The sequence below is a fragment of the Trichosurus vulpecula genome, chromosome 5 (genome assembly GCF_011100635.1).
Source record: "Trichosurus vulpecula isolate mTriVul1 chromosome 5, mTriVul1.pri, whole genome shotgun sequence".
Classification (NCBI taxonomy): domain Eukaryota; kingdom Metazoa; phylum Chordata; class Mammalia; order Diprotodontia; family Phalangeridae; genus Trichosurus; species Trichosurus vulpecula.
This window is the reverse complement of record NC_050577.1, coordinates 40,528,209-40,816,566: the sequence shown is the minus strand read 5'-3', so window position 1 is coordinate 40,816,566 and position 288,358 is coordinate 40,528,209. Positions and strand designations below refer to the sequence as shown.

At 41.7% G+C, this 288,358-nt stretch overlaps 2 protein-coding genes and 1 pseudogene across 2 annotated transcripts; 2 read left to right on the top strand and 1 right to left on the bottom strand.

Annotated features, from left to right (window-relative positions):
- Positions 1–64,311: 64,311 nt before the first annotated feature.
- Positions 64,312–64,756, bottom strand: LOC118851915 (ragulator complex protein LAMTOR1-like). Its single transcript, XM_036761495.1, has one exon. The coding sequence runs from the start codon at positions 64,754–64,756 to the stop codon at positions 64,349–64,351; it is 408 nt and encodes a 135-aa protein (XP_036617390.1). The 3' UTR covers positions 64,312–64,348.
- Positions 64,757–87,188: 22,432 nt separating this feature from the next.
- Positions 87,189–88,490, top strand: LOC118851914 (annotated as a pseudogene).
- Positions 88,491–116,498: 28,008 nt separating this feature from the next.
- Positions 116,499–286,603, top strand: CPNE4 (copine 4). The gene is made up of 15 exons (XM_036760492.1): positions 116,499–116,516; positions 120,694–120,873; positions 157,065–157,136; positions 160,450–160,524; positions 175,418–175,501; positions 178,045–178,134; positions 231,476–231,574; positions 241,115–241,201; positions 242,825–242,884; positions 258,478–258,611; positions 271,362–271,416; positions 274,457–274,508; positions 279,283–279,416; positions 280,998–281,234; positions 284,829–286,603. The coding sequence occupies exons 1-15, from the start codon at positions 116,499–116,501 to the stop codon at positions 284,961–284,963; spliced, it is 1,512 nt and encodes a 503-aa protein (XP_036616387.1). The 3' UTR covers positions 284,964–286,603.
- The last annotated feature ends 1,755 nt before the right edge of the window (positions 286,604–288,358 follow it).

Sequence of the window (288,358 nt, the reverse complement as noted above, 5' to 3'; positions counted from 1 at the left end):
TCCTTCTCTTCTGAACACATCCCCAGTGGCAGATGTTATCGTCCCTAGAACTTGATGAGGCCCCAAGAAAAATATACAGGCATTGGAAGCGTGATTTATGGGAAGCCATTAAAGGGTCCAAATGTCTAAGCTTGTCTAAATGATGACTTAGGGGAAAGAAGCTAGGGATGTCATAACTTCAGGGAAGTATATGATGGATGGGAACCTGGAAAAGAAAAATTGCTTGATACAAAGGGAAAGAACTAGGGAAATATGTGCTGAGAAAGAGGGTATTTCAACAGAGCTATGAAAGTAATTTGGAATTATGCTAGTTGCTAAATTGTTCCTATCTTTTAGCACAGAGATCCCACTGCTCTGATTGTATCTCAAGTAGCTTATTGACAGCAAGAAAAGGCCACATGTACAACAGTGTTCCTAGCATTATTTGTGATGACGAGAAATGTGGAAGCCAAATATGTACCAGAGGCTGAGGGGTAGCCGAACAAATTGTGGTATAGAAATGTAGTGAGATATTACTGCAGTGAAAGGTATGATACATGTGAAGGAGTCAGAAATATGGGAAAACTTATGAGTAAAGCAATACAGAGTAAAGGAAGCATGGTCCGGGGAATGATATACAGAATGATTGTAACATTGCAAATAATGGAGAGGCAGCTAAACAGGCTAACTCTTGTGGTCTGCCAAAAGTAAAGAACCTCGTCCTCCTTTTTGGTTAGCAATCCATACTAAAACCCCTCATCCCACTCTGGGCAATGCATTTTGTCTGAATGTCTTTTAGAAAGCTAAAACAAAGTATATCAACAAATTGAAAAATAAGCATAATTTGAGAGAGATGGGAGGAAGGGGAAAGGAAAAGGGAAATGTGAAAATATTTGCATACAAAATTCACACTATTATGGTTTGCTTCTTAGATATCACTGGTACAGGAAAACTTTTCAGCTCCATTGTACAGAATCTATACTAACTACAGTATTTCAAAATGGATGGTGTGGTTGGAGAGGTGCCCACTGAGCAATACCCAAATAGGTCTCCTTTTGTCTTGTCATGGCACCATTTATCCTTTTAAGATTTTCAGCTTTAAAATCAAGAATATGAGAACCTAGTCTCTAGAGAAGCCTCCATTAAAATGCACCCAAGGTCATGGAGTCTTTGAGTCAGAAGGCACTTCTCATTTTAGAAGTCAGCCTTCTCATTTTAACAGATAAGGAAAATTGAGTCCAGACAAGGGAGGTGACTTGGCCAAGCCAGACAGGGAGTTAATAGCAAAGCCAGAACTAGGTCCCACTAGGTCCCTACTTCTCATCTTACTGCACTGTATATGCACCAGGGAAATTTTACCAGCTTTGTAGGATTGGACAGGTTTCTTAATTTCTCTGAGACTACCTTACCTATAAAATAGGGATGATAATATCTGTACTGCTAGTAGGTGTCTGAAGCTGGATTTGAATTCAAGCCTTGAGCAACTGGATAATAGCACTAGATTCAGTAAGACCCGGGTTCATATCTGGTCTCAAACACTTACTAGCTGTGTGACCCTGGACAAGCTACTTAACCACTATCTGCCTCAGTTTCCTTATCTGTAAAATAAGAATGGTAATAGCACCTACATCCCATGGCTATCGTGAATATTAAAAGATACGATACTAGTAAAGGGCTTTGTGAACCTTTCGTGGCTGTATGATGCTGCTGTTTCACTGATGCTGTCATGCCATCACCATCGACCCCTGGTGGCAGACAAGCAGCTTGCGGCCTGAGCTCGGCCGATGAACGTGATGTAATCCACCAAAACCCCAAATAATATAAACTCAACAGCAGTCACTATTGACATTAGCACTTTATAATTTCTGAAAACGTTCTCTTCCCACCATGCCCTCGTACGTGAGCCACGGTGTTGAAGTAGCTAAGTTAGAGTGCTGTCCTTCTGATTTTGACAGATGAAATAAATGAAACAAGTCTCCAGTGTTCTTCTGTTGTACAAGGCCATGACTGTCATTTAGCAAGTGAAAAGTTAGGATTAGATTCCCCAAGTCCCACGAGGCCTTCGTCAGTTACATCTTTCCTGGCACGTGCATGGATTGCTTCGTGCCACCAAGAGTTGGCAGGTGCAGGGTAGGACTGCGTTTGGCTAAAAGGGATAGCCTTACACCTTGTCATACTTTCATCAATAGTTCCCAGAGGGATCATGGTTTGATGCCTGAACAAAACCTCAGCTCCACAGCTTGGGCTCCTTTAGCCTGATAAATAGGGTTTAGCTGAAAAAGAAAATTCATGTAGAATAATAATGTTTTTAAAAATTTCTCCTTCTCCCACCAAGGGAAGCAATATTGCTAAGAGTTCACCTTTATGCAATGCTTTCCTGCTTCCAAAGGACTTTCCTCGTAATTACCTTGTGAGGCAGATAGTGCCAGCATCATCATCATCCCTAATTTGTTCTAATTTATTTTTAACTTATGGAATAAACACATTTCCATAACACAGTATACTAAAAAAGATGATTGCAATAAAACTGCAAATCTACTATGACAATCTACTATTCCTTTTAAATACACAACAAAGTTATCATGAAAATTTCTTTTTTTTTCATTTTTCTCCCTTCCCTCCACCCTGCCCCAGATATATGGCCACCATTAGACACAAATATATATATATATATGTAAAATTTATTCTGTGTGTCCTTCTCTTATCAGTTCTTTCTCTTGAGGCAGATAGCGTCTTTCTTCATATGTCCTTTATAGTTAATTTGAGTATTTATAATAGACATGATAACTTATTCACCCAAAGTCATTCTTCCAACAGTATTGCCGTTAGTGTATATAATCTTGGTTCTGCTCATGTCACTTCATTATTTTGTGCAAGTCTTCTCATATTTTTCTAAAATCACTGAGTTCCTCATTTCTTCTAGTACAATAGTATTTCATCCCAATCATAGACCACAGCTAGTTCAGCCATTCCCCAACTGTTGGGCATCCCTGCAATTTCCAGTTTTTTGCCACCACAAAGCTATTATAAACATTTTAGAGATATAGGTTCTTTTCCTTTTTCCCTAATCACCTCTGACTAGTTCAAAGGGTATAGGTAGTTTAATAACTCTTTGGGCATAATTTTAGATTGTTCTTCAAAATGATAACTGAAGCTCTCAGAGGCTTGCTCATGAGAATGACAAGATTCTTGGAGGGCTTGGGCTGTTCTGTTCTGTCTTTAGGTCTCTCCCCATCCATCACCCCATCCACTACTGTGGTTGCATCCTTCCCCCCAGTACCACAATCATAGCAAGTACCCAATGAATGTTTATGGAGTTGAATTAAATGAAACCAAATGAGAAGATCCCTAAATGCCCACCTAGAACAAACACAAGGGAAGCATCCAGGAAATAATCAATATAAGCAGTTTAAACTTCCTCAGGAGAGTTCTCCTTAACCAGAGAAATGGCTGATAGTAACTCTAGGAAGGCCATTGAAAACCAAGAGCTCATTGAAAATGTTTTTTTTATTCTTAACATTTATAGCAAATAAAATGTGCATTTCCATATAGAGAAAGCAGAAAATTATGTTATTGCAAGTGTCTATTATGTACAGCTTAAGCAAGATTTTCTAACAGTAAGGTCTCCAGATTTGTTTATCGTCATTCATCCTAGGTCACACGATGTTAGAGTCATACATTTAGAGCTTGAAGGAAATTAAAGATCATATATGCCTACCTAACAATTCTAATTTTATAGATGGGAAAACTAAGTTTCAGAGCGGCTAAATTATTTGTCCAGAGTCACACAGCTAGTAGGTGTCTGAGGCTGAACTTGAACTTGTCTCCTGCTCTATCCACCATACCACATTGACTCCATAAAGTAAAGCAGGGAAACAGTCATATTTTTCAATTACTTAGCTTATCCCTTACTGATGGTATGAGATGGATAGCATCATGTCTCTGCTTTGCTGTCAATTTTGTGAAGAGGAGGCATCACTTGGGTAGGCAGTGTCCATGTCTGATGTATCAATGACAGATGGCACTAATTAACAAATGACCTACCTGATGGCTGCAGAGCAAGGTGGGACCATAAAGTAAGGAGCTGGGTCATGGGATTCATCTCTATCTACACTGGACAAAAGCATTTACTTGGCATTTAGAGCCTTTCACAAGCTGGCTCTCGTGTATCTTTCTAGAATTATTAGACATTATTTTCCTTCCTACACTCTCTTGTCCAACCATCCTAGTATTTTTTCTCTTTCTTAGAGACAGCATCCCATCTCCCATCTGGGACTATCCCCATGCCTAGAACATGCTCCCTACTTGGCTCCAATTAGAATCGTTAACTTCCTTCAAAGCATAACTTTCTACCTGAGGTTTTCCTAATTTCCTTGGTCACTACTTACTGCCTCTCTTGAAATTACTTTGTATTTATTTTACATTCATCTTGTACTTATAAGTATACATGCTGTTTTCATTAGTAGAATATAAGCTCCTTCAGGCTAAAGATTAATTTGTGAGAGTATTTGGCATGTAGTAGGTGCCTAATAAATGTTTATTGTTTGATTGTTTGGTTGTAGCTACCCCCCAGCCATGCATTAGTACTGTGCCTTTTGAGGCTACATGATCCTGTAAAATCTAGATGACCCATGATCTTTCAGGAGGCATGTCATCTGATGTTTCTATGGCAGCCATCTTTTTGTAATGGTTTACTGATATAATTATACAAGGAGAAAACGCAGAAGTCACAAGACTAAGCACTGAAAGGCACTTCAGAGGCAATTTAGGCTGAACTCTGCATTTTAAAACTGGGTAACCTGAGGCACAGAGCAGTAAGGTAACTCACCCAAGGTCATACAGGTCATAAGAAGCATTGCTGGAATAAGAACCCAGATTAACTGACACTAGGCTCAGCATTTTCTCCCCTTCATCACATAGTTACTCTAGCAGGAAATCTTTAATGCCTGCCACATGTAGCCATTCGATTCAGTACAAATAAATAAAAAGAAAGCTTGCCCTTTGTGATTTCAGAAAAGATAAAGCATTTCCCCTCCTTGGGCACACTGGGCTTCCCATTCTTCAGGGGCCAATTATCCACTCTGTGGGGGTAAGTTAGGTCTCTTTATTCCCTTCTTCCTTCTCTTTTGAGCTGCCAGTATTTTGTACAGTAACCTCATTAGTAAACTCACCAGACAGGAGTAAAGGAAGGAAGGAAGGGAGGAAGGAAAGGAGGAAGAAGGGAAACTCAAGCCGGTTAACATTCTCATTAACAGTTGCGATAATGAGGTTAGCTGGGAGGGGAGTGAAACTATTGGTTTAAAACAGCACTCTTGGATTATCTGTGAAATTTAATTTGCCATTATTTTATTTTTTCCTGTGCCTCTATTATCTCAAGTGATTGAAAGCATGACCATTACATTAGTTTCTTTTAGTTTCAGCTAAAATTCTGCCTAAACTTTGTAAAAGTCCGCACGAGTAGCTATAGATCTAGAGGAAGTTGGAAAATATAACAGACTTAAATCCCTAGATAACTGATAATTTCAAAATCAGGAAGCCTCCCTGCAGAATTCAATGTGGTTCTGCTAACATGTTGGGTTGTCAAGAAGAAAGCACTGGATAAGTTGTGAGAACATACTCCCTGGTGAACACTTTGGTGGTCTTATTTATATGGGCTACATCTGGTGTGAGTTGTTTTGATCGCTATTTAATTCTCTTTCTTCTCCCCCACTCCCCCCACCTCCTTCCTCAAACACCTGCCAGAGCTGTTGTTAGGAAAAGGGAGTATTCTGTCGGACTCCTTAGTGAATTGTGAAATGGAACTCAGCCATGACTGGCTAGTAGTTGGAGACAGGAAAGCAGGGAAGCAGACGTGCAATGGAGAACTCCCACTCTCAGTCCCCATAAGAATAGAATTACTTCATTGGCATTTCTCTAAAAGGAAGGCAAGGGGCAGGAGGAAAAATCCATTCTGAGTTACCCAACCTACTCGGGGAACTGTTTTCCTTTGTGACTACCCTTCAAAAATGACCTTGTATTTCTTTTATATATGCTTATATGTGTACATCTCCCTCAATAGAGTGTAAGCTCCTTGAGGGTAGAGATTGTCATATATGTCTTAGTGTCCCTAGTGCCCAACACAACAAATGGCACATGGTTGGTTGTTATCCTTTGTTCTCAAGAAGGACCAAAATAACATCACTATGTTGGAGTCAAGTACAGTGTGTCTGACTGGCTGATTGGACCAATACAAGCTCAGAAGGCTCTACCATGGGTCGGGCACCTATAGTCCATACAAACATTTGGAGTGGAGATGCCTCTAAATTTTCACATCTCACATTTCTTTTGAGCTACTGCAATTCTGCTTTGCTCATTGAGCACAGTACCTTCTTTGAAGCGGGTGTGCCATGTTGGGCAGTCCAGTGCCAGTGTCTCCCATGTCTCACAAGAGATTCTAAAGTTCTTCAGAGAGACCTCAAGAGTGTCTTTGTATTGCTTCTTCTGACCTTCATGTAAGCACTTGCCTTGTGTGAGTTCTCCATAAAATAGTGTTTTAGGCAAACATACATTTTGTTCATATTTATACATTTGTTTGTACATAGTAGATGCTTAAGGAAAGTTTGTTAATAGATTGTTTCTTTTAAAAAAATTAATGTGTTGATTTTTATTTATATCTTTGACATGACTTTTAATCCTCCAGCCAAAAATACTCTTTTTTGTAACAACAAAAAGTATGGTTAAGCAAAATAAACTACTGCATAGGCCATATCTGACAACACATGCCGCATTCTGTGCCTAGAACCCATCACCTCTCTCCTGAAAAAGTGGGAGGAATATTCTACTGCTGGTCTGCTTTTTTACTGCTAATCTTCAAGATTGCTTGGGTTAACATTTCTATAAAACTTCTGAGTAGAAAGTACTCTTATAGATCATCTCCTCCTTTGAAGCTATGAGTGAGAAAACAAGGTTGTTTTCTCATATTAATGCAAATGCATCAAAGCATTTGCAGTCACATTAATGGAAATGCTTGAAAGCATTTGCATTCTGCAAAGTGTTTTGTTCTATATCTCTGGGCGATTGGGAGAGACATGCCAAATGGAAGCCTGGTTTCATGGATTTGGAACTGGTGGACCAAGAGAATGGTCATTAATGCATTGCTATTAATTTAGCTAGCAATCTCTAGGGGAGTGTCTTAGTGATACGTTCTTGGCCATTCACTCTTCAACATTTTTAACTTGTTAGGCATGAATGACGTGTTTATCAAAATGGCAGATGACGCAAAGCTGTGAGAGGGAGCCAACACTTTAATTGACTGGTAGGATTCACTAAGATGTCACCAGGCTAAATCAATGAAGATGCAATTCAGTAGGTAGAAACGTAAAGTTTGCATCTGGGGTGAAAACCCGAACTGCTCCAGTATAGAATTGAGGAAGTATGGTTAGGTAGTAGTTTGTGTGAAAAATATTTGGGAGTTTGAGTCAGCTGCTAGCTCCACATGAATCAGCAGTGTTACATGACAGCCAAAAATTAAAACAAACCAAGATAAGCTAAAGAGCAATTAGGCTCTATTAAGGAAGGTATAGTGTCAAAAATATTGTTGGTAATTGTTTTATTATTCTCTGTTCTCCTGGTGAGAAGCAACATCTGGAGTGCTGTGTCCAGTCCTGGGCACCACGTTTGAGGAAAGCTATGAATGCACTGGAGTGTAACAGAAGAGACTGTTCAGGATGTCAAGAAGCATTTCTTAAGCACCTGCTAGGTGCCAGGCACTATGATAAGTGCTAGAAATAAAAAGCAAGGTGAGAAGCAATGGAGAGCATAACAATGAACAATAATAGGAAAATAGCTAATTTACGTACTATGTGATAATTGTAGACAATGTATATGGCTATCTTATCAATATAATCGTTAATCCATATAATATATATTGCAAATAGCTAATTTATATAACACGTTAAGGTTTACCATGTCCTTTAGATGGTATCTTATTTGATCCTCACAACAACCTGATAAGGTAGATAGTATTATTATCCCCAGTTTACAGATAAGGAAACTGAGGCTAATAACGGTTAAGTGGACTTGACCAGTATCACACAACCACTATGTATCATATATATACACACACATACATATGCACATACATATGCCTACATGTATAAGAATTATATCACTCCAAAAACTATATGGTCCTTGGGGGCAGGAACTGTTTTACTTTTTTTTTTAATTCTTACGTCCTTACATAGTGCTTAGCAAGATAGGGCTTGTTGTTTAATTAGTTGGTAGAAGTCTCCTAGGCTTGGAAGACCCAGACTGAGCTTGGATGATGGGTATCAGAGAAGGATTCCACTCCACACCAAATACCTGGAACGCTGCTTTATACCATATAAACACTTCATAAATACTTAACTGACTGACACAAGTTATGTCTGTCCCATCAAGTGGCCCTAAGGCTTAGAGCATCCTATAATTGGAAACCACTACTTTTTTCTGTATTTGTACTGCATAGATTGCCTTCGACAAGTGGTCCTTGAACATAGCCCAAGATCTCTGATAGAGAAGGTGACTTGGAGTCCTTCCTTTTAGGCACCTTCTCAGCTCACTTCCTTTTTTTAAAAAAAGAAAAAGGTAGCATGCTAAACATTTCACAAGCCTTAAGATGTGTTATTAAAAAATTTTATTAAAGTTATCAATCAAATTATTTTTATTCCTATAATTATGATTCATAATTTTCATGGATTCCTCTTTCCCTTTGCTCACATCATTCCTTTCTTCTGTGCTCTGCTTTTTCTTCTTCCCTTCTTTCAGTATATTTCTGTCTGTATGCATACATTTCTGTATGCAGGTTTAAAACACAGGTAACTTTCAGATTCCTTGTTCACCATTAAGCCCTTTTTGTGATCTTTTCCTTTTTTTCTAAAGTTCCCAAACTTGACTGCAGTGATTAGGGGCATGATAAACACAAAAGGGGACTGATTAGATGCTGGCACCTGTCAGGGGATTAAAGGTATGTTGATAGAATCACATTATTCTTCACTTTCTTTTCTTTCTCATTCATTTCTGATTTTCCTGCAGGTTAAAATTAGTTCCTGGCCAGGGCCTGGGAGAAGCCATCTATCTTGGCAAACAGAGGAAACAGTCTAGAACTGTGTAACTTCTGGATGATAGTAAACAAATAGCCCACAGACTTAATTCTGGAGTGTATTTCTGGTTTTAGTGGCTATAGGAGGTTTGTGCCTGGACCAAAGGAAAGCAAGTAGATACTTGGATTAGAAGCGGGAAGAAAATTGCAGGGAATCATCTTTCTGTGTGTGAATTCTAAGTCTGTTTATTTGGATAAACCATACTTTGTGGCAGAAAAAACAATGAAGGCAGATTGTGGTACAGTGTATAGTGCACAGGGCTAGAGGAAGGAAGAACTGAGTTCAAATCCTACCTCAGCTACTTAGATATCGGTGTGTGACCTTGGGCTATGTTTCAGCATCCTAATCTGTAAAATGAGGAGGTTGGGATTGACTTTCCTTCTGTTTCTAAATCTGTGATCAATAATCTTATGGATAGACTAGCCAGAGGCCTGATACATAAAGATTTCTTCAATGAGTAAATAATGAAAGGTTTAAAAATATGGTTATTAGAAAGTGGACAATTTTTTAAAGCAAAAGCCTAGAGGAACTAAAAGGTTTCTGTATCCACAATGTACTTACAAAGTTATTCAGGGACCCAAATAAACAGCCATGTTCTTCCTACTGTCAAGAGGATGATGCTGAGCATGGAGGCCTGAGGTCCTCTGGGTTGTGCTGAAACCAGCTCTAACCAGCTCGCTAGAACTGACTGATAAACTTTCAGTGTGAGCATTCAAACTTTGGAAATCAGCAGTCATTACAATTCAGGGCTTGATTTGATGTTTTGCGGATTGTGTAGACTTGCGAAATAATGCAGATTAAACTTAGAAGTGTGTGCATAAATTTTAGTATGGCTAGCATACTGCCAAAGGAATGAAATCCCATCTTAACCCAGGAAATCCCATTAGAGCAAATTGCCACCTCACACACTTCCTCTCTGCCCATGTGGTACTTTTGCCCTGGCATATGCCATGCTGACTTCCTTGACTTTGAAACCATTACTGCAAATCTTGTTCCCTGCCTACACCTCTCAAATGTCTGCTTTTGCCCTGATTGTGCTAATAACGAACTCTCTCTTTGCCTCTACCTCTTCAAACTCTTGGTTTCTTCTAAGACTCAGCTTAAGAACTGAAAGAAGTTTTTCTTCCTCCTCTCTTTCCCCCAGCCCCAGCCCCCTACTTTGTAAACATTGCACATATATTCTTTATAACTGACTATCAACATATTCTCTTCCTGATTGGAGCATAAGGTTCTTGATGTCAGAGACCATTGAATTTCTGTTTTCTATCCACAGTGCTTGACAGTTGTAGATAGTAAATACTTGTTGATTGATTGATAGATTGAGAGTGTTAGATGATCTTTAAGGGTCCTTCCAGCTCCCCGGCCATGATACTCTCACCATGTATTTATCTAAATAGAGGGTTTTTAACCTGGAATCCATGGGTCCTTTTGGGGTTGGGTAGATTTCAGGAGTCTATAAACATGGATGGAGGAAAAATTAGAAACTTATTTTCACTGACTTCTCTTTGAAATTTAGCATTTCCTTCCACTATGACTGTAGATAAGAAACACCATTCTGAGAAAGGGTCCTTAGGCTTTACCAGACTGCCAAGAGGATCCATGACACAAGAAGGTCCAGAACCAATTCTCTAATGAGCCTACAAAGACATGTGACTATCGCCCTTCTAAATTAAAGCTCTACATATTCAGGACTGTCTAATGGATGGGAACTCCAGTCTCCTAATCTCTAGCCTTAGAATTCCCCCCATGCCCATTGATTTCTTAGCATGCTTTTGTTAACAATTACTATAGCACACCAGTTATTTGGAGAGCCATTATAATCATTCAGTGCCTGAAATACTTGCTCTTCCTCTCTTCCTCCTCCAATACCCACAATGTTACTCTGTTAAGTTTGTTTTGTTTGCTCACTATGGACCCCAGGACAAAAGCTGAGCACTTACTTACTGGTATATCTGTGGTTACTTTGGAATGGCCCCCTTTGTAAGATACGGTCACATCAATGTCTTTATCTGGGTGAATCTTTGCAATGCCCTCTTTCATAGGATTTGATGGAAGGCCAATCATGCTGTCCATATTTCACAGTCTGTCTGATTTCTTTGCCTCATGATCCTCTTTGTGGAAAGACATTGCAGTACCATGGATGGAAAACTGACCTTGGCGTCATGAAGCCCTGAGTTCAATCCCTGCCTCTGGTTGTATGACATGGGGCAAGTCACCCTCAGTGGTCCAGGCTGCTCTCGACAACCTTGAGTCACAGATGACCCACACCAGTGAGAAACCACAGGTCTCAAGCGAAAGGGAAAAAAGTACTTAAGGCATTGTGCTAGGTGCGTGGGATACAAAGACAAAAACCAAATACTTTCTGCCCTTGGGAAACTTATTCAGATCACACTTTACCCTGGATTTAGACTATCTTGAGTGGTGTTGTTATATAGACATTTTATCAGTCGTGTCTGACTCTTCGTGACCCCATTTGGAGTTTTCTCGGCAAGATACTGGGGTGGTTTTCCATTTCCTTCTCCAGCTCATTTTACGGATGATGAAATTGAGGCAAACAGAGTTAAGTGGCTTTCCCAGAGTTACATATCTAGAAAGTATCTGAGACCAGATTTGAACTCAGGAAGAGGAGTCTTTTGGACTCCAGGCCTTGCACGGTATCTACTGTGCCACCTAGCTGCCCCTTCTCTTGAGTGGTAGCTTGTGGGATTTAGAGATGTGGAGGACACTGTGACAGGAATATGGTACACCTGGTTCTTTATATTTAGGATTATAGTTTAGAGGACCATTAAGTGAGAATATAGCTTATGCTCAATAGACTACAAGTTGAAAAAGTAAATTATTATAGAAATGTTTTTTCGTAATTCAGTTGCTAGCCCATCTCCACCCCTACTTATAAGTATTCCTGAATTAACAAGTATTTTTAGTGTGTTTGGGGTATATGTTTATGGGAATAAAGAGAGAAGGGGAGAATGAGAGAACAAGAGTTGGAGCTACTCTGCACCAGGGAGGATGTCAAAGGAAATTCTTTCTTTAGTCACTTTCTTTACAATGCCCAGAAGACAAGGCAGATTTTGGAGTGAGGGTGGGGATTTTGAATAAAGTTATAGAGGAGAGGAATTCATAGGATCCTATGGATTTGGAAGGGGCTTTAGAGGTCATGTTATCCATTGCCTACATTCAAAAGAAGAGGAGACTGAGGCCCAGGAATGTTAAGTGACTTGTGTACCCAAGATCACAGGTGACAGAGGCAGGATGTGGGCCCAAGTCCTCTCTCCAAAGCCAGTGCTTTCACCTTTATAGCTTGCTGACTCTACAGTGAGGCTCATGTTTCAGAGTGAAGAGGAATCTTGGTTATCATATAGCCCAGGGGTTCTTAACCTGGGCTCCAGGAAGTTGTTTTTTCTTTTTGATATTTTGATCACTAGATTTCATTATAATTGGTTTCCTTTATAATCTTAGGTATTTTCTGTATTTAAAATCATTATTCCGTAATGGAGTCTATAGGCTTCATTAGACACTCCCTAAAGGGATCCATGAAAAAAATTGAAGTTAAGAACCTCTGATAGCCCAATCCCTGATTTTACAGGTGAGGAAACTGAGGCCCATGAAATGAAATGACTTAGCCAAGATCACACAAAGTAGGGAAAAAACAAAGACATAATTCCAGGTCTCCTAACTTTTATTCTCATTCTCTTTCCCCAAAACTCTAGTAGGACAAGCTTTCATTGCCAGACCCCAGTGACTACCCTATAAAATTGGATATGTGCATGGATGAAGCAGATTTCGAAGGTGCCCAAATGCCCATAACTTGGTATGTTGGGCAGGTATTTTTCCTTCTGACTTTTTCTTTGCCAGAGGAAGGGAATTACAATAGAAGGGCAAGAAGGAGGCTGGCTGGATTGCTGTAGCAACAGCAGCCGTTGCAAGATGAAAACACCTTCCAGCCTTCACTGTCTTTTTTCTCTACCATCAGCGTTCATGGGCACGCGGAGTGAGGAGGAATTTAATGCACGGGAGACAGGCTGCTTGTACATTTTTCGGAGCACCTGCATCTTATTTTAGAAGCATTTGAAGTGCTAGGCCTCAGCTCAGGCAATTTGAAATGATTAAGGGTTTTTTGCATTTCACAAGGACCTTCATGCTTAGATGAGGCAGACAGGGCCTGGGTGCAAATCTTTGGGATTGGGAAGCATTTAAAATTCTTAATTTGCAGAGAAAGGAGCCGGGACATCAAGCTCATGATATCTCCCTTTGATTTAATAGGGCTTTAAATTTAGAGGCTTTCCTTGTAAAACTCCAATTCTCAGGCTTGGCCTTTTTTCCCTCTTCCCTTTTTTATTTTCACTTTTTTTAACAATGTGATGTCTTTATTGCTCATCACATCGAATCTGGTCACCTGTCATGTCAGGAAGGAAAGGAAATCTGCTCTACAGGAATTCAAACCACCAGCTATTTAAGTGGGTAGCCCCATTCCAAGGGCGTGGGAGGGAGACCTGGTTTGAGTTGGACTAGAGAGAGTTAGGAGGGACAGTCTCCTGATGGCAATGAGTACATCCCCTACTCGGAGACATCTTCCTTATTTCCTCCAAATGTATCCTGCTGCAAACTTAATAGAGCAGTGTTTGGGCCTCTTACTCTCTGATTCTTCTGATTTCAGTGTGTCTGTCTCCCTTGATTACCTTTCTTTTAGACCTCTTCCAGGTATCTTGAAAACGTTTCTTTCATGAGCTTCAGCACCCACTCTCCAGCCTTACTGGTTCTTTCCCAAGACTCAATTTGACAGCCGGATTGAACCTTCCACTGGAGTCCAAAACCATTCTGGACACTAGGCAGGCATATTCAAGGGTTCAAAACATCATCCTAGGGGATTGTAAATGGAGCTCTGCCCCATGTCTATTACCAGGAACCATAATCAGAGGGAATATCTTAGTCATAGTATCTCCATTAAAATAGGTAGGAATGGGAGGGGCAGCATCATTTTGGGGAGAAGGCCTTGGATTAGCTGGTGATGACTTTGGTAATGCTTGATATTTTTGAGTAGAAAGTCTGCTTTGTTGTTCCCAATACCCTCTGAACCATTCCTACCTTTCTTGAAGGCAATGGTGGTATGTATGACTTCTACTGTTGTCTTACTATAGGATTTTTATCTGTTCTTCTCTTGGCTTTACAGACTAATGACCTGAATAGGATTTTCATAGGGATCTGCCCAATTCAATTCAGCAAACATTTATTAAGGGCCAACTATGTGCCAAGCAGTATACTAGATGCTGGGGGATACTGAGGAAGGAGGGAACCACATGTACAACATAAGTAAATACAAATTGTATAAAAATAATTTTCAGAGAGAAGGCAAAAGTCTAAATGAAGGACAATTTGTTAATGATATAACAGGGATTCCAGAGGACACAATGTAAGGGTAAGGGAGAATCTAAAAAGGGCAGTGTAGGAATGAAGCTGACATAGATGGGCATTTGAAAACATTTTTTAAGAGTTTTTCACATTTTTTCATATATTTGAAGGATTAAGAAAGGACATCAAAGTCTCTCTTCCAATAGTGTCTCCTATGTCTGTGTCTAATTATTCAACATTCTTTGAAAGATATAACAACCAAGATCACCTTGTCTGATGAGCTGGTCCTCTGACCAGTGACATAACATGAGAATTTAGATCATAATAATGACAACAACAATAAGCAGCTATGTAGAACTTTCAGTTTTGCAAAGCACTTTACTAATTGTTTCATTTTATCCTTACAAAAACCTTGCGAGTTAGATGGAAGGCATTATTATCCCTACTTTATAGATGAGTAAACTGAAGATGCCAAAGGCTAACCTGAGGCCCAGAATCTTCCTGACTCTGGATCTAGTGCACTAACTACTGTGCTACCAAGCTGCCAAAGGTAACTTCACAGAAATCCAGTGCTGAGTACAAGCTAAAGAGAGATCCCTTAAAGACGATGAGATATTCTGGAGCCTTTCAGATGGCTTGATTGTATCAAGCCCCAGGACAATACAGAATCTCCTGAGTTCTTTATTCACTTAAAAGAGTTTGACCTAACATTCTGCAATGGAAAAAAAAAGTAAATGAATAATATCTACCATCTATGAATCAATAAGCATTGGTTAAATGCCTACTATGTGCCAGGCACTGTGCTAGATTTTTGTCTAACTGAGGGTTCTCAGCTTGGTTTGTTTTTTTGTTCCATGAACCCATTTCAACAACAACAAATGCATCGTGAGCCCTCAAGGTAAAATACTATGCTACTCCTAATATTCTTTGTAATAATTTACTGCTTGAGGCACCATTAAAGAATTTTTGGCATAAACCACTTGAACCATCTTGAATGTTTAAGGAGCTGGCAAACCACTAAATGTGAGGCATTGATCTAGACCATGATGTACAGCTGGTAGACAATTTACAACACCCCATCAGTGTATATGTATCTTGAATAGACGTTGTTAATGGATAGGAAGTTGTGCTCAGAATTGAATAGGGGGAGGAAGAAAAGTTAGATTGCCTTTGGGAAATTACAATGTTCTTTTAATGACTCCAAGATCCTCCTTGAAACAAAGGTCCATCTTTTAAAAATCAATATTCAACTCAACATTATTTTATGGCTATGAATCATAGAACATTAGAGTTTCTGAAGGACTGAGGCTGAGGGTCACCCAGAGGGACAGTAGAAAGGTACATGTTAGGGGTTACATGAGATAAATGGTGTAAAGGATTGAAAAAAGAAAATCGGTTGGTTATGTGGTTAAAATAAGGGGTTACTGATGAACAAATTGTATGCTATATTGGGATTCTTAAGATATGAAAAGAGTTCCAGGACATGTCAGTGAATTGTCAGTAGTGGACTTATGGGAGGGCATGGGAAAGAGTCCTACAGAGTGTGCAGGAACTGCCAGGTCACAATTTGCATCTTTAGGGGAAATATTCTCACGGAAGTGTTTGTAACTCCATTGGATACTTGAAGTACCTGATAGTTATCTTCAAATATTTGAGGCCTATCATATAGAAGAGGGATTAAGTTGTTTTGCTCGGATATTAAGAGAGGTGAACTAGACACAATGGGTGGAAGCATTCAGCAGGTGCCTACTAAATGTCTGTTGAGTTGAAGTTGCAGAAAAGCAGCTTGATATAGGTAAAAGACAAAAAACACTCTTCTTATTAGAGCCATCCAAAACTATAAGGGGCTGCTGTGGGAGACAATGAGCTCCCCATTACTGGAGGCCTTCAAGTGGAGGCTGTGACTGCTTATCCAGGATGTTTTAGAGATGATTCTTGTTTAGGTAAAGGTTGAAATAGGTGTCCTCTGGGATCCCTTTTCACCCTGACATTCTGTGATTCCTATAATTTCCACGATTCCTCAGTGGTTTGAAAGTTGATCCTGGTTTCTTGTTGGAGTTGTAATCAGGGAGTAGCTAAGACCTCAAGAAAATTAGACTGATAGAGTCCCTCCCAACTCTGGAATTCAGAGATTCTGTGGTTAAAATATCCAGTTACTTCTGGGCTTACCACTGCACCCCGTCCCCCAACTTCACACTTGTAGCATGTGGCTCCAACCTGTGATTTCATCATCATAGGGAATTTCTAGTGTAGATCAGCACATCTTCTGTAAATATAGTCTTAGAAAGTCACCTGGTGTACTTAGAGTTTAAATAAACAGCCCAGGATTACATAGCTAGTATGTCAAGGCATTGAATCCAGGTCTTCATGATTCCAAGGCTATCTCTACTACACCATGCTGCCTGCTTCTCCTCTCCCCCTCCCCCTTCCTCTCCCTCTCCTTCCCTTTCCCTCCCTTTCCTCTCTGTCCTCTGCCTCTCCTTCCCCTCTCCCCTCTCTCGCTGTTCCCCTCCCTTCTTCTCCTCTGTGTCTCCCTTCTCTCTCTCTCTCTCTCTCTCTCTCTCTCTCTCTCTCTCTCTCTCCCCTTCTGTCCCCCTCTCTCCCCCTCTCTCCCTCTCTCCCCATTCCTCCCTCCCTTCCTCCTTCCCTCCCCCTCTCTCTTCTCCCTCTCCTCTCCTACTCTGCCCTCTCCCCCACCACTGGATAACTCTAATAGATTGTACAATTGAATAATAAAGTACCTTCTTTTTGAGCTGTGTGTGTTCAGCTCAATACACTTAGCTCTAAAATAGGTGTCTCAGAATTGTTTGTGAATCCAGAAAATTTTCCTTTTGCAAAAGACCGTACATTTAAGGAGCATGAAATACCCACAGATTAATTTCTTCCTGGTGTTTTTGTTGTTTCCAGTTACATCTTCGAATGTTTGCTCCTGGGGAAGTCGGGCTACTGTGACTTGTGGTCTCGGTGGTGTATTATGAAAAAGTTAATTGCTCGGTTGGACTTTGTTTCTGAAGCTCACAGGATTTTTAATAGTAACAAATACAGCTTTGGGGAAAATTTTTTTTAAAACAATGTCCTTCTTTTGCATTATTAACCTGAGTTCACCACCTCCCTGAAGGGAAAACATTGGGATCCTTGAAATGATTGTAAGTACAACTCCAGATGCCAAGGGAAGGGGACTGCCGAATGAATTGGGACTCTAAAAGAACAGCCACTATAGTTTCCAAAGGATGAGTGAATTTTCTCCTGTTGGCAACAAGAGAGACATCTTCCTATCTGTCACCAGCTGCAGAGCGGCTAATGGAAGGAGCTCTGCCACGCCCCAAGATGCTATTAGGTTAAAGAGCTGTTGCCTTCCAGTAACTTATTTCTGTCTTGAAGCTGATGCCTCAGCATGGCATTTTGTCCTTTTCTACAGTACCTTCCATGCAAAAAGGATGGTGGTCATCCTGGGCTCATGTTTACTTTGAATGCACGTTCAATCAAATAATTTGCTGAATGCTCCTTGCCAGTGTGGGGCAGTGAGAAGGGCACTGGCCTTGATGTCATAAAACCTGAGGTCTCACACTCTCACCAGACGTGTGTAAGCCATTTAAAGTCTTCCCATCTCTATATCCGCATCTATAAAATGGGAACAATGATAATGGGTTCTCTACTCACAAGGTTATAAACTTTGTTGTGAACCTTGAAGTTCTCTATCAATGTTTTTGATAATAATGAATGGTTGATATATAGATTCCACCTTCTACTACAAACAAACATTCCACTATGTGAACTCAGTTTCCCCTTCACTTCAGAAATCACATTTGGAGTAGAGAAGAGACTAAGAGATGGATTTCCTGCTTAAGGTCAGAGGATCATAGATTTAATGATGGAAGGGACTTGGAGATCATTTGATACAACTGTCTCATCTTACAGACGGGAAAACTGCAAAGTGAAGTGATTTGCCCAGAATATGGGTTTATTTGTTTGTTTGTTTTCTCTCTTTCTCTCTTCCTTCCTTCCTTCCTTTCTTTCCTTCCTTCCTTCTTTCTTTTTGTCTCCCTCCCTTCCTCCCTTCCTTCCTTCCTTTCCTTTCTTTTTTCTCCCTCCCTCCTTCCCTTCATCCCTCTCTCCCTCCCTTCCTCCCTTCCTTCCTTCCTTTCCTTTCTTTTTTCTCCCTCCCTCCTTCCCTTCATCCCTCTCTCCCTTCCTTCCTTTCTTTTCTTCCTTCTTTCCTTTCTTCTTTTCTTCCTTCCTTCTTTCCTTCCTTTTCTCTTTCATTCTCTCTTTCTTTTCCTTTCTTTGTCTTTCTCCTTTCCGTCTTCCAATGTATACATGAATATGTATTTTCACATGTGTATGCTCCTATTTAACTTTACAAAGCAATTTGTTTTGATCTTTACAACCAACTCATAAAGCAGATAGTATTTTGTACTCCTTATCTTCAGTTGAGAAAAATGAGGTTTGTGGTGTCAAAATAACTTTCTCAACATCATGTAGCTAGTAAGTGAAACTCAGACCCATGTTTTGACTCCAGATTAAATGCTCTTGCACATCTAATGTACTTTAGAAATGCAGGATTATAACCAGGGGCCTGCATATAAATATAAATGCTCACACTGCCAATTTAACAACCAGCTCTCCAGATTGTTTAGACTTGTTCCAGCTCAGCCCTAATTAGAACACTCTCTCTACACCAGGTCCAGTGCTCTTCTACATATAATGCGTATTAGGGAAAATAGGGTTGTAGCCATAATAACATAGAAAGGGAATCTTAGAGCAGAGCAACCCCTGACAATCATCTCGTCCAAGCCCCTCGTTTTTCTGATGAGGGAGCTTGAGTGACTTCTCAAGCTGATCAGTGGCAGGTTCTGAACTCAACTCATGTTCATGTCAAGATTGATATGCTGCTTTCTCATGTCTGTGTGTTCCTTTAAGGGAAATATTAGAAATGGCCAGCCAGAAGCAGGTGTGTGTGTTTTATTTGTCAGATAGTCCAATGCTTCGATGCCTCCTATGTCACTGAGCACTACCCCTCGTGAGCAGTGACCATAAATTTGCTGAGAAATGTTAATACTATATTTGGTGATGTCCACATAATGAACTTGTGACTTGTCTGGGAAAGAGTGGCAAATATCCCCATCTGTTTCTGGTTCCTGCACAGCCAGGGACAATGACCTTGACCCACCCCTGTCCTCACTGAAATGTCTCCCTGAATGCCTTGACATTTCCTTGCTTTACTAGTGGGTCTCAGCTGTATGGAAAGTAAGAGAGTCTTCCTGCCCAAAGGTTAGTTGTTTATCCTTACCTCTCCATGCAGGTAACAGTGGCATGAGAAATGAAGAAGCCAGGGTATGCCCAAGCAGCAAAGAGGTATGGGGTCTATGAAGGAAGAGAACTCCTCATTGGGTATCATTGGGCAATGGTGGTGTAGGCATTGTCACTGCTGGAACTCTCTGGCTCATTGACTAAAATGATCTGCAAGAACACATTGCTTGGGAACTAGTTGAGGAGTAGCATATAGCTGCACACATCTGACTGACTTAGGCAGGCAAGAATAGCTACCTACAGTAGTTTTGCTACCAACAAAGGTTAGTCTAATGGCACAACTTCCTTTCCCTTAAAGATTGATGCCTTCATGCATTTTCCCTTGCTTGTAGAGACACTAATAAAGCAATAGAGATTTATTGAGATTCTTTTCTTTTTAAATAGTAGTGGCAAACATTGCTGAGGGACTTGTCGAGATATCACAGCTTCTACTTAAGCTGGCCCAAACTTTGCCTAGTGTTTATTGTTACTGTTTTAAACCTTTGATTGCCATTTTGACCAAGGGTTAGGGAATAAAAGAGAAAGTGGAATCTTTGGTAATTTTTCTTTGATTTTCTACTAGTTAGCACAGCTATATCATTAGCAAGAATATCTTCCTTTATAATGTTGTTTTGAGATTTACAAATCAATTTATAAGCATTATGTCATTTAATCCTTACCACAAAACCCATTTCACGGATGGATAAACTGAGGTTTAAAGTGATAAAGTGATAAAGTGACATAGCTAGTTAGGGCCTCAGGCAAAATTTGAACTTAGGTCTTTCTGACTCCAAGTTCAGTGCCCTGTCCCTTAACATCATGCTGTCTCTCATTAGAAACTGTTTTGCTGGTCATATGTTTTCAGCCACTAAGAGAGACTCTTAGGTAAGGAAAACTGGGAATACTTGCAGCATTGTGGTAGTGGGACATTGCTTCTAGCTGGAACCCTAATCCAAATAATAGACAATCTAGGTTAAGTGGGGGAAATCTAATTTCCCTTTCTTTATTCACCTCAGCACAGAGCTGGGCTAAACCATCTTAGACAAAGGGCTGTCTGTTCAGCACATGGGTATTTCCTCAGGAGCACATGGAAACTCGTGTTTGAAAACACCCATTCATTAAACACCCACTATGCGTAAAGCTGAATATACAGAAATGAAAAATGACACCAACTCTGACTTCAAAGAAATTATGATCTAATACGAGTTTTCAGGGAGGTGTGCAAAAATATATGTTATGAGGTAGAATGTGGTAGAAAAGGAGAGATACAGAAAAAAATACCAAAATATAATGTAGGACGGAGAGATCCCTTTGAGCCAGGGAAATCAAAGGAGACTGCAGGAGAAATAGGAGCAGACCTTGAAGCAAGTCTAACTATATTACTCTATTTAAATAATGATCACTTGCATGTCCATAGCACTGTATGCTAGCTAGGTGCTCACCTCATGTCGACCCTGTGAAGTAGACAATGAAACTTATTATAGCCATTTTTCAGATAAGGAAACTAAGGTTTGAAGAGGTGAAATTATCTTCAGAAAGTGACAAGTTCAGAAGAAAATGAATGCAGTATTCAAAGTCAGTCTCTTGTCTATAAACCTAGTGCTCTTTCCTTACCTTACTGTGCGGTCAGGGATGGGGGTGGAACCGTGTTCAAGGCACAGCTCGTGTGAATGCATAGAGGTGAAGGAGTACAGGACAAAATCAGGAAACTGCTGGCCATCCGGCATGGTTAGAATGCAGAGAATAGGAAGCAGGATAGAGTCAAAGAGTCTGGAAAGGTATTTATTTTGTAGTCAGATTATGGAAGGCTAAATGCCAAGCTGAGGAGTTTGTATTTCATCCTCTAGATGATGGGAGCTACTGAAGATTCTTGAGTGGGGGAATCATATGATGAGACCCAGACCTTGTAAAGACTGTACTGACAGCTATTGAAAAGGTCTAAACTACCTTAGTAATGATGTGACAGGAGAGTCAGTAAGACTTGGTGAAGGATTATATTATAAGGTAAGGGAAAAGGATGGGTCAAAGGTCACTCCAAAGTTTCAAACCTGGATGATCTTCCTGGCTCCTGAGAAGTAAGCAGAGGCTCCATTTGGGATCCTAGAGCCTGCCTCAACATTGTCCCAATTCTTCTGAGGAAAACAGCATTGAGTGAGTTGCCCAGAGTCACATAGCTTGTGTCTGAGGCCATATTTGAACTCATGAAGATGAGCCTTCCTTCCAGACCCTGTACTCGATCCACTGGACCACCTAGCTGCCCCTTAGTTTTACTTTAAAAGAGGCAAATAGAGGTTACAAAAGCTGAATGTGTACACACACACACACACACACACACACACACACACACACACACGCACACCCCTTTTGGCTGGGAATGGAAATCTTTTCTCTGCATCATATAAAAATTCGCAGAAATCACCCCTTAATTTGGCCCCACAGACTGAACATTCATGAAAAGTAACACGGAAGCTGGAGCTCCCCAGGTCTGATCAATTTTCCTCCCAAACACTGCATCTTAACAAGATCAAACTCTGACCAGAAAGGTTAAAAAAGATATAAAAAATAAATGCAGGCTTCTCTCTTCTCAAATTTTGGGAGATAAATCTTACTGTTCTGTTGTTCAGACAGAGAGCTACTTAAGCTTTTTTTTCATGACAAAAGGATCATGTTCTAAGATCTAGAATAATTTTGTTTTTCTTGTTTGTCTTTTGTTGGAAGGAAGCCTGGGAAGCTTAGGATGGCTTACCAGTTCTCTTAGTAAATAGATACAGAAGAGCCAGTGCTGGTAAATGAGAGCTTGAGATAGAAATTGCTTCCTGTTCCACCTCTGTGCTTCAGCATGAGTTGTAACACTCCCCCACTTCTGCCTCCCCAGGTCTAAAACACTTTCCCTCTTCACCTCCACTTCTTGGAATTCCTAATTCCATTTTGGGTCCTTTCCTACTCTCCACCCTTCCTGATGTCCACTTGCCCAGTTGTTAGTACTTTCCCCCGTGCCCCAGATATTACTTTGATTTCTTTTGTATATACTTTGTTTTTGCTGATCTCTGTACATGTTGTTTATCCTGTTGCCCCCCTCCCCCCAGAATCCTACTCCTGTGACCAAAGTATCTGTGTGATGGGCCACTTGAGAAGTTCAAGTAGACAAACAATCCTTGGACATAAGGTCCCCTTACACTTACTATGACATATTGAAGGAAAGCTTTAGATGTGTTACTTCATGACTACAGATGGTGCAGTTAATATATAGCAGAATCATAGGCCAAGCAACACCCCTTCCTAGTAAGTGCTAATAGTGCTGTCTACCTCCTCACCAAAGAGGAAAGAGAAGGAGATGAAGGTGGAGCCATGTCTCATGAAGGATGGAAGAAGAGAAGAAAGAGGACTTGTACTGTTCTACTTGTCATTATAATACTTTGATCAAGGAGATTTCTGTTGAATTTAGAAGTGGAAAGAAGTTGAAAGGAAGTAGAGAAAATCCTCCCCATTCCCTAATTCCTTCTTTGCTTCCCCCTTCATTCCTTCTCTCCCTCACCCCTCCTCTTCATCTCCCTCTCCAATTCCCTTTTCCTCCCCTTTGCCTTTCCTTGACTCCCCTTGCCTTCTTTTCCCTTCCCTTGCTTTGTCTTACTTTGCTTCCCCTCCCCTCCTCTCCTCTCCCCTCACCTCCACTTGCCTTCCTTTCTTTGACTATGAGCTTATTCTCTAGTCTTTTACCTTTTCAATCGGAATGCTTGCTTAGACATGACGAGAGAAGACTTAGGATGACCACGAGAGGTAGTTTCCAGTTGTTTAAACGGCCATGATGTGTAAGAGAATTGGACTTTTTCTGTTTGGCCCTGGAAGCGGATCTAAGGGCAGGTGGTAGAAATTGAAGAGAAGCAGATCTTGGCTCCATATAGGGTAAAAACAATGACAACCTCCTAATAATTAAAGCTGTCCCCAAATGGAACAAGCTGTTGTAGGAGTGAGAGTTCCCTCTCACTGGAGGTCTTTCAGTTAGACTTGCTGTAAAGGGCATCCATTGCCAGTGGTGAATTGTACCAGCTGTACCCTTCTTCCAACTCCTGTGATGACCCAGCTTCCTAAACAAGCCAACGTACAGTATCAGCATATGATAGCATGTTACAGGGGATACAGAAATAAACAGACCTGCAATAAGACCCTGCTCAGCATCTCTGAGAAAGCAGAAGTGCTGCCCAAACATGCAGCAGACTGCCTCCTCATTGGCACGGGGAATGGAGCAGAAAAGCATGTACAACAAGGGCATTGTCTACACAGATTACCCTATCCTTAAACAACGACAACAACAACAAATGAATCAATTAATAAATAGTCATACTTTCAATGTAAACACTCAGCTTTTGTCTGTACACTGTATCCCTTTGCCCTCTTTATTTGAGCTGTGCACCCTGCGGTGTGTAAATAAGGGATGACAACTTGTATAATCTGTGTGGGGGGAGAAAAAGGATTTGATGAATCAGAAACATGCATAATTTATATAGCAAACTCTATTCCACACTGTTTCTGCATAAATAATTTGTAGAATCTCTGGATTTCTGCCAGTCACTTTTTTCCCTTTTCTCTCCCCCAGAAATCAAGACTTCCAGAATCACAACAGGCAGGATATTTTGAGATGAGTTTCTCTCTGAGTTTAATTATTACGGCCATTTAGCATTTCCTTGGCACCTTGCTTACCTCTCACTTGATGATTCATTCTACTGGGCTCCCGTCACTTTATTGATGAAGAGATGGAGACAGAGTTAGTAACAGAAGCATTCAGGAACACAAAGTAACATAGCTTGTGCATGGAAGACCAGAGATGAGCACTTCTGCTAGAACATTCATTCATCTGTGGCAGCTCACTGGCAGTGTTTTGTCCTTATGTGCCCTACTTGTACTATACAGAAACATTAAACATTGTGGGCCTACTTCTTTTTCTGCAGAAGTATCCTTTTGAATCTAGAAAGACTGATTTCACATACTGGAATCTCTTCTTGAACAGTATTTCAACGGCCTGAAGGGAATATTAAAAAGTTGTATGTTGCTTCAGTGTTTACTAATGCTTTACATTTGTCATCCCTTTTCAGCCTTCCAACTACTCCATTATATAAATGCACAAGTTAGTGCCTTCATTCTATAGATGAGGGAACTGAGGCTGCAAGAGGTTAAATGGATCCCCCAGGAGGGTCACGCAAGTAGCAAGCAGAATTTGAACCCATCTCTCCTTGTCTCTAAGTCCACTATTAGATCCATCATGCAATTGTGCCTTCTTCCTAAGATGTAATTTCCGAATGTTCAAGCTGGAAGGGGTCTGAAAGCTCTTCTAAGCCATTGCCTCCTTTCACCAGCTCAGGGAAATAAAGACTCTCCCCAAGTCCAGCAACTAGTGAGTAGCAGAGGCAGGATGAGAGCCCAGTGTTCCTGATCCCATCACCACATGCATACCCTACTGCTGGTAAACCATTTGTCCCCATGATTTGGAGTTGATGGAGCCTTGGGGCAGATCCTGCTTCATGTATATTTCCACATTATAAAGAAAACAAATAATTCTCTTTATAATTTAATTCAATGAATACTTAATAAGTCATGCTACATAACAGATAATGTCACTGGGGATACAAAGACAAAAATGAAATAGGGCTTGCCCTCAGGGAGTTTACATTTTACTGAGGAGAGCAATATTATGTGTACACAAGTACAATGTCCATAAGCAGTAATACAAAGTCACCATAAGAGGAGAGTGCTAATGACCAGGAGTGTGGTAGAAAGTACTCTGTATATGAGATGCCACCTGAACTATGCTTTGAAGGTGGTTAAAGATTTCATGGGGCAGAGGTGAGGACATATTGAAAGAGTAGTTCCTTACTCACTTAACTGAAATTCTCTCCTCTCTCTCCCCTTTCCTCTCCTTCTCTCTACCCCTCTTTCCTTCACTTCTTCTCTCCCCCCTTCCCTCCCTCCACCTCTTTCTTTTCTTCTTCCTCTCCTCCCTCTCAACCTCAAGTCTTCATGAAGGCTAGTGTGTGGCAAATTTTCACCATCAGGTCCTGAGCGCCCAGTACCTTGACAAACTTGGAACCAGCCTCCAGAACTCTTTGTCCCCTGCCCAGATACATACAAACCAATGACCCCTCCATACTAGGGAAATTTATTCTTATGAATACATAGTATCTAATTCAGGTTTCTTCTGACCAAGTGCTCAGGACCTTGGCCAGGACAGTGTCGGCTGTGAAATGCCAGGAAAGGAAGAACCATATACAGATGTTGCAGAGTCAAAGTTCCATGGAAGGCAGTTGAAGATGTCCAGTGTTACTATTCTGACAGTGAGTCTGAAGAGTGACCAGGCTGAAATAACAAGCTTATATCTTGGCTCTCTGATGAACATTATAGACAGCTGCTTAGGTCTGCTCTTAGATAGGTGGGACTCTGATAGAGCTAAAATGCCATAGAGCTTATTTCATTCTTTGACTTTTTATTCCTAGAATCGTGCTTGGCACATAATAGGTGCTTAGTAAATGTTCATTGATTGATTGAAAGGTAAAGCACAGGAGCAATTGTTTACAAATTCCTCAAGCAGTAGAAAACTCTTGAAGGTCGCTGGAGCTCCAGGTTCAGCACCATGGACAGCTCCAGGAGCCCGCGGGGGGGGGGGGTCCCCCCCCGCCCTTTTTTTTTTTCACTTTATAGGGTGTACTGGGAGACCTAGCACCTCTGATGTGAGGGCTGAAGAGCCCTTTTCAGGGCTGCTCAACCACCTTTGGTATCTACCTGGTACTCAGCTCTCACCAAGAAGCTATATATGCCCCAGCCATGCTCCAGTAAAGTCATCTTGGCAGGTGGGCTAAACCAAGTTGAGGCTAACCAATAGGCTTCAGACCTGTCAGTGAGTTGGGGGTGGGGTGTCTACCTCAAGCATGTGAAGACTCCCCGCCACAGAATCAGCAGTTGAGAACAGTTTGTTTCAATGGCCGTGAAGGCACCTGAAGCCAGCACAATGGAGTGCTTAGAGCTTGGTCAAGTTGTCCTGACTTTTGTCTTGCCATTGGAAGTTGAAGACTCTGAAAAAGAGAATGAGGCTGACTTTGCACAACTCTGCCTCACAGAAATCCAATTCACTTGCAAGTGAAGACATAACCCCATGACATCATTGGTGCTCTTTGAAAACCAAGGATGAGTGACGATAACATTCGGGCAACTTGAAAGGAGGCTAGGGAATGAGCATTCTCCAGCCTTTCCTGAAATTTGGATCCACACTTAAGTCATACACTGCAGACTTCTTTTCTTATGCCTGGTAGTGTTTGGCTTTTCTTCTCTTGATTTAGTCTCAGCAGTTCTTTGTGATTTGAGGATAATTCTGCTGCACTTAAAAAAAAAATGTTGCTTCAAATAACTTTCCCACTGAATTATTCAGATTTCCTGGGAAATAAAGTGTTAGAAATCTAGAGCTCTCTAAAGGGAATTTGTTGAAATATTTTTAAAGTTGTAGACAATATTGTATCAAAGGACACAGACCTCTGGTTTTATTTCCATTCCTCATTGTGGGACCTTGAATCTCTCTGTACCTTAAATGAGGCAGCTTATCATGGTGAAAAGTGTTTCAATCACATGGGGATTTCCTTCTGCCAACCAGCCTGCTTGTACCTTGGAAGAGGAGTCTTAGGGAGCTATATGAAGAATATAGGTAGGGATTTTTAGTCTTTTTTTGGCCATGAACCCATTTGGTAGTCTAGTGCAGCTTATGTTTTTTAATGTATAAAATAAAATGTGTAGGATTATAAAAGAAAGCTAAATTGTAATTATCAATTTTTTTTTACTAAAAACCAAGTTTACAGATCACAGATTAAGAACCCAAGACAGAAGTTATATGGCTTATCTGCAGCTGTGCAGTGTCAAATAAGTGTCAAAAAATATGAATGGAGGTTTTCCTGACCCCAAGTCTAGCACTTGGCCCACTATGGTAGTTGCATCTGTTAATACAAATAAATATAATGTATAATTATTGCTATCTGTGATGATAATAATAATGGCAGTAATATAAATAATAGAGGTCCTTGATGGGGGTCTATGCTAGCCTGACATGCCTGCAAATTGATGTTTACCACTCTTTGTGCCACTGCAACTCCACCCCCCCACCCCACCCCCAAACCAATCTTGGTGTCATAGCAGTTTTTATGTCTCTCATTCCACAGTGCAATGTCTGTTCCATGTGAGTAGACTGGAGCTCTTCCACTTAGGGGATAAAGCTGGAAGAGACCTCAGAAGTCATCTAATGTCCTCAATCTATGAAAGCTATAGGGGCCAGAAAGTTGAAATAACATCACAATAGTGATAACAGATACCAAGCAGCAGAGCTGGGATCTAAACCCAGGCTCAAGGCCAGTGCTTTTTCCATTCTATCATGCCACTAAGGTCCCTGTGAACTGACTGGATCATGCCCAAACACCTTTCAGAGAAAAGAACTTCTCAGCATAAAGTAACTACCACAGTTGTGTCTGGCTTTGTGTTTAAGAGGCTCCCCTTTCCAATAATTGTCCTTGAACTGATTCAGAGAAAGGGAGCAAGTCTCCTCTTGATTGGGAACTGTGGTTTTTGTCATTCAGGGGTCATGAAGAATTGGACATGACTAAATTGAACAGTAACAATCCATTTTTATAGTTCCCCAAATTGTGATCCACTGAGGGAGAAGACTGCTAAAATCCTTAAGCTATACACTTCTGAAAGGCAGGTTGAAATATTGACTAGAACATAATGGAGTTGAACTGAATTATTGTCCTACAAATTCCTTAAAGCCAGTGTGTACAATGAGCATCCCCCACAACAGTCATGTTCTAGCCTTTCTCACACAGAAAATGTTTCCTGGTGTGGATTTGAGTCAAATTAGCCCCAGCTCTGCTAACGAATGGCAGGTTTGACTTACTGTGCTCTCCCTGTGAAGAAAGGGTCGTTTGGATTTTGCCAGCCAGCTCAGTTGCTTAGATGAAAGTTATGCACATAGGTTTGATTCTTATTTGGTCCATTCAGCCTCCTCCTCCAGAGCACAACCTTGATCCACAGACATAGATATCACCCCAATCCCAGATGGTCATCCTAAAAATGCATATGCTTATGAGGTCAGCAAATGACCTAGGAAAACTTTTCTTTGGCAAATAGGCAGTTAGTGGGCAAGAGTCAGTATGGAGTTTCCTCTGAAATGTAAATTAATCTTGCTTTGAGTGCTTTGCAAGTTCCAAGATATAACTTTGACACTTCTATTCACCTTCATCTACCTTCATAGAGTCTCAAGAAAGACAGTTGAACAGTGGAGCGAGGATGGGGTGTGGGGAATCTAGTATGGGGATTCCATTGTCAAAGTGAGGAGGAGACCCAAGAGCACTAGCCCACGAATTAAAAAGAAAAGAACTGGCTTTCAAGAATAAAGAGATGAATTAAGGGCATATAGGCTTACCTTCATTTATATTCCAGTGAATGCTGGGGGTGACTTTTATTTCATGAATTGTCACTTTCTTGATCTTTGCTACTTTCTTAGGACTTATTATTTTTAGTCCTATTAGTATATCCGTAGTTACTACTGACAAAAATCCCAAGGAAATTGTAGATTTGCTTCAGGGACAGGGTGACAGAGAAGAAACGGGAGACTGTACTCCATTTCACCCAGATCCTGGGAGAAGAAACCTTGCCAGATGCAGGATTGGTGCACTCTAGAATGGAGCAAAGAGATGGCCCTCAAGAGTCCTTACAAGAGAAGGATGGTGTTACATGGGAGCCAATGTGGGACACAAAGGCTAAAGGTAATACAGATGTGGTAACAGAGCCAGAAGGCCTGATATCTACCTAGACAGACAAGAGGGCTCTAGGGAAATAATTCACAAACTTGTATACCCTTTGATCCTTAGCCTCATTTTTGTACCCGGGTAAGATCATGAATCAGTGATTTCAGTAGTGTAGATGCTCTCTCTATTGTAACTCCTCCATGCCATCTCATCCTTCCGGACACTCAGTCAATCAGCAAGCATTTATAACACCTAGAATGGGACCAGCAGAGTGTTAAGCACTGAGAATACAAACACAAAAGTAAATCAGTACCATCCCTCAAGGAGATTACATTATAATGTGAGAGACAACATGAACACACACACGGACATACACACTATATATACATATATCTGTATATATATATATTTTAATATGTGATAAATGTATATATATTATGTGTGTGTATGATGTATATAAAATGAACACAGTAGTTTTTGGAGGGTGGCTGGGGAGATTTGGTAAAATTTCATGTAGAAGATAGTACTTTAGCAAAGTCTTAATCATCTGTAAGGAATTAAGATTCTAACAAACTAGAAGCCATCATTTGCTTCTTTCACTGTCTAGGGATTACTACTACTCCAATCTGGCTGTCTATCTTCTATTTTTCATTCTCTCTATGTGACTGTTCTTCCTCATTTTCCAGCTGTGCATATCCTTGACTATATTGTGTACACTAGTATACCTCTGGTGAATGATTTTCAGTAACATTTTGCTGCCAGCTTACCCTCAACTATGTGCCTTTTCATTGCCCTGTGGGTTACTTGTCATTTTAATTGTTCAAAGATTGTGATATTCCATGGACTCACAATGACAGATTATCCCTGGGGGTGATAGTATCGTACATAGATAGATAGATAGATAGATAGATAGATAGATAGATAGATAGATAGACAGATAAATATAGATATATATGTATAGATATGCATCTTTGCACTGGTAACCAGTTTAGAATCATTAGGACTGAGCAATTCTCCAAATGCAAATCCAACAGAATCTCTTCTTCAAATTCCATTCTGAAAATAATTCATTCTCCTTTGTCATTGCTTATTAGTGGATTAGTTCAGTAGCCTGTTCAGCTGCATGAAACAATCTAGGCAATTGGCATTTTCATCCACTTTGTTTTCCTATATGAATGATTAGACCAGTATCTTTTGTATTTCTGTGATTTTTCCCACATGTGGGCAGTGTTTTATAGTTTTGTAGGTCCCAATACAATTATTACTGGATGGTCAATACTGCAAAATGCACGTTTTTGCTGAGAGTAGGCAAATAGCATCATCTTCTTAGGCATGAGACAACTCAGGGAAATGTTCTATTCTAGTGACCCCTTTAGAGTATTGGTGTAATCAGAAATTTATACTTTCTAAAGGAAATCTTGAATAGGAAAAAGTACAAAGGATTCAGGAATATTTCTTAATCTTTCTTCAAGATACATAACATCTGAGGTGGGACACTGAAAGTCTAATCTCAATAACTTGAGTAACTTATGCTTCTCACTATTTGAAGGTCTAGTGATCAGAACTTCCAAATTATCCAGTAGCAAAAGCTGCGTGCACTGCCAAGTATAAATTTTAATCAAGTCTTAGAATTGAAATCCTGTTGGTAAATATTTTGGCTGAATGTTTCCTACTGAGGTAGGCACTTAGCCAAACTAGTTGTCAACTGAGCTGAAAATTTGTTCTTTTCAATTGCAATTCACTAGTTCTTTGTCACTCTCCTTTTGCAGATGGAGCTCATTGTAGAGAAACATAGGAGCAAAAATTGAAATTAAAATCTCATGCCCTACCATATTCAATACTTCAAGTTTGAAGATTTGTTATTTTACTTGGGTGGGTCCTCCATCCATTTCCATTTGCATTGGTAAAGATCATGATCTCTTCATGGCTTCACAGATGACCGTGAATGTCTGTGGTCAAACTTTTATTATCTCCCAACTCCATGCCTTCTTACTGACTGTCCTTCATGCCTTCAAGGTTCTTCCTCTTTAACCTCTACCTTCTGGTTTCTTTGTCTTCCTTCAAGACTCAGCTTAATTTGATCTTCTGTAAGAGGCCTTTTTCCAGTTCCTCTTGCTCTCTCACTGCCAATAGATCCTTTACTCTGTAATGACCTGACCTCTTATTCAATCTCTCTCTCTCTCTCTCTCCCTCTCTCTCTCTCTCTCTCTCACTCTCTCTCTCTCTCTCTCCCCCTCTCCCTCTCCCTCTCTCTCCCTTTCTCCCCCTCCCCCCCTCTCCCTGTCCCCCTCTCTCCCCCCCAATATGTGTGTATACACACACATATATTTTTGTTGTTGTTGTTCATTTGTTTCAGTCGTATCTAATTCTTTGTGACCCCATTTTGGTTTTTCCTGGCAAAGATGCTAGAGTGGTTTACCATTTCCTTTATCAGCTTATTTTACAGATAATGAAACTGAGGCAAACAGGATTAAATGACTTGCTATAGTAAATGTCTGAGGCTGGATTTGGACTCAAGTCTTCCTGACTCCAAATCTGTTGCTCTATCTACTATGCCACCTAGCTGCACTATACATACCTACATATACACACAAACATGCTACATACATATACACAAACATACTACATACATACATACATATACACATATAAACTTCTTGACTGACTGGTGTCTTGCCCTCAGCTTATGAGATTCTCTCACTTATCTTCTGTTGCTAGGTAACGTTTCCAGCTTGGTAGGACCCATCATAGCTTATATCTCTGTGTCACAGCTTTTGAGAACCCAGGGCCTTTGATGAGGCATCAGAGCAGGACGTCAGGTGAGGAATGAACTTTCCCTTCCCCGTGGCCAGGATAATAAAAATAATTATAGTAAAAACAAATAATTGAATAACATTGAGAAAATGATGAAGAAAAAAATTTCAGAACTGTGGGTAGGAAAGAAAAGGATTAATTAGAATAAAAACTGGGAGGGATTTTGGAGATAAAGGATACACACACACACACACACACACACACACACTCTCTCTCTCTCTCTCTCTTCTCTCTCTCTCTCTCTCTCTCTCCCCCCTCCCTCCCCTTTTCCCTCCCTCCCTCCCCCTTTCTCTCCCTTTCCCTCCCTCCCTCCCCCCTTCCACTCCATCTCTCCTTCTCTCTCTCCTTTCCTCCCTCCCTCCCTTTCCACTTCCCCTCCCTCCGCATGAAACTAAGTCCCAGAGAGCACAAGGGTCACACAGTTGGCCATCAGCATAGCCCAGGTTAGAATAATAATATAATAATAATAGCTAACATTTACATTGTGCCACAAGTTTTGCTGCATGCTTTACATATATTATCTTATTTGATACTCAAAATAACCCTATGGAGTCATTATTGCCTCCTTTTTATGGATGAGGAAACAGGTTGGGAGAGGTTCAGTGACTTGGCCAGGGTCACACAACTAAGGGTCTAAGTCAGCATTTGTACTGAAATTTTCCTGTCTCCAAGGCTAGCACTGTGTTCAAGATTTGGCCAAAGATTTAGATTTCCTTATTTTTAGCCCTTTCCACTATGCCTCATGTTATATGGTTATGTAATGTCATATTATATGCCTCATATGATATGGTTATGTAATGATAGCCATCAAGTACGTAGAGGTCTGAGTTCAGGAAGTCCTGGGTTCAAGTCTCCCCTCTGACATACATTGGTTGTGTGACCCTGAGCAAATCATTTAACCTCTCTTTGCCTCAGTTTCTTCAACTGTAAAATGAGGATAATAATAGCACCTCCCTCCCAGGGTTGCTGCGAGAGTCCAATAAGAGAACATTTGCATAAAGCACTTAGACACTGTGTGTCTGGTACATAGTAGGTGCTATATAAATGCTAATTCCCTTTCCCAGGTGACTTTCTGTCTGTTTAGAGCAAGTGCTGATATGAATTGATAGAAGGGGTTTCCTCATGGTCAGCTCCCTACACCAGCGACATCAAGATAGAGTGCATCTTTCCTTTTAAAAGGGGAAGACTAAATCATCTCTCTCTGAAGGTGACATAGCAGGACCACCTCATTTCCTCCTCCTTCCCCCCTCCACTATTCCACATCCAAGAGGAATGAACAAGCAAATGAACCAAACAAAGGAAACAAGAAACATAATTTAAAAGAAGATAATTAAGTTTGCCTCTCCCCTGATACTAATAAAGGGAGAAAATGCAGAAAAGATAAAAGGTTATTATAAAATCTAAATAGGGAATTTTAAACCAAGAGCTTTCTGCCTCTTTCTCCCCAGCCTTTGTCTAAAAAAAAGTGAAACATATGCATATTTATTGGAATCTTATCTTTCTAAAATGTGGAATTAAAATTGGCACTTTATGAACGAGAAATAAAAGTCATTGTCTCTTTATCAGTTTGCAGACTTTTCTTGTTTCCCTGTTCAGTTCTTTGTATCATTCAAGTAGCCTTAATCAGCTGGTTGGCTAGATAGAGAAGTGCATGTGGAAATATCCAAGTACATTAGCCTCTTCTGGCCCAGCTCCCCTGACAATAGAAGGAGAGGAGGGAAGTATAGGTAAGCCTTGTCTTTTGCTAGCTAGGCTTTGCCATGCTTGCTTGCTTTTTCAGCAAAAGCTCGGGTTCACCAGAGGGGTATGGGATCCCGACCAGCACTGGAAATTCTACTCTCGTGCTTGGTGGTCCATTGGGTGACATTTATGGAATGGTTTGTGGTCACCACATCTCCCGTGAATCAGTCAGCCCAAGCCAGCTCTCGTATCCTTCTGTGCCGATCTGACCCTCACGTGAGGTATCTCACAGGATATTGTAACTAGTAGTTTGTAGGTGGGGAGTCTGGCCCCCAAATGTGGCTTGGATTTGTTTTCCTATTTTAAAAAATCCACCATAGTCTGTATTTAGAAACCTGTCCCATGTATGGCGTATAAAGCCAAATCTGATGGGAGCATCTTAGAACTGGAAGGTTCCTCAGAGGTCATATAGTTCAACTCCATCATTTTACAAGGGAGGGAACTGAGACCCAGAAAGAGTAAAATGACTTAGCCAAAGAGATACCACTGTTGAGTGGGACAGCTGCCATTTGAACATAGTCTTCTGGAGCCAGTGTTCTTTCCACTGCTGTCTTGTAGGGAGACCTCAAAAACCAATGGAAGTACTGCAGGGAATCGAAGACCTAGGACCAGACACTGACACTGGCGCTCACTACCTGGGTGATGATGGCCCTGAATTTTAGTTTCCTCACCTACAAAATGAGGGGGTCAGACCAGTTAGATTTTGAGATCCCCGTACAGCTAGCACCAAAGCTATGAACCTATGATGTTCAAAAGCCTGAACTTGTGCAGAAGAATGTTGGCCTTCCACAGATAGGCAGCTGAGAACTTTTCTGGCCTCAGACACCTACTAGCTTTGTGACCCTGGGCAAGTCACTTAACCCTGTTTGCCTCACTTTCCTTATCTGTAAAATGAGCTGGTAAGGAAATGGCAAACCACTCTAGTGTCTTTACCAAGAAATCCCCAGATGGGGTTACAAAGAGTCAGACACAACTGAAATGACTGAACAACAATCATAAAAATCCATTGATTGATGAATGATAGATATAGATATTTACATATACATATGCATACATGTGTATATACACAAATATATATAGAGGCCCAAATGTATATCTATATATATGCATATATGCACACTCTTGTGTATATGTGTATGCATATACATAATATATATGTACATATATATAATATAATGTATGTGTATATATGGGGTGTGTGTATACATGTTGAGACACCCAAATGTTTAACCTATAACCCCTCCTCTCAGGACCTTATTGGATGCTACATGCCAGGAACCACTTAAGGGAAATATTTGCCAACCAGAGAAGTATTCAGCAATCAGGAAATGTTGGTGCTTTCTTTTGAAGATTGGGTAAATCCCTGGAATATTATACTCTAAAACTGATTCCTAAAGAAAGTGGTAATACCTTTTCCCCCAAGGTCTTTGAACTAAGAAGAGATGCTTCTCTGCCCAGTAAGGATCTTTTCAAAGGACAGAGGATGGGCGGGTGTGATGACTCCAAGAAGATCCTTTACAACCAAATGGCTTTACCTTTCAGTTTTTCAGCTGGTCTCAGTAAGGATCTTATTTCCTGTAAATATCTTGGTGCAAATTTGCACTTCTCCCTAGGAAGTAGACAATGTGAATATCTCTGGGAGTACACTGAAAGAAATCCTTATAAAGCTTTCAGAGAATGGAGATATTTGGCCTTCCGAAAGTCACATGTGCTGAGGCTTGCTGAGCTGAGATACCATCTTAGTTAATTCCAGAGAAAATATCCATGAGACATTAGATTTGCATCAGAATTTCCTAGATCATCGCATCAAATTTGCACTTCAATTTGTAGCCTTAACTGCTGGGGCTTGGGTGTGAGAGTGTTGTTCATTTCTGTCTCTTTAGTGTTATCATCCAGTTATCTCCTGTCTTGTTGCCCTGGATAGCAGTCCTTACTTAGCTGACTGGTGGAGGCCTACTAAAACAACAGATGTTACATAAATCAAACCAGTTTCTCCCCTGGTCCCTTGTCAGCAAGTGTCTCTGATTTACATCATCTCGGTTTTCTTGCTCTTTGTTATAACAGTTTCCAGGTTGGTTTGTCACAACTTCATTTATTTTTATAATATGATTGTTTTGTGGGGGAGGGGAGTAGCATCCTTTGGTTTTGAAATCTTTCCCCACTACCACATCTGGAGAGAAGATGTGAATTTCTGGTCCAGTTGTTAACACCCCTTTGGACAATCTTCTGGGATCATGGCTGGACTTGTCACTACACTGTGTTTGATTAGAGCACTTAGAATCAGGAAAATCTGGGTTTGAAGCCTAAAATGAACATTTAACAACTGTGATTACAGAGAAGTCACTTAGTCCCTCTGAGCCTTGGTTTTTTTCTTTGTAAAATGAGGATAATAATGCTAGTAGTCCTTGCCTCACAAGACTGTTCTGAGTCTCAAATGAGGACATGTGTGTAAAGTTGTGTGGGCAGGGTTCTATAAGCTTTATCATGCCATCTAACTGGCAATTGCTGTTGCTGCTGCTCTTTGTGGTTCTACTGGTCCTAGTAGTTCAGCTACACCAGGGCAGAAGTCAGTTTAGGAAATATCACCAGAGCTTAGAAGAAGGATTGTAACATCCTGAACTGGCAGGCTCCTCAGAGGTCCTCTGGTCCCACCCCTCATTTTCCAGATGAAGAAATTGAAGACCTGGGGAGATAATATTCCTTGCCTAGGGTCACAGAGGGAGCACTGTATTCAAACCCCAGGACACCATTTCCAAAACTGAGGTTCCACTACTTACACACTGCCAGATAAGACAGATATCAATCTTTTCTTTTGTCTCCCTGAGGAGGTAGGGCACACCACTATCAGGACTGGGAGGATCCTGGAGAAACTTGAAACTCAGGGATGAGACCTACCCTCCCTCACCTTCCTTAGATAATCAGAGTGAAGAGAGGTTGCTACTACCTTGGTACATAATAGACTAAAGGATGTGCCCCCTCCCCACATCTACAGTCTTGAGTTATACCATTGGATTTAACTCCTGGAAAGATGAAGAAAAAGTTGGCCTATTCCAAACTGATCTTGTAATCCACCTTCTCCTTTTTTCCTCAAACTCAGAACTACCTCCCAGTCCTGCCATAATAGCTCTGGTTTCCTAGTATGAAGTTGTAAACTATCTCAGATCTGGAACATCTTAGAAGAAGATCAGGAGGAAGAAAAAAGGAGTCTAGTAGCCTTTCTAATATCTTATGGAAATCTCTACTGTAATCTGGGCTTTTCTGCATCTTGAAGGAGGAGATGAGGAGGGAGTGTCCTCCAGCAGGCTTGTGAGAGGGTTAGTGCAAATACGTGGTGGCAAAGTATGGAGTGTTGTGTGTAAAGACCAGGAAAAAAGGCCAAAGTAGATGCATTCAGAGTCGAAGGGGAAGTAATAAATATCCAATAAGGCTAAAAGGCTAGATTTGGACTAGGCCACAAATGGGCTTAAAAGGGAAGTTTATATTTGATTGTATGGGTAATGAGATGCTCCTGGAGTTTATTGAGCAGTTGAGTCCAAAAACATCTATTGGCTTCTTTGCCTTCTCAGTCATTGTGGTCATCATCATCATTCTCTCTTTATTTAAAGAAATTCAGATAGAACCATCCAAGGCTGAGCTACCACCCTGCTATTAGTCTTTTAAAATTAATGTTCTTCAGACTTGCATAAATAAATATGACTGCGATTGAATAATATTATAAGGATATTAATCCATGTTCTGTGAGCTCACTGAAAGCATCTTCAGGACGACTCCAGTAGGAGAGTGAACTAGGGAAGGGAACAGGTATTACTAAGCACCTACTTCGTCCCTGGCATTGTGCTAAGCATTTTATAAATATTACTTCATGTGATCCTCACGACAGCTGCGAAAGGTTGGGTTTTTTTTAATAAGTTGAAGGTTTGTGGCAACCCTGCATCGAGCGAGTCTATTAGCTGTTATTACCCCCATCTTCCAGTTGAGGAACCAAGGCGGACAGAGGTGAAGTGCTCTGCTCAAAGTCATGGAGTGACTGAGTTAAGTGTCTGAGGCTGGATTGGGATTCATATCTTCACCACTCCAGGCTCACTGCTCTGTGTGCTATGGCGCCACCTACTAGACCCAACAATAGGAATGACATGTACTTTGTTCTATTCACCTGTGGTTTTAATTCCTACTTCTATGTCTCCATATTTTGAAATATTTCCATTCCATGTAGTTTGAAAATATAATACCGAACATAGGAACTGCTACTGAAAGCATGGTTTTTAATGGATCAATCTTAGGTCTTACTGGTTGCAGGCAACAATTTTGTCTATGATGATGCTCTGGTTTCAGGACAGTTTATTTATTGACGGTTAGGCGATATGATGGGGGGTGCACAGTATTTTTAGTCCAGGAATTTGTTGTCTATTAGTTTACAGGAGAGAGTTCACTTTACAAGTGTATGATCCTAGCCATCCCATTGAATTGTGTCTAGGTGACTGATAGATGCCTAATTATTGTAAGATGCTCTATTGTGGTGTTTCCACCACTAATATGGCAAAATTGACATTAATGGGTAAGTCTGGTTAAGTTTGCCCTTTTAAAAATAGCCTTTTTGTAATTTCTTGTGGCAATAACCCGATCCTGAATGTCTATCATAAATCTTACCATATCTTTTAACTCACAATTTAGACAATGGTCGAGTTCATATTGTTGCACACGGAGCCCCTTTTGCTTACGCTCTTGGATTAGAGGTGTTTTATGGGCACTGCCCAGAGACCATCCGCTTTTGGTGACATTTGACCATAATTAGTCTATTCATGTTCTCAACCCCCATTGTTGCTTTCTGAGGCGGCCAATTTATTTTTTCCAAAAAACATTTCCATGAAGTTTTAGACTGCCTGTTAGGTGTTCTGAGCTCAGCCTGTTCTCTCCTTTTGGAAAAGAAAGTGCTAATCTTTCTTTTCCCCTTGAATACTGGGTCCTGTCCCACCCAGGCTGGAAATGCAGGGGTCACTCACTGGCCTAGTACCGCTCTGATCAGCACAGAAGCTTCTTGTTCAGTTGTTTCAGTCATGTCCAATTCTTTGTGACCCCGTTTGGGGTGTTCTTGGCAAAGATACCTGAGCAGTTTGCTATTTCCTTCTCCAGCTCATTTTACAGATGAGGAAACTGAGTTAAGTAGGGTTAAGTGATTTGCTCATGCCAGTAAATGTCTGAGGATGGATTTGAACTCCAATCGCCATGACTCCAGGCTCAGCATTCTATCTGCTGTACTACCTAGGTGCCCATGGAAGCTTAGACCTGTTTTATTTCTGACCTATTCCAGTTCACCCCTCATTAGGCAATCTGGTGGCCCCCCTCTCCCCAGACAACTGATTGTCTTAGACTTCTGTAGTTTAGAGTTCCAGAGATATACCAGACTCAGCCTCCCTGGTAGCTGGGATTACAGGTGTGTACCACCTGTAATCCCAGGAGTGATAATCCTTTTATAGCTGCCTTGGGGGTGATAAGCGCAGTTTTTCATGAATATTGTATAGGTTTCACTTAGAAACTTTCTAGATTTGTGTCTATTTTACCATGCCCCAATTACGCCTTAAGATAGGTGTTGCATAGGCATTAATTCTTTAAATGTGTTCTTCCCATTAAGCTTTGACATCAGTCTGCCGGGAAATCTCTTAACATGCACACTCAGCTTCTTGTTAGCACTAACACTAGATGTGTCTTGCCTGGAGAAGACCAAGATGTATCTAAATATCTTCATTCATTGGTCCAGTTGGGCCTCCAGATTCAAGCTTAAAGTCTGCAGTCTCTATTCTCTTGGTGCTCATTTAGAATTTTAACTTTCCACATATTAAATGAAAATGATATTTTAATATTGTTGGAGAAAGTTTCCATGATATGAAATAATTGCTTGTTGTCTTAGTAAAGTCACATATAACTCAATTCCATCTATGTATTCCAAATAATTAATATGATCTTCTGATATGACTGCCTCTTTGTCTAGTAAGACATATTCAGTTTTATTCAGAAGTAATGATAATGGATTTAAGACTGTTGTTTTTATGCTTCCTAGGAATTGGCCAACCTTGGATATTCTTGTCTCTACTCTGCTCTTGTCTGTGCCTCAGCCTTGCAATTGTAAAGTGAGGGAGTTAAATGACCTCAGACATCTCTTCTAGATCTAAACTTCTATGATTCTCCTTAAGAACTTCCTTGACTCTTTCCCCTCTCCCTCCTAATCCTTTCAAAATGTGCTAGCTTAAACAATCTTCCTCACTTTCCTTAGGGAGGTCATTAATAATTGCCTTCCAGTAGTTTTTTTTTTTCTTGGCCTATGTGAAAATATCAACTCTGCAACAGGGCAAACAAAATTGTTGACGTTAGATGACAAACTGCTGTTGCTCTGATTCTCCAGTACCCCAGGAGAGAGTTGAGAGGGTCGATTGGGGAAGATATTTTCTAACTCAGGGTGAAGCCACCATTCTTCATTTCATCTCTGGGCATGGCCAGTCAATCACTTCCTCTCTCCCCACACTGCCCTGTCTTTTGAGTGGATCCTTTATGACCTGCTGTGAGAAATGCAAAGAAAAGAGAAGACAAAGTCCCTGATTTCTGAGAGCTTATAATCTAGCGCATAGTAAAATTCAGTTAGTATCAGTCTAGTTCATTCTATATCTATATATTTACCAGGCCCACCAAGTAGAGTTTTTCTAGGCTATTTTCTCTTTTAAAAAGGCAGGGTTGTGGGGGGGAGGAGGTTTTATTGATACCTTTTGTTTTTAACCTCATAGTAAATTTTAACCTCATACTCACTGAAATTGCATCCCTGTCCATAACAAACAAAAACATCTGAAGCAGTGATTGTGTATAAAAACGTATGCAGCATTACACATGAAGAAACTGAGGATCAGAGTGGTTAATAGACTTGTCCAAAGTCATATAGGCTGTCAATGGCCAAGACAGAATTTGAACCCAGGTCCTATGACAGTAGTGATAAAAATCCGTGGTGGGAATCTGAGGCACAAAGGTCCAACCATAATCTATTTATTAGCAAGGCTAGCAGTTTCCAATAATAGAGGTCAATGGTTCCTCAGGGACCAGAGACACATCTGACAGAGCAGCCTTCTATACCGTTGAAAAGATAGTAGGTTATGTGGGGTACCAAAAATAGTCCAGTGATGCAGACTAAACTGAGATTCTGATTGATCCATAACAAAGGCAAAGGGTGAGCTCTACATTTTGCTTAATCATGCTGACTTGCAAGAAGGGGTCTCTAGAATCCATAGCAACAGGAAAAATACAGAGTTAGTCAATATTCTCTGGCAAGTCCCATGACAGAAACCACTTAGCACCAGAGAGACCCAGTGCTGGACAAAACATCTCCTGACCAGGTTGACTCATCTTCCTTTTCTCCCTCAGAGGACAAGACCTTTGGCGTGCCTAAGCTCTTACAAACTCTACTAGTAAGGCCTACAGAATCTAATTGAAATCTTATCCATAGAAATTAGTTACAGTGAGATTCCTAGATGTTCCTGCTATAACCTTTTACAAAACAGATGTTAATATAATTTAATAACATCAAATTAGGAACCCACCCCATGGGACATGACTCCAAAATCAGTTCTCTTTCCATTGTACCATTTTACCTTCCTAAAAGTATTTGTTGTACGAGAGACGGTGCTATGCTCTGAAAAGATAAACACAAAAGTGAAAGTTTCCACCTTTTACTATCCATTGCCTTACTATCCATTCAATGTTGAATCACCAAAGTCATCTTAGCAAGATCTCTACAGGGAAGTTGTTTGTATTCTTTGCCTACTGGGAGTGAAAATCAGTGAGCTAAAGAAGTTGTTTGTGTTCAGGGCAGGGTATGCATGTATACAACTGTGTATGTAATTCAGGTGTTTGTAAACACAAGACACTGGTTGGTGGACCTTCTGGATGTCCACTAAATCTAACCGTAGATCTCATAAGCCAAGCAGATGCTGCGTTGGACCCTTGTCCTTCCTACAGCTGTTGTTTCTCAGGGATCCCTCTCCATCTGTGTGAGTTTTTTTTTTAATGTCATTCAGAGAGCCAAAGCCTGTTATGGCATGCCACATCCCACCTGGAGCACATTTTCACTAATGACTGCCATGATTGAGGGCAGAAAAGATGTGCCCCTGGGTTTTCCATTAGATCATCTTTGTAACACTTCTCCAAAGAGAAACCCTACCTTCCCCAGTTTCCCACTCCCTACCATTGCTGTGCCCCTTTTCTGATAATAAACCCACAATCATCAGCATCCTGACCAATTGCTGTTAGTACTTGGGCTTTGCCATTGAAGTCTAGGAAGCTCAATATTTTTATCTGAAATACAATCTCTCATCACCAAGCATCATGACTGGGAAATAGATAACAAATGCTGTTGGCATGAGAATAGCATTAAACCTGAATCCCTTTTGTAGATTTCTTCCATTTTCCTTCCTTTTCAAGGTGATTCATGTCACCTGAAGCAGGGTGTAGGGTGATACAAGCATCAAGCTTGAAGTCATGAAGACCTAGGGTCAAGTTCTGCCATTGACCCATCAAGGCCATGTAACATGGGCAAGTTTCTGCACCTACAGAGCCTCTCCTTCCTCTTCTTTAGAAGGGAGAGAGTGCCTGTGACAGCTGCCTCAAAGGGCGGCTTTGAGGATAAACTGAGATCATGTACACCAAACACTTTGTAAGCTCTAAGGCTCTGAACAAATATTATTATTTCTAAGTAACCCCTGCTGTTCACAGACCTTTCCACATTCCTTTGTTTACTGAGTAGGCTCCTATACATGAAATCCAATTTTTCAAAGTACATCTCTCAGAATAACCAAACATATTAGTGTTTTGCGGTTCCATTGGCAGAGGAATTCTATTCCTCGAATCTCTTTCTTTAAAAAAAATAATCTAAGCCCTGCCTTCGCCACTTGTTCTCTGTGTGACCCTGGGTAAGTCACTTAACCCACTCAGTAATTTAGTAAACTCTCTAAGACAAGAAATTGTCAACCTACATTGTTAGAGGGAGTTTCATCATCTGGAAGATCTCTGTACTAATGAAATCACAGGTCCAGTTACTATTCCCTATATCTTTTCTTATCAATATCAGCTTTATTTTTTAATATACTTGACATTTTATTTTTTTTCTTCTCCTACCCATTGAACCTTTCCTTGTAACAAAAAAAAGGAAGAAAAGGAAAAGACCAACCAATGCATGAGCAGCTAGGTGGTACAATGGATAGAGTGCCAGGCCTGGAATCAGGATGACTCATCTTTCTGAGTTAAAGTCCAGCCTCAAATATTTACTAGCTGTGTAACCCTGGACAGGTCACTTAACCCTGTTTGCCTCAGTTTCTTCATCTGTAAAATGAGCTGGAGAAGGAAATGGCAACCACTCCAGTATCTCTGCCAAGAAGACCCCAAATGGGGTCATGAAGAGTTGGACATGAGTGAAATGATTGAACAACCACCAATGTATCAACTATTTCTAATGGCATATGCTATATACCCAATATACCCAAAGACTCTGTAAAGGGAAGAACATTCATTTTCTTTTCACTTCTTCTCCAGGGCCAAGTGAAGCCTCCATTTTTTAAGGTTATGCATGTACAATCATATTAAACATATTTCCACGTTAGTCATGTTGTGAAAGAAGAATCAGAACAAAAGGGGAAAACCATGAGAAAGAAAAAAACAAAGAACAGTGAAAAAAGTATTCTTTGATCTGCATTCAGACTCCATAGTTCTTTCTCTAGATGTAAATAGCATTTTCCATCATGAGTCTTTTGGAATTGTCTTGGATCATTGTATTGCTGAGAAGAGGTAAGTCTATTATAGTTGGTCATCTCACAATGTTGCTGTTACTGTGTACAATGTTCTCCTGGTTCTGCTCATTTCACTCAGCATCAGTTCATGTAAGTCTTTCCAGGTTTTCCCAAAGTCTGCCTACTCATCATTTTTTATAGTAAAGCCTCATTCTTGACTATATCCAGGACAACACTAATAAGTTTCTTCATGTCTCTTTGGAAAGCTCTCTGACAGGCCTATGAACAGTTCATCCTTGTACAACCTGCCAAGTTCGAGGAGCTGGTAAAGACCAAACCACTCACTTGGATTTCTTTGGGAACTATTAGTTGATGTCAGAGCTTTCCCACTACTCGAGTTAGGTGGAGACCAAATCTCTCTGATGGTTAAAGTTTAAGTTCAGCAAAACATGATGATGGCATATGAGTTCTATCCAGTAGGTGAGGCAGATACTCTTGACTGTTGGCTACTAGCCACTGGCAGGAACTATTTGTTACCTCTCTTCTTTCTATCCTGTAACCACATTAAAAAGTGCTAAAGCATGCAGTATAAGTCAGCATTGGAGAGGAGTGGGGTGCTCCTTGGCTGGTCACACTCTATTTCTTATTAGCTACATTGTGGATTATCCCAGTGGGACAATGGTCATCCCTCACTTGAGTCACCTTCTCTTTCCCATATAACTGGAACCATTGGTGGCGAGCAGTAGAGAGACAGAGTATGGTGTAGTGGAAAAGTCCTTCTTCTCTGCCACTTGCTACTTGTGTGGCTTGGGGGAAATGAGCCTCTTAATGAAGAGGTTGGATTTGACCAGCTCTAAGTGCTTTCCTGCTCTAACTCTGATGATATCATATATGGACTCAACCTTTTTTGGGTCACGGACCTCAGGTGAAGCCTACAGAACCCTTCTCAGAGTAAAGAAAACCAATCATTGAAATACAGTTATGAAAATATTAAAAAAAAACCCGAGAAGTTACTGGACTCCAGGTTAAGAATTCTTGCCCAACATTTGAGGCTGCCTGCTTTCCTTCATACCTAGGACATGTTTGTACCTTGTATTACCTACTAATCAGTAATAATATTAATAGCTAGCATTTATGTGGTGCTTCAAGATAAGCAAAGTACCTTACATATATAATCTCATTTGATTCTTACAGCAACTCTGCTAAATAGGTGCTACCCACATTTTACAGTTGAGGAAACTGAGGCTGAGGGTTTAAGTGATCAGGGTCACATAGTTAGGAGTGTTGTCTGAGGCAGGATTTGAACTCAAGACTTCCTGACTTTAGGTCTAGCTCTCGTATTGCCTGGGCCCATAGCTGCCAATGGTACCAAATGCTGAGTTAGAAAGGTCCTTGAAGGGAGGAGCTAGGTGGTTTTTTTTATGTCTTTGTACTCCAGGTACCTAACACAGAGTCCAGCACATAGTAGGAGCTCCTTGTTTGAATAACAGCTTAAGACTTAAGTGTAGTCATTGTGCAATAACAAAAATACCCAGATGATGGAGGGTCTTAAATACAAAGGTGAAGAGTTTGATTTTTCTTCTAGAGGCATTGGGGAGCCCTTGGCCCCTGAGGAAGATTATTTTGATAGTTACAAACAGGAAAGAGAAATCACTACTCTTTGGATCATTACATCAAAGTGGAAACTATATAATGCTTTATGTGTGGTTTGATTCAAACTGCAACATATGCTTATCTTTTCTGTCCCTGGCCTTTTTTTTTTTTTTTCGCAATGAATCCAATAGGGAATTCTTGGCCTTCATGTCTGGCTTTGTAGGGTGGCTCAGTTACAACTTGATTTTACCAACTGCAGGCATTCTTTCATTTGCTAGACAGTGTCCTGATGTTGCTACAACTCAGCTCAAATCTCATGATGTCCAGAAAGAACTGCCTATTTGGAAAGGCAATTAATTGCTGGCAGCTTAGAATAAATGAAGGCTCAGGAGAAGCTTATGGTCCTCTCTGTGTTTGTGATGCAGGGCATTTCTAAAACCTGCACATCCCAGGGAACTTTTTCACATGTTGATTTCTGACGGGTTACATGTGGCTAGGTTCACTCCATCAACAACATTCTGAAACCCGCTTAAAGGAGCTTATGCTAGATACAGTTAAGACTTCTTATCTCTTACTAGGGAACTGCATTTGGAGAGATAGTGGTAGAACCTGATAATGGCTTCAGCTAGATAAACTAGGAAACTGTTCCTGGGAGCCTTTGCTGAACTCTGAGAGGTCTGGCTCTCCTTGGGGATCTGGAGGAAGGAAGATGAAGGGGATGATATGGGAGTCTAGGTTAGGGGTTCTTCATCTTGTTTTGTATCATGAGTCCCTTTGGCAGGCTAGTAAAGACCCCTTCTCACAATAAAGTTTTTAAATGCATAAAGTAACATACATAAGATTACAGAGAAAACCAAAGGTTAGTGAAAAATAAAGATATAATTTTTTTCCCCATTTTGAAATTTGTCCATGAACTATTTAAGAGTTTGAGGACCTCCAAGTTAAGAATTCTGGTCTAGATTGTAGACTGAATGACTGACTTCTGGCTGTGGGAATTTTCTGATGGGTAGGTTGCTCATTTCTGAGACTGGCTGTCTCCAAAGTCAGTAACTCCTGCCCAAGTCAAAAATAAAAAGAAACTTTGATGGCTGAACAGCAGAATCGTTTATGAGATTGACACCTCCTGGTTGCATCAGTGAATTCAGTAGTTAAGGATGGAAAAACAAAATGAGGGTAAGAGGAGGAAGGAGTTGTTTGCTAATCTTTGTTCATTTAGAGTTTTAGAGCGTGGTTCATTTAGGGCTGAGGTTAGGAATTACTTTCTGAATAACCCAGTGAGGGACAAATGCTGGATTTGGAGCACTCCCAGGTTCACCTCCCAGCCCCAATGATGATTGGCTCTCCATCTTTGGACATGTCTTTTTATGTCTCTGAGCCTTAGCTTTCTCTTCTATAAAATAATAATAATATTAGATAATAATATCTAACCTGTAGATGTAAGAAAATGCTTTGTAAATTACGATATAAGCACTGTGTAAATATGAATTATTATTAATAACATTAATAGTATCTACACAGGATTTCCTTCCAATGATTTTTCCTTCCATCATTTCCTTCCTTTCCATGCTGAAATAGACCCTTTGAATAGAATGTTAGATTTCATAATTAGAGGTACTGAGCTCAGATCAGTTCCATTTAGCCCACTGCCTGGCATATAGTAAGTACTTAATAAATGCTTGTTGCCTCAAATTTTACCCCCAAATTATTTTTGTGACAATTTGTTTAACCATATATTAATAAGTGACCTAGGAAAGGTCACTTCACATTTCTGGCTCTCAGTTTCCTCATCTGTATAATTCATGGAGGGGAAGGTTATATTATAAAGTCCCTTCCACCTCCTGTTCTACCCTTTACCCCAATTAATGTAATCATAGAAGGCAGTCTAAAGTTAATGAATTAAGCAGTAAAGTAGGTATTAAGGAATTTTCTTGTTACCTCCTCACAATGTGTAGATAAGCCTTTCATCAATTTGAAATGATCTTAGGACTTTGGGCCATTGGATGAAGGCCTAAATTATGCCATACAGGGAAAAGCTTGTGATTAGGTGAGAAGATCAAGTCATTCCTCTTGGGCATAAAAATAGGGACCAGTTCATTGGTAAGTCAATTAAGGGGTAGACTAGCACCAAAGGTGAAAGACTACAGGTTTAAGCCCCAACAGGGAATCATTCTTGGTGGAAAGGGGGGAGTAGAAACTCTGCCTCTCCCTCCCCCTCTCCCTCTCCCTCCCTCTCTCTCTCTTCCTTTCTCTCCCCCCCCTCCCTTTTCTCCTGTCTTTCCTCTGTGTATGTGTGTGTGTGTGTGTGTGTGTCTGTGTCTGTGTCTGTGTCTGTGTCTGTCTGTCTGTGTCTCTCCCCTCTCTCTCCTCCCCCTACTTTTTCCAGTCCTCCGTTGACTAGAGAACTATCCCATTCAAGAAAGGGCCAGTAGGAAACAAGCCATCCAGCTGGGAGAAGAAAGACATACTGTGGCCAAACAGATTGTTACCTATGAAAGGAGAGGCTTTGTTTTCCCACCTCTTGTCTGGGTTGTGACAAGCCTTAGGACTGATGTCCTGAAAGGATTGAAGGAGAATAGTAGTTGTCAGGTCCCTCATTCAACCATGTTGGCTATTAGCACGTGACCACCTCTGATAACACATCCGTTCCCAAACAAAGAAACATACTAGGGTCAAGCATAGAAAAAGATGGATTCAGAAGGAAACAGCTTAAAGGAGTGTAGACTCTTGCACTGTAACCATGCTGGCTATGGACTCAGTAAAGGATTTAGAATAACTAGGAGTTATGAGTGTACCCTTCGGCCATATATGTTCTCTATGAGTGCCTCATTACCATTTTATTCTCTAAGTTTAACTCCACTCTTCCCCCAAACTCTGTATATACTTATGGGAGAGTGTTTCTCTAGCATTTTGGGGAAAATGTGGCATGCTGTAAAGACAACACAACCTTAGTAAATATCTTTGCTATAAGTTATTGCATCCTGCTGACTGATTATTGGTGGTGGTTTTGGGGTTCGCTGGACTTCCCCAAATTGTGAGAACACATGACTTTGGGGATCATTGGACTTCCTAGGCAGGGCCAAAGTCCTGAGGAAGAACCCTGTGATAATCCCTAGGGAAGGCTGTACAGACCACAGGACTCCCAGAGGAAGACCAAGTGGTAGCCCCCCTTAATCTGTGGGGATCACAGGGCCTCCTAGGGGTCAGACCCTAAGGAGGACCCAAGCAATGGCCCCTTAGGACAGCGGTAAGATCATAAGGCTCCCGAGACAGGGCTGGAAGTCCCAAGTGATGTCCCCTTAAGAAGGCTGTGCAGACCACAGGGTTCCCCAAGGGAATCTGAAGTGGTAGCCCTCTTAACACTGCAGTGGGGATCACAGGACACCCCAAGGCAAGATCCGGGAGTAAGCCCGGTAAGCTTCCACTGCCTATTGCTTCCCTTCACTTGACCATAGGAAGATCCATGTGATTTGCCCATTCTCACCCGAAGAACTCAAGACCATAGTGGGCAGAGGAAGGCACTTTATTAAGCTCCTGGAGAGAGCAGGTGTAGTGCTCACGGGAACACTCACACCAATACAGCTGCAGGAGCAGGGGTAACCATTCCCTCCACTCCTGCTAGAGTTACAGTTAGTTTACAATCTTTATTTTTACATAGTTTTCCTAGGTTATACAGTTTATACAGGTAGCATAATAAGGATACAGAAGCAAAAGTGAAGTTAATTAGATTTTCCTTGTCTTAGTTTAGGATTAAACTATATTCTTTTACTTCTCCTACTTTCCCTTTTTAACATATGCAAATTATGCAAATCCATAGGCCTGGATTCTTGACCAAGACCATACCCTAGATAAGCTTGAACTGGTTCCAGTGGGTTTGGCCTCTCTAATTCCCCAGACTGCCTTCTCAAAAAGCATGCACATGTGTACAAGCCTCTGACCTCTCACCTGACCGACCTTGGACCTTGAGGCCTGGTCTCTGCTAAAGCTGGGGTGGGGGAGGGTGGGGAAGCACACCTTTAGTTCTGTGGAAACAAAACTCCTCCTCCCATTTCTTACAGTGGGAAGTATACTGGTGGGGTCCCATGAATGACAGTACTAGAAAACCCACCCCTAAGATTGCCTCTGGAACCATCAGGGAAGTAGTAGTTATTTACCCTCTGAAGACCTTAATTTTCAAGTACATAGTGAATTGGGGGAGTAGTCCCAGAGGTCATGTTACTCTTTTACCCATGCATTGAAGTTGAAATGCAAGTGACATACTTCAAGAATTAATCATTTAGGTTAAGAAGCTTAAGGCACCTTCTCTCTACTCTACCCCCCCCTCCCTTTTCTGCTCCTTTTTTTGCATATTCTCCCATTATAAAGTAAGTTCCTTGAGGGCAGGGAGTGTTTCTTTTTAGCTGTATTTGCATCCTCTGCACTTAGTAGCATGCCTGGCATATAGAAAGTACTTAATAACTGCTTTGGGCCCTGTGTTGCTTTAACATCCAGAATCTCTCCCCCACCCCACCAAGTTAAACTGTTTTCCTTGGACTATCTTCCTTCCACCCACTTGCTCTGTTGGTTTTCATAGACTTTTGTTTTTCTTCACTGAATCCCAAGATGGTTTTAGATTGCTTCATTTTCTCTACTCTTTTCACTGGGAAAAATATAAAAGATGCTGTTTGCCCAGCCTGGAGAAATATTTACCAAGTTATCTAAAGCTTGTCTCCTCTCCAGACTCAACATGCCAGTCACTGCTATTTCCTTGATGTGGTTATTAACCATAAACTCTTATCAACTGATGACAATGGGTTAGGAAACCCTCTCTCCAAGATACACTCAAGATCCATCTCTTCTGCTAGAGGAAATATCTGTCAGAAATAAGTGAAAGCTCTGACTTCTTGAGCCAAGGGTCTGTTGCTGTACTGCTGGGTAACATTAGACTGAAGTGAACAAGTCTCTGTGGTCTTTGTTGGGGGTAAGGATGAGGAAGGGGAATTGAGTATATCAAACTACAGTAATGATAGGAATGGGCATGGAGATTTATCTCCATCAAAATAGTTATCACTGAAGACAGGATGTTAGAGCTCATTTAGTGGCAAACCCTTTATTGTACAAGATGAGGAAGTGGGCAAAGGGAAGTTCTGTGACTTGACCAAGATCCTGCAGCCAACTCAGTGGCTGAGACAGGAGTAGAATTTGTTTCTGGACTCCTGGGGCTCTCTTCCATTAGGCAGTCCTACCTTTTGTAAGGTTAATTATTATTTTTATTTAGCTCTTTGAAAGCAGGGACAGTTTTTGTCTTTTTTTGGGTCCCCAGAGCATAATACAATGCCTGGCACATGGAGCTTAATACATGCTTATTGACTATATGCCTGGCTTGTGGGGCTAAATAAATATTCCTGAAGTTTCTGTAACATCCTTTGTTCTACCAGAGTAATCCAGCATTTATATAGCTCTTGAAGGTTTGCAAATTATTTTACATGTATTATCTCATTTGATCCTTACAACAACCCTGTAACAGAGGTGCTATTAGTATCCTAATTTTACAGATAAGGAAACTGAGGCTGGGAGAAGTTATATCGCACAACTAGCAAGGGTCTGAGGCAAGATATGAATTCAGGTCTTCCTGACTCTAAGACTGCCATGCTATCCACTAATCTACCTAGCAATTGACTTTTTTCTCTCATTTTTGGATAGCAAAAATGGAAGTGTGAGTCTCATCTGGAGAATCTGGAGAGTCACAAACCCCTTGTCCTTTGAAGTGTGATACTTGAGTAGCCAGCTATTGCTAGAAAAACCCTGCCCCCAGCCCCTAACTGCAAACTCCAGTGTGCATATAAAAAAACAGATTGAGTTCCTGCCGTTTGGCGAGTGTCCTGGGCCCCTAAGACATTTCCAAGGAATGTAAGCTAATTACCAGGAAAGCCTAACGATCTTCCTTTGTCTGAGTGGGCTGAGAGACAACTCTATCTCTAGTCTCAACAAACCCAGCTGGAGCATCCCTCTATCTGCCAATGGCCTTGAAGGATGAAAGCCTCAGCCCCAGATATTCTTTTGAATTATATGACTTCTGCCTTATCTTGAGCCTTCCTTGTTGTGGGAGTAATAGCAAGATGGACACAGAGATCCTGGGTTGTAATTCCAATTGACACTTTGTCAACTATCTGATATGTTGTATTTACAATCTATTCAGGAGGTTCCTCTAATGTATCATGGTCATAAAAAGTGAAATAACACAGGCTTGCTGAGTCTGCAAAGTAACATATGTAAACTTCAAGAGATAATTAAGCACTGAATCCTGTATTGCCTATATAAACTACCCTCTCCCTTTAAACGTGGTCATTTGATTTGGGATAATTTCCCCGAATGACCGCCGGCTAATAAACTTCCCCATTCAAAACTTATACTCTGTGGCGTGTCTCACTCGCTTCTGGTATAACAGAAGGAAAGCAGGAAAATCACTGTATAGTGAGCTGTACAATAGGTGTTTCAATATTTATTGAAAGAGGGTTTTTATGGACAACCTTCAGTGCCTTCTTCAGAAGTTGGATGCAGTTGGAACCATACTCTAGAGCAAGTCTTCGAAACCTTAAGAAGCTAATACACCTTCGGTCCAGGCCAATGTCAGAACCAACTGGGGGCCATAAAACCCTACTGTTATGGCATTTGACGAGTCAGTCATTTATACCACTTCTCCACGGGAACTGACTCTTTCACACATACACACTTGACATGGAACCAATTAGGGTCCTTTGGTGAGATATATTTATGTAACTGGTTGAGCTGGTTTCCATGACCAAAGAGCGTCCTTTTCTTTTCTCTTGGTTGATTAGCTGATTTCTCTGCTCTGAGTGGTCTGTTGTCTTAGCCTAAAAATAACAGTAGCCAGGTTTTACACATTTTCCAAAATTTCAATGTAATTGTTTAAAAATAGGCCTTAAAATTTCATTTTCTCTCTATTGGCAACCATGGTTGCTATGGAGTTCAAGTAATAGGTTGTGATGTTTAACACTGAATTAATTACTACTTCTCACTCACAGGGAACATCTAATTATACATATTCATGCAGAGCAGTGTTTGGTATTTTTGAGGAAAAAAAAACCTCTCCTCATACTGTACAAGTGAGTATACATTGGGGCATGCATTTGGCTTGCTACACGTGAGGGGTTTTGGTTTTTTTGTGTTGTTTTTTTTTTTAGTCACACTTCTTTTTCCCTCCCTGTAAAGTGTTACATAGTTGTTTTTAGATGATGGGGCTTTGGTTTTAATTAGGATTTCTCTCATTGGACTGACCTACATTAAGGAAACTTGCCCTTTCACCCACCAAATGGTTTTATCCCAAGTGATAACAGTTAACTAAGTCTTGAGTTTTACTTTGGCTTCTATGCGAGGCCTTTCCTGATCCCCTCAGCTACTCCTGCCTCCCACAGCCCTCAGATAGCTTACCCTGGAAGTTCAGAAGGGGACACAGACAAGCAAGGCAGTGTTAGGTCTTACTGTGATAAATTTAATTTATACTTAAAAAAAACAAGCTATGAGTGATAGGGTTTCACAGTTTCTCTTATAATTTTTTCTTCCTGTTCTTTATATATGGAAATGTTCATGTTTGCTAATATTCATCAAGTTCACAACTTAAATTAATTTCCTTGTCTAAATTTTATATAGAGCCAGCAAGATGTAGTAGAGAGACTGAGGAAGCTTCTCAGAGCCAGAGAATTGGGTTCAAATCCCTCTTCTGACATGTGCTGCTGGCTCTGTGACCCTGAGCAAATCGCTTAACCTCTCAGGGTTCCCTCCCAGCCCACCTCCCCCCCTCCCCCTACCCCAGAACTCTCTAAGACTTTAACAGAGAAGGTGTGGACTTCTGTTGGTAGAGAACATTTTTTATCTGGGAGTTTCTTGGACCAGTGAGATCACAAGTCCATTTCCTATCCCTGTTCTCTATATACCTATTTTGTGTGTGTGTGTGTGTGTGTGTGTGTGTCTGTGTCTGTGTCTGTCTGTCTGTGTGTCTGTGTCTGTGTAGGGGGAAGCAATCTCCCTTGCTAGAATGTAAGCTTCTTAAGGGCAGAGTCTGTATCATTTTTGTCTTTTTATCCCCCAAACCTAACACAGTGCAATGGCACAAATCACACAATTGACAAATGCATATTGAGTGATACAACAAGAAAAGGAAATGAAGATGTTAGGATGTTTCCTTACCAAGCTTACTCTTTCTCAGTTATTTTATTAGTTAATACACATGCTACAGCCTCAGAAAGAACAGTTGAAAATCCAGGTCTATTGGACAGATGGAGAAAGCGAGGCTCAGCTTTTGGCCCAAGGTCAGCATCTCCATGAAGCAAAGGCCAAAGTCAGACTGGGGGCTGCCTATGGCTCATTTCTCTGCTGACTCCATGATACCTCGCTGTTTCCTCCCTGGAGTCCTGGGCTCATGAAACTCCCATTTTTCCCCTTGTGGGTGGATGTAACTCCTGCTGCTGCTGCTAATGGGAGTCCCCAGAGTGTTGTGAGGGGAGAACATAAATCCTGTGGAGTTTCTTATATTCTGAACCAATGAAGTAATTTAGTGTCTCAATGAAAACAAACCAATCTCTTGAAACTGACAGCAAGATATAAAATGTACTCCTTTCTGTAGGCTCGTTGGGGTCCCATTTTATCTTGGGTTTTCAGCTACTCATTTAAAAGGGCCTAAGTGCTGACTCTGAGTGGAAGAAGAACAATAAATCCTGAGGGTACACCTCATTTGAAAAGGAAACTCCCAATTTTGGGGAGCATATTGAGAGAAGCCATGAGATTGGTATGGATCAGCAGTAAGGAAGCTTTTGGAGGTGGCAGGCCGAGTCTTTCTTTCCCCATTCTTTTGTAGTTGGGGGAACGACAGGCTAGCTGTCCTTCCAAAATGGGAGAGGGCATTCTATGACATCACTATGGTTGTTGCTGCTGCTGCTATTGTTAATAACTAACACTTCATAGCTATTTATTTTTGTAAAATGCTTTACATATATTATCTCATTTGGTCACCATGACAACCCTGTTGTACAAGTGCATATTATATATTTTATTATAAATATATAATATATATTTTATATTTCATCATATTATATATGAAAAAACTGAGGCTGAGAGGTTGTGACTTGTCAGGGTCACACAGCTAGTAACTGTATGAAGCAGCATTGAAACTTGGGTCTTCCCAGCTCCAAGTACAGCACTCTAGGCACTGTGACAACTAGCTTTCTACTGAGTGACTACCAGCATGGTTCTTCTTTTTTCTTTTTAATTCCTCTGTGGTTCTGTACCCTTGCCACAAATTCTGCCCCCATAATCTTCTAGGATTCCTGCCTCAGGTCACTAGGAGTCTTCAAGCTTTTTTTCTGTTGGTCTGATGTCTTCATTGTCAATAACCTGGAGTACAAAGAGTTTGCAAAGATTTGGGTGTATTTTGTTTGAGCCATTTCAGATGGTTGCATTTCTTCTTAATCCCTGGATTGTAAAACAATTAATGAACTAGGACTAAAAATCCTGCCTCTTTTTATCGTCTGGACCTTCCCAGGCAAGTAACTTAACCTCTATCAATCAAAGTTTTCTCATTTGTAAAATAAAGGGAGTTGTACACATTGGTCTCTGACTTCCATCCGGGTTTGCAATTCTTTGATCTTGTGCTTCAGCCTTCTCCTACCTGTGCTGTTCAAGGTGATCTTTCATGCCAACAGTAGCCTCTTTTCTGAGGCTTCCACTCTTGGGATAGTATTTCCTAACGAAGGAGAAATCCTGCAATGAGAAACACTATGTCCAGTAAAGATCAAGATGGAGTTAACAGTATCCTGAGTTAACCCAGTTCCGTGTTTAAAGTCTCAGCCTGGTTTATGCAAGAGCCACATAACCATGACTTTAGCTGTTAATGTTTCTATATCTCCTATCTATGCACACATATACATAGACACGCATGCATGTGTATATTATACAAACATCCACATGATATGTATTTGTATATATGGTACATGTATGTATAAGTATTTATGAATAAATATAAATGTAGATTGTGCACAAATGAGTATGTGTGTATGTACATGGGTATGCATGAGCAGGGTAAATTCTAGGAGAGGTCAGGTGGAGAGGAAGGAGATCTGGAAAGGATGGCTGAGGGCTGAGATCAGGAAAAAGCATCATGGAACGGAATCTTGAAAGAAGCAAAGGGGCTTGTTCTCCCTGGAGTCTTGTGCTTGTGAAGTTTCTCTTTTCCCTTTGTGGCCTTGCAGAACCCTGGTCCTAGTAATGCTATGGAGGACAGTCTACACAAAAGTATGGTGGTGGGAGAGGGCAGGGGTGGGGGATGAGCTCCTAGTGCAGTTTGGCTGGATTGTAGAGAGAACTGATAACAGGGAAGATGGTATGAGTTGAAAGCCTCATGAAATCAGTAGGGGACTTCTGGGGTCATTAGTCCAGCCTTTTCAGCCAGATAGGGGAAGTGATGGAATGGAGAAGTGACAGTGAGCCAGGGTGGTCAGTTATGAGGTTATGCCCCTATAAGATGACTGGAGCAGTGGGTTGAAGGATGGAATCACCATTTGTTGAGGTTAAAAATGGAATTGTCACCTCTGGAAGCTGTGAATTAGCCACATAGCAGTGCCACTGTGTGATTTTTCTGCTTGGAAACTCCCTCCACCATGGAGCTATCTTTCACAGTGCTCCATAAGTAGGCATCTGAATGTCCAGGACCAAGCTCATCAGCGACCCTCAGGGCCCCTCTCCCAGTGGCTACAGGATAAAATACAGACTTCTTATCCTGGCCTTCAAAGCCTTCTAATGAGATACTTGGCTTCTTTGGACCCCAGGAATTAGAAGTGGGGAGCCAAGCTATTGGAATGGGATAATGCAGGTGAGAGCTAGTGAAGTCTAGACAGTAATGTCAGTGTAACTGCAGAGGAGGGAATGATAGAGGAGAAGAAAGGAGAAAAGAGAAAAGGGGAGAAGAGAGGAGAGGAGAGAGAGAAAGAAAGAGAGGGAGGAAAGGAGAGAGAGGGGGAGGAAAGGAGAGAGAGGGGGAGGAAAGGAGAGAGATCTGAGGGGTGGCATCAACAGTATTATATGTGGCATGTGTAGAAGGTGGCATATGGGAATAGGGAGCCAAAGTAGCCTAAAGAGAGGACCCTGTAAGAATTTCAGTCACTCTCTCCTGCTCAGAAGTTCCAGTGGGGCTCTAATTAAGCTCTTGTGGCTTTGGATAAAAAAAATCAAGGTTGTTTTTCCCAAAAGGACAACGAAGCTTTAGGGTACCTACATAGGGTAGTACATAGAACCCTGGGCAAGGCATCAAGAAGACCTGAGTTTGAATCCTACCTCAGATGCTTGCAAGATATAAGAGCCTGGCCCAGTCAATTTAATGTCTCATCCTCAGTTTCCTTGTCTATAAAAGAAGGCTAATAATAGCACCTACCTCCCTGGGTTGTTGTGAAGATCACATGGGATCATATTTATAAAAGCACTTAGCATAATGACTGGCACATAGTAGGTACTTAATAAATGCTTATTCTCTTCCCATTCCCTCCCTTTTTTCTCCTAGGATATTATGAGGATAAAAGGAGGTGATATTTTAGAAAGTACCATATAAGTACTAGATCTTGTTATTATCTTATTTTTAAAGCTATTATGAAAGAAAGAAATGACTGATCTCTTTTCTCATCTTAAATAATTCTATTTTCTTCTAGAATTCCTTTGGGAAGAAAATACTTAGTTAGAAACTTATTACCAAACATTACAAGTTCACATGATCCAGTTCTAGGATGAGTCTTGTTTAGGAGTCCAGTCCCCAAATGTCTACTTGGCACTTTTTAAAGAAGTAAATCTGTCAAGTTTTAGACATGTGTCTTGCAAGACAGTGAAAAAAAGTCAACTGAATTCTGCAGGCTCTGAAATCCTCACATCAAGTACATATCAGAGACCTTAGAAAGCGCCACACCCATAGCAAACAAATAGCAGCAATGGGGGAGTCCAGGGTTTCTTTATCTGGATTTGGAAAATTCTCAAGTTTAATTTAATTCAGCCAGCATTTATTGAACACCTCCTATGTGTGGTACTTGTACTATATACTGAAGAGAAGCAATGTGTCATCATTAATAATGAGTTGGTCTCTGAGTTGGGTTGACCTGAGTTCAAATCTTGAATGCTGGCTGTCAACCTGGTTAGTCACTTAATCTCTCAGTGACCCATGCAGCTCTCTAAGGCTATAAAATTGGAAAGCAGGAGTGAGTCATCTACACCGAAGAAATCACAGACTTAAACATAAGGGATATAGAGACAAAAAGTGAAACAACCTTTGGCCACAGACACCTTCTAATCAAGCAAAAATCTGGCATGCTCATTTAAAGTACTGAGAGATGGGAAAATTCCCAAGATTGTAGGACCTACACAGTCATAAGTAGAGGTGACCACACCTACAATATTGACTTTTGACTTTGTTGACAGATCCCATCCAAATTATTCTCCTCTACCAGGTCCCTCAGTGAGAACTTTTTTCAGGGTGCCGTATTCATAATAAAAATAAGTGTGGACACTCACTCACCTCCTCGAGGGAGGACATGTTCTCCTCTTATCTGTCTCCCTCCTGTTTAGAGGTTCTTTGCAGATCTATATTCCAAGGACAAAGAATGCATGCCTGCTGACCCCCGTCTTCATTTTGGCTTCTCATGCTGCATCCCCACCCGCTGGTTTCCCCCCTTATGGCGATCTCCCCTGGAGATGTGCAAAGACTATTTCCCCTCCCTCTCCTTCACTGCATTTTCCTCCCTTTTCTCGATCACTCAGCCTCATTTTTTGCCATCCTTCTCATATATTGCACCTAGTTATGCCTTGCCATTTCCATGCTAAAAAATTCCTATCCCTCATGAATGCTTGTATCTTCTGGATATTTTTAGCTTGCCACCGTGTCCACCTCCACCACCCGCTGCTCTTCCCCACTGTTTCTGCTTAGCTAAGCCATACATATTTAATTCTCCTAATCTTTCCTTATCCGCTGGTCCCACTAGACCCTTAATACAATGATGCCCTTCTCAGCACTCCCTCCTGATGACCATCGCCCCCTGGCACTGAGATGCCAAGACAGCAGAATATCTCACTAGATCTGTATAGAAAATTATTTTTGATATACTCTTCTGGGTCCCACAGTGCAGAAAAGAAAAAAAATACAGGTAATGCCTCATTTTGTGGGTACCATTATCATGCCCATTTGAAATAAAAGGAGAATTCTGTGTTCTGGATGAGAACACAGACTTGCACTGCCTTGCTGATGAGAATATGATAAATTTGGTTAAGCACACTGTGCTGGAGTCATAGATATAGAGCTAGAAAGACTCTCAGAGACTGAAGGACCTTGGGTCTGGAATCAAATCTGGATTCTTCCTTTTGACCTTTGTTTCCTTTGTGGTCCTGAGTTGTGCCTCAGACTTGTGCCTCAGTGTCCACATTTATGAAAATGAGGGTCTGATTTGACAGCTTAAGGTCCCTTCTCACTCTGTATCTATGATCTTGTGGTCTCCTTCATTTCACAGATGAAGAAACTGAAAAGCCCAGGGGGAGGGTAAGTGACCTGATGCCTTCAGCTTTAATTAGATCTGAATGGGATGGTTCTCTTGGAGTCAGGTCTCCTTCCCTACAATCTTCTGTTCTTCACTCACTCCAATACCAAAGAGATCTCGTGTCAGTCTCTTCCTGAAGAATCTTCAGAGGGTCCCTCTGAACCCCAGGCCTGAGCCATCTTTGCCCTTCTCCTCCCTCTCTACCTGACCTCTCCTAGAATTTATCATGCCTGTGTATACCCATACGCACACACAGACGTACACTAGTCCAGGCGCTGCCACTCACTCGCATGTGTCCTTGGGCAAACCACTCCTCTGGGACTCAGTTTCCTCATTTGTCAAAGGGGCTGGGTGGACAATCTCTAAGATTCCTTGCAGAGCTTTCATTCTATGACACAACTTGCCGTGGGTCACTTTATTTCCATGTGACATTAGAGTCTTGTGACAAAAATAGAACAGAGTGAGAAGATGAAGGAGCTCACCTTCTGTGCTCTATTTCATTTTGAGGATCTCGTCAATAAACATTTTATATCCTTTAAAGATATATGCTTTTTTAATTATAAAAAATTACTTGAAGGGAAGGAGAAATGCTCAGATGACTGGTAGCTGTATCTTTGCCTTTGCCACTGAGTGGTTGCTATTATCCATCCTTGGGCCTTAGCCTCATTTGGCACCATATACAATGATACAGATTTAACAGCAATTTTCTCCCCTCTAGAGCTAACAATTTTTTGCAAGTTAATTCTCCTTGCTTTTATTCACTGCTCACTTCTCTAGCTTTTTCAATTCCACTGAATCTTTCTTTGCCCAGCTCAGCCTTTCCAATTCTCTTCAATTTAGAGTCCTGGGTTGGCTTCATTTCCATCTTCTTTACTTCTTTTTTGGGACCACTAACACTAGATCTGGCTGTTACTATTCACAGGACCTGAGCTGTGAATCTGAGCCATAGAGACATAGGTCTCTTATGTCTTCTTTACAGGGATAAGGTTACATCAGTAGTCAACAAGGACATATAGGAAAGACTGTCAATTTCAGAGAATAGTATCCCTTGGACACCTCACTCTTCCCACTTCTTTCTCACTCTCCCTCTCTCCACCTTCTTTCTCTCTTATCACTTTCTGCCTCTCTTCCCAACTCCTACATTTCTCCCTTTGCCCCTCCTCCTCTCTACTCTTCCTTCTCTTTCCCCCTTTCCTTCTCTTTCTCTTTCTTCCTCCTTTCCTCTATCTCTCTCTCCCTCCATAATAATAATGATAATATTAGAGCTAGTATTTTATAGCACTACAAGGTTTGCAAAGCACTTTATAAATAGTATCTTATTTGATCTTCACACCCTAAGAGATATGGAAGTAGCTGCTTTTATTATCTTCATTTTACAGATGGCAAAACTGAGGAAGACACAGGTTAAGTGACTTGGCTAGGGTCACAGCTAGTAAGTGTTTGAGGCTAGATATTTGAGATCTCTCTCTCTCCCTCTCCCCCTCCCTCTCCCCCTCCCTCTCCCCTTCCCTCTCTCCCCCTTCCTCTTTCCCTCTCCCCATCCCCCTTTTCTCTGTTCTTTCTCTCTCCTCTCTCCTTATGTCTCTCTCTCCCTCCCTCCTTTTCTCTTTCCCTTTTCTTCCCCTCTCCCCATCACCCCCTGCAAAAGTTCTGCTCTTTCTTTTCTATATTGTTATTTTCACTTTGGGATTTTTATAATTCCCATCACAAAGAGATCTTAATTTGTAATGTGCACAGTTAATATGAAGTTAGGATAGATAACAATAATGTTATTTATATGTCACTTTAAGGTTTACCATGTGTTATACATAATATATTTTCTCTTATTATCTTAAGAACTTTTAGATAATTAATCCTTTTAAAAACAGTTTTCATAGACAGAAGCAGAGGGAGAGGTAGAAAAATCAGAGATAGCTGGGTGAGGAGCACGATGAAGTGGAATTCAAGGTGAATGAAAAAGAAATACCATCTTTCAGTTGGACTTTGGGATGCAAATTCCTTCCTTTTTCATTTTGAGCATCTCCTTCTGCCTTCTTGGAGCTATTGATGTTGCCTTAGGAGTTTCTGGATATAAAGTGAGGGAGAAATAAGTACTTATTTTTAATGGAAATTTTATTTTTTATTCTTAACCTTAAGACCAAAATCATTTCAAAATACACAGCAGAACACAAAAGTATTGTGTATGAAACTGAATCTCTAATTCCTCTTTCTTGCTTATTTTCAAGCAAATTATTTATTACTTTTTAAAGTCTAATAAATTCCACATATTGCTTTCAAAACTATCCTGCTTATCTATGCTTTCTTCTGAACTACCTTCTATTTTCTTCTGTGCATTTTTCAAAACTATTTCAGTAGCTTGCTTTTACTGGCATTAATTTTACTAACCCTGGCTCTCCTCCCCAATAAAAAGAAAGCTCTGAAAGGTACTACCAAGATGGAAGGACTTTGAATATTATTCTGGTAACAGATTTGGTCTACTTTCCAAGAACTGACTTGGCTAAATAGAGAGAGGTTCACCATCAGTAGTCTGTTTAATTGGTGATGAACTCTTCGGCCATGGCAACTCATGACTGTCATCATCGTCTTCATCATCCTCTTTCAACATACTCTTCCAGATTCCTCATTATCCATCATTATTATCACCATCATTATTATCACCTCCAACTGTATCCCCACCTTCGTTATCTTCTCTATTGTCCATTATCGTCATCATCATCATCTCTAATTTAATCTCCACTTCCATTATCCGACAGCATCTCTATTGTCCAATATCGTTATCGCCTCCAGCTTCATCTCCATCATTATATATGTCATCATCTTTATCATCATCAATAATAGCATATTTTATATCAGCAGGAAAATATAGTCTCCCTTTTCAATATGGTTTAAGAAAACATGTGAATTAGCTTCAGCCAAAAGGTTCAAACCCAAAAATAAATCAGGTGCAAGGCATCTAAGAATTGGGAGGATAATCCTTAGTTGCTGGTTCTTTGTCAGCCCTCTAACCCTCATTGTCAGCTGAGGCATCATTAGTAGCTTGCTGGTAGTTGTGGAAAGAACTGGCCTGCATCGTGCAAGCTAATCACTTTCTTTGGGTTGAGCTGTGAGCTTCTGAATGCTATCTGTGGGGTGCTTTTGGAGATGACTTTCTTTTTCCTTGCAGCTGTGGTTCACCCAGCAGCTGACCTGGTTTGGCTCTGTTTCCAAGCTTCAGGCAGACACACTGTAAAATTACTGTGTTCCGATTAATATTTTAAAGTGATGTCAGATTTCAAATTAAATATCACTTAGTTGTATTTGGGAGGATGGAATCCAGCCAGAGAAAGGTTGTCATTAACTTCCACAAGGCTTTTTAGGAGGACAAAGATAGGAAAGAAATTAAAGTATGCAATTATTCTCAAGGCCTGGCTATGAATGCCCATATAACATTTAATGTTCAAATCATTGAGTAGCAGTGGTGCACATTCCGCTTAAAACATGACTCTGATTATATGTTAATGAAATTAAAACTACTTAAGAATTTGCTCATTTCCTGTTGAACAAAGGCAGTCCCTAATTATATGCATTGATGTGGCTGGGATTACCTGTGTATTGTGTATGCTCCATCTTTGGATGGGATTTCTTTTTATCTAACTAATTTTTTGGCCATATATACTTTGCCAGTTTGAGGATCCCACTCCTTATCATGTGCCTTTCTGAAGAGTTTAATTTCAGGCTGGATAGCTAGGAACAACTATTTCCGAAAGGCAGCAAATAAACCAAGAGCCTATCTATCCCGTTATGACAAACAGTACTTTCAATTTTACTGGCAAGTGATGGGAAATTGATTTGATAGTCTCAGGTAGATAATAGCCCCAGAAAAAACCATCCAGTAGCCATTGAACAGTATATCCAATTAGCTTTTGGGGTATGGTTCTTCGTAGGGCCCAGAATTCTACTGATTTTGGAGCTCTGAATATGTCTCTAGAGTGGCATGCCCTAGTAATCCTAAACTTTGGGCTAGATTGCTAATCACTACTCTTATATAGTTTTCCACCTATTCTAAAAAGCAAATGAGAGAGGAAAAAAATTTCTTTGGGTTTTGAATTTCTAGGTTGCTAATCTTCATTGGGAAATAGTATATGTATTGGGGGAGGGATGCAGTGTGAAAAGTTGCATAATTACAGTCAGAATCTTGGGGACTAATGGGTTGAGATTTTCTTGTAGAGGGAGTCAGTCAATCAACCAGCACTTATTAATTGTTTACTGTATGTGTCAGGCACTCAGGGAGTTCACTCTAGGCCCATGTCAGATGAAAGTCTGAGATTTATCTGATTGTTATGGGAATTTTCAAACTCTGTCATTCAATTATAGGCATCCAAACTTAAGAACATAAAACATGTTTCCATATTGGATCTTGCCAATGACCTGTCAAGCCTCATATATGGAGGTAAGAAAGTACAGGATACATCCTTAGAACACTGATTGGTCCAGTTTGACCAGAGTATAGAGTATATTAGAATAATTGCGAGTAGTATGAGAGAAAGTCACACATGTAGATTCATGCCAAAATGTTGGAAACCTTGAATGCTAAGCAAGAGATGTAGGACTATTTTCAAGAGGTAATAGGGCATCAGCAAAGGCCCTTGAAGATAGAAGCAATATGGAGAGAAATGTACATAATGAAGATTATTCTGGATGGGATATGAAGGATGAATTGGACGTCTCTCTAATTAGACTATAAGGTCCTGAAGGGCAGAGGTTCTACCTTGTACCACTTTATGTGCCCAATATCTATGCAAAAGTAAATATTCAATAACTGGGTTTTTTTTTGGATAGATGTCCTTTATGGAGGGTGGCAAACCAAAATAAATAAAATTAAAGGATCAAACATGTTAAAACTGGGTGTGAGAAATAGAAACAACCAATTTAGTTCTTAGTCCCTTAATATCAGTTCAAGCCCCAGCACAGAAGGGTGATCTCAAGGAAGCCAAATCTCTTCCTACCCACCACCCCCAATCATGAAATAATAATTCATATCCAAATCCCTATCTTCCCACTCCTCTAGCTCTGCCTCCCCCCCCACCCCCCAAGTGGCAAAACCATCATAGATCCTCCACACAAAGTATTCAGCCAGGGCCACATGGCACAAAGGCTTCTTGGGAACTTAAATTGTGTGTCAACATGAGGTCCCCAAACACCTCTGGATTCCTGTGGTAGTTTCTCGTCTGTGATTAGTAGTAAGTTAGGTTTCTGTACAAGCAGGAAGAAATAAGGGCAAAGGAAGGTGGGAACAAGGGAGAGATCTCCAGAAATTATCCTCACGGGACCCCAAACTGCACAATTAACTCCTCTTTTGCGTCGACTCGGATCTGACAAAGTGCACTATAGGCATAAGCCTATATTCTGGAGACCTGCTGCAAATCTGCAAAGGGGACAGGGTCACTGGCAAGCACTTGGTGGGGCTGGCTGGTGAGTGATGGCAGTGGTGGCAGCTTCTTCCAGTGAGTCAAGCTACTGCTCAGGACAGCCAGGCGGGTAGTGTATCGTCTGGCTCGGTCCATGTACTCATGCTGCTCCATGCCCTGGGAATCTGCTGCCGATACATCAATGATGTTGCTGGCTGTCTTGGCAAGGATAGAAGACAGCAGGGCCTGCTCATCTGTATGGGCTGCAGGCAGGCTGTGGTAGTTAGGTTCTGCTCCATTTAGGGTCTTGGTTGGGGGACTGCTGGGGTCCAGAAGTAGCTTCCGCTCCTCTCGATCCTGGTCCGAGTCCTCGTTGTCACTGCTATAGCAGCACCCCATGGCCAGAGCTGGCTCCGGGAACTCGGATCTAGAGGATCGGTGTCCAACAGGAGCCCTTTCTCGTCACATGACCGGTGACCGCGGCCCTCAGGCTCCCACCGGCAGCGCTGCCACCACCGCAACAGGCAGAATCAGCAGGCCTCAATAACTGTTTTGTGGTGATGATGATGATAACTGATTCAGAGATTCTACAATAAGATGAATTACTAAGAAAACCAAGCATTCAGTTGAAAATAAATAAGTCACACAATCTTGTGCTATGCTAAACACTATGTCGAACATCACAGAACCATTATGAAAACTCAGGAAAAATATTGTTAAGCAGCCATATGCCTAGAGTTATTGCCATACAGTGGGTGGATCCCGGAATGGGAAGGTTGGCTTTATTTGATCTGCTACATGTATAATGTAGATTTTGTAGGGCAGACTGGAATGAATAAACTGTAATTGAGCATATAAGCACATAATAGATTGTCTTTGAGGGCAGGTTATAAAGCATTCTGAGGAATTAATAGAATATTAAGGTTCTTAGAGATTCTCTCTGGGCCTACACTCTCAACCACCCCCTTTTCTGGTCATACTTGTCCTTGATGTCACTTCCTATGTGCCAGACATTATGCTAAGCAGTAGGGTTACAAAGACAAAAGCAAAAGAAACATTGTGTTGATCGGAGTTCTTACTTCTTTCAAAGATGTTCCCTTTTAACAATGTTGTTGTGACTGTATACGTTGTTCTCCAGTATCTGCTCACTTCATTCTGCATAATTTCATTTCTTTTTTTAAAAATTTATTTTAAACATAAATACATAGTAAGAAAAGAAAAAGAGACATTACGAACTTAAATACTAAAGCAAATACAAAATAAGAAAAGAAAAAAGCATTGCCATATGCGCAACAGAATGTGAGAAGATTCAAACTATATAGCAATAAATTTCCACTTCAAGAAAGCCTATATAATAAATACATACATTGTGTTCAGAGAGGTCCATCTTTTCTTGGCTTCCTTGTGTTTTCTTTTGTTCTTTTGTTCTCTGCTGTGCACTTCTTACTTTGTTCTTTTTCCCCCCTTCCCCACCCCTCCCCCAAGAAGGTTACAATTAAGTGCAGATTTTATATACATATGTGTATGTGTGTTTGTGTATACATATACATTACACATATATATGTGTATATATACACACTCACATACACACATACATATACACATATACATACATATATACATATGCACTTACATTCACATGCTTAGATATCTATAAACACACTCATATATAGACATATACATTCATATGCATCTATGTAAGACTGTACTATATTTGTTTGTCCTCTGTTTCTCTGAAAGTGAATAACATCTTCCTTCATAAGTCCAAGTCTTTCCATAGTTTTCTAAGTCCATCAACTCATCATTTTTTATACTACGGCAATATTCCAACCTTATACTGTCTAGTTATTTTAAATAGTCTAGTTTAGGCATCTTTTCTTACAAGTTTTCTCAAGTTTCTCTGGAATTTCCTTTGCAATTAGGTGGTCAGTGAATAGGATGCTGGACCTGGAGTCAGGAAGACCTGTGTTTAAATCAAGTCTCTGACTGGCTGGCTAGGAAAGTTACTTAACCTACGTCTACCTCAGTTTTCTTATCTATAAAATAGGGATAAAAATAGTATCCACCTGCCAGGGTATTTTTGAAGATAAAATGAGTTCCTTTTTTAATGGAAACCTTAAAACCACTATATCAATTCTACTGATTATTTCACTTTTAAATTGTTTTTTAATGAACAAAAATAGATTTTCCCCTTCCTATCCCTTTTGGGGGGAAAAGAAAAAAGAAATTCCGTGTAAAAAATATGTATAGTCAAGAAAAATAAATGCCCTCATTGACCAAGTTCAACAAATATATGCCTAATTCTGTGCTCTGAGTCCCTCAACTCTCTGCCAGGAGCTGGCTAACATCTTAATCATTTGTCCTCAAGAGTCATTGTGTTGATTAGTTTTAACATTTTTCAAAGTTGTTTTTCCAGTGTTGTTATTGTAGAAATTGTTCCCTAAGTCCTGCTCATTTCTCCATTATTAATTTGTCAAAGTCTTTAAAGTTGTTCTTCTTTTATAATATTGATGTCATAGAATAAATTGCTCTCTTGGTTCTTCTCACTTCACACTGCATCAGTTCATACAAATCTTCCCAAGACTCTTTGAAATCATCTGTTTCCTCATTGGTTACAGCACAATCATATTCCATTATATTCATAAACCACAATTTGTTCAACCATATCCTAGTTGAAGAGCACTCCCTCCATTTCTAGGTCTTTGTCACCATAAAAAGATCTGCTGTAAATATTTTTGTACATGTGGGTTCCTTTCCTTTTTCTTTGATCTGTTTTGGAGTATAGGTCTAGTAGTGGTATTGTTGGGTCAAAGGGTATACACAGTTTAGTAACTTCCAGTTTGGAGCACAGTTCCTAATTGCTTTCCAGAATGGCAAGCATGATTCTGAAGAACTGATGATAAAGCATGCTACCCGCCTCCTGATAGAGAGGTAATAGACTCCATATGTCAAATGAGACATACATTTATTGGACATGACCTAGTATGTTTTGCTTGACTATGCATATTTGTTCCAAGGGTTTTGTTTTTCTTTTTTCTTTTCCAATGGGGGAAAAGTAGAAGCTAGAGAAAAATAGTTAATTAAAAGAAAAAGTAAAACAGTCCTTGTCCTGAAGGAGGTTCCATTCTAATAATGGGACAAATAACATGAACATCTCTAAGTCTATATAAGATAACATGCAAAGTAGGTGCCACTGAGGGAAAGAATTGTGAAGTGACTTACCTGAGGTCACAGCATTTATTAATGGTATTGCTGCAGCCAACTTACCTACAGATAATAGCTCAGATGGTTCATTGTTCTTAAAAAATCATTCAAGCCTCAAATAGTTCTTGTACTCAAAAGGCTTCGGTGGCTTCCAGATGCCTATAAAGTAAAATGTAAACTCCTATCCTTGCTGTCTGAAGCCATTTACAGTGTGGTTCTAATCTGTCTTCTTAAATTTATTTTATTCATATATATATATATACACACATATACATATACATATATACATGTACATATACATATATATATACATACATACACACACAGAGACGTACATATATATATATTCCAACCAAATGGCTGTTTGGTTCCCTCCATGGCATTTCCCCTCTTCTTTCTGTGCCTTTGCCAGGGCAGTTCCCCATGCCTAGAATGCTTTCCTTTCTCTTGTCCACCACTTAGACTCTCTTACTTCCTTCAAGAGCCACTTCCTACATGACGCTCTTTCTGATCCCCTCCCCAATTGTTAGTGTCTCCCTCCATGAATTACTTTGGAGTTATGTAGCATACTCATCTGTGTTTATGTTGCCCCCAATTTCTACCTACCCCAGAAGAATGGAAGCTCTTGGAAGGTACGACCATTTTATTTTAATCTTGGTAACCCACATAAATTCTTGCTGAATTTGGTTGAATTGAAACACGGATTTAAATTTATATTGGCCTTTCCAACATTAATGGCTTGTAGCTGCCTCCCAGCCACTGCTGTTTCCTCAGCTTCTTGTCTCATTTGCTCGGAAGAACAGAGACACTTCTGCCTGCAGCAGATGTGCCCAGAGGAGAGTTCTACTACAAACAGATTCCCATGGCAACAAAAGCCCAGAAGAACAGAAAGAAGTCAGAGAAGATGATGCTGAGCCTCTTGCTCTGCCTCATTCCATTAGTCAGACTATCTACAAGTATAAGCATTGAGGGATTCTGGGGGATTCTATCTCAAGAGGAAGGAGCATGTTAATGAGTAGAGGAGTGGGGGGAGCCAGAGAAATGGAGGCTCCCAAGTAGAGTTAGAACTTAGGAAGGGGGGAAGAAATAAACATTTATTAAGCACCTACTATGTGCCAGGCACTGCTCTAAGCACTTTACAGATATCTCCATTTGATCTTTACAGTATCCCTGGGAGGCAGATGCTGTTATTATCCCCATTTTATAGTGGAGGAAACTGAGACAGCTAGTGTCTAACATCTGAAGTCTAAGGGTCACATAGCTAGTCAGTCTCTGAGGACAGATTTGAATTAGGTGTTATTGACTCCAGGTTTGGTGCTCTAACCATTGCACTGCCTAGGTGCCCTGATCACGCTCACTTCAATTCAATAAGTATTTACTAAGCTCTTACTATGCAGCAGGCACTGTGCTAGGGAGCTGGTCATATAAAGGATGAAACCAGCTCTGACCTTTAGCAGTTTATGTTCTGGAATGTTACAGATCAGCTGTCACTTTTATAATTTAAAAACATTATAGTAATAATACTAAAAATTAGCAGAGACTGGTCTTGTGATTTCATTGATTCAGGGAATTCCTAAGTTAGGAAGTTTCCTCTTCTGGTGCAGGTTGACATCATTTTTGCAACATTTGGTTCTTTCCTTTTTCTGTGTCCCCAGTACTTGGCACAGTGCCTGGTATATAGTAAGTGCTTAATAAATATCTGTTGACTGGCCTAATAATTTATAGGCTTAAAAAATTACATAGAGCATGGAGAGGCTAAGCAATTTTCCTACAGTCACAGTGCCAAGATTTAAAGTTAAGTTTTCCTAGATTTGAAGTCAGTTCTCTATCCATTATGGCACGCTGCCCACTCGATATTAAAAATAAGTGGTGATGATGATGATGGTGGTGGTGGCAGTATAATCTCTAGGCCTTAGGGTTTTCAGATTGTGCTGTGGCACTTGCGCCATAAATTTCTGAGGTTTCTGGGTTCCTTCCTGTGCTCTCCAGCTTTTGAAGAGCTTCTACTCCTTGCTTTCTTTCTTTATGCTTTGATTTTTGCAATGTGCCCCACAGTTACCAGAAAGCTTCCAGTGCCTTTACAGGCATATCTAATCCCTCCATGATACCTGCTGGGATTGTTCTAAGTTCCCTCTTCTCTTCTTCTCCAAGCTTCTCTGTGAGCTTTAATGTGTTTGGTCAAATTAGTTAAAGACTTAATCTACATTCTTCTTCCAATTCTCTGAGGACGTATGCTGTCCATAGTGCCTTGATTTTTGTTCTGACTCCCTTTTCCCATGTTTCCCTTAATCCGAAGTAAGGCTCCCATGTAAATCTTTTCCTTCTAACAATTAATGAAATGGAAGAGAGTAAAGTCAGGAAAGCCCAGAGAGAAGAAAGTATCCAGGAGGAGAAGGAGATTGATAGTTTTCAACAAGGAAAATGAATCAAAAAGGATGGTGATGGAGGAAAGACCATCCCACTTAGCACTTAAAAGATCATCAGTAACTTTAGAAAGAACAGTATCAGTAGAGTGATGTGGTCAAAAGCCAGACCGCAAAGGGCTGAAGATCGAGAGGAGAGGAAGTAAGGGCAGTGAGTATAGCCGGCTTTCTTTTCTAGGGGTTTGGCAGAGAAAAGGAGTACAGACATAGGTCAATAGCTTGACAGGATGATAGAGAATTTTGTTATTGCTGCTGGCTTGAAAAGAATGGTAGAGACTTGGCCATATTTGAAAGCAGTGAAGAGGGAACCAGTACCTTGAGGGAATGGTAATGTCTAGTCAAATTTCTTTTGAAAAATGGAGGCCAGAGGGGTGGGGTCAAGATGACAGATTAGAGGCAAAACCCAGCCAAACCCTTCCAACAGTCACCTCCAAAAACTTTAAAATAATGCCTCAAATGGAATTTTGGAGTGCAGGGCCAACAAAAGGTCAAGGTGAGACATTTTCACAGCCTAAGACAACTTAAGAGGTCAGCAGAAGAGGTCTATGATACTGAGGCAGAGGCCTGTCCGGAGCACTGCCCTAGCACAAGTGATGAGCCCTTGGAGGTGGTTGCGACAGTGGCAGGAACTTCAGGAGTTCTCAGCCTGTAGATGTCAAGGGGAATCACACAAGTGGTCAGAAAAAGATTATAGAGGACTGTGTGCTAGTGCTAGGTGCAAGGCCTGGCACTGTTTGGCACCTCTGTTGCCCATATGCAATTCCAGTTTGCAGTTCCAAGGTAAAGCGGAGCCCTTGCGGTCAGTCACAAGGGAGCAAGGGGAACTGGTCACAGTTCCAGGGCCAAGAGGAATGCTAGTGTTTACGGCTGCATGGGAGCATGGGCCCTTCCTGGATAAAGACCAATGCATAGACCAAGAGAACAGTGACCACACCACCTTGGAAGCACCAAAAACTTGCAAGCTCCCAGAACTAGCTCTGAAAACAACACCACAGAAAAGTTTGAGGTTTGGGACAGGACCTCCCCCAGTCAGGTGAGTATAGCCCAATTTTAACATGAAGTTCAAAATTAAGTAATTGGCTGGAAAAAGAGCAAACAACAACAAAAAAAGAAATTGACCATAAAAAAGCTACTATGGTGGCAGAGAAGATCAAGATACAAACTCAGAAGAAAACAATATTAAAACAGCTACACACAGAGCCTCAAAGAAAAATACTAATTGGACCCAAGCCCAACAAAAATTCATTAGAGTTGAAAAAGTGAGATAAGAGTAACAGAGGAAAAGCTAGTAACAGAAATGAGGGTATTAAAAGAAAATTATGAAAAGAGAATTAACAACTTGGCAAAAGAGGCACAAAAAATAGTGAAGAAAATAAAAAGAGAATTGGCCTAATAATAAAAGAGACACAAAAATCCACTAAAGAAAGGCTCCTTTAAAAGTAAAATAGGCCAAATGGAAAAAGAGGTAAAAAATCTTGCCTCCAAAAAATCATCCCTTAAAAATTGGAATTGAGCAAATGAAAGCCAATGACTCCATGAGATGTCAAGAAACAATAAAAAAAAATCAAAGAATGAAAAAAGTAGAAGAAAACCTTAAATATCTCATCAGAAAACAATTTACTTGGAAAATAAATTGAGGAGAGATAATTTAAATATTATTGGCCTGCCTGAAAGCCACAATAAAAAAAAGAGCCTAGACATCATATTTCAAGATGTTATAAAGGAAAACTTCTCTGATATCTTAGATCTAAAGAGAAAATAGAACTTGAAAGAATCTACCAATTACCTCCTGAAAGAGATCCCCAAATGAAAACTTCCAGAAATAATATAGCCAAATTCTAAAGTTCCCAGGTCAAGGAGAAAATATTGCAAGCAGTCAGAAAGAAACAATTCAAATACTGTGGAGCCACAGTCAGGATCACTGAAGATTTAGCAGCTTCCATGTTAAAGGAGCAAAGGGCTTGGAATATGATATTCCAGAAGGCAAAGGAGCTGGGATTACAACCAGAAAGAACCTACCCAGAAAAACTGAGTATAATCTTTCAGGGGAAAGGTAGATATTTAATGAAATAGAGAACTTTCAAACATTTCTGATGTAAAGACCAAAGCTTAATAGAAAATTTTACATTCAAGCACAAAACTCTAGAAAAGTGTAAAAAGGTAAACCTGGAAAGAGAAATCATAAGAGGCTCAATAAAGTTAAACTGTTTACATTCCTTTATGGGAAGATAATACATATACTTCCTAAGAACTCTATCATTATCAGGGCAGTTAGGAGTCTACATAGAGGGCATGAGTGTGAATCAATTGTGTTGGGATGATCTCAAAAAAGGGAGGGGGGGTGAGGAAGAGAGATTCCCTAGAAGAAGGGGAAATGGAGAGATAGAATGGGGGAAATTATCTCACATAAAAGAGGTATGCAAAGAAGAGCTTTTACAATGGAGAGGAAAATGGTGGAAAATGCTTAAACCCCATTCTCATCAGAATTGGTTCAAAGAAGAAAGACTACAGACACACACTCAGTTGGGTATGGAAATCTATGTTACCTAACAGGGAAATAGGAAAGGAAGTGGATAAGAGAAAGGGAGGAGGTGATAAAAAGGAGGGCAGATTAAGGGAGGAAGTGGTCAGAAAGGAAGGCTGAGAGAGAGAGAGACAGAGAAAGAAAGAGATAGAGACAGAGAGGAAAAGAAGAAAAAGAAGAAAATGATGATGATGATGATGATGATGATGATGATGATGATGATATGGAGGGAAATACACAGTAATCAAGTAATCATAACTTTGAATGTGAATGGGATGAACTCACCCATAAAATGGAAGTGGATAGCAGAATAGATTAGAAACCAGAATCCAACAATGTTATTTATAAGAGACACATTTGAAATAGAAGGACACAGAGATTTAAAATAAGGAGATGGAGCAGAATCTATTATGCCTGGGCTGAAATTTAAAGAAGTAAGGGTAGCAATCATGATCTCAGACAAAGCAAAACTAAATCCAATTGAAAGAGATAATCAAGGAAACTACATTCTGATAAAAGGTACCATAGACAATTGGTACCATAGACAATTGGTACTATAGACAATGGGCAGTTAGGTGGTGCAATGGATAGTGTGCTGGGACTGGAGTCAGGAAAACCTGAGTTGAGTCCGACCTCAGACCCTTACTAGCTGGGTGACCCTGGCCAAGTCATTTAACACTGCCTCAATTTCCTCTCCTATAAAATAAACTGGAGAAGAAAATGGCAAACCCCTCCAGTATCTGCCAAGAAAACCACAAATGGGGTCATGAAGAATTGACATGACTGAACAATCATAGACAATTAAGGGATATCAAAAATTTTTATAGCAAGTTTCTCTGATAAAGACATCATTTTTCAAATGTATAGTGAATATAGAACTGAGGCAAACTGAGGCAAAATTATAAAAATAGAAGTTATTCCCCACTGATAAATCATCGAGGGTTATGAAGAGGCAGTTTTCAGAAGAAAAAAATCATAGATAACTAGGAATTCTACACACATACACACACACAAACTACAAGGGAGAATGAGTGGAAAGGAGGTGGGATGGGCAAAGAGTATTTCAGTTCAATTCCATTTAATCCAATTCAATTTATCCAGGAAGATGGCAGCTGGCTGCACTTTGGAGGAGGGCAGAGGTTGACAGTACGGTGTGACTTAGTGCCTTTCCTTATATAAACGACCTACAGGTCATCAAGGAGCTATACTATCCATTAGGTAGAGTATAGCCCCGGGAAAAAGCAGAATAAATATTTCATCTTTACCTATTAAAAAGTAATGCACGATAAAATACTCTTCTGGGGAGAGCTCATCCATGGCTGAGTTCAGTCTGTGATACGTCACAGCTTATCCACTTCTCCTCCTTCTCCCATTCCTTGTCTCCCCCTCTACTGACTACCTGGTTTGAATTCTACCTCTGATGTGGACAGTATTCCCCAAATTTTTGTTCTGGATCACAGGGCATCTTGTGTTCTGCCTTGGGTGGCTTCTGCATCTGTCTCTTAGGCAGCAGTTCTGTCCCGGGAGTAACAGAGTAGGGAGTTGTTATGAAGTTATTAAGCAAAATGCAAAACTCAAGGCTGACCCCACTTCAATCATGAGAACAGCATGAGGCTTTTAGAAAATCCCAAGCACTGCTGGAACACTAATTGATTTACCCACTGTGGACAATATTAATAGAAGCAGATATTTCTCCTGTGCCCCCTGTATGCGAGATGTGTGTTGCCTGCGAATGGCATATGGGAAGTTTTTCATGGAAAAATGAAAGAGACTGTTACATGGACTAGGGTTTGAGAAGCAATCCAATCCCTTGCCCCCTGCTCCCTCATGCCTTCCTTCTGCTTTGGCGGAAGATCTAGCAGAGCAGGGGCACTGTGATAGATGCTGGACAAAGAACAAATAATCCCTAATCTCAAGGAATTGACTGTCTAATGGGAGAAAACAAATACACATAATTATATAGAGAATAAATATTCAGAACATAAATATAAATCAGTCTAAGTTGGTTGAATGTGAAGTGCTCAGGAAGGGAGGGTGACAGCTGCTGGGGGTGATGGGTTGGGGAGGGCACCCTGGTCAGTGTAGGGCATGTAGGGCTGGACCAATCAGAAAGGCCTATGTTCAAGTTCAGCCTTTTACACTTACCTAGTAGCTGTGGGATGATAAGCCTGTCATGAAGTATCTCTGCCTTAGGCAATTCCTTTAGACTTACCTACCAAGCTACAGGTATTGTGGACTTGCTGGTGGAGGGACATCTTACCTTCATGAGATCAGAGATCCTTGACCTGTGATGATCAAGCAAATGGTTTTTTTTTAAGGTTGATACAATTTGCTTTGACACAAGGGACATTTGCCAACCAATAGCCAAAAGCATTTCCACCCCTCAGGAGAATAAGGCCAGCAAAACTGCCTGACGGGGTGACTGTGACACACATCTCCAGTCTGTTGCTAATTCCTGTCAATTCCACATTCATAACACCTTCTCTCCTCTGGCATTGCCATCCTTGCAGTGCAGACCCTCATCACCTCACATCCAGACTACTATGGTAGTTACAGGCAGTTCTACCGCTCAGGTCTCTCCCAACTCCAGTCCATCCTCCACCCAGCTGCCAAAATGATTTTCCTAAAGCACGGGTCAGATCATGTCAACCCCACACTCAATAAACTCCAGTAGCTCCTGATCACCTGAAGGATCAAATACAAAAGCCTCTGTTTCATTTTCAAAGACTTTCATAAACTATCTACCCCCTAGTCTTCTTAAACCTTACCCACGCCCCTACCCCCCACCAACACCGCCTACTCTCCCATCAAGTGACACTGACCTCCCTGCTGTTCCTGGAACAAGACATTCCATCTTCTGACTTGGTGCATTTTTCCTGGCTCTCCCCCATGCCTGGAATGTTTTCCCTCCTCATCTGCTCCTCCTGGCTTCCTTCAAATCCTAGCTAAAATCCCACCTTTTGCTATCACCCTTAATTCTAATGCCTTCCCTATGTTTGTTATTTCCAATGTTTTTAGAGAGAGAGAGACACACACACACACACACACACACACACACACGCACACACACACACAGACACAGACACAGACCTAGAACTTATTTGTACATAGTTCTGTGTATGTTGTCTCCCCTCATTAGACTGTGAACTTGTGGAGGGCAGGGCCTGTCTTTTACCTCTTTTTGTATCCCCAGCACTTAGCACAGTGCCTGGCCCACTGTAAGTGCTGAATAAATGTGTATTGACTGAGAAATGCACATGTCACTTTCCACTTTTTGTAGCTTATTGTTAACAGAGAGGAAATGTGTCCTTTACCCAACATTCACTGCTATGTTTGACTTGAGTTTTGTTACATCTCAGGGTTTTTTTCCTCATTTACTTTTTCATAAATGGATATTGAAGTTCATCTTCATACTGCTTATCCAGTAAAGCCGTAAGAGTGACTAGATCTCTGCCCAGGGGTGTGAACATTTAGACAACTCTCATAACACAGCCTCTCAGCAGTATAGACATAACTGGATTTAGTACAATAATCAGAAAAATGATTAGTTAAAACAAGAGGCTTGATTAGTTAAAATTATTAGTTAAAACAAGATTCCTCCCTGACCTACCTCCAGCACACCAAACCTAGAAACCACACTCCAAGTGAGCACTTACTTCCCTCTTTGGTTTACCATGATTCCCTCTGGCCTCTGGAGAGTAGAGAGCAAGGCCAGTGGGCACCCAGGATGGAGAGATGGGAAAAAAGGTCAGGGACACCCCTCCACACAGCACTCTCTTCATACATGATACTCTACTGACTATTTTCCGTATCTAGAATGCTCTGTCCCCTTACCTCTACCTCTTAGTGTTCTCGGCTTCCATATAGATTGGAATGCAATCCTGCCTTCCATAGGAGACCTTTTCTGCCACCTCCCTCCCTCCTCGCCCCTTGCCCCAGCTGAGAATGCCTCCCCTTCTCAAATTGTTTTCCATATTCTCTATATGTATCTTGCATGTAACTTGTGTGTAACATGTCTCTCCCATTAGGTGTAAGCTCTTTGAGGGCAGAGACTGCTTGTTGCCTTTCTTTGTATTTCCAGTGCTTAGCACGGTTCCTGGTACCTAGTAAGTGCCTAGTAATTGCTTGTTGACTAACACCCTCCAATAGAATTTCTCTGGAAGAGGTCTTCTGTGCTCCTTGATGCCCAGTGAGCAGCTCTTTTAGAAACTGTTCTTCCCTTCTTAGCATTCAGCCCAGTGCCTGGCACATAATAGGCACTCAGATGTTTATTGACTGACTGACTGATCGCCATGGTACCTGTCCTGTAGTTGCCAAACCATTTACCCCTGATCCCTTCTACTTCTCTTACTTCCCAAGGAATAATCAAACTTCAGTGAAATGAAAAACAAATCCTCTTCTGTAAACTTTAGGGGTCTTACTGGGGGAGTTACTGTGTCACAGGAAGCCAGTCGAAGTTCCAAACTGCAGCAAGTCTTGAAGATTATAAAGCTTTCTTTTCCTATCCTACCTTTCCAGCATGAATGCGAATACTAAGAAGGGAAAGAAAGGTTGGTACAGTCAGGCCACAATTTCAGCTGGGTGTTCAGACTGCCTTTCCTCAGTGAATACCAGGCACGTTGTGGTCCATGGGGTTTAAATATACAGCATGAGATAAAAGCTGGCTGGCAATATAATGCCTAGGTAGTGGAGGCAACTGGCACCATGGGATCTGAATAGGAACAATTCGGCCATTCTTCAAAGGAGACAGAATAGACATAAGGATCGAGGCAAGAAGTTGTTCTCACAAACTTTAACTTTGCCTAACATCATTAATGGAAGAAAAATACACATTATTCTCACAACAAAGCAATGGTGGTGAGAGAAAGGCTCCCGCCCTCCATCCATCTCCTAGCTGCTGGGAACCTCAGTGGCATTGATGCTCAGTGAGTGGGAGGTTTCTGTTCATTTGCAAATACGATGACATTTTCAGCTTTTTGTACCAGGAACGGAAGCTCCTCGGGAAGCTTGTGGTTGAATGAATTCTCCCTAGAGAGCACTAAATGAGGTTAAATCCATTTGCTGAGGGAAGGGGGTGATGGAAATGAGTTTTTTCTTGCCTGAATTGCCTTGGAGAAAATGATTTTTTTTTGTATCACACCCTCCCACCCATCTTCCCCACCTTCATCATTTCCTTTTGTGTCTCCAGGCACAAAATCTGGACAGCATGTCCCCTGAACAGGCTTATGGTAGAATGAGTCAACCTTCTTCCTCAGGTGAGGTTGGCAGATGACCAGACTCCTGTGAACTGCCTTCACACACCTTAATTCTACATTTCAGCATCAGCTCTAGATTTAGATGTTGTTGACTTAGGATGCTGATGCTCTGACTTAGCATCTGAAGTCATTAAATGAGGCTGAAGGTGATTTGGAAAATGGTTTAATGTGCCAGAAGTTAGACTGATCTCACCATGTATAGATGGGGAGAAACCTCATCCATGGGGAGGAGGAAGTCCTTACTTGTAACCTTTTCCTCCAAGATTCATCATATCTTGCTCATTAACACACCCGAGCTGTCACGGCATGAGCTTCCCTTGCTCAATGCCTTGAATTTTGCTCACACCCATTGGCAGAATTCCCAAGGGTCATAGGCAGGATTTGTTGTTCATGGTAATGCATGACTACATCTACTTCTGTTTTCCACCAGCAAGCTCCAATCGTTTGCTGCTGCTATGTCATTGGTTTCTCACTACCTCTCCTTTTCTTTCTGCAAACATACTCAAGTCTCCCGCATATTTAAAACAACTTTCATTAGACCCCTATCTTTTTATTTTTGTTTTTGCTTTTCTTTGGGTTTCCAGCACAGAGCATAGTGCCTGACACCTTGGAAGCACTTAATAAATGATCTTTGACTGACTATCATCCCCTCAACTCATCATCCAATATCTCTCCTCCATCTTTCAGCCAAACTCCTAGAAAAAGGAATCTCTACTTGCTGCCTCCATTTCCTTTCCTCTCATTCATTCTTCAACCCTTTTCAATTCGATCTCTAAACTCATTACTCAACTGCTCTCTCCAACAATCTCCTTATTTCTAAATCTGATTTGATTGGGTTTTTTTGTTTTATCAGTCTTCATCCTTCTTGACTTCTCTGCTGCATTTAACATTTGACCATCCTCTCCTGGATTCTCTCTCCTCTCTGGGTTTACATGACATTACTCTCTCCTAGTTCCTCTTCTGTCTAGTTGAGCTCTCCTCAGCCTCTTTTGCTGGGTCATCATCCGTATCCTGGCCCTTAACTGTGTGTATTCCCCCAAGGTGGTGTCCTGTGTCCTGGCTCCTCATTTCTTCTCTCTCTATGTCATCTCTCCTGTAGACCTCATCAGTTCCTATGGGCTTCATTATCATCACTGTGGTGTATGATGACTCACAGATCCCATACATCAAGCTCCAGTCTATCCTTTGAGCTTAAGTGTCACATGACTAATTGCTTCTTAAATATTTTCAAATGGAAAACCTGCAGATGTCTCAAACTCAGTTGAAAACAAACTCATTATCTTTTCCCCAAACCCATCCTTCTTCCAAACTTCCTGTTCTTGGCAAAGGTGCCACCATTCTTCCTGTATCCCAGGTTTATAGTTTGTTATCCTCAATTGCTCACTCTTTTAGGAGGAAATGATTTTGTTATTGTTGAGTCCTTTTGCAGTTGTGTCCAACTCTTTGTGACTTCATTTGGGGTTTTCTTTGCAAAGATACTGGAGTGGTTTGCCATGTTCTTCTCCAGCTCATTTTGTAGATGAGGAAACTGAGGCAAACAGGGTTAAGTGATTTACCCAGGGTCACACAGTTAGCAATGTCTGAGGCCAGGTTTGAACTCAGAAAAATGAATCTTCCTGACTTCAGGCTGGACTGTACCACCCAGCTGCCCCACAAGATACATACAAAATAAATACAAATCAATGTTTCAGTGGAAGACACAGTAAGAATTTAAGGAATCAGGAAGAGCTACTTTCAGCTGTGGTACTTGAGCTAATCTTTGAAGGGAGCAAGGAGATCCAAGTGGGAGAAAAGAGGAGGGAGGGCATTCCAGGTGTGGAGGACAGCCTGGGTATATAACTGTATCTTCTCTGGCTAAGATAAAGATGTGAAGGGTTGTCACTTTGCACTTTGCCCATGCACTGGGATTAGATTCATTAGGAAAGAAAAATAATTTGAATTTGGAGGACATGGAAATTGCTACAAAGAGAAGGCATTCCATACCCCATGTCAAACTATAATATTTTCCTCTTTTCAAAAATGCCATGAAGGCCTTCCTTCTAAGTTAGACTCAGTGGCTAGGATAGTCTCTAGCACATAGGAAACAATAAATGCTTGTTGATTGATGAAACCAAGCAAATGGGGAAAAAAAATAAAATTTCCTACTTTTACCACTCTCAGCCCCACTAGACTCTTTAATTCATGACAATAGACGCAGCTGAATACGTCATGGAATAGTGGGTAGAGTTCTAGACGTGTCTTCACCGACGCCCAGGTTCAATACCACCTCTAATACTTAATTTGTGATCATCAACAAATTACTCTCTCTGAAACTCAATTTCTTCAACTGTAAAATGGGATGGTAATAATGCCTGAAGTACCTCCCTCATGGAGTTGTTGTGAGATTCCTAGGAGATGAATGGGGAGTGCTCTGTAGACTCTAAAGCATTGTGTCAACTATGTAAATTGTTAGAGCTCTGCATATCCCAGGAGATCCATACCCCATCAGCTTCTAGGAGGCCTCCCCCCTTTTATTTTCATTCCTACAGAAAACTCTTAGCTTTGTGATTCTGTGATCAGAATCTAATTTCTTAAACAACTTAATGTTGTTTTCTGACAATCTTGACATCCCCCTTATTAGCAAAAATAAGTCCCATTGTGGCCATCTTAATAGCAGCAAGAAAGGAAATGTTTGGTGCACCAGGGACCATAGGAGTATTGGATTTAGAAACCTGGCCTGTTTCTGGCTTATTCATCCTCTATCTCCCCTCCCCTATTAGGGGGAAGATGAACTGGGACACAGTGTCCATGAGGCCAAGGTCACATGTCTGATGCCTGTGGTGCTCACTGTGCTTCTGTTTGCAGGATATCAATGATTGCTCCTAGGGTAAGAGAATGTGGATGGATCAGTGCAGCTCCATGCCCATGGCTGGGCAAAGCATCTCAAAGTATGAGCCTTTTTTAGAGGGAGTGGGTCAGCAGCACAGAAGATGAAGACTACCAGTTTACAAAAAATGGGGGAGCTAGGTGGCACCATAGATTTAGAAGGATTCCTCTTCCTCAGTTTAAATCTGGCCTCAGATACTTATTAGCTGTGTGACCCTGGGCAAGTTACTTAACCCTGTTTGCCTCAGTTTCCTCATCTGTAAAATGAACTGGAGAAGGAAATGGCAAACCATCATACTATCTTTGTCAAGAAAACACCAAGGGGGGGTCACAAAGAGTAAGACACAACTGAAAAATGACAGAACGACAATGGTTAAAATCAAGGAACCATGTCCTATTTGCTATTTGTCACTGAGAGCCACGTGTTTGTAAGGCTGTATTCCATTATTTTTTTCCTCTTTGCATTTTATGTAAGTGGAGCAGCTTCTTGAAATAAGACCCAATGCTGAGTTTCCTGAGTCACTAGGCTCTTTTATGTTAATCTCAGGCTCATGCCCATGGAGAAAAGAGCTTCTTACAAATCCATTCATTAGAGCCTGGGTTATCATTCTGTAGTTCTATTGGTGAAGTATGATCATATGTTATTTTATTAAAATCTTATGTCTTTCTGGGAGCTACCATTCTTGGAAATACTCCAGCAAGGATACCAAGACTGAACAATGAAATTCAAACCATAACTCTTTGTTGACATCATCATCTTCAGTATAATAATAACTCTGAGAGCCAAAGTGGCTTCAGTTTAAATAAATTATTATCAATAAATCAAGTATTGGATACCTATTATGAGCCAGGTGCCATAGTGGTATTGAGGCCATAAAGACAAGGATTAAACAATTCTTTACCCCTATGGTACTTCTGTTCTATCAGGGGAAACAACCGATGAGAGAGAGAGAGAGAGATGAGAGATACAGATAGCAGGAATAAAGAGGAGCTGACCTTTGTAGGAAACTAGTGATCCTAAGAGTTAGGAGAGATGAGGAGGATATAAATTAGAATGCAAGGAGGATACAAAAGTAAGGAGGAAGAGATGGAATCTTTTATGTGACAAATAGCAAGAAGTCACTTTGGCTTCACCAAAGAGTATGTGAAGGGGAACAATGTATAAGAAAATTGACTTATCACATAATACTGAGTTTGCTAAATCTTCATAGTTGATCAGAATAGTCCAGAGCTAGGCTTCTGACTTTAACCCTGATTTTTATAAAATGACAATGTGTATATTGTTCTTATTTTTTCAGTTTAACTCAACACATATTCATTAAGCACCTACTGTGTACAAAGCACTGTGCTTGGCACAAAGGATACAAAGACAAAAGTGAAGTAACCAGTTCTCTTGAGAACCTACCTTCTACTGGGGGAAGGGAGGAATACAACATAAATGCAGGTATATGAATACAAAGTATATTCGAAGCAATACAAGATAACTGCAAGAGAACAAGAGCCCTAATAATCCAGTGAACAGGGAAGGCTTCATGTAGGAGGTGGCTCCCCAGCTATGCTTGGAAAGAGATGGATGGAGAGATGGATGGATGGATGGATGGATGGATGGATGGATGGATAAGCATTTATTAAGCCCTTACTAAGTATCAGGAACTGTGCTGAGCTCTAGGGATATAAATTTTAAAACAACAAGATAGTCCCTACTCTCAAGGAATTTACATTCAAATAGGAGAAGACAACATATGTCCAATAGTAGGGCCAGGAAGGGGTGTTTGGATCAGGGAAGGAGGTTATAGAGATTTTGAATGGCATCCTAGAGCAATTGATTTCAAAAAACAGATAATATTCACATTTTGCGGATGCGGAAATTGACTCTGAGAAATTAAGTGGCTTGTCCAAGATGATGGTTGAAGGAAGCTAGAGATTCTGAGGGGCAGAGATGAGAGGGCAATGCCTTTCAGACATGAGGATGATAGCAGCATAATTGATTCCATCTCCCATCTCAATGTCTTTCTCCTGGCTCTCCTCCTTGCCTAGACTGTTCTTCCTCTTCACTTCTGTGTCTTAGAATCTCTAGCTTCCTTCAAAGCCCAGCTCAGATGCCACCTTCTGCCTGGGGCTTTTCTAATGCCACTCTCTCAGTTATTGGCATTCCTTCTCAGTTAATATTACTTTGTATCATTCTTTGTATTTACTTAATTTGTGAATATTTTATCCCACCCCAATGTAGATTATAAGCTCACTGTGGGCAGGGGCAATTTCATTTTTATCCTTATCTCTATAATACTCTTCAGAGTACCTGGTTCAGAGGAAACCCTTAATAAGTGTTCAGTTGAATTCATCAGAATCTACACATATCAAATTACCTTCTCTGCCTAAGACCTACTTATATTCCCTTTCAGCCCCCGTTTTTTCTATAACAAGAAACCAGTTTTGGGAGGAATAGGTATCTTCTGAGGACCTGTGATGTTCTCAGCTCCAGATTCAAGTAAATGTACAACCAAAGTTTCCCCCAGGAAGCAGTTTTGCCCTGGTTTTTTCTTTGAGAAATCCATAGGACTTCATAAGCATTCTATAAATTTCTGGAATTCCTATGAAGTGTGAATTTTTCTATGAATTTCTGGAACTCCTATGAAGTGTGAAGAAAGGGTCCTGCTTATATTCTAGAATCAAGAAGCTGGAGTATGATTAAAGGAAGTCTCAGCTTGCTTAATAGGTCTGTGCATGGAATTCATCTTTCATAGCCATTGGTGTTAAGCCTTTCCCCACTGTCCAGCAGCTCTGATTTAATCCATGAAGGGAACTACTTATGAGTTACTCAGGCAGATAGGAACCTTCTCTGTCTGATGGTCTTAGAGAGTTGCCTGGGATGGCATGGGGAGGACACTGAGAGGTTAAGTGACTTGCCCAGAGTCACCCAGGCAGAATAGACTAAGGTCTTCTAGACTCCAGCATTGAGGCTCTATCCATGGTGCCTCTCAGAGCCATAAAATGAAAGAAACACTTGGGTCCTTAATTTGGCCTGATGATCTGTCTATTCACCATACAGATACTTTGTCTTGTTGGCAAGCTAAACTTTTGATTCCTTATTTTACCAAAAGTTCTAGGTTCTACCTCAGAATCTCTTTGGGACAAGGAAAAATAAAACCCCAAACTCCTTTTAATTCTAAGGGTCACACTTGTCACTTTTATTTTTTTTGGAGATTATGGGAGAGTAAATCTTCCAGACTGACCAACCATCATTCAAAATAATTATCTTCAGTATGGTTCTTCACACCAGTGACTTCCCCATAAATGCTTGGCTGAAACCAATATGCCATATGGAGTTATTAACTTTCTTTCCCTCTACTGCTCCCTAGATGAGCAGTCTTAGCTCCTTGGCCACCAAGGAATTTGTTTCCAAGTCCGCAGGTTTTTGCTCATCAATAGCCAGTGTTGTCCAAAGGTCAACAGCATAGGAAAGGAATTTCCAGGCCACAGAAGCTCAAAGTCAGCACAGATATGGCAAAATCTTTTCGCTCAAGAGAGACATGTTTTCCACTTTCTTTTAGGGATGATACCCATGAAATACACATTTGCATGCATCATATCCTACTACTAAGACCTGATGAGTTCACAAAAAGTCTTCAGTTGCTGAGTTTTCACCCCTTTGAGGAATGCAGTCTCTTACGGAACGTTCAAAATCTAACTACTTGATCTATGAGCCCATAATGTGGCTTTCTGGATTAAGATTAATCTTTTTGTTTTGGTTTGGTTTTTTTAGAGGGGGGAAGGCAGGGCAATCGAGGTTAGGTGACTTGCTCAAGGTCACACAGCTAGTAAGTGTATCAAGTGTCTGAGGCCTGATTTGAACTTAGGTGCTCCTGACTCCAGGGTGGGTACTCTACTCACTGCACCACCTAGCCCTCCCCCCCCAAGATTAATCTTCCTGGCATTTCCACAAACTAATTAATTTCATTATTTTTGTGTGTTCTGAGAGAGTTTATTCTTTTTCATAGTGTCCTAATTAGATTAGTATAGAGTATGTACATGGTCTAAATATTTGTTATTCTGAAATTCAGATCAATGGCTTGCATCCAAAAATCATTAGCTGTACCATGCTCCTTTGAATGAAATAGCTGAAGGTATCCAGATGCTTACAAAACAGGTACAGCAAACTTCCTCTTTTCCAACATTAAACTGACTAGAGGCAACAGGAGGATATTAGGATGTGGAAGTCAAAGCACTAACTTGAAACTTATTTCAGCATCAGTCTCAATTCTCATTTTCATATGCATCCTAACAAGTGTTTGTAGAATGAATGAGTGAATATGTTGATGAATGAATCCCAAGATCACCAATCATACTGGTATGCCAAGGCAATGCCATAAATATGATTTGGATTAGGTTGCTCCTGAGAGTCCTTCTAAATCTCAGATTTGGTTTGGTGTTTTATCTCAAAGTGGAATGGACTGTCTTGGAAGATAGTAGGTTACCGTTCACAGATGGTATTAAAATAAAGGTGGTATGACCACTTGTATAAGGCAAGGATTGATTTCTTTTTTTCTTGATTTTTTTTTGTATCTTTAATGCCTAATTCCATGCTGTAGGGAATAGTAAGCACTTAATTAAGACATTTTGGTGGGAGTGTTGTTGAATATTGTAGAGCAGAGTCTTATTCAGGTGCAGATTTAACTAGTTGGCCCCTTCAAAAAAAAGACAAGAATGAAGTAGGCCTGGCTAAATAGTAGTTCAGTCTACCCGTGGCTTAGCTGGGTTTTGAATAGACAACAAGCTAAGTATTAGTCAACGATGTGATATGGCAGCTATGAAAACTAACGCAGTTTTGAACTGAATGAAGTTTATAATATGGTCCAAGACAGTAGAAGAGAATCCTACTTTGCTCTTTCCCACTCTTCCCCTTCCATCTCTGTTTTCCTGAAAACTCTCCCCCGTGATGTGACTCTCAGTGGAATTTGCCCAGTTAGGATTGTGAAAGTTGTCTGACCCAGCCCACAGAGATGTCACAGCATCCATAGCTAGGAAAGAGTCCAGCCCAGTCGGTGTTAGTAAATCTCTCTAAGGCTCCAGGTGACAACCACAGCAATAGATAAGGAAATCTCAAAGTAGGCTTGCCTCCTGCTGTAAGACCAATGCATCACCCTGTCACCCTCTAATTTAATTGGTGCGGTCTCTTTGATTTGTTTCTTGATGTTTAACAGGTCCACCCAAATGTATTTTTCCCCTAAGTGGCAGGACCTCATTCACTGTGTGCTTCAGATGAACAAAAGGCCTTTGTCTGAATGAAAAGTAATGGATGGCAAGTATTCCAAGAGGCAACTTCATTTTCAATAGCTCTGTAAAATAAGTTGGCTTTTGGCGAAACTGATTGCTTCAAGTCTAACTGCTATTGTGCTGTGCTTTCTCCAAATTGGCATCTGTTTTATCTCTAGGGGTATCTATTTCTCTTGGTTTTCATCAATTTGAAGCTGGATAGAATGGTTTTGTCTGAGTTAATGTTTCTGTCATACTGCTCTCCTCTCATCCCCTGTGGATGGCAGAGATACAGTGGAATGAAGAATTTGAGCCAGCTGATCCTATCTCAGCCACAGCTCCTTTTCCAGTCCTTCCTTCCTGGAGTCTGCTCACCTGAAGCCTTGTCAGAACCCTTCCTTTCCACGTTCAGGAAGATTCCCCTGAACTAGATGAGATTATACATTCTGAGGCATGGACCTTGTCGATTTCACGTCGCAAACACTGGATATTAAAAAAAAGTGATGATTGCCTCTCAGGAAGCTGTCTCAGCTTCCTAGAGCTGAGAACCGAGGAACTTTGAGAGGCAAAAAGTAGTTAAAATTAGTGACTTTGAGAGAGGTAATGAAAAATGGGCTAGATTTGGAATCAGGAGGACTGAGATTACGTAGGCAATAGGCATCAGGGGCAGATTTTGAAATGAGGTCTTCTGACTCCAGAGCTAATATTCTCTTTGTATGCGTATTTATATATGCATAATGTATATTATATAATATATATAATTATATAATATACATAAATATTTATATACACACACACACACACACACACACACATGAATATGTGTGTATATTTCATATACATACACATATATACATTTTCCCCATTTCCCTGCTTATTGTCAGGCAGGATCTCTCCACTTTTTTTTTGTTGTGGGAAAGACTAGATAAGTGAGTTTGTTAGAATTGTGTGTAAAGTAAAATTAAGGGGAGACTTCTGGGGATGGAGCCAAGATGGAGGAATAGAGAAGGTACTCAGCTGAGCTCTCCCGACATTTCCTTCCAAACAACTTTAAAATAACACCTCAAATCAAATACTACATTGGAAGACCAAAAAAAGGTCAGAGTGAAACATTCTTCCAGCCTAAGAAAACTCAGGACGTTGGAGAGAGAGAGAGATCTGTGACATGAGAGTGGAGGCTGGCTCACAGTCCCTGTGGATTGAATAATGGCAAAAGTAGCAACAGCAACTTCTCTGAAGCCAGAGATGGTGAGGGCACCTGGCAACTCATTAGAAAGAGATCACAGGGCTTTCTCTGTGGAATCACCATGGTGGCCAGAACCCTGTACACATACCCTGAAAACTGGCAGGCCTTCAAGGCCCTCATTGCTGCACAGCACAGTGGGACCCAGAGCCGTGCACTATCCACACCTCCCCACTTCCACTTTGGGCAGACCAACCGCACCCCCGAATTCCTCCAAAAATTTCCTGCAGGCAAGGTTCCAGCATTTGAGGGTGATGATGGGTTCTGTGTGTTTGAAAGCAACACCATTGCTCACTATGTGAGCAACGATGACCTTCGAGGCTTTACTCTGAAGGCAGCTGCCCAGGTGATCCAGTGGGTGAGCTTTGCTGACAGTGACATCATCCAACCAGTACCTCTCTCTCTCCCCACTCTCGGCATCATGCACCACAACAAACTGGCTACAGATAAGACAAAAGAGGAGGTGAGGCGGGTTCTGGGGCTGCTTGATGCCCACCTGAAAACTCGGACTTTCCTGGTGGGGGAGCATGTGATTCTGGCTGACATCACAGTCATGTGCACCCTCTTGTGGCTCTATAAGCAGGTTCTAAAGCCATCTTTCTGGCAGGCCTTTCCCAACACCAACAGTTGGTTCCTCACCTGCATCCACCAGCCCCAGTTCCCGGTGGTGTTGGGAGAAGTGAAGCTCTGCACATTTTGATGCTAAAAAGTTTGCTGAGAGTCAACCTAAGAAGGAGGCCCCAAGAAAGGAGAAAGGACAGCGAGAAAAAAAAAACAGAAGGCCCAGGCCAAGCAGAAGGAAGAGAAGAAGGCGGCCGCAGCCCCGGGTCCTGAAGAGGAGATGGACAAGTGTGACCAGGCTCTGGCTGCAGAGCTCAAGGCCAAGACTCCCTTTGGCCACCTGCCCAAGAGTACGTTTGTGTTGGATGAGTTTAAGCAAAAGTACTCCGAGGACACACTGACAGTGGCCCCGCTGTACTTCTGGGAGCACTTTGACCATGACGGCTGGTCCCTGTGGCATGCTGAGGACCACTTCCCCCAGAAGTTCAGCCAGACCTTCATGAGCTGCACCCTCATCACTGGAATGTTCCAGCACCTGGACAAGCTGAGGAAGAACGCATTTGCCAGTGTTATCTTTTTTGGCACCAACAATAGCAGCGCCATTTCTGGAGTCTGGGTTTTCTGGGGCCAGAAACTTGCCTTCCCACTGAGTACAGACTGGCAGGTAGGTTATGAGTCCTACATGTGGCATAAGCTGGATCCTGGCAGTGAGGAGACCCAGGCCATGGTCTGAGAGTACTTCTCCTGGGAGGGGGCCTTCCAACATGTGGGCAAACCCTTCAATCAAGGCAAGATCTTCAAGTGAACATCCTCCCTGCTACCACCTAGTTGTCCGCTTCCTCTTCTGCAGGGAGGTGCCAAGTCATTAAACGAAACTGAACACAGGAAAAAAAAAAAGATCACAGGGCACTGCTCTGCTAGCACTGGATGCAAGACCAGACACTGTATGGCAAATTCATTGCCCATACCCACTTCAAAGGCAGAGAGGAACACTTTCAGAATGAGAGCCTTCAGGAGCCGTATTGCCTTTGGTCACAAGGGATCGGGGACCCTGAGGAACAGTATTGCTTCTGGTCCCCGAGGAGCAGAACTCCCACAATACTCTCCATCTCCTGACTCTATACATTTTTTTCTGGCTCTCCTCCATGCTTACAACACCCTTCTTCCTCATCTCCACCTCCTTCTCTCCTAGGTTTCTTTCCAGTATCAGCTGAAATGTCATCTTCTGCCCGAGGCAAGCCCCACCCCCCACCTCCACCCCCTTAATGGTCTTGCTTTTTTGATCTCTAATTTATCCCTTATCTGTCTGTGCGTTGTTGTTTGCCTGTTATCCCCCCCATCAGATTGTGGATTCCTTTCAAGCAGGGACTTTCCTCATGTCCCCAGCCCTAATTACAGTGCCTGGCATATAGCAAGTATTCACTTGTTGACTTGCTGTACCCCACTAAAAAGTGGGGGATCTAACTTCTTGTTGTGTAACTTTTTGAGTGTCCATTTTGGAATCATTTCTATGCTTGAGACTCAAGAAGCCACTTCAGCCTGAATTTCAGAGGCTCCTCCATTTCTGGCATTCATTTTCCATGTGTGACATAATCTACTGAAGGATTTCCAGGATCTCGGTGCCATGAATACTGGATTTTAGCTAAAAATCCACAAAGTTGCATAGGGGAAAGAGCCCTGGAGTTGGAGCCAAAAGGCCTGGGTCTGAGTGTCAGCTGTGACATTTACTGGGCTCGCTATGTTGGGGCCTCCTCTACACCTTGGTTTCCTCCAAGGAAGCCTGTAAAGTAGAAACAATAATCCTTGTAATGTACTCTAAAGAGAGGCAGCTTTCCAATGTTTGGGATGACTCTCTCAGACAATAATTGCAGAGAAGATGCCGATTGATACAGGAAAGTTCTTCAGTAGGGAGTCCTTATAGCAAGGAAATTGTAAGCCCTGACCCGCTCCCTCTTCCCTTCTCATGCTTGTGTTGCCTACATCATGGAGCTGGAAAGCACTTTGTGAACCTTCTGGTGTTACGTCATAGTGTCGTTTAAAGCTATATACCTTACAAGGAAGTTGTCATCACTGTTGTCATCCTCCTTTCTAGTCCCTTTCTGATCTAGTCTCAGACAAATAAAAAGACAGAAAAGAAATGACAAGTTTGTAGCTTTCATTTCTCTTGTTTCCTTCCAAATGAAGCTCAAATGCCACCTCCTGCAGGAGTCCTGTCGTTCTCCATGTCCAGCAGCTAATGTTTCCCCCTAAAATTACTGTGTATTAGTTGTATACATTTTGGTACGTTCATTGATGGACATGTTGTTTCTCCCTATAAAATGTAAGCACCATAAGGCACAACTTTATCACTTTTGTCTTTGTATCCCTAGTGCCTTGCACATAGTAGGTGGTTAATAAATTCTTCATTAAGTGATTAAAGCTGAAACATTTCCAGAGTTGTTCCCATGCTCCTATATAAGTTACCCATAAGGATATTGACACGTTCCCCATCTCTCTATTTCCCCTAAAATGGATCTAAATCAAATTTCTTTCAGAATTACCCCAGTCCTATGGACAGTCCTTTTTTTATTGAGTGGTTCAGTGTGAATGGATTAATGAATTCTGCAATCCTTAAAAACAAAGCACTAACAATTGATAATTTCAGAAAATCTACAGGAGATAAATTCAAGGGGACAAATGAAAAAGAGGTGTTGACAAAAGCATATATTATTAATTTATTGGGCCCATGACTATGACTCACCCCAACTACAGTATGTTAGCATTTCCTGAATAAAATAAAGTAGCAAGTGGTAGCAATCTTGGTGCAAAAAGCACCAAGTCTTTGGATAGATTCAATCATGAGCCCCTGGGTTGTCCTCCTCCATTGGCTCCAGGTTTCCATCAATGTCCCAGTTTGGTAGCACCTTCACAGAGGAATTAGAAATTGAAAGAAAAGGAGATAAAACTCTAACCAGTTAGTTTGACTTCTTGCTAGTAGCTTAGCCTTGGCAAGGTAATGGAATGGAAAGGAAGGAGGCAGGGAGAAGAGCGAATAAAAGAGACTGTAGCTGCTTTGCTTTTTAAAAAGGGGAGGGAGTTGTATCATTATCATAAGAAAGTTTTAGAAATTACACACAAGGTCCACAATTTATGGATGACACGCAGAACACTGAAGTGACCTACCCAAGGGAACTAGTATCATGGGATTTAGAGCTAGAGATCAACTCATCCAGATCTGTAACCAGGGAGTGCGACATCAGTGAACAAGTGATGTATCAGGAATGACTTGTGACCATCATCAGCTGCAAGGATGAGTGATGGCACCCTCGCTTTTCGCACCCTTTACTCCAGATTCCCTTGACCTCCTGCCCTTGGGTTGCTATGGCTGCTGCTCTCATGCGAAGTCACCTTGTATAGAACCTGCTACTAAAGCTTTTGAATCTGTTCTGGAAACTTAACCTCCTCTGTCCTTGGATATTCGGAGTCGGGTGACTGGAGGAATTGGTTATTGTAGCAGAAACCTAAGTCATGAATAAGGCTGGCTTAAGATTTAAACCAAAGAATGCCATAAACAACTAAGGTTTTCATACATGGGAAGGGCCAATTGACATACAGGGGTCTGGGTGTTGAGGTAAAGAGAATGTAAACTGTGGAGCAGAAACTGAAACAGATGGACAGAGGGACAGGCAGATAGCAGATGGATGGACAGATAGATAGATCTTTATCAAATGAGGCATTGGCGAAGCTGTGCTGCGTCCTCAGGATACAAATGCAAGCACATTGGAGAGGTGGGCCCTCACAAAGCTTTTATTCTAAGGGAGAAATACTGCACAGAGGGATGTGGGAGACAGGGCTGGGGTAGTGACATAGCAGGAAAATGGCCTAAAAGTGGTGTGGTGGCCCGATTTCCTGCCGAATAAAGCCAAAACATAATTTATTAGAGCTATGAGACGTAGAGATGGAGTCCAAGTTGTTGGTGGGAAGGATGTGAGGGTGGTACCTGCGAAAGAGATAGGAATTGCTGTGATGGCTAAATGTGCTGAGAGTCTTCTTCCAAAACCTTTGCTCTTGGGTTTCTGTATAAACAGTAACTTTTTTTAAACATTACCTGTGGTAATTCAGGGAGTGGCGATTTAAAAACAAAATGTCTGCTGGGTATTCCAAACAGAAGTCAGAGACAAGCAAGAAGAAGCACATTAGACAGTCAGGTCAGGAAGAGGGAGATGAGGGGCTTTGGTGGTCTATTTTAAAATCTGATGCCAGTGGCTCCACTGCCCATGACTGCATGATGGGAAGCACGCCTCTCAGTTTTGGCACATGAGTCATAACTTTGCTTGGCCCCACCCTAGTTCTGCCTCTCTTGTCCAGTTACAGATGAATAAGTTGATACCGAGTGATTTTACGTGACTAGTTGAAGGTCGCACACATAGAAATTAGCAGATCCTAGAATCAGAGATATGGAGTAGGGATATTAGAGGTCATTGACCCCAATCTCCTCATTTTACAGAAGAAGAAACTGAGGCACATAGCCTCTAAGTGAAGTCACACAGATAGAAAATAACAAATTCGGGATCCTATCTTAGGTTCTCTGACTCCAAATCCAGACTCCCGACCCTACAGCTTATTGTGTTAATCCCACTAGACTGGATTTCACTCCTCCATTCTCAGTCTCTCCACATGTTAATCTGGCCAAGGGAGAGCTGGCTGAGAAATGGAGAAAAAGGAGCAGTGCTTTTGAATGTCTCTTTCTACTTTTTACGTAAGGCCGTAACGTCTGTCCCTTGTGATAGTGGAGGGGGTGGTTAGGGAAGGAAAGGAGTGGGTGACTAAGTGTCTCTTGTAAAAAGCATACTACTGTATTTTAGAGCAGTGGATTTCCAACTGAATTCTCCAGAAGCCAAATCAGAATCCCATAGCGGATAGAGCGCTGGGCCTGAAGTCAAGAAGACTCATCTTTCTGAATTCAAATCTGGCCTCAGACACTTTCTAGCTGTGTGAGCCTGGGCAAGTCACTGTGCCCTGTTTGCCTCAGTTTTCTCATCTGTAAAGTGACAGACCATTCCAGTATCTTTGCCAAGAAAACCCCAAATGGGATCACAGAGAGTCAGACGTGACTGAACAATCAAAATAGGCAGAGGTGAGGAGGGAGTGAATTCCACTCATGAGGGACAGAGAGCAGTAAAAAGGGAGGAGGTCAAGATAGGGGGGTAGTACAGTAGTTAGAATGCCTGCAGTCAGGCAGTCCTGGATTCAGATTCAAACTCCAACACTTAATAGCTGTGTGATCCTGGGCAAGTCCCTTAACCTCTGGTTCCTCAGTTTCCTCATCTGTAAAATAAGGATAATATCCTGGGGTTGTTTTGAGGATAAAAATGACAATATTTGTAAACCATTTTCCAAACCTTAAAGTGCTATAGAATTGTTAATATTTCATATTAAGTTTTGATTTTGTTGTTGCCGTCGCTGTTCTATTTCCTTGTTGTATTCGTTGTCGATGTCATTTTCCTGGGCCTGCTTTCTCAGTTTATGTCGTTCAATGTTTCACTGTAATTACACACGGCCGTAATTTCGTAAAGATACAATAGGTTTTTAAATAAATATTTGTGGAATATGAAAATTAGGAAGGCCTCTAGAACATTGAATATGGGATGTTCAAGCTGAAGGTACCTTCGACCACTGAGCACAGAGTGGCAGCATCTCTGAACTGGAAGGGAGGTCAGAGGTCATCAAACTCTTAATTCATCCTTGAACAAGAATCCACTCTCTCCAGTTCACCCAGTTGAATGGGCATCCAGCTGTAGCTCTGCCCTCCAAAGAATAACAAGCCCCTATGACCCGAGTGGCCCATTTCCCTTTGGGATAATTCAGGTCAGGAAGCTTTCTCTCAGTCTAAATCTGAGACATCCTCCCTTTGACAGCCCTTAGCTTTCATGCCTCCTCCCTTCCCTCTCATCACCAGGTTTCCTAAACATTTCTTTATATGAGGCATGACCTCTAGTCCCTGCACCACCCTCTGTAGACTTCTGGAGGTTGCTTTACTCCTCCTACCCATTTCTGTAAAATTTGTTGCCCAGCTGGGAGCTACAAAGCTCTGGGGATAGATGATATCTGAGCCAAAAGCTCTGAGTGTATTTCCAGGCCCTCTTTGTTCTGCTGATCATCAATTTCTTCATTGGTCTAGGTTTAATTAGTTCACAATGGGACCCAGGACTTTGTCTCTATCGGGGGTATTAGGCATCTGGGCTTTGGTGTAAGTTGGAAAATAGCAAATGCTGATGCTACATTTGAGGTTATCATAAGCTTGTGCTCAATTACAATGAACCAGCTCTGGCAATTCAAAGGAATAACAAACTAATTTATTATAATCACCCACGAATACAGTAAGCCCAAGAGAGGTTTACCATGATGGGCACTTCAGGAGGGTTTTGTAGACTCACTTCTAGATTGCTTCCTTCTCCCCCTACATTCTCCCACCAGTAAAGCAAATAAAACCTATTTATGTGATGTGATTTTGGCCCAAAGCTGTTTCTTGATCTAACCATCAGATCCTATCGCTTATAGCCCAAAGGTACTTTCTAAAGGAAATGAATTGTGATTTCTTCTGATTTGTTCAGATGAAGGGGGTGGGGATGCAATTTACTTATGCAGGAGGGCTAGATCCAAAAGGGACTTGTGTCTTATCCAACAGAAAGGAGCTTTCTTATAACCCTCCCTGCACCGTCTTCTTAAATCAAAGAGCATGCTGGCTTCAGCAACATTCTTTGGCACTGCACATCACATCTTATGAGATCTTGGGCATCTTTTTAGATTGAAAATGGTGCCTTTCTCTTTCTCAGGGGAAACAGTTGTAGACAACACATCTTCATGGGAATGAAATCTCATTATGTTGTTGTTCAGTTGTTTCAGTCATGTGACTCTTCGTGACTCCATTTGGGGTTTTCTTGGCCAAGATACAGGAGTGGTTTGCCATTTCCTCCTCCAGCTCATTTTACATACATAGAACTGAGGCGAACAAAGTTAAGTGACTTCTCCAGGGTCACACAGCTAGGAAGTGTCTGAAGCTGGATTTGAACTCAGGGATATGAGTCTTCCTGACTCCAGGCCTGGTATTCTACCACTACTCCACCTAGCCACCCTAAGACTGAATATAAAGAGCTTGTATATATGTCATATATGTGTGTGTGTTTACACTTGTATATATAGATATAGAAATGTATTATATGTAAATGTATATGCCTCACTAAAGCTTTTTTCAAGTATCAGAATGAGAAAGAGAGGGTCAGAGAAATAGAAGAGGAGAGGAAAGAAGAGAAGAGAAAAGAAGCATAGAGGGGAGAGAGAGTGAGAGAGAGAGAGAAAGAGAGAGAGAGAGCCCTGCTCGTAGAGTTGGATAGTTGGATTTGCCTTAAGTAGCTGTTAAGGTCTTCGATCTATAATGGCAAAAAAGAAGGCTTCTTGCCCATAACAGCCAGATCCCATTTTCAAGGATTGAAGAAGGCATCTATACCCCTTATGAACATGTGCTAGCTTCTATGACATTGGCCTTGCTGCATGGGCTAGTCGACATTTAGTTTTGTTGCAGAATTTTATTATCATCTACCAGGGATTGTTACCTGGGGCCATGAACTTGGGTTGTTGTTTTTTTTTAATATTTCAGTAACTGTATTTCAGTATAATTGGTTTCCTTTTAAGTCTATGTATTTTGTTTTGTGGGTTCAGAAGCCTAATTCTTCAAAGTCTCCCTCAATCTGCAAAGGGGTTCATGCTGCACAAAAGGGTTAGCAATCCTGGCTCCAGATTCAAACAAGCACTGTCTTACTAGCTTTCTTGAAGATTCAAGTCAAATGCAGCCTTCTTAAAGAAGCCTTTCCTAGTCTTTCCCTTCTCTCTCCTATGACTTACACACCGTGTATATGTGTGTGTGTGTGTGTGTGTGTGTGTGTGCGCTCATATATTGTATGTACCTAGTTCTTTATATATCATCTCCTCCATTAGAATGTAATCTCCTTGAGGGCAAAGGTATTGTTTTTTGCCTTTCTTTCTATCCCCAGGTGCTTAGCACAAGGCCTGGTGTATGGTAAGAGCTTAAAAAAGTTTCTTGATTATGACTTGCTAGTAGCCCAGAAGCAAGGACAAGAGTGAAAAGGTTATTAAGGGATAAGGAAAAACATAGAGTCTGGTCCCTCCTTGCTCTGATTTAAATATTTCACTCTGAAATCCTTGGATAGAGACCCTGAACTTCAGTGAAGGAAAAATCACATCCTCATTTGTTTTCACTAATCAGCATTTCCTTCAGTTATTTAGCAGCATTACTCTGACAAGGGATCCATAGGCTTCACCAAGCTGCCAAGGGGTCCTTGATACAAAAAAGTGAATAGTTCTGGTTCTTTTGGGGGAATTTTAATTCCATTCCCCCACTTTTGAGCACACAGAGACCCCTCTCAACAGTCCTTCCTCTCTCTTTTTTCTCCCCATTACTACATCTCCCACCTATGTGTAAAGCCCAAAGCAGTACTGCTAGCTGCCTGTATTCATCATGGAATGAGTGTATGGTTTATTTTTTTTAACAGAATGTTGGAGGTTGAGGGAGTAGCAAAGAAGAAGGAAATTAAGTTTGGATTCTTTTTGCTCCCTCTTCCTTTCTCAAGCCACAGGCACGGCTTTCCAAAAGACCAGTTCTTACAGTAGGATTCTAGGACCATAGATTTAGAACTGGTCCCATCCTCGAAGGCCATCTAATCCAACCCCTGCATTTTACAGATGAGGAAACTGAGGCCCAGAGAAGCCCAAGCGACAGAGATGGCATTTAAAGCCAAGTCCTCTGTCTCTGCCTCCAAGTCCAGCCTTCTTCCAGAGGGCCTCTCTTACAAGAATTCATTTTCAGTATCTTAAGCAGTTCATTCTCCTCTTGTAACCAGCAGTTGCCCATTCTCACACAGTTGGGGAGACAGATTTTGGCCTTAGATAGTTAATAAAACTGAAGGTACCCAATAAAAGAGCACCCACCTCACAACGGACCTTTCCCCTGAGCCCCAAATTAAGTTCTATAATCATATTTACTATTCTCATAACAGCCGATATTTCTATAGCATTTACTATGTGCTGAGTACCTTACAATTCTCATCTCATTTGATTCTGACAACAGCCCTGGTAGGCAGGTGCCGCTATTGCCTTCATTTTGCAGATGGGAAACTGAGGCAGACGGGGGTTAAGTGACTTGCTTAGGGTCATACACCTGGCAGGCATTTAAGGCCAGTTTTGAACTCAGGTTCCTGACTCCAGGCCCAGCTCTATCCACTGTGCGAAAGAGTCCTGTTTAGATTTTTATCTGCTGCCTTCCTCCCAGAGAGATTTCCTTAAAAAACTCATACTACCTGCTTTGGTTTTGTACTTTATACTTTAAAATTTAGCAGGAATTGAATTCCTTTTCATCAGTGAGAAATCATAGGCTTTCAGCCAGTCGCATGGCTGATAATGACTGACCAGGTGTCTGATTGCTGGGTGGCAAAAGGGGGCTCGTTTTGACAAAGGAACTCTCACCCCCACCCCCCACTGCTGCTTGGCTATAGCTAAGCTTGCATGACAGAAATGGTGAGTCCACTTAGAATACTTAGTCTTTGTAGAGTCTCGCCCATTTCTAGAGAGCTTATGACCCACAGAAGTTGCTTAAATATAGGGACAAGTGTGGAGGGGGTTGCTCCAGCCCCCGTGTACTCCTTGAGGATATACCAGAACTGATCACAGATTGATTAGTTGAGGTGCTGCTCAATCAGCCTCTCTAAGTCAGGTCACTTTGAAAGAGCACCCAAGGGAGTTTCTGAAGACACCAATGGATCCCTTCACTTTTCTTTTACTCTTAGATTTCTTTTTCTCCCTTTATTTACTTTCTCCTTTTTTTCCTACTCTTTTATTTTTAAACCTCTCCCTTGTTACTAAAGTCAATCAACCTTCCTGGCCTCAGTTTCCTCATCCGTGCAATGAGGGAGTTGGACTTGCTGGCCTCTCAGGGCCCTTCCAGCTGTACTTCTGCCGTCTTAGAATTCTACAGTCTTCCCCTCCTTTGCCCTCAGCCATATCTGAGTCTTATTGTGGGTATAGTCGCCCCCACTGGCTGCTCTCATGGGACCATAGATGGAGAAGAAAACACTTTGGGGGTACATAAAGCTGACTCCAAGCATTTGAAGGGCCATCACATGTGAAAGAGGAATTACACTCATTTTGTTCAGTTGGTCCTGGAGGGCATGATCAGAGGAAATGGAGGGAGACTTGAGGCTCTGTCAGAGAAGACTCCCCAACACCATATGAGCTATGGACTGTCTCAGAAGGTGGTAGAATTTTTCTCTGAGAAAGAGACATTGGGACCCAAAATTCCTACAGGTAGTAGGTGGCAGAACCCAGGTCCCCTGATTCCAAACTCAGTCTTCTTTCAAGGTCAAAGAGGTTCCCAAGCCCTAACGTAGAAATGATTGGGTCTTTTTTCAAAGTACCTTACTACCCCTTCATCTCACCAACAGATTTTAAGTTCTAAATAATTCCTCACATTTCAGAGCTGGATGTTAGCAAAGGAATGAGATATTCCAAACTGTGTAATCATCCTCCATTTGTAGCAGGCACTTGCCTTTGAAGTTTGGCAGCCAGAGGCTGCTCTGAAGATGAATTTCCAAAAGAGGTCCCAAATAGACTTTGACACTGTTCTCCTGTATCACTTGGTATTACATCTGTGGGAGAGCAAGCATCAGCCAACAAAGACTGCACTTCAGAAGCCGGCGTGGTGAGAGGGTCCATGTGAGCTCAATCACAAGGGGAAAGTCAGGATTTGATAGTGGTGGCGGTCATGAGTATTTCTTTCTTTTGTGTGTGCGTGTGTGTGTGTCACTTGACTTTTGAAGTGAGACATCAAAGATACCAGGAAGATCCTTAATAAAAATGGGCATCAGAGGGACTCTTTTATTCCACTAAGCAGAGAAATTTCATCTCAGTGGTCCTTTATTGAATGGCTATAAATATCAATTTAGTCATTCCTCTCACTTCTAAGGACCCTCTGATTTAAGCATTTGGATGTCTAAGTGATGCAGATGCAAATTTTTATCCAACATCAGCTAGTATTTGTCCTTAGTGGAGAAAAGTCCAGGCACATGGGTTCTTTCCTGGTGATATTTCTCTGCGTATTTGATGGCCCCTTTCCCTGTACAGCTCAAAAGGTCTGTGGAACTTGTGGCAATTAAAAAGATTCAAGAGACATAGTTTCTGGGTAATTTAATCATCTTATTAAGAAGGCTAGAATGTTTACTAATAAAAAGGACAGTCATTTGGCTGTCTCTCTCTTAGACCAAAGACAATGGTGGTGGCAGACTGACAATTTATATACCCTTCAAGAGAGGTGTCCCCCAGGGTGGGAATCAACCCTGATTGGTTAACAATTAATAAGAGAATGAATATTACAGTGAGGGTGAGGGGCTGAGAGTGATATCCTGTCACCCTTGGAGGAAGACACTGTGTCTATGCCCAGACCAATCTCAGCCTTGGGCAATCTAGTCAAATAATTTAAGGCCCCACCCAAGTCAGAGCAGAACAGGATGGCTACTTCACCTAGGTGAAGGAGAAAGGTAGTCCAGTCTCATCATCAGTAATGTCCTTCAAGAGACTGAACTATTTCAAATCAGGACTTTAGAAAAAAGGGAGAACTTTGGATCTCCCCAAATCACTGGTTATTAATAGTCATTTCTCTCAAACTTTTTTATTCAGTTGATTTTGGTGGAAGGAAAAGAATACTCAAGATTTACAAGGAGAAATGGGGCTAGCAGAAACACAGATAGTAGGTATGAACTATTGCTAAGTAGTGCCATGGTACACAGAGCTCTGGGCCTGGCCTCAGGAAGACCCAAGTTCAAATTTGGACTCAAACACTTAGTAGCTGTGGGACCTTGGGAAAGTCATGTAAAAAAAAAAAATCTCAGTTTGCCTCAGTTTCCCCATTTGTTAAATGGCTATCATAATAGTATCTACTTTTCAGGGTTGTTGTGAAGATCAAAAATGAGATATTCATAGCTTAGCACTGTGCCTGTCATGTAGTAGACCCTTATTAAATATTAAATATTACCTTCTTCCTCAGTCAGTTGATAAACATTTATTAAATGCCTACTATGTTCCAGGCACTGTGCCAAGCACTGGATAAACAAAAAGCGGCAAAAGACAGTCCCTGCCCTCAAGGAACTTACAATCTAATGGGAGAGACAACATTCAAACAAAGATAGATGAAGCAAGCCATAAACAGGATAAATAGGAAATACTTAAAAGAGAGAAAGGATTTGCCCAAGACCATCAAACCAGTGACCACACCTTCAGCATAGTCTTTACTTAGAAAGGAATTTAGCATCAGGAAGACCGGAGTTGAAATGCTAAATCTAACACTTACTTGCTTTGTGGCGATGGCAAAAATCACTGAAGCTCATTTTTCCCCATCTGTAAAATGGGAAAGGGACGCCTGTAATATGAACCTCACAGGACTGTTGTGCAATAATGTATGTCAAGTGCTTTGAAAATGTTAAAGCACAACATAAATATCATTTATTATCATGTTTATTCAATACAAATAAAGAAAATCGACCAAATCCCTCATGTCAGTTCAGAGGAATGGTGGTGGTGGGGAGGAGACAGAGGCTTCAACTGCATCATCTCCATTATCCCTTCTTGTTCTCAGTCCTGAGACCTACTTTTCCAATTGCCTTTTAAAAATATTATCAGTATTCTTTGGACTCTCTCTGGACTGGAGTGTGTCTCTCCTGTCGGGCACTTGATGACCCACAGTGGGGTCTTCTCATGATCCAGTTACCCAATTAGCCCACAGGCTAATTAACCATCTTTTATCCCACCCACTCAAGGGTACAAACAGACCCTTTACATTGACCCATATTGATCATGTACTGAGTGAAAATACTGAGAAGTCAGGGTCTGCTGTTTCTCCTGTGTGGAAAAGGAATCTTGTCTTCCAAGCTAAGATTGCAAGGCCAGTGAGACCAATGATCTAATTATCCACAGGAGGTTTGACCAGCCTAAAAAAACCCCTTTTTCTAGAAAATGAGGCCTCTTTTTAGAAAGATTAGTGTCAGTTCTGGTATCAATAATGGCGGCTATTTGTGCCAAAACTACGTCACTTTGTGCATACATATGTCTTTCTTAATGGTAGTATTTTTTCCCTAGTGGTATGTATTATTTCAGAAATGGATATACTTCCTTATATAGATAATATATAACAGAGATTTACGGGGGCCATAATTAATCAATATAACAAGTTTTGGAGGAACATACTGATTGATCACTCAACAAGGATTTATTAAGCTCCTACTATGTAACACTAGGCATACAAGGACAAAGAATGAAACAATCCTTACTCACAGGGATCTTGAAGCTGTAAGGACATGTAAAAGATATACAGTATAAATATAAAGTGAATGTATAATTTATATAAACATACACACACAAAATAGTTACCAGGCAGGTAGGGGGATCAGGAAAGGCCTCATGCAGAAGATGGTGCCTGAGCTGTTTTAAAGTCAGAGGATTCTGAAGTGGTGGTAAGGAGATGGTACATTTCAGACATCATGATGGCCAGTGCAAAAGCCTGGAGGTGGGAAATATTGCATCGTAAATGAGGAAGAGAGGAAAGGCTAGATTTGGCTAGATAAAATGAGGTAAGAGGAGTAATATTCAGTAAGGCTGAGAGGTAGGTTGAAGCCAGTTTGAGCAGGACTTTAAAAAGCTAAACAGAGTAGCTTATATTTTGTCCTTGAGGCAATAGTAAATCAGTCGATTGGATTGAGTAAGGGAATCACATGGTCATTTCTGTGTTTCAGGAAAATTACTTTGGTGGCAGTGTGTGGAATAGACTGTGGAGATGAGAGACTTGAGATGCTTAATGAATATTTATTGATTGAGACAGGGAGATAAATGAGGAGGCCATTGCAATAATCCAGGCAAGAGGAGGCTGGGGCCTGAACCCATGTATATGTGTGACTAGAGAGAAGCAGTTGGATACAAAAGATATTCTAGATGTAGAAGCAGCAAGATTTGGCCCATGATTGGCTTTGTGCAGGGACAGGAGGGAGGAGTTAAGAACAACACTGAGATTCCAAACCTGAGCCACTGGAAGGACCGGGATGCCCCGGACAGAAATAAAGAAGTTTGGAAGAGGGGAGGGGCCACCTCCACTTTCCTGTTTGTCTTCCCAGCATTTAGCACAGTGCCTAATATTGTTATTTGCATTTTTTCATTCATTCATTCAATCAGTTCATTCTCTGAGTTCATTTTCTTCACTTATAAACCAAGAGCTCAATTATAATGCCTCTAATATTCCTTCCAATTTTAAATCCTATGATCCCAAGATCAGTCGAAGGGATGGGTTGGATAATCGTGGGACTTCCCTTGCCTTCTTTTCCTTTGTCCCGGAGGAGTGGCCTCTCTAGATCAAAGCACATTGTGGTGCCTACTGCTAGTGCATAATCTCTAGGGAGAAGCCTTCCCATGCAGCACTTCCTCTAGTCCCAGACTCCTTCCTCTCCCTTTTATCTATGGCAGTTTGTACTGGTTGAAAGGGCTCCTTCTTCTATGGAGTTGGATGCTAAAGGTATCCAGAGGATAAATGCTCCCACAATTCCATCTTCTTGCTGTATCTGATAATCGAGACCTGGCCTGGAGAACTATAGGGCTGGTTTTCTGAGCAATTATTTATGTGGCAACTATTACCAGCTACGTGGCACAGTGGATAGAGCACGGGCCTTGGAGTGAGGAGGCCCTGAGTTCAAATATGACCTCAGACCCTTCCTAGCTGTGGGCAAGTTGCTTGACCCTATTTGCCTCATTTTCCTCATCTGTAAAATGAGCTGGCATCTCTGCCAATAAAACCCCAAATGGGGTCACGGAGAGAACTGGAGGAGGAAGTGGCAAACCACCCCAGTATCTCTGTCAAGAAAAGCCCAAGTGGGGTCACAAAGAGCTGACCAAGACTGAAAAATGACCAGACATCACCAGGAGCTCCAGCATAGGAATTCTTAATCTTTTAAAAAAATTTTATTGACCTCTTTGGAAATCTAACGAAGCCTTTTCATATTTTAAATGCATGTAACAATATACATAGGATTACAAAGCTAACCAATTATGCTAAAATATTATTTTTTAAAAAAATTCACGAGTCACCCCCTCCCAGTTAAGAAGCCTTGTTTTAGCACTAATGCAGGTACGGGTTTTTTTTTTTGGCTCAATTACCAGGTCTGAGTTCATGCATCCAGCAGGGAGAATATTGAAAAATAAAATAAAACCACTTTATTCTATCACCAGGAGCACCCAAGGAGTATTGTAGAGTATTGGGCTTGGGATGAGAAAAACTCATGTTCAGATCCTGCCTCAGATATTTACCAGCTGTGCAATCTTGAGCCAGTTGCTTACATTTTCTCAGCCTTGGGTTCCCTATTGGTAAAATGGGGATGATGTGTTATAATAATACTGACCTCCTAGGATTGTTGTGAGGATAAAATGAGCTAACCTGGGAAGTGCTTTGTGACCTTTCCAGTACTGTATAAAACTATCTATTCTACTACATTGCTTTAAAACATTATATAAATGCCAGTTATTGTGTGCAAAACTAGGGAATTGGAATGGGGGGAAAGAATAGGCATTTATTAAGCTCCTACTATATTCCAGGCTCTGAGCTGACCACTTTATAAATATTATCTCATTTGATTGTCACACAAACCCTCGGAGGCAGGTGCTATCATGATCCTCATTTTACAGGTGAGGAAACTGGTAGGCAGACAGAAGTTAAGTGACTTGGACAAGGTCACCCAGCTAGTAAGTGTCCGAGGCAGGTTTGTCTACTGTGCCACCTAGCTGCCAATGAGAACGCACATTCTTAGTGGGTGCCAGGACTTTGTGTTCTAGCTCTCATAGAAATTCTGTGAATTTGATTCAGCAAACATTTATTAAGCACCTACTTTTTGCCAGTTACTATGAGACATGTTGGGGATAAAACTATAAAAATGAAAATCATCCCTCTTCTCAAGGAGCATGTTACATTTTGCTCTGGGAAAACAATTTGCACACAGATAAACACATTTAGAATATATAAAAAAGTAATTTCTGCAGACGGGAGTGTGAATGATTGGAACAATCTGGAAAAGCTTTCCTGAAGGAGAGACCACCCAAGCTGAGCCTCCAGCGAAGCTAGGAATGCCTTCTAGGCATGAGGGATAGCCAGCCAACACACAGAACCAAGGGGTGAGATGGCATGTTACCTTCAAGGAGCCCAGGTCAGCCACTATGACTGCAACCTACAAAGACTGTGTAATGGACAATAAGTCAGGAACCAAATTCTGAAAAGCTTTAAATATGTCATTTCCCTCCCAGAAAGGAAACAAAGCTATGCTGGGGTTGTAGGGAGTAATGAAATACCCATCAGGTGCTGAAAATATTTAGTGTTTTGGAGCTAGGTTGGAGCATTTCCTTGGGAGGGGGGAGATCCAAAAGAATACCAGCCCTGAGAGTCATTATCTCAGGGATCTGATGTGATGGGACAGATATACTGAAGGTATCACTGACAAGACATGTGGCCTTTTTATTTAACACATTCCATTACAAACCACACAAAGGAAGCAATCATCACTATAATATGAAGCTTCTGAGTAGATCTGACTCCTGGCTTCTGAAAATTAAGAAACGTGTCCAACCTATTGTGTCTAATAGTAAAGTATCTTCCAGATTTATGGTTTCTGAAAACACAATGGGCCGGGTGATCAATTGGTAATTGTTTCCTTTCCCTTCAACACTAAAGGAGGAAAATGATTTAATGGTAGAATCGAATAGAAAAGCAATTAACTTCTTAGGGTGAAAATGAGTCAAGTCGGTGCCTGCCTCTTGAATGTTTTTCCTAGGGCTGATTTTCTTGCCCTTCTCTCTCTTTTTGGAAGTCCTAAGTGGATGCCAGAGTCATACATAACTGGTATTTATACCCAGTGCACACCAGTCCATCATGGTTCCCTCTTCCAGGAGGACTTGTGCACCAAATGTTTCTGGGCATCCTATCTTGTGTTGTGACCCACTCATCTCCTGATCCATAGGCTGCTGCCTTGGCAGCCTTCAATGGAACACGACAGTCATGGGGAAAGGTTTGCACCACTGAGAGCTGGATTTTTTACATTGTGGCTGATTGCACAGCTGCAGAGTTGATTTCTTAGAACCTTCTGTTGGCTGGCAATTGAGTGGGACCAATGAAGTACAGTATTTCAAAGAACTGTGATTTCCTTATCATGAGTCCTGTCTCTGCTGGTGCAGATGGTGACCCCCCTTGGCATCTTAGTAGATGTCATCAAGAATTACTGTGGCCAAAGAAATGATTCTCCCAGTGATCAAGGTGATGATGAATCTCAACCAAGTAAGTAATTAACTTTTTTAAGCACCTATACTATGTGCCAGGCACTGTGTTCTAGGACTTGAAAGTTCAAATATAAAAGTGAAATAGTTCCTGACCTCAAGGAGCTTACATTTTCTCAAGGGAGACAATGTGTACAGTTATGAACATAAAATACAAGGTAATTTGGGGGAGGGAAGAAACTATCAGATGGAGAAACAGGAAAAGCTTGATCTAGAAAGTGGCCCTTTATATGAATTTGGAAATAAACAAGGGGGTGTAAGAGGTAGCAGTGAGCAGGGGATGTTTTGCAGCAGGGATCAGAATGTCACGTGCGAGGAACAGAAAGGCTGGCTTTCCTGGACTATAGATTGTCGAAAGAAGGGTAAAGGTTGAAAAGACAGCCTGCTGAGATATTTAAAGATGCCAGAGCATTTTACATTTGATCCTGGAGGTAACAGGGAGCCACTGGAGTTTCTTGAGCATGGTCAGACCTCCATTTTAGGAATATCACCTACATTGCTAGATGAAGGTTGATCAGGAGAGTTGAGAGAGTTGATGCTAGAAGACTAATCAGGAGGCTACTGTCTGAGCTCCATTTTTTTAGTTGTTCCTTTATATTGTTACCTCTGGGCTTTAGATAGTGTGGTATAATGAATAAAGCAATACATTTAAAGTTGGAAGACCTGGGTTCAAATCCTGACCCTACCATTTACTACCTTTGTGGTCAGTTTGCTCATCTATAAATGAAAGGTGTTGAATTTACTGATCTCTAAGACCTTATCACAGCTCTAAATCATATTATGACTGTGGACTCTGTGCTCTCCCATTTTCAGTTAAGCACATTGGCCCTACATCAATGACACCTTCCCCTTCTTGAGCTAGCTCATAATCAGACGGGCTGCTACAGATCATTACCATTCTTACCCTCTGTCCTCTTGTATGAACTGTGATCTCAAATGATCAGTGAGCCCCCTTTGTGCTGGCGGAGCACACTCTCCCACAGGCCCCTCACGATGACAAGTTTTGTGGCAGCACAATCCTTCTGACCCATGTAGTCACAGATGGAGAGAGAAGCATGCCCAGTGAAAGGGAATGAAATGCTCATGGGCTCTTTGTCAACAAGAGTTACAAATATCCTGGCAATCCCAGCTCAATCCATGCATCCAAGTACTACCTCAAAAGCAACGCGAATATCTAAATTGTTTTTTCCCTAGTTCTGAGTGAGAATCACAGAATTTGAGAGCTGGAAAGCACCTCAGTAACCATTTGAGACATACTGTGGCCAAAAGGAAGCCTCACTATAACATAGCATACAAGAGGGCTGTTCAGGCTCTTCCTGAAGACTTCCAAGGAAGGGACCCCATAACCTATCAGGGTGGCCAATTTCACTGTGGGACAATTCTTATTTTAGGAAGGCTATCCTGGCATCAGGTCTAAACCAGCCTTTTTATTGCTCTTGGTTCTGCCCTCTGAGGCGAAACAGCACATGGATAAGACATCACCCTCATGATGTCTTTGATCCTGCTTGACAACGAAGGGCCAACAAGAACAACAATGATCCACCCACTGTAAGATAGCTCTTCATGTACTTGAACACAGCTATCACATCATTCCTGCATCTTCTCTTTGCTAGGCCAAATGTGTCAAATTCCTTCAATCTATTCACATGTAATGGACTCAAGGACCTTCATCATGATGTTGCCCTCCTCTGGGATCTCTCCAGTTTGTGAATGTCCTTCTCAAACTGTAGTGCCAAGAACTGAACATAATATTCCAGATGAGGGCTGATGAAAGCAGAAGGAATGGGCTTATCATGTTCCTATTCCTGGAAGCTCTGCCCTTACTTTTCAAGGGAAGAAAGGAAGGAAGATCAAAACTAAAGAGAAGGTAGTCTTCCTATGGCTCTTAGCCAGACTACTTGCTGTGGTAATGAAGATGCCTCTGATTTTCTGGCCCTCGCCTCTGTTACATCAGGTTGTCTTTCCTTTAGATGTGTTGTTTTAGCATAGTGGGGGTGAATCATCATGTTTCCTTGCTGTAGAAAACAGGATATGCAACTTTCCATGTTTTTGAGAGAGGAGCTGACTTGCTGAATTTGATTCAGTTTTTAAAGGAATTAATACATTTCAATTAACAAAAATATTTTTGCTCCCTCTTCCCCCACCCCATGGGGAAAAAAGAAAACCCTTGTAATAAATATGCATAGTTAATCAGAAGAAATGACCACATTGGGCATGTGCAAAAAGTCTATGTCTCATGCTGCACCATGAGTCTTTCACCTCTGTAAGGAAGTAGATATGTTTCACCGTCAATCCTCTGGAGTCATGGTTGAGCTGACCTTTATTTCTTAAGGGAGGAAGTTTCCTAACAAAAATGGTTGCATGAGATGACCAACAAAGAAGGGAGACACCCCTCTCCCCCTTTCCAAGCTGCTGACTATAGATTCAGATAGTTAGCTACCAAGACTAGATTGGGTATGGTGGCCTCCTGGTGCTTGCTGGACAGCGGGAGCTTTGAGCCTCTGCATTTCTAAGTATCCTAATTGATCTATAAGGAGATTCCTGTGGAGTTATTCAGATTCTATTCCACTTAGTATGAGAAGAGATAACTCATCCCCTGAATTTTTACTTGATGAAGATGCATTTAAGAACTACAAAAGTATCCTTCTAGGGATGCTCTGCTTGGTGCCAGAGAGAAGAATTGGAATGGGGGAAGCTACAGAAAGGCAGATTTAAGCTTCACAGATGGGAAACTTCTTAATAATTAGAGTTCTCCAAAAGTGGGATGCCTACCCCAGAAGTAGTAAGTTCCCTTTTCCTGGAGGTCTTCAAGCAGTGGTCAGATGACCACTCATTCAAGTCGTTACAGAGGGCCTTCTATCCAGGGTGGCTTCCAAGGTCCAACCTAGATGCTATAATTTTCAGCTAACAGCTTTAAATGCCTGACTCATCATTAGGTATTCAAGAAAGTGCCAACTATATGTGATTTCCTCTTGTTTTGTTCATGAAGAGAGTTGAACCACTTGTCAAGTGACTGCTTCCAAGGCCTCTACTGACCCCCACACTGATCTCCCTTTGGAGACCTCAAGGAAAAGGACTTCTTAAATGTTGAGCCCTAGAACACAGGGTAGACCAAGGAGGTTCTAGGAACCATTGAGAGAGTCCCTGAGATCTTTTGAAAATCTTCAGGGTCTGAAAGGATTGACATAGCTTTGGCAGCATGCTCAACTCTTCATAGAGGTTCATGAGACCAGCTCCACATCCATGTCTTCAAAGACCACTTCAACAGTGGGTTCTGGATCTACATTTCAATCCAGCTGGTCAGTATCTCTACTTGGATATCCCACTCAAATTCAGCACATCTCAAGCAGAACTCATCATCTTCTTTCCAAGGTGGGGGGCGGGGGAGAGAGAGAGAGAGAGAGAGAGAGAGAGAGAGAGAGAGAGAGAGAGAGAGAGAGAGAGAGAGAGAGAGAGAGTTGTTCTTAATTTCTTTGTTTCTGTTGAAGCCGTTGATTCTCAACAAACCTCAGAGTTCTCAGTCTTTCCTCTCCATCACCTCACATTCCCAAACTGTTGCCAAGCCTTGTCCATTCTATCTCCAAAAGCTTCCCTCTCCACCTCCTCCTTTCTAATCTTATTGCCACTACCTTAGTTCAGGCCCTCATCACTGCTCATATGGATTATTGTGATGGTTTAGATTTCAAGCGGGAAGGGACTTTAGAAATCTAGTCCATTTTGTTTTGCCAATAAGAAAACTGAAGCCCCAAGAGGAAGTGACTAGCCCAAGATTGCATAGTTGGCCCTACTGGGATTCAAACCCAGGCCTTCTGACACCAGAGTTGGCATTCTTTCCACTACACCATGTTGCCTCCCAACTATTTCCCTTCCCACTTGCTTTTCCAATTCATTCTTCACACTATCCTCAAATGAGTCATCCTAAAGCTGGGTTTCATCATGTCACTCCCTCACTCTAAAATCTTCAGTGGCTCCCCATTTCCTACCCAGTAATATTCACATTGAGGAATTCTAGTTCTTCCATAGCCTAACTCCACTCTTATTTCACAAGCTTCTCCTTTATGTGTCCTCTGAGCTTCAGTCAAATTGCCCTGTTGGCTCCAGTCCTTCCTCTTCCTCTGTGCAATTACATGAATAATTACCCATGCTTACAACATCTTCCTAGAACATCATCTTTGCCATATCTGCCTATCTTCTTCAAGGTTCATTCTTCTCCATGAAGCTTTCCATCATCCTCCCAGATTTAATGGATCTTTCTAGCCCCTCGTCTCTCCAGTCATCCCATTGGATCTCCTCTGAGTACTTACAAATTCTCTATCTTGTATTAGTATTTCTCCCCTAGAAGTAAAATGTCTGCCCACTGGTTGCCAGGATTTGAATTTTTAGTAATGGAACTTCTTTAGGGTGACACAGGCAGTCTCTTTGAATGTAGCCTGTTTTCTATGAATGGGACATAGTGTATTATGTTGCTCTCAATCAGTATGGAGTTTCTCATGAGTGTATTTTAGAAGGGAACTATGAAATATACTCTTGTCTGGGATGTAGGTTAGCAGGAAGACTGGTAAGGGGAAGCCAATCAACAGAGTTTCTCCCCCTATTATCCAGCCTAGCAGTTATGGATTAATGAAAGATACTAGTATCTAATATATCATCTACTCCTGCTGCTGCTGCTACTACTACTACTACTACAGCTGCTGCTGCTGCTTCCACCATGCCCTCTACCACTAATAATAACAGGAATACGGACAGGGCCTGTGATTTCATTGGTCCTTGGAAGCCCAGGTGAGGAAAGCCTCTCTAGTAATGTAGGTCAGCACCTTCTAAGACTGAGTTTATAGTTTCATAAGGTTATCTAGAGCAGTGATGTCAAATTCACATAGAAACAGGAGTCACTAAACCATACTTAAAGATCCCTGTGGGCTATATATTGACTTAGAAAACTGTAAGTTTACATCATCTATGTTTTATTTTATATTTATTTTGTTAAATATTTCCCAATTACATTTTAATCTGGTCCAGGCCCCCTTGGGAGTGTTGCAGGTCACTGCAACACTTCGGGCCTAAACTGTTGACTTGGTCCAATAGCTAGTGTGTGTCAGAGGCCAGAATTGAACCAGAACTGCACGACTTCAATGTTGGTTCTTCCTGGTAAATGATTAGTGGACAAGGAAAGTGAAGATAACAGGTCTGCATATAAGAAAAAAATTTCATTTCCATTTCTTCTTAACCACAACATTTATTAAATGCCTACTGTGTGACAGGTCCTATCTGAGATGCTAAGGTTATAAAGAAAAAAAAATGAGAATGTATTTGCCCTCTAAGAGTTTACATTCTATTGGAAAAATCTAACTAATATTCATCCTTCATACATTTTTATTAGAGCTATTCATAATTAAGAAAATGGACTAATTATGTTTATTGTTCCTTTCCCTTCTACTACTACTACCATCCTAGTCACATGTTTGTTGGCTTTTTAGAGGGAGAGATGAGAATGAAAATTGCATTAATTTAAAACATCAGGCAGAAAAAGGAAGGAAAAGACCTGGACAATCCAAAAAGAAGACAATGCACCGTGGACAATTAATGAACTGTCTGATAGCTGTGTTGACATCTCACAACAAATGTTGACAGGCTGGCAAATGCTGACAAGAAACAGACCTGGAATCCAGCAATTAGTTCCAACATGTCTGACTCTGCCTTTTGACCAAATGCCAGAAATATGCAGGGAAGGGGCCTTTTTTCTAACTGTATAGATTGGCTTCTTAGTGTGTAAAAGGAAAAACTCAAAAAAGTACTGGGGAGTATGAAAGGGAGGAAGAGAGACAGAGAACCCAAGAGAAGCATTCTCCTCTCCTCTAATAAAGTCACTATCTTATGACAGTCATAGGTTAATTGCTATGGAAAAGTCATTCTGCTTGGATGGTGGGGAAGTGAGTTGAAATTCCATTAAGATTCATTTTCTGATTGTCAACTTATGATTTATGAAAGCCTGATGCTTAAGAGGAAAGAAATAGTAGATAGGTGAAAACTTCAGGTATTAGGGAGTTAAACCATCACAAGGTTGATTGAACAAATCAATTGGATGATTAGACATCAAACCAAAGGTTTGTTGAGATTGAGTGATGGAATAGCAATGACTTGTCACCAGAAAAATTCTGCCTAGACCGATGTATAGAGATCATCTGACCCTTCTCACCCTACCCACCATCTCCTGCCTTAAATTTGTATAAGGCTTTAAATTTTACGGAGTCAGTTTTACATTCTCCCATTCAATCTTCACCAAAAATCCCTCTGAAGTAGGTGGAAGAAGGTATTATTATCCCTGTTTTACAGACAAAGAAGCAGAGATCTGGAGGGATGAGGAAACTGATCAACGGCATTTGAGAAAGTCAGCTGTAAAACCCACATTCTGAACTTAAGTTCAGGCTTCTTTCCACAACGTCATGTTGACGCCAGTGACCAGGAGAAAGCATGATATGGAGAAAAGGGCATTGATTTTTGAGTCACAAGACCTGGGTTTGAATTCTGACTTTAAGGAAATCACTTCATTTCTCTGGAACAGCGGATGGAGTTGGGTGGAACAGCGGATAGAGTACAAGACCTACCTCAGACCTTTACTAGCTATGGGATCCTGGTCAAGCCATTTAACCTCAGTTTGCCTCAGTTTCCTCATCTGTAAAATGGGGATGATAATAGTACCTATCTCCCAGGGTTATTGAGAGGATCAAATGAGAATAATTATAAAGTGCTTACCGCATAGGAAGTGCTATATAAATGTCAGTTACCATTATTTTTATCTATCAAAATGAAAGGCTTCGATGACACCTAAGGTCCGGTCCAACTCTAAAGGACTTAGGCATCAGGACATTGTGAGATATCCTGGATAATTTAGAATCGAAACACTTATTTGACCTGACTTGTGGTTGGAAAAAAAAGGTTCAACTTCTAAATTTGCAAATGCAGTGAAATTCAGTAAGGACCTTTGGCACATGAGGAAACCTCCTTGTGATCCATAAGAAAAGTAACATGCAGGAGAACAAGGGGAGGAAAAACCCCGCCAGCTGCAGGCTCAGATAGGCTGGCTGTAGGAAGGCAGCACCTGGTGTAGCCAAGTAGGGCCTCCTACCTGTGCTTGGTCAATAAATTTTCACTGGGCAATTGATTGTGAATAGAAGGGAGGAAGATTGGTTCAGACAGCTTTGGGAATTGGACTATTCCTGCACCTTAAAGGAAATTCCATCCTCTCTGCCTCTACACTCTTTGAGCTGCTGGTAACGAGAACTCAGTGGGACTCTGTGTCTGGCCAGAGGCTGACACAGACTTCAGCAAAGTAAGGAGCGGTGGGAGGTGGGGGGTGGGGTTTGGCAGAGTTCAGTGATGTCAGAGCCACAGAGAATTTTTCAGAGTGATAAAAATGTTAGTGGATTTGTCTGACCTGTTTAATAAAGAGGTGAAAAATAGAACTTAGCACCAACGTACTCTAAGCAAGAGATGTCCCCTTCTCCAAAGCAAATAGTCTCCTGAAGCATCCCTCGGCCCATTCATAAACCAATCTAATGACTTGAGGCTCTTTGGAAGGAAGCCAGTGACAGGCAAGGTTTTCCTGGGCTGCCTGTTAACAGATCGTTAAGACTCAGGTGAAGCTTTCATACCCTCTATGGCTAATGTTTATGGAGCATCTCCAAGGCTCCTGGCATTTTTCTGGGTTTCTGAGGTGAGATTGTTGGGCCATTTTTCCTGAAGATTTGGTTCTAACTGCCTAGAAAACTATCCCTCTTTACTCAGGCACTGTGCCCCCATACAGAACATTTCCATGTATGGTTCCCACTCAACCGTAGGTACTGGGATTTTTCAGAACAAATGTTGAGGATAAATGGTGCCATTAACATCTTATTTAGGCATGTTAGGCCAGCATAGAGGAGACCATGGGTTCTGGAAACTGTGAGGGTAGAGAACAAACCGTAGAAGGTACTGCCCTGCTAGTGAGACTGGAAATCTAGTCTCAGGGATAAGTGTCTGTCTTCCGTAATGGAAGATGATATTGATATCACATTAAATAACAATATTCAGTTCTCAAATCATTTTTACATCCATTATCTCACCACAATCCTGTAACGTAGGGGAGGTATCCCTCAACAAATGAAGGATATCATGTAGTGATTTACCTTAAGAAGGAGCATGATATGGTCGGTGGAGCAATAGAAACGGGAGTTGGGAAGGCCCAGTTTCAAAGGCCACCTTAAATACTTACTAGCTATGGGGCCCTGGGCAAGTCACTTGACATTTTTGAGCCTTGGTTCTCTCATCTGTTAAATGGGCATGATAATAATGGCTTTGTGAATTGGACTGTTCCTATGACTTAAAAGAAACTACAGCATTTCTGCCTCTCCTGCCTTTAAGTTTCTGGCGATATGAATTTAGTGATCAAATGAAATTATAGTATATGTAAAGTACAGTATAGACCTCCAAGTACTACATAAATGTGAGCTATTATTATTATCAACGTTGTTGTTGTTAAGAAAAACTTTCCAATAATTAGAGCTCTTCATCAGTGAAATGGGCTACTTTGAGAGTTTGTGGGTTCCTTCAGTCAGTAGGTGACTCCTTGTTGAGTATGTCAAAGTAGGAATTCCTTTCATATGTGAGTTGGACTGGACAAGCTAGGTAGTACAGGAGGACTAGATTCATTTTTTCTGAGTTCAAATCCGACCTCAGACACTTACTAGCTGTGTGACTCTGGGCATGTCACTTCACCCTGTTTGCCTCAGTTTCCTTATCTGTGAAATGAATTGGAGAAGGAAATGGCAAACCACTCCAGTGTCTTTGCCAAGAAAACCCCAGATGGGGTCACGAGAGTCAGACATGACTAAAATGACCAACCTGAGTGAGTTGGACTAGATGGCTGCTGAGGTCCTTTCCAGCTCTCAAGCTCTTTGATCCTGTGATTATCATTCACTTGGTTCTTCTCATCATTTTTGGTGGAGTTCAGATAGAGGTGGCCCAGAGTTGCCACCATACAAGGTCTTCTTTTATATTGAATGTTCTATGACAGAGTTGCATCAAGTAACTGCCTTTTGTGATTGGATAAATCATTGCCCTTGTTATTTCACTCTCATCTCTTTACTGATGATCATGACGTGCTGATTATCCACAGTCATAGCTAATAAGGAATGGAGCCAGAGAATGACCCATGGAGTTCTAATGCTCAAAGGTCCTGCTTCCTGCCTGAGTCTGTCAAGAGTTGACCCCCAACATCAGTACATCAATAGTATGACTCATGGTGGGAGTGGGTGGGGGTGGGTAGGAGAGGGATGCCCATACAATTAATTCCTGAAACTATGCAGTCAAGGCCCCAGAGGATTAGGATGAAGGCTCCATCCTAACCATGCCCTCTTTCCAACTGTGATAAGGATGTGGATGAGCAGGAGCTACTTAAATCAAGAGCTCAGAAGGAATATACCAGAGTGAATAGAATGTAGTCCACCAACTACAAGCCACCAGAAATGTTGCCTAGACCACCATAATCACTGAGAAAGAGGATTTAGAATAATGAGTTCAAGACTTTGTTGCTCATCCCTATCCAATCCACAGCTTATAATCAATTGGCCCAGCTATTACTATTATTGGAAAAAGCATTTATTAAGAGCTCTGCTAAGTACTGGGAATACAGACAGAAAATCAAGGGAGACTCTGCTCACAAGGAGCTCATTTCCAAATACAGGAGACAGCACATATTGGAGGACGCTCTTTCAGGCATGATGGAAGGGCCCAGTGGTCCATAGGATGCAGAAGCAAAGCCGGTGGTGAGGCATCATGTATGCTAGCTAACCAATGAAGTAAATATGGAGGCCCTAATCACCAAAAGAAGAGGTGAAATGTGTAATTCCTCTCTAACCCTCCTTCCCACCAAACGCCAACCATGCTTACTTGCATAGTAAACTGTACGGTTACCATTAGTATATTTTGCATTTGGCTCCCCTGCAGCTGAAATCAAACTTCCTCCCGTCTTAATGGTAGTTATGTCTTGCTGTCAGTCTTTCCAAGGTCTCTTTCCTCTCTCTTAAATGGTAATCCTCCCATTGCTAGGCAGGCCAGTCTGCACTGATTCCAGATGACACAGGATCTGTGTCTCCCTACCAGACTAGGGTTAAGGAGGGAACAGGCTTCAGAGCTTTCTTTCAGTCACCAGATATGCTGTCCACATCCTTGGACCCAAGCCAGATCGGGCTTCTTCTAGTCCAACCCATAACTGGCAAAGAATCACCTCTATCTACAACACACCCAACAAGTGATCACCCTCCATTTGCCTGAATCGGTCAATCACTTAGCATTTTACCTTAGCTCGCTTGAACCTTACAACAACTCTGTGAGGTGCCAGCATGACAGATGTCATTCTCCCATGATACAGATGAGGAAGTGAAGACCAACACATGTTAAGTAATTTGCCTGGAGTCACACAGCCAAAAAGTGTCAGAGATAGGATTCAAAACCAAGACTCACTGACTTTCTGCTATGCCAATCTGCCATTCATAGTTGGAATGTCTCATATGAGAAAATCAGAATAAGACCATTATCTCACTATGGACAATTACTATGACAGTATAATATTCCATTGAAGTGTTAACCCATTCAGACCTGCTTCTCCAGCTAAGTTCCCATGTTTGTTCTACAAAGCAGTTAAGGGACATTTATGTGGAATTCTAAATGCTTTCTGTCTTCCTTCAAGGTTCAGCCACTCTCAATGAAGCTTTCCCTAATCCTTCCAACTGAAAGTGTAGTCTCCCTCCTCACATTTTCCTAGATGGCTTTATCTGGATCTTGGCTTTATTATTACACACAGGTTGTACCCCTTCCCCGCCCCAAAGTACAGGGTTTCCTAAAACACTTAATGCAAATTTAAGCTATTAAGGCACACTTTGTATATTATAAATGAGCAGGAATTACTGTGCTTCTTTGTTGTTTGTTTCCATCTCCACTCACCTTGGCACAGTATCTTGCACAGAGTAGGTTCTTAGAAAACATGTACTGAATTGGATGAAGAAACAGAGGTCCAGTGCTGTTATGTGACTTCACAAGTTACAATACCAAAGAGCCCTGGATTTGGAAGTAGAGGACTGGGTTTCCAATCTCAGCTCATCTGCTAATTACCTTTCCTTTTGGAATTAGTCAATGAGGGGAATGCTATGGATAGAGTTTCCCTAGATGCTAGTAAACTTTTTGAAAAAGTATATCTTCCTGTTCTTGTGGAGAAGATGGAGAGATATGGATTAGAATCAGTTGGATTCAGAATGGGCTGGATGGCTGGGATCAAAGAGTAGTTTTTAATAGTTCCATATTAACATGTCCAGAGGTCTCCAGTGGAGTACCCCGGGGCTGTGTTCTTGGCCCTGTATTGTTGTACATTTTTATTGATGACATGAACAAGGCAGAGATGGTACGTCCATCGAGTTTGCAGATAATAGATGTCTCAGAATCCAAGAGGATTTGGACAGGCTAGGGGATTGTTGGATGGAAATTCAATAGGTATAAGTGTAAAATCTTGTACTTGGATATAAAAAAATGACCTCCATACCTAGAAGATGGGGGAGAGTCAGATAGCAGCTTTTCTGTAAAGGATCTGGGGGTTTTAATGGACTGCAAGCTCGATACAAATCAGCATTTTGATCTGGTCACCAAAACAGCTAATGCAGTCTTGGGCTAGGGCACTAGGTGGCACCACAGTGCATAGAGCGCTGGCTTGGAATTGGGAAGACTCATCTTCCTGAGTTCAAATCCAGCCTTAGACACTTAATAGCTATGTGATAACGATCATCATGTACCTGAAGGGTTGTCGTGTGTAGGAGAGATTTGACCTGTTCTGTATGGCTTTAGAGGAAAGAACCATGAGTGGTGGGATGTAAGTTGCCGAGAGGTCGAGGAACCATAATCAGAACTGCCTCAAAGTGGGATGGGCGACCTCCAGAGTCGGTGGACTCCGTTCTTGGAGGCCTTAAAGCAGAGATTCTATGACCCCATGTCATAGTGAGGATCCCCTTCCTGATTGGGCTGCACGGCCACTGGGGCTCCTGTTAAACTCCGTGATGTGATCTTAGGGAAATCATACAACCTCTGTGAGCCTCAGTCACTTATCCGTTGTCGTTTGTCCTTCGTTCTCGATGAGGACCATGACATCATGGAAGAGATGCCAGGACTCGCAAGGGAATTGGATTTAAGTGAGGGAGGGCCTTGCAGAGTCACCAGCCCCGCTTTCTCCTCCAGAGCCATCTGGGCCCAGTGGCAGGATATGGATCAGGGCAACTGGAGATGGCCCTGGATGCGGTGAGAGACCTTGGCCTTTTCAAGCTAAGGTCTTTAACAGGTCTAAGTTTGACTGAAGCAACGACCAAGCAGAGATTAAGGCTGGGTAAGAAATGAGGCGGAGCAATGATGGGGTGGGAAGAGACGGCCAAGTGGGCCACAAGTCTACACTCCTAAGTGAGAAGTCTGTATGAAGGGCTGACATCAACATTAGGAACGTGTTCAAGTCTTCTACCTAACACATACGTCTATGAGACTCTCAGAGAGTTATTTACTCTCTCAGTACTCTAGGCAACTCTTTAAGACAAGGTGGAAGAAAGGGGAGGGAATAAGCATTTATATAGTGCCTACTGAATGCCAGACATGGTGCTAAGTGCTTTACAAATATTATCTCATTTGATCTTCGTAACAGACTATAAGAGGTAGATGCCGTTATTATTCCCATGTTACAGATGAGTAAACCGAGGAAGACAGAGGTTAAGTGACTTGCCCAGGGTCACATAGCTAGGAAGTGATTGAAGGTGGGATTTGAACTCCAGTCTTCCCAACTCTAGGCCCAGCACGCGACCTAGCCACCCCTAACAAGGGTTGTTACCTTCTGGTCAGTGGCGGACCTCTTTGGCAGTCTAGGGAAACTTATGGGTCCTTTCTCTGAATGTTTTAAAATACGTAAAACATAAAAATATGTATGTCATGTACATATGTCGTATGTAAATTATGTAATGTATATAATATTATGTAATATACATAATATTGTGTATATTATGTAAAATATGTAACATAAATTATAATTGTCATATATTCACAAATCCAGTGCTGTCTCCATACCTCGATAGTAGGGGCTTATTTCCCTGAAAGAGTCTGCCACATTTGGTAGATGGGGAAAGGATCAGGCAAGCAGGGATTAGAGTTCTTATTTTGGTTATCCCAACACGAGGGTTTTTCCTCAATCTTTTTAAACACCAGCTAGAAAAAAAACAGAGGCTCCGCAGCCTGGGTGACCTTTCCAGAGGCCTCTTCAATCTTGGCACAGAGATGAGACAGTGAGAGCATCCTGTCAATAAGAACTTCTGAGTGAAGTGCAAATTGCTTCAGGCTGGGCTAGGATTAGCCTCTGAGCTCACTCCATGAGGAAAGGCTGCCAGCCCTGGGCACAGAAACTGAAGAGTGACCTACAAAAAGACTCCCCACTCCTCTCAGGCTTTGCCAACTTAGCGGGCAAGGGTGAGTTCCATGTGGCTTTTTTTGATTGCTTACTGTTAATATTCCAATTTACAGTTAAGGGCAAAAAGAAAGCAGCTACTCCAGGCCTGAAAGCTCCACTCCCTTTGTTAGTTTGTTTATTTGTTTTTTGGGTCCAGATCCCCCCCCACCCTCAACCCAAAAGATCCTTGAGTGGAGTAGGAGGGTTAATGGGGCCGAGTAGTTGGAGAAATATTATCCTTGAGGCCAAGTGAGCCCTCACCTGAGCCCCCTGAGGATCATTTGCCCAACTGTGAAGGGCCTCAGAGGAGAGAAATTATTTGAAAATGGTTGAAAGGAAAGCTTGAAAAAAGAAAGGAGGCAGTAGGGCTGCTGCTCACCTACAGATGGTTTCTCAAAGGTTTAGTAGGCACGTTTTTTTTAACCTGTGGGTATCAGGGATTGTTCCCCCCACCCCCAAGTACTCAGGGCCTTGAATACTAGTGAGGATAACTGGTTGAAAACCCAAAATTGTCCTGAAAAAGTGGACTATGATGAAAAGAGACCTGGGCTTGGAGACAGCAGAGCCTCGAGTTGTAAAGGTTATACCCTCCCTCCTCACCTCCCTTCCCTGGGAACCCTAACTCCCCACAAGGCTCAGCTCAACTGCTACTCCCTCCAGCAGACCCTTTCTGATCTCCAAGGTATTTGTACCCCCCTTTTACAGAGGAAGAAACTGAGGCTGGCAGAAGTTTAAGTTATCTGCTCAGGGTCACAGAGCCAGCAAATGCCTGAGGCCAAGTCTAGCACTCTGTTCACTGTGCCATTTAGCTGCCACTTAAAAAGTAGTGTCAGACTCAGATAGAAATGGAACCCTCATGTTGACTTAGAAAACCACAAATTAATATTAGCTACATTTTATTGTATTTTTGTTTATTTGATTAAATACTTTCCTATTACCATGGGCAGCTAGGTGGCAGTGAATAAAGTGCCAGCCCTAGAGTTAGGAAGACCTGAGTGCAATCTGACCTCAGATACTTAATAGCTTTGTGATCCTGGGCAAGTCACTTAATCCCTTATTGCCTAAAAAAATTACCCTTTAATCTGATTCTGATGCATTCCAGTAATATAGCAACTCACTGGCATTTGGCACCTGGGGTTTGACCCCTCTGGTTTAAGAAACATTCTTGATTCCATTTTTTCATCTTAAAATATAGGTCATATTTGGACTATTCTCCCTATTTGTTATTCAGTCATTTTGTTGTGCCCAACTCTTTGTGACCCTATTTGGGGTTTTCTTGACAAAGATACTGGAGTGGCTTGCCATTTCCTTCTCCAGCTCATTTTGCAGATGGGGAAACTGAGGCCAACAGGGTTAAGTGACTTGTCCAAGGTCACCCAGCTAATAAGTGTGTGAGGCTGGATTTGAACTCAAGTCTTCCTGTCTCTGGGCCTGGCACTCTATCCACTGTGCACCAAGTAGCTGCCCTATTCTCCATATTTTTTTAATTTACATTTAAAATTTATAGTAATAATGATAATGGTAGTGATAGCCATTGCCTCTATTATTTTGATTCTCATAACGATCTTAGGAAGGAGATACTCTGGGAAAGAGATAACAGCTGAAATTTACCTCGAACTCCACAGACAAGATCCATTTAATCCTCCAACTCAGTGAAGGAGCTTCCTTTTGGGGGAGGGGGAAGAACCTTAGACCTGTGATTTCATCAGTGTCTGGAGTTCCTAGTGAAGAAATTCCTCTGCATCTTTATTAGAGAGTTACCTGGGGGTACCTGCCCGGGTTCTCACAGCCAGTAGGTGTCAGATGTTATAGGATTTGAATCCCTGATTGTTCCTTCTCCTATATACATGGTGCCTCTCTAGGTCAATGCTATAGGGATTACCTGAATTTGATAACTGTCTGAGAGAAGGCAGGATCCATGGTCTTTGAGTGTCAGGTGGTATTTGAACCAGCTCTCTCCTGACTCCAAGATTCCGCCACACTGTGTGTCGTCCCTGAATGAAGGACACTTTCAGTGTGTTATTTGGGATGGCAACAATTTGGATCTGCTCTGCTCTGGTAGTTAAAAAAGTGCCAGGATGATCCATATGGGTTGTCTCTCTCCTGACAGGTGGACAGAACAGAAGTGATTCGAACCTGCATCAATCCTGTTTACTCTAAGTTGTTTACGGTGGACTTTTACTTTGAAGAAGTACAGAGGCTGCGGTTCGAAGTCCATGATATCAGCAGCAATCACAATGGACTAAAGGAAGCCGACTTTCTTGGTGGCATGGAGTGTACCCTCGGACAGGTCAGTTTCCAGCCCTCCTTCATTTGCTTCTTCCTTCTTTCCATAAGGATCTAGTCAACCTTTACTAGAGTTTACTCAAATGAGAATTATTTGAGGTTACGTGAGTAACAAAAAAAGAGATGTGGGTCCTTCCCTAGGTAGTTCACAGTAGATGCTCCCCCAGTTTGCAGTCCCAATAAAGAAACTCCCCCTACCTGAGCTTCACCCAAGCCTGGTATCAATAAGTGGCCCTCAGAACTTCATCACACCTAGGTCTGCTTAGGAATATCCCCTACATTCAGCACCAAGTACCTGTTACCAACCAAGCCCATTTTTAGGGTATATCGTTTCACCACCTGAATTCCAATTTTGAGTGTTTCCTCCCCAACACATCTCCCTGACTGTCATGCTGAGTGAATATCTTACCTCTGTGGGTATGAACCTCTGTCTACTATATTATATTGCCTATTATATTATATTGCCATATAATGTGTATGTGTGTGTTTATGCTTATGCTTTCATTTACCTGTTTGTACTCTGCATAATAATGAAGCTCTTTTTTGTATCAGCTTCCCCAGTACCAATTTCCTGGAAGTTCTTGAACCTATATCTTTGCTTTAACTTGAGCCCTGAGGCCAAATAAAACAGAAATAATGTGAGATATGACTGGGAATATAGACTGGCACAAGTTTGCATAGAGCCTTGAATATCTGGCTAAAGAGATTGAACTTTATTTAGAAGGCAATAGGTAGCCATTGAAGGTTTTTGAGCAGAAGAGTAACATAACTGTCAATAAGAAAGATTATTGGAAATTGGATAAGAAAAGAAAGTGCTGATAGGAGGCTGTTGCAATATTCTGGGCAAGTAGTAATGATGGTCTGTACTGAGATGGGGGCAGTGGGAATAAAGAGGAAGGAATAGCCGTAAGAGACATTTCAGAGATGAAATCAACAGGACTTGGTAACTCAATGGCTATCTCATGAGCAAGAGAAAAAAAGTCAAAGATAACCCTAAAGTTATGTTTCTTTTGTTTTCTCTTCTTCTAGCTTGTGTCCTTTAACTACCCTCCAAGGTTGTATCCATAGAAAGTAGCCCCCCTCTCTCTAACTTAACCCATGGTTGAGATTATCTCCTCTCATGGACCCCCAGATCTTCTTCTACATCTCTGACTCCTCCCAGATATTTCTGGCTCTCCAGAGAACATAGCTAATTGATTGACCTGCCATCACTTCAAATTAAGTATATCTAAAGCAGAAATCATGATCTTTCCCTTCCAACTTGGCTTAATGTGACTTGGTTGATTATAATTGGCTTCCTTTGGCTGAGCTGCTGCTGGGAGACCAAGCCATACTAAATAAAAATCCCCATCTATTACTAGAGTCATCAGGAACCATGTGAGAAATCCTATGAGGGTATTTTTTGGCTTCCATTAGGAAATCAACCTCCTGAGGTCTTCTGGGTAGATTTCAGCCTTTGGAAGAATGGAAATATCACTTTTCTCAGAAGGTTAGCTTCCTCTTTACCACTCATGCCAAATTTTCTGTTTTACAATTGGCCTTAAAATCTTTTTCATTCATTGGACAATTGGCCCAGAGGGAGAAAGGGAAGCCTAGCTCATTTGTCTCTCCTGATCTCCATCCATCTCCTGACAGTTATTAGAATGTTCCCCTTTCTAAAATTTCTTCGTATTTACTTATTTGTATGTATGTTATAGCCCTGTCAGTAAAATATAACTTCCTTTAGGGCAACTACTATTTCCTTTTTGGTTTTGTATAGTCCTGGTTCCTTGTACATGCTCAAACACTGAAAAGCATCTATGATCTTACTGATGTTCCCACAAAATGGTACACATCACAACCCCAACCATGCCTGCCCATCCTGGGTGGCCCTTGTCAAGCCATCCTACAAATTGACCACAGGAGGTCTACCCACCATGCTCAGGACCTTCTTCCCCTTCTCTTGACATTGATGGAGTACCAGTGGAGTACACGAACTATTATTGGCTATGGTAGGCACTTAATAAATGTTCATCATCTTGCCTTTCCATGTAATTTCTTTGGGTAGATTTCCATGTTGCTGTCATTGAGTCATTTTTCAGTTGTATTTTACTTCATGACCCTATTTGGGGTTTTCTTGGCAAAGATACTGGAGTGGTTTGCCATTTTCTTCTCTAACTCATTTTACAGATGAGGAAACTGAGGCAAACAGGGTTAGGTGACTTCTCCAGGGTCACACAGCTAGTAAGCATCTGATGCCACATTTGAACTCATGTCTCCTGATTCCAGGCCTGGCATTCTATCTGCTATACCACCTAGCCGCCCTCAGTCACTCCATGAGAGTGAGTGAAAAGACTGGGAATATCTGCCTTTGTGTCATCCTTCATAATCTAGTAAAAGGGAGAATAACCACAGCAGGCAACCATGGTGGCTGATGTCTCACATCGCCTGTATCTCTTTATCCTTTTTTTTGTCCAGTTTTCCCTCATTATCACAGTTGGTAAGTTAGGCGAGGGCTAGCACAGAACATTAAAACTGATAAGAACAATAGACAACAGCTAATATCAGCTCCTTGTTTTACAGACACAGAAATGGCTCAGAAGAAAACACAATCAGAATGCCTTAAAATGTAACATGTGAATTTGTGATATACTTAAAAAAAACAAGCTGTACGTAATAGAACATTAAGGCTCTACCTATCCTTTGCTGTTCTATCTCTATGTCTCTTTGGAAACATTCATGTGGAGTTTTATGGGGTTGTTATTCAAATTCAAAATAAAAGAAATAAAAGTTTAAAAATAGATGAAGAGATGGAGGCTTAATGAGGCTGAACATCCCAAGTCATATGGCTGATTAATGGCAGCACAAGATTCTGGGCCACTTGGGATCATGGAAAAGGAATCTGGATTTGGAGCCACCAGATCCAAATTGGAATCCTGGCTACTAAGTAGCCTTCTAATATTGGACTGGCCTTTTCCCTCTCTGGCCTTATGTTTCTCATCTGGAAACTGAGGGGGTTATCCCAGTCATTCTGTAATTCCTCCTTACAATTCTGTATTCTATGATGCCAGGCAGTGATACATATTACCAGCTTGCTACACAATTGGTAAATTTTTAGTGTAAGCATTTATGTCTCAGAAATCGGCCAATGCCACTAATCAGGGCTTGATTTATTGTGTTGTTGATTGTCTAAGCATAAGAAAATGATGGAAGAAACGTTAACAATGCAAATTGAATTGAAAAGGGTACCATGGGTATACTTTTTAAAAAAGAAAGCTGGTTGTTAAACATTTACCAGCACACCCCTGATCCAGGTCTCTTAGTCCTGAGCTCCTTACGGTGTTGTGACTGGAAGCAGCAAAAATGATGTAAAGGATACTTCAGATCCAAACCTCTGTCTTAAGTGTAACACTTTGGGAAGCCTTGATTTACCTGGAGTTGGCCAGTAAGTTCAAACAAAGCCAGAATTGTAGAGCATAACACTTAGCTCTGCACTTGGTATGATATACTAATAATAATAATAGGGACAGCTAGGTACAGCAGTGGATAGAGCACGAGGCCTAGAGTCAGGAACATCTGAATTCAAATGTGACCTTAAAGACTTACTAGCTGTGTGAGCTTGGGCAAGTCACTTAACCTTATTTGCCTCAGTTTCCTCATCTGTAAAATGAGCTAGAGAAGGAAATGGCAAACCACTCAGGTATCTCTGCCAAGAAAATGCCAAATAGACTCAGAAAAAGTCAGACATGACTTAACAGCGATAACAACAAGTAATGATAACCATAGCTAATGTGTATATAGCACTTACTATGTGCCAGGCTCTGTGCTAAGAACCACAACCCTGAGAAATAGGTGCTATTATTATCCCCCTTTTACAGGTGAGGAAATTCAGGCAAATAGAGGTTAGGTGACTTCCCCAGGGTCACACAGCTAGTATGTGTCTGAGGCCAGATTCGAACTCAGGCCTGAGAGTCAGAAGACCTGGGTCTGGGTTTTGACTATGGTGCTTCAACAAGCTTCATTCAGCTTCTTTTAAGGGCAAGTGAGGCACAATGCTAGGTGCTTGGAGATCCATAGGCAGAAGGAAAGTATAGAGCTTTCAGTGCAATCAATTCCACCTCTCTGTGTTTTGTTATCTCTGTTGTAAAATGGGGGTGATGACACCTTGGTTACTCCTCCCTCTCCTAATTATAATAATAATAATAATAACGGTAATGATATGGTAACTAATATTTATGGAGCACTTCAAGGTTTACAAAGTCCTTTATATATTGTCTCATTTGTTCCTCACAACAGCTCTGTGAAGTGCTACCCCTTTTACAGATGAGGTTCAAGGACATTAAGTGACTTGCCCAGGGTCACCCAGCTAGTGTCTGAAGCTGGATTTGAATTCAGACCCTCCTGACTCCAAATCCAGCACTTTATGCACAGTGCCAGGTAGCAGCCTGTGTAAGCTTAAAGAGCTATAAGATGTAGTGGTTAGGAGGGAGAGTCAGCTGTCCTCCAGAAGACTTGAGTTCAAGTCCTTTTGTGACACAGACTAGCCCTCTGACCCAGGACAATTCGTTTAGCCTCCCAGTGCCCTGAGCAACTACTAAAATGGGAGTTCTTAACTTGGGGTCCATGGACTCTGGGGATAGATTAGGGGGTTCCATGTACTTAACTTGGCGTCCCTGGGCTCATTAGGGGTTCCATGTGCTTAACTTGTGGTCCATGGACTCCATGGATAGATTAGGGGGTTTTGTGTACTTAACTTGGGATTTATGGGCTCCATGGATAGATTCGGGGTGTGTGTACTTGAATCAGAAGAAAAAAATATCTTTGTTTTCACTAACCTCTAACTGAAATTTAGCATTTCTTCCAATTATGAATTAAATAAAAAAGAGCCATCATTCTGAGAAGGGCTCTACAGACTTCCGCAGACTCCCAAAGGGGTCCATGACACAAAGCCATGTTCACAACTCCTACTGTAAGACTATGTAAGGTGGGGATGAATTACCTACCTGTATTGGTGGAAGGAGTCTTCACAGTGGAAGTTCCCAACAATCATAAAATCCCAGGCACAACTCTCCCCTCCCCTGCAAAATGCCAACCTAGATCGTAAGATGGCAGAGAGAACAGGACTTTGTAAACCTTAAAGGGCTGTCTCAATGTCAGCTATTGCTTTTAGCAGTGTTTACGTTGATTTATTAACCGCACTCCCTCTCGCTATGGGAAACGCTGGGATCTCTGGTTTTTCTTTGAAAATGACAGATGAGAATAAACATCCTTTCCATTATATAGACTTCACTTCCCCCCTCCCATACACACACACACACACACACACACACACACACACACACACACACACATCCAGCAGTGAGGATCTTTCTGCATCAACGCCCACTGAAGACTTGTTTATCCTTATTATTTCTTCACCAAGTCATACTCTTTTTGATTTTGGGATTTAAGGGCAAACACAGGCAGCTTCATCTTTGTTCCAAACAATAGCATACACATCCCTGGTTTCTTCCAAAGCCCTTGCACACTGACAGAGCCAAGGACATCCCAGCTTTGCAGGGATGAGGTTATAGTGATCAAAAAAAGAAAACGTTTATTGAGTGTCTATGGAGGATGGGGTGCTGTACAAGACTAATAATGCATGTTATCACGAGAGCTTAGGAGAGGATTTGGATTATTCTTGGAGATACTTTCCTACGTAACTTGAAGGAGATTATGATCCATTTATGTGGCAGAAACTTTTGTCCATTTGTTTTCTTTGCTCCATTCCTCATTCTCTTCTGCGCTGTCCCCATTCCTCCCTCCCTGCTCCCTATATCCCCGCCCTGCCCCTGCCTTACCCTACACAATCAAGGAGAAATACAAGAAATCAGAATTTCCTTCTTCTCCACTTCTACATCCCAGTTCAACTGATCCACTTAATGTTGAATGAACGCATAGAACATTTATTTAGCGCTTGTTGTGTACAAAGCACACAAATAGAACAGTAAGAGTCCTTGTTTGCCAGCAGCTTACTTTCTAATAGGGAGATGACACGTGTAGAAGACATCTATAACAGAGCTTCTTAAACTTTTTCCGCTTGTGACCCCTTTTCACACTTAGGCAGCATTTGTTCCTGTTGCATGACCTGAGGGCATGCACAGTGCAAAATGCGCATGCTTTGTGTTCAGAACCAAGGCTGCCGTGAAGTTGTGAGATGCAACATGGGCAATTGCTGCCAGAAACACCTTGGATTCATTACGCATTTAATTTTTAATTAATTTTTGGCCATTGTGCATTCAGAAACCTTTTACTGTTGCCAGATTTTTTGCGACCCCATATGGGGTCATGACCCACATTTTAAGAAGCCCTGATCTATAAGATAGATGGAAAGGTCTTGTGGTACTCAGGGCAGTGGCAAAGCAGACGGTGATGGCTCTGCTATAATGTCATTTCCGTTGATAAAAATCTTATCAGTTTCTGATTTTGAACCGTTTGACTTTTCTTTCTGGGTCTTCAGTAGCTGTGGCTACAGCTACTTTTGGAGCAGGTCAAGGCTGCATCTCCACAGGGGTGGCTGCTAAGGATGATGGTGGAGGGCACTGGTCTGGAAGCCTGGCTATTCCCAAGGCTCTTGGGTTCAGGGGTCCTGGGTTGTCCTCATTGGCATCTGAGGGGAAATGATAGTAAAGAGGGCCGTGGTGGTGGTTCGCTTTGCCCAATATATGCCATCTCCTCTCTCTCCTTCATGGTGTCTTGTCCTTCCAAATATATGACATTTTTTTACTCTCCTCTATGAAGGAAGGAGGGAGAGAATTGGGAACTCAAAATTTCTAAAAACAAATGTTAAAGACATGTAACTGAGAACAAAAAACAAAATGTTATTTTAAAAATTTAAAAAAGAAACAGCTATATGGTATAGAGGTTAAAGTGATGGTCTTGAAGTCAGGAAGACCCAGGTTCAAATCCTGCTTCAGACATTTACTGACTGTGGCCCTAGGCAAAATTGCTTAAGCCCTCAGCCTCAATTTCCTAATACGTAAAATGAGGATGATAACACTGGCACCTACCTCATATGGTTGTTCTGAAGATCAACCGAAATAATTTATGAAGTGCTTTGCAAACCTTAAGTGATATGCATTAAAATCAATTACTATTAATGTCTTATGTTGGTCTGATATTCTTCCTCCAAATTCTTGAAACTCTTTGAAATGCCTCAGCCTTTGTCTTGAGAGGGTTTTTTGCCTTAATAAAAATGTGAATTTTTCCTCTGAAGCATGTGAGGGAGAGGAGGGGATTCTCCTTTATAGATCATAAGATTTAGAGCTAGAAGGGGCTCCAGCTAGAGAACTGTTGGCTTCTTCAGAAATCATCCTTTCCAACCCTCTTATTTTACAGATGAGGATGCCAAGGCCAAGACAGGTTAGGTCACCCACCCACAATTCAAAAGGGAGCCAGGAACCCAGGTCTTCAGATTCTAAACCCAATGCCCTTTCCCTCTCTCTTCTTTCCCTGACACCCAGGTACAAAAAGGTGCTTCCTTGTGAGTATTCCAAGGTTCTAAAGGAACAGGAAATCATGAAGAGGGTCTTCCAAGCTGACTCCATTGCTCTCTCTTAACAACTAACCTGTTGTGCATTGGCCTGAAGTCTTGGGAAAGAACATGACAATTAGCCCAAGGGGAAAGAAAATACCAGTTTTCAGTGTAATGAGGCAACAGATTAGAACATGATTTCCAATGGGACAGATGCACCAAGGTATTGGGATAAAATTCCAAACGAGGAAAGGTGTCTCCATTGACTAAGCCCATTAAAACTTTGTGAGCCCTGCGTTGTTACTAGATGAGATTTGGGTGCTATGCAAGAGAGGGGTAGAAAAAGTTGGAATATTGAAATTCAGGATGTTTTAGTAGCTGTGTACTCCTTTTGTCTGAGCTAGGAGGGCATCTTGGGATTTCAGCTAGAAGAAAGACGTTGGGTAAATGAGCCCTTCTCCTACCCTGCCAAATCACAGAACAAAAGACTCCCCAAAAGTCAACACACTAAACCTCTAAGTCAGTGAGATATTATTTCCTAAAACAGGTGGGAGATGCAGGGTCTTTGTTATGATGTTTAAAAAAAAACGAAACCTGAGCTTCACCATAATACCATAACTCGCTACCCCACTAAACTGGAGTTTGAGTGTGGCTTTGCCTTTCTGTAGCAACAAAGATATAACATGAAAATTGTAGTGTAGAAATGTCACCTCAAGGTTTTGGATGATGGATTTTTTTCCTTTCATTTGGGTATAAAAGAAGTACAGTGGAATGAGTGCTAAGGTTTAGTGTCAGAACAAAGACCTAGATTTGAATCCTAAGTTTATAAACTGTATGATCTTAGGAATGTAAGCCTCAGTTTCTTTATTAAAACAAGTTAGAAGAGGTCATCATTAAGATCCCTTCTAATGCTATAGTCTATTTATGAGTATCTATGAGCTCTAAGGGAAAGAAGGAAGGGAGGGAGAGAGGAAAGGAGGGAGATAGAAAGGAAGGCAGGGAGAGAGAAAGGGGGAGGGAAGAAGGAAGGAAAGAAAAGAGGCAGGAAAGGAGCCATTGAAGGTAAAATCTAATCCAATAAAAGTGCCTAGAATAATATTTGTTATACTAGGTGCTAGGAATGCAAATACAAAATGAAAAACAGTCCCTGCCCTCAAGGAGTTTACATTCTATTGGGAGGAGAGAATATGTCTCCAGCAGATTCGTGTATATACTTCACAATTTGTGGAGTGAGCAGAGAACACTAATACTAGAGGGATCAAGAAAACTTCCTGTAGGAGGTGTCACAAACTACAATTAGAAAGTGATATCTTAACTAATGCTCTGTCTTCTTTCAGGTTTAGCTGTTGGGCAAACACTGCATCCCAGAGAGTGAGGTTGTCCTCAGCTCTCTCTGCTATAGAAACTTATGCTTCAAATGTACTGTAGATTTGGGGTCAAATGAACCTTTTGGATACCCCATTTTCCCCTTCCTCTCCTGATCTAGCTATTTTGCATATGCTGGCTTCTCACCAAAGGCAGAGGAGGTCATGTCTGCCCATGACAGTCCAGAATCTTTAATTAGAGATTAGGAGCTAGAATTTGATCCTTAGACCTAAGGTCACCCCATCCCTTTGGAGAGGCCCTCAAGTGACCTTTGTGCCTTCTGGTCTCTTGAAGAAGGAAGGTTGCCTTTTGCATCACCTTTCTCTGCAGTCACGCCTGAGGACAGTTAGCCCAATAGGTCCCTTTGAGTTAGAAGAGATGTGAGCAGCAGCATCCCTCCTTCTGCATGAGATGGAGACGTGGGCTGCATGACAATTGAGTCAGGTGGATTCATGGCTGGTTGAGCAACTTTACTGAAGATTGATGATTGATGTCTCCATGTCAGACTAGGCACCAACTTCTGCCAAAGACAAAGGCCCGCCTTTCTAATAGCAACATTTGATGGTGTTGTTTGGCTCTGAGACTTAAAAAACCATAGTCACCTAAGAATTCAAACCGAGTCTCATTCAGAGGGTGATGGAGAAGTGCATGGTGGGTGTGAGCAGTCAGCAACACCTCACAAATGAGGAACTGTGAAAAAATGTCAGACAGGAAGGAATGGTACTAAAACCTGTGGTTTCATTACTGTAAAGAACTTGAAAATGAGGACACCTCCTTTACCAAGGAAGGTTGGCACCTTTTCTTTATCTCATAGTCACAGAGACTTTCATGGGATACTCAGACCTTAATGTACTCAAAGTCACCCAACCAGTTTTTGTCAAAGGCATGATTCAAACTCAGGTCTTCCTGGCCAGTTCTCTATCCAATACACCTTGCTGCCTCTTGGAATAAAGGTTATTATTAAATAAATGTATGACTGAAAAGGAAGACAGGATGGTCAAGGGGCAAGAGAAAGGAAAAATTAATGGACAGCCAATGTGCTCGCTGGGGTCCTTTCAATGTTGAGAAAAATCAAGGAAGGCCCTTAGTGAGATGGGAAAGCCCCCATGACAAACTTGTGGAGAGACACTAACCAGAGCCACACAGAATGCCAACCATAGATGAATTCCAACCTGAGATCTTGCATCATCAAACTAGGAGGAAATCTCTTGGAAATGCCTTGTGATGCCACTGAGAGGGGTCTTCAGCACTTTCCTGTTCAACATTTTTTATCAGTCATTATTAAGGACATTAAATGCATGCATATCAAAGTGACAGTTATCACAGAAACTTGGAGGGGTAGCTATTGGAATCGACCATGCAATCAAAATGATCTTGCTAGTCTGGAAATCAGCACAAAGCAATACAATATGACTCGTGGAGGATAAGTATAAAGTCTTGTGTTTAAGTTAAAAATAAAGTATAGAATTGGAGAGTCCTTGCTTCTTATGGGAAAAAACCTAGAGACATGAACTAAGGGGGTGATGTGGCTGCTAAAAAAGAAAATACAATATTAGACTACATGAATGAATGCATCTCATCCAGATACAAAGAAGTTGGCATGTCAGTGACCTGGAGACATTGACCAAGCTGGTCAGGACACGTCCTGGATGTTGCATCTAATTCTGAGTGCCCCACCTTTAGAGGTATTGGCAAATTAAAGTGTGTCGAGAGAGTGATCAGAATGGTGAGGGTTCTGGAAGCAATGTCAGATGAAGAATGGTTAAGGAAACAAAGAATATTTGTATAAGAAAGAGGGGATTTTGTAGCCTGCCCCTACCAGTTCAGTTGATGTAGTAGTTAATCTAGAGACCATTGATGGAGAGAGAGAAAGCAAGAGATAGAGACAGGGGATAGCAGGGAAAGGGATAGGAGGGAGGGGTTGAGAGAGAAGGACAGAGACAAAGAAAGAAATAAAGATGAACAATGGTTGATCATGCTCCAGGTGACCATTAGAAATCAGGTGGGCAGAGAGTCAGTCTAAGCCAAGAGAAACCTTTGGGAGGAGAGGACTTTTTCTGCTTCCCCATTGGTCATAGTGTTTGGCAACAGAACTTCTTGCCCATAGGATGCACCCTCACCAGTAGTTGGAGATTCAGAGTTTGAGACATAATTAAGAGAGCAAAGATGTGGCTACAGGGAGGCAGTCACTTGAAGCCCAAAACAGATTCTCGGGTTCTAACTTTTGACTGCAAAGAGCCAGCAATGGAATCAAAAGCCAACCACCCCTGGCAATTAAGAGTTAAGCTGTGAAGATGAACAGACTTCAGAGCTCAGCTAATTAACACGACAGAGATGCTTTGGCGAAGGGGATATTTTCAAGCGGACTTCACAAGGAGAGAAAAGACATCAAGGCCCTGCAGTTCTAAAGCTGTGATTTGTCTTGACCAACTGTTTTTCCTACATTTGTGCTTTAAGTTTATGCCCAGGGGATGGAGCCAAGATGGTACCTGGAAAGCAGGGACTTGCCCAAAACTCTCCTCCAGGACCCTCCAAACACCTATAAAAATGTCTCTGAACAAATTCTAGAACTACAGAACCCACAAAATAGCAGAGAGAAGCAGGGCTTCAGCCAGGACAGACTGGATGGTAGCTGGGTAAGGTCTATCGCACAAAGCTGGGAGTGGAGTGGAGCGGAGCCCAGCGTGGGCCACTCCAGGACCAACCAGACTGGGAGCTGGGTGGAATGGACCATAGAGCCCTGAATCACTGGGCTGTGGCAGTTACCAGACTTCTCAACCCACAAACGCCAAAGACAACAGAGAAGGTTAGTGGGAAAAACTGCAGGGACTGAGTGAAAGGAGTTCTTAGTTGGCCACTGCCCCAGGGGGGGTGATGGAGATGGTACAGCTCTGAGGCTGCTTCCAAAGCTATAGCTGCAGTTGCTTCTGGCCCCAGGCCCACCTGGTGGGAGGAATTAATTGGCAGATCAGAGCGGAAGTGCAGAGCCTGCTTAGATCTGAGTTGTGGTCTGGGTTGGCAGTTCTTGGGGAAGGAGGATAGCTGGTGTGGCAGAGCTTGTTGTGTAGAAATAGCTCTGAAAACAACAGCGCAGCCCCTCAAGCTTGGAACAAAGTACTCTCTACTCTACAAGCAGTCATACCCTGATGAAAAGCTCAAGGTTCAGGTAGTTGGCTGGGAATATGAACAGGTGGTGAACACGGTCTCAGATTCAGACTGAGACTTTGGAGTCTTTCTTTGGTGACAAAGAAGACCAAAATATACAGCCAGAAGAAGTCAACAAAGTCAAAGAGCCTACATCAAAAGGCTCCAAGAAAAACATGAATTGGTCTCAGGCCATGGAAGAGCTCAAAAAGGATTTGGAAAAGCAAGTTAGAGAAGTAGAGGAAAAATTGGGAAGAGGAATGAGAGTGATGCAAGAAAACCATGAAAAACAAGTCAATGACTTGCTAAAGGAGACCCCCCCCAAAAAAAAAACTGAAGAAAGTAACACCGTAAAAAATAGACTAACTCAAATGGCAAAAGAGCTCCAAAAAGCTAATGAGGAGAAGAATGCCTTGAAAGGCAGAATTAGCCAAATGGAAAAGGAGGTCCAAAAGACCACTGAAGAAAATACTACCTTAAAAATTGGATTGGAGCAAGTGGAAGCTAGTGACTTTATGAGAAATCCAGATATTATAAAACAGAACCAAAGGAATGAAAAAGTGGAAGACAATGTGAAATATCTCATTGGAAAAACCACTGACCTGGAAAATAGATCCAGGAGAGATAATTTTAAAATTATTGGACTACCTGAAAGCCATGATCAAAAAAAGAGCCTAAATATCATCTTTCAAGAAATTATCAAGGAGAACTGCCCTTATATTCTAGAACCAGAGGGTAAAATAGAAATTGAAAGAATCCACCAATCACCTCCTCAAAAAGATCCCAAAAAGAAAACTCCTAGGAATATTGTTGCCAAATTCCAGAGCTCCCAGGTCAAAGAGAAAATACTGCATGCAGTCAGAAAGAAACAATTTGAGTATTGCGGAAAAACAATCAGGATAACACAGGATCTAGCAGCTTCCACTTTAAGGGACTGAAGGGCTTGGAATACGATATTCTGGAGGTCAATGGAGCTAGGATTAAAACCAAGAATCACCTACCCAGCAAAACTGAGTATCATGCTCCAAGGCAAAATACAGATTTTCAATAAAATAGAGGACTTTCAAGCTTTCTCAGTGAAAAGACCAGAGATAAATAGAAAATTTGACTTTCAAACACAAGAATTAAGAGAAGCATGAAAAGGTAAACAAGAAAGAGAATTAATAAGAGACTTACTAAAATTGAACTGTTTTGTTTACATTCCTACATGGAAAGATGATGTGTATAATTCATGAGACATCAGTATTAGGGTAGCTGAAGGGAATATACATACATACATACATATATATATATATATATATATGTATGTATGTATGTATATATATATAGACAGAGAGCACAAGGTGAGTTGAATATGAAGGGATGAGATCTAAAAAAAATTAAATTAAGGGATGAGAGAGGAATATATTGAGAGAGGGAGAAAGGGAGAGATAGAATGGGGTAAATTATCTCACATAAAAGTGGCAAGAAAAAGCAGTTCATTGGAAAGGAAGAGGGGGCAGGTGAGGGGGAATGAGTGAATCTTGCTCTCATCAGATTTGACCTGAGGAGGGAATAACATACACACTCAATTGGGTATCTTACCGCACAGGAAAGAAGGAGGAAGGAGATAAAAAAGGGGGGATGATAGAAGGGAGGGCAGATAGGGGAAGGAGGTAATCAAAAGCAAACATATTTGAAAAAGGGACAGGGTCAAGGGAGAAAACTGAATAAAGGGGGATAGGATAGGAAGGAGCAAAATATAGTTAGTCTTTCACAACATGAGTATTGTGGAAGGGTTTTGCATAATGATACACATGTGGCCTATGTTGAATTGCTTGCCTTCTTAGGGAGGGTGGATGGGGAACAGACGAGGGGAGAGAATTTGGAACTCAAAGTTTTAAAAGTAGATGTTCAAAAAAAAGTTGGTTTTGCATGTAACTGGGAAATAAGATATACAGGCAATGGAGCATAGAAATCTGTCTTGCTCTACAAGAAAGTAAAGGAAAAGGGGATTGGGGGGAGTGGGATGACAGAAGGGAGGGCTGACTGGGGAATGGGGCAATCAGAATATATGCCATCTTGGAGTGGGAGGAGGGTAAAAATGGAGAGAAAATTTGTAATTCAAAATCTTGTGGAAATCAATGCTGAAAACTAAAAATATTAAATAAATAATAATTTTTTAAAAAAGTTTATGCCCACTTTTCCCATGGAAACTATGCATATTAGTGGGAGAGTGTGCCTTGGGTTTATGTTTGGGGAAGAATGCTATGTAGCTACTATGTTTTACATGATATCTTGGTAAATGCTTTTACTGAGAGCTAATTATGTCTGGAGGCTGACTATTAATGGGACACACATGGGTTGGGGCTCATGAAGTTTCAGGAATATAGTGCCACAGGTTAACCTCTAGAATCAACCCTCTGGGAACCTTGAGTAGAAATGTAAAATGAAGGAAGGGGGTACAGGGATGGTTATAATTTTCATGAAGAAGAGAGAGCTATTTTTATAGGGGAGATCAAGAACAATGTAGAGATGGTAGTTGTTATCTTCCATTGTGGAAAATGAGGTAGGGTTACTTTGTTTCATGCCAAGGGAAGCAGTAGGGCTATCACTTAGGATTATCTCATAGCATTCCGAGCTGCAAGGGACCTTACAACCCCTTCATTTGACCAAGGAAGAGACTGAGGCTCAGAGAGCGTTAAGTGACTCACCCTAGATCATAGGCAATAATCAGCAGGACCAACATTCCAATGCACTTCATCCTAGTTTCTCCAAATTCACTTCTCTTTATACAGCACCATAGTCCTACTTTAATAAATAAACTCTCTGGCCAGATTTTGGTTTAATATGAGGAAGAACAATTTAATCAATTCAGTAAACATTTATCAAACATCTGCTATGTGCCAGGCTGTGCTGTGTGCTAGGAATGTAGTGACAAGAGGGAAATAGATAATCATTGCCCTCTGCTGGGGGAGGGGAGTGTGGGATATGTAACACAGTTGAGTACAAAGTAATATAAAATAATACAACATTATTGCAAGAGAGAAAGAATGCACAGAACTAGGGAAATCAACCACAGTAATGGGGAAGATGGATTGGTATTCTAACATTTAGAACAGTAAGAGAGGATTCTGACTTGGGATACAGACTCCCCATCACTGGAAGTCAATAAGTCATTAAATGTTTAGTAAATGCCTACTATGTGCCAGGGACTGTGCTGAGCCCTGGGAATACAAGGAAAGGTAAAAGCTGCTACATCCAGGGAACTCACAGTCTGATGGAGGAGACAGCATGCAAACAACCAGGTACAAACAAGCTAATGCTGGATAAATTGGAGATAATCTATGGAAGGAAAATAGTAGCGATAAAGGGGATTGGGAAAAGCTTATTGGACAAAGTAGACTTTTAATTGGGACTTAAAAGAGCCCAAGGAAGCCAGGAGGTGGAACTGAGGAAGGAAGGAAATCTATGCATGGCATATAGCTTCAAATAAAGACTAAATGACTATCATTTGTTATTTGTTGTTGTTCAGTTGTTTTCACTTGTGTCTGACTCTTTGTGACACATTTGGGTTTTTCTTGGCAAAGATGCTGGAGTAGTTTGCCATTTCCTTTTCCAGTTCATTTTACAGATGAGGAACTGAGGCAAACAGGATTAAGTGACTTGTCCAGGATCACGTAGGTATGGGGACAGATTTGGACTCAGGAAGATGTCTTCCTGACTTCCGGGCCTGGAACTCTATCCACTGTGCCACCTGGCTGCCCCAAGGACTGTCAAAGATGCTAGCTGTAGGAATCTGGCATTAGATACAATATCGGACTAGGTGACTCCTTTCTTTCCTAAGGCCATTGTTGGAATGAAGGCTTTTTCTCAGTGTATACACACAGTTGAGCTTCTCCAAGTTAGTAGGTGTTGGGGGGGATCAATCAGTTGATGAACAAGTGTTTATGAGGAAGTGAGAAACGCTGTGCTTGTCTCTGTACAAAGTACAAAGAATGTTAACAGGGAAACAATTCCTCCTTGTAATGAGCTTTTATCCGAATGAGGAAGACAAGTAGCGAAGGGTTATGGAATAAGCATTTATTAAGCACCTTCTATATGCCAGGCTCTGTGATAAATGCTTTTACAAATATTACTTCAAGTGTATTGTGAAAATATTGAGAGCAAAAATTTAAAACATTCATTAACATATATTATAAAGGGGAAGAAGAGAATTCAAAGTCATGGGAAGAGTAAATTATGGGAAATATAAAATATAATTATAAAATATGAACGGAGGAAAAGAAAAGGAAAGAGGGAGGGTGAAATAGCAGATCTAAGGCAGTACAGCTGTAATATCAATCAGGACAGGAGCTGGGTGACTTTGGACAGTTTTATGGTGATGTTGGGCAAGGCAATAAAGGCATGTGGATAATTGAGGCCAAAAAAAGAGAAAATGCTTTTTGTAGCTCAGATCACCCTCATGGGCTGTGTACTTAATTCAAAGGTTGTTATTTCGCTTGAAGTTTTGATATCCAGGGTTTCTATTCATCATGAATTTCCATTCATCAAATGAAGCTAGACTGACCATTAATTAGATTCCTTGTTCCCTCTCTTCCTTCTCATACTGACATATTAGGTCAACTGTACTGCAACCCAAAAGGACATAGTGGAACTTCATCAGCCTCTGATGAATGGAGATTTGGGCCTTGGGGCCTCAAGATCACTAGTTTATGGACCTGGGCAGGATGTTAACTCAAAGGGAATTATTTATCTTATCAACACTGGCAGCAATTTTGCAAGGTGTGCCTATGATAACTGGGTATCTGCTGTACTGTACTGGTGATATGAAAATGATAGCCCATAGCTGCTACTCTACATGTAGTGACAAGCAATCAATTTCCCTGCTTTCAGATTCCTACATGAAAGACATTATCTAACCATGCAGAATTGCTGAAAGCAGGCATAACAAGTGATTTTGGATAGAGGTAAATAAAACCTCTGGACCAGTCTAAGGGGAGAGTCTGTACTAGGCACCTTTGATCCCTGTCCCCTGCTGTACAAAAGAGGCAGGATACTCTAAACAAAGAGGTACTACTCTTGGAGATGAGAACCTGGGTCAAATCTTAGTCCTGACTCTAGCTAGATCTGTGATTATGGTTGGTACCCACTCTGAGCCTCAATTTCTCATCCATAAAATGAACCCGCTTCTCCGGGATTGCACCTCCCATCCTCCCCTGGAAACCCTTCAGGGGCATGCCCCAACCACCCAAAGCCCTGTGAAGTGTGGGGATGAGGGAGCATAGCTCCTCACACCAGCGGTTGGCATCTGGGACAAAGTCTGAATTGTCCCCCCACAGTCCTGGACTCTACGAGCTTTACTGGTGTACAAGATGGGGAGAATGCAAAGTTCTGGAACTAGATAGAAGCCAGAACTTGTTTATTTGGTCCCATGATAGAAGAACAGCTATTTCTGTATCAGCTATAGCTGATTTGCATTACAGAGAAGTGTCCAGTGGAACTAGATCGAAGAGCCCTGCAGCAGTATGGTGTAGGGGGCTCAGGAGATCTGAGGGCCAGTCCCAGGCTAGTCATTAACTAGTTGTAAGACCTTGGATACTTCACTGAACTTCTCTCTTCTTCAGCCTTCTTTCCCCTCCCAGTTCTGCTCCTGACTTCCCAGACAGAATTCAGCAGCCTTAGCTGCTATGGAACTTCCCTCAGTACCTGGGGCCTCCTTGACCTTGAACATCCAGAGCCACCACGACTTTCTCCCTTTGAAATAGCCCTCCTCTAGGCTGTCCCCCGCCTCTTCTCTCATTTTTTTCATTTATTTTGCTTCTTTTTTAAAAAAAATTCTTAATGATTGAAGGGGAAAGTGATAAATGTTGGGGGAGATGTTAAAAATCGGGACACTAATTCATTGTTCGTGGAATTGTGAACTGATCTAACCATTTTGGAGAGCGATCTGGAATTATGCCCAAAGAGTTATGAAACTACACCACTACTAGATCTATTTCCAAAGATAATTAAGGAAAAGGGGGGAAAACCCTATATGTTATATGTTCTTCTCTCATTGTTGAGAGCACCTGGCCTAGAGTCAGGAAGACTCATCTTCCTGAGTTCAAATCTGGCCTCAGACACTTCCTAGTTATGTGACCCTGGGCAAGTCACTTAATGGTGTTTGCCTCAGTTTCTTCATCTGTAAAATGAGCTGGAATGACAAACCACTCCAGAATCTTTACCAAGAAACCCCAGTGGGGTGACAAAGAGTCAGACTGAGGAGAAATATGGAGAATAACTTGTACTGTGGGAAAACAGCACTAGGTCTGGACTCAGAGGAACTGAGTTGGAATGCTGGCCCTCAGACGTTAGGAGTATGTGACCTTATTTTTTCTTTTTTCCCCGGTGATTTAATATTTTTCCCAATTACATGTGAAAACAATTTTTAATAGTCATTATTGTAAAATTCTGAGCTCCAAGTTCTCGCTCTCCCTCTCCCCCCTCACTGAGAAGGTAAACAGTTTAATGTAGGTTATATATGTGTGGTCATGCAAAACATATTTCCACATTAGTCATGTTGTGAAAGACAACAGAAACCAAAACAAACAAGCAAGAAAAATAAAGAGTTAAGAAAAAGTATGCTTCGATCTGCATTCACACTCTATCAGTTCTTTCTCCAGAGGTGGATAGCATTTTTCATCATAAGTCCTTGAGAACTGTTTTGGAACATTGCATTGCTGAGAATAGCTAAGTCATTCACAATTGATCATCATACAGTATTGCTGTTATTGTGTACAATGTTCTCCTGGTTCTGCTGTCTTCACTTTGCATCAGTTCATTTAAGTGTTTCCAGGTTTTTCTGAGTGCATCCTGCTCATCACTCCTTATAGCATAGTTGTATTCCATCACAATCATATAAAACAACTTGTTCAGTCATTCCCCAACTGATGGACATCCCCTCAATTTCTGTGCTTTGCCACCATTAAAAGAGCCGCAATAAATATATTTGTCCGTATAGCTCTTTTTTCTTTTTTACCTCTTTGGGATATAGACCTAGTATTGTTATTGCTTGGTCAAAGGGTATATGCATGGTTTTATAGCCCTTTGGGCATAGTTCCAAATTGCTCTCCAGAATGGTAGAATCAGCTCATGACTTCACCAACACTGCATTAATGTCTCAATTTTCCTACATCCTCTCCAAAATTTATCATTTTCTTTTTCTGTCTTATTATTCAATTTGATATATGTGGAGTGGTAGCTCGGAGTTGTTTTAATTTGCATTTCTCCAATCAGTAGTGATTTAGAGCATTTTTATATGATTTTCATTTGATTATATTATTATGGCTTTGATTTCTTCATCTGAAAACTGCCTATAGGTATCCTTTGACTATCAATTGAGGGATGGCTCTTATTTTTCTGAATTTGATTCATTTCTCTCTATATTTGAAAAATGAGGTCTTTACCAGAGAAACTTGCTATAAATTTTTTTCACAGTTCTAATTACTATGTATTTCCCTCCATCCTATTTTTCCTTCTGTTTGTCCTATTCTCTCTCCCTTTTCACTGTCATCCTCAAAAGTGTTCTGCTTCTGTCTTTTACCTACCCCAATATCCCCTCCCTTTTTCCCACCCCATTTTCTTATCCCATTCTCCTCCTACTTTCCTGTATGGTAAGATAGATTTCTATACCCAAATGTATGTTATTCCTTCTTTCAGACAATTCCCCTCTCCCCAGCTCCCCTCTACATCCCTCATTTCCCCTCCTCTGTAAAAACTCTTTTTGCCTCCTTTATGTAAGATAATTTACCCCATTCTACCACTCTCTTTCCCCTTCTCCCAATGCATTCCTCTTTCTCACCCCTTAATTTTATATTTTTAGATAAGCATCCCATCATATCCAACTCATACCCATGCCTGTTATCTAAAGAGAAAGTTTTTAGGTATTACAAATATCATTTTCCCATGTAGGAATGTACATAGTTTAACCTTATTGAAACCTTATGATTTCTCTTTCCTGTTTACCTTTTTATGCTTCTCTTGAGTTTTGTATTTGAAAGTCACATTTTCTATTCAGCTCTGGTTTTTCATCAGGAATACTTGAAAGTGTTCTATTTCATTGAATATCCATTTTTTCACCCTGACAGATTATACTCCTAGCTCCTTTGCCCCCTGGAATCTCATATTCCAAGACCTTTGATCCTTTAATATAGAACTACTAAATTTTTTGTGACTGTGGCTCCATGGTATTTGAATTGTTTCTTTTTGGCTGCTTTCAATATTTTCTCCTTGACCTGGAAGCTCTGCAATTTGGCTATAATATTTCTGCAAGTTTTTACTTGGGATCTCTTCCAGGAGATGATTGGTGGATTCTTTCCATTTCTATTTTACCCTCTGGTTCTAGAATATCAAGGCAGTTTTTCTTGGTAATTTCTTGAAGGATAATGTCTAGGCTCTTTTTTTTTAATCCTGGCTTTCAGGTAGTCCAATAATTTTAAAATTATCTTTCCTGCATCTATTGTCCAGGTCAATTGTTTTTCTAATGAGATATTTCAAATTTTCTTCTACTTTTCATTATTTCAATTTTGTTTTATTGTTTCTTGATGTCTCATAAAGTCTTTAGCTTCCACTAGCCAAATTCTAATATTTAAGGAATTCTTTGCTTCAGTGAAGTTTTGTGCCTCTTTTTCTATTTGGCCAATTCTTCTTTTCAAGGCAGTCTTCTCCTCATGGAATTTTTGTACCTCTTTTACCATTTGGCCTATTCTGTTTTTTAAGGTGTTATTTGGTATGGACTCCTTTTTCATGATTTTCTTAGATCACTCCTTTTAATTGCAAATTTTTCTTCTACTTCTCTTGCTTGATTTTAAAAATCTTTTTTGAACTCTTTGGTGGTCTGAGACCAGTTCATATTTTTATCTGAGGCTTTGGATATGGCAATTTTGACTTTGTTGTCTTCTTCTGAGTGTGTATTTTGATCTTTCTTGTCACCATAGTAACTTTCTATAGTCAGATTTTTTTCCTGTTGTTTCCTTATTTTCTAGCCTCTTTCTTGCCTTTTAGCTATATGCTAAAAAGGGGGCTCTACTTCTGGGGTGGAGAGCCCACTTTCCCAAGCTTCTGGGTTTTTGTGCAGCTGTTTCCAGAGCTAGTTCTGGGGACCTGTAAGTTTTCAGTTCTTCCAAGGTGGTATGATCTGAGGAGAGATGTGTTTACTACTCTTCTGGCCTGTCCTCTGGTCTGTGAAGGACTACAAGCACTCTTTTCTGCTCTGGAACTGTGACCAAGGTCCCTGCTCCCCTTCAGACCCAAACCTCTGGTGTGCTAGTGCTCTTCCTCACCCTGGGACTGTCACCAGAACTGTGACCTGGATCTGGGTATGGGCAAAGCAACAGAGTCTTGCCCCAGTGCTATCAAAAAGACCTCTGGAATATCATTCTGACCAGTTATCTGCCCCCTTACCATCTGTGGGCTGAGAGCTCTGGAAGCAGCTGCTGCCTCTACTAATTCAGTCACTCCCAAGACCTACTGCTGGTTTACTGGGGCCCAGACTGTGCTGGCACAGCTTGTGCTGCTCTCTTACTCCTGTGTGATAGACCTTTCCTAATACCTAAGTTGTTTTGGGCTGGAAAATTGTTTCACTCTGTCCTTTTGTGGGTTCTGCTGCTCCAGAATTTGTTTTGGGGCAGTATTTAAATTGTTTGGAGGGGAATTTGGGAGACTCTGGTGAGTCCCTGCCATTTCTCTGCCATCTTAGCTCCACCCCCAGCGTGTGAGCTTTTATACCAAAGTGGACAAAGGGAGCTTGAATTTCCAGTTTAAGGTGAGGGAACACCTGCTGCTCTTGAATGTTTCAATCCAAAGCCATTCAAATGCATAAAGTTAAATACAGAGACTGGTAGAATTCCTTTGGAGTCAGGCATTCATCAGTTACACTCTGGATCCCCATCATCATGTCTTCCCTCCTCTGGGTGATGGGGCTGATCTAACCAGTCTGTATCATCTAAGCTTCTACTGAGACTGTTTATAAACTGATCATTTGTTTCTCTGTTTTCCACTCCATCAGTTGACAAACAAACTCAGCCCAAGCCAGGTTAAAAAGTCAATAACCTGAAAACAAACAAATAAAAAACTTCTATGGGGGCAGCTCCAGCCCTGGAGTCAGGAGGCCCTGAGTTCAAATCCAGCCTCCAACACTTGACACATGTACTAACTTGGGCAAGTCACTTAACCCCAATTGCTCTGCCCCCCAAAAAAACTCCTATGCATCCATTGCCCAAATGAGAATTCAAACTAATTAAACAGCTGATAGGTAACAAAAACAAGAATGTAAAAGCATCAGCCCATGCCTAGAGCCACAAGACAATCATCAGATCCTTTCCTAAAGCACTAGATTTCTCTTGCCCCTTCCTTCTCTCCATCATCCCAGAAATATCTAAGTGAAACCAAAAGCATACTGTCCAAACCCTCCCTCACCAATATCCTGACAAAAGAAAAGACTATATACCAAGCATTACCCAAAGTCTGTAATTCTCAGCTTTTAAATCCTATATCTTCTTCCTGCATTTGTGACCTTAGGCAGTTAACTTTTCTGATCCTCAGTTCTTCATCTGGAAAATTAATGCCTTGGACTAAATATATTATGATCATAAGGGCACCTCTGTGTTGTTGGCTGGGACCTCCAAACCTGCCTTCTGAATGCTTCCTATGGGTACAGTTGGCTCATTGGCTGGTTATGCAGGTTGCCAATCTCTTTGAGTAATCTGTTACTACTAGATCAATGGAATGCACTCAAGACCAGGCCCCCGTAACTCTTCTCATACCCGCCATTCCTCCCTCTGGTCCTTGATTTCTCCATCATGCTTCATCTTCTGTCTCTTCCACCCTATTTGGCACACTTGTTCCCATGTTACCTACCCCACCCCCATCCACATTTTTCTCCATTTTATGCCCAGCTGGGTTGGTGTGATAAGAGAGAAGGTCCATTGAATTCCTTGGGATTACACCATATTATGGAATAGACAAGTGTCCATTTGCAAATAGAAGTAACATCCAAGTTTGCTGAGATGCTATTATATCCAGTTTAGGCAGGCAGCTTCTGTTTATTTGCAAGTGAACACTGTGAGCTGATTTCTATAGCATAAAACATAGTACTAATGCTGGGGGGTTACTGGTATAAATGAGACATAAATGTGACTCATTCTGTCTCCCATCCAAGTGTTTGTTAAAGGAAAAGAAATTCCTTCAAACACTGGCATTTGACCTTAACAACCAAGAATAATAATGACTAACTTCCCCAAGATAAATGAATGCTCCAGAAAGGCAGATGGGTAAAAAAGGTGATGAGGCAGGAGGGACCTGATCAAATGCTCTTCTTTGGGGTCTGGCTGGGTAATGGATTCAGCTTATTTCTCTTTATCCCAAGCCTCGCATTTTATTAGGGGTCTTAGCCTTTGGCTTATAACTAGCACTCCTTCACCTGTGATGGTAATACCATGGATAGCCATTAAAGGAATTACACAAGGGAAGAGATAATTATGCATGATTAATTCACATCCAACCCTCTTCACCCTCCTCTTCTCCCCACTCTCCACTCCTATTCTTTGCTAATGAAGTTGGAGAAAGGGTAAAAGCCTATATATAATTAAAGCCTAAAGTAATTGGAATTCTGCCTAATAGAAATCTTGGCGCAGGAAGACCAGACCAATAGATTGCAGATTGCTCCTAGGGTTCAAAAGTCCTTTCCCCAAGTGTAGCCCTCCTGGGTGATCTCTGGGGAGCTGAATAATTTGCTGCTAAAAATGAATGCTTTCAGGTCCTCTCTCCTGATTGACATGTAGCATGGCACCATCTATACTTTCAGCATATTTGTAAAGTTCACTTGTTAATGAGGGGTCCAAGCTGCTGCCAGCTCAATCTTTTAAGCTCTCTCATCATTGCAATAAAACCATATTATTGGCCATACTGTGCCTATAAGATCTCGATTAGCTAGGCCCAGGCTGGCATTATGGAACGGGCTTTTGTGTTGTATTTGCTCCATGGATAGAGTTGGGAATTTAAAGCCAAGCTGTGTCTTTAGTACTTTTGTCCTGTATCTATAAAGTACTTTTTAATCTTATGCATTATGCAAGCATTAAGTTCCTCCTGCATCCGCTCTCCTTCACGGAGCCATCAAACATTTGTTGTCCCATTTATAATTTTATAGGCAACTCCCAAAGAAAAAACCCTGCCAATGTAGGAGTCATAAGTTTAGAACTGGAAGAGACCTTAGAAGCCACTGAATCCAACCCTCTCATTTTATAGATGAAGAAATGGAGGCCCAGAGAGGTTATGTGACTTTCCCTGGGGTCAATCAGCAAGTCAGTCAATATGCATTAAGTATCTACTATGTGCTAAGCTCTAGAGATACAAAGAAATGTCAAAGGCAGTCTCTGCCCTGAAGAATCTCACCACCTAATCAGAATATCCCATTTCTAGTAAAGATCTAAGGATCTGAATCAGATCTTCTGGACTCTGAAGTCAATGCTCTCTCTGCTACCCCACTACTGTTTCTAGAATGCTTATAGTATTAGAGAGGCTCTTGTAGCTCTAAGGATGATTTGTTCAGGGTAACTCAGCCTATAGGTGTCAGAAGTAGGATTTGAACTCAGGTCTTCATGACATCAAGGCTCTTATCTACCACATGGCACTACTTTGTCATTGTTAGAGTGTGAAAACCAGAGTGGATGGTTCTCTCCACTGCCCTTTCCAAAGGCCAGACTTTGCAGGAAGCAATTAGCTCTTCTTAAAAACTACAGCCCAGGCAACACTGAGGCTAGGATGCCTGGCAACCATGCTCCTGTTTTCTACCCATGTGGCCGTGGGCAAGTCTCTTCACCTCTCCCTCACACCTCAGTTTCCTCATCTGTAAAATAATCATCTAAGATTCCCAGTTACTGCAGTAAGGGTCTCAAGTGGAAGTTGGATAAAATAAATATATAATGTACCCAATCAACATAGCTTTTCGGTTCTGGTTATAACAGTAATGTGAAAAGAGGCAGAGAAGGTGGTTAGTAAGAATAATCCAGGACTGAAATTTAGCAGAGAATGAGAATTGAAAGGGAAAGGGGGCAAGGGGTTCAAGAGCAGAGGAAAGTGTAGAGTTGAATTGACTCACTGTAGGGTCAAGATAGTGAGAGAGGAAAGTAAAGTCAGAGCAAGACTGAGAAAGTACTAAGAGGTAGAGAGATTAAGGTCTCAATGAAGGCAGAGAAAGGTTTAGGAATGATGAGGAATAGGGAGGGATGGATTGATAGAAGGGTGCATGATGGGATAGAGGAATATCAATGCTGTTAATTAAGGAAGTAGAATATTTGTGGACAATCATAAAATCAAGGGTGTGGATTCCTGAGTGTGGCTGAGGTGGAGAGAAGGAAAAGGTCATGAGATGTGAGGAGTCTGGGGGAGTGTCAATAAGGATGTTGACATTCTCTAGTATAAGGGCCATATTGGGGAGGAGGAAGAGATGATGAGCCAGCTTTGGTTGAAAAAGGGAGCTAGTATATAGCAGTCACCATGATTTGGTTTGAGTGGAAAATTTTGAGCAAATTAACTTCAAAGGACAAAAGGTTAGTGAGTAATGGTGGTAAAGGGAGAGTTTAGACATCGCATAGGAAGCAAGGATTCTTCTAGCTCCCCTTCCAGGACTAGTGTGTCAGGGTATGAATGAGGGGATAGTTGGGGGGTAGGGAACCTGTGACCCTGAGGCCACATGTGGCCTTTAGGTCCTTGGGTACAGCCTTTTGACTGAGTCCAAGTTTTACAGAACAAATCCTTTTATTTTTTTTAACAAATCCTTTCATTAAGGAGATTTGTTCTGTGAAGTTTGGATTCTTGAGGACCTAATGGGCCACATGTAGCCTTGAGGCCTCAGGTTCCTTACCCCTGGTAGTCACTGGTGGAGAGGAGGACCAAGGTTTAGGAGTTCAACTGAGAAGGAATTTTGCACTTGGGATTCCTAAAAAGTCAATCTCCCCTCCCCCCTTTTGGACCTACACCATTGGCATAACTAAAGGTAGTTAAGGAGAGCAAAGGCCAGTCCCTCGCTGCTCCTTCAACTCTAGGGCCATACGCTTATTCTTTTTCTCTCCAAAAGGCCGGCATCAGAAACTCAAGTAGGAAAGCAACTCATCCAAAATCATAGTTAATAAATAGCGGAGCTGGAATTTGAACCCAAATTGGATTCAAAACCCAGTATTCTTTCCCCTTTACTACACAATCACCCCAAAGAACAACAACTCAGTAGCCGTTGACCTTTGACAATCACTTTAATACTTCTGAATATCAATTTCCTGATCTATAAAACCAGGAATTAGAATGTTTTCAGTATCTATGGTACCTCAGGAAGTTGTGAGAAGAGTGTTTTGTGATATCGTCGCCGTCATTGCTCTGAGTCACCTCTTGAAGAGAGAGAGAGCTCTTCTAAGCCACAGGTTCATTCCCAGTTAGAGAAGTGTTCCCTAAAAATGTGATGGGGGTTTTTTGGTGGTGGAAATGAAGGAGGTAGGGAGGAAATGGGGTGTGGAAGAGTGATTGCTTCAGTTCAAATTTAACAACAAAAAACTAACATAGGTTAATTTTAAAATATTTAATAGTAAATATTTAAAATATTTTAAATAGGGAGAGATGGATTAATAGAAGGTTCATGGTGGGATAGAGGAATATCAGTGTTTTTAATTAAGGAAGTAGAACACTTGTGGACCATAGTAAAATCCAGGTGTGACCATTTAAAATAATTTAAAATATTTAATAGTAATCAAATTTGTGTACTACATATTCCAGAGTTTACAGTTCTATTTTGCCTATATAGTGGAAAGGGCCCTGGATTTTGGTGTAAGAATGAATGAATGAATAATGAAGCTCATACTATGTTCCAAGCACTCTGCTAAGCTTTGGGGCTACTAATAGAAAAGTAAGGCAGACCGTGCTCTCAGGGAGCCCACATTCTAATGGGAGAGAAACTACTTATATCTGACCCCTGCCTCTATCATTTATTTCCTGTGAGACTTTGAGTGGGTCACTTATGTCCCTGGGCCTTGGTTTCCTGCCATGAAAAATGATGGCAGTAGATTGGCCTCAGATCTCCAGAAGATCTCTGGGGTCTCTTCCAGCTATAAATTTTAGAGTCTTAGCCACAAGCAGTTTTGAGATGAGCCACAACTCAAATGTTGACTTTGAGGCCAGCCACTGGGAGTGGGGTAGGTGCCCAGTGGGGTGGGGTTAATTTGGGATTAAAGAAGAAATCTGCTTTATGCTCTTCTATCTTTAAACATGAGTTTATTTCATTTCCTTACAGATAGAAAAAATTTCAACTATTTTTTGTGCATTGACAAAATGGTCTTCTGGGGAAGTGGAAGGGGATTGGTGGAAGAGAGATGAGTGCCATCAATCCTTAGCAAACGAGTAAAGGCAAGATTCTGGAATAATCAAATTAAGTCTCAAACATCTATCTAGAGGTAAACTGAAGATGAGATTAAACTTCTTCAAGATGTTGAGGACCGGCAAGTTCTGGGTTCTAATCCCAAGAGAAAAAGAGACTGGAGACTGAACATAGCTGAGCAGGCAGGCCTGGGTGAGAGGGTCACAGTGAAGGGCTTTGGATAGCCAAAAGGCAACTTTAAGACAGTGGGCACTCAGGACCTGTAAGGGAAAGAATACCAAATAGATGGAAGAGACTCAAAGATAAAGTCATTTTTCCCCAAACATTTCCCCAGGGCCAGCCCTTGGAGCATCCATTTATTTTCTTGAGGAGAAGTGGGGCGGGAGTATGGACTTTTATAAAACATTGTGGAGGGAGATTTGATGGTGGCAATGAGCACCAACCACTAAAAATCAGCCTTTGTACTATCTTTGGTACCTAAGCTGTAGATTGCCAAAATCAATTATCTGACACATCCCCCTGTAGAGTCTGGCAATATAAAATAAAACACTGTATCACTGACTTTCAAAACAAACATGTCAGAATATGGATATCCAAGTGAGTGTTGTCCTTCAGAGTCACCTTGGGAGACATCTGTCTGTCTGTCTGTCAATCTATCTATCTATCTATCTATCTATCTATCTATGTTGCCATTGCCCAAAATAGCTCTGAAGCATTGCATTTTCAATTGCTTTCTAAGCATCTGGAAAATCCTTGTGAATGTTCTCAGTGATGGCAAATCTTCATCATTTGAAGGTGGATTTTTTTAAATAGCCAAAAGTCAACCAGAGCCAAGTCTCTTATCAATATTTTGCAGCTAAAAATGCTGTTAATAAAGGAATTCCAAAAAGGGAGTTTCATCAATGCTCTTAGTGGTGGGAGTATCATTTGACAAGAACATAACCTCCTAAGGTGACTTTGTACCACACCCATTGGCATATATATGGTCTCTTCTAAAAATCTTATTACTTCACGGTCACATCCTGTAATTCTATCTTTCTATCCTGTTAATAGAACAAAAAAAGATATCTGGCTATTCTGTGTGTTGGCATCAAAGTACTTTGCTGTCTCCCAGAGTGAGGGGCAGCTTAGCTACCATAGGGCATTGTGCTGCATACCAATTACTAAATGGTGCCGTTTCCCTTGAGGTAGGTGAGGAAGAAAAGACAGTTTTAATTTCCTATATTTTAATTCCTATGAGAGATGGCAAGGAGTAGCAGATACAAGGCTATCCTGGATTCAAGAACACCTGGGTTCAAGTATTTCCTATGACACATACTAGCTCCAACCATAAGCAAATTAATTGACTTCTCAGTATCCCTAATCAACTGACTAAGATTAGAAGTCATAGACAATACGCCAATTTGCTTTGATGGAGGGAGTTTCCATACCTGGAGTTTCCCCACACAAATGAATTGACAGGTATAGACCCCCCCAAAGAAAATACTCTCTAAACTATACCCTCAGGGAAACTCTCACATCTTCAGCCATGGCCCAGAATGTAGGATTTAAATAATTAACTGGAAGAACCTTTGACAAGTACATCCACTTCAGCCAGATGGTGAGTGCAGTCAGCCAATTTGTAGGCTTTAATCATTCACTGGTGTCCATGTCCTTGTTCACTTGCAGAGCCAGAGTGTGTCTTCTCTGTGATTACTTCTGTAATAATACAGAAGTGAAGAATAAGATTTGTAGCCAACCACCATTTCTGTAATGATGATTTTTGAGCTGTGAATGGCTCCTTCTTTAGCCCATCACCCCAAAGAGAAGCTAATGTTAGTAGCAACTCAATCCTCATAAGTAATTATTTAAATAAATATATCTGGCTCCTAATTAATAATGACCACTTTGGGCAGCAATGCCTGCTAGGCAGCTGCCAGATGAATCAGCTCTATTGGTCTCTCCATTGGCAGCCTGTGTCCAGCATGCATTTACAGAAGCTGATAGATTGCTGGGAAAGTGTCCCTCCTAGCTTCAACAGCTCATCTTTTTATAGTCGAGACACTGCATCTTCTCCATTTGGCCACATGTAGCTCCTATGTGACATGAAAAGGCAGTGAATCTAGCTAACTGCACAAAGGGAAGGGGCACTGAGCTTCCTCGTGATCTATCCAATTGATTTTGTCACTATTTATTAGTAAAATGTCCCTTGGTTGTTGGCTGTATATGTGAAAACAAGATGTTTGCCTTAAGAAGCTCAAATCCTATAGAGACATAGCAGGCAAACCTGTGTGTAGACACATATGCAATGAGTGGATTATTAGGGTAGAGATTATTAGTATTTCCAATTTAAATCTAGATGTTCCTTCCTTCTTTGCAAAGTGGAGGACTATGGGTATGGAACATTGCTTATAATGGGAGACTGCATTAGGATGTCGGTTAGTTTTGCTGATCTGAGTTTTTCTCTCTTTTTTCATTCTGTATTACAGATAATATTTCACTAGATAGGAGAGGGAGGAGAGATAGATTTCTAAATGAAAATGATATAAAAACAAAAGATATCAATAAAAAATACTTTAAAAAAAGATTTAAAGTTACAAAGGACCTCAGGTCATCTGGCCCAACCCATACACACCCCAAAGCAGTTTCTGCTCTAACATGCCCAACAAAGGTTCAGTCAGTCTCTGTTTGGATAAAGGGGCACAATTCCTCTTGAGGCAGCCTACTCCACTTCTGGAAAACCCTAATTGTTAGGAAGTTGGCTTTTGGTTTTGGTTTTGTTTTTCCTGATAGCAAGTTTAAATACGCTCCTTTTCATCTTCCTTCTATTATTTCTTATTCTTCCTCTGGGGTCAAACAGACCAAGTCTATTCCTCCTTCAAATACCTGAGGATACCTGTGATGAATACCCTGAGTTTTCTCTTCTCTGGACCAAACATTCCCAGTTCCTTCCATGCTTCTCAAGTGATAATGAACATCCTGGTTGCTCTCCTCTAACTATTCTATAGCTAATCAATATCTTTCTTAAGTTAAGCTGTATAGAACTAAACACAGTAAATATTTCAACTGTCAACAGTAACAACATAATGCTAACCTACTGTTTATATACATGGGTTACCTCATTTGAGCCTCACAGCATCTCTGTAAAGTAGGTGCTATTATTATCCCCACTTTAATGATGAAGGAAACCTCAGTGAAGTGACTGGCCCAGGGTCACACAGCTGGTAAGTGTCTAAGGTTGGATTTGAACTCAGGTCTTCCTGACTCCAAGGCTAATGCTTTATCTGCTATATTCAAGTACAGTAGAATTAACCCTTCCATATTCCTGGAAACTGTACCTCTCATAGTGAAGCCAAAGATCATGTAGGAAGTTTTTTGGGGGGTTGCCATATCACACTCTTGACTCCTATGGACCTTGTTTCATAGCTCATGGGTGATAGGATCATAGTTGTAGAACTGAAAGAGACCTGAGAGGCTAGGTTCTGCCCTTCATCTATTCCAATACTTCATTTTAAAAGGGAAGAAACCAAAGGCAGAGGAGGGAATTTATTTGCCCACTCTCGTATAGGCCCTGAGTAGCAAGGCCAGGATTCCTACCTAGATCTAGTTAGGAACAATTTGTCTCCTTTTGAGGAGTGGGGAATACATTACAGCTTGCTTATTTTTTCAATAGATCAGCATACTCTAAAAGGATCCAAGTTAAAAATCCAGGGAAAATTTCTCAGATCTCTCTCCTCTTCTGTTCCATATGACACTAGGGAAAGGGGATTATATTGCTTGTTTTTTGGACAGATGGTAGTGAAAGCAACTTTACAGAGTCATTCCTCCCTCCTGTTTGTTGATCCATGTGCCTGCCCTCTTTTGATCACTCATAATGTTCCTCGAGGGACGCTAAGTTTCCCCCTGATCTTCTGTAGTCTTGGCTCCATGTGTTCCCTTGGCTGTTTTGGCTCCTCTCAACTTACAGAAAAGGTATGTATTATTCAGTAGCCTGGTAGATAGCTGCTCACCCAGAATGAATAACCATTTGTGCTGGGACTGTAGGAAAGAATGCTGATAACCTCTATGTAATGGGGACTCTTGTAGCTGTAGCCTCCTTTTAAAAGTATGACAGGGGAGGAGAAATTCATGATCTCTGCTCTCAGAAAGGATGCCAATTCTGGTCATCTTTGAGGAGTGCCATTCCAAAGGAATCTTGCCTTCAGTCCAACCTCTATGTAATTGCACAGGACTTGGCTGTTTCCTAATTTGTCATTTACTGGGTCTGGCCTTTCCTTGATGTACAACCAAAGTGCCTAGTCCAGGAAACAATGAGTAGCGTTTCCAAGAAGATCTCCTTTGCTTTCTCTGAGTCTGTATTTTCACACTGGCAGGGTAAAAGTAACATTATTAAACATCTGCTTATCCAGGAGAATGAGCTATGCAAAGACGAACCTACAAATAATTGTCAATTCTGGATGTCAAAGCTCTCATGAAACAAAAAAGATAAGGGAGAGCATTTTCAAATCCAGAGTTCTCTGTAGACCTCCTTTTGGTTTTGTTATGGTTCTTCCTGTATAATTCACTCTTGAACAAGTGAATGGAGCTTCGGGGTGTGTGTCTGTGTGTCTGTGTGTACATATATATGCATATATGTAGATATACATACATATATACACATATACCTACATACTATATATGTATGTGCATGTGTGTGTATGTGTGTGTGTGTGTATAAACAGGAGGACCTTGCTTTTCACTTCAGCATGCCCCGTTACAGGCATGCACATGGAGAGATGAGGAAGGAAGGGACCATCTGTTCAGCCAGCCAACTCATCTGAAAGGCAGCATGGTGTGATGGGAAAAAAGACAGGATTTCAAGGCAAACGACAATTCAAAATCCTGCCTTTTCATTACATGGGGTGGTGACATATACTAGCAAAAACAGTAATAGTAATACAAATAATAGCTAATGTTTTCATCGTGCCTTCTCTACGGGTTGTTTTGTTTGATTTTCTCAACCCTGTCAAGTATTATTCCCATTTTATAAAAAAAAAGGAAGGTAAGGCCGAGAGAGGCGAAAATATTCGTTCAGTGCTACGTGGCTAGTAAGTGTCTGAGGCAGCATTCCAATGATCCCAAATCCACCATTCGATTGGCCACTGCCCAGGTGTGAGCTCCTGTGGGATCTGGGCCAAGGCATTTCACCTCTATGGACTTCAGATGCCTCACCTGCAAAGTCAGGGGCTTCTGAAGTAACTTCTCGCCCTGTGGTCCTCTGACCCTGCAGTTCCAGTCAACCCTGCTGATCCGGGGAATAGCCTACATCAAAGCTAGATCACCCTCATGGGACACACTCGCCATTCAAGTAAGAATGCTCCTATATGCACTATCTCTGCAGTGGGCATGCCTTCTGTGTTCGCCATTTCTTTTGCTGTTGTTCTTCAGTTGTGTCTGACTCTTCATGACCCCAAAGATATTGGAGTGGCTTTCATTTCCTTCTCCAGCTCATTTTATAGAAGAGGAAACTGAGGCAAACAGGGTTGCCCAAGGTGACACAGCTAGTAAGTACCTGAGGCTGGATTTGAACTCAGGTCTTCCTGATTCCAGCCTAGCTGCCCCAGTCCTAACCAGAGGAACTCTCAATTCAACAAATGTGTGCATGTGTGTGTGTGTATACATACATACATACATATATATATATGTATATATATATATACACATATATACATGTATAAGTCACTTAACTTCTCTGAGACTCGGTTACCTCATCCAAAAAGTGAGCGAATTGGGCCCTATGACTTTTGAAGTCTCTTTTAGTTTTGACTCTATGACCCTCTGATCCAAAGGGATGACTATGTGCAAAACATTGTGCTAAAAAGTGCTGTCCAATAGTAATAGAATACGAAGATATCTATATTTAATAATGTGTCCTTTAAGTCTCTAATAGTGAGGCTCTGGGCTGGGTATCAGTAGCTCTGAACTTCACTAGTACCTAAGGCTCTGGTAGGATGCACTGATCCATCTACAGTCTCTTGACAAACTCTATGGTGACCCCCAGTGCACACTTGGGAGCTGCCAGCAGGTAAAGTCACAAAACAGAAATTTCCTCTATATTAAAAGTGAACTTGCTCCTAGGCGGAGTGTGCCTGAGTTCTAGCTCTAATCAGTTCATCTTGCCAGTTTCCATTGTGTTCTCTTTACGGTCTCCACATGCTGAAAGAGCCACTCTTCTTGAGATTTTAGCAAAGAGACTGAAATGGATACTTCCAAATTCCCATGGTGCATTGTGGTGCCTCTTTTCTTAAAATCCTAGCATCATAGGTTCAGAGATTGAAGGTACCTTCAGTTCAGTCATTTTCAGGCATGTCCAATTCTTTGTGACCCCATTTGGGATTTTCTTGGCAAAGATAACGGAGTGGTTTGCCATTTCCTTCTTCAGCGCATCCCCATTTTACAGAGGAGGAACCGAGGCAAACAGGGTTAAGTGACTGGCCCAGGGGCACACAGCTAGTAAGTGTCTGAGGGCAGATTTCAATTCAAGAAGAAGCATCTTCCTGACTCCAGATCAGGCACTCTATCCACTGCACCACCTAGCTCAGTTACCCTGAAGGTACCTTAGAGGTTGGCTAGTCCAGAGGTATCAAACTCTTGGAGGGCAAACTGAAAACTTCATAGTGTCCAGATTAAAATATAATTAGGAAATGTTTAACCAAATAAAAATACAAAACAACATATTTTAATTGTGGTCTTCTAAGTCATCTAAGTGGTACCATATATAAGACCCTGGGCCTGAAGTCAGGGAATCCTAAGTTCAAATCCAGACACTTGCTAGCTGTGTGACTCTGGCCAAGTCATTTAACCCATGTTTACCTCACTTCCTCATTTGTAAAATGGGGATATATTGGAGAAGGAAATGGCAAATCATTCCAGTATCTTTGCCAAGGAAGACCCAAATGGGGTCATGAAGAGTTGTACACAACTATATTAGGAAGGCAGAATTTATGATTTCAAAGAGAATCTCATATGTGCCTAAAAGGTCCGGAACCGCAGGATACAAGGAATTCTCTAGGCAGAAGGCAGGAGAACTAAAGCATGTATTTACACTCCACAATAACAAGCCCACAAACCAGCATCCCCATTTTGATATTTTCATCAAAAGCTTCCAGGCCCAATAAGTCCACCTTATAAGGGTAACCAGGAGGCCACAGAGAAGCGAGATGGTATAAGGCAAAATCGTATACATGCTTCCCCTGTACGGTAAGAAGATTACCCACTGGCCTCTAGTCAGCTCTGCTACTGGCAGCTCAGCTTCGGCTGTAGGTGTCTCTGGCTCCAACCGGAAAAGGAAAGGAGGATCTTCAAGCTGTCCTCTCCCCTCTTATAGAGTTTTTGACATCATCAAGTGCTGCCTGAACGACCAGGGCCGATTGGTTCTTGACTTGGCCCTTCCCCCTAGCGTAGACCACGTTAACACACTTCCCCTCAGCCAGCCCCACGACTCATCACACAGGAAGCTCTGGTCCTGCCCCGGAAGAGCAAGCCCCAGCGTCCAGGGAAGCTCAACGAGGCAAGCTGAGTCATTCAAAGAAAACAAAGTCCATTCTGGCTACAACAACTGAATGGCTAAACAAGTCAGTGCATAACCCCTGTTTCTATTTGAGTTTTCCACTTCTGACCTCATCCAACCCTATCATTTTACCAATGAAACTGAGACCCAGACAGGTATAGAGCCTTGATCAATGTCACATAGCTTACAGACAGTGCCAGAGCCAGAATTCGAACCCAGATACTCTGACTCCTCTTTCTACCACATCTTGAGGTGAATATTTGCAATGATAAATAACACACTCTTGGTATTGAGTCCTACTAACAGAGAGAAAAATCTAGGAGGCATTTTGAAATCACTGTATATACCAGCTGGAGCAGGTATGATTCACTCATCCTTTGTGAGATGAGCTCTCTCTTTCTGGGAATAATGAGTGTTTTCCTTCTCTTGATCTAAACACCTGACTTCAACCAGATTTGACTTTGGGCATTATATGGAATGCGTCCATCAGGACATTAATGCTTGACTAAACTTTTTGTCGCAGAATAAGGGGTGGAGAGAGGAGGAGAGGAATGTACACTAATAATAGCTTCATGGATGGCACTCAATTCTATTCTCATTTTGTGCCTTGACACTGAATCCTGGAGAGAGCCTCAATTACTGGTCCTTGATTTGGCTGTGTGTTGGGCTGCTAATGATTTCCTTGATGACTTTCTAATGAAGACTTTTAAAAATAGATTCATACAGGTGACAAATAGAATAGCTTCAGTTAGGTCTTGCATTCCATCCCCTCCCCCATCCCTCACCTCTGCTTTCCACAAAGGTGCAAGCCCATGTATGCAAATGTAGGATACTTCAGGTGTTCTCTTGATGGAATGTTAACTCCTTGAGGACAGACTTCCACTTTTGTCTTTTTATCCACAGTGCCTAGCACATAGTGGGAGCATTTTAAAAAAATACTTATCAATTAATCGGTTAATCTAGTCTGAAGATTTGTAAGTGTCTTCTCTACTAGGAACCTAAGGGGGTTACAGAACTCTGCAGCTGTGCCTTGTTTTTTTCCCCTCCATTGACCCAATTTAATTTAATTTGATCAATCTGTAAAAACATCTTTGCTTCACAGCTAATGAGAGGAAGAGGATCAAGGAAGCAGATAGTGATGTATGTTTGTGAAATGCTCAGAGATAAAGAGAGAACTGATTATGAAGAACTGACATTTTATTGTAGCTTTGGACTGACCAAATAAAGCATTCTAGAGATTAGACGAAAACTCAGAGCTGAGTGAGTGTTTCCCCTTTGTCTGTACAGATCGTTTCACAGAGGAAGCTGTCCAAATCCTTACTGAAGCATGGAAACACTGCAGGAAAGTCTTCCATAACGGTAAGTTTCCATCTGGATGAGGTCAACGTCCATAATGAGATGGTCAGAATAAATGAGAGCCAAGAGAATGGAGGGCACATTTGTACTTGCCTATGGTTTGCCATGGATCACCCATGGATACCCTTTGTGTCTACTTCTTCTCTTCTGCCAACAAGACTTAGGTACCACCACCACAACATAGGAAGGGGTAGAGAAAGAACCAAAAAGGTAGATCAGTCAGTCATAAGTTCTAATTGTTAATAGCTCTGATAAAGGACTTATTGAGAGAGGATATCAAACTCCTAAATAAACTGAAGATTTGGAGTCAGCTGTCAATTTCAAAGATCCAGATTGCTGCCATTTTGATCTGCTAAGGATAATTGTCTTGAATGTACCAAACCTGAAGAGGCTTTTAGTCCAAGCTTTGGGCAATACTATGTAGGTTTTATGTCCCAGTCTTCAATGTTCTGTTTTAATCTGAAAGTTTGGTATAATTTTGAAATATAATTTTAATAAAAACATTTCATGGAGAACCAGCTTTTAAACATGTTGGAGAATTGTTCCAATGACTTTGCAGACAAGAAAAAAGTGGGGGAAAGGGCTGAATGATCCCAATTTTCAGAAGTCTGCTCCTGAGCAGCTTTGAACTCCCACTTTGAACTTGAAAGTGATTGATCCACAATGATGAAAATCCTCGAAGTTTTTGTTGTTGTTTAAATGGAAATTTAGAACTACTCTCAGTGGGAGGGGAAACTTTCTGTCTCACAAGAAATGCATGTCCTGGTTGCTTCAACATTTAAAAGGAAAGAATTATAGATGGTAGACTAGACACATTCTCTGCTGTTGCTAACAGTCGAGTCACCTTACAAAATCTTTGCTGCCTTTAAAGATGTTGTGAACTCTAATGGCTTACTCACTATATTAAGCTAACTCCCTAAAAGCTGTTGAGTAGGGATCCAGATTGGGATTTAACATCTTTTTTCCCCTACATCGCTTGAAACTTCAACTTGGTGTGCTTCCAAATCTTCCTCCATCAAAGACTTTTTACAGTGACTGGCAGAAGCAAGGGTGGTTGTGAAAAAATATCTTATGGGCTAAATTTGGCTAGTCCTGAATATAAATTGCTCCCCTAAAATGAGATCTCTTTGAAAATTATACATATATGTGTATATTGTTGTTATTATTTTGGTACAGACCTGTGGATACATGGGTCTGTATAGCACTCTTGATGAGGCTACACCCTCCAGCAATGAAGATAAGCACCTACTCTATGATTTACAGTCGGAGAGGATGGATCACTGAGAGCTTGTCACTTGCACAAGGTCACATAGGCAGTATGTGTCAGAAGAACTTGAATTGGTCTTTTCTGCAAGTGAGGCTGGTAGAGCCATTGTTCCTTGCTTCTTCTAATGATAGAAACATACCCTTGTGAGTTCCCACATCACAGTTAGTTAGGTTGCCAAATCTAGTAGGCCACAGAGTTCCTCAGAAAAATGGACTAGAAATCAGAAAAATTCACTAGCTTATAACTCCATTCCCTATATATGAGCATATACATATATATACACATACATATATACACACATACATATACATACATATATGCATGTATGTATGTATGTATATGTAGATACATAGATACATACAGGTAAATATTGCTATTCTCTATTCTCTGTTCCCTCAGTTTCTTAAGTATAAGAAACTCCCTGGAATCTAAATTCCCTCTCTTCATTCAGGCAGATCACTGTTCTATAACTTCTAGTTTTAGAGAGTAGCAAAGGACAATAGGAGTTAAGTGACTTACTCCAGGTCACCCATCCAGTTTATGTCAGAGGCAAGTCTTGAACCTGAGCCTTCCTGATGATAAGGCCATCCCTCTATCCACTACACCACACTGCCCCATATATGTGTCTCCATGCACATGCAAAAAGAGAAGGAGGGAGTGTGTGTTTAAGGCCATTTATATAGTAGAAAATTACACTGATTCCTGGCCACATGGGCTTTATAAAAATTACATTTGAGGAGAAAATGTTACCTAAATATAGACCAGTTTGGTACATGAACATGGGGAAGCCCCCAGGTTTCCTCTTTTCTCATGCTCACCTGTTTAGCTTTACTATTAGCCACAGACTAACTCCTCAGTCTCCTGGTAGGCCTCCATGCAAAATTTGTATCAAATGGACCTAAATCAAAATGGAGCAGTTGAACTTAGAGACAACCGATTGGATTAGACCTTAGAACAAAGCTGACTAGAAAAAAGTTTCCATTTGTTCTGGTCCCCAAATGCTTAATGAGGATGAAGCATTACTAATAAGTATGAACTAGGGGCAGAGGAGAGGGAAGGAGATCCTCTCTGAGCCTGGCAGCTGGCTTCCAAGCCTCTACTTTGAATGCTACTGTCTATTGGATTTGGGATCTTGCCAAATCGTGCTGTGAGATGATACCAGGAGTATTTCCCCTTAATTTCTATGAAAAGATGTGTTAGGAATGTACCATCTGTAGGTCATAGGATGCTAGCTGTAGAAGAGACCTCAGAAGCCCATTCTTTAATGTTACAGATGAAAACATTGAGGCCCAAGATCAAACAAGGTAAATGTGGGCTGCCCTGATTAGAACCTCTTCCATCCAAGGAGTGCCAGAGGAAGGATTTGAACCCAGGTCCTCTGACTCCACACAGCTCTATCTCCCTGGTAGATCAGGGGCAGTATATTTTTGTACCCTTCTTGAGGGCAGGAACCTTCTTTCTCTCCGCTTGAGTTTTCAGACCCGGTGCTTGGCACATAATAAGTACTTAATAAATGCTCCTTGACTTGAATTGACTCACCCTTAGAATAAAAACGTTCTTCCTAATGTATCGCCTAGTCTTTTCCTGGGACAATTGAAGCCCTTTCTCTGCTCTTCTGTCCTCCATTTATAGAAAGGAAAAAAAACCTGCCAGTGACTTCTTCTTGAACATGCCTCCGCATCCTTGGTATCTCTTTGTTGTGAGATAGCAGAGCAGTCACTCCCTACTTCCCCCCAGTGGCAGTGACAAAGAGTCATTTTTGACCCAGTATGGTAAAGAGCCCTAGACCTGGAGTCAGAGAAGACCTAGGTTCAGATCCAGTCTCTGCACTTGTTAGCCAATGACTTCGGGCAGGTCACTTGCTGCCTCTGGGCCTCCATTTCTTCGTCCCTAAAACAAGCACCGCAGCACCTGCTTCACAGAGTCGCAATGGTCAGCTGCAATGATACGTTAAGTGCCTCGTAAACAGGGAAGCTCAGTCATTTTGTTCGGTTTCTGTTGTTCCACCTGAGGTCCAGAGCAGAGCTTAAGTCTACTTTCTCCACCTAGGTGATTGCTGAGGAGCTCTCCGGTAATGATGACTATGTCGAACTGGCATTCAGTGCACGGAAGTTGGATGACAAGGTAACGGTTTGATATTAACCTTATCAGAAGATATGATAATGAGATTCTTATACACACATGTGCATGCACATGCACGCATAGATTTTTTTTTGTCTTTCAACTGCTGTTAATCAGATCAAAGATTCCAGATCAATGAGCAAAGGAGTCTTTCCCCAATTTGTGAACCAATTATAAGGAGGTCCAGGGATTGTAATGAAAACCAAAACAATTTAATTACACGCAAGCCCCATCCATCTCAAAATGCCGGAGACCAGAAGGATCACATATGGCCTAGGTCCTCCTCCCTGCCCTTTCTCATATTAACTCTATGTATATTTGGCATTTGCGTATTTGTGTACGTAGTGTCCCCACCCCCATAGAGTTTTGGTTTTGTCTTTGTCTCACCCGTACCTGAGATAGTGCCTGGCTTATAGTAGGCTCTTGATAAATGTTTGTTAAAGGACTGACCCTTCTAAGTGCCTAAACAGAGGGATCACAAAGCTTGAAACTCCTTGGGTGGGGGATATCTCAGTGGCCAAGAAATCTCAGCTGAGACACATCAGGAGATGAAACTCTCTAAGGAGAGGTAACCCACTTGACTTCTGACTCTAAGCCATTTCTGGGACCTGATCAATATCAGCTATGTTCCCAACATGTTTCTTTCTCCTTGGGCTTCATATTCATATTATCACCTTTAAATTAGTGAGTTTCTCCTAATTCTCTTTTGAGATGGCTTGGTGATATCAGTTAAGGTTCTCAAAGGCATCTCAAAGAGTCCAACCATCTCATTTTCCTGAGTTGAGGCCCAAAGGTAAAGAGACTTGTCCAAGGTCACAAAGCTGGTTAATGGAAAAACTGAGTTTAGAACTCAGGTTTTCTACCTTTCAATCTAGCACTCACAATGTTTCCTGTCCTCAGTCCTTCACCCCTCTCAAGACTCGTCTTCTTTAGATGCAGAAAATGATGCGCAGAGAGGTGATACTTCACCTCCTTTGGAGTCTCATTTCTGCCACTTAATAGCTATATGACCTTGGGTCCATAAGTTAAAATCTGTAAACCTCCTTTTCTCCTTCTGAAAGTGAGGATATTAATACTTGATTAAGTCATATTGGTGCTGTTTGGTGCTATATATACCATATAAATGCTATTTTTTTTTTCTTTTTAGACATAATGCTCCACGAGGTCTGGAATTTATCTAGACCTGTAAAACTTTTAACTGGAACAAAAGTTTAGGACAAAGCCCCAGTTAAAAGTTATAATGGATACCAGAAAATGACTGAATAAGTTGTATCACATGAACATAATATATTTTTGTACTTTAAGAAAAATATGATTATGAGAAATTCAAGAACACATGAGAAGATTGTATGAACTAAACAGTGAAATAGGCAGAATCAGAAAACAATAGACAAAATCACTTCAATGATATAATGTAAAGAATTCTAAAATGAAGCCAAATGTTATGTGATAATAACTGATCTGGGCACCAGAGAAATGATAGGAAAAGGTACCTCCCTTCTTTCCTTGGAGAGATAAGATGGGGTGGGGAGACTGTGGGTACAGAATGTAGCATACAATGCCCAACCTGACTGGTATGTAAGTTGCCTTTTATTAATTGGTTTCTTTTGTTATGAGGAAAGCCTCATTGGATAGTACAGTATAGATGGGTATATCTAGAAGTGATTATGATATAAAAAAGCATCAATAATTCTTTTACTAAAATAATACATAATAAATGTTGAGAGCCCTGATTTGGGGAAGGACCTCCAATTAATGGCATCACTATTGACTGCTTTTCACGTCAAGGGTAATAATTCCCTGTGGACCATAGCTCAAAGTTTCTGCTGCTGCCTTGGAAGAGTGAAGATATTTTCCTGAATGCTGGGAAATTTGGCATTCCACACTAGGGTCTGTTTAATCAAACAGTCAACAAGTCCTTATTAAGCATTTCCCATATTCCAAGCACAATGCTAGGTGCTAGAAATACAAAAACAAAAATGAAATGGTCCCTGTCCTCAAGGAGCTTACATTCCATTTGGTTAAGCAATATGTACAGAGATAGTTAAGTACAAAATATATACCAAGTAAATAGGAAGGGACAGTAGCAGCTGGAGAGCAGAGGAAAGGTTTCATGTAGAAGTTGGCACTTCAGGAGATCTTTATAGGAAGCTCAGGGTGTGTAGGCAGTGCCTTTAGGGCATGGAGGCAGAAGATGGATGGAAGTGTTCCAGGAACATCAGAAAGACATCAGATTCCAGGAACATCAGAAAGTTGGGCTAGAATGTAGAGCATGCAAAGTGGAACAGTGTGTAAGCCTGGATAATCTTTAAATGCCGAAGGAGTTTGGATTTAATCCTGTGTTTCAACAATTTGGCTAGCAGCTGCTGTGGGGATGAAAAACCAACATAAGCCAACAACAAGAATGCTGCAAGCCCAAGTTCTTTTGATCCACTTTACTAAGGAAAGCAACGTTAAGGGGTTAACAATCTTACTATAATCCAACATATAAATATCATTCACTTAGATCAGGGGGAAAAGCCAGAACCCTGAACTTCAGAGCAAATACAAACAGCAAATAAATACAAATCAACAGATAGATTCCTGTCTGACAAAATTACAATATACAGTTACCAGAGAAGCATCAACAACTGGGATTTTCTTCAAAGCCAGGGAGCTCATAACAACAGCTTGCCTAGAGTCATGCAGTACTCCTGCTGTGGCTCAGAGCTCCAAAAGGGAAAGCCAACCTCTGGGTTTATATATCTTGTTCAGGGTCAAAGGTGAGTCACACATGCGACTCACCCACGTGACCTAAAATCGTCTCAAAAATTCAACTTAAACCTACATGGTCTAAAAGCCTCTGACGTCACAAGCATGTCACTCAGACCCATGTAAACTAGGCTTTTCCTTGAGGCAAGGAGGTCATCAAGGACTCCTAATTTAATCAAGGAAACAAAGGCCAAACTCTTCAAGGGCACTTGGTTGAATAAGTGCTAAGAACCCATATTGATTCCCAATACATCCTGGAGGCAATAGGGAATCAGGGGAGCTTGTAGAGCAGGGATGTGACTTAGGCAGACCTGTGTTTTAGGAAGATCACTATGGAAGCTGTGTGGAAGATGGATCAGAGAAGGGAAGGACCTACAGTAGGGAGCCAATTAGGAGGCTGTTGCCCAGATTAAGGTCTGGGTGAGAGGAGATGAAGGGCTGATGAAGGGTGGTGATCCCATCAATGGTAAGAAGAGACTAGCTTCAAGGGATGTTGTGGAGGTAGCACTACCTAATTCAAGGCAGTGACTAGGTGGCAGATGATAAAGCTCTGGACTTGGAGCCAGGAAGAACTGAGTTCAAATCAAATTTCAGACACTAGCTGTGTGACCTTGGGCAAGTCGCTTAAATTCAGTTTGCTTCAGTTTCCTCAGCTGGAGAATGGTGATAATAACAATACATACCTCCTAGAGCTGTTCTGAGAATCCAGCGACCTAATATTTGTAAAGTGTAAAACCAAAGATACTAGGTGAGTGTTAGTCACTATTATTATTTCTTGACAACGGCTACAACAGTCTTATCTTGCTGGGAAGGCATTGTAATCTCATCCAGTATTGGCAGCTGAGTCACTTTGGAAGGCATCTGGATGGCCCCCTGAAGTGGAAATGGGTGTGTGAGGCAAGCTAGTACACTCTGAAGGCAGTTGTGAAACAGAAAGATAGTAATAATAAACAGAATAATAAGCATATTATAGTGCCTTAAGACTTACTCAGCACTTTACAAATATTACCTCATTTACCCTCACAACTACCCTGGGAGGTAGGCGCTGTCTTATGTTATACATTAAGTGTATTATCACCATTTTACAGATGGAGAAAATGAGGCAGACAACTATGTGTCTTAGGCCAGATTTGAATTCAGGTCTTCCTGATTCCAGGTCCAGCACTCTATCCTCTGTGCTGCCTAGCTATACATTCTTTATATCATGGAGGACTCACTCTTGGATGAGTGGTGAACCTTTGGACCAAGAGTTCTTAATCTTTTTGTGTCATGGATCCATTTGACAATCTGGTGAAACCTATGGGCCCCCTCTCAAAAGACTGGTTTTAAATGTCTACAATAAAATATATAGGACTACCAAGGAAACTAGTTATGTTGAAATAGTTATCAAAACTTTTTTAGATAAAAAGTTTAGGGACTCCAGGTTAAGAAAACCTACTCTAGACCATTTAGCAATGTCAGATTTCTATGATTCACTGGCCTTCAATGAGAATAATATCATTTCACATCTGTTCTTCAGTCGGTGGAACCAGCACCAGCCTGTAACACAGGGAGGACACAGGTTCATCTTCACCACTGTAGTAATGGATGAGATTCCTCCAGAATGAACCTTAAGTCAATTCCATTAGTCACCTCTGCAGAGAAGTCCTCCCTGGAGACTCCAGAGAACTGGAATTGCCCTCTTGACCACATGTTAAGTTTTCTACCTTTTTCTTCAATAGAAAGATGGATTCACTGCACTTTAGGGCTTGAGGTTGGGGGGGTGGGCAAGGAAGGGCTACATTGAGATAATGTCCTGATGGCTTTGATGTAACACTGCAGAGGTCATTGATTATATCCTCATGGATTGCTGCCATATTCAGCCCAAATACTTCTAAAGTCAAAATATTCTGAGAATGTCCCTAATTCTTCACCTCTCAGAATGGGGCAAGAGTGAAGGGAGGGAGCAATTCAGAGAACTGGGGAGAGACCCAAGTTCCCTTTCAGGCTGAGTGATTTCCTTCATTAGGTCAGTGCTGAGCCCCAGACCTGGGCTCCTAACAAAGCTTTGAGAATCTTGCAGGTTGGACCTTAAGTAAGTCATTAACCTCACTGGGTCTTAGTTTCCTCATCTATAAAGTGAGAGAGTTGGACTAGGTTATTCCAAAAGGCTTTTCCATCTCTAGATCTGTGAGCTATTCATCTGTGAAACCCCAAAGATGATCACTTTCATCTTCCCTTAAGAAAATAGGAATGGCTTCAACATTTACCTTGACTGTAAATCAGTATACCTGAAGGGCATCTTCTCCTGCCAAGTTGACTTGAGTCTTGAGATGGAGCTCAGTGGAAAAGGACCTTGGCAGGAAGTGAAGGTGGGAGTAAAGTGCAAGTGGTAGATGCCTTTGAAAATCTACAACCTTCAAGAATGTGAGGATACTCTTGGCAGGTCTACAGAACGAAGGCTACTCTCAGTAACATAAGTGGCTCCACTTTAGTTTTGTCCAAGATCCAAAGAGAATTCAGTACCTTGGACAGAGCACTGGCATTTTTTTTTTTTCCGGAATAAGGCCAGTGAAGGGGCCCCATTCTTCGTCCCATTCTCTTGAAAATGATTCTTACAAGTCAGGGAAGAGTCTGTTAGAAAACCTTAAACTCTCATCAGTTGATCCAGAAATTGCTTGCAGCTGACACTGAGAATGTTTACTGGGAAATCCAGCACCCCCAAAAACATCTCTTATCCCCTCCTGTAGCAAATCACAGCTTCCTCAGGTGAACAAGACTGGGAGGAAAATGCTACAAGGAAGTATAAGATTATAGCATTCTTGCTGATAAAGTACAGGATGAGAGTGATAAAAATAGCAAATACCACCTTATGTGGGATTTCCTCCTTCCTTTCCCTTTGAGCATCATAAAGGAAAAAGTCATTCCCTCAAGAGGTTGACTTTGTCCCTGCTGAGACGACTGTGTTCATTCACTTAAGTTTCTCTTAAATCAGCTTCATTCTCTTTACATGGGTTTTTCTCTCCAATAAAATCCCTTCAAACATCTTTCTTTCTGAAAAAAAAAAATCCTTTCACCAAACCAGTGAAACTGGGCCTGGTAGCTTTATCATTTTTTTTAAACATTCAAGACCACACTGTAACCTTGCTTGGTTTTCATCCAAACCAGACATGTCAAATCCCTTCCTTCAGGCCTCTGGGTATTCCGTATCCCTTTAGCTGATTAACTTCAGCTTCCTGTCTCATTAAAACTCTAAGCAATAGACATGTAACAGGACAAAAGATTCTGCCAAGAAATCTGAGTGCACCAGAAAGATCTTATCACACTCAGCCACTCACTTGCTGCACCAGGAAATCTTCAAGGCACTTTCCTCCAAAGAAGTCTTCTTTGAGAGATGCATAGTATAGACACCAGAGAGGCAGTGTGGGACAGTGGAAAGCACTGAGTCTGGAGTCAGAGAATACTCTGACAGAGAAACCAGAATACCGGTTTCAAATCCCTCTGTCTTTATATGTGTGACCTTAAGCAAGTAAGTCACTGAATTTCTCTGGGCCTTTGTTTCTTCATCTATAAAATGAGTGGGTTGGACTAGATGCTGATTAAGGTCCCTGCCAACTCGAAATCTGCAGTCCTACAACATCTTACTCAAAGCATTTGCTTGCTCATCTCATTCAAAGCTGTCCTGATTTTTCTGTCATATTCTTCCCATTTCAGTTCAAACCAGAGACTCAACCCTGAGGGCAAAAGGAGCATGAGCCCATTAAGGACAAGTAGCTCATCCTGGCCAAATATAAGGCTTGTTCCATCCTCACTTTCTCCATCCCCTTCCCAACCCACCCAGTGTGTATTTGTGGTTATTGAAACTAGTAACAATACACATAAGACCTTGACCAAATTGCTTCATTTCTCAGGGCCTCAGTCTCCCCATCCATACAAGGAGGGAGTTGGACTACATGGTCCCTAATGTCCTTGCTGGGTCTAAAATCCCGTCATGTAACTTTCTACTAGGGAGAGGCTTATACATTGGAAAAAGAAACTGCCATGTTTATATCTCATATAGCGGACATAGCCATTCATCATGAGGCTTGCACTCTGAGTACAAGGAAGACTTGGGTTCAAATCCCACTCTGTCATTGCCAAGCTGTATGACCATAGGTAAGTTAATTCGCATCTCTGAAACTGAATTTCCTCATCTGGAAAGGCTTTCCTTCTGAGGCTCAAATGGCTGTGGAGTATTTTGTACTCCTTAAATCACTATTGTATATAATTGTCTATTATAATTAACTTTATCTGTATTCAATGATTATTTATTAAATGTTATTGGCACTGTGCTAGCCACCAGGGGTACAAAGACTAAAACCAAACAGCCTCTCCCCTCAAAGAGCTTACATTCTAATTGGGAGAAGCAAGGTGATCACGAAAACGAGAGAAGCTGGTATTTACTTAGAGAGCCCCTAACTGTGTGCCGGATATGAGTGCCTTTTACAACTATCATTTCATCTCAGCCTCACTGCAGCCCTGGTAGGTAGGGGCCATAATCATCTCCATCTTCCAGTTAAGGAAATGAAGGCAAGCAAGAGTTAATACCCACATAAGTGAATGCCGAGGAAATTAAAATGATGTTTGCAGAGGCTGCATCTATTTGACTCATCATCCCAGGTAGATTCATTCATTCATTTGACAAACCTCAGTAGAGCCTTTTACGCTGTGTAAGGCACTGTTTCAGATGACTTCACCCAAGCAGGATTGCTGGTCAGTGCCCTGAAATGACTTTGTCAGGGCCATTATGTGCCTTCACATCAACATGTAGCGATAAGCTGTTGTTTGCTCTGTGGCTTGGAATGGCTCCATGCCCTTTTGGACTCACTTAAGTGTTTCTAATTTAACATTTCACTGACTCGCATTACAAGTTAAGAGTGTTCAAGCTCTTATTAGTGGGATCCTCCATTCGGAGGTGTTCAGCCTATTTCTCTCTGAGGCCAGAGGACGATGACTTTCTCATAGATCAGAGAACATAGTGCTGCTATCTCAATTTCTAACTGCTTTTTGTCCAGGTTCTTAATGGCTGTGCCCCTTCCAAGCTGCAGTGGATCTTTGGCTCTGTAATTATGACCTGATCTCACCTCCTTGATGCTAATTGATATCCATAGGGATATCACAATCTAACTATCTAATCCAGACCCTTATCCCCAAGAAAAGGAGAATTTTAAGTCAATCTATACATCGGCAAACCTATTAAGTGCCTACTATGTGCCAGGCACTAGGCTAGATGCTAGGGATTCAAAGAGAGAGATGAAACTGTCCCTGCACCCAAAGAGCTTATATACAGGAGACAGCATGGGTAGATGTAAATATATACACAATACATACCAAATAATACAAGGTGATTTTGGCAGGGGAGGAATCGATACTTTAAGGAATAAGAAAAAGCCTCTTGTAGGAGGTGGCATTTGAACTAAGTTTTGAAGAACACTAGGTATTTTAAGAGGTAAACATAAGAGGGAGCACATTCCAGGCAAGGGATACAGCCTAGGTAAATGCACAGAGATGGGAGGTGGAACATCATGAGTAATGACTGGCGAAAAGGGCGAGTTTGGCCAGACCATAGAAAGCATGGAGAAGAGTAATTTATTATGTCACCACTCACTATGCAGGAATGCGGATATTGTGCTGCATCTAGAAATAGAAGGCCAATTGTTTCCATGGGAGGAGAAGAGAATTATAGTCATTGAATGTTAGAGCTGCTGACCTTAAAGATTAATTCTTCCAACCTCATTTTACAGATGAGGAAACTGAGACACAAAGAGATTCAGTGCTTGCCCCCAGTCCCATGGGACAAAGAGCAGAGCCAGCAGTAAAACTCATGTTCTCTGACTCCTGCCACATGGTTTTTCAGACCTAAGTATTAAATAACATTCAGTTTGGAAGGTGAAGAATGTGAATGAGTTAGAGTGGTATGCTCAGTATGTGCCTAACGGAGAAGGCCAGAGAGAAAGTGAAGTGGGAGGGTCATTGTAAGCAACATTGGGTTTGGTTTTCAAGGCAAGGAGAAGCCAACTTGCCCTATTTTAATGCAGCCCATTTAGCTCACAGTGTCTTTGTGTTTCAAGACTTCTGCTGCGAACTCCCTCATAGTGGCAACCTACCTTCCAAAAGGGTGATATTACACTAGCAGCTGGCTGACAATGACCATAACAAGTAGTTTCAATTAGAGAATGAAGTAACCACTCCAGAACACTTTAACAGACAGAGCATCTCCCCTTGACTTTCTTTTTGAGGGCCATATTTGTGGCAAAGCACAGAAAAAAATTGATCTACACACTGGTGGTCAGGAGAGGACCCTAGTTTTTCACATCCACATATGGACCCAGAGGCTGCTATTGCTTGGTACTATGTGAACAAGTAAAACAGACCCATTAAAAATTAGGGGAAATTCTCCTGAATGAGAAGAAAATGTGGTACCCAGTGGCAAATTCAGTTGTGAGATGATGGTTTAAGGTATGACTCATCCCTTTGATTAGTTTGAGCAGATTGGGGGGGCACATAGAGTAGGTTGAGAAATTAGATGTTTAGGATGTCAAAGGGAGGCTAGGTTGGGATGGGGAAGAAGACTGGGTTCCAGTCTTTATTAGGGAATGAAGGAAGATGACCATGAGCTCTGAAGATGAGAGCAACAAAGATCTGGATATGGTGTATAGTGAACTTGAAAGGAAGAGAGATGGTTTTGGAATGATGGTGGCAGAGATTTGGTCTAAAAGTGTCCTTGGGGAACAAGGAGTATGCTACTTCCTCCTCCTTCTCCTGGCACTGTGTCAGAAGGTTGGAGAGAATTATTGAAGAGGGTACTAAGAGATGTAGAATCTTCAGGAGGAAGCTGTATTTCAGGGAATATCCAAAGAAGAACTTGAGAGGAAGAGCTCTAAGATGAAGGGGTGTATGTTAACAAGAGGATGCTAGAGGGCATTGTGGAAAGTGAAAGCAGAGGGAGAAAGGAATTGGGGAAGACTAGGGCTGTGTTTACCAAGAAGTAATACAGAGGTGGTCACTGGACATTAATTTAACCAATGATCTTATGAATGGTAAGCATCCTGAGGACAGGAAGCATGTTGGAGACAATCTACCCTAGTAGGAAAGGGAGTGCCAGGAAAGAAGTATAATGACTAGAGGACTTTCAGGGCTAGCAGAACAGGGTTTGCTCCTGAGGTAGTAGAAACACACTCCCTCCCCAAGGGACCTACATCCTAGATAAAGCCCGATTCTCCCCATCTTAGTTCCTGCTCTGCTAGAGAGAGGGCGCAGTGTGTAGCAGACAACACACTGAACTGGAAGGCAGCGTCCCTAGATTCTATTACTATCTCTAGTAACCTTGGCAAAGCTTCACGACTTTTGTGGATCTCAGTGTCTTTATCTGTAAAATGAGAGAGTGCTCTCCAAGGTCCCCTCCAGGTGAGAAATTAATACCCCTATTAATATCATCACCACCATCATCTCTATCACCTTCACCTTCATCATAATTTTTTCTGCTTTGTTGCCACTTTCAAAAACCTAGTAGCTTACTGCCCCACAATACACATTTGACTTTCTCTGTATTGGCCAGAGAATAGGTGGTAGATTAGAGTGTGTGTCCTCCTTTTTAACAGCAATTTTCACAGAAGCTAAATATAATTAAAGTACCCAATTCATTAAATCTTGATTGTACTGAACAGTCACCAGGGGCCATGCTAATAGCTGATAGTCGAGCAAAAGAAAAACTGAAAATTCTCTTTCCTTCTTATGGAGCCACAGAGATGGTGACTGCAAAATTGGATCTGTACATTTTTTTGTAAAGCCTATAAGTTTAGCCAACTTTCTTTCAGTATAATATATATCTATTCTTATGAAGTTTTTTTTTAAAAAAATCAAAAGCCTTGGCTCTCCAAAACATGCTAATATTATGACAGGATTAATAAGACACACGTAGACTTTAAATTTTATTCTAAATGCACCTATAATGAAAAGGACATCTGATGACTTAATTTGTTTATTCCCACATAGTCCAGTGGACCCATGACCTCACTGATGTGGACACTTTCTTCAGTGATGCAAGTCACACACAATTCCTCTGTGCCTGCTCATCCTGTGAATGACCGCCCATAAATCTGTCCAAAGGACCTACCTCAACTGCTCTTAGCCTTGCATGGGTACCACTTCAACATGAGGGCTCTCTACCAATTATCCCTTCTTCTCCCCACATAACTGGCCCATTTTTACTGCTTGTACACATATATGATGACATCTTTTATGTAACTTTTCCCACATTATCTCTCATCTGAAATGTGTTGCAGTCTGCTCACAGCCACCATGTGTCTCTCTGCTGCTCTTTGGGTGAACCTCAGTGTTAATTCTTTAGGAACTATAGTATTCCATGAATCAAAGCCATACAACATTGCTAGAAGAATATTTGTACCCAGATGACTGCCTGCTGTCCCTCCCATAGGACATTTAATCTGCTCTCTCTGGGCTTTTACCCTGGCTGTTCCATAGGACTGGAATGTACTTCTTCTTCCCTTCTGCCTCTTAGAATATCTAGCATCCTTCAAAACTCAGCTCAAGTGCTCTCTCTAAGTGAGCTGATGCTTTCTGGATCCACCCAATGCTAAGGCCTACCCCCACTAAATAGATAACCTTGTATTTACTTTGTATAGATTTGGTATCTACTGGCATGTTTACATATTTTTACCCCAAAGAACGTAAGCTCCTTGAGAACAGGGTTAATTCCATTTTTGTCTTTGTAGTCCCAGCACTAAACCCAAAGCCTGGTTAAGTACAGCCTAGGAAAAAGATTGATTGGTTGAACATAATGGCTTTTGTATGATGGAGAAATCTGGATAATTAAAAGAACAGCAGTTCCCCAAAAGCAATCCAGCCTGCTTTCTTCTTGCTGCTCAATGAGGCTAAAAAATAGGTTAGGCAAAGTTGTGAAGGGCTTTACATGCTAAACAGAGGAGGAGTTTATATTTTATCCTAAAGACAGTAAGAAGCTACTGGAGTTAATTAAGGAGAGGAGTCACGTGCTCATATTTGTATTTAAGGAAAATGACTTTGGTAGCAGCATATATAATGGATTGGTGTGGGGAGAGGCTTGAGGCAGAGAGACTGATTAGAAGGAGACTGTTGGAATAATCTAGGTTCAAAGTGCTGAGGGCTTGAACTAAGGTGGTGGTTACATGAGTGGAGAGAAGGTGTCAGATGGGAGAGTGCTGAGAAGGTAGAAGTGGCAAAGTTTGCCCCCTGATTGGATATTACATGGGGTGAAGGAGAGTGAGGAGGCCAGTGTACTGCCAAGGTTATGAGACTGGAAGGATGGTGGTACCTTTGATAGAAACAGGGAAGTTGGGAAGAAAGGAGGGTTAGGGGGAAAGATAACCTGGACTAGTACAAAGAATATGAAAATGGAGAAGGCTCATTTAATCCATAGATGTTAGGAATTATAAAAGTAGGAGGGAAAAAACAGGGATTGGTGGGGTAAAGAGCAAAAGAAGGAGGAGTGGAGAAGGAATCAAATAGAATTATCATGTTTGGAGCCTTAGGGACCAGGAGTCTGACAGGGTCGTTGATGGTGATGAGGAAGCTGGAATTTGAAGCTTATGTCTAGGAAAAGCTGATGAGCTTGATATTGGAGACATTAAGTATCAAATGGCCATATCTCTTAAGGCAAATACTATAAATGCAGTCATCTTTATTACAATTAATATTTTTCTAAGATTGTAATGTCAGGGTAAGATGCTCAGATTTTTAACCTACTCCAACTTAAGGGGTTAGCTTCCTGAGGCAGCTAGGTGGCATAATGGATTGCACGTTGAACGTTGGACTTGGAACTGGAAAATCTTGAGTATAAAAGATACTGACTAGTTGTGTGACTGTGGGCAAGTCACTTAACCTCTGTCTGCCTAAGTTTCATCATCTGTAAAATAGATATAATAATAACACTTCACAGGGTTGTCATCTGGATCAAATGTGATGATATATGTGGAATGTTTTGCAAACCCATAAGGTACCAAATAAATACTAGCTGGAATAATGTCTAGACATCGATATGGAAGCAATTAGATTTAGATTAACACATCTCACCTTATACAAAGATAAGCTCTAAATAGTTACATGTATTAGTTACAAGAGGTCATATGGTAAACAAATTAGAGAAACATGCAAAATACTTTTCATTTCTATGGATGAGTGAAAAGTTCATGAACAAAGAAGGGATAGGATCACAGAAGATAAAATGTATGATTAAGTTTTTAAAAGGTTTTTTATAAATCTATTCAATAAAGGTAAGACTAAAAAGAAAACAGTGGGGTGGGGAGTGGGGAATCTTTGCAGCAAGTTTCTCTGATAAAGATTTCATTTTGAGGTATATGAAGAACCAATATAAATTTTCAGGAATTAGAGTCATTCCCCAACTGATAAATAGTCTAAGAAAATGAACAGGCAATTCTCAAGAGAAGAATCCCAGTCTATCTATAGCTATATGAAAAGTGCTCCAAGTCGTTACTAAATAGAAAAATGTGAATTAAAATCATTCTGAGATTACACTTCACACTCATTAGATTGGCATAGAGGACAAAAAAGGGAAAATCATAAAAGTTGGAGGGGCTGTGAGAAAACAGGCACAGTTGATGCACTGTTTGTGGGCCTGTGAATTGATAGAACCATTCTGGAAGACAGTTTGGAAATTAGGCACAAAAAGTTATTAAACATTTCATGCCATTTGACCAAGCTCTACCATTGCTAGGTCTATGGCAAAGGAGATCAAAGAAATAGGAAAAGGTGCTATATATTCAAAATATTTATAGAAGCTGTTGCTGTGGTGGCGAAAAGCTAGAAACTAACAGGATAGCCATGAATGAAGGAATGTCTGAATGAGTTTTTGGTGTATGAATGTGATGGAGTACTGTGTTGTAAAAAAATGAGGAAACAGATGGTTTCAAAGAGGTACAGAAGGACTTATATGAACTGATGCAGAATAAAGTAAGCAGAAATAGGACAATTTATGTAGTAATAACAACTAGGATTTTCTTAGCATTTTAAGATGTTCAGAATGCTTTACAAACATTTTATTGTATCTTTACAACAACCCTGAGAAGGTGATGCTGTTATTATCCTCATCCTACAGATGAGGAGACGAGCAAACAGAGGTCAAATGATTTGGCTAGAGTCACACAGTTAGTGTCTGAGACTAGATTTGAATTCAGGTCTTCCTTACTCCAAGGACAACTCTCTATCCACTGTGCCACCTACCTGTCTCCTTGATAATGTCAATGTTGTAAAAAGTGAACAATTTTTTGAAGACTTATATAAACTGATGAAGAATCAGATGAGCAGAACCAGGAGAACAATTTACATAATAATAACACTGAAGACAAACAATTTGGAAAGTTATAAGAACTATGATCAATACCGTGACCATCCATGATTGCAAAGGACCAGTGATGAAATATACTACGTACCTCATGACAAAGAAGTGAAAGATTGATGGCTCAGAACGAGAAGTGTATTTTTATATACAGATAATGAGGGAGTTTGTCTTTCTTGACTAAATATTCATTAGAAAGAATTCATTTATTTTTCTTTTTTAATGGAGTGGGAGCTTGGAGGGAGAGAGAAATTTCTGCTAATAAAAATATTCAGAAAATAGAGAGGTGGGGTCCATTGCATTCACTTTCAGATGAGGTCACTATGGTGTTTTGCTGAATTTTTTTTTGCTTGGTTATAAGAGACATCTCACAGAGTGAGGGAATTTATAAATGTTTGTAATGTAAAAAAGTCAGTAAAACTTAAATGTATATGCTAAATATTACTATTGTTGCTATAGACAATTTTTATTGCTAAAGCCACTTTTCAAAGAGCATTAGAATTTAGTTACCAGGCAGAGATAATGAAAAGAGCCTTCTCTCTTGGGAGGGAAAAGGAAGACAGCAGTGAATGAGGAGAGCAGAGGAGAAAAGGTGGCATGATGAGTCATGGAGTACAGGGATACCAGATAGACCAAATTGTAGCAGAGGTTAGGAGAGAGAAAGCTGTAGGATGCCCTCTGCTCGGCATATGGCCAAAGGGAGAAAGTGGAAGAACTTCAGGAAAAATGAAATGAAGCTCAAGCACTGTCTGCCTTTTCTGTGTTCCTTTTTAGGATTTCTTCAGCAAGTCTGATCCATTTCTGGAGATCTTCCGCATGAATGATGATGCTACTCAACAGCTTGTGCACAGGACTGAGGTGAGGAGGCACTAGTCACTTTCAAGGCAGGTTGACAAGCACAGGGAAACTTCCTGAGCCTACAGGGATTCCACAAATGCAGTTTAACTCAACAAATACTTTCTAAGTGCCAACTGTGTACCTAGCGCATGCCAGGTGTTCAGGATACAAAGACAGAAATGAATGCAGCCCCTGTCTGTAATGAGCATCTATACTTACTCCCTACTCCCAAATGGGAGTAGGGGAAGAAATGACACGTATACAGATAAGTAAAGATGAAATATATACCATGAGTTTACTAGATCATCTCTGAGGCTCTTTTCAGCCCTAACGCAATGATCCTCTGATCCTCCAAATGCCATTGGTCAGATTCAAATCTCTAACTATCCCTGTGCCACTTGGACTTTGCCTCAGGATGCAGAATTTGGTGAGCATTGAATTTAGAGGGGGCTGACTGTGTTCTCAGGCCTTCAGCAGTTACAACAGATACTAGCTCTTCAGCTTTATTTTATAAACTGCATGCAGTTGTCTCATCTCCGGTGGCTCCTGGGTCTGGAGCTTAGAAGAATGGAAGGCATTAACATCATTAATAATATGTCTAACCAAAGTAAAAGCTGACCTATGAATCCAATTAAAATCAACTGATAAACACAATAATAACAATATAAATGACCAATAAATCAATAAAAGTGAGAATTTATTAAAAGACCTCATTTTATAATATTTGTTTTTATACATTTATAATTGATGGCCTATTATAAACATTTTTAAAGCTTCTAGCTAAAAATGTGCCCTCTGCGGAAATGACCACTTTTTAGAATTTCTTTTCCCACCACTCCTGGCACAGTTCTAGGTGAGTTCTGCCACTTATTGCCCATATGACCTTGGGCAAGCCATTACTCCTCTCTAGCCCTCAGTTTCCCTATCTGTAAAAAGAGGAGGCCAGACCAGATGACCCCTAGGGTCCCTTCTGGCTCCATGGCTGTGCTGCCGTGATTCATGTTCCTCCCCTGGGGAAGATCAGACCTATGGATCAGCAAGTTAAGTCCATAGAGAATTCAAGGTGCAATGACTTGACCATGGTCTCCTCACCGCTTAGCATCAGGGGTGGGATGTCATCCCAGATCTCCCAGATTCCAAGTCTAGAACTCTTCTCATATGATATCATTTCCACTGAGCCATAGAGAAAGTACTGAATAGATATTCCTTCACTTAGCATGAATTCAACTGAATAAGACTTCCAGCAGTCAGCCATCTGCATTGGCCTGGCCTTGTCTTTCTAAGCCATTGAAGGGACAGTACTCTGTATATGAGGGCCTGAATTCATGGTGTGGTGAACTGCTTTCTAATTGGATTTGACATCTTAATAAACTGTACTTTCAGCTTTATTCTCAAGAATGATTAGGTCCAATGGCAGGGGCCTTGGATTTGGAGTCAGGGGTTCAAATCCTGCCCTGGTCACTCATTGTCTTTGGAACCTCAACTTTTCTGGAATTCAGTTTCTTCATTAGTCAAATGATCAGCAAGGTGCCCTCCATGTCTAAATCTATAATCCTACAATCTTTGTACATAAAACTAGAAATTTGCTCATCCAACATCATCTTAACTGTCTAAAATTCCAAGCGGACCAATAAGGTTTCACTTATAGGAGGAAGCCCAGGGAGTCCCTCAGATTTTGTAATTCCTAAAATATATTTCTTTGACTTGGATGGTATTATGGCCTTGGAGTTAGAAAGATATGGGTTCAAATCCCACTTGTGGCTCTTTGTAGCTGTGTGACAATAGACAAATTCCTTAGATTCTCTGGCCTTTAATGTCTTCAAGTGCAAAAAAAGTGCTAACCACTGTACTGACCCGACAAGGTCACGATGAGGCTCAGATGAGCTAACATAGGTAAGATACTTAGCAAATTTTTAAGAGTAATGTATTATTATCATTATTACTGGATTATACACCAAGTCAACATTACTAAATAAAGTTCCTAAGGAGTAGTCTAGTCTTCTAGACAAAATTAATGCCTTATCTCCCTGAGGGGCAAAGCTTTTGCTGACCTGATTTTGGAGAATTCATTTCATTACTGATGGTCCTGCAGAATTAGATGTTATAGGATCATAGATTTAGAGCTTAAAAAAAGGCCTTAAAGATTATCTAATAAACCCTCCTCATTTCTCAGATAAGGAAACTGAATCTCTGTGAGGCTGAGTTGTCCACAGTCACAGCACGTAGGACTCCAAACCCACCATGCATTGGCCAGATGCACCTCTGGAGTCCCAGCCCAATTTTCTGTATCACCATCATCTTTGGCCAGGTGGTTTATATTAGGAGTGGCAGTCATTAAACAATACAGGTGGTGCTTGCTAGCCTGGCTATTTCAGGGAATTCTGCCCCTAATGATCCATTCAATGGACAGTATAAAAGATTTACCACTTCAGCTCTTCATTAAGGGACCTGCCCCTGATGAATGTCCTTTTCATGAACCATAATGATGCTTCAATTGGTTTTTATTTTGAAATGTGCAAATGTCAAGAATTTTCTTTCCTCCCTACCCCTCTATCTATTCTCAGGTTGTGATGAATAACTTAAGCCCGGCTTGGAAATCATTCAAAGTCTCTGTAAATTCTCTGTGCAGTGGAGACCAGGACCGTCGACTGAAGGTCAGAGATCTGTGTTTGTCAGGGGAAAAAATCCCTTTTTCTAAAATTGTACCTTTCCCTACCCTTTCCCTCCTTTTTCTCTTAATTTTCAAATGAAGGGCTGCCTGCTTCCATATACCATCCACCCCTTGTGCTTGCCCTGTATCTTCTCCTTAGACTCAGGTAGGAAGAGTAGTTTGCTTCTGACAGAGGAAACCACAACTGCTTTCTGTGTCATGTATGGAGAAGTTGATGTCATCTGTTGTGGCAAATTTCATCTGTGCTGGGGAAGGGAAATACATCCATGATTTTTGGGAGTGATATAGAGAGGTGTTTTCTAGGCAGCATACAACCTATCTATAAAAGACCCCAGATGTGAAAGGTCAGGGTCAAGACCCTTGGAGATGGGCTCACTCAGGTAATAGCTCCAATGAGGTGCTGCTGAGGTCGTGAGAGCAGTTGGGTGGTGTTGGCCACCAAGGATGGCCAGGTTGGCAAAGTGGGTGAGTACTCATTCCGTGACTATGTTTGGCTCTCCAATCCCTCACTGGGCACTTAAGGCTCTTTCACCCCTCCCCTGGGAGCGATTATGGGGCATTCTGTCCTTTTGTTCAGATGAACATGCAATCTGATGAAAAAGGAAGCTCCCAGTGAGCAGGGATTGTGTCATTCTTTGTATTTGTTGTCCTAGCACTTAACAGAGTGTCTGGGCACCTAGTAGGTGCCTTATAAATACTTGTTGATTGATTAACAGTAGCGATGAAGTGGATGAATACTATAAGCTTAAAGCAAACATACAGTTCAAGTTTGAGACTATAGTATTGGAAGCTGAGGTGCAGGAGGTGATGCCCTGACTATGGAGAATATGGTTTTAAAGCCCATTTCTGGTGCTTACTATTTGTATGACCTTAAGCAAGTCACTTCTCCCCTCATGGCCTCAGTTTCCCCATCTGTAAAATGAGGGGGATGGACTAGAGAGGAGGTACAATAGATAGAGAATCAGGCTTATAATCAGGGAGACTTGAGTTCACATCTGGCCTCAGACACTCATGTGAGGTCACACTGTGTGACCCTGGGCAATCACTTAACCTTGTTTGCCTCAGTTTCCTCATCTGTAAAATGAGCTGGAGAAGGAAATGGCAAATCACTCCAGTGTCTCTGCCAAGAAAACCCCAGATGGGGCCACAAAGAATCAGACACAACTGAAATGACTGAACAACAACAAGAAAATGGGGGCAGTAATAACAGCACCTCCCTCACAGGGTTACTGAGAGGATTGAATGAGATGACATCATGAAGTGCTTAGCACGGTGCCTGGCACATCTGAGGGCTGCATAAGTGGTGGTGGTGGGGTTACCACTATTATATTAGAGGGCTGTGGAGGTCCCTTGGAGCTCTGCCTCCTATTCCAGTCTAGGATCCTATTAGGACATTCAGTGGCTTAAAGGGACCGCGTCTCCTTGAATGTCTACCAAAGGCTAGGATATTGATTTTGGCCTGCAGGAGAAGAAGGAATACCAAAAGAAAGCAGATGGAATGTAAAACGTCTAAATCAAGTTGTATTTTAAAACAAAAAGGTTAGAAGAGAGCTTTGACGTGTCTTTGACTTTGAAATGTTTTGATGTCTGCTGGGGAAAATAACACAGGAAAAGAATAAATTGTTCTGCTGATTCTGCCTCCACAAAATCTCTCACAAACACTCAGGTATTCTCTCAGGTCCTTTTCACACCTACATTTATGACTGCATGGGTCCTTCTCCCTATCTCTACCACCAGTGCTCAGGCTCTTATCACCTCTTACCCCAAATTCATAAAATGACCTCCTTGCAGGCCTCCCTGCTTTTTGACTGTCCTCTCCACCCCCTCCCTACCCCTGTCTGACTCACCCCTGCCAGGATATCCTACTAAGGCAGATGTCACTCCTCTACTCAAACACATTCAATGGTTCCCTGTTGACAGTGGGATAAAATGTAAACTCCCTAACCCGACACCAAAGGACTTGCACAATCTGGTTTCCCACCTCCTTTCTAAACATACTTCATGTTACTCTCTTCATACACTCTGCTCCAGCCAAACTGAATTACCTACCATCTGTTTCCCAAATTTGATATGACATCAGCCATCTTGGTGCAGTCCCACAAACCGTCCTTCAGGCCAGAAGGGCACTGCCCCCTCCTCCAATTCGGCAGAATCTTTACCGTCCTTTAATATCTACTTTTGATCCTTAAGCTCTTTCATGAAGCCTCAATCATCTTTCCTTCCTCAAATTACCTGGAATTGTATTTATCTGCAGTCAGGCGGGGCAGGAAGATGAGTTCAAATCCAGCCTCAGATACTTACTAGCTATGGGACTCTGGCCACGTCACTTAATCTGTCTGCCTCAGTTTCCTCATCTGTGAAATAGGGATAATAATTGCATTGACCTCCTAGGATTGTTTGGAGGATAAAATGAAATCGTATTTGTAAAGAGCTTTGCAAACCTTAAACGCCAATTATATAAGTGCCAGCTATTGTTGCAACAATAAGGGCCTAAGCCGGGGTGGTGGCTGACTGGAGAAAAAGGGGAACATGCAAGAGATTGTGTAGAGGTTGAATCAACAAGACCAAATAACGGGGTGTGGAAGATACAAGAAAGTAGAAGGTCAAGGCTGTCTCTGAGGTCACAGTGGTCACGTGTGTCCTCTGTGATACCTTACATCTTGTAAGCCAGTTGTTGTCACTAACATGCTAAAGCCTACTTTTGGCCAGCCATGGATCGTTCCATTGGACGTTGGATCACCTCTAATATTGACTCTAGAAATTGTGGTGTTGCATGCTTCACTGGGAAAATATTGACATTAAAAGACGGGTTTTTTTGTGTCAGGGAGCAGTTGAGAATATTTGAAAATTCTTCCCGCGTTCTCAGATGCAATCTAGTCTGTTCTCTTCTTCCTATTGAATATCAGACCTGGTTCACTGTCTGTCTGTCGTATCTGTTCAAAGATATATTTACTGATGGACCAACTCGGTGGCTGCCCATCCAACTGCGTAGCATAGACTGGTCAGTAGACATTCTCCATCCAGTTGTAGCAAAGGAGATGGGGAAAGTACTTGAATGATATCTGTGTATTTCTAACATGAACTCCATTGGTAAAATGTTCCATGGCTGCATGTCCCTGACAGCCAAGGAGTTGTTGATGTTTTCCTTTAAGATCCAATCTAAATCTCAACATTGAAGCCCATCCCTACTTGCTGTGTCCTCAGTGGAGTGAAATGACTTATGTGCCATCCTTCCAAAAATAACAAATTATTTTTAATGTGCATGAAGTCTGCTCTTCTCTCCCTCTTTGTCCCTATCATATAATGGAAAGAATATACAGCTGAGATTGGTTTGGAGTCGGGGGGGGGGGGGGGAGGAGGAGAAGCAATCAGAGTTAGGATATGATAGATGCCTTCAGATAATTGAAGGCCTCTCGCTCTATGAAAGTCTCTGTCGGTGACGGAATCATACAGTGTCCATTGATGGGAATGCCTTCATTTTGTAGATGGGGAAAAATGGAAAGAACATACCTACCATCAAAGAGCTTCTGATCGATGACGTTTTAAGGGAAGAGTATGACCCAGACTCGAGCTAAACTCAAACCATAACTGAGTGTATTTATAGCAGGCAGGCTTGGATCCAACCAGCCAAAATTCTACAGTGCAGCAAACAAATCCTTATAGGGTCAGCTGCTTAAAGAGTCTAAAAAACTTTGTCCAGTCAACCATCCTATCACCATGGTAGGTGTCCACGGTAGGAATGGATATGTAGAGAGTACATAAGAGGTAGCTCAGTCTGAGGCCAAAGTATGTGATAAGAGACACCCAGGGCCTCAGCAACAGACTGGTGTAGACGTCAGGGTACTGGACCTGGGCTCGGGAAGATCTGGGTTCAGATCCTACCTCAGATCCTCACTGTGTAATCCTGGGCCTCACTTAACCTCTCTGTGCCTCAGTTTCCTCATCTGTAAAATAAGGGTGTTGTACTTGATGACCTCTAAGGTCCTTCCAGCTCTAAATCTATGATTCTGCGTGATTTGGTCTGACTCTCCTGCCTTACTCACGTACTGCACTGTTTAACAACAGGTCACTGAGAATATTGGCTGTCGTGGAAATCTCTTAGAAAAGAAGAAAATGTGTGGGTATGCACTGAAAGTAACACTGCTTATAAGCCATAGTCAGGCTTTATGCAGTCTAATTTCAGGGGAAAATACAGACTTATATTCAGACCAGCAAGGAAATTGGTCATAGGGAAGCCATTTAGCAGTTTAGTCAGTTTTCCCCCTGACCAATAATCAGATTCCATTCGGCTCCATGCTTTGAAATTTCAAGACAAAACACTGGATAACCATTTCTCAGTGATCTGGTATGATGTAGTAGGTCCTGAACCTGGGAGTCAGGAGCCCTGCTTTGAATCCTGGCTTGGACACAAAGCGGCTAGCTAACTGGGAGTGAGTCTCTCAGAGTTCCTGAATCTGAAGGTCAGACTGTAAGCTCCTATTAGAACGTAAACCCATCAAGGGCAGAGGCTGTCTGGCTTCTTCTATCTCTGGATCCTCAGAGCATGGCACAGGTCCTTAGTGAATGTTTGTTGATGTAGGGATGGAACCTGAGTTCCCTCATCTGTAACATGGGAATGAGAATCTGTGTGCTACTAACCGCATGGGGTTGTTGTGAGTCTTGTCCACTTTAAAATGCTATGGAGGAAGGTGGCCAAGTGTCATGTGTCAGCCCCAGACGTGGAGCTGGGGAAAGCCTGCTTTTGAATACTACCATTGAAATGGCCTAACAGACTTACTAACGAGTCAAGGTTTCCTCGGCTGTGAAATAACAGCAATCATCATCCTCCTTGTTATATCACTGTTATCGTGGTTCTTGTCATTATTTTATCACCATCGCTGCTTTGTTGTTTCGTTGTTATAGCTGGCATTTACATAGTGCTTTAAGATTTGCAAAGTGTTTTTTCCTGTTATCTCATTCAAAATGAGGGTAATAACTTGCAAGGTTGTTGTCAGGCTCAAACAAGATAATATTCGTGAAGTGCTTTGGATATCTCAAAGAGCCGTGTCAATGTAAACTACTCCATAAGTACCATCCATGCTCCTCATCCTCATCTGGAGAGATTGTAAGCACTCTTTCAGGAGTGAAGAAGGCCACAGACTGACTTTGTCACTGAGCTAAGTGTCAAAGACCGAGGAGGGATCTATGTATGTGTGCTCTCTCCCGATAGACTGCAAGCTCCTTGAGGGAGGGCAGGACTGTTTGATTTCTGTTTGGATGTTCGCAGTGCTCGGCACACTTAATAAGTGCTCCTTGATGGATGTTTTGTGCCTCCCCCAAGGTGAGCCCTGTTCCCTAGGATTGAGACCCTCTGAAATTTACTCTGTCTTCGCTTTAGTCGCTTCCTCCAAAATCTGGAGCTAGCCAGAGAACTCTCTCCCAGCAGGATGAGCAAATAATAAAATACTTTTAAAATGCAAATAATAAAAATTATGTTGTGATATCGGGGGGGGGGGGGGATAGAGAAGCCAAGGGAGCTACTGAATGATGAAGTGGGGCAGTTATTAGAAGTGGGGGGGGGCAGGGGTATTGAACATATCTTTGTTCAGCTCCCTGGGTGATTCAAAGTGATGGTGCTGCCTCCTTGGCCCAGCAATGCCTCACACGGTCATGGGCGCATTTGCTCAATGCTGGTTTCCATTAGGTTTTTTTAAATGTCAGCAGCTCCATTGTATGTTGTACTGACTTATTAGCATCAGCAGCTGGGGACAAAAGGATCTGAAAATCCTTATTTTCTGTTTCTGAAGATGTGACTTTAAAACAGTCTTGTTGACATTTTGCCAGACGAGACCAGGTGTTTTATTCCACTCCCTTCTGGGCTGATGTTTGCCTTCTCTAGGGGTACTCTACCTACTACTTTAGAACATTCAGCTACTCCCTTTCACAGCCAACTTGGACATTGTTAATAAACTAGAGAATCTGCAACCACTAGAAGTTCTTTCTGGGTATTCCTTGGAAGAGAATGGGAAGGAAGGAAGAAAGGAAGGGAGGGAGGGAGGAAGGAAGGAGGAAAGGAAGGAAGGAAGGAAGGAAGGAGGAAAGAAAGAAAGAGAAAGAAAGGGAGGATGGGAGGGAGGGGGGAGGGATGGGAGAAGGAAGGAAAGGAAAAGAAAAGGAAGGAGAAAGAAAGAGAAGGAAGGAAGGGGAAAGAGAGGAAGGGAAAGGGAGGAAGGGAAAAAAGCAGGGAGAGACACACATAAAGATAGAAAGAAAGAGACAGAGAATGTGTAATTCCAGAAGAAAATTGATCTTTCATAATCCTCTCCTTCAGAATCTCTCCTGTAACTCTTCCCAGGCAATTAAAGGGCTGGTCAAACATTATTGCTGCTGACCATCCAGCATGTCTGGTTACATTAGTACTTAAAACTCATCATGGCAGCTCTCCCCTGATAGAGTTAAAAACACTAATGGGTTTGTCAGAACATATTACGCACAGCTCATCACACCAACTTTCCTCCCTGCCTTCTTCAGATGGTCTCTTGGGTTAGGCTCACCCCTGGCTGCTCTCGAGGATGGCATTGACTACCAAAGGTTTAGATGAGGGAACAGCCATATCCACAGGCCTTGGCTCTTGGCTAGTATGTATATGACCCGAAGGAGATCAAGTGATAATCCCTCAGCAAACATTTTCAGCTGTCAAATCGGTTTTTTTTTTTCTTTGGGGCATCACATTCAGCTTCTGCTAAGTGACTCAAGGTAGTCTGGCCTTTTCTATGGTGGAAGGAACCTGGGCCTGGTGCCAGAAGAGCTTGGGTCCGAATCCTGGTTCAGTGGGGCTGTTGACCATCAGCTTCTCCTCCCTGATACCTCCTTTTCTCACCTACACTTAAAGAGGCAGAAGAGTCATGTCTGGACCCAATAATCACAAGACCTTTTGGCAGGGACATGAATTTAAGTTCTGAGGCTCCCCACAAATCATTTGGAAAGGGTCCTGCAGGATACTCTTAGTCAAGTGCAAGTTAAACCTCTGGGGGGGGCTCTTTTTTTTTGGTTGGGGAGAGGGTGAGATGTTGCATGAAGGCGCTACTTGGGCAGCATAGAGGATGGAGGTATGGGGTGGTGGACGCCAGCCCTCTGATTTCATTGGCACAGAAAACTCACTCTACCAACACAGATCTTATAACTGCTCCACCATTTCCTCTCAGAGTTGGATCTGACCATAGACACACAGCTAGTACTTGTTAGAGACTGGTCTTGAACCTAGGTCTTTATGACTCCAAGGCCAACTCCTTGGTTACTACAAGTGGCTATGGAAAAAAGAAAAAGGAGATAATTGACAGAGAGTTCTGACTTTAATTGGCTCACTTTAGCTTTTCTCACTTTTCCCATTGGAACCAAAGATCCCATGAGTTGTTGGCCCCTAGCAGGCTGGGTAATGAGAATCCAAGCACAGAATCTCCTCCATCTCAGGACGGGGCCTCAGAGGCCCCTTAGTCCAGCCCACACCGTATGTCACCCCCAATGAGAGCATGACTCCCACAAGCCTCTGAGAAGACTTAGCTGGGGGAAAACACATCCAATATAGTATCACATTAGAGATTTGTACCAATCTGTAAATGACCTTCATTGAATTGTTTAAAGGGTTGTTATGACACAGCTTGAAGCTGATAGTGTGACTTCCAGATCAGCTACCTGGCCTGCAAACATCTGCTTAGGTGAGAGCTACACCTCTGCTATTGTTAAAAAATGATGTCGGAAACTTCAGGCCTGTTGTGAGAGACTGAAAACTGCCAGCTTGGTGTTGGTGTAACTATAGTGGAAAAGGCCGCGTTATACCTGTTTTAAAACCTAGTTTTGCGAATGAGGACAACTGCAGACCCTGAGAGTTGAAGTGAATTTCTTGGAGTCACACAGCAAGTTAATGGCTAGGTCTCCTGACTGCTAGCTTACAGTTATTTTCATTACACTGTCCTTCTCTGCATGTGTGTGTATACACACACATATGCATATGCATACACATGTAAATTATGTATATATAAATACTCACATATATGTATCTTTAAAAGTTAAGTTTTTGGAACGGTGGCATGGGAGCTTTAAAAGACATCAGTCTGCGTCAGAAGCTGTATGATATAAATGAACAGAAGGCTCAGTGCTAAGGGGACCAGTTGTATGCAAATGCCATTCAATCAGTAAACATCTATACCTAGATAGCTATTGGAAAGGTGAAACTTGGACTTAGCAGCCCATTGGAAGAAAACCATTGTCTGAAAACTTTTAAGAAATCATGGGGTTATAGCCTTCTTTTGGGATTCCTTTACATTTGTGTTTATCTGTCTTCTTCATTCCCATAATCTTGGTTCTCTGTGCCTTAATGACTTGGATGATTTCATATTTTTAAGCTAAACGTTCTTGTCCAGTTTCCATTAGGCAGCTAGATACATTAGGTGCAGTGGATAGAGTTCTGGACCTGGAGCCGGGCAGACCTGAGTTCAAATCTAGCCTCAGACTGTTACTACCTGGAGGATCCCTAAGCAAGTCATTTAACCTTTTTGCCTCAGTTTCCTCAACTTCCCAGTGTTTTTGTACAGATCAAATGAGATGATATTTGTAAGGCACTTGCTTATTCCCCTTCCCTTGTTGCTAAAACTTCAGGAAGAGAAATGATGTCATTAGCGACTAAAGAAGCTTCCATATTTTCCTTTCCTACTAAGTAAGAGTCAAGCTAAAGAGGGATCAGAAGAGAGACCGACTTTCTTGTTAGGGATATTTAGGTGGGACCTCCTGGGTCCAGAATGGACCAAGTCTATACTAATATATGCAGAAGCAGAGCACATCTGGAAAGCATTTATGTGAGGTTCAGAATTTCACTGTTTTCTTGGTGCAATTTTGTTCTGCTAAGCAATTCTTGACCTGAGGTCCATGGCCCCCCAGTGGGTCTGTGGGTGAATTTCAGAGGTTCCATGAACTTGGACTGGAAAAAAATGCATCTTTTTTTTTCATAAAGTTCTAAATGAAATTTAATATTCCCTTCAATTATAATTTTTTAAAAATAAAAACCATTATTCTGAGAAGGAATCTATAGGTCACACTAGAGTGCCAAAGGGGTCCCTGCCATTTAAAAAGAGCCCCTGATCTGGAGAACAGAACCAATGGTTGGAAGTTCCAGAGAGGTAGGTTTTGATTTGATAATTAAGGCTGTGGAGGGTGATGAATTCTTTATCATTGGCAGCCTTTGAGAGAAGCCTGGAAGTTATACTAGAGATTTTTGCTCAGGTTCAGGTCAGACTAGAACGATTCTGAGGTCCCTCCCAACTCTGGGACTTTCCAACTGGCTGCCATTTTGTGATCTTTAGGTGACCCTTGGGAAAAGAGCTAGTTACTATCAACCATAAAATGACTTCCCTCAATCAATTATAACAAGTATTCAATACCTAGTACATGATAATCACTGTACTAAGCATTAGGTATACAAAAATAAATCCAGATAATCCTGGCTTCTGGAAAGCTCACATTCTAATTAGGACAGACAACATATATAAGGGAATTCAGCTACAGGGCAGATGGCAAGGCCCATGGGTCTTTAGTTTGTACTGTTTGAAAAGATGGCCATGGTGGTATCCAAGCGGAGAGAATTTGCAAAATTTACATTCCATTGAGGAAGACTTACAAATATATATACAAATATGTGTATGTATATATATATGTGCGGGTGTGTGTGTGTGTGTGTGTGTGTGAAAACATAAGGCTATTTTGAGAGGGGAAGCTCTAGCAACCAGGGTGGGGCAGGGAAAAACAGGATCAGAAAAAAGACTCTTGAAAATGGCAATGCTCAGTTTGAGCTTTGAAAGAGCCCAGAAATACTGATGGGGCAGCTAGGTGGCGCCATAGTGGATAGAGCACCAGGCCTGGAGTCAGGAAGACTCACCTTCCTGAGTTCAAATCCAGCCTCACACATTTAATAGTTGTGTGACTTTGGGCAAGTCACTTGACCCTGTTTGCCTCAGTTTCCTCATCTGTAAAATAACCTGGAGAAGGAAATGGAAAACTACTCTAGTATCTTTGCCAAGAAACCCCAAATGGGGTCACGAAGAGTTGGACATGGCTGAAACAATTAAAAAACAAAGGAATTCTAACAAAGGCGGAGGAGAGGAGAGAGCCCATTCAGGTAGGGGGATGCTACCTGAGACCAACATCACTTTCCTTCCCCTTTTCAGATTAAATAAGTCCATTTGTCTTTATTTTTCCTTGGGGGTATTGAGCTAAGTTCAGATGTTTGTCTGTAAAAGTAGCTGTTTATTGGGAGTGTCTGTGCAGAGCCCAGCCTTTGAAAAGAATGATTCCCCATACACTCTGTGGCATTTTGGGCACGCCTCCTTATTGAACAAAGCATCAGTCACCTCATTTTACCTTCTTTATTTTTCTTTTCCCTCTCTGCTCACCATGTAGTCAGGAGGTATAGAAAGATTTGATGCTTAACACCCCCTCTGCTTCTCTGGGTGCTGATTACAAGGACCCGATCTGGGCTAAGACTTGCCTTTCTCTGCCATTAATTGTGTCAACTTCCAAGATTCTCAATCCGGGGGATCCAGGAGTTTACAAGGCATGGTGGTACCTCTCCAAGGATGTAGAAGCAGCCTGCCCTATGTTGAAATAGTGTGTTCCGTGTGCAGTGTACACTATTTCTAAATAAGGAGTTAGTCCACACAAACAGACCTCACAGTTGGGGGCGGCCTCCTCGGTTCAGGCGAGCTCACCAAGACCACACTAAGAGGCAAAGGCTTGGGCCATACAAAGCGAGCATTTGTTTTGGGTTCAGAATACTCACTGTTTTCTTGGACTAACAGCTCTGCAAAGATAATCGTCAGTAACCACATTTTGTAAATAACCATGCTTATTTATTCTATTTATAACCTCAAGGGACTTTTTGCTTCCATTCGGGTAAATCGAGTTTGAAAATATAATAAAAATCCAGAGAAACGTTCACAGTGAGGGAGGCAAATATTACTGTTGTTGTCGCGATGATGACGATGATAAAGAGACTGTGGCTCAAGTCTGGTATAAAGAAGGGAAAAGAGCTTGTAATACAGAGATTCTTTTCCCTTGTAGCGTGGGCCCCCATTCGATTGCAAGCTCCTTGATGGCAGGGATTAGCTTTTGCCTCCTTTTGTATCCCCAGTGCTTAGCACAGTGCCTGGCACATAGTAGGCACTTAATAAAACTTTATTGACTGACTGACCTTGAGCTTATTGCCCACTCTGTTTTAAATGCATAGAATAAAACACAAAATTCTTTTACAAAAGAAACCAATGATATCAGAATAAAGATATATTTTTCTTCCATCCGAGTTCATGAGTGCCTTGATATCTATCCATAGAGACTTTGGGCATGGAGGGGAGACAGTTGTAAAGGGTTTTGTATAAGACTTAGTTAAAGCAGCTTATGTCAAGAACATTTGTTCATGAAAAGAAGCCAACAAATAGATAGGAAATGGAATGTTTCTCCAATGATTCCTTCCCATTTGTTACATTTGGAGACTAGCACCTCAATCATGGATGTCCCATGCAGGATAATGGCAATGACATTTAAGAAGTCTGGAAGGATGGCTGGACTCAAAGGAACAACTATGGAAGAGATCCATGCTGGAGGCAAAACCAGTTTAAAGGCGTTCAGGGATTGATTGTTTTTAAGATGGTTCAGGTGCAGCTAGGTGGCACCATAGCATATACAGCGCTGAGCCTGGAGTCAGGAAGACTCATCTTCATGAGTTCGAATCTGGCCTCAGATGCTTATTAGCTGCGTGACCCCGGACAAGTCACTTAACTCTGTTTGCCTTAGTTTCCTCATTTTTAAAATGAGCTGGAGAAGAAAATGGCAAACCACTCTAGTATCTCTGCCAAGAAAACTCTAAAATGGGGTCACGGAAAGTCAGAAAAGACTGAAATGACTGAACAACAATGAGAAGATGGTTCAAAGAAAGGACAATGAAAAAGATTAGATGAAATTATAGAAGATACTTGTAGGTCTGACTCAGAAGGCTAGGAGTTTTCACCTCTTAGGAGTTTTCTGAAAGAGCTTATAGTTCATCTCACTGATTTTACAGAGGAACATGGGTTATGGAATCAGAGAGCTCCTATTCAGATCCTGCCTCTAACAAAATCTGTGTGAACCACAAGTCCCTGGGCCTCAGTTTCCCCATCTATAAAATGATGATGCTAGACTCAGTGACCCCTGAGGTTCTTTTCAGTTCTAGATCTGCGATGCTGGGGTCTGTGCGGCAGCAAGAGATGATCATGGAAATGGAGTGCAAAGAACATTCTTTGGCTTTTAGGTTAGAGGAACTGGGTTCAATTGTGATGCTTTACCACATGAGGGACCCCTGGTAAATGAATTACCCTCCCTGTGCCTCAGTTTCCCAATTTGTAATGTGAGGGGGCCTCAGAGGTCCATTCTAGCTGTGATTGTCTAATCCAATGACTTACTCAAAGTGGCCCAGGTAGGGAGGAGGAAAGCTAAGGCTGGCTCTCTGCTTATCTCTCTCTCTCTCTCTCTCTCTCTAACACTTGCCCTCCAGTGCTTTCCCCTACACCATGCTGTCTCTCTCAGCTTCAGTGAAACCATCCTCTCATGCTTCTCACCTTACCCATCATAGCGGATGTCTTTTCCAATAGATGATATTCTGAATTTTAATAGTTGTATTCCTTAGTTGGGTGGCCAATTTTCAAGCAATTTACCTGCTTGCCAGCATGCAGGGCACGCTCTGATACTCCACTCTTGACCTAAATGCATTTTCCTCAGGCCTGACACAATGTACTTCCTACTTCTCTTAAGTAACATGAACAGCACCCATGCCTTGCTGTTACTTACACATGACAAAGATAAAGGCAATGGTGCAATCCATCAGGGACCACAAAGATATTGGCCTGGAGAGCTCCAAATGGTGGCTGAAATTAATGGAGCTTGGAGTCTGGAGAGGCAATTTGCCACGACTCTCCACTCATTTCACTTTGATTGGCTAAAAGCCGAACAATGCGCCCCGAGCTTCTGCTCCTTGCAAATCAATTTTTCATATGGCAGGCCTTTCCTCTGTCCAGATCTCAGCAATTTAAGCTTTGCCACAGAGATCTGGGAAGAGAAAGAATTGAGAAAATAAATGGATTCAGAGCTAACTGCTTATCTGTTTCTTCTTCTTTTTTTCCTTCTCTTCCTGATAAAAAGCATAGCCAGCAGCCATCCTGGATTCTAAGTTACTCATCAAAGTTGGTTGAGCTTTGTGAAGTCATGCGGTCAGTAACAGGTGAAGAGAAGTTGAAAGAGAGGGTTTTTTGAAGTCTTCAAATTATTTCATGATAATCCCAGATGTAGAAACAGTGGATTGTTCAAAACAAAACTGTTTCCATTTTGTGTTTCTATCCCTAGCTCTGAGGAAGGCGCGGATCTTAATAAGATCATAGTTGTAGATTTGGAAGAGATTTAAGCAACCATCTAGTCTAATAACCTCATTTTACTGAAGAGGAAACTGAGGCCCAGATATGTAAAGAGACTTAGCCAAGGTCATGGGGTAGTAAGTAAGGGAAGGGGGATAGGCACCATATTCCTGGTGATTCCAGAGTCAGCATTCTTTCCACTATACCATGATGCCTGTATATGATGGATGAAAGGAGAGAGAGAGAGAGAATGAGAATAAACATAACATTTAAGTGCTAAGTGCTGGAGGAAGATAGATAGATAGATAGATAGATAGATAGATAGATAGATAGATAGATAGATAGATACAGACAGACAGACAGACAGACCCATGTAGAATGAAGCCTCCAGAGGGGGAAATGAAGAAATGATTGCAGTCATAATACTTATACTTGATGCTCTTCTAATCCAGTGAGAAAATATATGTGAAATTATTTTGCAAATCACAGTGTGTCCTATAGGATGAGCTATGGTGCCCAGTGGGGAGAGAGCTGTCTTCTAAGGCAGAAATGCCCAGTCTGTGATAGAGACTGGTCATGTCATTTACCCTTGGCCACTACCTTCACCTTCCATTGCCTCAGGTAACTCTTAAAAACTCTAAGTGGTGACATCTGCCTTGGTAATGAGAATTTCCTCACTAGGAATTCCGTACACCAATGAAATCACTGATTCATGCACCCTCCTCCCCCAACATGTCACATGATGTCAGTGTGTTATCATTATTATTTCTTTACCCATCTGTCTTGACTTGATTCTCTTGTGCCCAGTCCTGAATATAGAGAACTGCCCCTCATCAAATTGATGGGCCACAAAAGTCTACTGGCCACACCATGGTGCTGAGGCAAAATTCCAGAGCAGATGTTCATTACATATAATTGCCATTGACAGATGATGTGAAAGGTATTCTCAATCTTCTGCAGGAGCCAGTGTTAATCAAAGGGCCTGCTTCATGACTTCTCATCTTAATGACTTGCTGGCAGACCACAATATTGAAGGCATGTGTGATTGGCAATAGACTCCCGTTTTAGGATAGCGGATGCAAACAGTCGGATGGATTCAGGATGCATTTGCCTTGTAGGCCACCTCTGAGATAAAGGGGAGGTCTCACAGCAGAGTTCCTAATGTACCTATTCTGATTATATTTTTGCCAGGCCCCTTTGCCCCACTCCTCCTCCTATAAACTTGCCTATCTATGCAGTGTTGGTATTGGTTTAGATAGAAAAGCAAAGGCTTGTAACAAGCATCACCTTTCAAAAACTCCTAGGATTACACTATAGCAAAGGCTAAACATGAGGAGATAGGTTTATAGCTCTAGAGAAGGGATCAGGATTGCATGTTAGGAAAACTGCATGGGAAGCTTATGGAAACCCCTTCTTCAAATAGCTTTCACAATTATATTCCCATTGGGATAGTTCACGGAAAGCCCAGCACTGAGTTAGGGACAGCTCAGTAACTGAGTTGAAAGGAGGGTGGGGTGACTGGGTCCCTGCCCTGGAATGCTGAGTTTAGAGGGTGCTGAGAGCATTTGCTGTGTTGGATAGAAACAACAGAGCTTAGAACTTTTTTTAACAAGATCAATTATTTTAAAATAGGAAGCTACCAGATAGCTGACATGCTCCGCCCCCAACCTTCCCTGTTTTCCTCCCCTCCCCATTCCACTTGACCTCATTTGAAAGTAAGCTCCTGGCTGTTTACCCTAGCCAAAGTTTGTCACAATTGCCCTGGGCATAAAAATTCCTAGTTACCACTCTGTAGAGTTGACTTCTCAAAACCCCACAGCTGACTGTCTAGGATTCTATGAAATAGAATCAGACCATTTTCTAAAATACTTTTGATCTATCTCCTTTGTTCCAGCCTTTGGACCAAAGCTTGCAAATCAAAACTGCAAAAATTAACATTAGAGTTATATCTAGTATAGACATTCTTTCTTCCCAGCTGTTTTCTTTCCCCTTTCACCCCACACACATACACCACTTAGTGCAAGACTAAAGTCTTTACATAGAGAAGTCCTACATATAGGTTCTGAATTTTGAGATCATTCCCAAGTACATAAGGAATCACCTTGAATCTTGGCGCTCTGACTTTGTTTCTCTCCTAGGAATATTTCACATAGGAAGTTAAATTTGACAAGAAGGCAGTTATAAAACATCCAACCAGACTTTAGAAAGAGAGTGGCAACTATATTATTGTCTCCACCTCCTGCACAAGGAATATGGAAGTTAACTCATGTTCTGCAAAGCAGATTTCCCTGAGTTGTACCTCAGGGTGCACAATATCACTCCTACCCTCATCCCCACCACTGACCCCTGGCTTTTCTCTAGGCTAGAGAATTTGAGGGCTAGGGAATCTATACCTCAGTAGTATACATTGTTCAGTTGGAGACTTCTGGAATTCACTCCATATGACAAGGAAGCCCTAATACCAGCCATCGCCCAGACTCTTCCCCTTGGGATAAGTTCAAGATTAGTGCGTATAATAGAATGAAAATCAAGAGCCTTCTTGGCATTCGGTTCTTGGTCAAACAGTGATTTGTAAGTGTGGTGTCAGACTCAAACAGAGGCCACTAAAGCCTACATAAGGATCCATGTGGGCTGCATATTGACTTTGAAAACCACATATTTATATATCTATGTTCTATTGTACCTTTATTTTGTTTAGTGTTTCTGATTACAAATTAGTCTAGTTTTGGCCCACAGGGGAGTGTTGTGGGGTGTTTGATACCTCTGATTTACGGGTAAAGGTCAAATGCCCTAGCACAGATTTCTCAGAAACCCATTGGCATTGCCCATATGCTCCATGGGAAACTAACGTTATGTGAACATTAAAAAAAACACAAATGGAGATAATAAAAAAAAAAGCCAAATTCAACAGGGCAGCGACTATGGGATGGAAGCCAAAAAGGAGAGAACTAGCAAGAGTTGGGATGAGAGATGGAGAAGAAGTCAGTAGTAGAAGCCATGATAACCAAGAACTCCCTCCTTTCACTGATTCTACGTCTTTTTATAGCAATTAGACAGTACTGGGTATGTGTCTTAACTATCTCATTCATCTGTATCTGTAGTCAATCCAGGTCAGCTCACAGAACACTTACTTTATACCTTCTGTAAACAAGACCCTGGGTTGAGTCTTATGTGAAGCCAGGAGTGATACCCTCAAATCTTTAGTTGTTGCTATGATTTTTTTCAGGGGACAGTGTCCATCATTAACAATAAATGAATAAAAAAAACCTTTATTAAATCCTTACTATGTGCCAAGTAGTGTGCTAAGTACTGGGGATATAAATACAAAAATAGAGATAGTCCTGTCCTCAAGGAATTTATATTCTAATGGAGAATGGAGGAAACCACATTTATTGGAGAATTGTAGCCAGGAAGGAGTGTTTTGGTTTGGGGAGTAACAGAAATGGAGAGTGGAGCCATAGGGCACAAGGTTAACAATACCTTGCCCAGTCAATCAGTAATCATTTGAGTACTTACTCTTTGCCAACTACTGTGATAGGCACTGGGGATGTAATACAACACTGATTCAGCCCCTCTACTGGGAGATGATTCTTGTTAGGGATTGGTGGCCAAAGAAATAAGCTTTGGTCTTGGCAGTTGGTTAGAGTAGCTGATTGTCAATCAGTCCCCAAGCATTTATTAAGCACCAACTATGTGCCTAGCTCTGGTGATATAAGGAAAGTCAAAAAACAGTCCTTCTTCTCAAGAAGCTCACAGTCTAATGGAGGAGACAATATACTAAGAACCGCGTGCATTATATATAGATATAGACACACATACATATTCAGAACTTATGGAAGGTAATTCCAGATGGAAGGCCCACCAATGGAACAGCAGGTAAGATCTGATCTTAGTTTTGAAGGATGCAAAAGGGGAAGGGGAGGAGGGACCATATGCCAAGCATGGAGGACCACTTCTAGTAGCAGTGTCAGTATTGATCACTGTTCCTGAGGTTAAAAGGTAGAAAACTGTGACTTCTGTGAATTAAACTTTGATGGATAATCCAAGGCTCCCCACTCACTAGTTTTCACACTGACCATTTCACATTTGACAGTGCTCGCATTGCAGAATACGGCAGCATACAAAATATACAGGCTTGCCAGAGCAGCTTCCTAGAAATATATTTCCCACCTTGGAGTCACATCACATTTTGCACAGGGAGATGCAGTTAATATACCACCACCACCCTTCCCTTCAGTGCATTCTCAAGTACCACCAGGCATGTGTCTGTGACTGAGTTGGGGAGTCCAACCTTGACCTGTAGTCAGGTTTCACTGTAACAAAGTGGCGCCACCTGCAGACCAAAGCTTTGCATCATCAGTTATGGTTTCCAATGTTGTACAGAGACTGGAGAAGGAGACCTAGCTGGGTGTGTAGAGCAGGGAAGGTCCATAGCAACCACAGGCTCTCAAATATCCCTGCATGTCCTGGCAGGCTTTGTTTCATCATTTCCATTGACCTCCTCAGTTGTTTTTCTGGGACTGCTACAAATTGCCAAGTGAGAAATGCATTGCAAACAAACGACTAGTTATTAAAATGTGTGACTAACCCCAGGCCTGCTGTGGCTAAACTTAGCACAGGGTCAGGATCAGTATTCAGCAATCTGATACTCATCTACCCCTGCAGGGGGGTGTGGAGAGAGATGCTGAGGATGTTTCCTGAGAGCAGAATTGGACCCTGGGAGTTTTCAATGCTCCAGAATGAAAGGGAATTCTGGGGACTACCAGGAGCAAATACCCCTGCTTTTATTGGTCAGTATAGTCTCTAGTCTAAAGAGAGAACAATGTGTAGACTGGAGTCTGAGTTTGTTCTGCTGAAGCCATCAGTTCTGTTATTAGTCATCAGAGATGCATTGTGCAGGCACCTGGAAGTCAATTTGATCTTTGCTTCACTTTCTCATCTGTAAAGTGAGAATTGTAAAGAGTTTTACTTAATATGATATCCTTTTTTGTATAAAAACAAATGTTTGCAATATACCAAGAAATCCTTATGAAGTGATAATAAAGAGTTAACATTTATATAGTCAGGCATATATGTGTGTATGTGTAATTATCTCATTTAATACCCACAACTACCCTGAGAGGTATTTCCATTTTACAGATGAGGAAACTGAGGCAAGAAGGCAGTTAAGTGTCTTGCCCACAGTCACACAGCTAATTAGTGTCTGAGGCTAGATTTGAACTCAGGTCTTCCTGACTTCAGGCCCAAAGCTCTATCCATTGAGCCACTTAGATGCCCCTAAAGCAAAGCTTGTTGCCCCCCTCATTACAATGTAAATCCCTTCAAGTTTTGTTCTCCTTGTTTTTATCCCCAGCACCTGGCACAGTAGCCAGCATATAGTAGGTGCTTAATAAATGCCTGTGATTTGATTGATTGAATATATTCTAGTATCATCAGACCTGAGCTAAAATACCACTTCTGTTGTTCTCTACCTTCATGACCTGGGGCAAGTTGTTTCATTTTCTGGGTCTCAGATTCCTGATATGTGAAATGGGGTGGTTATATAGCCTTCATTTTCCTTCTCAGGTTCAAACCTATAGGTTTCATAGAATGGGTATGTTTCAGAAAAAAAATGACTGTAAAGAAAATTTCTGAAAAGTGAATCCTGCTTTCCAGTTTTAATCCATTATAAAATCAGACATGTGTCCCTGTAGGTGTGAGTCTGGACTCTTAGTAAGTTTACTGCAGAGTGAAATGAGAACCACATCTGGTGAGTTCCCAGCCACCTTTGGCAGATTGTCCTGGTGTGGAACAAAAAAAGGGAAACTGATGGGTTTTTTGTTTGTTTGTTTTAGATTGCTCCCTTTCCATTTGTGATCCACAGTTCATCACTCCTTTCACTAGAGCTAGTTGCCATTAGGAAGTCACCAAAGATAGAAATTGTACCCCCATTCAGCAGAAGCTTTTTCCCCAGGACCAAAGGTTGGATGCTCTGAGTCTGTCTAAACAAGACGTATTTTTCCAAGGTGAAACTCAAGTTTCCTAGGTCTTCTTCCCATCTCAGAGAACTGGGTTCTATTTCCAATCCTGCAACTTCCCTGTATGAATTTATTAGGAATAAATAAATTATGTTGTTCTTTATTATTTACAAAATGCTATTTCACAACAAACTCCACGGGGTAGGTAATATAAGCCTTACTTGCTCTTCTCATTTTACAGACAGGCAGAGTTGAAGTGCCCAGTGTCACAGCCAGTAAGGGATAGAAATGAGACTTAAGCCTCAGTCCCCCAATTCCACTATATCACATGGTCTTTCTCTTTATGGATTACTTCCCATTCTACTCTTGAATTTATTTTCTGTGTAACCTTGGGCACATCACTTCATCTCAGTTTCTTCTTCTGTTAATTCTGAGGTCTCTTTTACCTCTAAAGATATGATCCTATGGTCTGGGGAGAAATGTGTTCATTTAGATTTTTAAAAATTTAACCTTCTATTCTAAATCTAACACTTTGTTCTAAAATCATTTACTTTAACCTTCTAGTCTAACTTTGTTTTATATAATGGCCATTTCTGGATATATTGCCATTCCGGCACCCTCCTTTAAGGTCTGGGTTGAACAAAATGGCTTGGCTTCAGAGGTCTTTTCCAACTCTCATTCTGTGATTCTATGATAATATGAAATCAATTAGTCCCTCCCATTTTATCAGGTTTTTATATTTAAAATTCTGCATTATTTACCCATGAGCAATTACTTATATGAGAAGACTTGAAAGATTTATACTATATTCTACTAAACCCTAAATAAAATGAAGGATGTACAAATTCTCTGTGTCATACAGATGTCACAGTGTAAGTGTCATAGCATCATGGTATAAGCTCAGCCTTGGCATCAGGAAGGCCTAACTGCCAGTGCTGGCCCTGATTCAGACTAGCTAAACTTCAGTGCCCCAGGCATCTCTCAAGACTATAAATTACAACTATTCTGAATCGACAGAGGAAGTTTTCAATTCAATTGAGTTAACTCAACAAGTAAACACCACATTTTCCCAACACAACTCAAACCAGATTAAAATATAATTGTGAAATGTTTATCAAAATAAATTTTAAAATGCATTATAACATAGATAACATTAATTTGTGGTTTTCTAAGCCAGAATGCTACTATTTCTATTTGAGTTTGATACTACTGGTGTAGTAGATAAAGTAAAGTAGATAAAGTAGATAAAGCACAGAAGACCTGAGTTCAAATTCTCTCCCACATACTAACTAGCTATGTGAACCTGGGCAAGTCACTTAACATTTCAATCTCAATTTCCTCATCTGTAAAATTTGGATTATAATAGCACCTATGTTGCAGGCTTGTTGTTAATGGTCAAGTGAGATATCACATGTAAAGCACTACGTTAGCTATCATTATTTTTATTTAAAATTAAATAGGCCCTCCCCTCAGGGAGTTTACATTCTTCTGGAGGACACAATGTGAACATAGGTAAGTAAATATGTACAAATTAAATACAAAGTCATTTGAGAAAGGGAGAGAGGACTGAAAATCTGAGAGGAAGGAATCAGAAAAGGCCTAGTATAGGAGATGATACTGAGCTGAAACTCTTCGGAGCTCCCCTCACTGAGGAAATCACAGGCCAAAATACAAACAAACAAAAATGCACATTCTTCACTACATCCTAACAATTATTTGGGTTTTGCTGTTAGGAGTCTCAGCATTTTCAGGGTAAAGACAATCCATGGAAATTGTGTCGGTGATGAGTCGGTGCATAGTCTTCTAAACCAACAGTCCCCAGGCCTCCATTCTGAAAAACTAGACTCTCAATCCTACCCAAAGGAAGGCAAAAGCAATGAATGTTGGAAGATGGCAGATTCATATGTTGTGGTGACAGAAATACCATCTAGGTTACTCTGGCTGATTTCCATTTCCAGCACAGAGCACTAAAATGATTTCTTTGCTCATGTTATCTGACTTTTTTCTCCACTAGGCAGTGACAGTGCCTGAAGCACCTCACTCCAAGCTCATTTACCACTGCGGTCCATCTTAGGCATTTCATTAGGGCAACAGCCATCTCAGCCCCATTCTCACTTATCCTAACAGTGTTTCTCATCATCTTGCAATATCCTTTTCTGCAATGGGAAGTTATCGCTCCCATTTGTTCACTCTCTCCCATTACTGTAAAATTGTTTGTACTGTAGATTGTGATTGGGCTCCCTGTCTTTGCTTTCACCATCTTTAACCCTTCATGTAAAGAGACACAAGTGAAGCTGGAACCTGGCTAATGTTCACAGCAGGGAAGAAAAATGAGCAAATTCCTAGGAATTCCAGGTAGTGCTTGATGCAGAATAGGATTAGCTATATATGATAATATTACTTGAATTTGAATTCCTGGTATGATTTTTTAAATTAGATGGTAGTGTCTGAACCTATGATTTTGTGCATGTGGCAAACTCCTGTGTGAAAATTTCTTCCACTTAAGCAAATAAGCAACATCTATAACCTGTCTCAAGAGTTATGTGGGGACACTGAGAGGATAAGCTACTGATTCAGGGTGACACAACCAGTATGTGTCAGAAGCAGGACTTGAATCCAGGTCTTCCTGATGCCAAAACCTGACTCGTTTTCCATACAACCACCGGTATAAGTTGTAAGATGTTTGAAATTAAATCCACTAGTAAAATCTGAATGCACTGTCATTTTAAAACTTAGAGTAGAATGGTGTGTTCTTTTATAGCATATGAGAGGAATGGGTAGGAGAAAAGGAAAGGAGGAGCATAGCTACTTTTTAAAAAGTTGTGCAAGGGTCCCTGGTTGTGTGTGTTGTTGTTGTTCAATCATACTCCATTGTGTCTGACTCTGTGACCCCATTTGGGGTTTTCTTGGCAAAGATACTGGAGTACTTTGCCATTTCCTTCTCCAGCTCATTTTACAGATGAGGAAACTGAGGCAAACAGGGTTAAGTGACTTGCCTAGGTTCCCAAAGCTACTAAGTGTTTGAGGCCAGATTTGAACTTAGGAAAATGAGTCTTCCTGACTCCAGGTCTGGTGCTCTATCCACACCACCATCTAGCTGCCCCTTGGTTGTGCACGTGTCCATCATTCCTAGATTCCTCTTGTGGTTGTCTTCAAGGTAGGAAAAGTCACTTAGCTACTCACCTACCACATGTGTCACCTTGTGCAAGTCAGCCCCCCTCTCTCGGGCCTAGTTTCCTCCCCTCAAAATGAGAAGTTTGTACTGGAAGATCTTGAAGGTCCCTTCCAGCTCTAGATTCTGAAGTCCTGTGTCAGCCTAACTATGAATAGATAGAAAACCTTTTCACTTTTTCTTGCTCTGTCATCCTTTTCACACAAGACCAAAAGCCCCTTTAAGGGTGGGGGGGGGGAATTCTCATCTCTAAGAATCAGGTTAATCATATTTTTGCTACCTATTTCATATGATGTTGAAAATACAACAGCAGCTAGATGTTCTCTGTACCCGACTCAGCTTCTCAGGGGTCTGGGTGTGTGTACTCTCAACTCTGATTCTGCTGCTCGGAACATCTCTGTTCCTTGGAATAACTGGCATTTATATAATGCTTTGACGTTTTCAAAGTGCTTTACAAACATTATCTCATTTTATCCTCATAGCAACACTGGAAAGTAGATAGTATTATCCCCATTTTACAGATGAGGGTGTTGAGGCTAAGAAGATGCATTAAATGACTAGCCCAGAGTCACATAGCTAGTAAATATCTGAGGCAACATTTGAACTCAGGTCATCCTAACTCCAGAGCTGATTTAATCCAATGTGACACCTAAACAGTATATAAATATTGCCATGGCTGAAAACTACGTCATGAAAAAGCCAATCTGGTGCTAAACTGAACTTTACTAGGCTGGTCAGAGGATTTACAGCTGGAAGAGATGTCAGAGATGATCTGATCTGGTCCAACCCCCTCATTTTACAGATAAGGAAACTGAGGTCCCAAGAGGTGGAGTGATTTGTTAGAGGTAACGCAGGGAGTAACAGAGACAAACTCTAAACTCTTGTTCAAATCCAACACTCTCTGATGCACCATCCCCATAGATGCTGCTACCCCATTTCGGTACCTTGGACAGCAAATATATAGTCCTGAACCCATGCTCAAATTCTTTTCAGATTAATAGGAACTACTGGAACTTGTACTCTGCTGGCATAGTATAGGATCACTTCCAAACCATGATGAAGCAGCATGTAAATGAATTATAATAATTAGATTTGCTATTGCTATAGATACCACTCATTAAGAAAAGCTATTTGACTCTAATATCTGATCTGAACAGAAACAGCACAGCAAAGTCCACAAAGATTTGACCTCAGAACCAAGATGTTGTGGGTTCAAGTCTTACTCTGACATGTATTGTCCATGTGAATAATAAGTCATTTAATCTCTCAGTGCTCTAGGATTATAGTCTCAAAGACTATAAATGGCCAGGACAGATCTAACCACCTTTAGTGGAGAGAATTTCTTCATCCAGGGAATTCCCTAAATGAAGGGTTCTTAGTCTTTGTTGTATCACAAACCCCTTTAAAATGCATAAAACACATGAGGTTACAAATAATTGCAATGTTACCGAATTGCAATTGAAAAAGAATTTTATTGAAATATAATAAAGTTGCTTTGAGTTAACATAATGCCAGGTGAAGAACCCCCACCTTCTACCAGTGAAATCAACAATTCAGTCCCTATCCCTATCCCCTATCTGCAATGAAAGCCAAAGAATTGGAGTTTGTGTAGATTAGAAGGCATGTAGCATTTCTAAAGCCAAGAGCACTCATGGGACAAGCCTGATATGCAAAGCAATGAGATGTAGTCTGGCAGCTGTCTGGCCATTGAAAAGGGAATGCCTTTGCCATGGTATAGAAAATGCTCTCATGGAATCACTCTTACTTTATACATTATTACTTTATTTTTTAAATAACCAATTACAATTTTTATGTTCTAAAAAACTGATATTTTTGACTGTTCTCCCAGGAAACCTTTTTGCATCTCAAATATAATCCACATCAGATAAACCATCATGGCACATTATGTAAGAATTATGTAGCATCAATGTGAGGATCTTCACTGCCTAGCATTAGAGGGCTTTTATTATTATCATCCTAGCACAGGAAGCAAGAGGAATGTTGCTATGCAGCTAAACAGCCCTTCATTTCTTTTTCATCTAGCTAAAAGAGGCTTTCAATGGATAGTCTTAGGGTGAGAAATTTTGAAATTGTTGTGTAGGCTAAGTTATAGCTGGGGATAGTCATTAGGAAGACAAAAAAGAGGTGCTTTGTACATCTTACAAACATAAGTCAGAATTCTAACCTTGAAGTAAGCCTGAACAATTCTCCAGCTGGGCAAAAAGGGGATTTGTCTTCTGGAAAATCGGATCCCAAGCCCTTCATTCCTTTTATGTGATAGCTGCTAAATCTGGTATGATCCTGTCTGTGGTTCTGTAATATTTTAATGATTTCTTTCTGGCTGCTTGTAGTATTTTCTTTTTGACCTGGGGCTCTGAATTTAAGCTATAACATATTCCTGGAAGTTTTCATTTGGGGATTTCTTTCACAAGAGGTGATTGGTGGATTATTTTAATTTCTACTTTGCCCTCTGGTAAAAACCTGGGCAGTTTTCCTTCATAATTTCTTGAAATATGATGTCTAGGTTCTTTTCTTGATCATGGCTTTCATGTAGTTCAAAAATTCTTAAATTATCTCTCCTGGATCTATTTTCCAGGTTAGTTTTTTTTGTTTGTTTTTTTGCTATGAGAGGTTTCACATATTCTCCTATTTTTTAAATCTTTTGACTTTGTAACAGTGTTTCTTGGTGTCTCATGGAGTCATTAGCTTCCATTTGACCAATTCTAATTTTTAAGGAGCTATTTTCTTCAGTGAGGTTTTGAACCTCTATTATCATTTGACCAATTCTTATTTTTAAGGAGCTATTTTTCTTTAGTAATTTTGTGCCTCTTTTACAAAGCTATTAAGTTTCTTTTCATAATTTTCTTGCATGGCTCTCATTTTCCCCCAATTTTTCCTCTACTGCTCTAATTCAATTTTTAAAATAATTTTTGTTTTTTTTTTAATCTTTAGCTCTTCTAGGCATTCTTTTTGGGCTTGTGTCTAATCTGCATATTTCTTTGAGGCTTTGATTGTAGGTATTTTCAAGTCAAATTCCAAGTTTGTGTCTTGAATTTCCCCATCATGTTCTTTTTTGTTGTTTTCTCATTTTTCTAGCTTCTTTATGTGAGAGCCTCTGAGGTAGGGGGAGGGAATAACTGGCCTGAACTCCTGTTTGTTATGTCATTCTGCTTTCATAGCTCTATCTGGAGGCCTATAGGTTTTTGGTGCATCCAAAGTGGTGTTATTTAGGGAAAGGTCTCCTCACTGCTCTCCTGGTCTGTGCTCTGCTCCTTAACTCAAGTAGAGCCTATGCTCCCTCATCACTGTGATGATTCCTCTCTGTCCCGGGACTGCAACCTGGAACTAGGTAATGGGCAACTGAGCTGCCAAATGGCAACCAATTCTATACCCAGTGCTAGATCGGGAGTCCCTTGGGAATCTCTTTCTGACTAGGTATTGAGTCTCCTTACAATGACCAGCTGCTGGTGCCACTACAGCCACTGCTGCTGCAACACACTATTGCTACCTGCTGCCACCACCACGTGGGCCCTCCTTCTTTGCCATATTCTTAGTCAGCACCTACCTCAGTGTCCACGGACCTCTCTTTCTGTCTTCCTAAGGTTCCCTGGGCTGGAAAAAGTACCTTACTATGACTTGTTCTTGGCTTTCCCACTCAGAATTCTATTTGATGTTTTCTGTGGTCATCTTGTAGGAGAGGATTTGGGGGATGTTAGGAAGTTCTGACTTTTCACTCCATCATCTTGATTCTGACCTCAAAAGGGGGTTGTGTCATGAGGAACTTAGTAAATAAGACGCTGGTTGGCTGTAATCCTGAAGCTGGTCTAGCTCTGGAGGAACCTTATGGATTCAAGTTCAAACTGGTATAGCATGTCTCACCATAACAGGTGGGAATGGACTAATACCAAGTCTTCCCTGGCTTAAGGGCTGACAGGAGTCTGGTTCTAATTGGTGAGTTCTGGTTCACCACAGTTCATCAAGCCCAGTATGGAACCGTGGTTCCCAAACTCCAGGCATGATACAAATATCCAGGGTGACCCCATTAACAAAAGGGCCTATTGAAATATGCCTTGGCCTCCTCTGGACCCCAGTGGATTAAAGATAGAAACAGGTATTATTTCCACAGAAGCTTCACAAGGAATGGATTACAACACATGTACTGAGGATTTGACAAACTGTGGAAGCCTCTGGAATTGAGTTATTTAATGAATAGTGAAATTGTTTGTTTTTAACCTAGTCTCTACGGGTAGATTTCAGGGGGTCCATGAATTTGGATGAGAAAAAATATATCTTTATTTTCACTAACCTCTAACTGATATTTATCATTTCTGATCATAGAAAACAAAGTGCCAATCCAAAAACTCCATAGATCACCTCCAAATAAAAGCCTACACTCTCCTCTATCCTTCCATTGCTTACCACTTATTTGGAGTTTTATTAATTATATTGTGCCTTGCTCACTGATATTCTTAAGTTCCTTCTTATTTTATTTCTCAGCTCTTTGAAGGCAGTAATCATACTTTCTGTTTCTTCATTTGCACAAAATATGTTGATTCATCGGGGGCTGGTGGGGGAGGAAGATGCTAAATGATAACTGACACCATTTTGGTATTCCACCTTTCCTTAGAGGCAGTGGAGTGAACACTCTGCTTGGAGATAGAAGACCAAGAGTGCCCAAGGTTCCAATTTTGCTCCTAGCTCGTTATTTGACCTTGGACTTAAATTTAAGGTTTTTTGTGCCTCAGTTTCCTTATCTATCCAATAGGATTATAATGCTTGTACTATCTACCTCACAAGATTTCTGTAAGGAAATTTTTGTAAACTTTTGTAAAACCCTCTATAAGTGCAAACAATTTTATTTTCCCTCCAATCACTGTCTTCATTATGATCATTGTAATTATGTAGACTTCAGGAACTGTTCCAGCTTGTTCATAAGAACATTTTTATGAAGTTTCCCTCCCTGCCCCCTCCCCATTTGGGCCCAGCTGCATAAAGGAAGCTAATCTCTCTCTACAGCTGTGTCCACCACAGTTAGGGGAAATGTCTGCACTTGACTTTCATTCAGGCAGAACAAAGAAGCATGGAAATCACGTGACTTTCAGGCTTGAGATTGAGAAGACTGAATCCTGGCCAAGTGCCATGGCTAGTCGGAGCGACGAACTGTGGTGTGGCCAGTATAACTATGGGAATGAGTCCTGTAGATGACTGCCATGAGCCAGTCCCATGCCGTGAGAGTAACCAGAGCCTATGAAGGCTGGACGGTATAAGATGTTAGTGCTCATCTCATTTGGGTGATGATCTTTCTTTGCTCTTTCTACACTCTGAGGGACTGAGGTGATCTAGGATGCAGTCACTTCCCTTTAAGGCTCCTAGAGCATTTCAAAGGAATGGTTTGACTCATCTTTTCTTCCTCCACTCCCTTTTCCTTCATCCCCCCTTTTTTAATCATCTTGTTCTCTTTAGCATGATGATGAAGTTGGGGACCTTGTAGAAGTGAATGATCAGAACAGTCAATAACTATTGAATCGAATTCAATCAGGGCAGGGCCAAGAAAACTTCTTATATTACCGTCCTGATTCCATTCCCTGCTCTCCACTTCTGACACCAGAGTACCAACCATTTCCTAGAAGCGATGGTTCAATACAACCAACCTCGAATTCTCCAGCAGCTTGCTATTCGGTCCATAGATTAGCCAGTACCTCTCCTCCCTTTTCTCCTTCTCTGTTTTATCCTCCCTTCCCCTTTCAAATCACAAAAACATAGATTATCAGAGTCGGAAAGGACCCCAGGGGTCATTTGGTCCAATCCATGGCCAAGCAGAACCCCTCACTATAACATGCTGGACCAGTCTCTGCTCGAAGATCCCCAATAATGGGAAATTCATTTCTTCAGAAAGGAGACCCTTCCGCTTGAGGACAATTGTACCAAGTCTATCCAAAAGCTTGGCTTTCTGCAGTTTCCATCCACACTCCCAACTCTGCCTTTCAAAGTGAATGATCATCCTCATCTCTCTTTAACCCAACAACCCCTCGAATACAATAAACGAGCTTTCTCCTTCTCCTCTTTCACTTTCTCTTTGGTACCTTTCTGTCCTTCTTTGCTTTTTACCCTGCCTCCTTTTACCCATGTTGCCAATTGTTGGGATTTCCTTTAGATGTACAAGAGAATATTGAGAAGAGGGGAATTCATCCTGGTAAAATGTAAACAAATACAGTGAGATCCTTCTATTTCATGTGGATTTCCATTGTCTAACTAAGTTTGTGTTTATTAATTATTTGCTGGAGGGTTTCTTTTTTCAAAAATGTTTTTTTCCCTTGATTTATCTCCTCTGTTGGACTTTTAACATTACCTACCTATTAAATCTCACCACCCTTAACATATGCCCTCTTCTCTCACAGAACCAGGGTGGATGTCAGAGGTCATCCTGGTCCTAGCCAAGGCCTACCCTCCTCCCAAGCCTAGCTCACCTTCACCTCTCTCAGGACGTCTTCCTTGATTGCTCCAGCCCCATTGATTATTCTCTCTGTTGGACTACTTAATACTTATCGTCTTCCCTCAGTTATGTGCTGCCTTATATGGCTCACTCATGGCTTTGTGTGCATTGAGGCTTACCTCCACAATTAACTTGTAAGCACCTTGAAAGCAGTTACTATGTTAAATCTTTTTTTCTGCAGATCTAACCATTTGTTGCTTGAGGTATGGAGCATTGGGGGTATTCAATAAGTATTGATTGATTGATTGAAAGTTGAAGCAGTGGAACTTTTCTGATAAGTATTTCATTCTCCAGGCCTCTGGGAGGGAGAGGTATTAAAGCCTATATGCTAAAATTTATGGAGTGGAAAGAAGTTAAACTCAATACCTATAGTGTGGGCTATGAACCTAGGGTCCTTGACCCTTCTATTTTTTGCTTTAATATTTTGATAAGGGTATTTTAATACACTTGGTTTCTTTGATAATCTTCTGAATTTTATGTTTTTAGAGAAATTACTCTGAGAGGGGGTCCATGGGCTTTACCAGACTGCCAAAGGGGTCCATGACACACACAAAAGTTAAGAACCACTGCCCTTGAGATGCTTTGCAGGACACCAGGCACTCTCTTCTACTCCCATGTTAAGATCACAAGCAAATCAACCTGCAGAAGTATAAAATTTATGCTTAGGGTCAATGTGTCAAATCTCAAAGTCAAAGAAGGTGATTTTGAATATTATCTCATCCTCCCTTTCTGGAACTTTCTCCACATCCACTTTCAGTAGCCTTTTGTCTTCCCATGACACTGAAGTACCCTGGTGCTGTCAGTTGTCCCGTCCTAACGGAAGAAGGCAAGCCTGGGAGGCGTATGACAGTGGGTGGTGTGAGGGTACTGGGTCTTCAAATCCTTCTCCTGCCTTTCTCCTCAAAACGGAATATTCTGTCAGGTGTTTTCCATTTCTTCAGGGCCTCGCTAATCTTTGATCAGATAATTAACAGCCAGGTGATAATGGTTCAAGCTGCACTTGCCCAGGGATATTTGTTTTTTAAAAAGGAGCTCTGGCCTGGACCCAAATGCTAATGAAGAGCTCTCAAGCAGGGAAGCAGGCTGCTGGAGGAAATCTTTTTTTTGGCAGAAAAGACTCTGGGTAGTGTGTGCATCCTCAAGCCATAACAGGTAATTGGTATGGTCTACTTGCAGGGCTGTCCAATCTTAGGTTTTTATTGAAACAATAGACAATATATTTTGATTTGCCATTTTAGTGAGAGTTCTGCAGCAGCTCAGCTTCGTTTACTAAAGCTTTTATGTAAATTTCTATGCTTGTAGGTGGGCCACATAAATCTAACTGGGGGGTGGGGGGTGCCACATGGGCCAGGCCACATTTTGGACAGCCCTGGTCTAGTGGAAAAGACACTGAAATTAGTATCAAAAGGGCTATGTGGCAAGTTTAAGATAAACCTACCACTTACTTGCCATGTGGCCTTGGGCAAGTCACTTCCCTCTCTTGGTTTCCTCTGCTGTAAAAGGAAGGAGTTGGACTAGCTGATCTCTAAGGTCCTTCCAGCTCCTCAGATTCTGGGATTGTCTATAATTCTAGCCTTTCTGTGAGGAAGTTACGATTCTTCCATGTTACAAATAACGAAAATAAAAGAACAAAGGCTCTAAATCAGAGGACCAGGTTCAAATCCTGCCTCTAACACTTGCTAGCAGTGTGACCTTTGGCAAGTCATATAACTTCGGAGAGTCCCAGTCAACTCTAAGAATATAAATTACAAAGCAAGTACTGATCTGTATTGGTAGAGGGAATTTCCTTGCTGGGAGTTCCCTATGAGAATGAAATCACCTGTTCAGCCAGTAAACAGTCAGCTAACGAGCATCTAGTAAACTCTTTCTATGTGCCAGGTACGGCGCTAAGCTAGGGATACAAAAGCAGTAAATCCCCAAATAAAGTCCTTCTTTTATATGGTACCATAGACCCAATCTTTGTTTTTGATTCAGCAGAAATTTCCTTTGAAAGGAAAGAAGTTCCCAGTGTAACAATAGTATCACATGACTGAGGGAGGGAGTCTGGGTAAGCAGGGTCCAAGCAACCCACCAAATAGTCCCAAGCTCTGCAGCATAGTTTAAAAAAGAAAAGAAAAAAGTATTCTTAGATGATGTGATGTGGTGACTTTCAAGACATTTATACCTTCCAAGCTCCAGTATGGGATTAAGATCAGAAAGGAAAATGAGTTTTAGGTTTCTTAAATCAAAGCTTTAAAAAAAAATCATAATATGATACATTAGTAAGAGTCACCAACTTCGGGATAAAATAGCATCCAGGTCCAGCTGCCAGCCAGCTGGTTGGCAGCCCTCCTCTTGCTCATTCTCTGGGATTGGCTGTTGGCATCCTTCAACAAGTCACTGTACTCTGTGGCACACCATGCCAAACCAGGACCAAGTCTGGCTAAAACATGACACAGAGTGGCTGTAGCTAATTACTAATAGATGGGACTGATCAGAAGCTTGGCATTCTTCTCTGTGGTGAGTGGGGTGGTGCTAGCTCCTCTCTCCTCTCTCATTTGAACCTATGTCATTCTAATTCTTAGTCCAATACTCTTATCTGCCATACCACAATGTTAGACAGCTCCTTTTTTTCTTTCTCCTCTCTGTCTCTCTCTCTGTCTCTCTGTCTCTCTCTCTCCCCCTCTCCCTCTCTCCCCCTCCCTCCCTCCTTCCCTCTCTCCCTCTCCCTCCCTCCTCCTCCTTTTTCTCTTTCCTAGCCTATCTGTTGTTTATTCCCTTACATTTCCATATGCTGCTTATCTCAGAGTGCTTCTAATGGTTCGCAGATGTTGTCTCTTCCTTCATTAGTTTAGGAAAAAGGAAGAAAGAGCAAGAAATGATATTCTCTTTCTTCAACTTGGTAAATCAAAGCATGGAAATTTCAGGGGACACACCTGCAGGCTGCACAGGAAGACAATGGCATAAGCAGAAACTCAACCCAAGTTCCTAATCCTTCCCTAGTACAGTGAGATGTCTCAAATGAGATCATGAATGGGAAGAGTTGTGTAAAATGTAAAACACCGTCTGAATGAAAGATGGTACTGTTATCATGATGCTGATTGCTATTTGGCAGGGTGTTGGGAATGGAACCTATGATTTTATTACAATAATGATTACTGGTTTAGGGAGGTGGAAGTCTAAACTAGTGATGTCAGCCAAGAATAGGAGTTCCTGGTGTGGAAACTCCCTTCACTAATGTAGCTTGACACTTTTCCTATGACAGCTGTCTGGGGCACTGAGGAGTTGAGTAGCTTGCTTTATAGCCATCCAGCTAATATGTGTCAGAGGCAGGATTTGAACCCGCGTCTTTCTTCCTAACTCCTGACTCTGTCCTGCGCTATGCTCCCCTTCATTATTAGTGATATTATTGTAGCCACAAATTTGCTTTCCTTTATAAAATGCTTTAAAATCAATAACTCTATCTTCAGAGTCTCCTGTAACACCCAAGCAAAGTGCTGAATGCACATATTAGGTCCAGAATGATGTGTTTGCTGACTGACTGACTGACTGACTGGCACAGGCTTGGATAAATTCCATCCCCAAAGTAGGCTTCTCTGAGTCAAACTCATTTACGTTTGGGGCCACTCCTTTTGTTATGCCAATGGCCTGAATAATGAAAATAAACCCTGATCTAGGGTCTGCCTTTACTTAGGGAAAAAAAAGGCACTGCCATCTAATATTGTTGTATGACAGAAAAGAATGTTGGACTAAGGGTCAGGATGATATGTATTCAAATCTCACCTCCAATACTAAGAATATAACTTGGGTTGATTAGCCCCTCGGAGCCTCAGTTTTCACATCAGTAAAATGGGGACAGTGATATTTGTAGCACCCACTCCTCAGAGAGTCGCATACAAGATTTTATATTGAAAGTGCTGTGTAAGGTATCTAGAAACACCAGCTGTTGTTAATAAGTAGCAAGAAGTATTAATAATTATTAAATATTAGTGATAACAATAATATAAAAGATGCTGATGTTTGTTCTAAATTAAGAGCAAGGTAAGCACACATCAGACCCTTTGACTCTGGTGGCAGCTAGTCAGGCCGTCAGACCATGAAGACAAAGAAATCCCATAAGCACCTCACAGCAGAACCTAGAAATTCGGAAGCTATAAAAGTCTTAACTGGAATGAATAAAATCTTACCGTCCTGCCTATGTGTGTCCCCTGCCCCTGGACAGTCTGGTAGGCAGGCTTTAATAAAAGCATGAGGTGAGATCCTGACTTCAGGACTAAAGAGCTTATCTGGACACATTAAATTAGTGGAATTACAAAGAACTTCAGAGATGAATGATTTGTTCAGGATGAGAGGGACCTGAGGGAAAGGGGAGTGTGCTTAGCCACGATCATGGCCCCGGACCTCTCTTAGTGAACTCAATGGTACCCTGGGCTCAGGAGTCCAGGGGAACCTGCCTAAACTGGTTCATGCAGATAACTATCTCTAAGTAGCTCATAGTCTGGCACAGTGAATACCAAGGGGGCAGGTGCCATCTGCAAATGCAACAGTTAGTGACACTTTGTGGGGCTAGTTGCCTACTGCCTTTTTCTCCCCATAGCCCTAGGGAAGACGAATCCCAACCACCAGGAAAGGCAAAGGGAAGGGTTCCAATAGATGTTCTTCAAATCCTCCCTGAGGCAGGAGCTTTCCACAGGTCAGGATGTTGGAACTGCGGTTACATAGAGAGCCACTAGGCGGCACAGTGCCAGGTCTGGAGTTGGGAAGACCTGAGTTCAAATGCAGTCTCAGTCAGACTCCTAGCTGCCCCAGACACAAGTAGGGCAGGGCAGTCAGTGCTTTCTCCTAGAGCCCTGAAATTCAGAGGTGACACTAACCACATTTACAATCCTTAACTACAGCTGAGTTTAGTTAGCACTCAGAAGGAATAAATCGGAAGCTGACAAATAGGTGCTTCTTTTCCAGACCCTTGCTGTGTCCTGGGGTCTCTGCCCACAATTTTTCCCTACGTTGACCTTCCCCTTCCCCTAGTCTTGACCAACTTTATCATAAAAATATTTATAGGAATTTCTCACCCTGCTTACTCCATCACATTTTGTGAAACGTCCTCAAGAGATGCTGCTCACAGTTCTGCACACAGACAACCCACGTTCTTACCCTGACTTTGCCACTAAGTAGTTGTGAAATAGATGAGCCCATCAGGGCCTCAGCTTCCACACCTATAAAATGAGGGGGTGGGACCAGATTAGATTCCAAAAAAAAAGTTTTCCTTAAGTACTTACTATGTGCCAGGCATTGTGCTAAACTTTGGGAAGATTAACGGAAGCAAAAGCAAAGATGGTCCTTGACTTCCCAGAGCTTATGTTCTAATGGGAGAAGAAAACACAGAAAAGAGAGAGGAAAAGGGGAAGGGGCCAGGCAGGTACAAGCTGGGGAGTGGGGAAGGACAAGGTAGAAAAATAATCCTGGGAGTCAGGAGCTGAGCCGGCTTAGGAGTGAGCATGGTTGACTTGGGTCCTTTCTCAATGAAGGTTCCAGGGAGGAAATCACCAATCAGAGGAGGAGTCAGCAGGGGTGGAGGATATCTCCAGGGTGAGAGGGTTGGGTAGGGGTGGAAGAGAAACTGAGGAGTTGGGAACTGGGACAGGTTAGGTTGGGTTCTCCCATTGGTATCGATGACCTCTAAGGTCTGATCCTATGACCCTGTGACTAGCCCTGTGTTTCTATATCCATTAGTCTGTAACTAGAGATTCAGTGATAAATCTGGGAAAGGGGGCCTGGGATCTGCCTCCTGCCCATCAGGGAGGGGAGCTGGGAGAAGTCCCTAAGCCCCACCTTGGACTGGATAAGCTGACCCAAGTCCTCTTCTTTCTTTTTCCCTAGACTCTAAATATATATGGAATTCAATGAGCCATTTTCTCCCCAAATGCCAATTAAGTACCTTTATAGGCTACATTACCTCCTCCTGGTCATCACGGTGCTACTATTGAGGAAAAAAATAGAGTTAATGTTCTCTACTCCTTTAGCTCATAATTTAATCAGAACCTAACCTGAACCTTTTAGTAAGTTAACTTTTTATTTTTAATTCTGCTTGTAATAGACCGTGCAAAATGCCAGGTAAGCACACTAATAACAGGAATTTATTTTTTCAAATCTTACAGGGTTTGTTCTGAGGTCAGCAGGCCACAGTGCATAGAAGGTGGACCTGGGGTCAGAGGACCTGGGCTCAGTCCCTGATTTCAGGAGGTAGACTGACTTGGCCAATTTCACATAGGTAGTTAAGTGGCAGAGCCAGGATTTGAACCAAGGACCTATTATTTCCAAATCAATTTCTCTTTCCACTATATCTGGAGTCAGTAAACTATGGTCTGAGGGTCAAATCCTGGAGACAGGCAATTTTTGTACACCCTAGGAGCTAAGCATAGTTTCTACATGTTTATTTTTTCTTTTAAATTTGTTTAATTTTAAGCTTAAGAAATAAAACAGTCTTTTCCATAACATAGTGAAATAGAAAAAAAAAAGATGATTGCCACCTGAAACTGCAAATCTATTTTGTACAAACTTAAGTTTGGGGGATAAGAATTCATTATTTGGTAAAAATTGTTTGGAAAGCTGGAAGGCAGTCTGGCAGAAATTGGGCCTAGACCCATGCATTACACCATTCACCAAGATAAATAAGGTCAATATGGATATATGATCTCCATGTTTAAACACTGGATTTGGCCCCCGGGCTCTCCTTTGCTGAGCCCTGCATTATACTGTGCCAATGCCATACTGCTTAGCAAGGTGGGATCCTAGCAGATCATCTCACTTCCCTAGCTTTCCTTCCCAATGGTTTCCTCCTGTGTAAAGTGAGGGAGTTGGATGAGACACCCACTAAGGTCCCTTCCATCCTGGAATTCTAGGATCCCATCTCTTCTGCTCACAGTACACACCCTCTTTGTGAGGGAGAGTGGCCTTTCATCCCCCTTGAGATCACAGACACAGGGTAAACATTGAGCCCCATCCATAGCTGTGTTCCCAACAACCCATGCCCACCTTTGCACCTGAGAATGAAGAAGAACAGAGAGAAGGAAACATAGCAGTGGTCATTGGCTTAAAGGCTTAACAGGTAATGTTGGGGGACCTACAGGTAGAGAGAAAAAAACCCTGACTCTGGATGTGTGTTCCAAACCTTCCTCTAATACTACCTATAAGACCTTGGGCAAATCCCTAGAGTTAAGAGGGGTTACAATATCTATGACAATGTTCATGAAGAGATCATTAAAAACAAGCGACATTCTAAGCAGCTGAAAAAACCAGCAATGGTCCTGGAACACAGGGAATAAAATGTACCTGCCTCTTCACATCAGAGAGGTGGAGGGCCTCTGGGGCAGAATGTGGTATACCTGCTCAAGTATAGTCACTGTATTGTGTGTTTTTGCTTCATTTTCTGTTTTCTTTATTTCAAGAGAATATTTAACATAAAAAGGTGTGTGTGTGGAGGGTTCTTTTTTTTCAGAAATTATTTTTATGTAAAAACAAAAGGTATCAATAAAACATGTTAGATTTTTTTAAGTCAATGCAAAGTCCAAACAGACAATTTGAAACTGGAGTGGGGTAGGAACGTAATGTAGACACTGGGAGAATCTGCTTCATTTCATGAGGACACTTCAATTCCAGCAATTCCAACTTTCCCAGTTTGACATCTTGTTGGCCAACCACAAATTAATAAAATGAGATCTGAGAGCCATTATCTGAGAGCCAGCGCATGAACCCTGTTTGTTTCTGTTGACAGTTCTCTTGACAGTATTTGTATTCTGTGGAAGGAAGAATTCTATTCTTCATTCTCTGTACCGACTCTTATTCTGCTTTCAACTCTTCTCTACACTTTATTGTTCAGTCGTGTTTGACTTTTCATGACCCTTTGGGCCATAGCGGTCCAGGACTGTGCATGGGGTTTTCTTGGCAAAGATATTGGAGTATTTTGCCATTTTCTTCTCCTGCTCATTTTACAGATGAGGAAACAGGCAAGCAGAGTAAAGTGACTTACCCAGGGTCACACAGCTAGTAAGTGTTTGAGGCCAGATTTGAATTCAGGTCTTCCTGACTCCAGGCCCAGTGCTCTAACTGCTGAGCGACTTTACATGCAGAAATAACCTCAGATGCAATGTATATCCTTTGTAGTTTTACTCCTTATGGAAAATTTTCTGGCATCAATTCATGGCAGTTCAAAATTTTTCCGAAGTTCCAAGTTAGACATGAAAGACCAGGTTTCCCTCAATTAATCAGTCAATAAGTAATAAGAACCCACTATGTGCCATCCACCGTGCTAGATTCTAGGGATGCAAGAACAGAAAATGAAACAACTCCTACTTGCAAGATTATGTTCTAATATATATCCATCATCATTAGAGTTAATTAATACAAATATATGCAAAGTAATTAGCTATCAGGTAGTTTGGGAGGAAGGGCTCCAGCAGTTGTTTTCTAGTTATTAGGCCTTCTTTAGGGCATTTCCAGTTTCAGACACACACACACCCCAGAGTCCCTCACCTCCACTATTTATTGATGACTCAATTGTCCATGTGGCCATGAATGATGTGCAGCAGAAATAGGATGAGCTCAGTGCGTTGCTCTTAATAACACAGATGACTCATCATGGAGAAGGCAGGCCCATGATGCCACGGTGTCATCCATTTACTAGCTGAATGCCAAGGTCCATTAGAGCTCTGGGGGCCATATCATCATTTATAATGGTGCCCAAGAGCAACATGTAATTAACTCCATGACTGATTGACAAAGTAAATCACAGAGTAATCAATCATACCGTATAAACATGGATGCAGAGGTTGACTCAAAAGACGTAAATGCTCCTTTCACTGTTTTCCCATTCTCTGCTCAGTTGGGAACAAGGAAATGGATGGAAGTTATAAGTAGAGAGGGGATGGCTGGAAGCTCAGCTCCTCGGAATCACCCCTGGTTCATCACCTCTACTTCCTGGTCTGTGTCTTTATGAGGGCAAAGCTATATGGAGACCAGGATCATATAATGCTAACATTAGGGGGGATTCCTGAGGTGGGCTAGTCCCAGACACAGGAAGGTCCCATTTTGTTTCTGCTGTCATGCCAGGATGAACTCATCCCTTCCAATCTGACCACCCTGCTGCCAACTCAAGCCTTTACTGATACCACCTCTTTCAGCCTCCTCTCCCCTCTGATTGGAGGGCTGGATGGCAGAGGACCAAACTCCTCCCAGTGCCTTTCTTTATGGAAGGCAGAACCTGGACTCTCAGATCACTACACCTTGTACCTGATCTCCTGCCTAGTTTCATCTCCATGAAACCAGATCCCCACCCCCCATTCCAGGTACCCCGAGGGATACCATCTCCTCCTCCTCTGCTTTTCTGCTTCCTCTTAGGTGTTTTTTTCCATTGGGATTGTAAATTCCTTGAGGGCAGGGACTGTCTTTCTATTAATTGTATTCCAGTGCTTAGTGCAGTGCCTGGCCCTTAGTAGGTGCTTAATAATTGTTGATTGGAAGCCCTTCTATACTTGGCATCACCATCAGCCTTGCTCAGACATTTCCATTAGACACTGGACAGGAATAAAACGGGCAAAAAGGGGATAGAACTAGGAGAAAGGATGAGTGAAGACACGGGGTGCAAAAGCACAAAGCAAGTTTTGGGATCTTGGAGTTGTTTAGTTTTCCATGAATCTGTAAAACATCAAATAAATCAGAGGAGAATGGTGGAATGGTGCCAGGCCTTGTGCACTGGGAAGAGCATTTACTTGGTGGGCAAGAAGAGACCACTAAAGACTGTGATTAGCCCACCTCCTTCTCTGGCCACATGCAACCTCGTTGCCGTTATTTATGGCTCTTCCTCCACTTAAGGCTGGGTTGAGGCATAAAGAAGATTCATCTGACAGCAGCATGAAAGATGGATTTGAAGGCAGAGGCCAAATAAAAGAACTGTGCTCAGTCACTTACCTAGTGCACCTGGATGGAAAATGGCAGGCTGATAGATGTGTTGTTAGTATCATTATAGAAGTCAGGAAACTTTCTCCACACTTATTTCCCTCTGGGAGAGGGAGAATGAGATTTGGATGAAAACTGGGGTCCACTTATCAACAAAGTCCATTAAGGGTTCTGGTGGTTAAAACCACTGGGAAAAACTTCTCATTCATCCTCCACAGCTTTATTGGCCTCTCAAGTAAGTTATTGATGAGACTGACTATGGAGAGGGTGATTTCTCAGCAGTAGATTGATAGACTTGAATATCGGGCAATAGCTGAGGAAGGAAGCAAAAAGTCAGGGTCTTTGCTTCATCTGTCTGAGGATAAACAAAGCCACTGATCCTTCTTACCAAGGTCAGGACACAGAATGAGAAGTTCATCTAATAAGTCTGATGAGACCAGCTGGAAATCCTGTTTAGAACTGTTGAAACCCTAACTCAATGTCTCCCCGATTTTGCAAATAAATGTGTATGTTTCCCTCCCGATGGGAAGAAGTTGAGGTCCACCTAGAAGTAAGGTGAGCTGGCAAATGAATCAAGGACTCTTGCTTCTCCACCCCTTCTAGCATTCTCCACCTATCAGGCTCTCTCTCTTGCTTATTTTTATTTGGGAAAGGGCTGATTTCATTCAACTCAGGGGTTTCATTGTTAGAATCAGGGTTTTTTAATAGTTTTAACAATCTAAAGACTTCACAAGAATTTTTCTAAAAACTTACTCAAATAGCTATTACCACCACTACCCCACCAATTATGGATGGCTAAACTGGGATAGGAAAGGTTATAGTAGGTTAAGCAACTTCTAATCACCTTGAAAATACATTACCAAGCTAAGGAGAGTCTGGAACCCAGAGAATTGAATGTGGTTTCAAAAAGTAGAGCAAATTATGGATCATCTGAAGTACACAACTCTTTGTATCTGGCTGGTCTTATGAAGCATCTGTTTCTCATGGCTCATCTCATATGGTTTGGTGAGAATGGCTGATGGGTTCTTGCCCATGGTGTGTTTTGTTTCCTGATTGTTTTAAAACTTCCAAGTCCTAGACACCTGTGGTTGTTGCTGCAGAAAGTAATTAACTAGGAAAAGCATTCAAGCAAATCTGTATTCAAATTAGACTCCATTCAAGGTACCTAGTGGTACCAAACTGTACTCTGTCTTGAGTAACAAGGATTCCAGCTGAGACGTCTTCTGTTGGGAGAGTCCTTGATGTTTCCAATTCATGGTTTGGAAAATGGATTCCATGCTTAAAAGTATCTGGAGTTATCTGTTCTTTCTACTCTTCTTTTCCTTTATTTTGTGTTCCTAGAGATACAACCAATAGTGGTTGTTTCTAGTTGTCAGATAATAGCAATCAATGAGCCACTAACTGCATGACTCATCGGAAGACAGAGAGACTAGCATATGCTGGGGTTTGTTTTTTTCCCCAGAAAATAGAATCTTTTGGCTCATTGATTGCTCTTATCTGACAACTAGAAACAACCACTATTGGTTGTATCTCTAGGAACACAAAATAAAGGAAAAGAAGAGTAGAAAGAACAGATAACTCCAGATACTACTTTAGAGACCATTGACTCCAACCCCCTCATTTTACAGATTAGGCAGTTGAGGCACAGAGAGGTCAGTTGGCTTGCCCTGAGTCACATAGCTAGGAAGTCTCTGAGGCCAGATATCCTTGCCTCAGTGTCCAGCATTCTGTTTAATGCTGCACCAAGCTGTCTCATATAGTGCTTAAAATAAATATAAACTAGAAACGAGTATCTTTTTTATCATTTTATCAAGGCATCACATAAGAGCTTCTCTTCATACCTGCAACAGACAGTTTGGCTCTTGTTGGCTTAGCTGGTTCCACAGCGCTAGAACACAGTTTCTCATAGGGTTTGCAGGACAGAGACCAGATCAGCCACAACTGCCCCAGGCAAAGAGGATAGCCAATCAATACTTCCACCCATGTTCCCGCTACAATTTTCCCTAGGCAAATCACTTCATCACTCTGTACTCTAGGCAGCTCTCTGGGACTATAAGTTACAGAGAAAGTGCTGACCTGCATCATAGAGGTTTTTCTCCGGCCAATGAAATCTCAGATATTCCCCACTAAATTAGTGATGTTTGAGTGATCACAGATTTTGAGCTGAAGTAACCTCAGTGCTCATCCAGTCCACCCTCATTTTACAGCTGGGGGTGATATGAAAGTGACCCTGCATTCTAGGAGGTTACACTAGCAAAGTGGAAATTCTCAAAGATCTCATTTCACCAATGATTACAGTGAGACAGAGAAGGATATAAATGGCTTACATAGATCAGGCTTTACATAGATCAGGATTTGAACTCAAGTCTTCCTGACTCCAGGTCTGATATTATATCCACTTCCTCAATGAGGGCTCCCAAAGGGATCTTTGAGCTCACCCATCAACAAGCATTTATTAAGTACCTATTATGTGCCAGGTATTGTGCTAGGTGTTGGGGATACAAGAAGGGTTTCTCTGTCCTCAAGGACCTCACATTCCAAAGGTAGAGAAAACATGTGAATAACTATCTGTATACAAGATATATGCATAGTAAATGAAAGGAAATCTTAGAGGTGAAGATACTAACAGCGAGAAGATTCAGGAAGGGCTCCCGCAAGAAAGCAAGATTTAAGCCAGGTCTTGAAGGAAGCCGGGAGGCAGACATGAGGAGGAAAAGCATTTCAGGAATGGACTTGACTTGGACTTTTCTCCAGAGAGGTAGACTGTAATTTATTTAACCTTCCCATCCTGAGTGCCTCTTGACCATCCTTTCCTTATGTTTACCACAAGGGGTCTTCCCAATGTGAGTAGAAGAAAAGTGGTGTTAAAAACATCGTTCTTTGTTTCAGGGAGAACTTTAGGGTCATTAAAAGCCCTGGACAATTTTCCAAAGTTAATCTGTCTTACTTTTCTCTTTCTATTCAATTCTAGACTCAATCATTGTCCATCTAATGAATTAGATTATAAAATGGCCATCTAATTGCCTATCTTAATCTTAAAGAATAGGCATTCTTCATCCATTTAGTTTTTCCTATATAGATAGTTAGGTCAAACACAGGTACACCATATGGTTTAATTTTTATATTTTTTTTTCTTACTCAGCCATTTGATTTTGATCTTTGCCCTAACAAATTGATTGTCTTACTCTATATGACACCTAATTCAGAAATGATTTCACACATCAGTAATCAGTTATTTCTTTTCTGTTAGAAAATATCATGTTTTCTTATTTGGAATATACCTCTCAACTCTTTTTTTAATTGATTCATGTCACTACAGACATGAAGCTTCTTTGTCATCCACAAGCCTTTAACTCTTCTCTCTTTTATTCCATGTTTTCCATCACATTTTATGTCTCTAGCAGGGCGTACCAGAAAGGAGTGTTAGAGACTAGAGTAAAGAGATTGCTCTGCAGGGTCAGAATGAAGCTTATCCAGATTATCACTCAGAAAAAAATGTCCCCTTGGAATTTCTAAACCTTAGAAGAAAGGAAAAGACTCTTTTTTAGTAATTAGAATAACCATTCTGCCTTGTGGATCACAGAACTTTCTTTTTCATAATTGAACACTTAGAATTTAGGTAAAGTCCAAAGAAAGACTGACTTCACATTTACATTTTATTTTGCAGAAGTTACTTCTCCCAGTTCAGTCACCTGTCAGTCACCAAATCAAATTGTGAAGTGGCATTCATCTTAGAGCTTTAAAGTAATTGAAAGAGTTACGTTGGACCACTGTTGATCTTGTCTGATAATGAAGAAAACTGGAATACATCACAGAGTCCACCCTTTTCACTCTCTTCAGAGTTCATGGGAGATTCAGTTCTCATAAAACACAGCAATGTGTGAAGTTTCAAAGGTCTAGATGAGAATTTGAGATCTAATCTCAACTTATCTAAACTACAGCCACAAATCTCCAAAGAAAGCCATTTCTTTGGACATTACAGTGTGAAATCTCTCTCTCCCCCTTCCTTCCCCCCCTTCTCCTCTCTCTCTCTCTCTCTCTCTCTCTCTCTCTCTCTCTCTCTCTCTCTCTCTCTCTCTCTCTCTCTCATTCCCTCTCTCCCTCCCTCTCTCTCCCCCCCTCCCTCGCTCTCTCTCTCTCTCCTTCTCCCCCTCTCCCTCCTCCTCCCTCTCTCCCTGTCTCCCTGTCTCTCTCCCCCTGTCCCTCTCCCTGTCCCTCCCTCTCTCTCTTTCTCTCTCTCCCTCCCTCCCCACTATGATCCAGAAATGCTGAAATGTGTGCATTGGAAGGCCAATGCCAATATACTCTCACTCTTTCTTCATTAACATTGTTGATATGGTCTAATTATAAGTATCCTGTCTAAGACTTCCTTTACTGGTTTGAATGGAAATTACCCTTAAAGAGGAATGATGGTGCTTGCATAGGATTTAGTGATGATTTCAGGGGCAACTCTCCATCTGTTCTGTTCTAGTAAAGTTCCTTGAACAAGGGACAAAGCTTTTTATTCTAGGATTAGCAAGAAAGCTTACACTGCAGATACTCTGGGGAGAAGGAACACATTGACATAAACTTATATATTCTATAGAGTAGGTGACATTTGTCACTAGAAGACAAGGATTTGACTCTCTGTTCAAATACTTCCTAGTTCTGTGAGCTTAGACAAATAAATTATCCTTTCTGTGACTGTTTGTGTACAAAAGGGGACAGGAATACTTGTACCAGCTAATTCACTCAGTTATTGTGAGGGAAGTGCTTTGTAAACCATAAACTGTTGGGATTATCATAGCCTATGTACACAATTACTTAAATGTCATAGCTCCATAGAAGCAGAGCTGAAGGGGACATGAGAAATCTTCTAGTCCAGAGAGTCTTCACCTGGGGCCCATGGGCTCCCAAGAGGCCATGGGCAAATTTCAAGTGATCAGTGACTTGGATAGGAGAAATTTATTTTCACTAACCTTTGCTTTCCTTCCCACTCCTATGTACTTTATTTTATACATTTAAAAACAATACTCTGAGAAGGGGTCTCTTATATTTTCCCTAATATTTCTCTTTTACCTTCAATAGTCTTCCAGTGAAATATGGACATATGTTTAATACGATTGTACATGTATAACCTATGTCAAATTGCTTGCCATCCTGGAAAGGGGGTGTGGGGAGGGAGGGAGAAAATAATTGGAACCCAAAATCTTATAAAAGTGAATGTTGAAAACTTAAAAAAAAGTTTTCCAGTGAGAGGCAGTTGTATTATGGATAGACAGCTGACCTTGGATGAAAAAAAACCTGGATTCAAGTCCCACCTTTGACACATTCTGTCTGTATTATTTAGCTTCTCAGCAAGTCAGGCTACTCTCTAATAATATAATTTACATAACAGCTGCTGATCTGCATTCATAGATGGAATATCTATGAGTTCTCAGTATTGATGAAATCACAGGTTCAAGGAGGGAAAGAATTCTTCTGGAGGCACTGTATTGCTTTGAATCACAGAATATTAAGTCTCCAAAATTATAGATTACCCCAAAACTAATCAATCTTTTGCCAAATGTTTATTAAGCACATACTATATGTCATGCACTGTCAGAGCTCATGGAAACAGTAGGTAGGTGTAAGCTGCCTGTGGTAGATAGATAGATAGATAGATGATAAATTGCATTTCACTGTGATTGGTTTCCTTTGTAATCCTATGTATTTTATTTTATCTTATGCATTTAAAAGCATTATTCTAAGAAGGAATCCATAGACTTCATCAGACAGCCAAAGATATCCATGACGGAAAAAAAAGGTTAAGTATCTCTCATCTGGATTTAGGAAACAGAGGCTTACTTTGATGTGACTGGGGATACTTTGATATTCCCCCTTACAGGGAAAGGAATTAGAAAGTAGTATTGTGTTTTACCAGAGTTTTCCAACACAAATATTAATTGCGAATATTAGAAGCAATATGGTTTAGTGGACAGAAGACAAGTAAACAAGATAACAGCATGTAGTGTGGCACTCAGTGTTCTCTCAGCCACTCCGGAGTCTCTTCTACAAACATGTATTTAAATCATAGAATTTAAAGAGCCAGAAGCAAGGGCACCTTCTTCAAACCCCATCTTTCAAAGGCTGAAGCTGAATATCAAAGAGGTTAAGTGGCAATCTTCCTTTTGAAGATCTCAAAGCAACTTTCAAATGAAAGCCAGAAAGAGAAGAAGGGAGGGAAGGGTCGTGTCTCAAGATATTGAATTTGTTTCTACTCTGTAGGAACAGTGCTTGCTTGGTGTTAGTGAATTAACTTGGTATGATGAGACCTTAGTAATTTATAGCTTCAAACAAAGAACAAGGAGGTCAGTCCATGAGCAGACTACATTACAACAATAACGCTCATTTTTAGAGTGCTTTAAGCTCTACAAAATGCTTTCCTCCCAGGAAGGATGGCAGTTACCTTCAAGTGGGATTGCATTCTGTGCCCACTCCTTTGTATCTAGCATTCCCTTCCCAATTAAAAATGCCTTCTTTCTACTTTGTATTCTGTATTTATTATATGTATGTATATTGCTCTCCCTATAGAATGAAAGCTCCTTGAGGCCAGGGACATTTTCCTTTTATTCTCAGCATCTCTTAGCACCTAGCACAGTGCCTGGCCCATGGCAGGTACTTGATCAGTGTTCATGGTTGCCATCAGACTCCTCACCCAACACCTTCCTCTTCTCCGGAGGTGGAGAAGTACATGGCCACTCCCTCTGGTTCCCCTCCATAGCTCTTCCATTCCCTAGCCCAGCATCTGTTGACATTTGGCCCTGGTCTAGCAATAAACTATAGCCCCAGGAGCCTGCTTCTGCACTTTCACTTTGGGCAGTAGACAGGCAGGAAGACAGTACACAGGTGCAGGATATGAGGTCAGAGGGTTCAAAAACCAAGCTCTGCTACCTGGGTGATCTCAAGCAAGCCATTTCCCCTCATCTGCAAAATGAAAGGGTTGGACAATTTCTAAGGTCCCTTCCAGTTTGGATCTTATGATGGAGAAAGAGTGTAGCATATATAGAGGGCTTAGAATTCAAGGATCTTGATGGATGGAAGAGAGAGACCATATGGGAAAAAAAGACAAGGGCTCTCCAGAATGAAGGCTATAGAAAGTACATCAGTGCTGTATAATTATCATGACCAAGCAGAGTTCCAAGGAAAAGTTGGGGGTGGGGAAGCGGGGATGACAACAACAATAAAAGCTCCTTTCTCTTGCACAGGTGGGGGACCATGCTGTCAGGCTCAATTGACAACAATGGTTAATTTTTCTGATCTGCTTTTTTCTCTCTTTCTTTTTAATTGTTAGGCTGGTTCCATGGTTGATGGAGGAGTAGGGATATATTTGAATAATATTTAATATATATTTGAAAAAGCAAATGGTATAGATGAAGCATTTCTTTGTAAAGTAATATATCCAGCCTCTGCCTTTAAGCCAAGAAAGCTATAATGCTTGGCATCTTTGTTACTGTAGAGGCCAAACAAGGCATTTTTTAAGGTAGGTGGAGGGTTTGCAAATAGGTTAATAAAGAAAGAGCCCTAGATCACTTCTTTTTTGTCTTTGTATTCTTAACATGGTGCCACATGCATAGTAATAATTTGATAAAGGATTCTTTGGCTTTGGAGTCAAGACATCTGGGTTTGAATATTGGCTCTGCAACTTATGAGCTGGGCGACCTTGGCCAAGTCGCTTAACTTCATCCTTAATAAGAATAACTCACTTTTATATAGTTCTTGAAAGCTGACCAATAGCTTTAAAGATGTTCTCTCATTATTTGAACCTTACAACGATCCTGGGAGGGAAGCACTACTTTTATTCCCATTTTATAGATGAAAAAACATAGGTCCAAAGTCACATGGGTGCCTGCCTGAGGCAATATTTAAAGCTAGGTCTTCTGGAATCTGAGAAGGCCTTTCTTTGCACATTGTAAAATGAGACAGTGACATATTAGATGAGCCCTAAGGACCCTTCCAGATCTAAGATCTCATGGGGGTCAGTATAGCGTACTTATCATGACCACGCAGAGTTCCCTAGAAGAGTTCCCATTGTGGGGATGCTGTTTGCTGAAAACAGTAGTGATGTCAATGCCTTCCATTCTTCTAAGCTCCAGACCCAGGAGCCACCAGAGATGAGACAACTGCATCCAGTTTATAAAATAAAGCTGACGAGCCACCACCCGAGCATAGGCATTTCCAGTGAACATGGTAGAAAAGGCAGGAATATTGAAATTAATCTTAGCATCACAAAAGAGTAATGTGTGCACCTTAAAAATGTGTTCTCTAAATTTCAAGTATGGATATATTGTCAACAGAAAAGTTTTGTTTTTATTCACTTAAAGACACTCTACTACAATCGTGGATGGCAGCTAGGTGATGCCATAGTGCATACAGCGCCAGCCTGAAGTCAGGAACCCTCATCTCCCTGAGTTTGAATCTGGCCTGACACTTATTAGCTGTGTGACCCTGGGCAAGTCATTTAACCCTCTTTGCCTCAGTTTCCTCATCTGTCAAATGAGCTGGAGAAGGAAATAACAAACCACTTCAGTATCTCTGCCAAGAAAACCCCACATAGGGTGATGAAGGGTCTGACACGACTGAAAAACTGACTGAACTGTAATCATGTCTTTTCCACAACCAGAACTTAAAATTTTGATTCCAATTTCATGAATATATCTAGTGAGCCAGAATTCCCTGTATCAGACTATTAAATAATCCATCGGGTTTAAAAAACAAAAACCTTTTAACACTAAAGTGGGTCATATAAATGTTGTTATCTCCATCTTACTGATAAGGAAGCTGAGGGAGGTGGGGGACTATGGGAGGTCTGAGGGTCTTGCATAAGGTCACACAGTAAATGTCAGAGCAGAGACTTGAAATTAGGGCTTCGTACTCTAAGACCAGCCCTCTGTCCCCTCCACCACGCTGTCAACCCCCAGCAAGGTTTTAGAGGTTTGCAAAAGCCCCTCTCTGCTGGCAGCCAGGTTTTCCAAGCTAACATCTAACTCTTTTTCTGGTCCCCCCTTATTGATTCAAGCTGTGAGCCTTGTCTCATTCTTTCCAAAGGAAAAATGAACAATTTCACGGGCTCCCAGGTGCCTTTCTCTAGCTGCAGAGCTGTCTAGCAGCAGCTCCATGCAGTCAAAGGCTGCTGTTTTGTTTGCGGGCCCGAGCTTCTCCTTCCTTTGGGACCTGCTCAAAGAAAGGTCAACACAAAATTCTGCATCTGATATGCTGAGAAATTCCAGGCTGTTGAAGGATCAAAGCTCACCCAAAGAGCTGAGCTTCCCTACAGAAATTATCAGCCAGAACTAATGCCAACCCGGGTTCTCTCTCCCTTCTAAAAGGCATTGGATTTGGTCTTCATCAGTTGGGCAATGAAATACAGTTGTTTGATTGACCTGCCAGGAATTGAGCTAAGTGTTGGAGATACAAAGAAGGGTAAAAACCCCCATTTTACAGACGAGGAATCTGAAGGGCACTTGCCCAAAATCACCCAGGTCCTAAGTGTCCAAGGCAGAAGTTGAACCCCACCTCCTCTGACTAGAGAGCCAATATTCCTTCTACTGTTAACCCCTTCCTCGGTTAACATATGCAGTCCTTCTTTTCCAGTAGATTAGTCAAAGACTGGAAATACCAAAACAGACAGACATCAGGCTCCCCAAAGAAATGCTAAACATCCCCCAGAATTTAGCACAAGTGCTATAAATTCTCAGCAGATATTTAACTACATTAAATTTAATTTAAATGATTTCTTGCTTTTTTTGCTTTTTATTTATACTACAGCCGTACTCATTTCCCAATAATTGCCCTTTATAGAACTCTCCTTTATAAAACAAATTAAGCAGTTATACAAAACTGCTTAATATACAAAACCAATACTGCCAATGTGTCTGAGAAGTTGTGTAATATCCGGAGCCCATACTCTACCACTTCTCTGCTGAGCAGATGGAAGGATGTTTTTTGATCAGTTTTCTGGCACCAAAAGTGATCATGGTATTTGGTATCATTACAGATGCCCTTAGCACTGTTTTAACAGGAGCTCCTGGAAGAAAAGGATAAGGACTTGCTTAAGACTTCAATTCTTTAACAGTCAAAGAATGCATTCTTTAAGGAAGATTCACTAAGGAAATGATTGCAGTGAATTTATACACAAGAGCTAGAGGACTGTGGGGCAGGTTTCATTGTATTCCTTGTCTATCTTCCCTTGGTTCTGCATCACTCTGAATCAGTTCAGACAAGTCTTCCCGTGTTTCTCTGAATTCCTTATATGTAATATATCTAACTGGGCAATAAGATCCCACAATAATCATATGCCACAAGTTATTCAACAATTCCCTAAACAAGAGGTCCCCACTTTGTTTTCAGTTTCTGGCTACTAAGAGAAAATGTGAGCAAGTGAAAGAATAGAATAATTAAATAATCCCATGTTGAGCCTGCATATGAGCAGAAGATGAAGGGAATTTCCAGGAAGAGAGAGGAGCATGTTCAGGCAGGGTGGGGTCAGGTGAAATGTATGACCCCTTGATTATAACTAATCAAAGAAGACTGCATGGGGTTTAGGTAGTGGGGAGGTGACAAGTAGAGGTTAGGAACTGCTCTTAGGAAAGTGATAAGAGGGCTTGCTTAACCTTTAACAGCTCGAGATACATCTTGTTTGAGACAATTGACAAGGAAGGTGTTGCCATGGGGGAGGGGGAAGTGGCGATATGTGAGTGCCAGGGGGCTGCTTGGAGCACATTTGGACTCAGAAGCTCTCTTCATCTTTCCCATTCTCTTCCTCAAGAGCTAAACATCTACATTTTTTTAAAAAGTCACTCTGAGATGTGGGGGAGATAGGAAGGTGAGTGGAAGGTAAGGAAGGATAGCAGACATTTCTTGGTAATAAATGGACATGATCCCTTGTAAGGTGATCTATGTCATGTCTCTCACTCAATTTATCCAAAGTGGTTTTTCTAAAAGGGCCAAATCATCGATTGGTGCTAATGTCCATTGTGAAAAATGAGGCTGCCTTCCCCCACTACCCTGAGTGGAGAAACTTATTTTTGCTGACAAGTGACCTCTGCTTGGAGCTAGTATGGCATAGCGGCTGGAGACCTGGTCTGGGAGTCAGGGGGACCTGGATTCAAGTCCTCCTTCTGACACATCCTGGCTGTGTGACCCTGGGTAAATCATGCCACCTCTCTATGCTTCACTGAACTCTCTAAGACTATAGTGTTTAAAGTAGGGGCAGATCCACATTGGTAGGGGGATTTCACCCACTGAGAATTCCCTTTGCCAAGGAAATCATAGTTCTGGTTAACAAAGCCCTCTGCTGAGTAGTGCTGGCCTGCATTTTGATGTGTATGTTTTGGGTCTTCAATCTTGATTGAACTTACTTTTTCTTTCCAATAGGTTGCTTAAGATTGTAAAGGATTTCCTTCCTCCAGATTTTCTGGTGGCCGTGATGGGATTTCATAGGACAATAGAAAACTAGAGCTGCATGTAGCCTTCAAGATTATCTAGTCCAATCCCCTCATCTTGTAGATGAGGGATCCAAGGCCTAGAGAGGTTGAGTCATTTGTCTAAGCTAATATTAATAGCTGGCTACTGTTCGTATATCACTTTAAGGTTTGTGAAGCACTCTACAAACGTTATCTCTTTTGATCCTCCAAACAATCCTGGGAGGTAGCTGCTATTATTATCCTCATTTTACAAATGAGGAAACCAAGGCAGACAGGTTCCATGACTTGCTCAGGATCACCCAGCTACTAATAACTCTCTGAGGCTGGGTTTGAAGTCGGGTCTTCCTGACTCCAGGTCCAGTCCTCTATCCATTGTGCTACCTAGCTGCCTGTTAATACCATGAATTAGTGCAGAACTGATCCCAGACCCTCAGCTGCCTTACTCCTTGGTCAGTTCTCTTCCCTGGCTGCCTGTTGGTTTGTCCTACTGTTCATCAGATTTATTCATGATCCACTTATCTATTCCTGTCTCCCCTATTTCCTCTTTTCAATCGATCAATTAATCAGCAAATATTTAAGTGTTTGCCATGCGCCAGGCACTGTGCTAAGTTCTGCGGAATAGAAAATCAAAAGGGAAAATCATCGCTGCCGTCTAAGGGCTTACATTCTAATGAGGAGGCAGCACACACACATGTACACATATTCAGACTCTATGCAGGAGAAAGACAGCACTGTCTGAAAGGATCTTTTCTTCTCCTTTTAGATTTTGCATAACACTTCTAACTTGATTGTATTCTTTACAGTTTACATGTATATGTATATATATATAATGTTTGTGTGTGTACGTATGTATGTACATATTTATGTATGTATGTATGTCTCACATCCCCCATACTGGATTCTAAGTTTCATGAAAGCAGGAACAATTTCTCACTCCAAGATCCATAATATAATGCATAGAATTCTTGGAGCTAGGAAGACCTGGATCCAAGACCTGCCCCCAACACACACTAGCTGTGTGGTCACAGTTGATCAATGTCCCAGAGTCCCCCGGCAACTCTAAAACTCTAAGTTAGAGCTGAGTTCCTAATCTCTGTCAATGGAAGCTGATTCCCCAAATTGATTACACCACAGCTCTGTACAGAGGAGGGGGATTCCTGTAGTTCTCTAGCAGTCCAGCTTAGATTGTTCCTCCTTTGGGTAATCTAAGGCTAAATTCATAGACCCGTTCTTTGAGGCAGGAATACTTACTTCTTGTTCACAATAGTGAAACTTGTATACTTTCAAAGAATCAGGCTGACCCTGAAGAATCTGAAGCCCAGAGCAAACTCAACCTTACTCTGATTACATTTGAGTTACTTCCTGCTCCAAAGGTCTGTGACACTTTTTTTCCTTCTTGCAAACCATTGGCTAGATTACTGCCTGAGCATCCTCTGAAGACTTCCAGAAGTGCTCTTTCTGCATGTGGCAAGGGATTTCTGGAAGAAGTTGGTTGGCTAGGGCATACCTTGCAAAGTTGGTCTTAGGGGCCTCCAGAATGAAACTGCCACCACTGCTGTGAACAGGACTTTCGGGAGGAGAGACCATTTCAACATCTCTCCAGATGGGCCCTGTTGGATCTTGCTCCATTAGCTTGGCCTAAATGCTTAGCTACCCAGATGGATCTGCGAGTTCATCCGTGTGGAACCTCCCAGATCCCAACCCCTGTGGGTCTTTGCCTTTCTTCCATGTCTTTCCATAAATCCTATATAGAACATTTGCTAGAGGTTTTCCTTTAGTTCTTATGGGGTTCATTTTCTCCAGTGATGTGTCAACTGGTCCCAATTGTCATGGGACAAAGTTCAAACTTTTAAAGTGTCAACAATTCAATCAATATTTGTCAGTGTTTTTTTTTTAAATGGTGACTTTTTTCAAATCCTCTGACCCTTTTGCCACCATTGTGGAGGACACCAAAGGGGGCCTCACAAGATTAGAGGTCATTTTATATTTTTATCCATTTCCTGAGACGCTATCAGAACCATAACTAGGGATGTGTGCACCCAGGGCAAGTGCTATAAACCATGCCTAGAATGGAGAGGAGAGCAGGGACATAGCTTTAGGGAGAGGAGAGAGCAATCTCATGGCAGTAACACAAGGTAGCTGCTGTTTTAAGTAACTGATCTTGCTGATAGGGCAATAAATTCTGTTGTTTCCATGCTGCTGAGGAATTTTATGTGTTATTGGAACCAGCTAAGTTTGCCAGCCTTCTTGTTTGGTGTCCTGGGGCAAAGCTCTGATCACTCTGCCTTAGTTATACCTCTGGCCACCATGGTCAAAACAATTCATCACCTGGTGTCTAGCTTTCCACTGATGAGTATCTCCATGACCCATATACAACAAACAAATCAGCAGAATTGTGTGTGTTAGGTGTCCCAGTTTATGAGTTTCATATCCCCTAATCGAAACGATTATTGGGAGTCGCCTTCTTCTGCCTTCAGAACAAGCAGCAAAGTTTATGCTAACATATATTAGAATGGAAAGAACACTGGCTTTGGGGTCAGAGGACTTGCATTCATATCCCAGTATGCTCTGGGACAAATCTCTTTACCTCCCGGGCCTCAGTTTCTTCATCTGTAAAATGGGAGGGGAGGTTGGATTCGGTGGCCTCTGAGGTCCCTCCAGGCTCCCAGCCTGTGATCCCCTGATTTACTGTGGAAGCCAAAGCCTGGAGACTGTTACTGATTTTTCTGGCCAGCTGAGGGTTTTTACCTCTAGTGTTCCTGCTTTGGGGTGTTCTCTCCTCCCAGACCCAATGTCAATTGTTTGTTCTTTTTTCCTCCTCCTCCCTCTTGGGAGGACACAAAGCCTTTCACAAAGTTCACATGACTTTCCCCTGAGAGAGGCTGCCTTCTAAAAGCCACTCATTCCCTTCTCTTGCAGTGCATCGTCTGGGACTGGGACTCCAACGGCAAGCATGACTTCATTGGAGAATTCACCTCGACTTTCAAGGAGATGAGAGGAGCGATGGAAGGGAAACAAGTAAGAGCCAGGGCATAGGGGAATTTCTTCTCTGTTTCATTCCGTAAGCATTCACTCTGAAACTTGTGAATGTTCACTGTCGAGCCCTGGCATTCTGAGTGGCTTGTTCAGGCTTCTTCTCACAGCCCTCCTTTGGAGAGAGGGACAAGCAGTCACAGGACCAAACATCTAGAGGACGAGGCTACGTGGCTGCATCCATGCGTGGACTTTCTCCAGCCAGGCAGATTAGAACCTTTCCATAACTTACAGTCCTTGAGAGTCACGTGAAGCTTATTAAATCACAGGTCTAGACCAAATAAAATAATAGTATGAAAGTATTGGAATAGATGACTTCTAAGTTACCTCCCACCTCTCAAACCCACCATCCAGATTCGTGCAATTGATCAGATCCCATTGATCCAGACTGGCCAAATCCAATCAAAGACTAAAAAAGAAAACTTGTCAGAAAGGTGAGACCTTAGGAGGTTGCCCCCCAAAATAGTCATACCAGTGTTGGAAAGGAACAATGAACCAGCAGGCCTGGTGTTGGCCAAAGCCCCTGGATATCCAGGGTCAGAGACAATTTCATGAGAATTCTCGAGGGCATTGCCTAATTGGATAGGTACTGGTGCCAGTAAGAGTGGAGAAAAATCAATCCCTCTGCTGTTTTAACCTCTGTCATAATTAAGACTTCGGTATCCAAGTCAGGGCTATAAGTGAGGACCAAAGAAGCCCCACAGAAACAAAGAGTGATTGGACAGCGGCAGATTGAAATTAAAAGGAGAAAGGTCATTTCTGTGCCCTGCCTATTTAAAGTCATATTCAGTGGCCCAGCATGGTGAAAATCAATGCTTCATGGAGGTGATCCAAGGCTTTCTCCTTAGACCAAGTCTAAAGTCACGATGTGATCAGGTTGAGTGAGAAAACTGACCCTACATAGACCTGAGGGTCATTCGAGTCATTCTAAGCCAGCTTTTCCATGACCTAGAACCCTCAAGATTTGTTTGTTCTGGGCTTCAGCACATAGTCCCCATGATAGATGATGTCAGTTACAAGGCATACCCACCATGGAGGACTGACTGCCTGACACAGACAATGCAGGGGATGCCCAAGTAAAACTTCTCCCCAGGGCATGCTGCAACAGTGACTGGGCTGGGGACCCCAAAGCTGAAATGGGAGTTAATTCCCCCTCAAAACAATGGGGAGGCAGACCATGGGGAGTTAACAGAGAAACGGTGGTGCCTGTTACTGCCTCGAGTTAAAAAGTAGGTAAGGATTTCCGAGCTGGACAGGACCGTAGAAATCATACAGTTCATTTTTAAAACTTGAGAGTAGGGAGCTGTGACAAAGAATGGTTTGCTCAAGACTACACAGCTCAACCCAATTCACAGAACGTTTATTAAATGCCTTCCATTTTACACTGATGCATCTGAGTGGTGCTGTGGATAGAGAGCAAGGCTTGGAGTCTGGAAGAATTGAGTTCAAATCCTTCCATAGACACTTACTAGCTGTGTGACCCTGGGCCAGTCTTTGCCTCAGTTTCCTCATCTGTAAAATGGGGATAATAATAGCACCTATCTCCCAGGGTTGTTGTGAAGATCAAATGGGTCAAAATATAAAGAGAACTTTGTAAAACTTAGAGTGCTAGGTAAAAGTTATTATTGTATGATCCTATAATATTAGTATTATTATCCTAGGAGGATGTTTAAAATAAAAATGTTATGTATCTCAGTTAAATGCCTTCCTCCCAATACCCAGTGCTTTTTAATTTAACGAAGTCTGATCTAAAGATTAGGGCAGCTCGGTGGCATAATGGATATAGTATCTGGTCCGGGGTCAGGAGGACCTGAGTTCAAATTTGACCTCAGACACTTCCTAGTTGTGTGACCCTGGGCAAGTCAATTCACCTTGTTTGCCTCAGTTCCTCACCTATTAAATGAGCTGGGGGATGAAATCACAAAGCACTCCAGTATCTTTGCCAAGAAAACCCCAGATGGGGTCACAGAGTCAGACAAGACTGAAAAAATGATTCAACAACAAAACCTAAAGATACTCTCCAAGAATTCTTTGGTCCACTTAATGAAAATATGCCCTGCAATACTTCTATGCATGACAGTCTTGGTCACTGACTAAAGAACTGGTCAGCCCCCACACTGTGGACATCTGATATATTCACAACATGGGGACTCTTTACTTACTGGTTTGTTTTATTTATTTTTGCTTTGGGAAGTGGGGCATGAAGTCAAAATGAAACTATCCTTGCTAAATGGCTTCTCTGGAGGCTGGTTTTGACTTTGCCTTAATTGGAATTTAGAAAATGAGCTTCTCCTGACTCCCCTGCTGGCTGGCCTCTCTGTTCAAAGGGCAAAAAGAAGAAACCTGTCACTCTCTATCCTAACCTCTGACACCATCCAGGGAGCACTTGGGATGGCGGTGGGACCCAGAGTGACTTTAAGGGCTGTCGTATATGTGTGGGGGAGGGGTTGAAATTTTTCTTCCTAGCCCCTCAGTTGGAAGTTACAGAGAGACAGGTATCCTTTAAGAGAAAAGCTCCTAACGGAGCTGTCCACAAATTGAGTGCTGCCTGGGAAAGGTGCGGATTCCTCTTCACTGTGAAATCTTCATGAAAAGGGTCAGGTGACATTTTGTTGGGAATCTTAGATTAAGAGCTGGAAGGAATCTCGAAAGGTCATATAGCCCAACCACCTCATTTTGAAGGTAAGGAAACTGAGGCTCAGCGGATGGCCAAGGGCCACACCATTAGTATCAGGCAGGATTTTCTTGACTCCAAAGCCTAATCACACTGCCTCTAGATGTTGTAGAAAAGATTTTTGATGAGTTGCAGACTGGGTTAATTGGCTTCTGAGGTGCCTCCTACCTCTGAGATCCTATGATTCAGCGATTTTGAACTACCCAGACCAGCTGTAGAGACCAGCCAGTTTGAGGCACCATCTTCACCCTGTTAAAACTCTCACAAAATAAGTGTTTGTTTTATTCTGAGAAATAAAGATCAGGATGCACATCGCCTACCTTCCAGAGTTGAACTGTCAACAACATTCTATGAGTTACTGTGTAATGGGTGTTTTGGCATGCCCATTACATGAGAAAAAAGGTGAAATGGATATATCAGAAAATCCGAAAGCATGGAGAAAGGGCAGTGTAGGTTAGTTGTTTCAATACTGAGTTAGGAACTTGGGGGTGAGATAGTCAATTCTGCCCCTCTGTGCAAACCTGAGGAAGGAACTTGAATGTGCCTCAGTTTCCCCATCTACAATATTTTAAAAGAATAAGTATGCAGTTCATCAGCCTACAGGTTTCATCACTAATTAAAATGATTGTCAAACATTCTACATAGAATGTTCTAGTCCTCACTTTACTAATGAGGAAACTGAGGGTCCCTGTTACATTATCGATCAAGGTCACAAATATTTTAATGTGCTAAACCAAAACTGAATACATTTTAGACCAAAGCATGCATTTTCATTGCCTTTGTAATAGATTATAATAATAATAATGTTATTGACAGTTCACATTGATAAAGTAGTTTAAGGATAAATCCTAGGGCAAGTATTATCCCCATTTTACAGATAATACAATTGAAGTTATTTCCTGCTAGGAAGGAAGGGAGGGGGGGAGGGAAGAATCAAGGCATCATGGAATCATTTGTTAAGCACCTATTATAGCCAGGCACTGTTATAAGCACTTTACAAATATTATCTTGTTTAATCCTCACAACAACCCTGGGAAGTAGGTGCTATCATTATCCCCATATTAGAGTTGAGAAACTGAGGCAGAGGTTAAGTGGCTCATCCAAGGTTCCACAGTTGATAAGTGCCTGAGATCACTTTTGAACTCAGGCCTTCTTGACTCTACAACTAGTCCTCCATCTACTTTGCTACCTAGATGCTAATCTCATAAACTAGTGAGAAGTGTTGGAACTCAAACCCACCTCATCTGACTCCCAGACCATATCTTTTCCCACCATACCATACTACCAAATAGAACATAGCATCCTCATGGAAAAAATATCAGAATTTCCACACTGTATTTGGGGTGGAGGGATTTCCATATATACAGAACCAGCTCCACTCAGGATCCCAAGGAAGCCAACTTTTGAAGTCTTCTCACCCAATTCATCCAACTGTGCAACTTGGGGCTGAGAAAGGGAGAATGAGGTATATTGAAGCTGGAACGGAGGGACCTAATCATTTTATATATGAGGAATCTGGTGTGCCCAGAGCTGGTGAACTGAGGTTGTCAGCTAAATCCTTGATTCAGTTTCCCCAATCCTAATTCTAACAGAAGTTGAAGCATCAGATGAGTTTTCCTCCATATGTTAGTAATAGCAAAGTCTAACAAATAAGGAAATAACCTGAGAGAAGGTATGGATTGTTTGTTGTGAACTCAAAAAACTGCCACCATCCAACCATTTCTTTTTTTAATTAATTTTTTTAACCAACAAAATATACTTTATCTCATTCCCATCTCTCCCCTACCACTGAAAATGAAAAAAATATCCCTGTCATAGGCATATATAATCAAGCAAAAAAAAATCCCCAATTGGCCATGCACTTTAATATATATACCGCAGTCTGTACTCTGAGTCCATCATTTCTCAGGATGTGGGTAGCATATTTCCTCATGAATCATCTAGAATTGTGGCTAGTCATTGCATTGATCAGAATTCCTAAGTCTTTCAAAGTTGTTTGTCTTTACACTATTGTTATGGTTCTTCTGGTTATGCTCAACTGATTCTGAATCAACTCATTCAAGTCTTCCTCTGGTTTCTTTGAAACCATCTTCCTCATCATTTTATAGCACAATAGCATCCCACCACAATCCTATACCATAACTTGTTTGGCCATTTCTCAGTTGATTGGCACCACCTCACTTTCCAATTCTTTGCTACCACAAAAATGATATTAATACTTTTTGTATATATGGGTCCTTTCCCTCTATCATTGATCTTTTTGCTGAATAGACACAGGAGGGAAAGGGTAGGAAGATTTTAATAGTTTTTTGGCCATAGCTAAAAATTACCTTCCAGAATGGCTGGACCAGTTCACAGCCCCACCAACAATTCATTAAGGTACCTGAGTTCCCATAGTCCCTCCAGCATTTGTCATTTTCTGCTTTTGTAAACTTTACCAATATGAGGAATGTGAGGTAGAGCTTCAGTCTTATTTTTAGCTTTAAATCGCTAATTATGAGTAATGTGGAGCATTTTTACATAACTATTGATACCTTAGGTTTCTTCCTCTGAAAATTGCATATTCATAATTTCTGACCATTTATCATTTGGGGACGTCTATTTCTAGAGGCTTTGGCATACAAGGTAATATACAGGAGATGCTGCCAACTTTAAAAGGGGTTGTTAGATAAATTTCATTTGTTGTGACTGCTATTTTGTTTATGGAGTTCAGCTAGAAATGAATGAGTGAATGTGAATGAATGGTGCGTTTATTAAGCACTTACTATATACAAAGTACAGGAAGTGCAAATAAAAAAGTAAGTCATTTGCTGCTCTCAAGGAGCTGACATTCTAAAGATGAGGAGAGGACATGTGGAAAGTTTTTGTTGCAAGTCAGATGGAAAGGTCCCAGGGTCCTTAGGTGCAATGGCAAAGCAGAAGTTAATGCCTCTTTTTTCATATCATTTCCACTGATAAAGGGGTGTCAGCTTTTGTTACCAAACTATCTGACAGTGTCAGTGACTTGAGTAAAAAGAGCTTTCTCTTCAAAGGCTTCAGTAGATGAAAGAGACGGGAGCAGTGATTCCCCAGGACGATGGCTGAGGATGCCAGGCTGGAAACATTGCTACTCCCAAGGATCGTGGCTTTAGGGTCTTGGCCTGTCTGAGGTCAGAGGGCAGCCAAGGTGGTAGCGATGACCCAGAAATGGTCCTGGGACAAGCTGTTATAATCCCAGGGGCTTCTCTTCTCATAGACTAAATGCTTCCTCTAATCCAACTGCCTCATTTTACAGATGAGCAAACTACATTCAGGAGAGGGGAAGTTAGGTGACATTTGAATGCAGACCCAGCCTCCCAGTCCTCTATACCTTGCTTCCTCTGTTACTCTTATCATTTGATATTTTATGGACTAGATAATTGATGGATGAAGTGTTAGGTTATAATATTGTTGTTGTTGTGATCATTGCAGCAGGGATGGGCAGGAGAACTTGGAATTCCCTTAGAGTACTTGTCTGAGTCCAGCCATCTGGTCCCTACTAAACTGCTTAGCCTTAAACTCGGATTGCAATGACTTGAAATGAATAGCTGCCTCATGCCCAGTCATCATAATCCCTTAATAAAGAGCGGAATCTTTAACTCATTAACAATGTCAGTCCCGCCTGATGCAAAGAAATTGAGAGTGATAGAAATTATGGCATATGATAAAAAGTCGGCATGCCTAATTTTAGAAGCTGTCCTTTGCAATTATCACAGAGTCCCTGAGACATGTGTTTTCATGATTACTTTATTGTTGTTTGTCCTTTGTTCTCAGAAAGGATCAATCAGGAGGGTGATGTCTTGACTTGCAAGTGAATTTGATTTAAGTGAGGCAGGGCCATGCAAGATTATCAGCCTCACTGTCTCCTCCAGAATCAGAATCATCTGAGTCCAGTGGCAAGACATAGGTCAGGATGACTGATTGAAGAAGAGATACTTGGATGTTGGTTGTGAGACGTGGACCATTTCTCAGGGGATTTGAGATTCTTGGAACCCAGACTGGCACGTTTTGCACTGAGGGAGTTTGGGAAATTCTCTTATCAAGTTCCAGCCATCTGAAGTCCTTTGTTAAAAAACTAATCATAGAGTAAATGATCAAAAGCCTAGGGAGCTCTCTGAAAGGGAGGGAAATTAAAGCATCTGCCCTTAGTGCAGACACACTGAGATTTTGACTTGGGGGAGGCATTTCCTGATCTGAGCTTTTGTTTTTTGTTTAACTTAAACTTTGTTAAATGGCTATGGTCGACCAAAATGGCCTTTGAGGTTCCTTCCAACTCTGAGGTTCTCTTAAAATTCTACAAAAAATATTACTGAATTTGGAAAGGAAAAACCCAGGTTTTTTGCTCCCTATAATCATTAGAGCCCTGGGCGACGTTAAAATAGATGTAAAGGTGGGGTAGGGTCCACATCTTTGTCACTGGGAGCTTCCCCTATTATTGCCAGGACACCACAATTTTTCAGTCACCCAGGATTAAAACCTCCGTGTCGTTCTTGACTCTTCGCTGGTACCCACCCCATATGCCCAGTCTATTTTCAAGTCTGGCTGTTTCTCCTCTATGCTCCCTTCTCTACACTCAAACAGCACCCCCTATTTCAGGTCTGTATCACCGCTCACCCAAATTACTGTAAAATCCTCTAATCCCCTGCCTCCTGTTTCTCCCCACTGAAATCCATTAACTACTCAGATGCCAAATGGATAATTGTCTGAAGTGAAGGTCTGACCACGTTACTCCCTCTTCACCGCACGTTATTTTTGTTCAGCTATTTTCCGTTGTGTCTGACTCTTTGTGACCCCATTTGGGGTTTTCTTGCCATAGATGCTGGAGTGGTTTGACGTTTCCTTTTCCAGATCATTTTACAGAGGAGGAACTAAGGCAAACATGGTTAAGTGACTTGCCCAAGGTCACGCAGTAAGTGTACGAGGTCACAGATCATAAGTCTTCCTGAATCCAGGCCTGGCGTTCTGTGCACCACGGCACCCTCTAGTGGCCCTACCCAGAAAATCATAGTGGCTCCCTATTACCTTGACAATCAAATAGAAACCCTCTCTTTAGCCTTTAAAGCTCTTTACAACCTGCAGCCTTCTTACCTTTGCAGTCTTCTTACACTTTATTCTCCTTTATGCACTCTGAGATCTAGCTACATTGGCCTTCCTGTTGTTGGAGCAGCTCAGAGTTGGGCCTGGAGCCAGGAAGACCTGAGTTCAAATTCAGCCTAAGACGCTTACTAGCTGTGTGACCCTGGGCAAGTCACTGAACCCTGTTTGCCTCAGTTTCCTCATCTGTCAAATGAGGATAATACCTCCTGGGGTTACTGTGAGGGTCAAATGGGATAATAATTAGAAAATGCTGAGCACAGAGTCTGGCACATGGTAAGTGTTACCCTGATGTTGTCCTGCCTTGTACACGACACCCCTTCCTCCACTCCCAGGCCTTTGCACCCCAGCGTAGAGTCACCAAAAGCAGCGCCATCTTTCCCATTCCTTCTTCATAGGGTGTTGGTTGATGACAAGTGGATGACAAAGCTGCTTGGGGGATTTCTGTTTGGAACATACATGTCTTCGATAAATAGGTGGCTGGTGGATTGATTAGGTGATGGCTGATCATGCCCCACCACAGCGCCTAAAGGCTGGAAGCTTTTGAGAGCCGATGCCTTCGAGTGACATCCCCCAGACTGTATCTTACCTACCCTTCCCTCACTTTCTACCACCATCTGCCCACCCCTGTTCCTGTGTCAGGTTAGATCAAGTGCCTCAGACACTTAGTAGTTGTGTGACCCTGGGCAAGTCACATAACCTTTGTCTGCCTGTTTCTGCAACTGTAAAATGGGGGTCATTGAAATGCCAACTCCCAATTGTGAGGATCAAATGAGATGTTTGTGAAACACTTAGCACAGTGCCTGACGCTGTTTCCTTTCTTCCTTCCTTGTTAGTGAGCTTTAGTTTATCAGTTACTATGAGTCAGTGTGCTAAGCTCTACGGATACGGAAAAAAAAAAGGCAAAAGACAGCCCCTGTTCTCAAGGAGCTCAAAGTCTCCTAGGGCAGACCACATGCAAACAACAGCGTACTTACAAGATACATAAAGGCCAAGTTGGAGTTAATCCAAAGAAGGAAGATACCAGCATTAAGGGGAATGGGTAATGCCTTCTCGTAGAAGGTGGGATTTTAGCTGGGACTTGAAGGAAGTCGGGGAAGACAGAAAGCAGAGATGATTTTTAAGAGAATTACAGGCAAGGTAAACACCTGGTGCAAATGCCCAGAGTAGGGAGGTGAGTGAAACGTGTGAGGAAGAGGCGGCCAGTGTCAGTGGACTGCAGAGTCCATGGCGGGAAGGAAGGTGTAAGAAGACTGGAAAGGTAGGAAGGGGTCAGGTCATGGAGGGCTTTGTGTCTTCCTCATCATTTGTCCTCATCCAGAGAAACCCCATTCACTTCTGATAGACTAGAGCATAGTTAACTACTTGGATAAATGACATACATTAATTCAGATGGGTCAGTAATTCCTGGAGCCTTCAGGGTGCACTCCTCAATATTTCTTATCTTGCAATTCCCTTTCTATCCAGTTTAGCCCCAGAATGCTAGTTCCAGGGCCATGTTCCCTCACTTTTAATGTATCTGCCTCCACAACTGCCTCCCCTCCATGGCCTGAACTCACCCAGACCATGTCCTCCTGGCCCCAGAATCTGTTTCTTGGACTGGCCGCCCCATCACCCTGATGCTGAGTTGAGATTTCTGTCGACATCTATATCAATCTCAGAGCACACTGGTTTGCTCTTAATGGCTCGATTTCTTCGTTGTGTGGGTGGCTGTCATGTTGTGACTGATCTCCTTACAGGTACAGTGGGAGTGCATAAATCCAAAGTACAAAGCCAAGAAGAAGAATTACAAGAACTCGGGCATGGTTATTCTGAACCAATGCAAGGTAGGACCACAAACCTTCTTCTCCCTTTTGCTCCCAAGTAAGGTTGTTGGGGGGTCGAAGGGAAGCTGTAGCCAGAATAATAACCCACATTTCAACAGGGCTTTCAGGTTCCAAAACTTTTCACTGCAATCCTGTGGAGAAGCAGTAAACAAATTGTTATCCACATTTTGCAAATAAGGAAACTGAGTCACAGAGATGGCATGTGCCTTTACCAGGATCGCGCAGCTACTAAATAGCAGAGTTGAGATTCAGATTTTAGTGTTTGGAGTCTAAGACCAAGATGTAAGTTAATATGAAAGAATAGTAGGGGGAAGGGCTAAAGAATACTGAGCCTTCTTTCCTGGGACTATCTCGATTCTTTCATCTGTGTCTTAATCAGACTGTGCTGAAAGGAGAATAACAGAGAGGCAAGAAGATAAATTGAAAGCCAGGAAGGAAGATGTAGTGCCCAAGAGGAGTGGCTTCATTGCAGAGGAGAAATCTCTGTGTGCCCATAATAAACATGCTTCCCAGACTGCCTTGTTTTCTATCGGTAGTTAGTATTCAGACGTTTTAGGCAAACGTGTGATGAGGCAGGGCATTTCTCTATTCTCTATGTCTGTTTCCTTTTCTGCAAAGAGAGAAATCATTTCTATCTCACTTGTGTGTGAAAAGAAAAAAAAACAGAAATCACATATTGCTTTGGACTCAAAAACATGATGCCAATTTAAGGTAGGGTATGAACCTGTGATCTCATTGGTGTGGGGCAAAAATGTACTCCCAAGTGTGGCCCAAACCAGATTAAAATGTAATTGGGAAATATTTATCAACAGCAACACACACACACACACACACACACACACATACACACATGAATACGAATACAGATAATATGTGCTTTTCCAAGTCAACACAGCTATTCTTATTCAGGCCTCATTTCCCCAGTGAAGGAAGACTCTCTGCCAATGCAGGTTGGTACCTTCTCTACAGCTTCTAGTCTCAGAGAGTTCCCTGGAGCAAGGAGAGTTTGCCTGACTTGCTCAGGGTTATATGGTCAGTCTATGTCAGAGATAGAAGGTGGGTCTCTCTGGCTTAGAGGCCAGCTCTCTATTCACTAGGCCACCTTGCCTCTTGGTCCCAATAACATACCACTGGTGTTGAATCCTGAGTGTTCAGCCTCCATCCCCAGGAGGAAGAGCAGGATTGGGGCAAAGACCGGGATTTCAATTTGGAACAGGCTGAGTTAGAGGGGCCAGGAAGGGACCTAGAGATGGAGCTGTCCAGCACGCTGTGGAAAATGCAAGGCTAGATCTCAGGGAAGAATGGAAAATCATCCTTTTTATTGGGGACTTAGTAAGTGATAGAGCCAGGCTTCCAATACTCTTTCCCCTGAACCCCAGCTGCCTTTTGCAATTAGCCAAAATAGAGGAAGAAGAAGAAAAGCAAGTATTTCAAGTGGTTTGCATTTCTCTCTTCCCATTTTGCTACTAGAGGAAGGAAAATAGCAGAGGTTTCTTCCTTCCTAGGTGCAGTCACTTCTTTGCTCTTTAGTTTTAGCTTCCTGTCCAAAGTTCAGCCCTTAAATCAATAACAAAACAAAATATACTGTTACTAATCAGAATTCCTCCAATTCCTTCTTTTCAGATCCACAAGATGCACTCCTTCTTAGATTACATCATGGGTGGATGCCAAATCCAGTTTACAGTGAGTTCACTTTTCCATTTACTTTGGCTCAGGGGGTCCATCAAAGCTATAAGTCCCCTGTGTTCATTTAGTATGGTGCTAGATTCTTGTCCAATTTTATGGTTGTTTTAAAAGTGGACAAGGGTATTGTTCTCAGTAAATTAGTAACATTTTATGCATCACATTGGCAGCATTCATCGTGGTATTGGATTTCATAGCCAGAAACTCCTTGGGTGAGCACTGGCAGGGCTTGAGGTGGGGGTGGGAGATTTGAATGAACTTCCAATTTTTTTCTTTCTCCTGTGACTACATCTGTGGCCAGATCAATCCATCAGACGGTCAACAAGAATTTATGAAACACCTACTCTGTTCCAGGCACTGTGCTAGTACAGGGGATGCAAAGACTTTTAAAGTCAAACCCTCTTAAGGGGGTGACAATCCATGATGGTCAGTCTATATGAAAGAGCTACAAGGTAATGGGGTGGGGGGGGATGGCATGAGGCACGAGCCCATGGAGGAGATCAGGAAAAAGTTCTTGTGGCATTTCACTAAGACTTGAAAGAAGCCAAAAATTCTAAGAGGTAGAAGTCAGAAAAGCATGGATTTCAGGCATGGGGTAGGGAGCCATCAATAGACAGGCATGGAAAGGGCAGAACAAGTTGTGTGTATGAGGAATGGTGAGAAGGCCAGTTTGGCTCAACCATAATGTCCAGAGGATTGTAGAATCGAGTTAGTGCTACAAGGGATCGTAGAGGTCACTGAATCCAACCCTTGAGTACTTTTACAGAAAAGGAAATTGGAATCTAGGGAGGTGAAGTGACTTAAGCATCCTAGGTCTCCCTGACTCTGTGCCCATGTGGGTGACACAGGAATAATGAGACCTCAGAGTATTCAGCTTGTCTTGGGGTTTATTGAGCTCCCCAGCGAGGACACCCCTTTCACGTGGGCAGGGACTCCTCAAAGTGAGTTCACATGGGGTTTATATACTCTTAAACTACAAAGTGGGGGGGGTGGCTTCAGGCAAAAGGAAATTGAGAGGGAATGTTACAAGAGCTGGCTGATTCCTTAACCCTGAACAGATGTTATCACCCAAAATGTTCTTGTAGAAGGTGAGTGGGGCGGGGGGAGTGCAGCAAGGGGGTCCTTTAATTGGTGAGCTAACTTGACACCAGGTGGAAGGAGTTGGTGCTCAGTTTGTGAGCCACATCCAACACTCTCTGCTGTGGTCTATGGTCCCAGAGAAATGTGTGATCAGGCTAGCAAGGTAGGCAGGGGCTAGGTTGTGACAGGCTCTAAGTGCCGGACACACACTGACATGTGACTCCCCCTTAAAGAGTATTACTGCCTTTTCAGAGTGTGTGTGTGTGTGTGTGTGTGCACATGCACACAAGCAAGCAAGATGAGAACAAACCACACACTGAGGGACTGAGCTCAATGAGCTGTGAGGTCCCTTCCAACGCTTGCTTTCCCTTTCCACTCCCATGATCCCATCCCAGTTATCGGTGCCTAGATATCTCCTTGAGACTGGGAGAACCTGGCACTTTTTTAACCTCTCTATTAATGTGCTAATGAGCACCAGGTGTGTAAATTAGGAGCAGCCACACCTGGATGTCTGTGATTCATGTGCTGTTTTTGATGAATGCAGGATGAGTTGACATGAGTTGACATCAGCCAAGGGGGCAATTCTGTGCGCTGGCAGCCACCGGAAATAATTACCCAGGGAGGTCAGAAGATGGTTTTGAGAAGTTATTTATAAGATTTTAAAACAGGATGGTATTGATTTGGGTTATTTTTAGATTGCATAGGTCACGAACAATCTTCAGACACTTTACTCACCTTCTTGCCATCATCTAAGGGAAATACTGGCTTCAATTTCAGGCAGTCTGTGACTTATGTGTGTGGTCATCACCTTATGGCTCTGAGTCTCACTTTGCTCATCTATAAATTGGGCATAATAATGCCTATATTACCTACTTCTTAGGATTATTGCAAAAGCATTTGGAAGTCTTTAAAACTGTACGTGAGTTATTATTATCATGTCTGACAAATATATCTATCCAGCATGGGGGTGCCCCAGACACACTGTCCCCTCCTGACCATCCCTTGCCTGAGCCTCCCACTAAACATCCTTGTCACAGATCCCACTGCCACCACCCCATACGTGCTTCTTTCAGTCTCCACACCTCCGCCAATCCCATAGTCTCAGTGCCCAGAATTCTTAGAGAGGAAGAAGGGCTGGGGGAGGTGGGGAGCAGGCACATGCTGGTGAAAGGAAAGGGAGAGAAAAGGAATAAAAAGCCATTAGGCTATCTCACTTCTTCCTCCCCAGTATGTATTCAGCTGGCTCCCTGGCACTGGTATTCTGCAGCAATAAAGGGAAAGGGGAAGATGAGAAGGAAGAAGGAAAGATACGGTGGGATGTCTGCCACGTCTTCCTCTCCTCCTCCTCCCTGCACCCCATCAGTAACAGAGGAGAAAGGGAGAGAAGAAGAGGGCAGAAGGGAAGCCCTATCCTCCACCCTTGTCCTCTCCTTCCTCCCTGGGGAAAAAGGGGGTAGGGAGAGAAAACCGGTCAGCTAAACAATTCCTTATCCACCCCCAGAGGTGACTTTTCGTGCACAGCTCATCACCAGAATGGATGTGGGTTTTAGGTTGCTCTTCATAACAGATTATTTGTTCAGTTCACACACACACACACACACACACACAGCTTTGGGTCTGCTATGTAGAGACTAATATAGGGTTCACAACCATGCTGACCAAATGCCCAGATTTGCCAGGGCTTCATCATCCAAGTTTTCCAAATGCTCAATCACTCCTGGGGATCAGCATTAAGAGCCAGTATCCAGTATTTAGCACGGTAAGTGCTTAATAAGGCTTTAAGCATTCATTCACTTAGATTCTTAGAAATTAGCACAGTACCTGGCACGTGGTAACCATTTACAAATGGTCTGGCTGGCCATCTATATATCTAAGAATACTCTTTTCCTGAAGAAATCTCATCACGTTTGTTTCACTGGTTAGTCTCTGTAGCATGACTGGTACTGCTCTTTAGCTATATTGTGGATGGAACAGGCTTTGGGGGTGAGCCTGGGAACCTAAGCACCATGTATAAACATGGTTTCCATGGACAAATGCAATTTTTCCAAGGAAATGACTTAGGAATTCACTCTTGGAATATTTCTATAAGTTGGGGATTAGTTCGTCTGCTTTTGGAGGGCACGGATGGCCCTTAGGTTTTCTAGGTTGGTTTTTTCTTTACTAAAAATGGTAGAACAGAACCCTAGAGATGGAAGGAGTCTCAGAGATCTAGTTTGGTCTCCTACACCATGCTGTGTCTGATGCATCAAAGAACCTGGTGGGGCTCAGACCTCAACTCTCCTGACTGGGTACTCTAAAATCACTTCCCTTCCTCTCTAGCAAAGTCAAGGAACCTCAAGTTCTGAGCTTGTAGGTATAAGGACATTTCTATACTTTTTTATTAGCCAGCCCCTTCAGTAACAGTTGCACAAGGAGAGTGTTACAGGAGACCTTGCAGTTCAGAGCTGGAGCAGTTCTTGTGGGCTCTATGGTTAATAGAGGAAGAGGAGGAGGGAATAACTTGGTCCTAGATAAAATGGCGGTTGATGTTAGAAAAGCCAACCCAGAAGGCTTCCCTGGAGAAGGGAGGTGGTAACCTCTAAACTCAACCCAACCCAAGCTATTATTTTCATCTAACAGTTCTTAGTAGGTGGGATTTAAACTCAATTCTGATTCATTCTAAATCCAATCCTCTATCCACTGTACCATTATTTGCTCTGAAAGTAAGGGGACCATTCATTCCCATTCCTCTCCCATACATCAGCCACAGGGCCATGGTAGCTCATAGATTTCAAGGCAGCCAAGCCCTGGGAAGGGTAATTCAGGAGCCTCAGGGGTGGGGGATATTGGGGAGGGTAGCCCAGGTCCCCAGAGATGGTGCTGTTTGATTGTTCCTACTTCAATCAGCTTGAGCTACTTGAGGTAAACTTAACTACTCCCTTGCTGGTGTAACCACAGTGCCTGGACATGGGCTGCTGCTTCTACCAGCTCCCAGCAGCTCCCTTCCCACCAGGTTCAAGTAGAGCTTCTCTATCCTGCCCACAAAGAGGAGACAGAACCTATCGAGGATAGACTTCCCAGAAAGGGAAGCAAAAGCATCCTTTTTAGCTAAAGTTCTCAGTGAGCTCTGCCAACATTAGCTCATCAGCACTGTTATTAGGGAAGCAAATCATTAATTTCTCACTTATAGAGGTCTCAAACTGGCAGCCTTCGGGCCATGAGTATGGCAAAAAAATATAATTGGGAAATATTTAGCAAAATAAATAAAAATACAACCGGACATAGACAGTGTTAATATGTGGTTTTCTAAGTCACTATGAAGCCCACAGGGATCCTTATGTCTGGTTTAGTGGTCCCTGTTTCTATTTGAGCTTGATACCACTGAGATAGAGGTTTTATGCAAGTTGCCTGAAATTAAACCAAGTATTGATGGTATAATTATAAATAATATCTCCAATTATAAATAATATCCCCATCAAGATTAGGACCATACAAGCCCCCAAACCTCACCTTCATGTTACAAATCAGTCTCCAATGAAACCCAGCCTGTCAGTATACCTTTCCAGGCCTCCTTCTTGGTTGTAGGCACAATGCATCAACTTAAATTTCTTTTCCTTCAGACACATGGTCATTCAAGAAAAATTGTACAGAAGTCTCGAATTTCAGAATTCATATCCGTAACTCCTAGCAAGTCATTACCTCTTACCTTAAGGCTGAGACTTTGCCAGACCCCTCCTTCCTTTGCTCCCTGCCCTCCCTCTCTCTGGCTTTTATTACTATTAATGAGTCAGGGGATCAGGAGAGGTTCCCCATAGGAAGTGGCAAATAAGTTAAGCCTTGAAAAAAGGCTTTCTAAGAGGCCAAGGAGAGGACAGAGGGTAAATATAAATTGGGACTAGGCACCTGTCTTGATAAAGGGATATTCAGGGTTAGATTTCTGTTCTGGGATTTCAGTCACACAGCCCTGAGCGGTTCAATGCCTCCTAGTCTGAAAGGGTTGTTGATTGGAGCTGGAAGCTGGGCTGATAGGCCCAGGTTTGAGAATAACCCAAAACATGCTCTGGAGTTGCTGTGAATTGAAAGGCCTAATGAGTGCCTTGCAGGCATCCTGCTGGGTGCTCACAGGGTCCCTTGATATCTCTATTATGTGGATGCACTTTGCAGTTACAAGGGAGTTCCTAAAAAGTCCACAGTGTTTTCTTTGTTCCTAGGTCCTCACTGCACAAAAGACAGCCAGGTATTTTCCACTGGGAAAGCAGTAATCAATATCAGGGCTGATCTGGTGACTTTCTTGTAAAATCTTCCCTCCAGAAGGGTAAGGGCAAGACTGTGTGGCTTGTGAAGGAGGGAAGACACAAAGGGAGTAGAACTCCAGGTCAAGTCGGTGCTCTGTCCACCCTACTCACGTTTGGTGCAAGCCATATTGGGGGGAGGGGGAAAACGTGGACTCTCTTTAGACCAATATGACATCCGAGTAGCTCTGTATCATAGTCACAAGGCGGTCAACAAGTATTAACACCTACTGTGTGCCAGCCAGACTGCCAACTTTGAAGTCAGGATTGTTGTTGTTTGTCCTTCATCCTGGAAGAGGACTATGACGTCAGGAAGGTGATGCCATGACATGCAAGTGAATTGGATTTGAGTGAGTGAGAACTGTACAGGGTCACCAACCTCACTTCCTCCTCCAGAGCCATCTGGGTCCAATGGCCAGATATCAATCAGGAGGACTGGAGATGGCCCCCTGAAGTCAGGAAGACCTAGGATCAAGGACTGCTCCTGACATACACTGGCTGTGTGGTCCTGAGCAAGTCTCTTCACTTTTTTGTGCCTCAGTTTCCTCATCTCTAAAATGAGGAGCTGAACTTAATGGTCTCTTCTAAAGCCTCCTCCAGATCTAAACTATCATCCCATGGCCCTCTCAGCACCCCAGGCCATTTAACTGCACATTTTTAGCCCTGGTGCTGATCTGCACAGGTAGAGGGCCCCATGCACACGCCTATCATTAAGTACATACTGTCCTTCCCCTGAAAGGGGAAAATTGGTCTTTGTTCAGGCTTGGAATTTGGCAAATCAATGAACAATGAAACAAGACACTGAGTGCTTAGACATAAAATATCAATATTTGGAGGGCACAAGTCAGTGTCACACAATGCTTATTTTAAAAGGAGGTGAAGAGGGAGGCTTCTTTTGTTAAAGTCACGAGCATTATTTCATTTGCATAACATTTCTATTGAGCTTTCAAGTTTATAAAGTACATTCCTTCCGACAAAACTGTGGATTAAGTAGGGTGAATATTTCCTGTTTAGTCATTTTTAAGTCGTGTCAGACTGTGACCCCTTTGGGGGTTTTCTTGGCAAAGATACTGGAGGGGTTTGTTATTTCCCTCTCCAGCTCATTTTACAGATGAGGAAACTGAGGCAGACAGGGTTAAGTGACTCGCCCAAGGTCACACAGCTAGCAAGTGTCTGAAGCCAGATCTGAACTGAGGTCTTCTTGACTCCAGGTCCAGCACTCTATCCACCACCTAGCAACCCAAGGTTGAGTATAATGATCCTGAATTTATGGGCAGGGGAGCTGAGACCCAAAAAGCCTAAATGATTTGGCCATGGCCACACAGGTTAAGTGTCAGAGTGGAGATTCATAGGAGCTAGAACGGAAATCTAACCCCACATTTTTACATATAAGGAAACTGAGGCCCAAAAGACTTCCTCAGGGTCTCCTGATGAGAAGTTCTATCACACTCCCCCAAAGCTGAAAACGGCTTCTTCATAGATATGATCTTCACCCTTGACGTTCTTGTTCAGGATCGTTTTTTTGGCAGGATTTTACTTTATAAGGTAAAATACCCTTTTAGAAAACTAGTCCTACCTCGATTTGTCGTTGTTCATCCTTCGTTTTCAAGGGGGACTGATGACATCATTGGGTGATGCCTTGACTTGGGTGTGGATTGAACAGATCTTAGGGCATCCCTTACTCTTTCTCTAACGCGGATAGTATGTTCTTCACTCTGCAGTGCCAGCCAGGTTGGGAAGGAAGCAATGAGTGAAGAAGAAAGCAGCCCCTTCAGAGAACTCCCCACACAAACTCAGTACCAAACAGCAGCTAACATAACAATGTTTGTAACCAGGACAAGTACCACAGACCAGCTAGACAGGGTGTAGTAGTAGGATTCTCATCCTCAGTGGATGGGGAGTTGAGGTGGAAGGGGGCAGGGATAGGGCAACATCGCACCATGGAAGGGAGGCAGTGTGCTTGAAGCCATTCTGTACATGAGGCTAGGAGGGGAAGGGGAAGGGGAAGCTTATTCCAGCCCTGCAGCTGGAAACTCGCTATTCAGCTAACTCTCCTTGCTCAGTAGCATGGAGCTCTCGTTTGTAGGTGAATGCGCTATCAGTGATCTCTCCATTTGCCACCCCCTCTTGTTATAGTCCTGACGGACTTAGAATGGTGCTCAGTTTGCAGCGATAGAATGGACTAAGTGACATCGGGAGCGCTACAATTCCCTAGACTAGCTTCTTCTCTTGCTGCACCCAGCAGAGAAATACAGAATGCAGCCTATAATTTTTTAAAGCTCCCCACACACACCAAAAAATAAACACCACCCCAAGCTCAGCTAGAGCAGCGCAGACTATCAGCATTACCCAAAAGCAGAAATGCTAGAACAACAAATGATTTGGGAAAACCACAGGGAAGGCAGAGTTTTAGAATGTTAGCAAATAACCAGGGGCTCATTTCTTTCAGCATCCCTTTAAATCTAACCAGGGGGTTCATAAATAGTTCGTTTGCAGCATGAGAGAAAGAGTTTGTTGAGCAAAGTTGTTTTATGTTGGAAACTAAAAAATAATACAAGAAAAGAGGTCATCATTCATGTCTGGCTTCCTAGGGGAACATGGTTTTATGTACTTTGGGACCCCCAAGTCTATAAAAGAGGCCAGGTGTTTCCCTCTTTTACAAGTTTTGCAAAGCTTCTTTGAGGCCAGCTTAATGAGGAGAGAGGCCACTAGGAAGGTGGATACGACTCAGGCCTCCCTTCCAACTGTCCTCTGAGAAGGTCATGGAACCTGAAGCCTTCAGCAAGGCATCATGACCGAAAAGAAAGATACTGGGGCTTGCAAATCCCCAAGCATTAAGGAAAGCAACGCAGCAATGACCATGGCCCAGAAACCAGCATATTTTGGTGGATTCCTTGTTTCTTTTCACTCATCAATTTAATCTCAAGATTTCTCTGCTTTTTCTTACCTCACCTAACTTCATGCTTACATCTCTCTCCTCCTCATCCTGTACTTCCTCTTCTCTCTCTTCCCCCATCTCTCTCTTCCCCCCTCCACATCTCCTTTCTCTCATCTCCCCTTTCTCCCTCTCCCCCATCTCCTCTCTCTTCCCGCATCTTCTCTCTTTCCCCCCCTATTTCCTCCCTCTCCCTCACCCTCCCTCCCTCTCTCTCTCCCCCTCCCTCCTTCTGCCCCCACCCCCATCTCTCCTCCTCCCTCCCCTCCTCCCTCTCCATCCCCCCCATCTCTCCTCCTCCCTCCCCTCCTCCCTCTCCATCCCCCCCTCCCCATCTCCTCTCTCTTCTCTCCCATCTCCTCTCTCCCCATCTTCCTCTCCCCACCCCTTTAAAGAGCATCCAACAATTTACAAATGGCCAGAGCCAGAAGATAAGTTCACCCAATTCCCTCTAGTGCATTTCTACTCAAACCTCATTAAGACAACCTGTTTTGGGAGATGTCAGATGGAAAAAGAGTGGCTGGCTGACGTCTCCTTTATAGCACCCTTTGTTAGACAAAGCACATGAGAAAAAAAAGTTCTTCTTCTGGGATGTTTAGAGGGTATGACTCCTTCATTTACCATTTTTAAATTAAATTGTATTTTGTTCTCAATAAACAAGAATTTGTTTTCTCAGTCCCATCCATCCACCCACTGAAAGAAAGAAAAGAAAAACCTTTGGAATAAGTATGCAGAGTTAAGCAAAACAAATTCCCAAATTGGCTGCGTCCCCAAAATGTCCCCATTCTGCAGATTTAGTTCCCCACTTCTCAGTCTGGAGATGGGCAGCATTCTCCCCTGTGGTTCCTCTGGAATCATGACCGATCATCCCTGCGATTACACTTCTCCCGTCTGTCAGAGCTGTTTGTGCAATGCCGCCATTACGGTACAAGCTGTTCTCCCGGTTCTGCTCGTTTCACTCTGCGTCAGGTGCAGGTCTGCCCAGGTTTCTCTTTCATCCATTTTTTGTCATTGAATGCACCTGCCAGTCCTTCGCTTCACACCCTCTTCCGGCTGCTGCACTAAGCACTTTAAAATTATCTTATTTGAGCTTCGCCGCCCTGAGAAGTAAGTGCTGTTGTTATCCCTGTTCCACAGCTGAGGAAACCAAAGCAAGCAGAGGTTAAGTGACTTGTCCAAGGTCACACAGCTACTAATATCTGAGGCTGAATTTTAACTCAGATCTTCCTTGACTCCAGGCCCAATGGTCTAATCACTGTGCCCCCAGCTGACAGATCAGGGATTTGAACCCGGTTCCTCTGATTCCAAATCCAGTCCTCATTCTACTTCCCCCAGACCATCCTATGCAGAAAGTGGAAGAATTAGGATTCACACACAGCCCCTACAAGGCTCATGAGGCCCCTTTCAGTCCTGAGACTGTCATTCTGTCACCTATGGAAAGGCGTGGTCAGTCTATACTATACGAGTGATTGTTTTAGACGTCACTTTGCTTGTAGAGCTAGGGGGACGGATGCTAATGGACATAGTGAGATACCTAAGGGAGACCTCACTCCAACATTCTTTCCTGTTCTGACTCAGTGGCCCAGTGGAGACAGCACTGGACTTGCGGTCAGGAAGTCCTGAGTTCAAATCCATCCTCAGATACTTACTAGTTGTGTCACCCTGGGCAAATCATTTAACTTCTGTGTGCCTCAGTTTCCTCAACTGTAAAATGGGGATAATCACAGCACTTGCCCCTCAGGGTTGTCCTGGGGATCCAACGAGATAAAATATGTAAAGAGTTTTACAGATCTTAAAGTGCTATGTAATTTATTATTATTATTCGTGTGGTAGGACTCATAGATTGTTTTATGGCTTAGTGGAAAGTATATCGAGCCTGGAGTCAGCAAAGCCCTGATTTCTGATCCTAGTTCCAACATTTCCATAACTATATCTATCACTCGATAAACACTTATTAAGTGCCTGTTATGTGCCTGGCACCGTGCAAACTCCAGGCGTACAAAAAGAGGCAAAAGGCCATCCCCAAACTCTCGGAGCTCATTATGTAATTCTGAGTTAGTAATGTCACCTCCCTAAGCCTCTGTTTCCTTGCCTATAAAATGGGAACGGCACCATTCACCCTCCCTACCTCACAGGGGAAAAGGAGGAAGTGTTTGCAAACCTTAAAGTGTTAGAAAAATGTGAATTATTAATGTCATGGTATTTTGCTAAAAATAGATCTGTGGCCAGAAATAACACTCCCTGCCTCTGTGTCCTGAGTAAGCAAGGGAACAGAAATGTTGCGAGCCAGCTAGGGACGGGAGAGGCGTCGTGCATGCCTCCCGTGCCTCCCTTCCTCCTCAAAGCTCCTGGATAACTCTGCTTGCTCTTTTATTTGGATGGGTGGTTGGGAACAGCATCTTGGTTTTGTTCAGAAGGCCGGAAAGAAATGTCACTTGGTGGCAGGGTAAAGCTTGGCCCCGCCCTCTGCCTCCAATGCAAATGAACACTCAAGTTCTTTTGTTGGTGAGAGGGACTGCCAGTTCTATACTCAGAGAGAGACTCAGGAGAAAGAAAACATTTGGATAGGATTGTTTTTTGGAAGAAAAAGAAAGTTATAAACAGACCAAGAAAGAATAGTTGCTAAATAGAGATCTCGGACATAAGAAAGTCATTTTGCTGTATGTACAGAGCGCTTCTCCCTATTGGTTGTACTAGGATTTGTTTATTTTTTTTACTTGTATCTCAGAAACTGGATTGAGTTACTGCAGTTGGCATTTTCTCATTGGTCTACAATGTAATAGGGAATTTTCCAAGGGCAAACGGAGGAGAAGTAGAGATACCCTTAACCTTATTATTTAATGATCACTGGAAACCTGGAGGTGCCACCACAGAGATGCCCTAAGAATTCTGCCAAAATCCATAGAATTTGGCTGGATTTCTGGCTCCAAGGAGCTATACCTCCTCCTCTCCAACCCTCAGTTTACTCAGCTGTAAAATGCCACCATTGGTCTTGAAGATCTGGATAGAGCACTCCATTTCTCTGATTCTATAATTGAGCTAAACCAGCAGTAGACAAGATAGGATATTATTAAGAGTTAAATGAGATGGCACAAACCAGAAGTGCCAAAATTGTTCAGAAGAGACAACCATCAATAGCCTCGAAAGCAAGCAGGGGAGATTTCATGGAGCCGAGAAGAGCTTGGAATGGACCTTACGGGATAAGTCAGGGATTTGGGATTGGTGAGAAGAGAATGGAGGGCATTAAAGGTGGAAGGGAACAAGAACTAAGACAAGGGGAGTGGGCTACTCTCTCCTCCCCCACCCCCATGCCAACTGTTTATAGAAAAATTAGCTCTTTTCTGATCTGTTGCAATATTTGAGAGTGTGAGAAGGAAGACAGACAGAAGACAAAGCAGAGGGGAGCTCCCAGAGAAGAGCATCAGTGAAGGGGAGAGAAGAAGGAACATCAGTGAAGGCCAGGAGGATCAGATGCTGCAGAGCGAGCAAGGAAAAGGAGGTCTGAAAAAGAGACATTTGTGTCTGCAGAGACATGGTGACAAAGCTGGGAGGATAGCCAGCACATCGACTCAACACTCACTTATCAAGCCCCTGTTATGATCAAATGAGCTAATATTTGTAAAGCATTTAGCACGATGTCTAGCACATAGTAGGCACTATATAAAAGCTTATTCCCTCCCTCCCTATCAGGTACCAGGTTCTAGAGATACAAAAACAAAGATGGGAAAAGGCCTTGCCCTCAAGGAGCTTACATTCATTCAATCAAGCAATAAGCATTTATTAAACACCTTCTATGAGCCAAGCACTGTCCCAATCACTGAGGATACAGAGTAAAAGAGTAAAACAGTTCCTGCCCTTCTAACTGAGAAGACAACATAGAGATGTATAAATATGCAGAATATATGGAATCTTTTTTTTAATTTAATTTAAATTTATTTATTTAACATATTTAGTTTTCAGCATTGATTTTCACAACAGTTTGAATTACAAATTTTCTCCCCATTTCTACCCTCCCCCCCACTCCAAGATGGCATATATTCTGGTTGCCCTGTTCCCCAGTCAGCCCTCCCCTCTATCACCCCTCACCTCTCATCCCCTTTTGCCTTCCTTTCTTGTAGGGCAAGATAAATTTCTATGCCCCATTGCCTGTGTATCTTATTTTTTAGATGCATGCAAAACCTTTTTTTTTCTTTTTGAACATCTGTTTTTAAAACTTTTAGTTCCAAATTCTCTCCCCTCTTCCCTTCCCACCCACCCTCCCTAAGAAGTCGAGCAATTCAACCTAGGTCACATGTGTATCATTATGTATCACCCTTCCACACTACTCATGTTGTGAAAGACTAACTTCATTTTGCTCCTTCCCAACCCATCCCACTTTATTGAATTTTCTCCCTTGACCCTATCCCCTTTCCAAAGTGTTTGTTTTAATTACCTCCACCCCCATCTGCCCTCCCCTCCCTCATCCCCCCCTTTTATTTTTTTTATTTATCTTCCTCCCTCTTCTTTCCTGTGGAGTAAGATACCCAACAGAGTATGTATGGTATTCCCTCCTCAGGCCAAATCTGATGAGAGCAAGGTTCACTCATTCCCCCCTCACCTGCCCTCTCCCCTCCTCCCACAGAACTGCTTCCTCTTTCCACCTCTGTGCGAGATAATCCATCCCATTCTATCTCTCCCTATCTCCCTCTCTCAGTATGTTGCTCTCTCATCCCTTAATTTCATTTTATTTCTTTTAGATATCTTCCCTTCATCTTCAACTCACCCTGTGTCTGCTCTCTCTCTTTTACATACATATATATACATACATATACACATATATATACATACATACACACATAGATATATACATACATACACATTCACCTATATATATATACATAAACATATATATATGCATATTCCCTTCAGCTACCCTAATACTGAGGTCTCATGAATCATACACATCATCTTTCCATGTAGGAATGTAAACAAAACAGTTCAACTTTAGTAAGTCCCTTGCAATTTCTGTTTCTTGATTACCTTTTCATGCTTCTCTTGATTCTTATGTTTGAAAGTCAAATTTTCTATTCAGTTCTGGTCTTTTCACTGAGAAAGCTTGAAAGTCCTCTATTTTATTGAAAGTCCATATTTTGCCTTGGAGCATGATACTCAGTTTTGCTGGGTAGGTGATTCTAGGTTTTAATCCTAGCTCCACTGACCTCCGGAATATTGCATTCCAAGCCCTTCGATCTCTTAATGTAGAAGCTGCCAGATCTTGGGTTATTCTGATTGGGTTTCCACAATACTCAAATTGTTTCTTTCTGGCTGCTTGCAGTATTTTCTCCTTGATCTGGGAGCTCTGGAATTTGGTGACAATATTCCTAGGAGATTTCTTTTGGGGATCTATTTGAGGAGGCGATCGATGGATTCTTTCAATTTCTATTTTGCCCTGTGGCTCTAGAATATCAGGGCAGTTCTCCATTGATAATTTCTTGAAAGATAGTATCTAGGCTCTTTTTTTGATCATGGCTTTCAGGTAGTCCAATAATTTTTAAATTATCTCTCCTGGATCTATTTTCCAGGTCAGTGGTTTTTCCAAGGAGATATTTCACATTGTCTTCCATTTTTTCATTCCTTTGGTTCTGTTTTATAATATCCTGATTTCTCATAAAGTCACTAGCTTCCACTTGCTCCAATCTAATTTTTAAAGTAGTATTTTCTTCAGTGGTCTTTTGGACCTCCTTTTCCATTTGGCTAATTCTGCCTTTCAAGGCATTCTTCTCCTCATTGGCTTTTGGAGCTCTTTTGCCATTTGAGTTAGTCTATTTTTTAAGGTGTTGTTTTCTTCAGTGTATTTTTCAGTATTTTTTTGGGTCTCCTTTAGCAAGTCATTGACTTGTTTTTCATGGTTTTCTCACATCCTTCTCATTTCTCTTCCCAATTTTTCCTCTACTTCTCTAACTTGCTTTTCCAAATCCTTTTTGAGCTCTTCCATGGCCTGGGACCAGTTCATGTTTTTCTTGGAGGCTTTTGTTGTAGGCTCTATGACTTTGTTGTCTTCTTTAGGCTGTATGTTTTGGTCTTCTTTGTCACCAAAGAAAGAATCCAAAGTCTGAGACTGAATCTGGGTGTGCTTTTGCTGCCTGGCCATATTCCCAACCAACTAACTTGACCCTTGAGTTTTTCAGTGGGGTATGACTGCTTGTAGACTAACGAGTTCTATGTTCCACGTTTGGGGGGGAGGTGCCAGCTCTGTCACACCAGCACTCCTCCTTCCCCAAGAACCCCCAGCCCGGGCTGGGCTTAGATCTTCAGCAGGCTGTGCACTCCTGCTCTGATCCGCCACTTAATTCCTCCCACGTGGTGGGCCTGGGGCCGGAAGCAGCAGCAACTGTAGCTGCCCCACCTCCGCTGCCTCCAGGGCTGGACGCCGAACCGCGAACTTCTTCCACTCCCGCAGCTTTTCCCACTAACCTTCTCTGCTGTCTTTGGTGTTTGTGGGTTGAGAAGTCTGGTAACTGCCGCAGCTCACATAATCAGGGTGCTAGGGCCCTATCCACCAGACTCCAAGTTTGGTTGTTCCGAGCCGCTCAGGCTGGGCTCTGCTCCACTCCGTCCCAGCTCCCAGCTCCGTGTGGGATAGACCTCACCCAGAGACCATCCAGGCTGTCCTGGGCTGGAGCCCTGCTTCCCTCTGCTGTTCTGTGGGTTCTGCCGTTCTAGAATTGGTTCAGAGCCATTTTTTATAGGTTTTTGGAGGGACTCAGTATGGAGCTCACAGTAGTCCTTGCTTACCAGCTGCCATCTTGGCTCCGCCCCCATGGAATCTTTTTTTGAGGGGGGAAGGCAGGGCAATTGGGGTTAAGTGACTTGCCCAAGGTCACACAGCTAGTGTGTCAAGTGTCTGAGGATGGATTTGAACTCAGGTCTTCCTGACTCCAGGGCTGGTGCTCTTACTGCGCCACCTAGCTGCCCCTATGTGCAGAATATATGAATAATAAATACAAGGTAGTTTGGGGTGGGGGGGAGGCGAGGCTTGCTACCATCTTGTGGTAGGAGGTCAAGAACTCTTCTTCATGCAGAAGGTGGTACGTGAGCTGAGTTTTGAAGGAAGATCAAGGATTCTAAGAGGTAGGGGTTAGGAAGGAGAGTGTCCCAGGCATCGGCAATAGTATATTTACTTTCTTTTACATACAATGCACCCACTAGTAAGTAAATTCAAAGCATGGAGAAACACTGGTAGTTGAGAGAGAGAGATGCTGATACAGAGTCCTAGATGAAAACAACAGTCCCCAACAATTACATTTCTCTATTCCTTCCTCCCTCAGGTAGCAATAGACTTCACTGCATCCAATGGGGATCCCAGGAACAGCTGTTCACTGCACTATATCCATCCTTACCAACCCAACGAATACCTGAAAGCCTTGGTAGCTGTTGGGGAGATCTGCCAAGACTATGACAGGTAACTTTTTGGGTCTGGGGCTGCCTAATGGATCCTCCCATAGAGTCAGAACTATGTCAGTGTCTGGCTACCCAGTGGAACTTCTACCAGGTGACTCACCAGGCACCTTATGGTAATGGCTTTGAATGTACAGATGCAGCATCTCAGGCTGGTGGCCACACTCACTGTTGGACACGCTTGATCTGGAGAAAGCTGTGTTGGTCCATAGCTGACCTTAGGCACTAAAAAAAAAAAAATCCTTATTTAGCTTCCTTCTCTTGGCCCTCTCTCCTGGGAAGATACAGATAAGACCAGTGGATTTCGGAGTCCAACCATTATTTTATTTATGTCTTTAGAAAACATATTCATCTTCTGTGAGAGGAGTCCTTAGATCCATGAGATTTGCATAAATTACTTCATGCTGAATTCATTCTTATAACAGTTCAGAATGGGAAAGTTCAGATATTTGCTCACAAAACCTTTCTATTTTGTGTGTATAAATTTAGATATTTGTAATTCTCTGTTGAATCCAAGGATGATCTTTAGACAGGAGTGGTGACTTAGCCTGGGTTGGCTGACTGACCTCTTGCTTTAAAAGGGTAGAATAAAGAAAAGATGACCCCCTTATACATCAAAATATTTATAGCAGCACTTTCTTATGATAGCAAAGAACTGGAAATAAAGTAGATGCCTATCCTTTGGGGAATGGTTGAATAAAGTGTGGTACCTTACTGTAATGGAATATTACTGTGCTGTAGGAAATGATTAATATGAACGTAGAGGAATGTGGAAAGATTTACACTATCTGATACAGAGTAAAGTAACACTTAATGTATAACAACATAAATGGAAAGGACAACTACACACACACACACATCAAAAGTTAATGTAAAAGTATAAAGAACAAACATGACTTGAAAGAAAACATATAAAAAAGACATTCTCAACATACTCATTTGCAGAGGTAGACAGTTCATAAATGTTGTACATATTTTAGAGGTTTTTTCTCTTATTTTCTTTTAAAAATATTATTTGTTACATGAGATGGCTATCTATCTGAGAGGAAGAAGAATATTGGGGGAAATTATGCTGATTTTAAAAGACAAACCACATCAACAAAAAATGTATTTTAAGAAAAGAAAAGGTGAAAAGGTGGTGTCATCCACCTTTCATTGAAATTTTGTTCAGATAGCATGATTTACTCCAGGGAAGTTTTTTTCTACTTAACCCATGTTGTTTCAGACTTGGTGAAGAGAATTTTGAAAGGTTGTTACTAACCACATGGTGGGACATGGCTCCTAGCAGGGGCTAAAATGGTATAGAAATGAAATTAACAGAAAAATCTGAGAATTTCAGCCTCTGTCCCATTGGAGGGTTTTTTGATTCTGTTTGGTCACTGTAAGTTAGAACAGAGGGGGTTTATTGAGCCATTCTAGCCTTTGAAATTATCTACATGGTATTCCTACTCAGAGTCATACTTCCATTTTAAAAAAACTTAAGATTTTTATTTAAAGTTTTGAGTTCCAAATTCTATCCCTCCCTCCTCCCCAAGATAATAAGTAATCAGATATAGGTTATACATGTGCAATTATGTAAAACATTTCCGTATTAGTCATTCTGCACAAGAAGACTCAAATAAAATTTAAAAATGAAAAAGTGAAAAATAGCAATGCTTCAGTCTGTACTCAGTCAATATCAGTTCTTCCTCTGGAGGAGGATAGTATGCTTCATCATTTGTCCTTTGGGATTGCCTTGGATCATTATATTGCTGAGAATAGCTAAATCACTCACAATTCTTCATCGAACAATATTTCTATTACCGTGTACCATGTTCTCCTGGTTCTGTTCACTTCACTATGCATCAGTTCATGTAAGTCTTTCCAGGTTCGTACTTCCATTTTTAATAAGACTTAGGAAATGTGGTCACTCATGCCCCCGGCTATGGCACATTCTCAATAAGAGAGTTTGACCATTTAAAGTCATTAAAGTTATTTTACGGGAAGGACATTTCCTGCCTAAGGTTTTCTAGCCCTCCATTTGAGTTACTGACTGTAGTGACCCTCTATCTTTTAGGGACCCAGGATGCCACATCCAGGGTATATTGGAAAGAATGGTCAATTTGGAACCAGAGGGCTGTGGAGGAAAGAAAGCCTGGTATTGAATTCTTCACTAAGGAAAAAGTTATCTAGAAATTCAGAGACTTGGACCGTAGGACTTAGTCCTGAGCCTACTGCTGAGTTTCAGGGTGACTTTAAACTAATTATTTAAGTCGTCTCCTACTACTTAATAATAACAATAATAGATACCATTTACATAGCACTTTGAGATTTTGTAAAGAATTTTACAAATATTATCTCACTTGACCCTTATAACGACCCTAGGAGAAATGTACTGTCATTATCCCCATTTCATGGATAAAGAACTTGAGACAAACAGAGGTTAAGTGACTTGCTCAGTCATACAGCTATTAAGTGTATGAAGCTGAATTTGAACTCAGATCTTCCCATCTCTAAATCTAGCACTCTGCTCCCTAAGCCACTTAGCTACCTCTTTCCTCAAATCTTAATTTCTTCATTTGCAAAATGTGGATATTAGTCTCAAAGTTGGCTATACCTTATGGGACTGTTACCATACTATAAGCTAAGTCTAGACAGGCAAGGTCAGCCTCCAAGTTAAGAAAATCTAAGTGAATCTTGCCTCTGACTCATGCAGACCAGGGATCTTGGGCCATCACTTAGGGGGCAGTGAGGTGGCTCAAGATTTGATTCCCTAGAGTCTCCTGACTCGAAATTTAATTCTCTCACCCAATATATGAGTGAAATATTTTAAATTACAAGGAAAACACAGAACCTATGTAAACCTAAGGGATAACTGAAGTTCAGTAGCAAATGACATCACAGAAGCCAATTGAAGAATAGTCAGTACTGTCTTTTTTTAGTTACTTAATGAACTAGTCAGGCAGAATGAGTTTTGCAGATCAGTAGAGCTCATCCTTCTAAAGGCATCTGTAAATGAAAATTAGACAATGTCCTAGACAGAAAAAGATGTCAGAAGCCAAAGCCTAGGACTCTTGGGAAGATTTGGGAGTTGCCTTCTCTATGAGAATGCTTGATGCAATCTGCTCAGCTTTAAAGCCTACGAGGTTCTGGGAGATTTTTCTCCTTTGTGTGGATGGAGAGCAGGAAGACACATAAAGAAGTCAGGAAATTTTCTTCTGCCCTGCCACAGTGAATTTTTACTTCACCTCCAGTACCTCAGTTTCCTTATCTGGAAAATAAGTCTAGTGATATTTGCATTGCTTGAAAGAGCTTTGTGAGCCATGTAAACATTAGCTTCTGGGGGAAGGTTAGAACTCATCCTTCATATCTGGCCCATAATTCAGAAAATGGTCCTACAGATTTTTTTTCAAGTATTTCATTTTTACAGATTCTTTTGACTTTCATAGCACTTTTATAGCTTTCTCTGCACCCCCAGTAAACAAGTCATCCCTTGTAACAAAAAATTACACAGAGAGAAAAGCAGGCAGTTTAGCAAAATTACCCAACACATCAGTTCAGTCTGACAGAAGATACACTGTTCTACATCCCAGATGAGGAAAACAAGACCCAGAGACAGGATGAGATCACAGGTCTAGAGCTGGAGGGAACCTCAGAATCCAGCTGAGCCAAGCCCCTCACTTTATAGATGAGGATCTGAATCTCAGAGAGCCTCAGTGCCTGCCCGGTGGTCACACAAGTAGTAAGACAGTCAAGTCCACAAGCACTCCTTAAGTGCCTACTATGTGCCAGGTGCCATGCTAAGTGCTCAAGATACAAAGAAAAGTAAAAGCAGTCCCTGCCTTCATGGGGCTTGCCATCTGGGACTTAGAGCCGACTCCAAGCTCTATGTGTCCTGCCTTTCAAATTACATTCTCAGAAAAGGGCTTTTTATAAGTCTATTCCCACTAATAATAACAACACACATTTATATGGTATTTCTTGTCTTATAGAGCATTTTACATACATTTTCTAAAGGATATATTATTATGAAGACTTAAAGTCTTAAGCTCTCCCTGGATGTGTTAAATGTTCACAGGGCACAGAGCCTTAAGCAAAAGTCTGGAGCCACGATGGCCAAAAGACTGAACATGACGCATTGGGAAATGGGCATTTTTTGGGTGAGGACCAGTCCTTGTGCTCATGAAATCATAGTGTGTAGGTTACATGGCAGCTGGTTACATGGTCTGTCTGTCCATTCATAAGGTTTAGAAGATAACCTTAAGGCTAAAGAAGATAACCTTAAGGCTAAAAGGGTTGGTTTCCATTTCCATCTGTATCCCCAGTGCTTATCACAGTTCCTGGCATACAGGAGGTGCTCAATAAATGTGAGCTGAATTGAAACCACTCAACAATTCCAACCCTGTCAATTTCTAGATAAGAAAACTGAGACATAAAAATGTTAAGTGATTTCAATGTCACTCAACAAGCACTGATTATATTGTCACAAAGGAAGGTTCAAAGGGCAGGAGAGTAGGAAAGATGATGTCTGGAAATGTGGGTCATGGAGAAACTAAATGGAGTAATACAACTTTTTAAAAAGCATTAAGCATTGTACTAGGTTTGGGGTGGAGATGGCAATCTGTATTCATAAAATTCAGAAAGTCAGCACTTAAAAGCAGCCTAGCAGATTATCGACTAGAATCCTCTATTTTCAAGGTGAGGAAACTAAAGCTTAGGCAAAGTTGAGTTGTCTCAGGGCACAGAGTGAGCCAGGGCTGAGACTAGACACATCTCCTATCTCCTCCTCTACTGACCTTTCACCAAAGCTCCCACTGTGGGACGACCATGGCCTTCAGTGGTCCCTTCCGTGGTCCCTTCCTTGAGAAAGTCCCTTATTACGAGTCTAAAGGCTCTGGATTGTCACGGCTCAGGGCTATCAAATTAAAGGAAACATACCCCATCTGCTGGTGCCCGTCCCCCAGAATATTTAATTGGTATTAATTTTGCATATAATTTACATAGATTTGTTTATTCACATGTTATCTCTCCTGGTAGAAAGTAAGCTCCCAGAGGACAGGGGCTCTCTCATTTCTTTCTTTGTATCCCTAGTGGTTACCTAGCAGAGTGCCTGGCTCACAGCAAGTACTGGTTGGTTGGAGATGCTTTTAAAAGTTTTTATGTCAATTCTGTGTTTTCTTCTAGGCCTGACTCACCTTGAGTTTTGCACAGCAGGGATCTGCTTTACTTACTTTTTAATCAAGGAGAAAGAATGTTTAAAACAATTATGCTTAGATTTGGCTTTTTTTAAGTGATGTTTTCTGATGACCATCTTTGGGGAGTCTGTGCTCCCCTAGATCATTAATTATTCCCCTTGTAGGTAAGGCAGTGCTGCCTCCCAATTCTTGAAACCCAATTACATAACTGAGTATGTCCTGCTCAGCCAGCTTCAGGTTCCCCACGGTGGCTTGGAAGATATTTTTAATCCCTTCTGACAATGGGGGAAAAAACAACAGTAATTAAGGTGGGAACTGGTTTCTGTGCTTGGAGTCAGAACATTTAGAATCTGATTGGGTAGGTCTCACTGAAATGAAGCAAAGAAGAAGACAGCATTTGGCTTATTCTATAATATCCCTTGTTACACGGTCTACACCATACTCCATTGTCCATATCTATGCTTTGTCAAGGGCTGGGCCCCCTCCCCCTGTGCCTGAAATGCCCACAATTCTCATTTCTACCTAGCAGGATCCCTCACTTCCTTCCAAGTCCAGCTGAAATGTTCCCTCCCACAGGAAGCCTTACCTGGTGCCCCCAGCTTCTAGTGCCTTCCCCTACTCCCCAACCCCACCAACATTTCCTTCTATTTCTTTAGTATGTTTTGTATTTTTGAGGCACTATGGTTTAGTGGGTACACAGCTGTCCTGTGGGTCAGAAAGACCTGGGTTCAAGTGTCACCTCTGACACATACCGACTGTGAGACCCTGGGCAAGTCACTTACCTCTCCAAGACTGTAAGTTATAGAAAAAGTGCCAGATGGTGTAAGTCTGTATTGGCAGAGGACATTCTTCACAGGGCAGGCCCTATACCTATGAAATCCCAGGTCTGATCCCCCATGGCTGTATTTACTTCTATGCGTACTTGGGATTCCACCTTCTTGGGGGCAGGGACTGTTTTGTCTTTTTATCTCCCACTACCCAGCATGATGCCTGGCCTCACAGTAGGTGCTTAATAAATGATTGTTTGTGGATGGATTGGGGCCGTCCTAGTTCTCTGACTCTGAGTCGTTCTTGTAGAAGGCAAGGGGGCACAGTGAACAGGATGAGTGGTCAGGAAGACTTGAGTTCGAATTCTGCCTCAGAATTGTGTGACTTCGAACAAAGCCACTTAATCTGTCAGCCCAAGTGTCCTCATCTGTAAAATCGGTGTAATAATAGCACCAACCTCCCAGGGTGCTTGTGAAGATCAAATGAAATAACATATATAGAGCAATATATAAATACTGGCTGTTAATAATAATAATAACATCCAACATGGGAAGCCTTTATCATACGATATAATGTGTAATCTATTGCATTATAATATATGGCGTATATTACAAAGTAGTCACAATAATAACAAGCCTCGTCATCAGCACGGTGACCAGGCCTGCTCCCACCGCCGCTCCATCCTGACCATCATGCTCATTTCCTTCTCAGCCAGTCCCTGGTTTGTCCTGACTTCTCTGACCAAAGGAAAATGGCCGGTGTCAAGTATTTCCAATATTTACAGTCACCTCCCATTTTTCTTTTCCTCAGAAGCCTGGCTAATCCCTTCTGAGCCGTCATGGTTCTTTTATTCATCCACATTAGCCTTCTCAGATGAATGCCGGGCCCAGCATTCTGCACTGTCTGAATCTCTGCACCACAAAGGGAAAGAAAGACATGGGCAGTTGGTAGTTGCTAGAAATCTTAGGCTGGCATTGGAGTACTCAGAAAATCAAACCTTAACAGTCACCTCCAAAAATCCCAGCTTCATTACATCACCTCGACATGAAGCTCGGCCACTTCCTTGGGGATTCCCAGGGTTCTTTGCCTTGCTGAGGCTTAGGTTCCTCATCTGTAACATGGACATGAAAATGCCTGCCCTGTTTACTCAGATTGGTGAATCTGAGTCTCAAAGGAGCTAATGCAGGCACCCACCATGTTGGTCATACTTCAGATGCCAGGATCATCCATAACTGCCACTGCCATCATCTTCAACTCTAAAGTTTTCCTCTCTTATAATCTCCCGTCTTTCCCATTTTCCTTCTACCTCACTCCCTCTATGCCTATTCATGGTCACCATGGCCTCCAGTCCCTCCATCTTTCTCTGTTCTTACAGTCCATCTCCCAGCACTGGCCTTTCTTCGGTTGTGACTATAAAGTTGTGGCTATAAAGCTGGCCAACTAAATGCTGTCCTCTTTTCTTGAGTCCTCTTCGCCTATCTTGTCCTATTACATTTCATACTTCACCAGTCTCCACCCCTCACGCACCCTTCACTCTTTTCCTTCTCCACTCAATCTCCATGCTGCTGAATGATGCTGGGAAGAGACCAGTTCCATTAAACTCAACTGGGTCCTCACTGCTCCACAATGTTTTTGTTCTTTCCTGACTGACTCTATCCCATGTCCATATCAAGTGTTAGAAACCTTTTCCTCTCTCTTTACATCTCCTACACTACTGCCCCACTTCCCCTGCCCCCAGCAGGCAGATGACTTTACCTCCTACTTGGAGTTGTCGGCTCTCTCATCCACACCCTGAAATTCTTTTAATCACCCTTGTTTTTTCCTTCGTTCCAGTCTCCCAGAAGAGGCAGCCGACGTCTCTACTTGTGTTCTTGATCTCATCCCCTCTACTTTGCAACCTTTCTTGATTTATAATTCCCTTCCTTTCTACCATATTCAGCCTTTTCATTTCTGCCCACAAACATACTCAGTTCTCCCCTGTTCTTGAAAAATCTTTACTTGACTCTTCCATCTCCTCAGTTCTAAGTCTCTCTTCTCTTTCATTGTCCAATTCCGGCTGCTCTCCTTACACGCACTTTATCCCCAGCCATTCACTGCTTAACTCACAGTCAGGCTTCTGACCCCACAACTTGACTGAAGCTGCTCTTTCCAACAATCTCTTGCCTGTTAAATTGAATGGTCTCTCTCAGTCCTTGTCCCTTTGACCGTTTTTTTTTTTTTGTAACTGATCACTGTTGACCACTTTCCTCCTCTCAGACAGGAGTCTGTGACATGACTTTCTCTGGCCCTACTCCTATCTCTCTGAATTCTTCTTTTCAGTCATTTTCTGATTCATTTTCCATCTCCTGGCCATTAAGCACCCTGCCCCCAGATATCATCCTTGCCCTTCTCTTCTTTATTCATAGGTATATATATACACGCACATATACAATGCACACATAGGTGCATACAACATACAATAAACATACATATGTATATATTTACACATGCGTATACACACACCCCTTCTCCTTTGGTGATCTCATTGGCTACCCTGGACTCAATGATCACCTCTATGTAGATCTCTCTCCAACATCTCTAGCCCTTCTAAACTTCAGTTACATATCAACTCCTACTACACATCTCTACCTGGATGTTCTATCAGTATCTTAACTCAATATGTCCCAAGTGGAATTTATCTTCCCGTCCCTCAATCTAGAGTTCCTCCAAAGTTTCAATTTCTGTGAATGACACTAATATCTTCCCTGTCACCCAAATTCATGACTTCAGAGTGATCCTTGACTCTTCACTCTCCCTCAACTCCCAAGTCGGGTTGACACTACTTCTGGTACCTCAAATATTTCCAATGTGGCTCCTTCTCTCCACTGACATGATCACCACTCTCACTCAGTCCCTCATAACATCTTGCCTGGACTACTGGAAAAGCTTTCTGCTTGTTTTTTCTGCTTCTAGTCAATTCTGCGCCAAACATTTCTCTATACATTCTCAAAATAATCTTGCAAAGGCATAGGCCCCCTCCCTGCTCTAAGCTCTCCACTCATTGTTGCTTCTAAATAAAACACAAAGTTCTCACCTTGGCATGTAAGTCTCTCCACAATCTGATTCCAACTTACCTTTCCAGACTTGCTTCACTTATTTGCAGTCCTTCTCCATTCCAACCACTGGACTGCTGGCCATCCTCCATACCTGACATGTACTCACACAAACATTCCCCCTGCCTGTAATGTCCTCACTCCCCATCTAGTCTTCTCAGAATCCTTATTGTCCTTCAAGGCTCATCCCAGGCCACTTCTCCCACAAAATCCTCCCTGATGCCTTCTATACTTACTATGATGTCACTCATTGGTGCATATGCTGTATTCTGACAGAAGGAAAGAACTTTTTTACCAATCACCCCAAATCCTACTTTTTCTGTTCTCCTACAGATTTTGGGATAAAGTTGGTTAAATCCATTCATTTGTTCTGCAGTTAATAGTGAGAAGGGTGGGATAGGAATCACCAACCCTAAGTGGGTCAAGCCAAGGCTGTGTTTGTCCTTCGTTCTTAAAGAGAACCATGACATCAGGGATATGATGACATGACTTGCAGCTGACCTTGATCTGAGTGAGGCAGGGCTGTACAAGGTCACCAGCCTCACTTTCTCCTTCCAGGTCAAGCCACGAGGCCTTGAGTGTAAGGAGAAGACTCTAAGGAATAAGATCTTTACAGTGAATCCTCTACCTTAAGTGAACCAAAGGAAACATCAGTTCATGAGAAAAGTGTTCCTTTAAAAAGCACTCAGAAGGTATAAAAAGAACAGAGGGAGTAATTCGAGGAGCCCTAGGCCCAACCTAGCCCTCTGAAAGGAGGGAATAAGGGAACATCCACAGGAAGAGAAAAAAGGGTCCAAAGGGTGGTAGAGAAAGATGGAGATGAGACACTCAGATCTTTCCTTCTACAGAACCACGAGGCTGGGAGAGGATATTTACCAGGATTAGACAGTTATGACCTCACATGAGAGGATGTGTGTGAAGGGGCAGGAGAAGACATTTACCAGGATTAGCCAGTTATGCCATCACATGAGATGTGTAAAGGGGCAGAATCAGTCCCTAACTTCTCCACAAAGGGAAGGGGAAAACTGCCACCACAAGGCTGGACAGCTGAGCTCTGAGGGTAGCAATGTCAGCTGTGGGCAAAGGGCCTGAGCCTTACACTAGCCTCTTTTCCAAGTGAGGTTTCTTTCTAGATTATATATAAAAGTAAGAAGAAGTAGAACTTTGGGGCATGGGTGAAGGATTCTATTAGAACTTCAGAACTAATAAGGAGGGGAAGAAAGAATTCCCAGGACATCTTCATGGTAGAATAGAACAGCTCTGAGAGGCCAGTGGCTTTCCTCTTGTCGTGGGAATCCCTAAGGAAATAAGGTGTGTTGGGCTATGATTTCAAACAGGACACAAAAAGGCTTGGGTGGCATGATCCCACATGCCTGCAGTGGCATGAATATATGATGAAATAATTGACACAAAAAGACAAAGACATGGGGCTAGGTGAGTCGTATAGTCAAGCTACAGACTGATTTTAATGGAGTTACTGACAGTATTTTATACAGGTTAATTGCTGAGTTATCCTGACTTCAAAGAAGAGTACAATAAAGCATTGATTAAGTTTTTATCTCCTTGTTCCTGGGAGTGAGACACTATTTTTCCTCAAGGCTAACCAGACTGAAACATTTCTGTCATCTCCCATATAGATAATCAGCTACAAAGGCGGGTTTTCTTTGCCAAGTCTTCTTATCCTAAAACTGGCCTTGCCATGCATAGACCCATTCTCAATTGACCCTGCCTTGCAGAGGTCTAAGAGGCCTAAACAGGATATAGCTGGCTCCCCACAATTCCACATGTCCGACGATGAGTGACAGCCCCTCACTGACAATACCTTCTGAGCCCTTCCCCATTCTCTTGGGTGTACCTACTATGTCCACTGTTACAGGATCCATGAGATCATAGATGATGGATCCCTGACAACCACCATGGTACCATGAAGAACAAAGTAAGGGCATTTCAACGGTCCAGTACAGATCTGAACTCTGGTTGAGTTAGCAAGCTCTATGAACTTATGAGAGGACTGGGAGCATTTCTCAGCATCGCTAATGTATTCCTAACAGGAGAGGAAGTGAATGGAATATTAATTCAGGTCACTATGAAGAAAGCAACATATTGTCATGCTAATCAGAAGACCATAAAACTAAGTACGGTTATTCTTTTCGTATCATGGCTTTCCCCATTGCAGTTTTAATATATTGCAGATTAGCATAAGAAATTAAATGGGAATTTGGGGGGAGTTTAGCAGAAGCCACAGGCAACATGAAGGCCAGCAGACAACACAGAAAAAAGTTTAGAAACTCAGGAATGCATCAAATATATATAAAGTATTGTATAATATCAATATATTTGATCTTTGAATGCCATAATAATTCAGACTTCTCTGGTACGAAGGGAGGGCCAAAAAATTTCACATGGATTTTCCAGATTTTGGAGTGAAGTGAGGGTAGCGGCTCTATCTTGTGCCACATAGAAAGGATAACTACATAATATTGTGAGCCTAACCTACTTGTTATCCCAGGAATTTGAGTCAGAAATACCAAGAGGGTTGCATTTTAACATACACCAGGGTATGGTACGGTTTGAGCACGTGATAACAGCAACGACAAAAGCTGACGTTTACATAGCATTTTTAAGGTTTGCAAAGCACTGTGCCTGTATTCATTCATTTGATCCTCAAAACCACACTGCGAAGTAGATGTTCTTATCAATCCCATTTTACAGATGTCATGGCCGACAGCAGAGACCCCAGAATGCTACGTGCATCGTCCTGCTAGGTTTTCACACGCTCTTTTGAGTTTTCCTTTCCTAGACAGGCAATTCCTGAGCACTTACAGACTTATTCCGCCAGTGCATAGAACATTCATCCACACTCATCCAGCACATACTTATTCAGCATTTATGGCACTAGGCACTGTGTTTAGGGGAAATAGAGACAGACTGGACCTGTGATTTAATAGGTATGGGGAACTCCCAGATGAAAAATGCCCTCTACCAATTCACACTGGCACCTTCTCTGCAATTTATAGTCTTACAAAGTTGCCTGGAGTAGTGAGATGTTAAGTGACTTGTCCAGGGTCACACAGAGGCAAAACTTGAACTCATAACTTTCTCTCTACTCCACCATGCTGCCTCTGAATCCTGGGGGAATCCCAGCTGCTAAGGAGTTGAGGAGGTATGACATGAACAGACATGGCTGTGGTATAAAACAAAATGGATGATTATTTTTTCCTGTGCCTCAACATGTAAATATGTCGCTTCTTTTTATCATCTCTATGGATGCAAGAGAATTTAAAAGACTTTGAGGCCCTTCCTTTCCTTGTTATTAAATCCAGTAAAAAGCTAGAAGTTGAGACTCATAACAAACAAGGGTTGTGAGGTCGTCTGCTGATTCTGTGACCCCTTCCCTCCTTATTTCCTATCACACCTGAAGTGGGCAGTGGAGCCTAGAGAAAATCATCCTGGATCTGAGTTCCAGTGCAGTGCCTGTCACTACTTGTGAGATCATAAACAAGCCACTGCATTTCTCTAGCCCTCAGTGTTCACCTGTAAAATAAAGGTTTAAATGAGATGGCCTTGAAGGCCCCCTCCACCCTTCAGTCTGTGCTCCCATACTATTAGAACCATTTGATGTCATGCCATCGCTTCTCCCAGACAGGTAATGTAGATTCCTGTATTTCTTCATCAGAAAGCAAATTAAAGCAATCGGTTTTTTTTTAATCTTCATTTCAGTGACAAAATGTTTCCAGCTTTTGGTTTTGGAGCCAGGATACCTCCAGAGTACACGGTGAGTGGGTGGGGATTGGGGGAAGAGGAGATCATTTTTGGTAGTGGTTGAGATCCTCTCGAGCATTATTGGCCTCTGTTTGTTAAGGTTTAGTTTACACTAGACCTGCATAGCATTTAGCACAGTTCCTGACACATAGCAGGTCACATATATTATTCCCTTATTCCCTTTCCCTATGTGGATAAAAGAACTGAGCCAAGTAAAAACATTGAGGTTAGGTCATCACAGACTGAAACACTTGGTTTATGATCTACCATAAGAGAATCAGTCAACTGTAATGCTGTAACAGACCAGAGGAATTGTCCTGCTGTCCAGCCTCTTGAGGACATGACCCTAGCATTGCAGAAATATTCAGTAAGTCTATGTCTTGCAACTCAGAGTACCTTAGCATTGGCAAAATACTTATTAATGTGCTTCTAGCAGAGCTACTCATCTGGGTTTAAAATCTGGTTTGTGAAGGAACCAGTACAATGATTTCTGCCATTTTTGTGACATGAAACCCTTTGGTAGGCTAGTGAAACCAACAAACTCCTCGGAAATGTGTATACACACACACACACACACACACACACACATATATATATATAAATACATACACACACACACATATATATATAAATACATACACACACACACACATATATATATATACATATATATATATATATAAATACACACACACACACTTCAGTAGAGGGTAGCTAGGTGACACCATAGTGCACAGAGTACCAAACTCATCTTCCTGAGTTCAAATCTGACCTCAAACACTTCCTAGCTGTGTGACCCTGGGCAAGTCACTTCCCTCTGTTTGCTTCAGTTTCCTCATTTGTAAAATAAGCTGGAGAAGGAAATGGCAAACCACTCCAGTGTCTATGGCAAGAAAACCCCAAATGGGGTCATGACTGAAAATGACTGAACAACCACCAGATATCGTAAGAGATGGCACGAAATATTCAGATGCTATGACATGGAAGGATCCGTGCAGAGGTATGAGAACAGGCTTCCTGGTAGAGCCTGAGCCTGGGATATGCCTTAAGGGCAAGGTTAGGTAAAGGTAGTTTCCCCAAAGAGAATATTTCTTTTGGAGACCATGTAAAATAGAAGCCCAAGTCTCTCTTATGCCCACTTTCCATTGGTGATAGCAAAGGCTGCCCTGGCTAGGTGCTTTTACTTCTGGCTCCTTTCTGCCTCACATCCCGAACTTGAAAAGCCATGTCAGACTACCCCCCACCAGGGCCGAGATCTCAAAACCAACACAAGCCATTTTGGTACTTTGAGTAAACAGCACAAAAGGTATCCTCCCATGAACGTTATTTGTGATATGAAAATAACACCAGAAATAATTCAGACAAATTTGAGAGCAGGAGGGAAATTAGTTGTCATAAGCTCAGAGTTGAGCATTATTAATGATGTCCATCTGGCATCTTCCTATTTTCACTAATTATTCTTGCTAAGTAGGTGCTAACTATGGTTGTTTCTATTAGTGCTGCAGGAGTGGCCAGGTTAAATTTCAGCACCGTCTCAAATGGAGGACCCTTGGACAAACCCCATACTGCTCTGTCCTCATTACTGCTCTGGTCCTTAGTCGGCAGACTTGTCTCCTCTTCTTGACTTGGGTCCCAAGGTGCTTTAAACCCTCTTTTCTGCCCCTTCTCCAACTCCACTCACAAAGGAGCAGCCAGGGAAGAGGGCATCAGTTGTGGTGATGGGGTTTTTACCCCAGTGACCTATTTACCAGCTTGTGGGCTCCCTCCCAAATGGGGCAGATGCTGCAATGATCAGTTCCTCAAATTTGTGAAAATTATTTTCACGAGTCACAATTTTGGACCCATTTGAATTTTAAATATACCACCTAGTACCTGAGGTTCCTGTTCTCCCATCCTCAGTCCAGGCTGTTTCACGGCCTTTGAACTCTATGCATAAGGGAAGTTTCTCTCCTAATCCAATTAGCTACTAGCTCTCAGAGACCATAAATTCAGAACTGGAGAGACCTTAGAGGTCATCACATCCAACCCCTCATTATACAGGTGAGGAAACTGAGGCCCAGAGAGATTAAGGGACATGCCAGTCACATGACGAGAATGTATCTGAGGTATAACTCAAACCCAGATGCTGCTGATTCCCAAGTCAGTGTTCTGTCCACTGCACAATGCTTTCTCTATTGAGGGGGAATTGCAAAGATGTCCGGGTGTGAGCTTTCCCTGGCTTTAATTAGTGATCCCCTCTTACTGTGGGGGTCTGTCTATCCCAAGATTCTCAAGATTGGGAAGACCATTTTCTCTTCTCTTGGATGTCCAGCTATAGTAAGTTCCAGACACTTGAGCTTCTGTCACCCCTTGTGTCTTGGGGGTTTTCAGAAAGAAAAGAGTAAATACCATTCTGTTGGCTGTCCTTGTACATATCAACAATGAACAGTTAAAAAAAATCCATATGGGAAGATAGGCTAAAGATAAGTCTGCTGCATTGTTGCTTTTCAAAAGTTCAATCATGGTCAAGTTCACCTCTATTTTACTGGGCATTTTCTACTTTTTATCATTCTTCCTGTTTTCCTTTGCTTTGAATTTATGCTGAAATACCAACACCTCAAACCGGAGCTCCTCTGTTCATTATCATGAGCAGAAGGCTCGATTAGGCTATAAAACTTATTTTTTTAAAAAAAATATTCATCACCCAGGTCATAGACCCCTCCAGAGTCCAAGCCACCAATCTGTGTCTAGCATTCCCAGGCTATTTAGACTTGTGGTTCTCTGACCCATTTGTTTCTATTTTCCTTCAGCATCTTTCCTCTCCCTTACCCCACTCCTTGCCAAACATTATTCAACAAATTTCCCTGTCACTTCTACTCCCCAGGGAGCTGAGAATTTATCTTCCTTCTTGGATTGATTGGAGAAAGGCTTAACATGATTCCTGCTGTTAAACCCATAATGAATGTAATGGACATTTGTTTGCAAACTTTAAACCCCAGGGCCTCCTTACTGGATTAAAATTGTAATTCTTTTCTCTTCCTTTTTTTATTTCATTTTTTTTAATTGGTGTCTAGGTCTCTCATGACTTTGCAATCAATTTTAATGAAGACAATCCAGAATGTGCAGGTAAAATCACAGTTTAATGTAAACCGATCTTACAGCCTGTGTGCAACATAATACAATGGAAAGAACTTAGGATTTGGAGTCTGAGCACCTGGGTTTGAATCCCTGCTGTTACTTGTACATAGGACTTTGGGCAAGGTGCTTCATGTTCTTGGACCTTAGTTTCCTCATTTGTAAAATGGAGGGTTGAGGAGAAGGGAGGTGGGTCTGATTGCCCATAAGGTCCTTTTCAGCTCCAATTCTCTGAGCCACTCTTCTTCTCACATACAAAACCATAGTGTGATAATCATTCCTGGATCAAGATTGGCCTTCTGTACCATGATCAGCCTTGGGATTCCCAAGATGGTACCTTCTCTGATGACAAGAGTTATTTGTCTATTACCAGCCCATTGCAGTCCATAGGAGTGTGAGAATGCAGGAAGAGGGAGGGAAAGGAACTTGAAAAAAATGGCTTAAGACAATCAGATTGAAAATTAGGAAGGACCTTAGAGAAGATAAAGACGACCCTCTCATTTCTGCACATGAAGGGAACTGAGACCCAGAGAATGAAGCAATTGGTCCTTGAAGGCAGGAACTATTTTTTAAATTTTGTTTATAGAAGGCATTGCGCCTTCTATATTGTTGTTGTCTGATCACAATCCCGTGGACCATACCATCTATGGGATTTTCTTGGCAAAGATACCAGAGTGGTTTGCCATTTCCTTCTCCAGTGTAATGATTAAGACAAGGAGACTTGCCCAGGGTCACACAGTTAGTGTCTGAGGCCAAATTTGAACTCAGGGCTTCTTGCCTCCAGGCCCAGTGCTCTATCCACCTCACCGCTTCCTGCCTTGTATGTAATAGGTGTTTATTAAATTCTTGTTCACTTGTATCGGATTTGCCAAAGTTACAGAGACAATAAATAACAGAGCCAGCCCCATTGCTTTTGGATCCAGTAATATTCACCCTGGTGCTCCGTGGTCCAACAAAGAGAATACTAGAATTGCAGTCCAGGGACCTGGGTGGCTCTAATTAAGTTACTTACTGTCACTGGGACTCTGTCCTCATCTATAAGGGAGGGGGTTGAACTAGACGTCCTCTAATGTGATTTTCAGTTCCCAATCTATGATTTCCTTGTGCTTCAAGAATTTAGCCAAAATGTGCACGTTCAGGGCACTCTAGGCCACTCTAAAGCCTGTACTAGAGGAATACAGTGCTTACTCAGAAGGCAAGGCTCTTTGTCAGTCCTTTGGGTCCCTTTACAACACAAGACTCAGTCACACACATGGATTATATGTTAAGTCTATGTGTGTCCTGTGTGCAGATATGATGAGAGATGAAGAACAGAAGTAGTGAGCCCTGCACCCTTTCAAGAACTATTTCCTAGACCCTCCAAAAGGGCATCTCGAAGGTTCCCCATTCTGTCAGCTTCATCCAAAGGTTTCCTCATTCGATTCTACTAAATAAACCAAAAAACAAATAAATGATATTTTTTTAAAAAAAGAATTATCCCAGAACAACTCTTGCTTCCACTCCAATATGTTCACATGCCACTGTCAAGACAAGCATGCCCAAAATGTTTCTATATGCCATCAGGCTAGGCAGCAATCCCAACTCATATTCTAGCACTTTATAGCAGCCCTATGGGCAGTGAAAGCCCAATTATCTTCATTTTACAGATGAAGAAATTAAGGTTCAAAGAGCTATGATGACTTGGCCCTAGTCATTGCCCCCAAGGTTCTCCAAGACTCACCATCTGCCCGGCCTCCATGCCTCTCAGACTCTGACACTCTTGTCCAACATGCTGACTTTACCTAAGGTCCCTTTCATCCTCCCTGCAACCAAGATTTTTATATGTTCTATCTCCTAATTAAAGTGTGAGCTCTTGGATCTCATTTTTTCTATTTGTATCCTTAGTATCTGGCACATAGTAAGTGCTTAATGAATGTTTTTCTCATTCTTTCACTCACACAGCTAGCAAATCTTGGGAGAAGCCTGGTCTGCTTGAACCCAGGTCTCCTGTCTCTAGATCCCAAGTGAGTTCTTTCCATTATGCCTTGCTTCCAGCCTCTAATTTCCTCCCCAACAGGCTTAAAAGGGAAGGAACATGTGCCAGGATAACTTACTTTCCACCTGCCTTGGGCTGGGGAAACCCTGAATCCTAAGGTCGACTTTCACACAGTCACCAACAGTTAACTTGGCACCAGCATGGACAATCATCATGTGTTTGGTAACATTACAGCAAGCCCCTGTTTCTGGATTATTCCACTCTCCAAAGGCCCTGCTTCCACTCCTTCCTCTCCCTCACCTTCTGTGTACATGCACGCTCTGGCTTCATCCCCTTTCCTCCCCACACCCAGCAGCTTAAACTCCAAGAACTATTTGATTCCAACCAAGTCAGTCTTAGAAACAAGCTGTCCCCATCTGCTTCATGCTCTTCTAACCCATCTGCCCCATGCTGGGGAAGGAAAATCAAGCCTGTTTATCTTAGGCATGATACTGAAGACCTCAACCAATAAGAAGCATCACTGAACTTAGCTCATCTGCAGAACAAGGATGAATCACAATTTGGGAGCTCTTGTTCCAACTAGAGCTTTAGGGAGGGGTGAGATGTCTTCAGAGTCTCAGAACAGCCTCTCTGTGAGAACACAAGAGAAGTCCCTCATCCAAATTCCAAGGTCCAATTTACGTTTGACATGAAATAGAAGATTAAAAGAAAAAAAGATGAGACTTCAAGAAAGTCCCCAAACCTTACTCAGAAACACAATTTCATCTCCGGATCCCTTCCATTAAGGTTGTTAATCATATTGGACACTTTGTGACCCCATGTGGGGTTTTCTTGGCAGAGATACTGGATTGGTTTGCCACTTCCTTCTCCGGCTCATTTCTCAGATGAGGAAACTGAGGCAGACAGGGATAAGTGACTTGCCCAGGGTCATCCAGCTATCTGTATCTACCTAGCTGCCCAGCCTAAGGAAGGGAGCTTGAGCAAGGAAAGAAAAAAGGCAAGAGAGAAGTGGATACCTAGAACAGTAAGTAAACCAGCATTTATTAAGCACCTACTGAGTGCCAAGCACTCTGCAAGGACTATTGAAAGAATCAGATTGATTCTGCATCACCTTTTAATTGATCCTGTTTCCATTTAATTGATTTTGTCTTGTAACTGCCTAAGTCACGGTCCTTTGTCTCTGAATTTAGTTCCCAATTCAGGTGACCTGTAACAAGTTAAGTTTATCAATTTTATTAATCGCTGTTCTGTTCCTGTGTCAAGGATGTCTGGTCTGTTATCCAAAGAAATCTGGTCAACTGTCTCTAACCTTGCAGGTGGACTCTGACGATGAACACTGGTTAGTCACAGGAGGGAAGGGGGGCGTTGTTACTGGCCCCTCATTCCTAATTTTCAACCAATCGTATTGTCCCCCACGCCTTGGCTCTCTAACCGATCATACTGGTTTTACCATTGAAGATGTCAAATTCTTTTAATCAATCATAATTTATTCCCCACCTACAAAGTTCTGGTTTTTGTTTTGTTCTCACCAAAACTATAAAAAAGAGTCATCTCTCTCATTTGAGATCTTATTTATTGGTAAATTCACGCTTTACTAATAAATTGATTATGCTCAGAACTTTGTGCCTCAGTTTATCTTAATTTTAACCATTACGCTATCCAGTAGTGGGCCAGCTAGGTGACACAGTGGATAGGGCACTGGGCCTAGAGTCAGGAAGATCTGAGTTCAAATCCAGCCTCAGATACTTGCTAGCTGTGTGACCCTGGGCAAGCCACTTAATCCTGATTGCCTCAGCTCCCTCATCTGTAAAATAAGCTGGAGAAATGGCAAAGCACTCCAGCATCTCTGCTAAGAAAACCCCACAGGGGATCACAAAGGGTCAGGCATGACTAAAATGAATGAACAACAAAAATACAGCGATCGGGAATGGATGATGGAAACCCTGACTTTAGTACTTGCTTCCATTTCCCTCATCCCCTCTCCCAGTAAAATACAATCTCATTGAGGGCAGGGACTTTTTTTTTCATTTTCTCTTTGTATCCCTAGTACTTAACCTAGTGTCTTGTATGTTATAGGAACTCAATTGTGGAATTAAATCAAATTTGGAATAATTTCCCAACTATTAACAAGTAAATGTCAGCTCCTCCTGGTCTGGTGCCTCACTATGGAGATGACCTTGGGTTTTCAAAGGCCATGTCAGTGGAATTAAGCTAAGGTGTTTGTTGTGTATGGGTCTGGTGATGGACCATCTATCACCCCTCAGAGGACAAGCTTAGCTAAAGCCAGACAGGTTCATCACCAGGTTGGCTACAGGCTGATGAGTTTTCCAGCTACAGCAGCTCACAAAAAGTGTCTAAGATGGAAAGGGGCCACATCTTTGTCAGAGGAGGGAGCGCCCACCCTGATGAAATCACACACGCATGTCAATAAATAATCCACATACAATCACGTTGGAAGGCCCCACTTCCTGTGAAGTGCTGGAACAAGCTATATGAACATGAAATGCTACCTTCCCTCCCACTCTTCCACCTTCCCACTGTTGCTCACCCAGCTTCAATGGCCCCACAATGCCTCCCTTGTAAATGAATGCCTGACCCTAGCAATACCTTTTAACTGTTAACACACTAACTCCTGGATGGGGGCTCTGTCTCCATCCGTGGACCTGACCCCACAAGGTCTCTCTGCCCATGTCTTATACCCTTTCTCCCATCATTCCTACCTTTGATGAGGTGTTTTCACTCTTACCTATTAACTGTATCGTTTTGCCTTTCTTGTTGTTTTTTCTTAAGGAATCCAAGGAGTTGTTGAAGCTTACCAGAGCTGCCTCCCTAAGCTACAACTCTATGGGCCTACCAACATTGCCCCTATTATCCAAAAGGTGGCCAAGTCTGCATCCGAGGAGACCAACACCAAGGAGGCATCGGTAAGGGGAGAGGCAAGGTACCTGGCATTCCTCAACTCATCTTTTCTCTGCTGGCATCTGACCATACCTTTCCTATACTGAGAATTAGCTCTCTGAGGAGGGCCTTTCTTTAAAATGAACTGGGCTGCTGAGGCCCTTGGATACTAAAACAGGCATCGGTCCCTTTGACCCACCTCCTGGTTCTTCCCTTCATTCCTAGCAACCTGCTTCAATTTCTTGATCTTCTCTCAGTTGAAAAAATAATAATAAATTGAGATAACATGAAAAAGGGGTAAAGGGAAAATAGCTCAAATGGAATGATTGTAATAGGTTAGAGTTAATAACCTAGAAGGTATGATCCTATAAAAGTACAAAGGAATCCTTAACAGCATTTTTGAATGTAGGAGAATGGCAGGTTCCCAGGTATTTTCCCATTAATCCTCTGTAAAGGATCTATCCAAAGAGCTATTTTTCTTTTTTACTTTATTATCTAGAATATAGGGATGCAGGACAGGTTATAGAGAGAAATAAATCCACAGATAGAAATGGGGCAGAAAGAAAAACTGAGATGAATCGATGTCATATTTCACAGATTACGTGAAAAATACCACTATAGGTGTGCCATCAGTATAAGTTGAGTTTTATGTTCTGGTTTTAGTTTTTCATAGTACAAGTAGGGAATTACACTGATCCATCTACACTTTCATACCCCATCCTTCTTCAGATCAATAGAACCAATGGTCCAATGTCTTGTCAACCAAGGCTATGGATATAGTTTGTAGGCAAGGAGCAGAGTTTTTCTTCCTGTAAAATGCTTTCAGATCATGAGACGAACAGGGTTTTAAAATTTTTATCTCCACACTTTCCTTTTATGACTAGTTTCAATTTATTACCCATTCCACAGTGTTCTTCAGTATGTCTTTGGCTAAGCTATAATTTTTAAATACACATTTTTAGGATTATGGGGAAAAGGGAGAAGTAAATAGCAAATTCACCTTTATGGCCTTTTAAGTGCATTTTTCCCCAAAGCTGGTCATTCTGAATTTTCAGATAATGATAGGCTTTTACTTACTCACTCTGCAGATTGGGCACCATAGGATTACTGTAAAAATTATATTGGAGTTTGTCAATTCCTGAGATATTTCTTCTGGCAAGCATTACTGTAAGCTCTTCAGGATGCCGCTTGGCATTGTGGGCTATTTTATTGCAAGTTCACCAGTATGAGTCAGGACACCTGGGCTCTAGTCCTACGTTTGCTGTGATGTTGGGAAAATAATTTACCCTCTCTGGGATCTCTCAAAACATCAAGTGGTTTTAATGAGGGCATTGTTACAAGTGTTGGACTTCACATTTCTCCCAATCAGAATTTCATATTTTTAGACTTGTCCCAATGCCCCAAAAAGTATAGGAAGGATCTGTGATTCTGGCAGTGGGAGGCAGTCCTTCTACCAGTATATATTGCCAACCATCTATGGCTTTGGGGATAAGATCGAGTGAGTGTGGACGCTAGTCGTTATGAGATCAGTTGCCTGATTGTTATTCTTGTCTCCCTCTCTCCTCTCCCCAACATCCTGCCCCAACCCCTTCCATTTCTAAATACAGCAATATTTCATCCTGCTGATCCTGACAGATGGCGTCATCACAGACATGGCTGACACCAGGGAGGCCATCGTCCACGCCTCCCACCTCCCCATGTCCGTCATCATAGTCGGTGTTGGCAATGCCGACTTCAGCGATATGCAGATGCTGGATGGGGATGACGGGATCCTGAGGTCCCCCAAAGGAGAGCCTGTCCTCCGAGATATCGTCCAGTTTGTGCCATTCCGGAACTTTAAACATGTAAGCAGGTTTTTCTTGGGAATCAGAGAGACAAGGAGGGAGGGGAAAGGATTAGGGAATACATTATTGATAAATGCATCCCAGACTGACCTTTACAGACTCTAGCATATGGATCTTAGTCAGTCGCTGAGCTGACTAGCTCAGCTGGGTCCCCATTAGTGTGAATATTGAACCTCTTGAAGTGGCCACACGATTCAAATTCATATCATATGTTTCTCTTGGTCTAGAATCAATTTTTACATATTTTACATAATTATAATTTCAAATACCTGTGACCATTTCAAGAAATTCCTTGTTCGCGCTACCTGGAACCTGGCTGTGTTACTGCTGGGCACGGGCCTGGCTTTAACACTGAGCCAATGTCAGCGTCTTCCTTGATCATACAGGCACAGGATGATAGCAGCCATTCTACCTGAACAGCGTTTTCCTTGAGCTCCTGGGACCCTGGCAGGAATCCCTGAAAACCCTAGGCTGGGTTGAATGCAAAGTTCTTATTCCTAATTACATTTCTGCTTTTCAAGTAGGCTGTATATAATATGACTCACTTTTTAAAAAGAGGATACAATTGAGCCCACTCCCAGAGTTGCATCTTTACTAGCTACGAAGTACATAAGGACACATCTAGATAAAATAAAAACCAAACCTACATAGGCAGTATAGAAGTTCAGTCCAGTTCATAGGATCCTAGCTCTAGAGTTGGGAAAGACCTCAGAGGCCACCGAGTCTGACTCTTTCATTTTACCAATGAGGAAACGGGCCCAGAGGTCACACAGATAGTATGCGCAGGATTCAAACCCAGTGCTCTTGCCACTGGTCTGTGCTGCCTCTCTAGATGTCAGGGCATGGTAGAACAGCAAGTTCACTGGTATGAGTCAGGACACCTGGGCTCTAGTCCCACATTTGCTGTGAGGTTGGGAAAATAATTTACCCTCTCTGGGATTTCTCATCTATCAAGCGGTTTTAATGAGGGCACTGTTACAAGTGCTGGACTTCACATTTCTCCCAATCAAAATTTCATATTTTTAGACTTGTCCCAATGTCCCAAAATCTTTTTGGACCCTAATAAGGTGTTTGGATCCTGATCTAGTGCACTAGTCATCCATCCAAGAATTTTTGTCATCTGAACATTTGATAATGATAGGATCTATGTCTTTATCGGGGTGGGGCAACTACAAGGCACAGTGGACAGAGAACTGGGCCTACGATCAGGAAGACTCATCTTTCTGAATTCACATCTGGCCTCAGACACTTCCTAGCTGTGTGACTCTGGGCAAGTCACTTAACCCTGTTTGCCTCAGTTTCCTCATCTGTCAAATGAGCTGGAGAAGGAAATGGCAAACCGCTGCAGCATCTTTGCCAAGAAAACCCCAAATGGGGTCACCGAGAGTCAGACAGGACTGAGAGACGACTGAACAACAACATGTCTTTATGCTGGTCATTGGCAAAATGTAAAATAGCACAGGGCCAAGAACAGACTCCTGGAACACTCCAGCAAGCCTACATCCGACCTGTGAGTCTCGCCATTCAATCACGTCTCAGTTCATTTCATTGTCCCATCATTGAGCCCACGTCTCTCCATCTTTCCTACAGCAATACCATGAGACAGGTACGCTAGCGACCTTCTACGGGGCCCATGCCGCACCAACCTGAGAAAAGAATTTGGCGCAATGGAAAGAGCCCTGGTTCTGGTGTCAGGAGTCTTAGATTCAAATGCTACCTGTGGTGCTTAGTGGCTATTTGACTGTGGGCAAGTCATGTCGCCTTCTTGGGACTCAGTTTCCTCATCTACAAAGTGAAGTTGGACCAGATGACCACTGAGGTCCCTTTTCCATGCAGGTGTCACAAGTAGAGTCAGGCACATGTGACACTAAGGGTCTAAATGGGCTAGCAGCTTTCTAGTCCAACATCCTTTCCCCTCTTCCCAGCTCTAAAATATAGCAGAGAGACTTGGGCAGTTCTAATACAACTCTTGCTTGGAGGTGCACAAGATAATACATTTACTTCTACAGGTCACTAGATCACTGAAATGGCCTAGCAGAGCAGTGGCACTCCAGTGACCATGCCTTATGCCTACCTCCTTACTCTGTATAAGTGATTACCTAGTGCCCCAGCAAGAAGAGGGTTCAAGAATGCAAGGATCAGAATTCATTCTTTAGGGACTGCATCTGGCCCCATTTAAATCGCACACCAACCTTTGCATTAAGGGGCCAATAATTTTCATAGTGAATATAATTATATTACATAGATTATAGAGGTGGAAAGACCATCTAGTCCATCCTCCTCCTTTTATGGGTAAGGAAACTGAGGCCTAAACATGAGCAGCAAATGTCAGAGCCACGATTTAAACTCAGATCTTCTGACTCTACGTGCAATACTCTTTATATTTTATATATATATATATATGTGTGTGTGCTCTAGAAATATGCATATATATATGTGTGTGTGTGTGTGTGTGTGTGTGTGTGTGTTAATAGGAGTATAACTTTAGAGCTGGAAGGGCCGTAAAAGTTCATCTATCTAAACCCCTTCATTTTACAAATAAGGAAACTGAAGTGAAGACCTTGTCCAAGGTTACACAGGAAGTAAGTGGCAGATCTAGGATTAAAATGGGGGCGGGGAAGAGAGAGATAGATGCACAGATGCACATACACACGTACACACACACACACACACACACACACACACATGCACGCACGCATGCACGCACACAGAGTATCTTTGCCAAGAAAACCCCAAGCAGTGTTATGAAGAGTTGGGCACAACTGAAATGAATGAACAAATATACACCATATATTTCCAGGATCATACACACATGCGTATCTTATCTAGACCTAAAAATGTCAAGAAATGTATAGCTAAAACAATGATGTTGAAGTAGAAATAGAGATAAAAACAAACAGATTTCAGCAAAACTGGATGACAAGCTGTTCCATGAACTCAGCATCTCACCCTCCACCTCCATGCATTTGCACAGTCTGTCCCCCATAAAACACATTCCCTCTTCACTTTTCCCTTTCTAACTGGTTATCATCTTTTAAGGCTCAGATCAGGTACCACCTCCTAGGGAAAAGGTTTTCCTGATTCTCTAATAGCCATTGAACTTTCTTTCCTCAAATTAGTATATATTATTTGAACAAACATTTCAACCCCACCTCCCAGTACAACGCAAGCTCCTTGAGGGACAAATACATTAGATCTTTGTGTGTCTTTCCCCAGTACAGCCTAGAACCAGTCTCTCTCCATAAGTGTTTTTAAAATGTCTGCTGAACATCGAATCAAATTGAACCAGACTGAAAAGAGGTGTGAAGCATACAGCCTACAACACTCCCAAGTAGATCCCAAACCAGAAAAATGTAATTGGGCAACATTTAACAAAATAAAAATACAACAGAACACAGGAAATGTTAATATGTGGTTTTCTAAGTCCATAGGGGGTGGCAGGGATCCTTAAGTACAGTATATCTGAGCCTGGCATCACTGCTGTAGAGGCTCAAGATAGCATCACTGAATGAATGAGAGACACCTACCTAGACTCCTTGATTCCAACTCCCAGCCTTTGGAAATATGTCAGCCTCTGTGCCTTCTCTCCTACAGGCATCTCCAGCGGCACTTGCAAAGAGTGTTTTGGCTGAAGTTCCAAATCAAGTCGTGGACTATTACAACGGCAAAGGAATCAAACCCAAATGTTCCTCAGATATGTATGAGTCTTCCAGGACACTAGCACCATGAACTTCTCCATACTTTTACAGAGTTCTCAAATATTATTCCTGCTAATACTTAATATTCCTACTACTCCAGTACTTAAAAAAAATTAAAATAGCACGTTTTGGTGATTTTTAACTGACATTTTTTTTCTGCATGTGTAGCCCCAAGGCTTGGATCTGTTAAGCAGTTGTATTGTTGAAGACTTTTTATGAAAAAAAAAAAGAATTTACTCTTTACATTACACAGCATGTCGCCTTGAAATAAAATGGTATCTGTATCTGTTTTTTATACAGGTTTGTTGAAATTTTGCTAAATTTCTTATTATCTTTACACTGTAAAGCATTTTGAAATATTTATTGAGCATCGATAGCCAAAAAAAGTATTTGGTTTCCTCTGCTAAAGGATGAAAGATTTTTTCAAAATGGCAGATGCATGGACTGTATTTTGCATGTTTCCAATAAAAATAATACCATTTTGCAGTTGTTGTCTATGATTCTTCCCTGCCAAGATTGGTTTGTTCTTGCCAGGCTCTGCTTAGGGAAGGGAGTGACACAGAGAGGCACAGATTTCAGGAAGTAGCCCTGGGTCTTCTAAAAGACTTTGGGGGCCGAATGGGAAGATCATCTCAGGCAGGACATTTCTATACTGCTTGAGAAGTACGCCGTCTCTCATCATCTCATAGCAGCAAAATGACCATAGCAAACTACAAAGATGTGAGAATGAAGGAAGGAGACTGAATCCACCAGGTCTACGCTACAATGTCTCATTGTTTCATCACTACATCTCCCACTAAAGAATAGAGAAGCTTGGCCCAGCCCTGTCCCTCGTGTTAACTGACCTGCAGGGATGGTTCCATCTTTATGTCAGCCCCCAGAAAACAAAGTTGTCTAGATCTCAATGGACCCTGCCGATTCAACTCTCAGATAATGAGGCTGTGTAATAGGACTCCAAGGCCTACGTAGACCTCACTTGCCCTAGCCTGGGTGTATTTGTGAGGTTGTTAGGTTGGTTTTGCCCCTTCACTCAGAGTGATAAATTCTGTTTGGAGAAATTACCCAAAAGCATCAAGATGCTGGGGGGAGGGGTAATGCTTCCTTGGTTTTTTATCTGGACTGTTTTTAGCCATAAATTTGAATGTTTTATTTCTATAAATCTCATGGAGTCACCACATCTGATTGAATCCCAGCTCTTCCATGAACTATCCGTGTAATTTGGGGCAAGTTAATTAGGCTCTCTGGCCTTTCCTCAACTATAAAGCAAGGCAATAGGACCTCATGCCTCTGAGATCTCTTCCTTCGATCTATTCCTCTCATGGAGAGGAGGGGCAGGTGCTTTATAAGCATGGACAGAAGAAGGTGCAAATGGTTTTCCTTTGGAAGGATGAGGAAATAAATTTCAAGTCCGTATTAAGCATTATTATTATTATCATTATTATTATTATTTTGTGTATGTTTTGGTTTGCTGTTACTTGTTTTTTTAAATGGGTAAATCAGAGAGCTGTGTGATCTACACTGTCTTCCCCGTAGCTCCAACTCTGCAAATACATGTCAGCCAAACGCACAACATTTTGGGAATGATGGTGAAATGTTTGACTGAAAAAAAGATCATAAATATTTAAACTGTATTGTTTTATGAATAAATTGGGTACTACAACATCTCTTTTTAAGAGTTGTGTTCTTGTTGCTCTTTTCAAGGCAATTTTCTAGTGATAGTGTAGGCTGTGTGGGTGGCTGGGCCCCTTATCATGAGTCCACTTTGCCCTAACACCACTGAGGCATAGACAGCCATTCTAGAGACATGTCTCTAACCACATGGGAAATGTTGACTCTTCAGATGCTGAAACTCTCTGATTACTGCTCCTGGTCATTCACTGAGTTATCAGTTGGCTTGAGCTAGGTAGTGGTCAATCTCAAATTGACTATAGAATGGTGAGCAGCTATTTTCCTAGCACAGATTGAGTTCCCAATGGAAGCAGGGTGTTTATATGGCATCTCAAGGTGTTTATAAAGTGACCAAGCACCTGCTGATGGACACTCAGGAAGGGTATTTGGAGAGCACAGGATGGCAAATGGGTTACCCATCTCCTGAGCAAGGCCCTACCTGGTGAAGGAGGTAGTACTGCCATTCTCAGAGTCACTGGCCAGAGTGCTCATTGTGTGATCCTCTTCTACCAAAACTCCAGCCTCAGACACCTCACATGTCCACTTTGATATAGTAACCAATACTTTAGTAATGGCATCTTCCTGCCTGATGAAATGGCTCTCATCAGAGTGGCCCCAGTAGCTGGGCCTCCATCGATGCATTTCCTAAGGTTTTTCCCATAGTCTATAGAGAAGTGGGGTACAAAAAATAACACAGTGGCCTCATCATAGATTTATAGGTGGAAGGGACCTGAGAAGTCATCGAGTTCAACTTCATCATTTTACAGGTTTGGAAACTGAGGCCAAGGGAGATAAAGTGGCTTGCCTAGGTCACATGGGTTGTCAGTGACAGAGCCGGGATTTGAGCCTGGGTCCTCTGGTTCCAACTATAGCTCTCTGTGTGCTTCATTACCACTAGGAAGGGATGTTGAAAAGGGGATTCCTTTTGTCTCTGGTTGAGATGGCAGCTAAAATCCCATCTTAAACTTTGAGATACTCTGATCCAGTGAGCATTTCCATCATAGAATAAAAAACAGCAAAATGACATTGGGGCAAAGAGGACACATTCATCCCTTCAGAAGACAGGTGGGCAGGTCTTCCTTTCCACACCACTATCAAAATGTAGCCACTTGGGAAAAGCCACAATTTCCCAGCATGACACCCAAAGTCTTGATAGATCATCTCCAGGAAAACACTATTTAATACCACAAAGTTCAAATACAAAACAATGTGGTTAGATCCTAAGAGTTTGCTAAGGAAATTTGACTTTTAGTTTCCACAGCATTGGAAAAGATTAGACAGCTTAATTATTAGCTTTGTCCCTGCCCCTGCCTCTGCCCCACCCTCTTTGACCTTCTGTTATCTTTCAAAAGTTTTCCAATTTCTCTCCCTCACTCCAACCCTCCTTCCCCACATCCCAATTTTCCCTTGTCTCCTTATGGGCCACTGGAAATGTTTTGTGCCAGCATATAGATAGCTCAGATTTATGGCCCTAATCTATGATCACCAATGAGTACAGAGCTCTTCCTCTCTGCCTTCTGGATGGGTTGGGGGCACCTCTATGATGGGGCCCACCTGTGAACACTTCGTGTAAATATCCAAAGGATCTGTGAATTTCTAAGCTTAGGAACCTCCTAGTGTGGGAACTCCCTTCACTAAAGATTGGCAATTCATCTATGACTTAGTCAATAAACCCTAGGGAATTTCCTGAGGGGCACATAAAGATGAAGTAACTTGGCCAGTCAGATGGCAAGTAAGTGTCAGAGGCAGGGTTCAAGC

Bases quoted from the DNA above. Each gene is read 5' to 3' on its own strand.
- LOC118851915 (XM_036761495.1), bottom strand. From the start codon at position 64,756: ATGGGGTGCTGCTATAGCAGTGACAACGAGGACTCGGACCAGGATCGA.
- CPNE4 (XM_036760492.1), top strand. The intron at 160,525-175,417 runs GTAACGGTTTGA...GTTCCTTTTTAG, and splicing joins CACGGAAGTTGGATGACAAG to GATTTCTTCAGCAAGTCTGA. The intron at 241,202-242,824 runs GTAGGACCACAA...CCTTCTTTTCAG, and splicing joins TTATTCTGAACCAATGCAAG to ATCCACAAGATGCACTCCTT.